Source organism: Ischnura elegans, chromosome 4 (genome assembly GCF_921293095.1).
Source record: "Ischnura elegans chromosome 4, ioIscEleg1.1, whole genome shotgun sequence".
NCBI classification, from domain to species: Eukaryota; Metazoa; Arthropoda; class Insecta; order Odonata; family Coenagrionidae; genus Ischnura; species Ischnura elegans.
Genome location: NC_060249.1, coordinates 36,871,733 through 37,160,090, shown reverse-complemented (window position 1 = coordinate 37,160,090; position 288,358 = coordinate 36,871,733). Strand labels below are relative to the sequence as shown.

At 38.3% G+C, this 288,358-nt stretch overlaps 2 protein-coding genes, 1 long non-coding RNA gene and 2 other non-coding genes across 15 annotated transcripts; 2 read left to right on the top strand and 3 right to left on the bottom strand.

Moving 5' to 3' along the window:
• Positions 1-108,510: 108,510 nt before the first annotated feature.
• On the bottom strand, positions 108,511-202,277 carry LOC124157279 (protein borderless). 11 transcript variants are annotated; one of them, XM_046531873.1, is made up of 14 exons: positions 201,660-202,277; positions 165,659-165,798; positions 144,236-144,494; positions 142,979-143,260; positions 141,592-141,782; positions 139,896-140,162; positions 131,782-132,044; positions 131,112-131,284; positions 129,987-130,049; positions 128,857-129,060; positions 126,630-126,860; positions 116,006-116,066; positions 109,110-109,186; positions 108,511-108,949 (listed from the first exon to the last, which is right to left on the bottom strand). In XM_046531873.1, exons 1-13 carry the CDS (start codon positions 201,751-201,753, stop codon positions 109,132-109,134), a joined length of 2,283 nt encoding a protein of 760 aa, XP_046387829.1. In that variant the 5' UTR covers positions 201,754-202,277; the 3' UTR covers positions 108,511-108,949; positions 109,110-109,131. The 11 variants fall into 11 exon arrangements, 9 of the variants coding, with proteins under 9 accessions (XP_046387829.1, XP_046387823.1, XP_046387827.1 ...); XM_046531867.1 differs by having other exon boundaries at positions 108,511-108,954; positions 116,010-116,066; XM_046531871.1 differs by having other exon boundaries at positions 116,010-116,066.
• On the bottom strand, positions 181,800-181,871 carry Trnap-cgg. The gene has a single exon. It is a non-coding gene; the product is annotated as a tRNA-Pro (tRNA).
• A 6,022-nt stretch (positions 202,278-208,299) lies between the features above and the next one.
• Trnah-gug lies at positions 208,300-208,371 on the top strand. Its single transcript has one exon. It is a non-coding gene; the product is annotated as a tRNA-His (tRNA).
• Positions 208,372-214,707: 6,336 nt separating this feature from the next.
• LOC124157278 lies at positions 214,708-222,514 on the bottom strand. The gene is made up of 3 exons (XR_006864562.1): positions 222,411-222,514; positions 220,450-220,777; positions 214,708-215,211 (listed from the first exon to the last, which is right to left on the bottom strand). It is a non-coding gene; the product is annotated as an uncharacterized LOC124157278 (long non-coding RNA).
• A 48,069-nt stretch (positions 222,515-270,583) lies between these two features.
• On the top strand, positions 270,584-276,387 carry LOC124158116. Its single transcript, XM_046533298.1, has 3 exons — positions 270,584-271,122; positions 275,804-276,015; positions 276,380-276,387. Exons 1-3 carry the CDS (start codon positions 271,037-271,039, stop codon positions 276,385-276,387), a joined length of 306 nt encoding a protein of 101 aa, XP_046389254.1. The 5' UTR covers positions 270,584-271,036.
• The last annotated feature ends 11,971 nt before the right edge of the window (positions 276,388-288,358 follow it).

The following is a 288,358-nucleotide window of genomic DNA, read 5'->3' as shown; positions in this document are numbered from 1 at the left end:
AAACCAATGGTCTTATTGTTCTTTGGTCTCTGATTTATTACGATGGCTTATGTTTCATCCACGATTGCGAAATGGTGAAAAAAAACTCGTTTGGATTGCATTTGAACATAGCCAAACACTTCTTAAAACTTTGCATTCGGTTTTTTTATGCCCGATGTGGATAATCGCGGCACCCATCGCGCGTATAGCTTTTTCATGCAACCTGGAATATTACTTAGAAAACCATAATTTTCACTAACTATATCTTTTCTGATTGCTCGCGACACATCTCTACTGTTAATACTCTATTTGTATAATGGGTTGATTTGTTTACCGAGCAGGGTAAAATTGTAACAAGTGTATTTGTTTACTTCTAACTTAAAGAAAATAGGCAATGACACCGTAAATTTAGATATTTTATTTTAATTATATTTTCCCTCGCTTTTCCAACGCCATGCATTTCGGTTTAAAGAATATGACACTAGGGTAATATTTAATTACTAATATACATAATTTTGATATTCTGAATTTTGGCCGTGGTACAACATGCCATATAAATATTGAAAATAAAAAATCGTCAATGAGCATCTATTTTCATTTCTTTTTGACACTTTTTTGTGCATCATTCTCTATTTCTTTCAATGTTACCCTCGTATTCGTCCTAGAAAAGCCCCCCCCCTCCCTTTCACTCCCTAGGGTGACCTCATATGGGTCCCAGCGGAGGCCGGAAGGATGAGTTTACGAAGGGTGCGAAGGGTTGGAAAGGGAGGGATGGATATTGGAGAGTTGTTGGGAGAAGGACGGGGGCCTCCGCGACACATGGACCAGAAATACCGCAGAAACAATATCAACAGCGATAAATATTTGAATTCAAACATTTGTGCCCAGAGGAGCAATAAATTCGGGTTGGCGCTTGCATATGGGCTCGGTTTGTGGATGCGCCCGTTCCTGGCGGAAGTGCGCGGACGCGCGCGTGTTTTTTTTCCTCTCTTCTCTTATTTTACGATCGGACGAGCAAAACGAGTGTGGTTTGAGGGATGGAGGACTAAACAGACCGTACAAACGTATCCATCATATTATTTCCCTGCCACCCATGGATATGTATTGGAGTGTTGGATCAAATGTATATATTTTTTATACCTATTGATCCGTTTATAAATGCACACGTTTCAATTTTGGTTAGAATACATGTTGAATAAAGCCTCACGATTTCCATATCGGTGGAAATGAAAACGTTTGCGTAATACAGGGCTCACCAATTTTCGATTGTTGTAGTTTGAAAAATGAATAGAACCGTATATGTTTCGTTTTTCGATCCATCGCCTATTGGTCGCGGCTACTATTATCAATTATTTTTTATTTGCGGTGAAAAAACTGCATCGACCCTTTCACATACTATTTGATGACATCACACACCCTTACCGTATCATCCCCATCACTCATCAGCTCGTGCTTTATTGAGGTTTGCACACATGAGAGGTGTTCTATATCTTCTCTAAATCAACTTCATCATGACATTGTAACTGATTTTCAACTAAAATGTTTAGTTAATCAATCTTATAAATGACACCAAAATTTTATTATAAATAATGTAAATAAACAATATAAACAGCGCGCATGGTTTCTCATGGAAGCTACTGGTACCATCACCGCGGTTCCCAACATGGTTAGTTATGACTTCCAGCCACAAATACATCCATACACTTAAATTATTAGTTTCTTTTGTGTGTCTCTAATGGAGGATTCGAAACACCGCGAGGAAGGAAATTGTGATGGTGGAATATATTTTTAAATACTCGCATGGCTCGCTGGGGGGGCTCTGCCCCCCCTAGGCCCCCCCGTAAAAGGCCTGCGGCCTGTTATGCTCACTGTGGGAGGTCTTACACTTTTTGTTTGCTACTTGTTACTTAAGGATCGTTTACTTTTAAGCTGGCTAGCTTAGGTATAAGCAATATTTCCACTTTCACGTAAAACGAGCGCATGGTACGTAGGCTACAATATGAATGTAAATATTTATAAAGAGAAACGTTTTTCTGAGGGGCTAAAAAGGTAAAATAAATATTCAATTCAACTACAAAAAACGTTGAGACCACGTTCCACTGTATCACCCAATGCATACGTAATATCATAACATAACGACTTTACGAATTACAATGAAAAACACGTTTATTAATTATTTTCCACAAAACTCAACCAAATCCTTGATATACGAATAAGATGTAACAGCTGTTCCCCTTCGTAAGCGAATTACGGAGGGACTGAATATCAATATCTAGAACAAATGCGCCTTAGCATGAATTGGGGCTAGTATGACGAATTTTATCGAAATATTATTTATCGTGATCGCGAATGACTTCACTTCAGAAATACCTCTATTTAAAGTTTTAATGATTCGGGATACACAAATATCTCAGCTTAAATATCTCACGCAATGCGCAATAAATCTGGTGAGTAACGGATCACAGCCTTTGGTGTACAAGACATTGTGAATGTCAAGATTTCGATAATTTTCACAGTTGAATAACTTAGTCACTCAAGGAAACGTGATTTTCGCAAGACAAATAATTGAATAAGAAATACCTTTATTTGCACTTATCTTCCATATTGTATTATTCACTGCCTATTCACTCCTGCAGCTCACGGATAAAATTGTACATTAAAAAGGAAATTAACGGAAAAAAGAACGTAAACAAAAATAAAAAGTTATCACCATCACAAAACACGATAATAAAATCATTTTTACCAACCTATATTATGTAAGACTTGTTTAAAAGTCTTTCTACTACAATCGTGTATCGCCAACAAGATACGAACTAACGTCAACAGCACGAATCATATTTCTAATATGGCATTTAGAGCACTTGTTAACTTTGAAATTAATAACCACCACACTCTTGATGTAATATACCAAAAACAACAACTAATTTCTTACCTTACATTTCTCCGCTTTTCATTTGAATGCGCTTTGATTTGAACAGGTGTTTGTTCTTGCGGAAAGAAGACGCAAAGAAATAGACACTTCAATTATTACCTTCTTAATTTCCTACCTTATATTTATCAGTTTTTCGTTTCATTTCCTTTATCTTCTTTCCCAGTTTAGCTCCTCTTGTTTGCATAAACAAATATGTTGCTATGATTGTTGTTTGCTTTTATGATTGCCGCGCCGCCATTGGAATTTGGTGGCCATTTTTTAAACTAATCCCTATACTCACTTTTAATTGAATAGACGGATAAATAATTGTAAATTTAGTGTTTTCATAATTTTTCCTGGGGTTTCAGACAATTTAAGAGGGGGTCTTCATTAGACTTTTTGCCGTATCTCGTCTCGTTCACCCCAAACATTTGTATACGTGAATGAATGAATGAGTGGTCGTTAAGGGGCTTCATGTTATATAGATAAAATGTGGCATTTCTCTCAAGGAGTTAATGAGCTGAAAATCTGCTGACTTCAGAAACTCATTGAAAGTGGGCGAGAAATTTCGGGTTTCTTTCTTTTTTAACATTTTGAGAGAATGGCTGGATGGGGAAGGCTATTTTGTCGTCGTAACCTACGTTTTTCAAGTATTTATCGATTTCTTTTCATAAGTGCGATATCGGGGGTGAGCAAAAAATACCATTTTGTCAGAACATATTGTGTTGACCCACTTTTGCGATCATATTATCTGTAAACTTTTCATTGGATTTTTGCGGGTCATCTTGCGAAAATCTTGATGACATGTTCATGAATTTGGCGATTATTTCTTTTGTGAAAATGTGACAGTTACACTTAGCTCTATCGGCGGCTTCGTCAAGCTTACTGGTTAAGCAATGATGATGTACATCAGTGAAACTATCGCTCTTTTATAAAATATAATCGCAGAATCAAAAAAAAATTAAGATTGGCGATGGAACTGCCTCACCCTCTCGAGACCAGAACTTCACGAGTTACGAGCAAGTCTCCAACTTACGAGCCTCAAGAATGTATATCCGTGGCAACAGCAAGGTTTTTCGTACAACGCTGACAAATTGATAAATCAGGATTCATGCCGAACTGAAGCCATGGAAATGACAGGGAAATAAAAATTGTGCTGGAGTTCTTGGAATAGTCAGGTAAATTAGGTTATGGTCAGGGAAAAACCCCAGAGCAAAACGATGAAAATCTTGGTTTTTAGTGCAAAGCATTGATGTGATCGAACGGTAAGGAGGGCACTGACGGGTACGGGGTAGTATCGACTTGGTGTTACTGGACTTAATTTATCCCCTAAATACAGCTACTGTTAGATTTCATTACACAGTAAACTTTACTTCATTTTTCCATAAAATGAGTAAATACGATTGATTTGTCATTGATTTTAAATGTGATATTTTTTAAATTTGGACTGTGAATCGGGGAAGGCTCAGGGTTATTTAAAATTGAAAATTCAAACACACTTAATCTTTCAAAAGTAAAAAAAAATATTTCGAATTACGGCAATATCCATTAGCACATCGTAATAGGAGTGACGGTTGGTGCTTGTCCACTGAAAAGCTGCAGAACTATAAATAATTAAAAATAAGACACATACGATCCTTTGTGAAAACAATCGGAGAGATTTTTCTGTACTGATCCATTGTATGCGTTTCAGGTATTTTTCTATTGGACGTATTTTATACGCTGTGCGCCGTGGGGTAAGCTAGCGACTTCACAGCCAGCGAGAAATTCAGGATTTCTGCTCAGATTGGGGTTTTGCGCATGGACACTTTTAGTAAACTGTGTGTTGTTTGTGGGACTCCGTTTTTGAATCTGAATCCTGAAAATAAACTATGGTTAGAGTTGCGGAGTGACTGATTGTGAGTAAAAACAATTGAGTTACCGATAACGATTCCATTTAATTTCCTTTTTATATGCAATCATTACATTTTAATAAATGTACCTATTACTTTCAATTCACTTATTGCTCTCTGTAAGTCATTTTGTTCAGTTATCCCGCTTAAAAATAAAATTATTAAAATTTGTAGCCTGAGGCTTTTACTGATTTGAGTTTCTCTTTTATTGCAGATCAACTTTTATGGAATTGCGGCCATAATAAGCCACGTGAAATGTTCCACATAACTTCTAAACGTTTTGTAATAGCTTTTTACAATCCATATCAGCATCGTACGGATTTCCCACCATTTCCAATGAAAGAACACATGCTCTCTACCACTCCGCAATTTCAGATCTAAAAATTTGTGATTTGAAGCAAAGGAGACTTAAAATTAAAATGGAGTGAGATATAATTGAACCGATTGCAACCGAAGGATAAGTTCTATTGTTTTAACTACTAGGTTCCTTTTAAGTCAATAGAAATGAGAGTATTCCTCAAAATTAATAATGGTGTATTTATGTACTGTTCACCGTTCTTATGGGGGTAAAAAATAGCCCTATCAGTGCGGGTATATTTTCAGTGGAAGAAGAAATCTTCATTATATCCACCTCCAAGGAAATGAGTTGAATACATATATGAATTCTTGGATATCAGTAAGAAAGAAGTTACGGGTACTAGTTGAGGTTAATTTCTATGAATAACCAATACGCATTAACTTCATGAAATTATTTAATATTTTAATCTTACCATGTAAACGATAAATATTTAATTTTGAAACTGTTCCATGACCAAGTATTACAATGACATTGCCAATAATTGAGCCAAATCTTTGGTTGCGCTTTCTTAATGCTACTCTCCTAAATAACATTCACTTTATGATTTTAGTAGCTGAATCATATTATTATTAGCCGGTATTTAAATATACAGCTCACATTTAAAATATAAGAAAATCAGAAATGCCTGTCCCATAACAGAGTGCCTGCATACATTAACTTCGAATATTTGTCCGAACATACATTATATTTCTTTCAGCAGTATTTATTTTCAGCCATAAATTGTTGATAACTCATGGTAGCTACAATTCAGTCACGCTGTTATGATGTTTAGTTTCATGTGTTAATAGACGATAGATGTTGTGTCTGCATCATTTAAGACGAGAAGAGTAAATCTTTCGCGAATACACTTCATTCACGTCCAGTCAGCTGGTATGCGTAATAATTTCCAAATCGAGTCATTACCAACCTCTCCCCAAGCTACCATCACCTTTCTCCTCACTCTTGAAACAATCAAGGCCCGTATTATTAGTAGGACGAGAATACCGACCCTTATTCGATGGAATACGGCTTTCATCAAAAATCTTGATGATTTCTCATCGCTTACGAACAAATAGAGCTTGGAGAGGAGAACCCTCTTCTTCGGTTCCCTTAACTGACGTGGATCGAGAAAAACATTTTAATTTAATCCCTTCAACCCTTTCTCTCATACCCTGAGAGCGTAAGGAAGGAAAACGGAAGGGTCTGGACCCCATTCCATAACCTCCTATCCCCTTTCTCCGTCTCTCCTTCATGTGTATTATACTCCTCCTTTCCCACGAGAAAATCTTCGTCTAGTTAAAAGGGCTGGGTGTAGGCATTGGTGGTGGAGGAAGAGAATGAGGCTAAGGCTTTCGTTAATAAACCGCCGCGTATTTCCTCGAGAGGAATTTGGTCCCCAAAGGTACCTTCCCTTCCCCCCTGACCTCCGTCTCTCAAGTTTGAGGCTTCGGAACAGAATGGGCCCTCCAGTCTATTCTTCATCTTCCCTCACCTCCCAGGCTCACTCTTTCTCTCTCTCCCTCTTCATCAGATTGTTCTCCAACTCATTAAGATCACCTTCCGCCCACCCTCTCCTCAATCATTACAGCTCCTTCGCCCGAGACATCCCTCCTATATAGAATTGAGAGAGAGAACAACCTCATTCATATATTTTTCATTCTATTGTTTTGATCGAATTCGAAGAAGGTGGCCTTAAATCTATACTACTTTTCCTGTGGATTCTATCATTCATTCACAGTGATGCCGCGATAAGATTGGTTTAATGCATCCCTCCACTTTTTCTGTTTCAAAGTTTGTGTATCTTTCTATGCTCTAGTGTTTTCCTCACTCGAGAAAATTCTTGTTTGTTCATTGATCTACAAATTTCTAGATGCCATTTTTTTTTAGATTGCGATTTGATGTATTGTTATTGATTGTATGTATTAAAGATTAAATTTAAAAATTGTCCAAATTGGCTGTATTCTTACAGATCATAGTGTGGTAAGTACGTTGAGGATATTAAAAAATACATATTGATATAAGCAGGCAAATATGTTTTTAACACGTGGCATATAAATCTACCTCTATCTACGGGCTAATGAAGTCTATATCATATCTAACATATCATACGCCCTCTCAAATGATTTTCAGCATTGCTCCAATAGTGAAGCGTGAGGTATGATAGGTTAAATATTTTTTTATACTGCAAAATATTGGATAAAAGTGGATCGCTTTGCACTCATCACCGCGCTGCGGACATTTTTGAAAACCGATTAAAATGCGACCGAAGTGGCAACAGATATCAACCTTCTGTGGGTTGAATTGGGCCTCCTCTATGCAGTCTTTTTCCTTCGCCTTCATTCTTTTACTCCTCTTTTCTCTCCTCCTATCGTCTTCCTTCCTCTCCCCAGTGTAGCGTCGCCGCAATCCCGCCAGATTTCCCTCTCCCTCTCCCCGGGGCGACCTTCCGCCGTCCTCGTGGAAACGCAAGGAATGCAATTAGGAATTCCCGTGAGGTCTCCCGAGTGAGTAAACCCGCGGATGAGGATCACCGCCACCCCCTCCCCAACCCACCTACCATTCCCATCCCCTTTACTCCCTCGACAAATATCTATGCAATGTTGAGTTACGCCATTTTAAGTTACATGAACCGGAGAACGTTAAACAACTTCACTTGGCGAATCTTGACTTAAATTTGTCCAGAACGATGACAGAAATATTCTACCAATCACTGCTCAGACTGCGGATCAATAGAGAAAATGATTTTAGAGGGCTTCCGTTAGTATATATGACGCTTTATAGACATATATTCCAATATATGGGCTAATTTCAATCTTAGCTTTTCTATACTAATATCTAAGCAGTTTTGAGTTACGCCACTTTAAGTTACATGAACCAGAGAACGTTAAACAACTTCCATGGCGTATCCTGACTTAAGTTCATCCAGACAATGAATGAGATATTCTACCTATTCACAGCTCGAGGATCAATTGTGAAAATGAATTTAGAGTGCTTCCGATAGTTTATACATATAACGCTCAATAGACATATCTTCGTATATATCGACTAATTTCAATTTTACGTTTTCTCAACTAATATCTAAGCACTATATCTGTTGAGTTACGCCACTTTAAGTTATATGAATCAGTGAACGTTAAACAACTTCGCTTGGCGAATCTGACTTAAATTTGTCCAGAGAATGACTGAAATATTCTACCAATCACAGCTCGCGGATCAAAATTGAAAATGATTTTAGAGTACTTCCGATAGTTTATATGACGCTCAATAGACATATCTTATTATATATTGGCTAATTTCAATTTTATCTTTTTTCTACTAATATCTAAGCAGTTTTGAGTGACGCCACTTTAAGTTACGTGAACCGGAGAGCGTTTAACGATTTCACTTGGCGAATCTTGACTTAAATTTGTCCAGACCAATGAATGAAGTATTCTAAGAATCACAGCTCAGACTGCGGATCAATAGTGAAAATGATTTGAGAGGGCTTCCGTTAGTATATATGACGCTCTATAGACACATCTTCCTCGATATCGGCTTATTTTAATTTTAGCTTTTCCCTACTAATACCTAAGCAATGTTGAGTAACGCCACTTGGAGAAACGTGATCCAGCGGGCTTTACACAGTTTTACTTGGCGAATCTTGGCTTAAATTGTCCAGAACAACGGCTGAAATATTCTACCAATCACAGCTGAGCCGCGGATAAGTGGATAAAATAATTTTAGAGGACTTCCAATGGTTTATATGACGCTCCATAAACATATGGCTAATTTCAATTTAGGCTCTCCTCAACGTATGTTCATTTAATGATGAGTTACGCCGCAATAGTTTATGTAAGCCAACGGATGTTATGCAATTTAAATCTTGAATCACGTTTAGCCTGACCAATAACTGAACAATTCAACCGACCTTGCTCACATCGTGCAGAACAATCGTGAAATTGACCCAACTATATAGTTTTAATTTCAAAGCGCCAATTATAGTTTCTATGAATTAGTATAAGCATAAACATCGTCCTTTCTCTAGGCTAATTTCAATTTTGGCTTTACTTAACTAGCGTCCATACTATGCTCAGTTACGCCATTTTAAGCTTTGTGAACCAACAGACTCACAATTACTTAACTTAGCGTATCTTGTCTTACGATTGGCCATACCAATAAGTTTGATATTTTACTTATCACGGCCCAGGCGTCAGATCAACAGGTAAAATGAATTTTTAGGTCTTTAAACAGATTACATGAGCCTCAATAGGCGTGCAAATTGGTCCATTTCTTTCGAATGAAAATATTGGACCAATTTTTGACCGCTTTTAAATGCTGCAATATTGATATAAATATACAGTATCTAATTAACATGGGTCATTCCACGACAACTCGGACTAGACTTGAAACCTTCGCGGCTATATTCGTGCACCGTGAAAGCCCTACTTGGTCTCATGAGGCCTTGGTTAGAACATTCTTTAAAGTTTCATTTCTTCAACATTCAAAAGTTTAGAGGCAACATACAAGTAATCACGAGTAGTCTCTTCTTCTCCAAGGGTCTATTCTTCTCATAATGGACTCCAAACCACACCGAGAGATTCCAGCAACATTTAGTTTCCCTCTTGAATGGGAGAACATATTCCCAAATTTGGAAATTATATTCTCAATAGATCAAAGAATCATTGCTAATAAATAAATAGTGAAACTAATTAAAGCATCGAAATAATTATTATTTAACGGCAGAATTTAAATAATAACTAATTTTAATGATGCATAAAAAAGTTTGAGCAATATACAATCACCATGTTGGCTCTTATTTTTCCGTGGTGTTCTGGATTCGTAGATCTCTTACCAGATGGAATCTCGGCGAAATTTTCCTTAAACTCTGATAACCAACGTTGCGAAAACCCGGAAGAATGGAGCGATCCACGAATTTACAATCACGCCCATGTATATCACAGTTACAATTTCGGATTTTCTAAGCAGGGGTGGTCTGGCCAGGTCGGCTGGTCGGCGAATCGTCGAGGGCCCCGAGCTTAGGGAGCCCCACAACGCTTGCGTCTATCGTGAAGCGCGCATGAAAGATATGATAAAACAGACTAAAGTTACTTAAACCAAAGGTTTTTGCAAACACAAAACTCTGCGCTTTCATTATATAGTGGCTTCATTTACAGCATACTCAGCGTGAAAAGGTTATATTAAAAAAAAAAAGTAAAATAAAGGTTTGGAAGATAAATGAAAACCTAACGCTTCCTTTTGAAAAGATTATTCAATGAGGTTATTCTAGAGTCTTTTTTTAGATTTCAGTGCAGTTTCAAGGAACAAACAATATTAATATGTATTAAAACTCTAATATATTATTAAATGTTATAATCTGTAAACTTCTCACGTTTCATAGTAGTTTTTTCTTACGAAATTGCTATATTTTATTAACTTCTATCTAGGTGTAAGAGCTAAAATGGCGTCAAATTTATTTCTGAGCATGCAATTTCCAAATATTTCCCGGGAGAGGACCCCTGCACCTCCCGATAAGGAGGTGCGTGGGTCCTATTTGGGGCCGAGGGCCCCCAAGCCCCCCAGACCGCTTCTGTTTCTAAGGAATTTATTACAGAATTAACATCCGACATCTTTTTACTTTCCTTTTTCTCGCGTGGAGGATCAACGCTGCTATGAGGATCAACGTCCGGGAAGAAAATGGAGGAGGGCCCTCGTTGCAATAACAGTTGCAAGGGGCGACGAAATGGCCCTCAAAGTGGGCGCAAACGTGACTGGAATCTGTGTATACATACGCTGCTGCCGGCAAAATGTGTATCTGTGAAAGCGATCAAATCCCACTCCTCAGGGTGCTGTGTTATTTCTTGCCTTCCTCCCTTTGAACCGTCTCTCACACCGAAAAGCATCGTCACATGCCATACCAAGGAGGACGCTAGGGTGGTCCAAAGGAAAAAAACTCTATTTGAAAGCTGCGAGTGCGGATGAATTTTTTGATGAAGGATCATCAGAAAAGAACCCGTAGAAAAAAATCAGCTTTACCGCACAAGAGTTTACCCAGTCGAATCTCATTTGAAATTTTCGGAAAACCGGCTGCTTCACAAGAGCGGTCCTCGGGTTTGAGGACCTGATTGGAACAGAATACATTACTTATATTACCGACAAATTAAATTAAAGTAATAATGGCATTTTGATTCTCCTGCCTTCGAACATTTTCACTCGAAATTAAACCTTCAAAAAATATCACCTTTGAACGGCGGGAAAGGCAATCACCAACTTGTAATCTTCAAATGATTCATTTTTTTATATTCAGTGTGGTTTAATTCCTTGGAATGAAATTTCAGCAAATAGTCATGAATCCGTGTTTCCTGGTTTCATTGATGGTTGTAAAAGCTACGCATCAAAATCGAGTTATCGCATAAACGAGGAAAATTCAATTAGCAAGAATTTATCCCAAGATATACATCCCAACCCGATTAATCACACAGATCGCACGAGACAGAAGATGAGGTTGTTTTTGCTACTTGTTCCACTCATTTCACAGTCGAACCGGTCTCCTCAATCATAATGGAGAGCTGTGATATGAGACACATCCACCATAGAGGCAACTAACAGTTGAACCGCCCTCAACCTCAGAATTATGTATATATACCCCGAGATTTTGAGGAATTGGTATTGGATTCCTAAATCCCTGAAGACGATGGGCGAGTTGTTCATCGAAACGTTGGAAGGAGAAATGGAGGACCTGACCCGGTGTGAAACCCGAGAAAACTTCACTGCAACTAACTTCTCCCTCACTCTTCCAGTGTTTTTTCTTAGCTGTCAAGATCCCCTCTAAAGAGTTACTGCGGGACACATATAGTGATGATTTTCTGTGTGAGCTACTTCCTTGCAGCACACTTGCTCTATACAGGCTTAACACAATTATTTTTCCTAGCTACATTGATGATGATAATAAACAATGCGTACATCTACCATGATTTACCATGAACGGCGCAAATTGTGGGATGAAAATTGATATTCATTCCTACACGATCAATAGTGTAAATCACACAGGTAAGTGGTCGGAATTGAATCGGTGTTCATAAGTTAAGTGTTCGTCGAAACTCGGAGAAATTTGTCTAACATTTCTAAATAAATGAAAACGAAACTTTTGTTATTCAGCTTCAAATTTATTTTCGACCGCTCTCGAATAATGAGGTCATACTCTGGCACCAGGGATGGATCCAGGATTTTTTCTGGGGGGTACAGGGGCCTGACAGGCGAACGATCTTCTCTTAATTGAGATTAAAAACAAGTTACAACAATTACGGTACGAAATATTCTATTTATTTTGATATGAAAGTTATTAATATCAAATTAAATGATTGAGGCTCTGTAATACTAAAAACTTAACTAACGTAATGACAACCGCATAAAAAAATTTGTCCATTTTTTAACCGTTCCCCATAAATCCACCTATATCTGGCACAGTGTAATGCACTAGAATACATCGTAATAAACCGATTAAAAATATTACATTAGGAATAACTATGCTTCTCTTTCACTCATTTGAAACTAAAGAGGACAAGATTTTTTGTGCTACTTGTTCCACTTATTCTACAGCCGAACGAGCCTTCTATAGACGTAATGGCGAGCTGCGACATGAGACACTCCGACCAAAGACGCAACCAACTTCTCTCTATCTCTCACTCTCCGATTGGCTTTTCTTGGCTGTCAAGATTCCCTCTAAAGAGTCACTTCGGAACTCATATTGAGATGACTCTCTGTGTGAGGAACTTCCTTGCAAAAAGTTTTCAACACACAAGCATAACACAATTAGTTTGCCGTACTTTATTGATGGTAACAAAAAAAATAGTAGCAATCAACCATCAGTTAGTACGAATGGCTCGTATTGTGGAAGTCAAATTCATATTTACTCCTACACGATCGAAAACATAAAACGCACAAGATAAGAGGACGAACTGATTGTGTCGGGCGAAATTTATAAGAATTTACTTAACATTTCAAAAATAAATTAAAGCGAAAATTTAGCTGTTTCAAATCTATTTTATTCGCTACCGCTATCAATTTATAAGGCCATTCTCTATCTCAGTGTATCTGTGTATTGCATCAGAATATGTCGTACCACACCAAGTCGAAACCGGTGGAAAATAAAAATCATTTGAGGAATAACGAAGTAACGCTATGAATTAATAAGGTCTTTCTCTGCCTCAGTGTATCAGTGTATTGCACCGGAATCCGTCGTAATACATCAAATCGAAAATGGTTGCAAATAAAAATCAATTGAGGAATAACGAAGTTTCCCTATCACTCATTTAAAAATGAAAGGACGAGATTGTTTGTGCTACTTGTTCCACTCATTTCACAGTCGAACGAGCCTCCTTAAGACGTAATGGAGAGCTGCTACATGAGACACTCCGACCAAAGAGGCAACCAAAATTCTCTCTCTCACTCTCCGAGTGGCTTTTCTTGGCTGTCAAGATTCCCTCTGAAGAGTCACTGCCGAACACGTGTTCACGACATCCACCCCCTCCCCTCCCGACACTTCTCTGCACCTCCCGAAAACCTCCCAAGGGCGAATCCTGTGTTTACACGGCGGGTTTGGGAGTTGACTAATCTTCGGAGAGTTATGAGCGCGGCAGAAGAGGAAGGGAGGGGGCGTGAGGAGTTATTCGAGAGACAGAGAAGCGGAGGGAGTGGTGGAGAATTATGGCGCGAGGCTTTGAAACGCGGAGAAGATATCGTGCGCGTACGTGGGGAGAAAGTCGGAGTTACCCAACGGCCACGCCCCCCTCACTTCCCGGGTACCCTCATCTGTCCGTCCCCTGACCCCATCTCGGATTACACTCCTAATAACACCGCGGAGTGGAGAGTGAGGTCAGGAGTTGTTTCTCGTATTATGTCAGCCCTGTTAACCGTTCACACGAATACAGGCTCTGGATCACATATATAACAAGCAGAAACAAGAACTAAATTTACAAATAAAAGACAGCGAGAATTGGCAGGAACGAGCTAGTTAGGTGACAAATAAGCCTTTCCCTATCTTATCTGTCTTCTAAATAGCTTGCTCCTGCCGAATCTCGTCGTCTTTTTTTTGTAAATTTAATTATCGTCTATGCTTGTTATATTGCTTGTTTGTCATCTTATTTATGTATTGTTGCTCGGCCACTATAAAATTCCAATGCTGTTGTTGGTGGTTCTCTATCTTAAAAAAATATTAGAGAAGAAGATTTTCTTAAAAGGTTCTAAATTTTTATCACCTACCGCGCGTTAACCCTTAACCAGTGACGTGTAATTGGGTAGTTTCCTTCATCAAAGAAAACGAAAGGCATTGATTGCGATTCGTTACCCACCATTAGTGTATTCATAATACACAAATTATTTAGTTTTAGAAATCCCAGTTTAGACGAATGGCAACGGTCAATTTTAACCTCATTTGAAAAAGGCCAGATTGGCGCCAATGCGATTCCGCTCCACGTGACGTCACAGGGACCTAGTTTCTACACGAGAGGATAGGAGTTATACATCGTCTGAGGTTACCAATGCATGCATGAGGCACAGAGCTCAGGGAAACATGTCTTAATAATCACATATTAAAACTGGCTAAGGTCGGAAAGTTTTCTTCGTTTGATAAGGTATTAATAAACCTTTTTTAAGCCAAGCGCTACCAGCCAGCAAGGTACTCAGCTACCCGCTAGCATCCTGCGTCCTATCAGCGCTCAGAGCCTCGATCAAGGCATAGAGTAAGTATAACTATAAGTATAACTTATATATATATATATAACTTATAGTATAACTATATATATAAGTTATATATACAAAACTTATGTATATAAATATAACTTATAAGTAAGTATAACTTACTCTATGTTCAAGGTCACCTCACAAGGCAAGAGGGGGAACCAGAAATGCGTCGCACCGACTTTTTCCCATCATTCCTACTTACGCGTCGCGTTTTCGCGCGCTTGAAATTTTTCACTCTTCATTTAATCGCGAAAAATAGATATCGTCATTTTAAAATCTAAAAGCGTGAAATACGTACTCCAGGAGTACGTATTTCACGCTTCGATTTTGGCAATAAAAAAATAATAGGAAACCACCCTATTCTTGTTACACAACCAGTGACGTGCGGTCTGGGAGACCGCGTTAAAACAAAAATTCATAAAACGTCGCAAAGTCATTTTTATTGCTTAGTTTAATGTTTCTTTGACTTCTCAACTATTATGAAACTTATATTTAATATTATGCATTCCAAATACGAACCAACTTTTTCATTAAAAATTGTTATTTGAAACAAGATTTTAAAAAAACTGATATAAAAAACACTTGATTTGCTATTATTATCGTACTTTCTTAATTGAGTACTTAATTATTCACGTTATGCAATTAAAGTGCTTCCTTACAAATTATTAATAATAATTATTATTGAAAAATCACTAGTAATTGTTTTTAACAACTTTTTGAATTATTTCAACCAGCATTACGTTTATTGTTTTTTTTTTAATTTAGTGACGTAGTGTCTCACAGACCGCTACTAAAATTCAGTTGCGAATTTTCAGAAATAAATAATAGGAGCGTAAAATTGTAAGAGTGCTGTGTCCTTATTATACAAAATTACGACGCTCACGAGGTTTATGGATATTTTGAAATAGCAATCATAATTTTATAGACCGGCAGCGGTCTCTCAGACCGCACGTCACCGGTTAAGGGTTAAAATGAGTTTGCAAAATGGAAATAAATAAAGCTTGCAACTTGTTACTTTTATTATTATTATTATTTGAGTTTATGCACTTTCTCAGCTGATTAAAACCAGCTGGAAATATTCACCTATCCCAAGGCCAATTTAGGATTAGGCTCGGATGCTAAGGAAGAGAATTCACCCTATCCTACACTGTCCGATCATGCCCGACCCAGGAATCTTCTCACGATCTGGCAGGTCTGTAGTAAAACAGCTTTTTGCCCGAGGTTAATCAGTTGTTTTTTAATTCCCAGGTCTTCGACTTCTTTATCTTTTAGACAAGACTCCCTCCGCAGAGATTATCAGTGGGTGTATGCTGACGTCTTTCAACTTCCAAATATTTTTTATTTCACCGGCCAAAATTATTATTTTTATTATTATTATATTTTGTTCTTTAATTTTCTTCAGTTTTCACTGAGTAGCTTTAGTGTTAAGAGCACGGGTTCTCACCAAGGTAACTCTTCACTGTTGAATTGGGTTGAGAAATTTTCTCGTGATATGACAGGTTGAAATTATTACAGCCTTTTGCAGTTTGATGTATGTATTTGGATGAATGTTGAGTATTTTGAAACTATTTTGTATATGTTTTGGAATGATACCGGTAGCTGAGATGACAATTGGAGCTATATAAACCTGTTCCATGTTCCATATTTTTTTATTTCTATTGCCAATTCTTGGTACTTGTTAATTTTCCTGTAATTGTCTTTTCGATGTTATGCGACAGTGGCACGGCAATATCAACTATGTAGCAAGTTCAAATTATTATCATTATTATTATTATCATCACTATGAAGTATTTTTCCGATCAAGGTAGGGGTATTTACGAAATATTCTGGATGTCTCCCCTTCCCTTCATGGACTTCCCTCTTCAATTCATAATAAGACCTACTCCCTTCCATTTTATCTATAAAAAAACTATTGTCTTCCTTCATCTCCCTCATTTGAATATTAATTAATATATTACAATTAGAATAAAAAAATCACACGACTCAAGGTTTCATTACTTTGTATCATCTTCAGTGAGAAATCACCTGAGGGTAGTGTGATAGTTAAAATTCATAAGTGAAATTTGTAATGCACAAAGGTTAAGAAAACACTTAGCTGTTTCACAAAATAAAATACATTGCGACCGGTTTCGATACAGCGTATCATCATCATCAGCCAGATGATGATACGCTGTATCGAAACCGGTCGCAATGTATTTTATTTTGTGAAACAGCTAAGTGTTTTCTTAACCTTTGTGCATCATGAAGGAGTTTCACCATGTTACGCCAACCACCATCGCATTTATGAAATTTGTAAGTTTTTTATTTCATTCGTGAAATTTTTTCACAAAATTCCCCTGAAATAGCAGAGTTTAGAAAAGTCGCCTTGGGGGCTTCTTTAATGTAGTGCCGCTGGATCATCGATACATTAATGCGATTAAGCATCCTGAATCAGAAAGTCTGACAGTTACACGACGAAGCCAAGTTTATTCAGGAAATATTTTAGAGTGACTGCCTGTAATAAGGACTTTTCTATCTTTTTAGCTAATATATTTTCTAATTATTTGCTGACTTAATGTCTTATCCAAATATTTACATTATAGTGCCAAGTAGAACGTTAAAGGAGCAAATACTTACATTAAATGAAGACCCACAGTGTTCGTTAACGACCCGGGCTATTTTTCTCAAACCCTTTAATGCATACAAACGACTAGGCGTTGACGGGATTTGATTAATACATTTTAAATGGAAGAGTTTTCGAAAATGCTTGTTAATACTGAAATAATTTCCGCCCTTTCATTAAACCACGCCCTTAATGCACAATTACATCATCATTCCTGAATAAACGTTCGTTTTTCACCTAATTATTGTAAAAACAATGCAAGTTCACTGCATACGTTCATACATTTCTGGCAGAAATGCTACAATAAAATTTAAAAGTACCTAGATATGGAGAAAGTCATTTCCGAATAATAAATTCAATCAAATTCACGACTGATTCGTCGGAGACTTGTCTAAATAATGATTGGCATGTGGATACAACAGTGAAGAGGAAAAGAAATTGATGGGGCCTTTGGTGTAGCAACCGATTTGGAAATATTTAGTCTGTAATTCAGCACGCTGTCAATCTCTACAGTTTTTTCGAACAGTATATCTATTTATAGGTATTTTACTATCAAATCTTCCTGTTTTGCTTCCCGTTCACGACTCGTGTGATTGTGAATCAGGAGCCCAAAAACAGATTTGGAACTGAAATATTTGTAACTAATAATTTCAGGCTTTACTTTGTAAAACCTCTCCATATTGGAAGTAAGGAAATACCTTACAAAGTTTTATTTCCTTACTTTCAATCTGAAATATTTGTATGCGGACAGGTTAAAATACTCGCTATGCCAGACATAAAATCAAATATATTGGCCATTTTGGCAAAATCTACGATAAAAATGCGCGTAATTATCTATGACCATTTTATCTAATCCTCGAATAATATATTTATCTGATTGTTCTTTTTGACGTGCCCTTTAACATTGCAACGAATGGACCTTTTTTATCACAATCTTAAGGATTAAAATTGCATTTAGTTACATACTAGTGAGGTTATTAACTGATAGCAAACGTAACAACAACGGAAAATGCTATATGGAATTCGTGCTGTTTTCTCTGCTGCGAAAACTTTATCAAAAAATTACTGGTATTTTCACATGGATTATCTCTATAGGTAATTGAAAGTATTTGCATGCAATTACAGAAAATTTTGGTGTCAAATATCTGTTCTAAACAACCTCCATTAACCACAAAAGTTTATTTAAACAGCATACTTATGATTGATACCTTTTTTGCATATGATGTTACCGTTTATTCGCATAATAAATCTTTCCAAAAAAACTTAAAAATATGTGAATCTATATAATTTTGACAGTACCGAGTTGTGAAAATGATGTAATAAGATTTAATTATGCTTTTATAATCTGGAATAATTTCCCAATGAATCACCTGGTTTTGCTTTCCGTTAATGGACACGACACCGGTCTGTAATATTTAAGACAAGTTTACAATAACGGACATGTTGCCCGTGTAGGTAACGGAATCTTTCGGCATGAATTTATTTTCATACTTTATTCAAACCTCAATCAATGTCTTTTCGAGACACAACTCGTCAATTCCATATTATTTTTCGTCCTGGAAAATCTTCTTCGATTATATGTATATGGGCGTATAGACGGATGCTAGCTCCTTGTGCAGCAATATGAATTCTAAAGTTGCAGGTTTACTCAGGGTTCAACAACAGAACGAGATGTCTTTGATTATTCACGGTTAGAGATGACAAAACAGGGATGAAAAATGCAAGAAAGAAATGACTACGACAATGCGCGTTCAAAAGTTTCATAAAAATGTTTCCGTTCATTCAAAATCGACCAAAATCTATATTGATTCTAATTTCACCAAGTACCTACTATTTCTACTTTTCATTTCACGTAAAATTATCATCACATATTTTGTGCGTTTGTAGAAATCAATTAGCGCGGACGGGACGCCATCTATCAATCTCCTGAAGAACTAACCGTTAACTACCGTACAAACTTATTGACATTTAGTTGTGTGGTGTCTTAGCTGCCTCAATACTGTAAATTATACCGTTAATTAAAAAAAATTGTTTAATTTAATTTTTAAAATATGTTTGCTGTAATTTTTGCGCTATAAATTTAAATACGTTTTGCATTATCGTCACCTGCCCGCAGTCATTGACGTATGGATTGTGTAATCTCACGATTTGTTCACCCTCAGGATAATTTATCGCTATTTTATTCCTATAAATCGACGTAAAGTAAGGAAGGAATCGTGGGTGCGTCAGTGTGGGAAGAAGTGGTCGAAGAGCTCCTTGTCGGCAGGGTCCACCTCAAAGGGAGGAGGGCCACACACAAGGGCCGGACAGGACAAATGACCACTGACAAGGACGCGAAGGGAAACGAGCTTGCCGCCACCGCAGACGGGACTTTGAAGACCCGAAGCAATAGATGTGTGGGTGGCTCGCCTCGACAAATGAATACACGAAAAAAGGATCTATATTTCCTTAAAAACGTCCCGAAAACCATTGGGCCAACCGCATCCGCGAACTAAACTGGGACCTAATCCCTCACCGAGGATTTAAGCGAAGGGGTTTATCTTTTTCTCCGCTTCGTCTTGCTTGAGGGTACGCAAATATATTTTCGCCCCTTTCCAACGTGGATTCCGCAGCCATTCATAACATACCTTCTCTCATTCAGCGCCTTTCTGACTGTATTGCCACTCCCTACCCTGAGGCTACCTTTAGTGTCTGAAGGAAAATGGTATTTGCAAAAATAGTTTTTAAAAACGTATTTTGGAGAAATAACCAACTTTTAAATGATATAAATTACTGAAAATAAAATATTAAATGTGTATCAAACTGTATGATTTTCAATGCCTTAAGAATACGGCACTAAACAATTTTTTTTTTCAATTTTCTAAGATCGTTTCGATATTAGATATTGCAGTCTTTCTTTACGCGAGGAAATTTTTCTCACAAGCATTTGTGCTGCGAAATTTTCTCTGAATTATTATCTTCATAAGATCCGGAGGCAATATTGTATTTTTATTTCAATTGTCAACATAGCAAACTTGCGACGCTGCAACGACCGAGTTTCAGTCTTGATAGCAAATACTCTGAGAGAGCGAATCAATTGCATTGGAATAACCTTTAAAAATAATTGCCAGAACGATGCAAGCCAGAATTTTAATAATGTTCTTGCGATTTAAAAGCAACAACTTTGAATTGCTCATTAATTTATGCAAGCGACCCGGGTTTTGGCGTAGCATATCATCATTTAGTATAAACACTCTGACAACGCTCTGATACATAATACAGAGTAAGATGATTCCATGTTAACACGCCTATCAATAATATTATGGGTGCAAAGTAATAGCTTGATGATGATCAGAAATATTATATGTGGGCAGCATGTATGCTGATTAAAGATAATTTCCAGATCAGGAGAGGGAAGGCATCTGTTGTCATTGTGGCACAGCCGACTTCGAGGCCATATTCAAGAAGCTATATAAAAAGTTGAAGTTCTTCGAGAAGGTCTGTTAGACAATAGTTAAACTAAGAAAGAGCATTTCTGTGTTCCATGTGGTGTCTAAATTTACTCAGGTTGCCTAAATACATTTATAAGGTATGGCAAAATAATCGCTGATCGATTGCAATAAAATGCAAACTCTACAAGGAAATGCCAGAGACGACTGTATTATTCAGATTAACTGCCTTGGTAAAAGTTACCTAGAACCGGGAATGGTACATGGACCTTAATCTATGCAGCCAACTTAGGTTCTTAATTCCCACTGCAATTTACCGAGGATTATGGATCTTTGGCGTGATTCTCGGAAAAAGCATTTTTATTTGTATACTCATGTGAATTTTACCGTCGTTCGCGCGGCAGGTTATACATGCATTACAACAACCATTATGTCCATTTGTAACGAATAATTTTATCCCGAACTGTTTTGTAGTAAAACAATGTATATAAATGCCAAAAAATTTCGTTTGCAAAACGCTTGAGCAAAACTTGACGCATATTCCAGCCCTTCCTGGAATACGGGGTCCAGCGTCGCAACCCTTTCGGTCGTGTTGTTTATCGTGAGGCATGTCGTCTCATGGATAATTGCACGTGCAGTGGGAAGACAGGAAATTTGGAGAGAGCTCACAATACCGCTTAGGAGTATCCTTTGTGAGAGGAGATCCCTGACCATTAGAAGTGCCTCGGGGCCGGCAAAAGGCTACGGACGAGACTTCCTTAAGGAAACATCCTCCCTTCCTTCTCCTTGTGACTGTGCCGCCGCCCGCCCAGGGCAGAAGCAAGCCCTCCCACCGGGCAGTCGAGGAAGATATTCAGTCGGGCTCCTCTCCCTTGAACGCGGCGAATGTCAACTTGGGAGGCAGTGCCATCTCATGCTAGGATTGGGGGAGGAGTTGAGCGTCGGTGGGTTTTGTAAAGGGATTCCGTCCACGCACCCTTTGGTCATCTGCCCGCATCGCCCCCACCCCCTGCAGGAGGAACTTTTCCACAAGGAGGGCAAAGCAGAATGAGGTACCGTAAAGAGCCGGATGGGAGTGGGAAGGAAGTACAAACATCCCTCCTCTCAGCCACATTTATTTATCAGCAAATGTATGCCATGCCATTACTGACCATACTTTAGTTATTTTTAATCACTACAATTATCTTTTTCAGCTCCTGTGGCATTAATCCTAAAATAAATACACCGTACACTCAGTCCACAAAACAACTATGTAGCGTAATATTTTAATTATTTTCTGCAAACAAAAAAATAACGGTTTTACCTTAAAGTTTGTAGTAAAAATTCCTTAAATATTTTCTTAGCCTAAATGATCTATTTAATGGCCACATTTTTATTAGTCTTGCTAGAATGGAAAATATATTATGAATGCTTCGGTTGATAATGTGGTTTTGCTAACTTTGTTATGATCATTGGTACTAATTTCAACGAGTGAAATAAATTGTGTTCTGCAATTAACATGCTGTTGGCCCTCCTTGTTTGTTACTTATTTTACTTCAAGGAACTTTGGCTTTCTCAATATTTCATATAAAAAGCAGACGAAATCTTAAGGACCATTTAATGAGGGAGTAATAATAATTTGATTTCTGAACGGAAATTATGAATGATGACTAATATTTCACCGGACGAAAAAGATACACATTCAACAATCTCATGTGGACAAAAGAAGGGTCAAAAACTATATTAGAAAGCATTATTAAGGATCAACCATTCCATGCCGGTTTTTGCAAGTAACTAGTTCTGACTTGACCAATTCAAAAAGAAGCAAGCAGTTGAGAAGGGAAAGTGATGAGTTTACCCATTTACTTCATTTAAGATTAATATTTTGGTTAAAATTGCTGAGAATATTGAATTATATTCATATTGTTCTTACAAAGGACGTGATAAAATATATTAGTTCTCTTTTTTCTCTATCAAATCCACTGTCTCAAGTGTTTGTGGTGCTGCATGTGAACTGAGACGAGTTTTATTTTCGAGACATTGGATATAATTTTCAATAGTTAAATGAACATTAATAGCAAGTTTTAATTTTGAAACGAGTTATAGGTAAAAACTGAGCCAAGTAATCGATCAAAACTCGCGCCATAATCTTGAAATGTTCAGGGTATATTGGACGGAGTACCTACTGACGACGTTTCCCTGTGTCTTAAATACGAAGGCATATTTCCTAAGTATTTTCTCGGAGCTAAAATTTCATTTTTGATGCACAAGAAAATATTGACAAGGATTTACTTTGAAAACCCTGTAAATTTTATGATTATGTCGTTAGTGCAAAAACTGTATCATGGAGTGTAGGTCTTGAAAAAAATGAAAAGCAAAAAACATCGTTAAGCTTTATTTTTAAACCTTCATCAGGGTTTGAAAGGAAAATGGGCATGTATTTTTATGCATAAACAAAATAAAAGGTTTTAGCTATGTTTTTATAACAGTACCATAATAAAGACAGTAGTAAGTTGGAAACTAGCAAAAAAGAGACTAGAATTTTTGCACACGATTTTGCAATGTTTATTGATGGTAACTAAAGTAATAAATTTACGGTTACGTATCAATTTCGATTAATGAAATAATAATAAATTTTCTTGTTTGATTAAAATTTTTAAAAATTGCTTAAATTTTCCATGTCTGATCGTTTTTTACGACTATTTTGTATCTACACCCACACTCCAAGATACTTTTTTAACATTAAATACAGAGGTCAAGAGGAGAAAAAATAAACCTATAATATCGTTAGTTTAAAATTAGCTATATGCTACTCAAAAAAGACCGGTAGTGACGCTTCCTTCTAAGGAAATAGAGTTCTCTATTGTAGGTTTGTCATAATAGCAGGAGGGGAGAGAACCTCATTATTGACCGCCTATTGGATCCGCTTCTTTCCCTAACTTGGGCTGACTGTCGAGTGAAAATATCTTTCTTCTCCATTCAAGCAGTGCCGACCTTCAGAAGCCTACGCTGCTCACAGCCACACACACATAGTCCCATTCCATTCTAAAACTTCGCCTCCTAAGGCAAACTCCTTCCAGTGCCCCGTGTTCCAGCATCAGTCATTCTCTCTCCACGAGGCCGGCGCGAGTGAACATCTTTGCCAGTGCTGCGGAGAAATATTTATGTGAAAGCACCATCAGGCAGCCAGGGGTTTCCTGTGGGCGTGGGCCCTGTTGCGGCTTGTCGAGTAGTTCCCTATCCCCCTTCCATCTTCGTGACAGCCAACCCTGCTTTCCCTTTTCCAATGTATCCAACGGGTACTAGAAACCCTGCTGTCCAGCTCTAACGGTTGATGAGAAAAACGAGGTGTCTGCCATTTTTAAAATAAACTTTCGAATATAATAATAATAATATTAATAATGTATGTAATGATCACGGGTTTCCCCAATTATCATAATTGTGATGATTCAAATGTGATCTTCTTACTTTATTTCATCAAATGAGGACCATGAAATGCATGCTTATCGTGAAATATTTTACGGAAATAGCACTTGAAAAGATCGATTTTTATACACACCCTTATGGTGCCAATTTTATAAGTTTTTTTTAGAAACTTCCAAAAATATTATTCTGACTTTATTTCATTGAATGACGACCATGGCTTATCGTGGTATGTTTTCTATAAATTGCCCTTGAAAATATGAATTTTATCCATGCCATTAGGGTTTGACTCATCGAAGCATATAGAAAATTTTCATTATTTCTTGAATATTTATGCAATTTTAACAAAAACTGTTGTGGATGTTACACAATAAATATCGTTGTAAAAATAGAAATTAGGCCCATCACGATTTGAGTTATTAGCAAATGAGTGTTATGAATGAATGCAATGCAAATGAATTGAGTTATTTGCAAATGAAACTGCAGTTGAAGTCAGATAACGTTTTTTCACATGAAAATGGCGCCACAGTCAGCTCTGATAGCTAGAAAAATGTTAAATTAGTAATACAATATATGGATTGAATATTTCTCATTCTCCGTACCCCAAATTTTCTTCTTCAACCTTAGAGATTGCTATCTATAATGGTGACACTTTTTTTAAGAACTTGTGCAAAGTGCATTTCTTGTGAATCACGCAGTCACGAAATTACCTCCCAAGAAAGTTGGTCCATGAAATAGTAATTTTCAAGAAAATTTCAAAATATGACCTTCTATTCGCATTTTATTGACACACGGCGACATAAGTGATTTTCATGCTATATTACAAGGAAATTAATAGAGAAACAAAGATAGTTAACTAATATATTTTATCAAGTCCTTTGAAATTGTAATTCAAAGATTCAAATACACAGATTCCCAAGACGTTACTTATCTAAAAGTTCTCAAAATTTGTTTGGTTTTCGCATGAGAACGATAAAAATGAGACTTAAAATCGCGGCTGGAGAGCCACTTCGACCTATAATAATAATAATAATAGCAAAAAACCTTTTTTGGTCTACTAGAAGTCACCTTTTACGTGTAAATCCGCTTTAATTAGCTTTACTACCTTAGCTAATTTTGTCGCGTTATCTTCTCACTAACATATCCTGCACAATATAAATAATGCCTTTAAAATAATCCTCTCCTTATCCCAAACAATCTATTTCCGCCCTTTCACTTTCTCTTCCCAGCCCGCCTGCACCCGTATACCCTATCTTTCTCCCTTTCCCCTTCCCCTCGAAGGTTTAACCTCAACCTTCTTCAAAACAGCCGAACATCCACGTTTTCCCTGCCCGAAAATTCCCCGCTCTTAAGCCCCTCTCCTGCGAGCACAATATTTGCTTTCCGGCACACAAATGAGCTGCCAACTTGCACCCCTGATCCTACGTCGAACTGTTACAGAAGGGAGCCAAGGAAAGGAAAGATATTTTCTCATATTTTCTCCAAGTCCATTCAAAGTTTGAACGGACGAACATCAAACGCGAGATTTGAAACCGTCCACGCCCAGAAGCAGAATTGTAGGCACGGCTCTATCGTAATCCCTGCCTTAGAGTACTCGTTGTGCTTCTTGTATCTAAAAATGAATATATAATTACTTTGATGTCAGATAATCCCAGCTTGCTGCTAATTATTAAATAAATTAACTAAATGAGTTGATAGCTAAATTTTCCTTTAATATCTCTCCAGTTCTTTTCTTATTCTATCATAATGGATCTAAAAATATGCCTATCAATTACAGATATAGTGGACTACAACCTACCACATTTTCACGTATTTATTCGGTTTAATGCATAAGGGGTTCAATTAATTTAAACTTTAACGCGATTAATCATGATATGCATATCATAACCTTAATGGCGATGAATTCTATTAATTAATTATATGAATAACTTCGTCATTGTATGTTGGGAAAGACCTCTTTCCTTCATCATGATGCCAACAAAAAATTCCTGTCTCTTGATTTTTATGCAGTTGCTTAAATATGCAAAAGCAAAAGAGAAAATCACCAAAACCATGTAAAAAATTCGATAATTATAAATGATAATATCGCGGTAACTATTGGCTAGCAAAAAAAATGGCTTATTATCCGAACGCGATGTGCGACTAATGGTATATATTCCTTAAGCTAGGCATTCGAAAATGTTTAATATTGTATCATTGTTAACTCTTTGTGCAATTGCTATATGACGTGGTTAAAGTGAAAATAAGAGATAGGCAATAAGCCAAGAAAATTTTCAAGCGTTTTATTTAGGGTTTTCATTTTTATTTATCATTTATGCAACTAACCCGAATACAATAACCAGAATTTTCGTTTGATGGATTAGAAAAGACATGTGAAAATTTTAATCAGCCACATGGGTTCTCATGAAGCTCTTAAATTGAATAAAACTGACCAAGGCTATGGCATATTTTTAGCTATAAATAGAGCGAGAAAGCATATTCGATGGATTAATTTATCTCATACGCACTAGGAAAATCATTCTCAAAATAACGCTTTATTTTTTTATTACTAACCATTGCCATGAGTTTTGCCCAAATCATACAATTTTCATGAGGATAACCATTCTTGCAGGGTTGTTGAAGCTAAATATTTTGCGTAGAAGTTGAAGGAATTAAAACTTTGCTATTTCCTCATAATGGTTTATTTTTTCCGACCATGGTTTCGTTACAGGTTAATATTTTCACGTTAATATTTTCACATATAATATTTTTCAGGTAACGAAACAATTGCTAGAAAAAATAAAAAGTCATGTGAAAAAAGCAAAGTTTTAATTCCTTCAACTCTTCCGATAAAGGAATTCCGCGAAGTCACCCGCACTACTTTAACTTATAAATATCTTGCCGTAAAATCTGCCGTCATTATTTTACGCAACAAATAAATAAATACTATTAAATTAAGGAATTTATGATTTTTTACTTGTTTCTATTGCTATCGAAAAATGTTTATATTGTACACTTGCCTAACTTTTAAAGGCTTCATTTAACTGCTAAAATTTTCCTCACTGCTGCTTCATACATGGGGCTCAATAAAACACCTTTCTTGCAAGAATATTTTACTAAGTTTAATCATAGTTCTGAAAGTCTAAGTATGTTATCCTTTGACCACAATTTCTCCCTTTCCCATGCATATTTCTTTGAATTCGTTCCCCGCCTATTTTTCTTGAAGTTTCTCTAGTTCCTCTTCCTTGTGACCCTCCTCTTCATCTTCCCCAAGTATTTATGTCCTGGCTTTCCTTAAGGGACTTTTCCTTCCATATTATTATATTTCTCACGTAATCACTGTCTTATGACATGTCCTGACTATCGTATTTCTAAGTTCCCTAACTTTCCATATTCTTTTTACTCCACCCTATTTCCCTCTTAATTGGATATTAACAGAGTATTAAAAGCACAATAATGTTGAGCATACATACAGTTACACTTTAGACACTTAGCCCAAGAGGTAAGTAAGGTAAGTTGAATGATTGGAGGAGAGGACTGAACCCCTTTGCCGTTCGCCCAATGAGAAAATGGTGAAAAAGCATGGGTGGAGAGAAATCCAAGACATTAGACGGATCTTAACAATACAATGAGGACCACGATATTACGTCATATTCGGCGAACAGAGTGCTATACTTATGTGACTTCCACGAAACACTCAAGCAAGGGTCGGGTGATCTCGAAAAAATCTCTTCCTCTATCGGGATTTTAACCCAGAAAATTCTTCGCGCTATGCCTAATTTTTTGCGAAACAAGGAACTCGCAAGAGCGCGAAATAGGATGTGATAGAGAAAAAGTGATGAAAAGCCAACGAAGGAGGGTATTTAAACTGTATTCGTTGTGTTTCCTGGACCTAAAAATAATTTAGAAATATTTTGATTTAATATAATTCTAGCTTGTTGCTAAGTCTGGATTGAACTATACCTTCATCAATTCAAATCCACCGTCGGATTGAATCACAGAATAGATTAGTTTATGACTAAATTCATCCTTAATGTCTTTGCAGTTACAATCATTCAGAAGGAATAATTAAAGTATATCGGGACAAGCCACGGTGATAACTTTACGGGGTCTCCCGCAACGCACATACTGTGCGAAAAATCCACAGAGAAAAAATCATCCATCTTGATCGAGATTCGAACCCAAAGCTGCCGATTTCAGGGCGAGTGCTTTAGCCAGTTAAGCTACCGAGGAATTTGAGAACTACACCGGATAAGGTGATATGGACTGCTGAGCATATTATTATTATTATTATTATAATTAAAATTGTTACAAGTAGGCATTTAGCCTGGTGGTAACATGTACATATGATGAAAAAAAAAAAACAATAGAAAACACTGAAAAAACAATAGAAAAATTGAAAAAACAATAGAAAACTTTTGAAAGAACAATAGAAAACATTATACAAAGCCCTTGGTCCCTACTTCTTCAGCGGCTTTTTAAAACTATGTAAATTTTTCGGGAAGGACTCAAATAGTTCTGCTGGTAGGTCGTTCCAGTCCCTTATGGTCCTATTTAAGAAGGAGAACTGCTTCGCATTTGTCCTTTGTGATCGGCACTTTATCTTGAACTGGTGATCGTTTTTACCAACAAAGCTGGGTTTTGATATGTCCTTCCCAAATTCTTTCCATGCTTTTTCCCCACTCATAATTTTAAACATGCCACATAGCCTGCTTCTTTTCCTCCTCTCTTGTAAACTCTCCCACCTTAGAACTCCGAGCATTTCTGAAACACTTTCCGTTTTTTTTATGCTTTCCCAAAACATACCTAGCAGCTTTTCTCTGCACCTTCTCCAATTTCTTGACCTCTCCTTTGAAATGAGGGTCCCAAACAAGAGATGCGTACTCTAAAGTGGGTCATACTAGAGTTGTATAGGCCATTTCTTTCGTGGCTCTGGTGCTTCCTCTGAGGTTTCTCATCACCCAGTGCAATACTTTAAAAGATTTTTTGGTCATGTGCTCGACGTTTAAACCCCATCCCAAATTCTTTGATAAATGGACTCCTAAATATTTAAAGCTGTTAGATTTTGGAATTAAACTACCCGAAAATTCATAATTTCTATTTACGCATTTCCTTCTTTTGCTGAAGTTAACATATTTGCATTTATTTGGATTTATTTCCATCCCGTTACTAGATACCCAATCAATTAATTTGTTTAAGTCATCCTGAAGACTTTCCTGATCAATTTTATTTTCTATTTTCCTATAAATAAAACAGTCATCCGCAAAAAGCCTTATATTAGAATTTATTTTTTCCGGGAGGTCATTTAGGTATACTAAAAACAATATGATACAGATATGATACGACAAGCGGTCCAAATCGTGCGCACAGCACCAAAGCTGTAGAGCAAATCCCGAACTTTGAACACATGGAGGTGTTCACAAAGGTGTGTGCACTGTACAGAGGAGAATGACGCCTCGGTAGCTTAACTGGCTAAAGTATAGGCGTTTTTAGGAGGGGCACATGCCTAAAATATTGACAAGATTTTTAGGTAAAATTCATTAGTAATTTCACATTAATTCACATTTCACATTAATAACTTTCAAATTAAAATACATCTTTATACTTCCCCGTAAACCTCCTAAAAGGCGTGTGGCAGGGGGTGTTAGGACACCAGCCTAATACACATAAAAAGGAAATGCGAAATCACGATTAGCATTATTAAAGTCCTTTATGGTTCCCGGTAAAAACTAATTCCCAAGTCTACCGATTCCGCTAAATATCTCTCTTAATTTATCACTTCTATCGAGCCTTGAAATATTTTGGGGCACTAATATTATGTTCTCCGTGTCGCTCCGTCTCATTCACCTGGCATTGCAGCATATTGTCGAATCCCATGGCATTCAAAATTATTACGGAATCTGAATTATATGTACTAGTGAGGGAAAATATCAGAGGAGGAGTGGCCCAATGCATCACGCGATATGCCAATGTCGAAAGTAAAGCGGATGAAAGCATATTATTCATGGACATAAACGGTCTGTATTCGAGTGTGATGTGTGAAAAACTGTGTGTCGAACATATCGAGACATTGACAGAGCTTCCATGTGATTGGGAGCGGTGGGCGGAGGATGGTGATCGCTGCTTCCTTGCCTTGGTGGATATCAGATATCCTCCACGACTTCACGATGCTCACCACCAATTCCCTCTGGCCCCGCACAGTTATAACAAGAGACTTTGTACAACATTCCTGGACAAAGATCACTATTTGGTACATATGAGAAATTTACAGTATTATGTGAAAATGGGACTCATTATCACGAAAGTGCACAAAGTGTTTATTTTCACGCAGGAATATGTATTCAAAGACTATGTGACTAGAAATATAAATTTAAGAAAGCAATCCACTAATAAATCTTATGCAAATCTATTCAAATTGGCTAACAACAGTTTATATGGAAAATGCGCTGAGGACCCTTTCAAGTACAAACGCTTTTCCGTCCTGCAAGATAAACATAACGAGGGCACTGGGAGAACTAATTCCTTCCTCAAGGATTGTCAAAATTACATCATTGTAGACGATAAGTACTTTTGTGAATTTAAGAAGAAAGATATAGTATTGAATAAACCCGTCCAATTAGGATTTTCCATATTGGAGTTGGCCAAATTGAGAGTATATGAATTTTTGTACCGTTCGCAAGAGGTGTTCGGTGACGATGCGTCCTGTTTGTACAGTGACACGGACTGTCTCATGATCCATTTTAAAAAGTGCAAACAACATCCCTTGCTGACGATGCTGCACGATGAGAAATTAGGACCCCTTCTTGATTACGAGGACGTTCCGGACGATTTCGTTATCAAAACCAGGGGGACCCACAAGCAAGCCGGACTGTGGTCCGATGAGAGTGGGCACAGAAAAATTATGGAATTTGTGGGACTGAGGGCGAAATCATATGCCATCCGATTCGAAGATGGGTTCAGCCTGAAAAATAAAGGAACTAAATCCTCTGCTAAAACCGTCCCGGATGGTACCCATGTGAAATTTCAGGATTACAAGGATGCTTTGTTTTCTAATAAAAGTATATTTGTGGATCAGTACAGCATCCAGTCCAAAGAACACCACTTGCAAACAGTCGTACAACGAAGATTGGCTCTCTCCTCGGAGGATAGGAAAAGGGTCGTTTTGAACGACAGAGTACATACCCTACCCTTTGGGTATAAGGGTACAAAATTTAAAGATGTATGGACATGTGATTAAATAAAAAGAAAAAATGTACATTTTAAATATCTTTTTATTTTCAAATCTTTACAATCATGTTAAAAATGGCATCAGAGTTCCCATCTCATTGTAGTTTTGTCTCCCGTTCACCCATCCTCCTCTAGCCCGCAGATGGCACATATCGAGTGGTGCCACAGTTGATGTTTCATCGTCTCTAAATACGAACGTAACCTGAAAACTCTGTTCCATCATGCACGAAGCCCTAGTCTTCATGAGTGAGCCGTTATTTTTCTTAATGGGGACCATGGTGAAAAAGTGATGTTGTAAGGGCTTGTATTTTGCGAACAACCACTGACTTCCCAGTGCTGCGTTCCTTCTGTATAGTTTGGGATTAAAAGAACTCGGCCACGGTGTGTAACCCCGTTTAATCGTTGTCAATTGCGATTTCTTTTCAATTCCTTTCAATTGAAAGGTATTAAAATCCCTGGGGTCCGTGTATTAATGAGGTCCGGATACAACATATCGCCCTCGCAATTCGTTTCTACTTCAAATTCGATAATATCCCCTGCACCTAAAATTTCAATTTTGTCTCTGTTTCTGCAACTATTTAACGTCATTTGTTTCGTTTCCCAATTATCCGTCATTGCCGACACGGTACCCGTTTCATCTACGATACCGTAATAATATCTACAATTAAGCCATTCCTTCTCTTCCTCAGTAGTTGCAGCTGCAAGTAAATCGTGGGCACCGTAATCCACATCGTTCAAAATATAGCCCTGATATCGTTCATCGTTATTCAATAAATTAGCGTGAATGGGATGACTTATGCAATGTATATTTTATTTTTCAAAATTTTCTGTATTCGGAAGAGAAACTAAGAAATTATCTTTTTTCTGTTTAAGCAAATCGTCCATTTTAACTTTACTGGCAGAATCAGTATTTGTAATAGTATAACCGGTGGTGACGGTGTGTTTTGGCATGAAATGAATAATTTTACTCTGTTGTACAAAGGAAGACATTTCCGTAGGGGAATTGCTCCTCACGGTAATTTCATCCGTGAGTACGATGAAATTCGAAATTTTTACCATCGGTTTATGTATCCTGAAACCCAAACAAGTTGGCAGCACGTTGGATATCACGTCTATCATTTCATCATCGAGCATGGAGTGTAGGGCTATCGTTAATGGTAGTGTCTTTAATGAACAATCAATTTCCTCCCAGGAGCGTTGTCGAAAGGTAAAGGTCACGTGGTTGAAGGGTATGGGTCTTTCCATCGGCGACTCACTCTCTCCTTCGGGTATACCGTGCTGTCCAGAGTTTCCCGTGCCCCCCGAGGAACCACCAACATCACGTCTCGTTCTTTGAGTCGGTGGAGGGGTATCTAGAATGTCCTCTGCGGCTCGTTTTTGTGCCATCGTCCTTTTCAGCATGTCAATCCCCTATAAACATACAAGACCCAATCAGCGAACTGTTCCGGACTAAGAACACGGTCCGGTTTAAATTCAATGTTAAAATCAAATGATAAAATTCTATTGTTTAATGCCTCTTCGTCAAGAGGTCTAAGATAACCTTTACCCAGCAAATGAGTATTTCCTGTCATTAACACCGGAGTTCTTTTTAATTTTTGTTTGGAACAGTATTTTTTCCCGATTTCAAAAGGGGCACCCGCCAAAATGCTTTTCATATCTTCACAAGTGCACTCAATAAAGAAGGGTTCTTCAATAACAATCAAAGATTTATTCAGAAAATTTTCGTATGCAAATTCACTCAATGAATGGGAACTCGATGCATAAGCTGATATAAAATGACGTGCAATACTTTGCACTATAAAACTCTTTCCACTGTTACTCCTTCCACAGAGGTACATGCAATTGATCTTTGTGTCCTCTTCATTAAGTATTGTCTTAAGGCAGTTAACAAAAAGATTAGGAGAAATAGAATTTCTAAGAAACAATTCAGATATTGCACTTCTGCTGTCGCTACACCCATCCTTTGCACACGACAACAAGTATTCAAATCTATTACTCCTTTCAAGCACAAGTCTATCTTTCACGTATACTTGAATTGCGAGTGTACATTCGCGCATCAAATTATACCCATGAGCTTTAATTAATTGTCTCCATTCTTCGGAATCTGTACTATCATATAACTCACTCCAAGAAGTGGCCTTGTACTTCTCGATCAGGTCACTCAGGACAGTTTTGTAGCGTTTTGAGGGTCCTGCTTCGCCATCAACAGGTTTCGGCGATGCGCAGCACACAGCCCTCTTCCTGGTCAGCTCCAAGAATCTGCGACTCTGGCTCTCTGAGTGATGAGGCGATAAAGGGTTGATGGACACGAAGGGCTCCCATTCGCCGAATTTAGTTTTCAGCGTGTCTACCCGTGTGGAGTACGGCAATGTCAGTCGAACTGCGTCGTCACCTTTTTTCTCGAATTTAATGTTTGATTGCACAAAAATTCCGCTCACGAGGACGAATAGATCCTCTAAGGACAGTTCCGCAGGGTCGACTGACTGCAATAACCACTCCGAAGGAGTAGATAAAGCGGACATTGTGTCTGACGTATCCTCCATCGAAGTAATCTTTATACTAACCCGATAACATGATCGACTCTTATAAACCTTGACTTCTAGCTGAGGTTGTATTGCATAAGAAGGCCACTTCCTATAAATCTTGAATGTGCCCGCCCTCAGCCGTGCCCGTGCCCAGCAGTACCGTTCCCAGCCGTTCCGAAACAATAATATATATCTATTCTCAATTACCCAAGAAATGAAAGCGCGCAGCCTCCGAGTCTCCAGCGGCTCCCAGCCTAATTCGCTTAACATCTGGGTAACGCTGTCTGTACGCCCGTAGCAGTTTTTGACGAACCGCGCAGCCTTCCTTTGTATTTAATTCAGTTCACGGATTAAGTCTTTCTGCACCGGATCCCTTCCGCACGCTGTGTATTCAAGGTGCGGTCGGACGAGTGCGAAATAGCACCTTTCTCTTACTTTCCCATCCGAAAATCATCCCAAAATACGCTTGAAAATAATGAGAATATATCGTATAGTAATTTTTGTGTGGTGTTTTTTAGTCTCAAATATGAGAAGACCGATTGCCTGTCAGACCCATGTGCCCCGCACAGAAAAAACTCCTGGATCCGCCCTTGTGCTAAAGCACTCGACCGGAAATCGGGGGACCGTGTTCGAATACCGGTCATGGCGAATGATTTTTTTTTCTCTGTGGATTTTTCGCACAAGCCAGAAGGAGGTTGCACACCACGTGGGGCGAATGGAAAGGGTGGGAAAAGGGGAGGAGCGTATACAGTTCGATGCTGGAAGTGTGGGGGATGCAGAGTGTGTGTATATATAATAGAGGAACGGTGCGCTGGATTCGATGGGAAAACGAATTGGGGGTGGCGGGCGGATGGGTGGGTGAGAAGGATGGTTGATGCATCAGGAGGGGAAGAAGAGAGGTTTTTGTGCGGTTTCGGACTTTTCTCGCCGACACAGAAAGTCCATTTGAAGCGGGGAGGGGGATTTCATGGGAGGAGGGAGATCAGATGGGGGATGGGGAGCACTAGGGTGGGATATAAGACGGTTAGTTTCGGAAAGTGAGGATAGTGAAAATGTGGGTTGAGATAAAATATAAACAGATAAAAATCTTACCCTCGCAAAATATTGTCGCACAGTACCAAAGCAAAATTATGGTTTATCAGTTCAAAATTTACACGAATAGATAACAATTTCTAATCTAGAGGTGTGACTTCAAGACTTCTCATTTTAAAAATGTTAACATTTTCTACTCATCAATAATTATTGTGGCAGCTGCTTATTTCGCCATTAAACTTGACTGCACAAAAGAACACGCAGTTTAAATCTTTCATGAACAGAGCTGTTAATGTATACATTTTTGACGTTACCTAGAAGCAATATTGGGTCATAATGAGTTAATCTTATTTGGGTTTTCATGCAAATTTAATTAGTAAGTTTTGAGCTGCATTTTTTTGGGAATTTATAATTTTCGGAATTCATTTCACCCTTATTTTATTTAACAATACTTCTCTGGAGCACCTTTCAGCTTTTTCAGGTTATCATGAAGTACACCAGCAAAATACTGTTCAAAAGAAAAAGTAAACGACGAATCCCGAAAAACAATTGGAACACTATTGCATCGTGGGAAACGGGTGTTTTTGTAGACGGCATTTTTTCTCAAATATGGTTACATTTTACTATTTACGTGGTTTTCTTTTAATCGGCAACATTTTTCAAGATTAAAGTATAAAATGTTATAGGATATTCAAATCCACATTACTGTTAGTGAACCATTTATTGATAGTTTCGACAACTTTTGTGCCATTTCCTGGTAACTGAAGTGATTTGATTTCAATTGCGACTCTTTTATTTGCTAAAATTTTAAAAAGTAGCATGGTGACGTGCCTGCAATCTACGACATTTGTATCAAAGAACTTATGGTATAACGAACATGGCATCAGTTTTAACTCAACATTACTTGTATATTCTATCAGAAATCACCATTTTTCCTGTCCCTAGAGAAGCATCGTTATTACAGTGTGTATGAAAAAGTGAAATTTCACATAAAATTACCTGAAAATACTACACCAAAAGCCTACTCTTTGTGGTCCTTCAATTGTTGAAGTACAGTCCGGATAGTTCGTTCTTAAATTTTCCAAAACATGTCATTCTTCGTTACTCATTCAAACCTCCTGCTTGCCTAATCTCATTAGCAGCCAATCACTTAAATCAGTTTTTTGATCCATTATATTTACCCCTGGTCAATTTATCCATAAACCAATGCCCTTGAGGTCCTCCTTCTCCTTCCAGGCCCTATTTATTTTCGGCGAGCTGCGGAGATTAAGCGGTTCGACCCATTTACGGCGGGGCTGGAGAAGTCGCGGAGGCGAGGATTATGCCGAATGATGTATGGGCCTTTTGTTTCCGGTGCCCAGAAGGCAAACGGAGGGAATCAGAGAAGACGTTATGTGGGAGTGAAAAGAGTTATGGGCCGAGGAGTCGAGTGATAAAAAGGCTAATGAAGACATAATTTACGACGGCGCGTTCAAGGATTAACAGGAGCGTAGGTGAGGCGAGAAATACTACCATTTGGGCTTTAGGAGAAGAATGAGAGCTCAGTAGTGGCACGAAGGGGGTGAATCAAGCCTTTTTTTAAGCAACTTAACATGCTAGACTTATTATTTATTTATTTATTGACTACATATTGCTACAAGTAGACTATTGCCTGGTGGCAGCATTAGATTTAAATAGATGAATGACACGTCTACGTATCTAAGAAGTATCAAAGTAAAGAAACAGAAAGTACTCCTACATGCCAATGGGAAAATTATATCGGAGATGGTCATCGATTCTATCTGTTACTTGATTCGCCAAATCTCTAACTCTCTCAGTCACTCCCTTATCAATAATTATCATACTCAATCGTAAGTAAAGTTCAATTTTTAATTGCTGTTGTTTCTTGGATATAAAATGGCCATTAGACACCGGTTTCGGAAAGTCGTCAATTATTATCGATTGTTTCGGCCGATGCCCCTTGCTTGTGGTCGAACACGAATACAGTTTTAAATTCCCATGTATAACGGAAGGCACATCCGAATACTAGGGTAAAAACCATTGGTAGAGATTTACAATAATAGAACAATTAAAAATATGATAATAAAATCCTTTACATTTTTTTAACCGATGTTTCGAGAAAAATATAGTTCCTCGTGATTTGGACCTCAAAACGTTGGCTAATGAGCACAATACCCGGTTTTACGAGGGGAGTACATTGATAAATGCAACACATGTTTTCCTGAAACAGGGGTTGTTTTATTCAGCATTCAACTACATTATGTTATTCCTCAATCTTTTAGCTACACAACACGATTTTTCAACGTTATCTCCGTTCAATGCTACGGCTTCATAGTATAGCCTGGGCAGATTGCCTTCATAAGTAGTTGGCAAGCTTTTTGGTATAAATGTGGAAGTGTAATTTACAAGTACAGATGGTCAGATCGGATACCTCGGATCCAAATATCCGCGGATATTGCCCTTCATCGGATACATCGGATCCAAAGTCGCGGAAGACTACGGATCTGGATCCGAAATTTTAAATAATAGCTTCAGTGAATGCAACGCCCCATAAGGGTGGAAAGAGTTCCAATTCTCTCTTCAAATGTGCCGTCGCATCGATTCTTGTCCTACGCCACTGGTCAGTGGTTTATCCGAAGATTTTTCCCATTTCATTTCCAAACCCAAGCATAACAGCTTAGGTCCTGAGCATGTAAAGATGTTTAAAAAAACGACTTGAAAGCCTATAAAAATGATTTTTAATTTATAAAAATATTTATAAATTAAAAATATTTATATTTATCTAAACTCCAGGAAACATCATTTTATATAAAAATATTGAAATGTGTATGAAAATCTAAAAAGCATTCCTTCGATTGTACGTACCCAGAATAAACTTGAATAATTACTTCGTTTAATAGCAGGAAAATGCATTTGGATCCGAAAATATCCGATCCGAAAGATCCGGCTCCGAAAATCAAGGATCATATCCGAATTCGGATCCGAAAAAAATCCTGGATCCGTCGATCACTATTTATAAGCATGTGTAATATCGTAATGGCCATGTGTTCTGCATGTGGGAATCCTCTTTCTTGCTGGTTATTGATCTCCCCCTGCCAAACACCATAGACATGGCTCGCAGGGTATTACATAGATGTAGAAGTGAGGTACCTATCTCAAATACCTCCTCCTCCAGCTTAACGTATTTAAAATCACCTAACTTGTAAAAATGGACCTTATGTAGTTACGTTGTGGAAAAACACTTGGCGTGCAATAAAAATATATTCATGGAATTTCAATTTTTATTTCTATCTCCATGATTTCTAAAAGTATTCTGCAAAAGGATGTTCCATTCAAAAATAATTTGGTCATCTTTTTAATCACCATCTTTCATTATTAAAAATAACTTTGTTTAAATCCACAGTTTAATTTAAAAGCCTGTGGCGCATCATATGCCACAACAAGGCGTCGGACCGGTGGATGCATGTTTCCCATCCGGGTTTCAAAATAACTGCAGTGACATCATCAGGGTAACATTTTTGAGTGTGGATTTGAACAAAGCTGTATTTTTATCATGAATTTGACAAGCTTCCATAAGTTAAACCTGAAAATAATACTTATAAATCACTAACATCTTTCGAATCGGTATCTTAAATCTGTGGTGCACACATACTGGTTTAAATACCGGAAAATTTCATTCAGCTACGTAAAATTTCATATTTTCTCGATGAATCATATTCCTAAGAGAATATAATATCCGAGTAAGACCTTTTGTCAACAATGCCACAGGTATTCTTACTCGACTACGATATAAAAACGAAGAAACCTGATAATCTATATAATACAAAATGAATTGCTGTGCGTTCGTCTCCCTAAAACTCAAGAACATTTTTCTAATTTAAATTAATGATAATGGTCACATAAAGTTGAAACATATGCAATTGGAAAGAACCATAAATACATATTTTTATAATAGAATATGTATTTATTTTTCTTAAATCTTTTATGTATATTAAATCAGTAGCAGTTGGGGAAATTAAAATCATTTATCAATATAGTAAGGCCCTAAGTTACAGCTGTGAATCTTCTGTATTTTGTTGTAATCGTGGAAAAGTAAAATTTCCACAATTGATACCAACACCAGATTCACTACGTTCATTAGTTTCTGGAGTGAGAAATGATTCTAAACCCTTATTAGTCAACATTAAAAAATAGTTGTTTTCTAATGAATTTGTCATCTTTTTATATTTAAACACCGAAAAAATGAAAAATATAGGTTATTATCAGAAGGTATTATATTTATGAGCTGTATCTGTGTTGTATTAAACGCAAATGAAAATATTATAATTATAATAAATATTAAATATTTAATTATAATGTCATTCGAATTGTAAGGAAGATTTATATAATAACCGCATTTAATAATGAAGAGGTCAAAAGCGGTACTGACCGAAAAAAGATGTTGATAGGTAATTATTTGCTGACATAATTATCTGTGACACAATGATTAGATAAACGCGGTTGAAAGACGGGACGAGCGTGAAATAATTGGACTTCTAAAGATATTTATAACCAAAATTAGCCACATCGGTTTAGCTGTTTTCGAGTTTTAGCGAGAAGAACCAACTGCAATTGATTTTTCTATGTGTAGATAGATACGAAGGTGATACGAATTTCAAAATTCACTAACTCTCGTTTAACTTTGTAGTAATTGAGTTATATCCAGGAAAACTGATACGAAGTTCACTGGGTCATCTAGTTATTTATAAATTCATTCAGGTTCTTTAGCGGGAAATCGCCAGATCTTGCTTCAATATCGTGGATTGCTCTTCGTGTTTCTTTTTCATCCCTTCGCTTCACTGTCTTCCATATCAACCTCCACCCCCTCCTCTCCTCTTTACCCTCATCTTTGCCACCGTATCTTGCTTCCTCCCTCCACCACATTCTCCAAAACCCCTTCATGCCTCCCCCACAAACCTCGCCCCGTGGAGGGGGGATATGCTGCCGCTTTACAACGTCCCCTTTCCCACGGCTATAGCGCCACCCCTCGACCCCTATATCCTTGAGTATATATACTTGTAAGACGTCCCTTCCTCACCCACCCTCCAAGACCCCCCCTTACCCCTCTTCCCCCCTCCCTCCCGAAAAAAAGCACTCCAACTTCCACCCCTCCACACTGTCGCACAGGAAAGTTACATCAACTAGATCCACTCCCCCATCTAGTCCTCTCATCCCCATACCTACCTACACAAAACTCCCACGCCGCGCCAAAATCCCGAGGAGTTAGTTTCTCCTCAGGCCGCGAGGGAACTTCCGGTCCTTCCTCCGCAAACTGTTTTGTTAATTAAGCGAAAATGTTTTGGGAGGAAGGCTGCTCCGGAATATGTCGCCACGGGGAAAATGAAGAAGGAGATGACGAAGCTCATGCCGGAAGGGAAGATGGAGTGAGCCAGTAGTACCCTCTGAGGACCTCTTTCTCTCTCTCTTTCTATCCATCTTCCTCGAAAAACATTAGCCGACGATTATTCTTCATTTATTTACGCCTCCTGGGGAAGTTCGAGTCTTTTATTTTATTCCCTATCCCTTGAGACAGAGAGATACAAACAGAGACGTTTCTTTCATTCCAAAAACTTCTTTCCTTATAGAACTTTCATTTTTCCGTCCTCCCTGCATTCATTAATCTGCTGGAAATGATATAATATATTTCGTTTCCTGGAGGCAAACATTATTATTTCGGAAACTTAGTTAAGGTAGAGTTATATTAACGTTCACATTTTCTGCTACCGAGGAGAAGTAATTGGTTTTGTTAGAGCAAGTATGCGTATCCGAAAATGTGGACCATGAAACTGGATTCCATTACGTAACGTCCAAACAAAATGTATCAAATAATAAAAATATCCTAAATTTTCTTTCATTCTATCGCAAAAATTCCATTAATAAACTATCACATGCCACTTGCTATCTTAGCCATCATACAAATTAGGGCGTCGTGTAAATATTAAAGGTGCATTTCTCAGTATTTTAATATGAATATTCGGTGTAACAAAATGTACTATTTGCCTTCTTTGTCACGCGCAAAAAGTTTCAGCAACTACTTCCAAAATTAGATAGCTTACCAATTTCAACTATCTAGCTTGGTCTGAAATATCCGAAATAGTTGACATTTATATACATTCATGACATATCCAAATCTTCTTCTCTCTCTCTCTTTTTCTAAGATCCTGTCCTAATCATTTTAACAAGTTCTTCGCGGATATGAATAAAAACGTTTTGACGTCGATTAATTGGAATTTAATTGACGATTTGAGGTCTTTTTAGGCAACCTTAAAAATATACTTGTAAGGCTTGGTATCGAAAAAAGTTACTAACATTATTCTCTATCATTTTCATAGTTTGAAATTCATTATATCCTAGCTATAAAAAAGCAATTATTTTATTTTAATCATTAATTGCAGGAATGCATCGTTTCCAAGTTGGACGATTTATCTTTTTTTATTTTCTTTTAAAACTTTACTTTATTTACGTTTCCTACTGAAAGGAAACATGTCTTGACAATAACGCCGAGCCTATCTTCTCATAAAACGTTTCCTTTTAGCAAAAAACGTTGTATCTTGCACCTAGCAACATCTTAAAGAAGAAAAAAAATCGTCCAACTTGGACATGATGCGTTTCTGCAGTTATCGATTCATTTGTTGAAGAGTAAAGTTTACGAATGAATCAACAAGAAATGCAGGATTGCAAAGAAAGAAAAACTGTATTCTTCCATCGACCTTTTTATTGGAAATGCAATTCAAAATATCAAATTTAAGTCACTGCTATTTAGTCAAAAATTACCCTTAGTCAGCCTTTCGAAGTGTTCTGAACTTTTATTTGTAAAGTTTATTTAAATCCTAACTTTTGGCTAAAGATAATTTTTGATTAACTAACACTGACCTATATTCGATATTTTTCAATGTAATGAATGAAAAACCTTAGTTTCTATCCTCATGAAAAAAATATTCTCTATAAAATATTCTCATGTAAGCTGGATGAATGACTTCCGATCAAAAGGTGTTTTCTTCGCAGCGAATCGTAAAAAAGAGATATTTTAAAGTAGAAAACGAGCAGTACCATGCCGACGTTAAATATTAGAGATTTCCCAAGTCTCTTCGCCGCCTCAAACTTTTATTGATTTGCAAACACAACAATGTGGATTTTTGGATAATAACGCCTTATTGTCGCACGAATAAAGATTAAGTTACCTATAGCCAATGTATTTATTTTAAAAGATAATTTATGCCGGATTTGCATGCATGTCATATGATTTTTATAATTTAGGCCTGATTTGTGTTTGGACTGCAATGTCAAGCATAGGAATATGTTACAATAAGCATCCTCTTTAACCCTGGAAATTTCATTGCAGCCAAATGTTCTCTTTTAATAATATACATTCCATTTTTTATTTGTTTTAATCATCATCAAAATATTACATTGCAATAAATAATCAATTAGCATGGATATGCCCCATTCCCTGTGAAGAGAAAAAATTATTTCTCCCCTAAAATAATTTCAGTACCTATCACCCATCAATTGAACGTCACGGAAGAACGTTATTACCTTAGATTTAAGTAAGGACTGAATAATCTCGAACAACTTTCGATATCATCCATTAGCCTTCCTTACACTGCCCAACTTTCCCTCGAACTTCGGTTATATCACTTACGGCATCATCTCCCGAGATTCCCGACATTTTCCGCATTCTCAATCGAGCCTTTGTGTTCACCATGGAGGCATATCCGAGAATTCTTTCCGGCGGCAGGAATCCACCAAAAGAATGGCTACATTGGAACACCTGTCAGAAAACATTTTTACAACAGAGATTAGACCCTCCCTCCTCTGCCAAAAACTCTTCCAGTTATCTCGCACTCTCTCGTAAAAAAGAAAAAAAGATACCCTTTGCCTCTCGCAACAAATAATCCCGATAGGCGTTTCCTCCAGGGCTCCATCCTTTTGTCCTCCTATCAGGTCTTTCACGACGCACCCTTTCCCTATGAAAAACCCTACTAACCGTGCCAGGGACCAGGTGAAGGAGGTTATCTGGGGAAATACTGGCTATCTCGCGGCAATAGTCCAATTTTTTCCACCACCCCCGCAGGGAGGTTCGCTATACCGTCATGGGTGGGTTCAAAGAGTTTTCCCGTATATCAAGGGACGCATTGTGAGTGAAGATTTAATACCTCTCTTTGCATTCGGGACGTAACGAGTGACGGACACCTCTATTCACAGCCCAGTATCCTTTGTACCCCTTCCTCCCTCGCCCTTCACAATAGATCCGCTTTGCCCACGGCGTCAAGGCCTCCTTCGTGTTTGATAGGCACACATATTCCTCGCGAAATTTCTGAGACGTTTCCCTCGACTTGGTCGCGGATGTTAGATTCACGATGGTAACTCTTCTATGCCTTGACCTTCTTTAATGGAGTACAAGGACTTGGGGCAATACGGAAGGGTTCTCTGCCCTATTATGACCTCAAAAAGATGTCTCTTCTGGGACTTTCGCCTAGTATGTCAGACCTATTTCACTGCAGCCACCATCTGCGCACGGATTGATATCCAGAAAAAGCTAAGGGCGATCTAGGAAGAAAAACCCTCTCTTTGGAGGTCGTTACTTCCATTGTTGAGTCTGACTGAAGTTTCAGGCATTCGAGGTAGGTTTGATGTGGTGCCTGAAGGAGGTGATCGATAGGCTAAGTCATTTAGGGCAAGACAAAGTCTCGAAAATAATTGTGTTAACTTTATCGGTGATTTTTTTCACTGCCTAACCATTTTGTTAGCAAACTTTATACATTTAGCAACCCCAACCCCGTCGGGCTATGAGTATTGTATCCATTGATAAAAGGTTTGGCTAAAAAATAGTTTCCCAATTACTCAGAGAACATATACTCTTCCCTACGCGCGCTTCTGATTGTTGCTTTGAAAAGCATTGCCACTGGGTTACTGGGTGGCTTATTTAATAGCCCGGTCAAAATAGACATTGACCATTGCATAAATTGCCAACAAGCTGAAAATTTGCATGAACCTCAAGGATACCACTCTAATGAAATCCTGAAAAGTCCCCATCGATCCCGTGTGTGCAAAAAATTTTATTCAAGGTCAAAGGTCATAAAAATGAGTTTTTTGCATTTTTTGGCCAAACGGTTAGTTTTATGATAAAAATTGCTCAGACAAAAATTGTAGGTCAAACAATTATCTACAACATTGTGATTTCACATTTTTCTCTAAGAATCCATTCCCAGAAAAAGCCATTCGAATGTATGCGAGTTACGCGTCCAATAATGTTCGGAGAGCGCAACAATATAGTCATGCATATTATGAAGAATACAACTCCAGCCTACACTCGAATGGCTTTTTCTCAGAAACGGTAAATCTTAGAGAAAAAAGCAAAATCACAATTTTGTAGATAATTTTTTGATCTACAATTTTGGTCTGAGCAATTTTTATCTACTAAGAACTACCTCCATCCCTTTCCGTGCATAACTTAACAGGATTTTCAACACGATTTGAACGAGTAGGAAGCGCGTAGTGTTCACTGTTACTGAATGAATTTATAAATAATTATCTGGTTTCTACGTTTCTGTCTCGTAGTAGAGTAAGAATATTCGTGGTATTGTTACCAAATATTCTTACTCGGATTCTATATTATCTTCGGAATATAATTCACTGAGAAAAGATGAAACTTTATATAGCTGAATGAAATTTTCCCGTATTAAAAACTAGGATGTGTGCACTACAAATTTAAGATACCAATGGGAAAGATGATATTGATTTAAAAGTATTAATTTCAGGCTTAATTTGTGGAAGCTTGTCAAATTCACGATGAAAATCAGCTTTGTTCAAATCCACGCATAAAAATGTTACCCAGATGATTTATTGTGCACTTATTTCACTTTTCAACGATCCAACCCCATAATTACTCACCATAGGTCCCCCCCCAGGTTGGTATCATAGATTTTAAACGTCCTCAAATGGAATAACCATTGGTAAATAGAAGGTCAGCGTGGGTGTCAGCAATGCTTAAAGTGCATCAATGCATGCATGCACGCGTAACTTAGAATGTCATCAACGAAATACGTCAAGGGTAACGCAAAAACAGTTCTGGTCCTGAAGAATTCTATACAGTGCATCCAAGTTGGGATCTAGGTTCTTCCGAAAATCTCTACCTTTTCCGGGCATTGAACCGGGGCCCTCGGGGTGGAAATTCAAAGCTTTAGCCGCCAAATCAACCCCATCCCATTCGTTTCATTAGAAATTAACTTGTATGTATGCATGATAATCCTATTTTGCATACCTTCTCATATTTACGAATGGATTTGCTCTTCATCGGCGCTAAGTGCAAAATAACGTTCATAAGGAACATTTAAAATTCGTAATTTTATTCTTCATCAAATAATGGTATAAATAAGGCATCTCGACAGGTAAAATTCCAATTAACTCACAGCTAAGGAATTACTATGTAATGTCTTGGATCTCTTCAAATCTAATTATGTAAACTTAATCTGTACGTTTTGAGGAATTTAGGAATATGAGAATACTGCGAGGAAAATTTGGGGTATTCATTGCTTTCAAAGGTGAAAGCAGTACAAATCAAACTATGTACCTTCAACAAATTACTGTATATAATTTCCAAAAAATCGTCCAAATGAACTTAAAAGGTCCAACTCCAAACGTAGGTAAGAAAAAGTAAGAGAAATTGGCTTTAAATTATTTTGTTAATCGCACATACGCTCAGTATTAACAAAACTATATTTATTGCATTAAGTTAGACTATGCTATTTAGCTTTAAAAATAAAGGGAAAGGTTGGCAAAGCAATTTTTTTATTTATGAAGAAATCCTCAATAACTACCAAAAACGAAGATAAAATTAACATCCCTCATGATGGTTATATGCTAATTGTATTAAGGCAATTACTTCTGCACTAAGTATTGACAACACTGGTTCGACTGTAGCTGAATTATGCCATTGGATCACAGCTTAAGGTCGAGATCATGCAACGAAGTTGGTAAGAGGGGTAAATTTTAGCGACAGTTCGACTCTCCATAGGTCAGCGTAGGCTCATTTACGTCCAAAAATATAATAATTGCATGTATATGTAATTGCCATGAGAATTAAAGAACCTGGATAGCGTAGTGGTCTGCACAGTGGCCCGGAAAGCCAAAGGTCCGTGGTTCGATTCCCGGTCCAGGGGAATTTTTTCTCATGGCAATTCTTGTATAATAATTGCATGTTTACATAATAAAAAGCTAAAATAAACTTGGTATCCTAAAGCATTTTACGGCAATATTACTTGACCAATCACCAATCAGTTTTCCTTACTTAGAAAAGTTCTTATCTTAACTTAAATTCAAAGCGTATCAAAACTTAAAGTCTCCCGGCACAGAGTTTGACAGAAAAATTAGAGATCCAAGTGGCTTTGAGATGTTGATTGGAAATGACTTCAGAGTTAAAAATTGGCTAAGCCTTTTCATTGACATTTATATAATAAAATCGGTAAGATTTAACTGGATCGATTAATCTTTGAGAAAATTGCTGAATGAAAAATACCCCAAATTTTTAATCAGCTTTAATTTGATTATTTTACCACCGAATTTATGTGCCAGTTATCGAAATCGCATTCATCAAACCTTGTAAATCTACCACAGGCCATTGCACAGCGACTTTATGGTGCTTTGAGTTTTCTTTCAAGAAAAGTCGGGCGGTCTTGTGGCCCGGGGAGGTTTATTTCCAGCAAATTGGGCTTGGATCGCGGGTCCCTTCAAAGGAAGCCGACCAACTGCCCTAGGAGAAGGCGTCCCTCGTTAGCCTTAGGTCGGGATCTTTGCCTCACACGCCTGCATCGCCCCAACGCTCGTGAATGGCAATCATTTTTCCCATGAGACCCTTGGAAGTCGAAGAAAAAAAACAGAGAAACGAAGGCCGCATCCGACACACGGGAGGAGTGACTTTGAGTGGCCACCTTGAGACTCTGAGGAACTTCTCGTGTGACGCGCATCGCGAGATGGACGAGAGGAACAGGGATAAGATGGGATATGTGGAGCAGATAGGAAGGCACTGCAAGGATCGTGGGAACAACCTCCAGGGCCCTGAGGCACTATGTAAGTTCTTTAAACAAGTGTCTGGCCACATTTTCCCACCCTCACCATGCATCTCTTAAATTAAAATAATCATAACTCTATTGTACTGTGCACATTTTACTGGCGAAAATATGCGCTACGATGTATATCATCACCTTAAGGTCGATTAAATAATAATTTAATGATACGTAGGTTGTTTCAAAAATAAGGTTCCCACATTTTTTTCAGACGCAAGGAGTTTTTTATTCGAAAAAACGATTACACCATTGGAAAATTTGATCATTCAGATATTTTCCTACAGAGTCGCCATTTTTTCTATGCATTTTTTTCGAGTAATCCACTTTTGCTTTCCCGCCTTAAATAAGTCGGCCGCCAACCCGTTGAAAATCTTGAAAGCTTCCTCTTGCAACTCCTCGTCCTACCCTAGCTTTTCATTCAAAATCCTGAAAAGTGAAGCTTCAGAAACCTCAGGAATTTGAACAGCCAGTTGCCAAATGGTGATTTTCCGATCTTCAAGCAGGATTTTCTCAATTTTCGCCACAACATCGTCGGAGATCGACGGTCTCCCGCTTCGTTGTTCGTCGTGAGCGTCCATGCGGCCGTCGGCAAACTCCCTACACCATTTGCGGACATGCTAAATGCTCAAGCACGTTTCCCCATACACTTCAATTAATTGTCGATGAATCTCCACAGGTGTTAACTTTCTTGCGTGCAAAAATCGGATAACCGCACGAATTTCGCATTTGGCGGTGACGGAGATGGCGGACGCCATCGCGTTTGGCTGTCAGGCCGGTAATGAGCGTCGCAGAGACACGCTTATTGTTTGAATCGGTGGTAGAGGATCCGGCAAACACGGCAGTGTAGCCAGATTTTGCCTAACACCACGTGCGGCAAAGTTACAGAGCTGGGCACCTTACTTTTGAAACAACCCTTGTAAATTTTTATAATGACACTGCGCGGCGGAATGCGTAGTGAGAACATTTTTGCCATTTAAAAAGTAGGCAGTGAAAAAATATTTTTTTTAATTTCAATTCATTTTGTAGTCCCACCATATCTCGCCTAATAAATTTGAATGCCTCTATAACTTGCAGCCATTTACATTATCCGGATAAATGCAAAATAGTATATATAGACAGCGTGCAGCCAATTACTCTGAAATTGAATCCTACGATTGAATTAAACTTTATATTTGTTTCGGAAGCAAAATTTTATCAGTAAGAAATTATTACCTGAATAAAAATTTTAGTAGCAAAAATTATTTTTTCCTTTAATTTTAGTTTCTGGTTCATCAGATCAGGCGCTTTGTTGACGCCGTTTTTTTTACAAAACAAAAATGTAATGCGCAAAACACTGTTGAAGAAAGAGGTTAGGTAGATTTTAGGGCTCAGAGTACAAGAATAAAGGATATATCTCTCTGTTGCTCTCAATATAGGATTTCATTGATTGAAAAAAAAGAAAATTTCTAGCAAAAAATGATTCCCTTCCCTCTTTCTTGTTTTTCATCTATGAAGATATGTATCTCTAGGTAGCTAGGGTATGTCGCTACAATTTGTTGCTTCTGATTCAAAAGAGGGAAGCAATGCAATAATATTCTCCTACGTTAGGAAATCGATGGCAAGCAAATATTCTTTTTCCCGTTAATATATATGCTGTGTGTTAAAAGAGGTGAGTTTCATAAAGTTAAATATGTGTCATACAAGTTTAATGACTTCTAAAAGATGGACTAACGCGGAAAGGCCTTATTGCCGAAAGCGTCACTTTCCTGGAGGATCATTTCTACATATCTTTGCGAACTATTCATTCCACGCAAGGGATGTCAAACCGCTTTAACCCATTTTAACCCAATGTTGCTTCTGAGCATCACCAAAAATGTTTACATTTTCTGCTCTATTTAGGAAACATCTAAACTACGCATTATTTTGCGGAGTAAATTGTAATGACGAAATATTTAGCTGCCACGATAATAATGATTGGGTGCAAAATTTTCAAGTTTTCGAAATGAAAAATCTGAATGAGAAATTTGATTCCTCCTAGAAGCAGCTCTGGGTTACAAAGGGTTAATCCTGACCTTCTTCAAATTTCTCAAAGTCAACAGTATTCATTTCATCTCTTTCCAAATTACCACATCAAACTTTTTGTATTCTCTAATGGTTAACAACAAATCATCACCAACAAAGTCATTTAAGAAAAAATTGTAATTTTATTCTTAGAAACTCATTTACATTTGTTCAATGCTTATCTTTTTGATGTTATTGAATATTCCTTCCTTTTTTCAGTGTTCGCTTTGATTTATTTAAATCTTTTAAACTTATATTTTGCATTATTGTATTATTGATATTGAATATTTTGTCTATCAGCTATTTATTTGTTTTTGAGCACAATATTAAAATTGAATTTTTTCTTCATCCCCAGAGCATAAATATATAAACATGCAAACATTAAGTCTTATGGATATTTTTCAGGTTATGGTCCTCAATAGAACCAATTGAAAGATCAACAAAAGAAATGAATGCATTTGCTAAAGGATAGAAACACCTGTAATAAAGAAGTCATACCACTTACCTACCTATGTAACATTTTGTTTACTTGATAATTTTTATTCAGTAATTTCAGCGTTAATTTCATCACACATAATCCAACAACTTTTCTGTATCTAAAGCTCTTAATTCGGTAACCAAAAAAAAATGTGTACATTTGCTATGAATAACAAACTGAACTTATTTTTGATTTTATGATTTGAATTTTAGGACCAGGTAATTTTTTTTAAACTTTATTTCTTGTTTTCAACGAATATGAGCCTTTAGTTGCTACATGTAGCTATTTTTATTACATTATAAAGCCCTGGTGGAAGTTTGAAAATAAATCGAAACATTGACAATGCTAAAATTAATAAAATATAATTTAATATAAATTAACCCACATAATAGCAATACGAACTTCCTCTACCTCTCGCATGGATCGGTTGAATTTTGTAAACCCATTTAAACTGGAGACAACACTATAGTAATATTCGTGGCATAACTTGTAAGAGGAGGAGGGCTGCGTGAAACTAGACTTAGGAGTGCTGACAGACGATGATAATCCAACCTTGAGAGAATCCGCATTTAGTTCAGATTTTTCGGTATCGTGGCTTATCTTTCGCCAAGGGAAATCTTGAAGTTTCCAAGCAACGATTGAGGCCTCCTTGGTGTCATTCTCATGCCTTTCCGCAGTCGGCATTCAATGCAACAAACTCCACCGCCAACATCCTTCGCATGAAGCACACTTGAGAATCCCCTATGTCGTCCACCATGGAGAAGTCCCCTGCTCCTATCAGCGCCTTGCCATCTTCCCATACCCTTCTGCCTCTGCATTTCCGCCGCTCCCTCTTATCAAGCCGGAGAGACCGTCTTTGATGTGCCGCCGCCCTCACCTAACCTCACATATCCCACCTCAGTCATCCATTCACTACCTACCACTGATTTGTTCTCATTCTCGAGTGTAATCTTGGAAGGACTACAGGTAGGGAATGATTCAGGAAAGCTCTCAGGACTATTTTTGAATTTACTCGGCACCACACTACTTACACCACAATTCGCTCGGTTTATTTCTGTATGTATTATAGAAATATTCTACTAGTGAAGGTAGGCTTACGTGGGTCATTTCGCATATTATCCCGGTTTTTCTCCCCTCCCGATTGGGACTTGACTTTTCAATTCAAATAATACAGCCTAGTCCCTTTCATCTGTTCTAGAAAACCCACTGCCGACCAAAGACTGACTGATTCATGCAAATGCTTGGCGTGAACGACGCGAGACACAAGGGTGGTGGTGGAGGGTGGTTCTATACTATTTCCGTGAATTTTAGGATAAAAAATATTTTTTTTCGGCAAAAAAATTATTAATTCCTGTACGTAGAGTCCTTCTAAATTATAGTATTTACCAAGGTCCTCAAAATAAACGTTCGTTTCTGTGGCAACCGTATGGTTTGACCCAAATCTCTTACCGCCTAGCCATTTCTTCATAATAGGAAATATAATATAGTCGCAGAGACTTCAATTTGGAGAATGGAGTGGGTTAGCAGTTCGTAGCCTTTTTTACGGATTTTTACCATGGTGACGAAACACGTGTGCACCCATGCATCGTCTTTACGGCACATTTCTTTTTTCCTCCTTCAAATCTGGTCACTTTTCCTTCAAATCGTTAACGAATCCGTCCAAAAGCTCTAAATAGTATTTACAGGTAATATTTTTACCCTCTTTAAAATAGTATATATGTGAATGACACCGCATGCATCCAAAAAAAACTGTGGCCATGACCTTGTTGGTCGACAGACTCAGGTTAGCCTTCTTTGGTGTACGTTCTCCCACAGAAACCATTGGTCTTGATTGTTCTTTGGTCTCTGCTGCATCGCGATGGCTTTTTCTTCGTCCACGGTTACGAAGCGGCGAAAAAATTCGTTCGAATTGCATCTGAAAATCGCCAAACACTCCTTGAAAGTGTTCACACGGTTGTTATTATGCTCGATGTGGACAATCGCGGCACCCATCCCTCGAATTGCTTTTTATTGTTTAAATATTCATGTAAAACGTGATGTAAGCGCTCATTGAGATGCCTACAGCATCATTTATCTCATTCACTTTCATTCTTCGATCGTCCAGCATCATTCCATGGATTTATCGACGATATCTAGCGTCACGATCTTTTTCGGGTGTCGGGAACGTTCGACATCACTTGTGCTGGTACGACCATAAAGGAAATCAGTAAACCACTTTTTCACCATTTAAATCGATGGCGTAGAGTTTAAAAAGTCTTTTTTTGGTTTTGGCGACAGTTTTTTACGCAAAAAATAATGTTTCGTTTGTGCGCGAAAATAAATTTCTGCCATTATCACAATTTCCAATTCACAAGGTAGTCTGCTTTAAATGGCTGTCAAACGCAAACTAAATGACTGAACTAGCTCAAACGTTCACAGCTGTTTTAAAGTAGATGACAACTATAGTAGGTATTGTTTTATTCGGAAAATTCAAAAAGTCACAGACTTATCAAACGACCCAAAAATCGTTTGAAACCCTAGAAAAAAATGTCGAAACATTCAATTTTCTATTTATTGCAGTGTTGCCTATTGCCTCTATGCCTATAATTTTTGGAGGCATTTGGGGGTCAAATAATAAATGGCAATGAGGAATTTGAACATGCCGGAGAAGCTTGTTAATGGCACAAAAGTTATTGTGGCAACCATTAGTCCACACCTTGTAATATTCAGAAAGCCTGAAAGCAAAGAACTGTTTGGTATTACTAAGATTCCATTTTAGTAGGTCATGTATCACCAAAAAATGATCAGACGAACCAAAAACAGAAAAACATTGTAAAAAGTAGCTGAATGACCGGAAAAGGCCGGGGACATTCTCACGGAGGGTACGGAAAGGCCGAGTCCCCAACGAGCGAAAGAGACCTCTGTATTTATATATCCTATTTTTTAATTCCACTCCCTCGCTTACTATTCTTCCCTCTAACACTGTTTAAACATCCTCTCCCCGCTAAGTACTCGCTCCATCCTTATGTCTCCTCCATTTTTCATCTAAAACTGTTATCTCCTCATCCAATATATCGAGAACCTGGCATTCCTCATCCCCTCCGTCCAATTGACCTTCTACACTCTTCTCAGCACCCACATCTCGAATGCCAACAATATTTTCTTGTCCTCCTTCTTAAGTATAAATATTTTCGCGCCGCGCTTAGGTCGATTGTATTTTAGCAGAATTATATAAATAATGAGGACATTTCATGGCTACATAAGTCAGTTTAAAATCAACATTTCAAATCTTACATGAACTCATAATTGAGACTAGGAAGAGCATTTTGAAAGTTTTGAAAATATGAGTATCACAGACAATTGTACCCAAGGCCATAGAGGCCTAACCCATTCACTGGTTTAAATAAGGATTATCTCCTCTTTCTCAGGGATCACATCACGACAGCTAAAATAATAAAGAAATTTTGCCTGGATTGTTTGATGCTGTTTGCCTTAAATTAAGAACGAAAAAATACAATCATGTCTAAAGGAACGATGCCACTTCTTTCATGAAATGTTTCTTTCTTTGCTAAATTTGCTAATTTGCTGATCAATTGATATGTACCAAATAAGTTTTATTTAATTTCTACTAAATCCATCAACACTGCGAAAACATTTTTTTTTCATTTCATCCTGATTACATCGTACTAAGCCGGCGAAACTTGCGGTAAATTTAAGCAATCACTTAATGTGGTAAAAAAATAAGCAATTTGACGATCTAATATAAACTATTTGTGCATTCCTTACCACCGCATGGCGTGTCCATTTGCTGGTAGATTTACGTCCCCCGCTCCTCTATAAATAAGGCGACACAATCCGTGCCACGGACAATTAATTTTAGTCCAGCCAGACGGCTGATGAGAGGCTATTCTCCGAGACATGTTCGTTTCAGTTTCTTCCGAGGAAGTGTGAACGGGGTTATAAGACGTGTCACTCGGCTCAAGTCAAACTCTACGTGCCAGAACAAGAATCCAATTGTAATAAATTATCTGTCGTATACTTTAACGTTCTTTCTGAGGAAAATAAAGCCGTGTATATTTTTGGGATGGGAAGGTGATAAACAATTCTCTTAAACAAGGTATATTTTCTTAAGGGCTGCGTGGCAAAATCTTAAATTATCTTTCACGGGAGCCAGTTCTTTTCTCCAGCCAACTTAGTGACATCGCTCTTTTACCATTGTTCAAGTCTCTAGATTATTTCATACATTTAAGAAAAAAACGTATTTTCTTGTTTTGAATTTAAAGCATAAAAAGAAGCTGGAATGATAAACATACTATATTTTATGATATTACGAGTGTGACAGTTACAAATTACGGTCCATATCCCCCGGCATTTGGCTGGGACGAGTATTTTTGCTTCATCTAAATATGACCATGGAGAAGAAATTATTTTTCGACTTTAATTTATGTCACCTTTTCTAGCAAGAGCCAAAACGTTTGTTCTATCATCTTCAAATATATTCTTTTTCGCTGACGCTTAAGCTATTTAATGTGCCCCTGTATTTACCAGAAGGACTCTCTGATGAAGGTGAATCTATATGATGACCAGTCTTATACTTATCCCCACAAAAAGAATTAGCACCTCTTCCGTCATTGTTACTCAACTGAGCTGTCATAAATGTATATTTTTGAATAATCATTATTCTTTCTTTTCCAATCAATTATGAGCGCCATCGGAAAGCAATATGATTGTCTTTCTGTTTCTCTTTGAAGTATCAAAATTAGCTCCTTTTGTGTGATCATATTTTTAAAGGTGTTCGTGCTCAATAACTGATGAATGTTAAAATTTTCCAACATTTTGAGATACTAGTAGTGCTATTTCCGTTCAACTAACGAACCTATCTTGATCGTAGTTAAAGGATAAATATGATTGACTTACCTACTCAAAAAGCTGTGGGAGCATAGTGTACGTTTCATCATCGCCATGGCTTACGCTATGACGCGCTGATTGCGCTTTAGCGTTAAAATACTATTAATTATGATAGTTTGCCATTTTCTGGCGTGGTACTCACATCGCCTTCAAAAGGATGAGCGTAGGGGGTGCTTTAGGAATAGCCAGCCCTTGTGGGGAGGGACGATAAGGCAGCCAGCCGTTCAGTGAATAGTCAACAACCGCGAAAGCTGCAGAACGCGAGGAAAAACGTAAACAAATTCTAATGATACCACTTACGAACATAACTTCTGAAATATCCAACGACAATAATGTCTGACTTCCAAAAAACCAAATTTGGAGCGAAAAAGAGCCCAAATCTTCGAGATTCGCGGCTTGTATCTCCACGGCGAGAATAACGTGTAAGAGGGTATACCTATAAAATTTCCCTACTTGACTTGAGCTGTTGCCGTTGGCGGACGACTTTTCACCCTCCTTCTCATTGCTTTGTTTTCGATTGTTAGACAAGGTATTCAGCGAGAAGAGTATGAGCGCAGGGGGTGCATTACGAATAGCCAGCAGTTGTGGGGAGGTACGATAAGGTGAACAGTGAATAGTCAACAAACACGCTCCATAACGCGAGGAAAAACGGAAACAAATTCTAATGATACCATTTACGAAGATACCCTCTGACATAACTTATGAGTTATGACACTAATAGCTAGTTTCCAAAATGCCTTTTGTAAGGCAAAAATGACGTCGCGGAGCCAAAATATTCGAGATTTGAGACTTATATCCCCACGCAGTAGCAGATACATTTGTGGGGCGCAGAGGACGCCCCCCCCCCCTTTCGTGGCCACCTGCATTGCCTAATATAGCAGAACCACAATTGTAACTTTTTATGTCATAGGATAGTATTATCCTGTAAATGTGTATAATTAGCTTAAATTAAATTTTCTCAAACTTTGCATGCGATTTATTTTTCATTCCGATAAAAGTGTTCAAGAAACATTTATATCCCCACCCATTGAGTTTTTTCTGTATCCGCTACTGGGTTAAAAGCATGGTGTTACAGATAAATAATGAAAATAAATTAACTATAAATACTCTTTACGCTTTAAATATTCTAACCTTAGACAAGATAATGTCCAATTTTAGCGAAAATGATATTTTCACAAACACTTGAAGCCTCTCCGATCTTTTATCAGAAGACATCGTCATTATCAACAATGAGTTACAAATAAGTTCGGCAGGCATTGGTCTTAATCTCGAATAACAAGTGTCAAAAATTTCTAAAGTTTTGGTTTTTTTGAAGACGAATAATTTGTTCAGGTCCCTAGATTTCTCTTTTTTGATGTTAAAACTATATGCGTCGCAAGGTTTTCAAGTCATGAATTTTGTAAGGTTCTGATTAATGAAATTGCAGTCAGTAGAATTATTGATAACCATTTTAATTGAGCTTGAGCTGATTTTAAAACATGAAGTAGAAATTTGACGTTCATCCGCAAGCAGATAGATTTTATCCGTGAGCCAAATACAATTCAAAAGAAGTGACGCGATTCGTTAAAAGCTGATACAATCAATCACAATATGTTACACAGCATCATTATGGTGAGTGTAAACGTTCTCCAAACCATCAATAAATATTGAAAATCTAGTTACAGATATAGTAATTCGAAACTGAAGTTCCCCTGAAAACAGGAAGATTTAATTTCTAAACCAAATACAGTTAACGAAAAACGGCGGGATCCTTCAGCAGCTGACCCGATCAATAGTAGTATGCACATCATTGTCAGCAACATTTAGGTGAGTTGAAAGGTTTCCAAACCATCTGATGTATTAAAAATATTGAAAATCTATTCAAAGAAAGCGGTAATTCGAGACCGAAGTTCCTCTGTAAGCTTGGCCCTTTCCGAACCCCGGCCGCCACACTTTTCGGTCCGAACTTCCACACATGCCTAACTTTCTCTCACCCCCTCAGACCCACACCTCAGTCCCTCCACTTGCCGGACAGCTGGAAAATTGCCTCATTGGCTGCGGCGCGTGAACCTATTGGTACACACACAACACCGGGGAGAGAAGAGCGGCACCTTTTCACCCAAACACCCGGCCGCCACTCAAACACTCACTCGGAGATCTCAATTTCGCGGCTGTCACATTCGTAGGACCTTTCCACTAATTAACATCGCCTCGTGACCCAACACACCACGAGAGGAAGATGAGGAGGCCGCTGCCGCTATCATCATGTTGTTGGTTTCCAGTAGTCGGGTCCCGAAAGGAAAAAGATGAACAAATGGCTCTTTGGAGGCCTGACCTGTCTCATTAGTTCGTGGCAGAAGCCAATATCCGGCCGGCGGCGAAGGTTTTCAGCTTTTTTTTCCTCTCCTCCCCGTGACAAGGTAAAGCCAGGCATTCTCCATTTCTTGGTTTAGATGGACTGTCAGGAATGTGATGATTCGAGATTGCAGGGTTATCCGGGGAGACAGCATTTGTTTGGCGCAGGAGTCGTGTTTTCCCCCCAAGTTTCACAGTCTCAAATTCCTTTAGGAGATTGCTGGCATGTGGCCACAAGAGGCCCCTGCTTCGAGGAGAAAACCAATGCAGAATTTTGGGACGAGTTACCGAAATATTTTACAGAAGGAAAAACAATCACAATCGTCAATAATTAAAAATCTGGTTTACCCCTTCCCTTTTCCCCTTTTCAAAGTGATAGGCTAAATAAAACCGGTTAATCAGGAGTATGTAATCATTTCAGAGTGAGTACACCAGTACGGAGTGAGTAATCCGCCTTCAGTAGCCAATAAAGCTCCTTAATAAAGCTCCTTAATAAAGCTCCTTAATATATTTTTGTCCAAATTAGCATATGGCTCACTGCAATACACTGGAATAAAAGAACATAGCATAGTTGTGGGGAAAAACGGGGCCATAATTAAATCTTTGTCCACAATCTTAAACTTGGCACAAGTACCTACTCCCTATGCATTTGATCATGCTCAAACTCTAGCCATTTATCACAATATTCTGGCGTTAAAAAAACTAAGAGGTGTCGCTGAAGTTCCTAAAGAAAACAGATGTAAAATTTTCTCAACCAATCAAGGTCTCCTCATATCTTTCCACACATAAAATGGGATAAAAATATATAGTTCTATTTAAACGTTCTTCCTCTTCATTACAGTTTTTAGCTTTTAGCTTAAACGATTTATTTGCTCCCGGTCTTTCACCGATATATAGCGAAAAGTAAGGTGAGGTGGTTTTCAGTCCGCTTTTAACGTATGCGCAGACAAATTGCTGACAAGGTTCTCAAACGACTCGAAGTAGCTTACTGATGTAGGTTTAGTGCTCAAATTTTCCATAAGTCGACAATAGTTGAGAAATTAACCCGGTCGACAACCAGATTAGTCATCACAAGACTCATCTAACACCCGGAATGTCAAATGTCCCGAGCACCGCGACTCGTCCCACAAAAAAATTACTTTTGTTTGGCTTATCTTCATTTATGCTCGTAGAAATTTTTCACGCCCCTCATATCGTAAAAATGTATTTCTGTGGGAAAATAAAGAAAGGGGAGAGGGAAGGGAAAGACAAGGGGGTTTAGTGGAATGGGTTCAAGCGCCGTGGTACGAGGGGTGTTCAGTATGGGTGGGGAGAGGGTTTGAGGAGAGGGAAAGGCCGGAGTGAAAATAAACACGAAAATGTTTGTTTCCAACGAGGCAGCCACACGATTTCGGTCGGGCCGTATCATTGAGCTCGACTATCTCCCTAACCTCCGTTCCGCCGTCTTCCACTAATCCTTTCCTTCCTCCACACTATCTTCATCCACGCAGAGACCAGGATACGAACGCAAAATAAGGCCGACCTTCGCATGGATGCGTAAGAGGTATGCTCCCAATTTCGCGCGGTATCATGTCAATATGTAAGCGGCTATTTCGTAATCGACATGTCGTGAACGCTCAGTTGGTAACCACGACATCTCGTTACTGCGGCAGTTGGTAATCAGACAAACCGAAAAAAATGCCGACATTCGCATGGATACGTATTTTGGACCCAGCGATATGAACCCAATTTCACATGGTACCACGTCAATAAGTAAGCGGCTCCTTTGTTTGTAATGGACATCTCGTGAACGTTCAGTTCGTAACCACGACATCTCGTAACCGCGGTAGTTGGTAATCAGACGATTCGTAGCTAAGTACATATTTCGTTAAAGCGACAGTTCGTATAAAGACGTTCCGTAACCGTAAGCGATGAAATCAACTCACGGGAAGTGTGAGAAATAGTAATGCTCAAACTAGCAAGTTTGTTGCAGTACCTTGAAATTACGAATTTCATAATTTTTTCCATCCTATGAACACGTTTGTGATAGTGTTTTAACATTTTCCTTGGCTGAAATATCCTGTAATGAGTTTTTGATCCGCTGAAGCTGAAAGTTATCAATTTAAGCAATTTTCGGTTACGATATGCCCGTGTACCTACGTATTGACATGGAACCATCCACATAGTCCTCGCGAAAGCTTCCGGCATTGCTCAGTAGACTATTTTAGGGATTGAAATTGTCTTGGCCCAAAAAAACTGGTTCCCTGGCGCAAGGGGCGACGGGATAATGTTTACGATTTTTGCTGCACAAATTTGAAAATTTTTGCACACTTTCAATGAAATTGAGTTATTCGTAGATTAGTACCTGATTATGTCTGCAAGCCAGTTGAAACGCGTCTAGTAGAGTTAGTGAAATTAAAATTAAGTAGACGGTACGATATCTTGGAGTATAATTTCAAAGTGTTATTCCATGATACCTCTCCGGAATGAATTGACGTTTTTCGTAGAGTCCATATAATCACTCAAAGTATCTTAACTCTTTAAAGACCAAACTAACATACCAACTGATTTTTATTATTTTTTGCATATCGATGGCTAAGTTCTAACAACACGTATCTCAAATTCGGCCGGTTTGAGACAGGTATCTTAAATAAAGTGTAATAACATTAAAAAAGTAAAATACAAGCAAAAAACAAGTCTTTGTTTGCAAATGAATGCTTCTTTTTCAGTTTTTTTAATTTTTGGTTTTTAATTTCAGTGTACCAGTAAAAAAAATAGTTTTTTTTCGTCTCCTGAAAAGTGCAATTTTTGAGATACTTGTTGTTAGAACTTAGCCATCGACATTCAATTTATTTTACAAATTTTACAACTAACTAAGAGATATTATGAAAGAAAACCAGAACAAAAATTTTAAATGCGTTTTCAAGCAGGTTTCCAATTGGGAACACGCCCCAAATTTTGCCATTGCTTGAGAAATAAATAAATACTTCACCAATATACTAAGTTTAACAAAGTAATATACATTGACCCTTTGAATATTTGAGAATTTGGTAGTGGAGAGCAAAGTTAGGGAAAAATATCGAATAAACCGCAAAGGTACTGACTACAGAGGTGATGAAAATAACCAATTGTGAAAAGGCATAATTAACGAACAATGTATTCACAAGTCATGCGATTCATTTTAAAAAATACTTCCATACTTTATATACGTTGCAAAAACGAATGTTACTTTATATACGTTGCAAAAATTACGAAAGGAATGTAATTTTGGATCAATGATGGTTGACTCCACTCTAAATACCCTGAAATATTCATGATGATAAAGTAAGATTAATTCGTTGCGAAATAAGACACAGATACTTTGAGATCGGTTGAGAGTTACGATGGTCACACAAAATTAATTAGCCCACGTATCCTCACTATTTCTCTCCACCCACCCTCATTTATAGTTTTCCCATTTTTTTCCACCTCGATAACTTGTTTATGTAGTTCATATACTACGGGGGCCGAATAATCCATAAAACCCTCATTCCATGCTAACCATTGTTCACAAAAACACATCGCCTACACATTCCCTGGAATGGCCCTCTATTTCTCCGCTCCCGAACTTCCCTTCACGGCCTTACGCGTGTTTAAATTTCCTCCCTTAACCCTTTCCATGAGACACACCCGTTTGGCCATATATCTCTCATAACCTCCTCGGATCTGTGATGTGGAAACGAGCGTCAATTTTTTTTCATTTCATCACACTCCCACAAACCCTTCATTTCCACACCTCATTGAACGCGAGACTAGGCCACTGTTTGTTGCCCCTCTATAATTCTCTCATCAGACAGCCGATTATGATTTTAGCCATGATCTTTAATGCGACGGGTCAGTAATCGACCGTAAATTTCGCTTCAATCGCCCTAGAGAATGATTTCATTTGTGAATTGGAAGTGACGTAAAATTCATAAGAATTAGTCAATCATATTCAAGGCTCTTGGATTTTTCATTGGTACATCCACATATTAAATATCCTAAATAATGAAACCCATTTATGAATTAAGAAGCTTCGTAAAATATTCGTGTAACTTGTGGTCAATGTCAAAAACATAATAGCTAGGGAATGGTGATTTGATCTACAGGCGATATCCATCAATTATTAGTATGCATACTAAAGGTAAGTAATGGAAAAAGTAAAGGTACCTTGGGGTGCGTAAGAATAGAGTGCAGAGGAAATAGCATACATGAATGGCATTTTAAAAACATTTTTGAGACAGCATGTGATCTATTTTCAGCCCTTTTGAGAATGTTATACAACGCATCACAATTGAACATCACATAAAAAATGAACAGTTAAGAATGGATATCTTTAAGAAAGACACGGAGAACATAATATTAGAGCCACACTATATTTCCAGGTCCGACAAATGCGATTAATTATGAAAGATGTTTTGTCGAACGGATAGATATGGGAATTCGTTTTCCCCCGAACCATAAAGGACTTTAATAAACGCTAGTACCAACCTCGTTAGAGTACAAATAAATGCTAGTCGTAATTTCCTTAGAGCGCTTCCTTTTTATTTGTAAACGACTGGTGTCCTTACACCCCCTGCCACATGCATTTTAGGCGGCTTGCGTGGTATTATGTGGAAGTAGATCACTTAGACAGTTATTTTTTCCAGTGACTTAGCTTTTAAAATCATAATTACTATGAAACCCTATTGGACTAGTATCACTATTATATTTTAGGAATTGAATAAATCAAAACTTGGCTATTTATACATTTTGATTTATTTTGACCGACCATGGTTTCATTACAGGGTAGCATTATCAAGGTGAAAATTTTGATAATATTACGCTGTAACGGAACCATGGTCCGTCACAATAAATCACCACGTACACATTTCCAAGTTTTTATTTCTTCGATTCCTACGATAAAGGATTTCCTTAAAGTTACGCCTGCTGCTATTAATTATATTAATGTAATTATATTTGGTGTGTGACATGAGATAGAATGAAAACGTAAGATATACTACTTGAAAGTTCGTATTCAAGCGGTGTGGTTTCTGTGGTTATGGATCTGGTAATTATCTCTTCAGCTTCTGTATATCGTCCCGAACCGCAGAAGGCTGTTTTGTCCTTCTCCTATCCGTAAATCGACCCTCTCGCACTGAATAGAATAAATCCTACCCCAGAAAGAGTGAAGCTTGGTAAGGAGCTGGAATTGACGCCAAAGGCTCATTTGGTGTTTTCAAGGTTTATCTTTAATCATGTAAACAGCAGATGCGCTTTACTAGGGCAAAAAATTGATCTCAACCACAAAACTTTTTTCAGGGAGGGCCCTGTAACCCTGGCGTCACACGTCGCGTGAGTAGTGCTGCGCATGCGCAACCTAGAACAACTAGCCGAAAACCATGTCATAGATGAACTCCTCATGTGAAATTATAAACAGTTTTACGTCAGTAATCTGGCCGAATGTTGGGAACAACTTCCTCATTGGTTAATCATACAGGGGCTAATCTGTCTGCACAAATGATCGTAGAGATTTGCCTTTTGATAATGAAGGAGATTTCTCCTTAACTAACTTTATAGGAGACAACACGAGATTATACATTTATTGTACACGGTACTCTCCGACTATTGTGTAGGTTTAAGTGTTATTCCACACTTAAAACTATATATTGCCACACTAAATGGATTCACCATGGTTCATTGCTCTTTGCTTTTCGACTTGGAATAGCTATCTATTCTTTTCATAAGTTCAAAATAAGTACGATATTTAGTAAGTATTTTAAAAATAATTGACAACAGTAAAATTTCTGGATCGCAGGTATACACCCAAAACTGTGGAGATCGCCTTTTATTAATCTCGAAAAACAGATATCTAGAGAATTTTTAAAACTTTATGGCGGTTCCATCACAGTTGTTTTCAGTATAAAACCATAGTCAGAGGAACGGTGCTGAATTTGCGGCTCCATTGGCCACACGAGTTCACACTTGACGGGTTAATGGCTTTAATATTTCTCCCACCCCAACATCAAACAGCTGGGCACATTCCCGCTTAACGTCAGCATGAAAATCCTGCTTTGGGAAGGTTAGTCACACCAATCGTCCTTCTTTTGCATCGCTATGCCTCAGTGGGGCGGTATTTACTCCAAAGGAAATTTTTCATCAGAACTGAGTAGTTAACTTTCAGTACTAAATTCGGTAGTCTCCCACGATTTTATTGAATATTTTTAGGGCTCAAATCCCGAGTGAAGTCTACAGACATCCCCTGACAAATTCTTCAAATTCCGAAGTGCTTCACGGAAAGGAACTGGCCCCCTTCCCTGAATGTATTATATTCAGTCACCTGTAGCTGAGTTGGAGGTCAGCTCTACCTTACCTATTCAAATTTACCTTCGGGTTGAACCACTGAAGGAGCGAATTGCATTTATTAATTAAGGTGGGACGAAAATTTTCTTGTTTTCGAGATAAAATTTTCCCTGGCTGGAAAAGTTGCCGTCTGATATAAGGGTCCCAGATCATCCCAGATAATCCTGAGATGGGTGTGATGCAGGTTTCCATTCACTTCCCCAGTCAGCTAATCCTTGATAATGACACTACGTGTCGAAACCGGGTCGGTATTTTGTAAATAAAATTGTGTGTAATCTTTTCACAACTACGTATTTCGCCTCTTTTAAATGAATAACTTTCAAAATTGGATAATATTAACCCCTGCCGCCAGAGACCTTAAGTTTTTAAATTTTGCGAAAATTCAGGCTGAATTTGGCAATAGACACTTATAAACGAGAATTTTTTGTAAGTATGGCCCTATTGGTTACAACTTATGATGTTTATAACTTTCAGCCCTTAATAAATAAACATTAAAGTTGATTTAAGTAATGATATTGCTCCGCAATGCGTGATAATGTTCAACAAATGTAGACAACGCAATCCGCACGCCAGAACTCGTACGTGACTAAGTCAGACCCTTCACAAAATCAGTTTTTATTGCATGTTTTTCTCTTAACTTGCTTCGTCCTTTAGTCTGTTTCATTGATAGGATATTGTAGTTGAAATTCAAACCACTTCGAATTTTCGAAACGGGTTGAAATTTTCCACACACTTTTGCTTCTAATAGCATTTTAATCTAAAACTCGAAATTTTCTTCCAATGTGCTCTATATTATTAACCAAATTTCTATGCGGAAAAATAGTTTAAAAATGTCTCAATATATCGCGTCAAATATAATGTTTCCTGTAGAAAATTCTTCAACGGCTCTGGCTTAATTGATTACATGGTATACCACTAAAAAGAAAAAAAATATAAAAGATTAAAAATGCATTCTTTTGTTCCAACTGCGTAAAAATAAGCGTTTTGTCACTCGTAGAAATTGACATATATATTATTGCGTACCAATACTTACGTATCAGGCTCTTCTAAACTCATTTCTAATGCACCTAATCAGTACCCACGCTTTACTTTCCGATTGATGAAAAGCTTAATGCTCACTTGTTAGTGCTTTTTATACTTTTTTTGGAAAAAGCGTGTTTTTCCATCTTTTTTTCATTGTGTTTATATATAAGCTCTGACGGGAGGACCAATTCACGGCGCGTATCTCTTACTCTATAGTGAAACACGTCCGAGGTGGCAGAGGGGAGTAGCGAGTTGCAGAGGAGATGAAAAAGATTGCCTGCCCCCACCACGGGATGGCCAATTTGTCTCATCGCTCACCTCGTCGCCTTCCATCTCTCCACCGCCTTGGAAGACGAGAGCCACTATTTTTCCCCCTCATTGCAACCACCCCCTCTATCCCTTCCTGTTCCCTCTCCCCTCCACTTCCTGTCCCCCTCCTCACACTATTTTAACACCGCGGGGTTATCCAGAGAGGCCGCCTCCACCTCCTCCTCCTCACTCCCTTCTCTCCACACGAGCTGGGAGTTTCGGCTGATTTTGATGATTCGGTTCTTGAGAATGAGCCGTTTGACACGGGGAACGTGATTGTATTATCTGACGTGTGTAATGTTTACCCAACTCCCAATTTTTGTTTACCCAATTTTTTTCCACCTCAGACTCACTCAATGTCAATAAGGTCACTATTCTCCGTTTCTTTCGATTATGTATCAAAAACTATCTTTTCCGTTAGTAAAATTTATTTTTGTTTTAGTATTTTTTTTACGAAGGCGCAGTCAACGTTGCGTCCGTTGCTAGAACGCATGCGATAATGCATGGACGTGAGATGGAAAAATAGCCTTTCTAATTTCTTTCGTGCATCAGCGCAATTTCAGGCCATCATCATCATCATTAGTCAACAATCTTAAGATTGGCTTGACGCAGCTCTCCATTCCTCTCTCCTATCCGCCAACCTTTTCATAGCTACATATTTCTTCTCTTTTACATCCTCCATAACTTGTCCTATGTAATTCATTCGGGGCCGTCCCTTGCCCTTCTTACCTTCCACTTGTTCTTCAACGATAGTCTTTATCTTGCCTCAAAATGTGGCCAACTAAGTTGTCCCGTCTCCTGCTTAAGGTTTTTAGAAAGCTTCTCTTTTCTCCCACTCTTCTTAGCACTTCCTCGTAACTTACACGGTCAATCCATTTGATGAAGAAGGATTTGGTTCTTTCCCGGCGAATGCTGTTGATGAAATCTTCTCGGGAAATCAGCCGGGTGATGATGGCCATTGCTGCCAACGTTTCGATGGCCTTCTCTGCCATCGTCTTCAGGGCGAATGATGGACCTGGTTATTGCCGGGCTTATATACGCCGTTGGGGAGGTCAGGTCGTCCGTGATTGGTCAGTCTTTTTTAGAGTCCTCTCCTCCTCTCAGCTTACCCATTCTTTTTATGATTGGGTTCCACGATTTGCTAAGGTTGAAACCCGCGTCCCTATTCATTTTATTATTTGTGATTCGTATTTCGATAGCTTCCTTTGTAAGGCGGTCCCAATATCCCTTTGCCTTGCAGAGGATTTTTGTTTCATTGAACTTGATGGTGTGATTGTTTTTAATGCAGTGGTCGGCTACGGCAGATTTTTCCGGGTATCCAAGTCTAATGCACCGCTTATGTTCTGATATCCTGGTTTCAATTGTTCTTCCTGTTTCCCCAATGTAGCTATCTCCACATTCACAGGGTATTTGGTAGACGCCAGAGGTCTTGAGTCCCATTCTGTCTTTAACCTTCACAAGTTGGCTCCGTAGTTTTCCTGGTGGCTTGTGAATTGTCTCAATGTTGCGTTTTCTGAGAATACGAGACAATTTCCCCGAGATTGTGGAAACATATGGAAGAGCAGCCTTGGCAATGGGCTTAGCTTTGTCATTATCTTCAGGAGCCAAAAACTCTTTTGTTGCGCGTTGATCTTGAAAGGTCCTTTTAAGGGCCTTCATAATTTCTGTCTTCCCATAGCCGTTTCGTTGGAATGTAGTTCGTAAGTGGTTTATCTCTTGCGGCAGGCTCTCCTCATCTGCGATGCGTTTGGCTCGGTGAAAAAGTGAAGTCAACACTGCATTTCGTTGAGATGGGTGATGGTGGCTAAGTCCGTTGAGATATAGGTAGATCCGTATGCGTTGGTTTGCGGTATACTCTGTGACTTAAGCTTCCGTCTTCTTTTCTGCGGATAAGGACGTCGAGGAATGGGAGGCACCCATCTTTTTCCATTTCCATAGTAAATTGGATATTGGGATGGAGGCTGTTCATGTGCTGCAGGAAAGCAGGTAGCGTCTCTTGTACTCACTATTTCTTTCTTTGTTCGTCTATCGTTGGTAATTCGGCTTCCCATGTCAGAAAACTCTTTCACCTCTTCAAGCTTATACTTTCCTTGGTTAATATTTTCTTAGCCTCCTCCCTTTTTCTGCATACTAATATATTAGTCTTCTTTTTGTTGATTTTCAGCTGATATCTGGCCATTGTTCTTTCCATATTTGTCAAAGTCTTCTTCATATCCTTCTCTGTCTCGGCTATGAATGATGAGAAATTAATGCAGTTCTAACCTGCGCAATTATTTGCCCCGTTTAAAACGGCTTTAACAGCGACTCGATACCTTAAATCGTTGAATAAACGAAATAATGAGCGAAATGACAGTAATTCACGATTCTTTTCAAGAATTCATGACGAAAACGTACTGGATGCAAATTTTTTTAAATAATATACCAGATAAGTTTCTAGGAAATCAGTTTATTTCATTTCAATCCAAGTCAAGCATACACCGAACGAAGTCTATATATAAGTTCAAGGTGAAAAAAATTTATTCCTCCAGGCAACTAAATTGGATTGATAATATCCATCCCACATTTAAAAGTCGGTAAATAAAGATAAACCTATCGTCCCATTAAAACATGGTTCTCACAAACCAAAATCTGACAATATCTGAATCTAATAAATGCAAATCGTTCATAAGAATGAGTCATATACTTAGTTTCGACTATCAGTTGCATCACTCGATTTTCCTAGCGACGCAACCATCCACAAACAACTAAACTGGATTTTATTCATCGTTCATTATGAGCTTTGCAATAATTTTGAACGATTTCACGAGAGAGTCATGGCTCAATTAATTCCATTCATTCAATTGAATCGTTCGTTTTGAACGATTCGTTCATGAACGACGCAGCTCCACCCCCCTCTAAAACACCCCAAACTCCCCCACTCTTCCCTCCTCCCCTCCCTGAACCCCCACCCCATTCCCTGCTCTTCTCTCATCCCCGCATTCTCGTTTGCGATCCTATAACAGACAACATGTGTGTGGTAATATGTCTTTCGGCCTAACCATCTCGTTCCTCCCTCCAAGACTCTGATCTCTCCGTTTTTTTCTCTTCTTCCCCCGTTCTCTTTCATCCTTCCCTCTTCAAGATTTCCAACCACACCACACCCATTCGAGACACATTACTACTTTCCCGGCGATCTTACTTACCAACCAGTAACTCTTTTATTGAATACTTTCAGGCTCTACCTCGTGAAATTTTACTGGATTATGAAATGAAACTTAAATAAAATTAGCGATGTAGTTAACGGTCTGACGTATTTTTTCATAAATTTTATTAAAACAATCTACTTTTTAAATTGATGAATGACTTAACTATTTTTATGATAGCAAAAGCTTTATATATGGAAGAACAAAGCTATTATTCTCTCACTCTGTCATTCAAACGAAAGGTTGGTTAAGATAGGTGAGGGTAGATCTCCTCCCAGACTTAGCCAGGCGTGTGAGTAGCACACATTCAGGGCAGGTGGCCCGAGTTCTAACATGGGCCACCTCGCACTACGAGAATTTTTTTCAAAACGTAGTGGGCTAGCATTCTCAGGTTCATAGAATCATATTTCATGTCAACATTATTATGCATCTCAAATTTTAAACATGTTCTTTATTATTTTCTTCCCCTTATTATTTTTTATATTCAATACTATGATATATGAGATAGTACTAACAATTGAAAAGGGTCTCTTGCATGCACTCAGAAATTTTAAAGCTGAAGCTTACGTTTTTAGGAAGTCATAATAAATAAATAAAATAATAAAAATAAAACGGAAGTACACTCGACCGATAGGGAGCGATGCATCCTCTTAAGCAAAGAATATGTCAGGTAATCACGGAAAAATACAATCCGTCATATTGATACTTGATTTTCCTACTTCAGGAGTGTTGCGTATCCTTCCTTTCATCAAAGATTGAAAGGTACGGAAGTAGGTATAGTACAAAGTATAGGTATGGTAAAAAGTACAAAGTAAATTCTATCGGAATAATCATTTAATCCGACAGAACGCAAAAAAGAATGATACATTTGTAATAATAAAGTATTTTCTCACTTAGTGCATATATATTCATGCACAAGCGAAATATTTGCGGCGCGCAATCAAGGGCTGCAAAATGAGTAAAGGATACTAAATTTTCTTTAAGTATAAGTGGCGCCTCCACCTATGTCCAAACACATTCGAAAGCTAAGACTCCTCGATTTTCCCCTACAAACCGAGCCATCGAGATATCTTTCTTAGTAATTATGTTTTTAATTACCTCGTTTTATTATAAAAGACGCAAGAGCGTTGAAGCGTTTACATGGACCGTGTAAAACTGGCTTGAGAAGTAATGATGTTGGCTGCATGCGCCAAAGTCGACTATCCATCTTGCTCTGATTTACTTTGAGGCACCATCTCAGGCGGTATTCTCACAGTGTCTCGAAAATCTTTTCCTCGCCACACGCTTTTTCATCCCCCCTCTATCCTTCAACTCCTTCGACCCCCTCCTCCTTAAAATTAGTTCCCCCGCCCCTCTCTCGCATCCCCCCCACCCTCCGCATGTTTTTTCTACGCCCTCAGCGGAACATCTCGCTCATTTGTTCGACACCCTCTCCCCCCCGGCGACCTTTTTCAATTTGTCGCCTCCTCTCCACCCTTCCCATCCCTCTCTCCTCGTGGTGGTTTCGCGTGTGCCGACGTTCAAACGTCTCCAGTCATTTCCTCAAACGTTTTTGTCCGGCTACCGGAGGAATTCCATGCACCGAAGATTTTCCCCGAAATTCTCTCAGGAAGTTTTCAAAGGATACTGTTAAAAATCACGTGCATGACGCCTAATAGCTGGCTTTTACGGTCTACCAAAGCTACAGAGGCACACGTTTTTTTCCACAAATTAACATTTCCATTCATATGTACTTTGTAGGTACTATGTTTTATATTACCTAGTTATATTCTAAAGGACGCCAAAGCGTTGAAGCCTGTCATATCACAAATTAAATTAATTAAATAACTGAAATACATTCCTCTCATCAAGAAAAGCTTGAAACACATGTATGATGGTCATTTTCACTTAATATTTCGTTAAAGTATGAAAAACAAGTTTGCTCAACAATGTTTTCCCGTATGTCCATAATGCTTCTGCATTTGATAAGATAATCTGAATAAGTCAGTACCTATTAGTTTTTACTCCGAATCTATCAAATGCGCTTGCTTACTTTTTCCAGAAATCGCCATTCTTGAATTCATAAGAGTAATATAGAACTAACATTTTCTTAGTAGCAATAAATGTATCGACCCTTTAAACCACACTCAGGTTAAAGGTATAGCTGTGTGGAATTTTTCCTTATCGCTTTTAGTCTGCTGATCAGGGAGGAATGTACTTGAAGGTAGTTTCATTGAGAATTAAAATAATTTGTAACAGATACCTCTGCTGCTTCACAAAACGCTTTATGAAACAACATAATTATTGATATTCCTAACATTTCTCGAGTAAAATCGGGCCATGTATGATTAAAAGAGCGGCTTTATTATTTTATATATTTTCCTCTATACTCAGATCGAATTTCTTCGACAACTTATCAGGTGTATCGTAAATATAAATCTTGGGCTAATTGCCTCGGTAATATCTTTAATGTCACAACATTAAAGAGAATAATTACAGTAACACTTGCAGGTTGTAATACTTCACGATTTCGCGATATTAGCTTTAAGAATTTTAAGCGGAAATATTTTTAGCAACTTATTCTCGGCTATTATTTGTTCCTCCTCGAAAAATTTAGCTGTAAATTTCTAGCAAAATTTATACGTACAATCTTAATGTTTTTTCTTTGCAAGAGGGTAGGCGAGACAAGTCCTCCGTCAAGTATGTGTAAAATTCACGATTTATGATAAACAATATTGCTGAGCTGTGAGGGGATTTTGAGGAAACCATCATAGTGAATGAGAAAAATCCATCACACTACACATCTATTTAATTCATGGTTATAATTCAGGGCGAAGAATTAGTTAAGTTCAGGTTTAGTCAGGGTTCAGTTCAGGCTCAGTTCAGTCAAAAATATTGACTGAAAATACGCAGACCTTACGCGATTAAAACTTTGATGTGTATCGCTAAGCGATTCGATGAGAAATAAAGTAAGATATGCTATAACACAGGATGCCTAAAGGCTATTATGGATACGTAGCTAAATTGCAGACTTATAATAACCGTTATGTTGTGCTTCGCATCTGTTTACCGTAAAAACGTCTTTTTTTACTTTAATTTTAGCTTACATTTCTTCAACTCGCAAGTAGGAAATGCCATTGAGAAGTGTAAAATATTCAGATTTTTTGTCAATTGCAATATTAACCCTAGAAGGGCACACTGGGGTCCAGTGGACCCCAGGAGTTTTTTTCTTTGCTGTAACTTTTGTAATGCACAAAATATTGAAAGCTCATACCAATGTAAATTTCCTTTTATGTCTTAGTAAAAGTTTCATGTGTGTGGTGATTTTTTCAACGCGCTTATTGCTTTATAATTTAATGTTGAAAATGGTCTGGGGTCCATTGGACCCCAGTGTGCACTTCATGAAATTTTTTTGAAATTGCGAAAAAAAATTAACACATTTGTTCATTGCCTTTTTTGCTGCAAATACATTTGTTGTAATCGTATTTATACGTTTATAGTATTTAAAATGTCATTTATCATTTTTTATCACTTTGGGATATTTCAGGACATCAACTTTTTTTGTGAAATATCTTGGTTTCCTCTTTTGCAAATAGTTTAGGAACATCGGAGAGAAAGAAGTACGAACAAACTTCAATGGAATTGATTGTAGAGCAATAGTGTTGAACATATATTACTCATAATAGTAAACTATTCATCAAACATTGACGTTTGAAATCATTTGGAGATCGAAAGAGAGAGCGAAATTTGGTTTCGGATCTGCCTGGATCAAAAGGAGCAGCGCGCGACGTCAAAACTCCCCGGCAAGCTTGGGAATTACTGTTGGATAGCGCTTTACGAAATAAAATAATGACGCACACAAATGAGGAAATACAACGGCAGCGTCAAAATGTCACAATTCTTCAATCGTACCACGGTGATGTAGATGTTGAGGAGATTGAGGCTTTTTTTTTGGACTTCCATATTTTTCTGGGGTGCAGAAGACGTGCCACACAAATTTGTATGAACTGTGGTCAACTGAGTTTGGATCTACGTTGTATCAATGCACCATGTCTCTTCACCGATTCCTGTTTTTGCTGTCAACCTTGCGTTTTGATGATAAAAATACGAGAATGCAGCGCAGAACGATCGATAAATTTGCGCCACTTCGTGAAATTTGGGAAGGGTTTGTAGATAATTGCAAGAAATGTTACACTCCTAATGAGTATTGTACTGTAGATGAACAACTTCTCGGTTTTTGAGGCCGTTGCCCCTTTCGGATATATATGAAAGGAAAGCCAGATAAGTATGGCACAAAAATTGTAATGATGAATTACGCAAAAACGTTTTACATGGTAAATGCCTATCCTTACATAGGAAAAGTAGTTACCAATCCAGATGAAACTGTTCCGACATATTATGTACGGACATTATCAACACCAATTCATGGCACGAATAGAAATATTACGTGCGACAATTGGTTCACTTCTGTTGAGCTCGTAAAGAAGATGCTAAAAGATTATTCAATAACGATGGTGGGCACCATTCGTAAAAACAAGCGTCAAATTCCAGTGGATTTTACAAGAAACTGTTGTTCAATCTTCACGATTTGCCTTTGACCCTGACATGACCCTGGTGTCTTTCACACCGAAAAGAAATAAAATAGTGCTTTTGTTGTCATATTTTCATTTGGATGGAGCTATAAATGAAGACAATGGAAAGCCCGAGATTATTTGCATGTATAATGCCACTAAAGGAGGAACAGACACATTTGATCAACTGTGTCATGAATATACAACAGCCAGAAAAACCCTTCGATGGCCAATGCGGATTTTCTATGGCATGCTAGACCAAGCTGGTGTAAACGCAATGGTTCTTTACTCTCATATTGATAGTAATGAAAAAATAAATCGGAGAACATTTTTGAAAACTTGGCTTTGTCACTCATCAAACCTCATTTGCATCAATGGATTTTGAAAAAAAAACCTGCGTTCTTCAATCAGGAATACTATTGCGGAAATTTTAAAAATTGAAATATCAGCAATTGATAAACCTGAAATCCTTCACAGCAAAATACGATGCAGCTCATGCCCAAGGAATAGAGACAGAAAAACAAGAATTATATGCTCATCGTGCCGCGCTCCGATGTGTGACGAGCACCGAAGTTATCAGTTTACTACCTGTACTGGAGTGAGAAATTAACAACAAAGCATTTTTTTCTAAACATTTATATTTTACCTGTAAAATAAATAATAGTAATGTACATTTTGGAGCAATAGGAAGTCCTAATGAAATTTGTGAAAAAAAAAATTTTTAAATACACTGGAAAATTTTGTTGTTTTCAATTGTTAAAATTAATACGTTTTATGGAAAGAAAAAATATAAAACATTTTTTTACATGAACTACACAATGTAATACTTAAGCTGTTAAAACTATTTGTCTGTACATCTAAATCATTCGTAAGAGTAAATAAAAGTAGGATTGGTGACTTTCGTAAAGAATTTTTATGTCTTTAGAATGAAAAATATTGTTTTACTTTCATTTTAATATGTTTAAATAACTTATATTTACATATTTGTGTACGAAACACTTCTATTAATGATATTTACTATATTAATAGTAAAAAAATATCAGGGGGTTGAAATTAAAAAAAATTAAAGTTATGGGGTCCGCTGGACCCCAGTGTGCACTTTATGATTGAAAAAAGAAGTGTGCACTTCTAGGGTTAAAATATCGCATGGAAAGTCCAATAATATTTTGATTGCTGACGATGAGGTACTAAGATTTTTTACAACAATTTTCCAGTTTCTCGGTGGTAATAATGGAATAGCGCGGAATTAGAGCTCATGTGTAAATTCCCCATGAAAATAATGCGAGATGGTTCTCTAGTCCACTACAAATTGTATTTTCATCCACGCGCACTTAGATGTGTTTACGAAAGTCGTTACTTTTGTCGCTGACGACAGAGAGATCTGAATTTCACCGTGTAACTTTTTTAAAAATCTCCTCTCTTCTTTATAAACAAATAATTCCAATACAATTCGAAACAAACTCTATATTTTGAAACTTAGAGCATAAAACCAACATCAAAAGCCACCATGATATCACAATTCCATTTATATCTACCACCACCACTCTTCTGAACCACCGCCATGAACTGCATCAGCGTGGATCCTGAGTTCCGCTATATTCCTCTCCTCCCGCTCTCTTCTCCTCTCGTAGGCGCCTCCCCTTCTCTGCTTTCTCTTCCTTTCTCTGCTACACCGCCACCTTTCTTAGTCCTTATCCCGATCCATCCTTTAAACACGTCTGCCTCCTTCAACTCTCTATACCCAACTCCCCGTTTTCCTTCACAACAATTCCCCCGTCCCTCACTACCATTGTCAGTTTTAAATTATATAAAAACAATATGGTGGCTTGTTTATGCCATGTTACAACCGCGATATCAGCTCTTCGTAAAATAAGGGATGTTAGCCGAAATTTGTATTCGTGCGCTATGTGGAACCATAAATCAAGTTCCTAAAGCCCGCTATACGCGGTAAATAATCATACTGAATTATCATTCGCACTGCCATCATTCATGGGATCATGCGAGCAACAATAGTAGAATATGCTCAATTTTTCATTGCTAGACGGTTCATTCTCGAATTTTTCCGTTACACACGGCTAATGATTTCATTCGCGTGATCATTCAACACAGTGACGTAACTAGGAACATCCTTTGGGGGTGAGGTTGGGGGTTCTTGGGGGGGGGATCTCCTCCCCTGGCAACGGGGACTCCGGTAAAATTTTGAAAAATGACATGCCTGGAAATATACTTTACGTCATTTTGGCACTTAATATTTAACTTTTAGCAGATGCAGTTATTATATATCGAATTTAGACAATATTTTTAAATGTTTTTTTTTATTCCTCTGAGGTTTTGGAGGGGGGATCTATTCCCTCATCCCCCCATATTTACACCACTGATTCAGCATGATCATTCACCGTGTACAGCAGCCTTAAGGCATGGAGTCTCCTCTACATATTCAGAGTATCGCCCTGTTCAGAATACGATTGGCCCAGCGATCGTCCAAACGACAGTTGGCAGAACTAGTCGTGTGTATGCATGTCCGGACAATAGTTCACGTAGTTCCGAACGTTGCCACTTTACGATGGTTAGGCGCTGCGAAACCGGAGGAGGAAGCAACAAGAGAAGGACGAAAAGTTTGTGAAGCTCCCATCGCTCTATTTTTTTTCATCGATTTGCTCAAGTGAAGAAGAATATGGGCGGAATAAAAGTTATACGTTAAATACGCGTTGAACCTATAGGTAATATAGGTTATACATACCTCAACAGTTTTGCTAACCGTCAATTTCTCGTTCACTTTAGATTTCAGCCCTGGAGGGCAGCACAGGTTTTAAGCATCGTAGTGTGGTTGTAAGATAGTTCCAACGATCGATGGAACAATCGTAATCTGAACGAGGTATATGTGTGTTTTTAAACTTAATCGAACCCGGGCGAAGGAGAACGAGTCGAGATTCTCGGGAAAGATGCATGAGGGAAACGTGAGCGAGTTGAAAATGTTGCGGAGACAAAAGGAAGGCACCGCCAACACATATTCTCTTCCCCTCCCGAAGCCCATCACTTATTTTTCCGCCTGATTCCACGGCTGAGGAGATGTCTCGCGACCAACCCCCCCCCCTTTTGCCTCCTCCCCTCGACTTGCCTCTAGAGGGGTGTCGAGTCGTTCCGCGGCGGCGCAACGCCCGAAAAATCCGCCCGTGCTTCTATTCGTGGAGTAGACGGCCTCTTTGACTCGCCCCTTCCCCCCCTCCGAATTCCAAAAATCCACTTTACCACCGGACGGTGAAGGAGGGTGTAACCAGAGGATGTGATCTTCTCTAGGTGTCAGGGGAAGGTCAACAAATTACTCTATTTAGTGATGAGCGACAGTTCACAGAATGTCCGTGCGCATGCGCAGTGGCTCACTGTACCGGTGAGCCCATTGACTCCTGATCAATTAATTCTTTTTCGCATTTGTTTTTGTCGCGGTATAAACAGGAACGCGTCGTCTTTAATGCTAAGCGTGAGCGAACAGGCAACGTAAATATAAAAAGGTATTAAGAGTGTTAACAATCAATATCCATCAATTTATTTTAAATCATAGTATTTCTTCTTCGTTAAAACTTTCGCGGGTACTCGTCATGTTAAATAAAAACTTTTGGGCTATGTTGACGCGGCGACATTGTCCAAGATTTATTATTTAACATGACGTAGGATTTCTATATATTTTAAAAACTCTTATTTTTATTGTGTTTTTTAATTATTGTGGTCATGGTTTAATTATTTAAGATATTCTATCGGTTAAGGTTGGTTTACAAGAAGCACTGTTTCGAAACACCTTTCTAAACTGTACTTCCTTTTCAATCCCTACTCAGCAGGCCCTACTCACTTTCATCCTACACTTTAATACCATTCTACTCCTCCCCCTTCACCGCTGACCTAATATTTTTCTCTTCAACATGTTTTCTTAATAATCACCACCATTTATTACCCTCTCCTTCCAAATCTTTCGTCTCTTACGTGTCTCACCGGCTTTACATAAAATAACTAAACTTTTGAGAAGTATGCCAATTATTCCTCATAAAACCTTAGGTTTAATTTTACTCTTTCGACGAAAAAACAAAAATCAACAGCCAATCAAATTGGACATTACTGAGGTTATACGAAATTGTTGGCAATTTAAATCGAGTTTTCATGTCAAAGTGTCCTCAATAGCAGCAAAATGTATTTATGTGCGTAAGAAAGCACTTACCTGTGTGGCTCGAAAAATACTGTAACAAATATAAATAATGCGCTTATAATTCGTTATTTACTGAATACCTACTTCGCGGTACTTTTATGAAGTCCATAGTCTGTGTTGAAGGAATACTATTAGGAATCAAATGAGTTTAATCATATAGAGCGTTGAACAATGTTTTAGCTGATAAAGTTTTTGGTTAAATTACCTTTAAATTAATATACTTGGATGTTTTACTCGTGGTAAATAACAGTAGCGGACACAGAAAAAAACTCAAGAGGAGGGCGCAAAACATATCTTCAGCTACCTTTGTTTTCATTGTAATGAAAAATAAGTCGCATGCAAATTTTTAGTGAAAGTGAATGGACTTTTAAATGAAGGTTATATTTAAACTAATTAGACACGTATAAAAGACAGGGCGATCTTGTGTTATAGAAAAGTTGTGGTTCTGCAATACTAGACAATGTGGGCGGCCCCGCAGGGGTGGGGGCGCTCCCCCCATATTTATCCGACACTAGTGAATAATCTGGAAAGGAAACTTACCGTCTGTTTCCTCAATCTATTCCGCAGAAAAAAAAAGAAATTTGGTTATTCACTTTGAAACCCGTTCTGTCGTACTATTAGTTCAATCGGGGTATCCGGAGACCCTCTTGAGGTATACAAGGCGGAAGAGTGGATTTTCAGTGAGTGTGGTGGTGACAGAGGAAAATTCCTACGTCAAAATCCAAAGACGTGTTTCACTCGCGCTGGTTTTGAATTCACGCTTCCGTGCACTCCTCGCAGCCACGTACGAAAAAATGACCACGGGTTTTGCTTCCACTGAGGTAAGTGTTTAAAAGCGGAAGACTTCTCACGCTGCGGTATTCCCCCTGTCACTTTCAGCAGATTTCAACCACCCCGTGAATCGCATTCCTTGGTGCCTACGTCGCGAGGGAAAAGTACAATCACATTCTCGGAACTGGGACTATTTTCCACCTTTTAATGATGATTCAGAAATCTTGAAGAAAATTTCCCAATTTATGTCATGAATTTTTTATAAAGATATAGATAGTACATATCGCTATACGAAAATATGATTTGCAGATGAGCAAAATATGATGGTAAAAATATCACGCTTTGTATTAATGCAGCCTAATTGAAGGTATTTTTCTGATGTGGTGTATTACAATGTATTTCAGAAAATGGATGACTGCAGAGTACCCACCTATATATTTTGGTACCATGAATACCTTTACCAAACCGAGTCTTATGTTTAAATGCTCATGTCGTTTAATACTTAAATCTGTGAGAAAATGCTGAAAATGTTTGCTGTCGCAAAAAAATAATTAATCCATTGTTATGATATTTTTAATTTCACACCGCATTTAATTTCAATAGGAACCTGCTGATAGTTTATTATACCACTCTCCTTCGGCTTCACCACTTCATCATCAAGTTCTAATCCTAAAAACGATATCAGGCTTATATTATCAACTCAGAAGTGTCAAGATAGTATCAAAATCGCTTCGTGATTGAAGAACAGGAAAAAAAAATAATGAAGCAAGTGAAACAGAAATATTCATCCCCTCTGATCTGAAGATAATAAGGTTAAATGTGGCTTACGATTGATGTCAGTTATGCTGGTGATTGAAAAATAGGCGTCAAGCAAGCATCAAATAAGATATTGGAAAATAGTTCTTCAATCGACCGATAATGGGAAACCTCAGTCAAGTTAAATACTTAGTAAACCTTGAAAGACTGTCGTTATCGATTAGGCATCGAAAATAACTATTGCCTCACCGCGGTGCGCCGTCATATAATGACATAGTTGACTGTTTGGGTTGATTGAATTAAGGAAAAACTTATTAGGACACACTCCAGGTAAAGAACAGCCGCCCCAATCACCTTATATGTGTTCACTACATCTTTTACTGGCTATCGCTGAGATGCGAGGTCTGAATATATTTATTAAACAAAAGAAAGGCGTCGTTGTAGCTAATGAGAATTGTTAACTATCAGGAATGATAAAGCAACGCAGATCAAGTGTTTACAGGGGTACAGAATGCGAAACAATAATAAAATTCGTGAGGATATATGAGGATAAGTCTTTCCCAATGTAGTGATGAATTATGCTTCTCTGGACATTACCTTGAACAAAAAATCATGATAATCATGGTAATAATGTTGTTGTATTTCACACCCCGTTGAATTTCAATAGGTAGTAACTTCCGTTAGTATATTACACCCCTCTCCTCCTGTTTCACCGCTTAATCATCAAGTCCTGATCCTAAAATTCTATTTTCACACTCGCCTTGCGTCTGCCGTCTCCGGAATCTCCGGGACACAACCATCTCCTCCCGGTCACACTCAACTTCACGCGCCGCCCTTCCTCTCTCTTTCTCGCCTCTATTCCGTCTCGCTCCGATTGCGCAGAGCCGCGATTTAGCGAGTGATCGATGTGTCAGAGAGTCACAGCGATCCCTCGAAACAAATTTGGAGCCTCTCTCTTTCCCCCCCCCCCCCCCCGCTCCTCATCCCAAAAAGACACCACCACGCCTCAAAAGACTCCTCTCCTCCACTCGTTTAATCATTCGAGCCGCCCGTGGGCGACCCCGCGTTTCAACTGTTTCCGATGTTTCTCCTCTCGTTTGCTTTCCCCGAAGCAAACATTTACCCGCGCCATTATACTATACTTCTTTATATACACTTCAGATCAGACTGCTTGTTCGCTAGCCTTTTCTTAATGCTCTTACGTAATTACCCTGTGATTAAATCTATTTTCTAAAACAATTTTTTGTTAGAGTAAATCACTTCCTGAATTTTTGATAGTGTATCCTCTATCATTTAATAATCTTTTTAAATAGTCGAACTACATCAGGCTTTTGTCCATCCATTATGTTATGAACCTTAACATTCTTCTTTCGCGACAATCGAATAGCTTGGTCCAGGGCTGGAACTACATAGCTGGATCTGGTAAGAGTTTTGAGAAGGGGGCAAAGATCGGTTTGCCTCCCCCTCGCTCCTTCCTTCCCCTCCCCCACAATTGAAATATAATACATCCCTAAGCTATTTTTTTCAATGCGGCAGTTTTAATCACACACCGTATGTTTGCTGTTAAACTGTTTTATTAATATCATTATTTAATGTTTTATAAAGTAATGATTATTGTTAAAAAATGTAATTAGAAAAATAAATAACATTTAAAAAAACTTTTCTAATTTTGCTGCCTCCTGAAATCTGCCGCCCGGGGCACGTACCCCCTCTGACCCTCCACAGTTGCGGGCCTGGCTTGGTCTCCTCTATAGGTTCAAAACGGCGAATAGCTTGGTCTTCTTGTGATAAATTTTTACAATATACTCCTAGAAGCTTTTATCTATCGCATCCATGAGCCCTGGCAGAGAGTGCAGCAGTGCGACAAACCTAGTCTGGTAGTTGAAGTTAATGAGGTGGTTCGGTCATGCAATAAGAATTCCTGAAAATAGGACATAGGCAGTATGGAGGATATTTATTCAGCGTCCAGAGACTAGAAGACCACTTAAAATGTGGCTGCATGATGCGGAAGATGACCTGTTACAAATTGATGTAAGGAGATGGCGACCCCTTGCTTTCGAGACAGATGCCTGGAGAGGAATGATTGACGAGTTACTTTTTGGGCTGTAATTCCAGATGGTAGAGAAAATAAGGGTATATTTATGTGCATATCCTGAATATCATTGCTGTGCCGTCGAAACCTAGGTCAGAAATAACCTTCATAAGTATGGATTAAACTCTATCAGTATTTTTTGAGTCACAGTGCTCAGTAATTTAATGTTGAGTTACACCACCTTCCTTTCAAAAAGTGTTCTAACCACTTGCTTTGATTTTATATCAGGCACATGTGCTTGTACCATCAAGTCTTGAACCAGGCTACTGTTTTTATTTATTTTTGATTCAACTCAATCAGATTCGATCACATACATAACAGCATACATAAGAGCTGGTCCAAGCCGGATCAGGTGTGATCTACACCATATGACACTCCCTGAGCCAAGCCGATGGTGAAATGGAACGTATTTATGAGATATAATATCTGTTTATAATGTCTGATGTGCTACCATCAATTTTCATAAATTCTCTCTTCGCTGGAGTGGACTAAATCAACATTTTCCATTAAAATCATAAAACATTTTCTTATCCAATGATATGATGCTAGCTAAAATATTCATTTTAAATATACTTTATAAATAAACTTTGATTATAAAATGAATTCAATTCCTCATATATTCAATAAGAATACGTTATAGTGAGCGTGATCAATTAGAGATCCAAGTTTTAAGTAAAAAAATTGCGAATTTGGAGCAAGTAAGGAAACAAGACAAAAATATCGATTTGGATCTGGTGATGCGTCTCCTTCCCTTACAGAGTTTTCAGATGAGACCTGATCTTAAATTTCCATACGGGTTAATCAAGATTCAGTTTGAGTTATTCTTGAATGGCAAATGATTACTCGAGCTTAAAAGAAAAGACATTAAAATTTATTTGAAGAGTGATTGTTAATGGTAGATAAACAAGATAAATTATGCTTAAGCAAGGTATATCTACTGCCGCCACCCAAGATCATAAACCATATTTCATCATCTTATCCTTTAATACCCTAAATTCAGTGGATTAAGAGGAGACAAATGAGGGTGAGGCTACTTCCTTTGGTCGCCGCACCAGATGATAAAACCCATTTGGTTATATTTACTCCGCACTAAAATAGCTAGCATGCCGCATCTATACTTCCGCCACTTGTGAGGCTGTCATACTGATTAGCAACATCGTTTTAACTCAAATTTTTCCGATAATAGTAATAAGCCTTAATTTGAGCAACATTGATTTAAGACTCTCACCGATTGTAATAATTCTGGGTAAACGATAAGCGAAATCATTACACACATTTAGAAACCGGCTTGCAACTGATATTAAAATATAGCGCTAACAATAAATAATCGTTAACATGCCATACCCTGTAAGTATGTATGAATTTGGAGTTTTTATTATACGTTTAAGATAATGATATTGTAAGTTTCAATCCAGTTTTGATGAAAATAATTTTGTGATTCAGTTCTTTGCAACATTGTTTCTTTCGCTTATTATTCTCTGAATTTCATTGTTTGCTAGTTTTGGTATTTTCACAAATGATTAGATCGTAAGCTTATCGCAATCTTATGGAAAATAGGTGCTCCTGTTACCGATAGAGAAAAAGAATAACCCTACTTCAGTGACTTAATTTTTGTGATTTCCCTCACTGTATATGAAAATATCTTGGTTAACATTGGCTGTCATTTAATTAGTTACACTACAAAATTTATGCGTTGAAGAATTTTTTTTTGAAAACCAAAACGAAATCACCGCATTCATCCACATCTACATGATACCCCTCAAGCAGCCTTAGTATACATGTGGCGGGAGGCAGTGGCGCAGCGAGGGTGGTTTTGGGGGATAAACCCTCTCCCAGAGCCCAGAGAAATTTTTAAGTTTAATCCATTTTACTTAATTATATTAATATTACTAATAGAATAGTGTTAGGATTAATTAAATATCCCTCATAAATCCGTAAAACTCGCCCAATCTTAATTTTTTTCCTCGGGGAGGGCCCCCGCGCCTAACCCTTAGCCTGGCGGGTATTCTATACCCCCCGGACACGTCAATATTAGTTGCGCCTAAAACAACCCTAGCCTTAATTCTCAGCTGCGCCCCTGGCGGGAGGTGTTAGGACACCAGCCGTTTGCAAGGAGAAAATATAACAAAAGAAACGCGTCGTGAGTGTATTGACCGCCTTAGTTTAAACAAGGATAATTTTCGAGGCATTCACTTCTCTGTGCCAAAGGAAAACGATTACATTTTCCTACCCTCTCGGAAAAATACGCCTCTTATTTTATCGCATCTATCCGATTCGGTAATATTATGCGATTCAAAGTTTATGTTCTCCGTGTCGCTTTGAACGATATCTTTTATTTCTCAACCAATCTAACAATAAGCCTAGCTGCGACATTCGTCAAAAACTACTACGAGCGAAATGAGAGCGACCATTCCTGTAAACCCTGTGTGAATCTTTCTGTATGTACAATGTAGCAATTGGGGTAAATCGACCACCAATAGTAGCTGGGATGACCAACAAAGACTTGGAAGACCTTGTTACGGAAAGATCTGTATTAGAAATATCTTTTCCCTGCCACGCACAAGCAGTTGAAAGGATGGTACAAATGATAATGTTGGCATGAAAATTCGTGTGCAGTACAGAACGCAGGCATGTATGGGCATTATCGTGCATAAAATCCAGAGAAATTCAGCCGAAATTGAAAAAAAAATCACAATATAATTTTCTCAGAGTAATTTATGTGCTTACATAATCGTGTCCTTCGAAAGGTTGGTTGGGGGACACGGGTGGAACTCGATGGTAGTCTCTTCCTCGTGGTGAGTTCTGGGTAGTTTCTTCACGAAACTAGCAGAGAGCTACTTAGTGAAATGCTTGGTGTCCAGGTTCTTTTCTTTCTCAACCTTGGCTGAATTTCTTATTGAAAATAGCTCCACAGGTACGTTATTCGTCATTATGATTGATGTTAATTGGAAATAATTTACCTTATTATTACATTTTGTGGGATTATTTACTACCATATGATGACTTATTTGCTAAAAACTTAAATGCAATCGAAATAAATATTATTTTACTTGCAATTTAGCCCCCAAAATGGAATTTTAGAAACGTAGGCAAAATTGAGTTGTGCTGTGCGGGTGGTCTATACTCTAATTTAGTTGTTAATTCATAGACATTGTTTGAACCATAGATTTTGTCAAATAAACTTCAAATTTCATTTTTATATATTATAAACATGTATACACTCTTTGATACTATCCATTATCCCATATTTTCATAAAAGTCGTCTTCATAGCCATTTGATTCTGAAATCAGCCTGATTTTTCGCAAAATTTTAAACTTTAGAGCTCGGGCGGCAGTGGTTAATATTATCCGATTTGAAAAAAATTTTGTATACGAGATCTTTATATCATTTCGCAACTTTCCCGCATAGGGCAAATTTGATCAGGAAAAAAAACCTTTTTTCGGCCCACCCTAATGTACATGGCACATTTTGACGATCGTGGAGCTTCCTTTTGTACTCCCTTTCGCTCACGGAATAAATCAGTCTGCGCTGAATACCATATGCTCGCCGCGTGTTAGAGGTGCTGACTGGCGAGTGCAAAGTAGGATCTTTCTTTCACTTTTTCATCCGAATACCTTCCCACATTAGCCACACTCACATTAACTGGTTAAACCGGCCAAAAATAAATCCGAAGAATCATTCACAAGAAAAGAGATACATCTCCGAGAATAATTACGTGTCCACACTACACACGAGTGTTCGCTTATATGTATAAACGAGAGAGCACACAAACAGACGAATAAATATTTGTCACCAACCTCCTCCCGCTAGGGTCACGGTTAGCAGAGGTCTAAAGAGTTGTTTTCGAGGCGGCCACTTCCTCCGGCTTAAGTTTGTCACCGTTATTAATTACCAAGAAAAACCTGACAGCTTTTCACTCCCGGCTGTGAGGGAAAAGACAAAGGCGGCTGTCTAGAATTACGGAGTGGAAAAGGAAATAAGGATTAGGAGAGAGAGGGCGGAGCAGTCGTTGAATGCGTGTGGTCGGGAAAGCTGTGAAGGGTGCGGGAAGGGAGGCATTGGGGTGGGCCCCTGAGGGATGGAGAGGGATTTTTTAAAGATATTCGGTGGCAAGGGAAAGGTGTGGTGAGCTAAGGAGGCCTAGAGAGACTGAGAAAGAGATTGAGAAGAGCTAAGAAGGGATTGAGATTAGTGGAAGGACGAAGAGATGGATAGGAAAGTCGTTGTGAAGGTGAGGAGGGAATCCTGTGAATGGGGACTGCGCTAAAATACATCCGACGAGTCACAGAAATAAGTAAACCTAAATCCACAATTTTTGGTGGCAAGAATGGGAGAGTGGTTTAATGTTTTGGTGGCGGATTTTAGTACCTGTATGACACGGATAGTTTGAGGGGTGACTTCGTGAAATTGCTTCATGTTGAATCAAAAAACCTTGTACATTTCACGTGGACAATTTTAATATCGACCATTTTCGTCGCTGTGCGGCATCGACAGGGCAGTAATGCCTGACGATACCGTACAGTGACGAAACTGTCGTTGCTGAACCATTGTTGATTAATATTATCTATGATAAATCTACAAGATTTTCTTTCCAACCTGAATGACGAGTTTAGGTGAGTATTGAGGTACAACATCAGTGGCGGTCTGGCCAGGTAGGCTGATCGGAAATCGCCGATGGTCCCGAGCTTAGGGAGCCCCATAACACTTGCGTCTATCGTGAAGTAAAGTAGTAGTGAAAAAATACTTAGATTACTTGAAACTTTTATTGTCAATTAAAAAATTCGGTGTTTTCATTAATTGCTTTATTTACAGCATACTTATGTAAAAAATATTACAAATAAAAAAATAAAGATGAAAGAGAAACAGATGCTTTTTGAAAGTGTTATTAGAAAAAGTTATTTAAGACGTTCTTTTAGATATCAGTGCAGTTTCATGGAAAAACTAACTAAATAGTTAATAGAACCGTAATACATTATTAAAATTCATAAGCTGTGAAATTCTCGCCTTTTTCTGACAAAATTGCTATTTTTTATTAACTTTTATCCAGTTTTTAAGAGCTAGAATAGCGTCACAATGCAATTCCGAGAATACAAATTCCTAAAATTTTCTGTTGGTGGGCCCCTGAATTCCTCGGTAAGGAGGGCCCCATCATGAGTCCTAGCCTAGGGCCCCAATTACTCCAGATCCCCCCTGAACAGCATGACGAATTGAAGAAGCTCAAACTTTATATACTTTCCACTTTTTAATGGCATAAATCTGTTTGTCACAACGCGTTTCGACGCATAGAGACAACATCAGGTCAATTAAATAAGTCAATTTATTATATTTAAATATTTAACTGACCTTTTGATGCCATCATACCTTGAAGCGCCTTGTAACAAACACATTTGGTCAATCGTAAATACTTATACAGGACGGTATAAATGTTTAATTTCCTTAAATTCCTATTTGCCTACGCCATATCCAGAAATTTATGTCGAGGTGGAAGTGCACTTGGAGGGGAAAAACATTCCGGGGGTTTTATTTGGAGGGATGCACTTAAGACTGTATCTTCCGACAGGGGGGGGGAGGTTTTGAGCACATTTGAACCCTTCCCTCCTTCTACCTATGGCCTTGATATATACCTTGACCAAGTTGTGATCGATAAAAAATTAGTAGTATACTAAATTGTATTCTTTGGGGCCTCAGTACCAAACTCAAACAATCTGAGACTCACAAGTGGAGTTTTATAATAGTTCAAATGCCATTAATATTGACATATTTCATTCCAAAAGAAAATTTTATTAAAAGAAAAATGTATTACTTGACCACCTATACCTTGTTTACTGCGGTTTTACAATCAAATTTCGCTTTAGGATCGATAGAAACACAAAAATCATTTACAGCCTCATTTAGGGAATATACCCAGAGTATGGACAAATGGATGGGTAGATACCCATTTTTTTAACTCCATCCTCTGGACTCCACTCACCTAGTCGACATAGTTAGTTAAACCAGACATGACCCTCAATCGATGAATGACGAACGTACCGAATATTTATGCTCAAAATGATTGTGCGGTCTCAAGGTATGCACCACACGGAACGATAAACATAAAAAATTCCGACACGAACAAAATTTCGAGAATAGTCAAGTCTGTGGGAGTGTTGAGGCATGAGGAAACGACCCTTACAATGGGACACGGATGGCGTGTCAGAGGAGAGATTTAAGGAGGATGGAGACGTTTTTAAAAGGCACCAGAGAACATCTGTTATGGATATCTTTCTTCGCGAGGCTCTGCTTGCGTCTCCTCGGCATACACACACAATCCATCCTCTCCCTCGTCACACGCGTCCACAGCGAACTGCTCCCATTAGTCCTCAACGATCGCTATCCCTCTCTCTCCCGCTTCTCCGCTTTAGTTCTTCCCTTGACGGGTTACATTTCATTTCACCTTCCTCCAGTACCCGTTTCTTCAATTATCGATGCAACATCCCGAGCATAATCTTAAGAAAATGCTACATCACAACTGATATTAATCATTTGTGATATTATTCAGTGTCGGAGGACCGATCGTCAAGCGAATCCCAGTGCATATTGAATCAATTCTACCATTTTAGGCATGATACAGTGGAATATTGGCTTATTAAAATAAAATATAACATTGACTTGACAAGCAATGTCGACTAGGTGAGTGAGGCCTACTGTATATTCAGGCGAAGTTGTGGACGCTGTTACATCCATCATAACTACATGCTAATGCTATTGAAACTGCTTCCTGGTTTGCAAATTATTACCATGCATGATACATTAAAAAATACAATAGTACTTTTCCACAATTATATGTAATTGCTCTTCTCCACAATAAAATTCATTAACTCTTGATTTACTTTGTGGTATTCCATTATAAGTTTTTTTATTAAATTAAATTAGATTAAATTCATTATTTATTTTATTTTAATTTTATCATTTTTATTTATTTTGTTTATCTTTATTTTTTAGATAAACAAATCATAATTTGCGCCTGAAGATGATGATAATTCATTGAAACCCGGGTCGCGCTCTGTAAAAAATAAGTAATAGTGTGATATCCAGGAAAACTTACTTCTCCACAATATTAATTCAATGGGAGTGTGATAAGTTTTACTCTTCGGTGTTTACTCTAGTTAGGTGTATTTACCCTTTGTGTCGTGCTTTGTTTATTCTTCCGTTGTAAAATTCTCTATGTGATGTTTACGGGGAAGTTGAAAGAAATAAATACCCTAGGTATTTTTCTCAAGTTAGGCTTTTAATGATTTTGTCGATTCTTAAGCGAAATTTGATGGTAAAGCAACTTTAAATAGGGTATGGGTGTTCTAAGGAATATTTTTTTAATAAAATTTTGAAATAAAATATGCCAATAATGATGACATTTGATCAATTGGCAACAGGGTGGTTTCCTATTATTTTTTATTGCCCAAATCGAAATATTGTTACTCCTGGAGTACGTATTTCACGCTTTTAGAGTTTTATAAGACTATATCTATTTTTCACGATTAAATAAAGAGTGAAAATTTTCAAGCGCGCGAAAACGCGACGGCTTAGTATGAATGATGGGAAAAATCCGTGTGACGTATTTCTGGTTCCCGCTGCCGCAAATGAGGTGACCTTGGGGCGAGGCTTTGAGCGCTGATGCGACGCAGGATGCTAGCAGGTAGCAGAGTACCATGCTAGCTGGTAGCACTTGGCTTAAATAACGATTATTATTAATACCTTATCAAACGAGGAAAACTTTCCGACCTTAGCCAGTTGTAATAGGTGATTATTAAGGCATGTTTCCCTGAGCTCTGTGCCTCATGCATGCATTGGTAATCTCAGACGATGTAAAACTCCTATCTACTCGTATAGAAACTAGGTCCCTGTGACGTCACGTGGAGTGGCATCGCATGGGCGCCAATCTGGCCTTTTTCAAATGAGGATAAAATTGACCATTGCCATTCGTCTAAACCGGTAATTCTAAAACCAAATAATTTGTATATTATGAATACACTAATGGTGGGCAACGAATCGTAATCAATGCCTTTCGTTTTCTTTGATGAAGGAAACTACCCTATTTTCACTCGTGAAACTCAGATTGCTGTAGTTAGGTACCCAAGTCCTAGAGAATAAAACTTATCACACTCCTATCGATTACATATTGTGGAAAATCGCAATCATATATAATTGTATAAAAGTGCAATTACATTTTTATGTATCATTAATCGTCACCATTTCCAAATGAGGAATCGGTTGAAAGAGCGTCAGCAAACATAAATGTTTCAGAGTTCAAAAAAAGAGTTTCCAAGAGTTTAAAAAAAGTGTTTCTTTAACAAATGACATGTAGAATTGCACAATTGATAACACATCGTGTTAGTTGAAGCAAAATCGGCGAAATTTTAGGATTTGAAAACTGCGCGCAAAATCAGCTCAGATCGTATGCCAAGGACTAAGGTCAAATGGCATGGTCTAAGGACAAATCTATCGTAAGTCGAACTCATCTTAAAGCAGTGGCCAACTGTGCATTCAGTCGGAGTTACTGGCACGGTTACACCCAACATAACGAAATAGTATATTCAATATTTACACAAGTAATCACCCATATAAATATATCCCTATGTTAGTCATTGGTCCGGCTAAATGATTAGCGCTTACGTTTGGTGTGTATTAAAATTAGGGGATGAATTTCCCTGCAACTTCATAGAATTTTTTTGCATGAATTCGCTCGAAAATGATCATTGGTTTACGTTTATAAAATCATAGTATTGCAATCGTAAGATTTCTATACAGTGGCCTTTCATTTCTCCATACCCCATGCTATTATCTAATTAATGCTAACAAGGTACTTATATTATTGTATTTAAGTACTTTTTTTTCGCAATAAAAAGGTACGTGCAAAGGTATGTTCTTCTAACCATTAAAAATGATAGAAATTAGTGATACCTTGAGATCATTTTCTCTCTTCTCGTCGCTTGGAAGAAGAAACATTTTTGCTTGAAGTTTTTATGAACGTAACTTAGAATTCTAGCACGATTACGACGAATAAGGTTTAGGCTCATGTATAGGCTTAAAAAAGAAATATATAAATGTTCAAAAGCAATTTCGTGGCTCTTCATTTTACTGTAAGTATGCAAAAAAAATGTTTGGGCGTCCTAGATAAAAAGACATTACTGTTCATTTGTTAGTCCCTGCAGAGATTGTTCCTCAGACTTTCCCATGATATTAGTACCAAAAATCAGACAATGAATTAACCGAATCAGTAAGTTAATAATTCAAAATGACTGGAGAATACCCTATCTTAAGGTGATATTTACCAAGCCGTAATTGGTATACCTTTGCCTTTGTGATATAGCCTTGAAGAAATGTTTTCCGAAATTGCCACTGATGAGTTTTTTTTACCACTAAACGAAGCGATTGAAATTTTAGTGATAAGATACCTACTCCTTCTTTTCGAAATAATTTCAGTCAAAAATATTTATCTATCAACCTGTATGTACTTATTCTATTTCAAAATCTAAATATTGATCAGGGTCTGATTTTTTTTCTTTTCTATAAATAACAGAAAATCTATTTTTATCTATTAGAATTGTCTCTTTTTCAAGAACTTTTCTGTTACATTTCTATGAATATATTTTCTATGAATTTCTATTTTCTATTTCTATTATTTCTAAAATTATTATTATTTTTATTATACTAAATTTACTATTTACACGTAAAATGAGGTAATACGCATCAAAGTATAATATTCATGGTAATAATACAATGAGGGTAAGGCGATACCACACCTATGAATAGCGTGATTGAACAGTAAAGACTTCCACAGGACTTCCACGGCAAGACCACCTTCCAAGAAACGGCCTTGGTTTCATTCAATTCGGACGTCTAGTACACGTTTCTGTGGTCAAACAAAAATACAACCAGGACTCCCACAACTCCCGAACAAACAAGCCAGCAGTGCGCGACAAATGAAGGATCCGAGTGTTGGTCGAGGACTGTGTCCGTAAGAAAGGCGATGGAGGTCAGTTCCAAAACAAGCCGTGGATTTCGGAGAGAAGTCCTCAAGAAAGTGTGTGGCCTCGCTAATGAAGGAAGGCAAGGTTGAAAGTCCGGCGGTGAGTCTCCAGTGCCTGCTGCGTGCTGAGAGAACCGGACTAGAGTTGATCACAAAGAGGAAGGATGTGCGGTTGACGGAAGCTACTCATAACACTCCCTTGTGCAGCGTCGGGGTAGTACCTGCGTAGATGTAAAAGAAAATAGGCATACAATATGGCACCATAACAAGCTGGTCGTTTGTGACCCGCGTAAAAAGAATAAATCGACTTCTTATAAATAATGATATACATGAACGGCTACAAAATTTGTCAGTCTGTGATGCAAACCAAAGTTGGTGAATGCACACCAAAATCTGGAGAATGGAAAAGACAAATTGACGCACGCTACCTCACAACAAACTTTAATACAAATTAATGTAATGCGGATTAAACGAAACAATGGTAAACTGGAGACTTTCTGAGTTATCGTAAACAAAAAGTAGTTCTTGATGGAATTAGCTTTGATGTAGTTAAGGTGACACAAGGTTTCCACAAGAAAGCGTAATTGGCCCCCTTTTGCTCATTATATATATTAATGACCTATGCTACCGAATTAGCAGTAAAATACGCTTATTTGCTGACGAAGCAGTCATGTATCGCGAAATTAGTGAATACTCCGACAGTGAAATTCTATCATCAGATTTAAACAACGTTCATCTGTGGAGCCAAGAGTGGGGACTCGAACTTAATCTGAGAAAATGCATGGCGGTATATTTTTTACGGAGTTCGTCCAACTATAGCTATGTCAATGCTGTGGATGGTATTAAAATAAAGACAATAGACAAAGTGAAGTATCAGGGAGTTACGATAACCTCGAACCTCTCGTGGGAAACACATATGCCAAATATTTGTGATATAGCCTTGAAGAAGTTAGGATTCGTTAAGCGTATTGTGGAAAGATTTTCGGATGAGAAAGTAAAATAGAGGTGCTATTTCGCACTCGTCCTACCACACCTTGAATATTCAGCGAGCATATGAGATCCGGTGCAGAAATACTTAATTCGTGGACTTAATAAAATACAAAGGAAAGCTGCGCGCGATACGTCAAAAACTGCTGCGGGCGTACAGACAGCGTTACCCAGATGTCAAGCGAATTACGCTGGGAGCCGCTGGAGACTCGGAGGCTGCGCGCTAGGCTTAGATTGCTTGAACAACTGAGAATAGACATCTTTAAGAGCGACACGGAGAACATATTATTAGAGCCCATTTATATATTTCCAGGTCCGATAGAAGCGATAAACTAAGAGAGATATTTTGACGAACGGATAGATATGGGAATTCGTTTTTCCTCAGAACCATAAAGGATTTTGTGCTAGTCGTAATTTCCTTAGTGCACTTCCTTTTTATTTGTGAACGGCTGGTGTCCTAACGCCGCCAGCCATACGCCTTTTTAGGCAGCTTGTGAGGTAGCATGTAGATTTAGATGAAAGTTAAGTTTAAACTGTTGTGAGAAAAAATTGATCCAGCGTAAGACAGCGTAAGAGAATTCATTGTAATTATTTGAGTACTCGAGAATAAGTTCGGATTATCATTTATTCATGTGTGCACCACTATTAATTTCTTCACCTAAACTTCCTTCCCAAGAAGGCCATCGCTTCATTCATTTTCTACCGATCAATAGTACGCAAAAATACAACCAGGACTCCCACAACGCCCAAACAAACAAGCCAGCAGTGCGCGACAAATGAGGGATCTGTGTCCGGAAGAAGGATGTAGTAGGTCACTTCCAAAACAAGCCGTGGATTTCACAGAGAAGTCCTTCAGAGAGTGTGTGGCCTCGCTAATGAGGGAAGGTAAGGTTGTAAACCTGGCGGAGGGCCTCCAGTACACCATTTGCCGCGTTGAGGGAACCGGGCGATAGTCTGAGCATAAAAGAGAAGGGATGTGCGGATGACGAAGGCTACTTATAACACTCCCTTATGAGCGGGATGAAAAGGAAGGCTGTCCCTTACATACGGGTGATTTGCTCCGGTCAGTTAAACAAAGGAGACAAGAGGGAGCATCATTTGTGAAAACGGTGGGGGGGCCTTGAAGGAGAGGGAAGAGGGCTTTGGATAAAGTTGGTGAGTGCTTAGCTTCACGCCGTATTTAACAGTGAAACGAGCATCCGGAGTTGGGTCCAAATAATGTCTTTTCGGTAGCTTTCCGTTTCATACCGGGTGTGCTTTTTCTTAGCTCTATACCCTTCTCACATGATGAATTTTCTTTCACTCATTTCTCTGCGGTGTTCTTTTACAGTCGTTGCTATAGATATGGAGCGCAAGGATATAGATTCCATGATCGCGTTGGTTGTAGAATTAGCGACAACAATAAGAGAATTTTCACGTATTACAGAGAGGTTACTGGGATACGTTTATTTTCTTAATGCTTTACTTCTCGTCGTATGCAAGATAGATAATTATAATGATTTTAAATAAAATATTAATGCGCTCATGTCCCTTATACTTACGGCATCACAACGTAGACTTATAACTATAGATTTCAGTGCATATTTCCTACAACAAAAATTATCCTTATTATTCACTGTTCTTTGTAAACTTTTGTCCCCGGATATTAATTGGAAATCATGAAAAAGAAAGTTAACATATAAGAATTCAGCAAAAGACAGCAGACCGAGACAAAAAATTGAGCTAGGGAAACAGAAGTTTGAAGAAGTGAAATGTTATTCTACTGACTATTTTTTCTTGCTTCGTCCATTTTTACTTATCTCCTGCTCGTACTAGCATCCTCCTCTATGTAGTCCCCTTGGTAGCCCTCGTCATTTAATTATTCGTATCGAAACTCTGGTACTCAAGATATCTGCGATGATAGCAGTGCATATCTTCACCCTCCCTTCCAGCTGGTCTCCTGGAGCACGGCGAGGCGTGGGAGATGGCCTTGGGGTAGGTCGGGAGAGGAGGAGTGGTTTTTGCAGGTGGCAAGGTCGAATGATCCTGAATGGTCAGGGCAAGGGCGGATGCGTGTGTGGGAGCCAACGGGCGCCCGGGGGCTACACAAGCACCGCCTGGCCAGAGGAGTACTTGTTCCCAAGGGCTGGTGTTATTGTTATCACTGGGATCGGCTCACCCCTTGTGCTCATATCGTGGAAAAATATAAAAGGGGTCTCCAGTCTAAGATACGGTCCTCGAGAGGATTGAACGGAGTAAAAAGAGAGGAAAGACTTAACCAAAGTTTTCGCCCTCGAGCTTATTAAAGAAGAGGATGTGAACTTTTCTCACGATAATTCTTCACTCCTCACTGAGAAGGATGCCTCCGCGTCCTGATTTTCGCACGCTTTCATGTGATATTTGCAAAAAAAGTGAAAATGTTTATTCCGAAGTAATGATCGTGATTTATTACGAGTCTTCAGCTTTTTAAATATTCAGCTTATCGCAGTATCTCTGAAGAAGTTGTTGTTATAGTTTGAGGACGTGTTTTATTGTTTAAGTGAGAAAATAGACATGCAAGTACGGTAGGAATATATTCCGGCTTAACTTGAACAGAAACAAGTTATGATTATCAATCATGTAGGATTTCAAATGTATTTATATTTGACATATTAGCGTTAAAATACCAATTTAAGAACGTATAAATAAAATTTTATTTAAATACTCTAATATATCATTTTGTGGATGAGTTAGAAACCTTATTAAAAATTTAAAAAAATATTTTAAACAATCAAAATCTGAATAAAATAATCTTCCTATTGAAAGAAAATCTTCGAAAAGTTAAATCAGGGAAACATTGTTTGCTCATAAAAAATTCTCAGCCAGTGAGGGAACTTTTGCGTAAATACTGAATACGTATTAATCACGATCCGAACTTTTGACTAATTACTGTTTAATATCAGTGGTGGACACAGATGGGGGGCGCGCGCCCCCCTTTTGCGGTGCCACCCGTATTGCCAAACATAGCAGAACCAAAATTGTAACTTTTTTATATATCATAAGATGGCATTGTCTTGAATATGTTTACATATAATCACTTAAATTAATAATTTCTGAAGCTCTGTATGTGACTTGATTATTTTTATTACGACAAAAGCAAAGGTAACTCAAGATATCTTTTGCCCCCCCCCCTCGAGTTTTCTCTGTATCCGCTACTGTTTAATCTAGAGGTGCTTGCAAGGCCATTTGTTACTCTAAAGAAAAGGGAGGAGGTAGTTAATCAATGATTAACAAGGTAAGAACTAAAATGTGAAATTATTTGACGATAACGAAAGCCCGAAAAGTATTCGTACTTCCTCAGAAATAAAAATTATTTATCGTTCATCTTTCTGACACCACCTATTTTGCTTGGCAATTTACCGGCGGTCCCAATATCCAAGTCTTTTCGTTCTTATTGGAATTCAAAATATGCTCTCCTAATTTTAATATGTTGACTAACATCCACAAAAAATAGGCTTCTCAGATCAAATTTCCTGGAAAGCTCATTTCGCATCACAGCTCAAAAGCATATTTATATTGTTTTTTCTGGCTAAAAGGCTTAATAAACAAACAAAAATTATTGATTTGCAACAATATAAAGGTTTCATGACATTAAACTGATATTGTGTTTGTTACATTTTTAGTATCATGATAAAAATAAGTCCCACAAGGAGAACGTCAAACAATCAATCATATCTAGGGACGGGGAGTAAAGAAGGAAAGGTAAAGCCCACAGATTTTTAGATAATAAAGCAAATTAAAATTATCTACACCTTAAATGTCGGAGGAAAGTTGGAAATTGCCGTTTTCATACTACATGCTTTGTTTTACATTCATTTCAAATATTTATTTTCATACCACCGAAAACAGCTCATGTTGGCCTTTACATCGGGAATTTTGCAAATACACGTTCACGAACAACCATGCCCTGAATAGGGGCAACCTACCCAAGCGGGACTCGAACCCGCGACCTCTTGTTTGGTGGGCGAGAACTTTAGCCCGCCTCCACCGAGGCCGAAATTTCTTTTTATTTCCTTTTGCGATGTTATAGCGTTATTAAATTGCATTTTAACCTCAAAATTCATTGCATTGTCTCTTCTTCTCAACGGAAGAAATTTCCTTAGCAATCAGGCAGAGAAATGTCCATGGCAGGCAACATTTCGGCATACTCATATAAATTTCAGTGCAAAAGCTCGATCCAGTTTTTCGGATAACCTGAAGAGTACCTATATAAACCAACAATGTGGGGGACAGACCCATTTATTTTACGTGCTCCAAGTTAGATTCGTTACCGGAATATTTTTTGAGTTAAGTGTAAATGAACTTTAATCACGATAGTTCAAGAAAATAGGCCCACGGTCAGCTCCAATAATTGGGAAAACTGTTGACTTAAATATATAAGGAATGAATAATCACATTCTCTGACGTCTTATACTTATTCCTTTTTAGTCACGATGGATGTCGTGTATGGCGATTCTTTTTCAAATAACATATGGAAAAGTATTTCATTTGATTCGTTTAATCGCGAACTTAAATAAATGACAACTCATAGCGGTGATCAACGGTTCAATAATAATCAAGCTCTCCCTGACGTCATGAATCATGATAGAATTTAAAACTAGGCACGTGATTGGACCACTTTTTTGATTTACGAGCAAATGAATACTGCAATTGCAGTCCATTCACGTTAGTGACTTTAACGACAATGGCGTCGCCTCAAATACCTAGCTTAGGTGTTTATTTCAAATTCCAAGGATTGAATTGTTACATTCTCTGTCCCCTTTTAAGTTTTAATAGAGGTTGATTATGAAGGCAAATCTTTTATAAACAGCATATACTAAAAGTATTTGTTTTGGATCACTCAGTAGCGTACCTACCTGCTTAAATGGACGCAAATCAGCCGAACCAATCCCTTCGCAGATCCCTTCAAACGGTCCCCGCCGTAGCCAACCCTTTCATCTTTGGCCGCCCATTCATGAAGGTGGCCAGCGCTCATGAGATGACCGCCATCTTGAAAGCGAGACATCCCTTCCACTCTCTCCTTGGGGGGCCCACAACAATGCTACTGCTGGGTGCTCTAAGGCGCGCGCATTCTCGTGTGCAGGAGAACCGTTATTTCCGTGTTCTCTGTCTAAATACAACTACTATCCTACTAAAATGGCGGAGAAATACCTTTTCAAAAATGCACGAGAAAATCTGGCGCGCAGTGACCAAATATCCACTGAGCGTCCTTAGGAACGGCATAACGGTAATGCTTTTATTTTCTGTAGATATTGGTAACAAAATTCAACCATATTCATGTACAGTGGCGTAACTATGGGGCAACGGCGTAGTCAGGATAAAAGGATCAGGTGGGGGCAAGCCGTGGTCGTTAAAGTTGTAATATTTAAGCATGGAAAAGGTGAATGCAACCAACATCTTAAGAAAACTATAACAGCGTTTTATTAGTTTTTAAAATTATTTGCTTTAATAAAAAGTATTTTAGTTACATGTCTCATACTAATATCATTTTTCGTGGGTGTAAAGAAAATTTGTGAAAAATTTCGTTTCAAACCAATTCTAATTTTCCTCAAAGACTTTTGCGATTACTGCTTCTAGGGGCGGCGGACAGCTGCCCCCTCCTCCCCCTCGCAGGGTACGCCCATGCTATAGGGGGGGGAAGAAGGGGATAGATCCCCCCCCCCCAAAGCCTCAGGGAAATTAAAAAAAAATATATTTGAAACCATTGCCTAGTTCTGACATATAATAACTGCATCTGCTCGAAGTTAAATTTTAAGTGCCAAAATGATGTAAAATGTATATCCAGGCTTGTAATTTTTCAAAAATTTTCCCGAACTCGTTGCTCGTGGGGGGGGGGGAGGTCACCCCCATGCCCTCCCATCCCCCCCAAAGCATATTCCTAGTTACGCCACTGTTCATGTAGGTTGTTTTAGGATGTGGAAAGAATGTAACGCATTGCGCAGATGCTGATGAAATTTTAAGTAAAATCGCAATCCCATGAAGACCCTGGAATTTTGATCTGAAAGTATGCATCCATCCAATATGCAAGAATATGAGTTCATATTGAAACATAATTGGAAACCAAGTACCTACGTGTGAAACGTAAAAATGCTCCGTTTTGCGACACGGGAATAACATAATTGAAAGTAGGCTTCCGTGGAAAAAATGGGAAAATATCAGACACTGCCGCATTGCAGAACAAGATTAACACGTAGAAAAATAAAATTTTCAGTGAAAATAATGGAAACACTGATGAATAGCAGGCTTTTATAAAATGAAAATTAGAAACAAATTTTGGAAAAAATACTGCATTCGACAGCTCATTCTTGAATAAAGATAATTTCTACGGGAATATGTTTCGCCTGCAAATATTTAACTGCGTTTTTAGTTTAAAGTATTGGTTATATACTCCATATAGGGGGTGATTCGTGGACAGCTCCCAATGGACTACAACACTACAAAGTTTGATTGAAATCTGAGATCCAGTTTTCGGACACTCCCCTCGTAAGAAGTAAGATACTGGATTTTTGTATTGGAATAGCCCAATCGATTGGATAGTGCCCTATGGACTGGACTGTGCTGGACATGTGGAATGGATGAACGATTTCCTTAACTAGCAGACAATATATGCATCCGGAAGGGAAATGATCAAGGGGAAAGATAAGCAAAAATTAATGGATAAAATAGGAGGAGATCTATAGCAAACTGACTCTTGGAGAAGAAGAGAAGACTGGATAGTCTCTGTAATGACTTACAGACATCTCGCGGTCAACTGGGCCTGATCGTGTAACCTAAGAAACCGATACCAAAAGTGGTATAGTGACGCAATTCTTCAACGCCCTATGTGTTTAAAAATTTTAAGATTTGTGATTTTTAAAAATTTATTGAAAGTATAACTTGTAATTGAGCATTTGAATTCTTTCCATGTGTACCTATCACTAAATTCTATTACACCTTGTCTTAAACTATCCAACTCATAACTCAAAGCTGTTTTTGGCATTACTCTTTCCGGAGAGCAAGCCAAGCCATAAGCCTTGACTAAAAGTGGATGGATAAGCGGTACCTAGAGAGCGGCGATGGTTAGCACATGGCAAAGGAAAGGGGACAGACAGACTCAAAAGGACCGCATCACGGCGGTCCTTTTGAAGTACGTGCATACGTTTGACCCACGCAAAAAACAACCGTGGTGCACCCCTTTCTTGGAAATCAAACAGCTTCCGAAACCGGACACCCAATCAATTCGTCACGGAAGGTTAAACTCATGTTTCCCTCGCTGAACATATATTCGCTCTAACGAGCGGTTTTGAGTCGGGTAATATTTGTGTGGCGGGGTCTTAAGGAAACGAGCAGGGATGTTGGTGGAAAACAGTAGCGGCAACTTCTTCAGGAACCAAACGGAGAAGCTTTGGAACTGGCTTTAAGACGGAGATCAATTAGAAGTAATCATTAGGGTCCACAAATGGCATAACACGATCCGGCGCCCTGGGAAAAAACCTTCCGGATACGTCATTTACACTAATGGGGTCCTTTGCCCGATACTCACAGCAGTGACCCTATGCTAGTGACGCTTCTGGTGGGCTCCGCGGATGAAAAGATAGCTCCGGTCACAGGAAAAGTCCTTTGACAGAAGGAAGTGAGGAAAAGTCTCAATCATACAATCATTAACTCCGTCGCCGTGAGACACGGTGGAGAAAATTACTAAAAATAAAATAAATGTATGTTGAGTTAATGTTGCAATAGTTATTTTACAAGTCATTTCGAGTAGTTATGTTATAAAATGGCCTAATTTTTCAATAATATTTCTCAAAAACAGCTTGAATAATATCGCTTTAGATATATTTTATGCCATACATTCGAGCAAACTGTGAAAAATGATAGCTAAAAATATCATTTCCCTAATCCCATGGTAATTTTTTCCATCTTTTTCCCATAATATTCGCCGTCCCCTCAGTATTTATGTCTCCTATTCCATTGAAATCCGAACGAGAATTATAATCACGCTCAGCGATCTTTGGGCTCTCATTGGACCCAGTGACTTTTTCAACTACAGAAAAAGGGACGGGATAAGAGATGGAAAAATTTTTTGTTTCATAACGCGAACTTACAGAAGACACTGGTTTGGCGTGAATGAAAAATATGACTTCAACAAGGACACTTCATTTAATCAACATCAGATCGGAAGATTATTGCTGCTCAGAGTAAACATAAATGAAATATTAATAATGAAAAATATTTGGTCACCAACCAACGAACATCTAAAAAATACAAATAACAACATAAAGCAATACGATCCTGGCAAAAGCAACTGGAGCCATAAATGAAAAATCTCACTTCAAAGTGTTATTTTTCAGCAATCCTCAGAGTAACGGCTGGAGCTACCCCTCATAAATTTTTATTTCTGACCCATTCTTCCGATTGAGATACGTCCGTATGGAACGTTTTGCGAATTAACCCAGCCTGTCTCCCCTTCCAAAGAAATGGAAAATGAATAAACATAACCCAGTGGCTAGAGAACTGAAAAAATGGTATCCTGCACTTCCAGCTAAATTCGGGAATAAATTCACGGATTCGTTATGTGAATAGTAAAAATGGACAGTCGAAAAAATGTCCTTCCACATTCATTAGATCATTCTTTTTTTACGCATTTCTGCCACCCACTCGAACTGTTCATGCTGTGACATGAGTTCGCTTGAATGCGAGGCAAGGGGAATACTGACTTTTGCCCAATAAAGTCGAATGTGATCAGCCGGCGAGTACCATTTTTTACGTACCATACCATGAAGTATGGGACTACAACGGTGTTACCAAACTATTAAAACTTACGGGAAGTAAGTTAAGCGTAATTTCACTACATCCAAGAAAAATTAGGTTTCAAGATGACATGTTAAATGCGGTAATTCTACAGAGGAAAAATCATTTGCCTCTGGATTTGAAAAAAGTCCCTGTCAAGGATCCCGGAGATCCGGAATTGAATCTCGTTCGTTTTTTTCCTCCACGGAACCCCCTCTATGGAAATTCACGTGGGCAACTGTTCATTGAAAATTACTGGAACTTCACATCGAAGAGGGAGAATTTTCTTCTCCGAAACCACTGTTAATTTCAGAGGCCTAGTGACAGCTGATTGTTCCCCGTACGAATATTATAATACGCGATTCTCCAGACGGCGCATATGTTTTGTCACGCACTGCAAATTTAAATTGAGCTAATAAAGGTCGTTACTCTCGTCTCAGACGGAAGAGCAGTCCATATTTAATGGGGAATGAAGTTAAAATCAGGGCTGGACTTAACTACGGACTAAACCGGAATTCATATTCGGAATGATAAATTCTATCGCATTCATAACTTTCCAACACTATAATTTTTATCACAAAATTAAAACTACAAATATTGATTGTAAATGGATCGCTCGGTACCCATCAACGCGGCGTGGACATTTTTGAATTCCGATCAAAACGCAGCCTAAGTGGTAGCACAAATCAAGCTTCTAAGAGAAGTCTTCCTCGATGCAGTCCCCATAGTCCTTCTCCTTGTCATAGTCCTGTCTCCTATGGCTGCCGCTAAAGAGTCTATCTATCTATCGCACAAAAGGCATAGCGTGAGTCCAAACACTCCTCGTGAAAAAAATTTTGATGCTCGGACCAATATTTTGACCTAGCAACTCATCCACTGTTTATGCGATCGAAGGATCTTGGGAGGGTGGGCCGTTGCTATGGAGAGAGATTGAGAGAGAGAGAAAAACGGGGTTTTGAGGACTGCTCAAGCAGGAAAGGAACTCCCCAAAGGAAGGGGTAATCCAAATAGCAGGAGCAGCTCAGTATGTGGGACCCGCATGAGACTCCTATGATAATATTTACCAAAGGGCGCAGGGGGCGGGCAGAGGAAAGATTTCATGATTCTGGGAGTGGTGGGTGCAGTGAGCGGAGGTTCGTTTGGGAAGTCGCTGGCAGAGGGAGGAGGGCGAAAGAGGACAAACGGGCTGCGGAAGAAGGCGGGAAAAGAACCGGGTGAAAAAGCGTCATCCGCCGCCCGCGATGAAGTGCGAGAGCTAAGTCCTACACTGTAAAAATTAAACATTTTTAAAAACACGCTTTGACCGGAAATGGTATGAAATGCACTAAAAGTAAAACTTAAAAAAAAAATTTACTTGAAATGAGTGCAGAAGAGTCAGATGAGTGAATAAGAATGGCCACGCAACATTAATATCTAAACCTAATCAACTCCCACGCTATATTTTCCGAGTGATAAAAAGTTTATCCTTTTCTTTTTATGACATGTCACGCTGTTTTTTTAAACCCTGATTTTTATTTTATTTTTTATTGTTTTGTGGTGAATCATGTTATCGATTAAACCAGAGCTATCAAAGGAATTTCTCCCAAAAAAAAGTATAAATGACAGCCATCTATTGAGAAATTTGAAAATAATTCTTCAAAAAAATAAATTCACTTAATTAATTAGAGCACAGTGGAAAAAAATTCAAATGTCTTATTATAGAAAATTCTATTGTCATCACAAGCATTAAGTGAGAAATATTTCAAGCCGATCCGACATGGTAATTGAGTAAAAAATTAATTTCAAGATTCCATCGGTAGAACAGACAAACGAGGCAAGTTAAGAAAAAGCGTGTAAAAATCAATGTCAGGGGATGGGGTTGGTGTGGTGGCTAGAGTGTTGGCTTCCCACCCGGCGGGCTCGGGTTCAAATCCCGGCAGTGGCAGAGAATTTTCAGAGACTGCCCAATCCCTGATTGAATGTTGTGTAGAGGACATTTCAAGCGCAACACTCCGTCCGTCGGATGGGACGTTCAGCCGTGGTCCCCTTGGCGCCTTTCGTTAAGAGCAGGCTAATGCCGTCGCCAGGTTTCTCTCCACCCTTCCTTGCCTACCCCTTCCCTCATGGCGCAAATGACCTCAGCTGTCGGTCGCCTCCTCCAAATACCATACCATGTCAGTCATGAGGTGCAGATAAATCTAATTCTATTTTCCCAAAACTTTTTCTAGCATCACAGGGAGGGGTGGGGTTCAAGGAATTCCTACCCTTTCTCCCATAAATTATCATGAGAATAATAGAAAAAAATCCCCTGAACCGGGAATCTAAACACGGACCTCTACCTTTCCGGATCACTACGCCATTCAGGTTTCTGAACTTCCATTGCAAGTACGTTGAGGCCAGACACCGCCATCGAAAGCGACCCAAAAAGTGTTCGAGAATCGAACACGATACCTCCCACATTTTAAGCGAACACTCCACCATCTGCGCTGCGCTCCCAGGTTAAACGAAAGGGTTCGATTTTTCACCGCGACCAGAATTTCGATGTAGTAAGAAAAAATAGAAAAAGTAAAAAATTACATTCTTCAATCGAATCACAGACGATCTGCGACGTGTTCGCATACTTATCATAATATCAAAGTTGGCTATAGTCAAAAACAGTAATATCAAGGCCTAAATAAGAAAACATGGTTCTCCTTTGCCTGGGGTAATACTAAGTTCTATACAAGAAAAATTCATGCTGCACGATTTCCAAAATTTTCCTAAAAACGCACAGAAATAACAGAGTTATTTCAATATCGAGTCAGTTTTAACAATGAAGCTATCCATGCATGGTCTTTAAAAAGGCAGTGCAGCTCCACCAAGTTACGGCTGAATCCATTGTGTATTATTAAACAAAATACCTTTCGCCCAGAGCACAACATGCCTCAGGCATTAAGAGATACGTCTCTTCACAAAGCGGATGGGGAAATCTTGAGGAAGACATGCTTGAAACGTCTACAATACGCGTCAGATAAAAGGAAGGGGCCGACGTTTCATCACCTAGAAACTCTATGGGCCACCCAACTGAGTGGTACCTGGGTAAAACGGTATAATTTTGTTATTCCCTTCCGTTCTCTTGCGCCATGGGAAATATTGGTTGTAGCGAAAACGGCGTAACTGGATGGGTTTTGACGCAATAATGAAGTGGCCTCTACCCTAACGGCAAAGAGGCTTGAGTCAGGACGACGTTGGGAGGCCAGTAATGCCTTGAGAAAATAATGGACCACATTCTCAAAGGAACGGATTAACAAAAAATTCTTTCAAGGATGGCTGGAATCCCATGCCTTCGACTCTTTTTCTCACGATTCCGTGAAAAGGAATGGCTCCTCCCTCTCAGCCTATTGGAAGAAATCAGATTTCGCATAATGAAGATCCCTTGACGTTTGTGCACCGGTATTGTTCCTAGGGTATGTTTTGGATTTCACGTGAATTGTTACGTTCAAATGATGTTGTAGAGCAGTAAATATACATTGTGCCCGCGGACGCTTGATGTATTCGCCGAAAACTTTCAGAAGAGGATGAAAGAGATGAGAACTACCGTGAAAAACTGAAAATGTCAAACCATAACTTGAGCCTCCGGAAGAAGTTATAGTGGTACAATATTGTTCGGTACCCCGAGATCCGGACAAAATTTACCATCGTCAATTGATACGCAAAATATTTAAGAAAGATACGATTTCAAATCACTGTATCAAACAAGCAATTTTGTACGTAGTCACGTGCACGTGTGCAATCGGGAGATCCGGGTTCGAATCCCGGATAAACCAAATGATTCTCTCGTGAAAATTTCATCTTTGGTGTAAGAAATTCTCATATAGATACATCTCATTTTTAAGATAGATCTCATACGATATATCTTAAATAAGACACATCTTATGTATAAGAAATAAAAGACATGATTTTCCGTCGTCACCTAAACCAAACCATTGCAAAAATATGTGCCATATGGAAAAATTTTCGGAAGGGATTCTTAAAGGAAGGGGTTACATTTCGGGGGGGAGCATTCGGAGGGGGAACACAATAGGCCGTATCTCGTGAGATAATTTGGGAAAGGGATTTAAATCCCCAGACCCCCTGCTCCTTACGGCCATGTTAAGTCATCTAACCCGGTTTGTTGACAGCGATACCATTCGCTATTTTAACTATCGATGTAAATGTTGAACTGTCATTTTTCATTCCGGGCAACCTTCAAAATAGCCGCTTGGACCATATTCTTGCTCTTAAGTTCATCATGATGAATCCTTTAATGATAACGGAAACTATTTTAAAATAAACACTTGCAATTTTCCACGATTATTACCGTGGAAAATCGCAAGTGTTTATTTCAACATGGAAAAAATAGGGATGGGCGGATCCAGGATTTTTATCGGATCCGGATTCGGATCGTTGATTTTCGGAGCCGGATCTTTCGGATCGGATATTTTCGGATCCAAATGCATTTTCAAATTCCTGTCGCTGAGATTACCCCAATGATTATTCAATCTCTTGGGATGAGTCACACTATGTACCAGTCGTATTTTGCTATTATTATTTTTTCACGGCTGAAATTCTCCTACGTAACTTCTGCGAGAGCTTTCAAACAAAACGGTTCATGAGTAGGACAAGAATCGCATGCGACGGCGCATTCGAAGATAGAATCGGAATTATTTCCACCCTTATTGCGCATTGCATTCACTGAAGCTATTAATCCAAATTTCGGATCCAGATCCGATGTCTTCCGCGACTTTGGATCCGATGTATCCGACGAAGGGCAATATCCGCGGATATTTGGATCCGAGGTATCCGATCCGACCATCCCTACAAAAAATCCACTTCATCACGCTTGGATCTCCGGATTTTGTTGATAACGAAAAAGTATGGTAAGTATTTGGAGAAGGTGAGACCGACAGTTAGGGTCATTTGCGCCGTACCGTTAGGGTAGGGAAGCAAGAGTGGGAGAATCTACACCGCCGAGATTTCGAACCCGGGCCCATGGGATGTTAAACCAAAACTTTGGCCACCACACCAATCCGATCCCCACACGCACTTGCCTTGACGCCCCGTGGACCTATGTTCAAATCCCGCCGGTGGCAGAGAATATTCATGGGTGTTCATAAATATATAATAAGTATATGTTTGACAAAGATTAAATAACAAGTATGCATCCAAACACTGATTCATTCGCCATCTTAGTAGCAACTGACTCGGCCTCGCCGCCGCGACTTAAACAAGTTTTCAGCGGCCCTCAGGTCTCTAGTTTCACGCCAGTTTCATTTGAGTTACACGAAAGATTTTTGTGACTCATATCTTTTAGGATTGCTCTATTACGCACCAACGGTAGTGAAGGTCGAAAATTCCCTGATATTTACGTGTTTTTGGTAATTTACCTAGATATTTTTCGCTCTTGAAACCTCCATTATGAACTTAAATATTTTTGACAGCTGGTCAGAAGCTGTAGGCAACAAGGGGATACAACGGATATATTTTTCCTATTCAAATAAAAGTTGAAAAATCCCCAAACTTATTCCAGAATACTTTTCTCTGTGACCACCATTAGAATTTAATCTTGGTGCGTTGCCCATAATAGCAAACCGATGTAAGAGAACAAAAACAAACTCAATAAAAGAAATCAGCAAAAAATTGCATCAAAAGAACCGACATCAATCTTCGAGGGATATTTTGCTTCTATAGCCCAACTCCCTTCAGCGTGTGAGTCGACCTGTCTCTTGCATATCGTGTGGTCTACCAAAAATAACAAAAAATAGCGAAGAAAACAGAGAGAATCAAAGGGTTAGAAGCATTCCTGTTTCACCCTTTCTTCTCTTCCGCTCGCCTTAATCAAAATGTTACACTTCCTCATTGGTATCACTGCCTTTGCTTATTCTAAAAATAATCACATCGACACGATCTTGTTTTGACCTCTACCATTGTGTGAACGCGTGCGAGAAGGACGTGTGTACAAATAATTGACTTTCCCTTTAGGTTTTTTTTTAAGTTCTACTAAAGAAACGATCCCCCCAACCAACCTCCTCGTTGACGTCCAGATAGGTTAAATAATCCGTCACTTCACAAAAACTCAGGAAGTTTCAAAGGCAGAATAGTATCCAAGCCGAACTGGACTCCCAATTTTTCTCCAAAATAAAAATATCGTGACTTTTGCCACCCTTCTTGTGGCTGGAATCCTAGCATCTTCAAAGGGTCGCGTTCGACCCCAATAATGCTTTTATCTTGCTGAAAAGCTGGTCGAGATACGGTTCAGAGAAACAATAGTCATGGAACAGTGTTAAACGTTCCGAGGCAAAATTTCTTTGCTACTCCTAAATAGAATTTTGTTTACTCCTGACATCTTTTCCCTTAACGGCGGCTACCCGCGATACATCTGACGAAGAAAGCTCTCGCCCAGGGGCACCTCTCCTCGCAGGCACTTCATTCTTCGTCACAGTTACATTTCTTTACCTACAAATTAGTGGCGTAGTTAGGAATATGCCTTTGGGGGGTAGAGGAACCTTTGGGAGGGTGGTGACCCCTCCCCCCCACACAACGGGGGATCCGGGAACATTTAAAAAAAATGACATACTTGGAAATACATTTTACATTATTTTGGCACTTAAGAATCGGGTTTTACTTGTAATTCTGCGTTTTTCATATTTGCAGGGAAAACATTAGTATACTATAAATTTCTCTGAGGCTTTGGGGGAGGATCTTTCCCTCTCATTCCTTCCCCATAGTTACGCCACTACTGCAAGCAATCAATGGTGGAATTAAATTTCAGCTTTAATCATGCAAAATATAAAGGTGGTACATATGAAATTATGGTTTTCTGATGAGTGCAAATTGACAGCAAAATATCAGTACAGGCATCCCGCATACCACCCAAGCACCCCATATGCATATTTCTGGAGCACAGGGTGGGGGGAGGAGATGTTTCTAATTGCACCCGTATCTCATAAGCGCCACACTACCACGAACTGATAGGTACAGCTCGAAAATTTTGCACTACACGTTTTATAAGACTGCAGTATTAACTATAATACTGTGTTAAAATTACACCGGTAGCCTAATTTTCTGGTTGGTTTGTTTTCAAAGTGATATTGTTCAGAATAAGGATAAGTGTTGTCCAAAGGATGCATTAAATATTAAAAGAAGTCTATCCTCTTCCAATTTTATGAAAATATTCTATTATTATGGTTACCACATCATTGATACTGATGCATAAATGTTATCAACTGACACTGGAAAATCATGGCCAGTCCTGGACTACAGAGTATATTCTTAAATATCATATGTACTCTGTGCCTGAACTAATATGGGATTACAATGGATTACATAAAGAAAAAAAATCCATGAAAACAGTATTATCTTACAAATATTATCTTACAGTATTACAAATATTATCTTTAAAAAAATCAACTTATCACCTCTGCAATTGGCAAATTTACCCAGATTTAAATATTTTACTTTTGTCCGCTTTTCTGACCGCTTTGGGCTAGTGGGGGGGATAAGTGGAGGAGGGGGAATTCTCCTTAATTTCTGAAAAAAACTTTCATCTTTACAGTAGCTCTCCAATAGAAGCTTGTATTTCACCGGCTTAACAAATAATACCTACAAATAATTGATGAATACTTTACAGCCATTTGAGTATATGAGAACTAACATATTGTCCCCGAAAGGAATTTCAAACCACCAAGGTGCCGTGGAAAGTGATGAACACTCTCCCCCCAAAAAATGACTTCAATTTACCCCTAACCCTCCCTCCACTCCCAAACCTTCTCAAATAGCAATTTAATGTCTACACCAATTGGTTAAAATTTGTGTACATATATAGTTTAAATTCAGATATGGAAATTTGATTTCACTACAAATGATGAAAAAGGAATGCCAAAAAAGTAATCATGAATTTGATATCACAGCTAATGATGAGAAAGTGATACCAATAAAATATCATCTGGTAGAGTCCTATAGTGACTGATTTGGCCATTTAATGTATTCCACAGCAGCACACCAATCTAGTTTTCATAAAATGATGATATATCCCCTTTTTGGCGTTTAATTGTTCTGTAAACTGATTGTAAATAAGTGATAGACTGATTTTGGATCCAAATGATAAAACCGGTATATGCCAAATAGGTGATTAAAAATTATTAGCATTTTTCAAGTTTCAGGAATATTGCCAATTATATCTTTTTGACAAGTGTAAAATGATAAAATAATAATGAAAACAAGCGATAAAAAATATATGTGAAGAGATGTCAATAAGATATCACTAAGCTCCACCAGTCCCAAAATTGTGCTCTGCTAAGTGCCATTACTTCGTCTTGGACTGCAGGTGTATACTTTTTTTCTGAAATGGCATTGCCAGTGGTGCACCTCCAGCCTATGATGGCAGCAACTGGCAGCAAAGGTCATTTATGGGAAGGGTAGCCCAGTGAAACCCAGCTTTGACATTAACCTGCTCCCAAGAGCTAACAGCTTAATTCACCACATGACAGATGGAGTACTGCAATAGAAACCTTACAAAATAATGATGCGTACCTTATCAACCCTCAAGAATATATGTATGTCAAACCTGCATGATCTACATACATTTAATTCCTCTGATGATTCCATTCTCACATATTTCACCATGAAGAAGACAAATGTATAAACTAAAGGCAGACATTTTAATCTCTTCAAAGAAATAAATTTACAAAGGGTTATAAATAATTTACAGACTCACTGATTGAAAAATATGGTAAGCTCATTTCCTCTTCCAACAGCAAAAGAAAAAGCTAAGCACATAAGAAACCTGCATCTATATTTTGATGACAAACTTCAATGAGAGCACGGTGTTCAAAGTGTAGTGTAGTCCTTGAAGTATCAGCAAGTTTCAAAAGTAATAAATAAAGGGAAAATCAATATATTTGAACACATTCCCTTTCTATTCGTAAAGTCTTTTAAAAGAAAAAAATGTGAATCCAAATAAATTCTTGTTAACAACATATTTAACACAAAAAAATTGTCCACTTCTATAATGAAGTCACGCATCCTTTCACATGTGTCCATCACTATAACAAGACCAAACACTGCCACCCATTTCATCACTGCACTGAAAAAGAAGGCAACTGTTAGTTCATAATGATAGGAGTGGTGGATTACTCATAGTCTCTGCAGGGTAAAAATAAAATACACAATAAAAGCTCTGCATTAAATATTTCAGACTCAATAAATACTATCATTACTAACATTCATGATCACACATACCTCAAAAGGATTCAAAGCTGTATTAAGAGTAGGCTGCTTTATCATGAACAACGGCTCGGCAGTCTTCGTCGTCTCGGCTGAATTAAAGCAGAATATTTCTTAACAAAACATAATAGCAATGAAGAAAATAAAAAATCTATATTCAATGTTATTTACATGCATAAACTTCATAATTTTTTATAAAATCAAAACTTCCCCTGGTAGTTTTTGAAGGAATTCTAGTAAGTTTAACATGGGTACATACTAACTTTTTGAGTTAACCGGCAAACTGAAGGCAGAACCATTAAACTGAAGTTTAACATTTGAATAAGCACAATATCTAAAAATGTTTTTGCATCATGGATGAGACAAGTTACAGGAAATATTCATGAGTAGTATTGGTGAGTAACTTGAGAGGAAATGAGCGTATCGTAGCTGCTGCAGCCACATACGCACTAAATTACTAGCAATATACATCACTGTTATGAACATTAACCTTTTCCTCAAAGAGTGGACCAATAATTTCTTGCAATTAAGTTTTCTACCAAACTGCCTTTTCTGTGTGCACATGCTGTTTTTTATCTGCTGAAATTATTTTAGCCATAAACTTAAGCAGCCTCATTAGGCTGCCCATAAGTACAAAAAAAATATAGTTTGGGTCATCCATTACTTTGGGACTATCAGCATATTCAAAAAGAAATCCATACCATTCAAGAGAAAAAAATAAAACAAAGCATCAACACAGTTTTAGCATATGCTATTCAAACAAACAGATTTGAGGGTGCAACATTTAAATTTGGCTGAAAGAGATATTTTTCCGAAAGTAAGAATTCATCACATCTAGAAAACTGATAGAAAATCAAAAGAAAACGCAAAAAATATCTTGGTTGACTTGTCTCCTAAGAATAAAAAATCTTAAGCATAGATAACACTATCATGGAACACCACCTCTAGGCATGAAAGCTCTTTGTATGGAAGAGCATGAGTGAGTAACTACAGTAGATATTGGATTATCCATTGCTCGATTGGCCATTGCTAGGATTATCCACCAATGACTTTCCTAGCCAGTAAATATTTGCCAACTGTCCTTTTCCTATCTTCCTGTATTCTCCCAACCTTCTTCACCTGGAAACAACTACTTTTTCAATGAAATATATGCAGAGAAAGCATTACTCAGAAATCAAAGTAAAAACTACTAAGAAAGTGATAGTGTCTGGATAGCCAATCTCTTTTGATTCTCTGTTCATGCCTTCCCCAGTATTTCCCCAGTAGCTGGAACAATAAAAGCCCTGCAGCTGTTGGCGAGCAATCATTTTTTTCTTGATTCTAAATACTATCTGCTTTCTTCCAATAAATCAACTTTAGAATGCCTTGCTTACCTTTAACCCTTGTGAAGGCAAGGAAAAATATGTCCATTCAATGCCCCTTTTGTGAATACAGACACTATAATGTAATGACTATCTAATTAAATCCTGCAGTAAAGGGTGATCATTGGGTATTTAAATGCGGCAACTTAAAGTTAGTTCTATTGACTTGCTGCCTGAATCACCTTCTTTGCTTTTGTATGAATTATGAGAGATGTTTTCAAGAGACAACTTCAGGTGCTGTAGTCCCCTCCCAGTCAACCTTAATTTACTTCAGTTAATGAAATTGTTTCATGAAAGATTGGATTATTTCAAGGGCATTCTTCTGGGGTTTAGAGGGGGCATTCTCATCTCCCTGGCTCCCCCTCCTTGATAGGATGGTTCAAAAACTACCCTTAATGGTAAAAGCAAACTATCATTCCATCAGCATTTTCAACAAATATGTGAACTACAAAAATAATTATGGAATGAATTCTCTCCTCAATTGCTTCCATCTTGATACTGCATCATTAGTCAAAGCTAGTACTCCTAGTTACCCTTTTCCTCTCTCCAGATATTCCGCATGCCAAAAAGTTATTTGAAATGAGCCTTGGATCCAGTTTTTTAATCTCTGTATCATTTTTTGTTTTGCTCTTAATTTATAGGGCCATCAGGCTCAGGCCAGCACACTTTTACCATCTGCACATCCAAAGTCACAGTCAGAAAGAGATGTGGAAGGTGCAACAAGCTTTGAGGATGGTGTGTGGATTGTGCAACCTTCTAGGGTTGCAATGATCACTAATACCAGTTTAACAAAGAGCTAAACCACTCTCACATGACCTGTGCTCAAAATTTTTGTGAAAATAATTCCTGGTCTCATAGCATGAAATAACTAAAAATCAAATGGCCTTTATATTATTAAGGAAAATTACTCTGAATTGAAATAGCATCATTCACGATACTTTTTGCACCAGCATTTATTTAATTAATAGATTTTTTTCATATTTTCTCCAAGCCTCTCCAACTTTTCCTCTTGCATTTTCTATGATACATCATCAATTTTGAGGTAATTCATAAGAACAAGTATAAATTGATTCACATACATACCACAGATAACCCGAATTTAAAAGTAATTTGCTAACTCACTCATTATTTTCAAATTTAATTATGTTCTTTCTTCATTACAATGGAATGAGAATTTACATCCTACAAAAGTGGTAAGAATCAAATTTTTCTATTCCAACCAACTATTGTCCGTCCTCTTCCTGTGTAATTTGATGCATGCATACCTTTGGACTAAGATATCTAAGGCCTGCTTGATATGAATGTGGATTGATATTTGCTAAAAGGTGGAGAGATGAAAAAAACAACCTCATGAGACACAAAAGTAGCTGTCATAGGAGTAACTAGCTTTGAGGACAATATACGACCTTGCACGGTTAAAAGGATTGCTTAATGCCACGTAATGAAGGAAAAGCTGTTCATGACAGTTCGCAACTCTATGTTCCAATTAAGAGAAGTCCATTTAAAAACTTTGAGGGCATCCATTGATTAAGTGAGGCATTTATGGGGGGAGAGGGTCAAGTGGATTCTAATCCAATCTCACATGGAGGAGAGTCCTGACAAGAGTCACATAATTTTTTTCCAAAAGAAAAAGAGTGAAATGTGATTCTAGATTACAATCTTAGTAATCTTAAATACCATTCTTAACTAATGTAAATAATAAAACATATTGTTTTTTATAAATTCAATGCAATCCCAGTGAGAAATGGGTGGTGGAATTCACGTGGAACCCACGTGGAGATGTAACGTGGATACCACGTGTTTTTGGTCGTGGAATCAACGTGGAACCCACGTGGAAATTTGGTGGAAAAATTAAAACAGCAGTTGGTGCTGTCCGAAAACCATTAAAACCTCAACCACTCTATATCTAAACCTTCTATATATGTGTCTACGATTTTTCATGTGCTCTCATGGCTGCCTTTCCACGAATTATATAAAAATAGAATGAGCGATACATTTTCACATAACTAGCGTGGTTTCAGGATGATAAATGACGCAATGTCACCAGAGAGTTAAGTTCCACAAATTAGAAATTCTGTTTAACATTTTATGGTAATCACCACAAATCCACTTGAAATCAACGTGGATTCCACGTGGGTCCAACCACTCAATATCCACCACCACCAAATATCCACCACTCAACGTGGATTCCACGTGGGTTCCACGTGGATTCCACCACCCATTTCTCACTGGGATGAAGCATAGATCAATGTATTTACACTGAAAATACGCATTTTGAACAATCTCACGAGAGATTTGGGGGAAGGGGACAAGACAAACCTCACAATATTTCACTAAGGGGGAGGTGTGGTCCAAAAATTTCCAAAATCACCTCACGTAAATAATGGATGTCCCCTCAGCATCCAAACCCACTACTCAAACTAAAAACTCCTGATGACCTTCATCATTTGTGTGAATGAACGCTTTTGTCTTTGTGCTCCTTACCTGTGTAGTTAAGACCACAGGCCATAGTGACATAGGAAATCATGGACCATCTACATCCATGTTAAACAGACCCAACCCTCCATTCAATTGCAACACCAAATTAAGTATTCACATCATTATTCAATTTGAACCGGTGATACTTATGTTGGGCCAAAAAAACAGTCTCTGTCCAAAATGCTTTCAAGTATATGTTGTGTGCCAGCACTGATGACTATACTGACTGCCCAATTGAAACTTGTTATTTCCCATTCCAATGGTTATGACATGAAGCCTATGAGAAAAATTCACAAAGAAATAAATCATAGATGTGAATGAGGTAAGGGAAAAAATAAAACTATCTTTGTCTCGTCATATTCTGAAACAATTAATGGAGGCTAAGCCATAGTGTTTACAGGGTATATGTAGGGTATCATTGGAGTTAAAAGACCATTTTTCATGAGTAAGCAACATATCACACAACTACTAAAATACCAATCCCTTTTCAGCAAGCTAAGACCGAGTGTAGCCCTAGAAGCTACATTTTCTTCACCTTGTTGGAGACACTGTTGCTCACTTTACATCTATGACTTGGACAAATACTTCTTAGCACATTTAAGCACATGGAAGCCCTTGGAAACAGAATTGTAACAGACCTTTGCTAAGACCCTTCTGACATGAAGAAATATCGAGGTCAACGAAAGACAAGGAAAGACCCATGTTCTATAACAGAGGTTGATAATCTCCTGCTCAATATTTCATGTGGGCTACTTAACAATATTTTTGGGTATTAGTAGTGTGATATTTCAATAGTACAATGTTTCAGTATACAACATTTTCCTTGCCTTTCTTCCCTTTCAATATTCAGGTGTTTCCTAGGCTACAAACGGGATAGGTTCCTGAAAATTCCAGCAAAAGCTTCCCCATACAGTTATTTATCACATTTTTAGGGATCTGTATGTTAGATCTATAAAATCGAATTTTATGCCAATCATTCCACCTTTTCTCTCATCAGCTTCTCCCCTTCGCACACATACCTATACTTTCCACTCCCTTCTGTCCCTGTGGTATAAAAGCAGGCACACAGACTGCCTAGGGGAGTAATAACTCCAGTTCCTGTGACCAAGCAGCAACAGAATACAAGAATACAGGCTCACAACAATGAAGGAGTCTTCTCCAATCCATAGAATGACATATATACCATATTTTCCAAACTATGCACAGTGCAGGAGCATTCTGGCTGGGCTGGTTGGTTACCAGGATTTTGGGCCCAAACGGTCTTATGGATGACCATAAGACTCATCTATATTTTAAATATTCCTCTATTTGCTATTAAAGGGTCCCAAATTTGTTCCTTGCATAAGGGCCTTAAATAATATCAGACAATCCAATCCACTCTTCTACCAAAGATTTACCTATATTTTCATTTGTCTATGCTCAGGTTGACTCTTAATCTCATGGTTTCATACTTGCAATATGCCTGATTTTATAGCACTGCCCAGACAGGCTGTACTTGGTTAAGGATTAGGATGCAAGAGACAAAAGTGATGATACATTTTCCAGTGCTTCTAAGTTCTTTTTACCTCTGAAGGCCTCTTCATATCACATTCCCGATTTTCCGATAGAAGTGATAAATTACGAGAGATATTTTGTCGAACGGATAGATATGGGAATTCGTTTTTCCCCCGAACCATAAAGGACTTTAATAAACGCTAGTCCCAACCTCGTTAGAGCACTTCATTTTTTTTTCTGTTGCAAACGGCTGGTGTCCTAACGCCCCCTGCCACACGCCTTTTAGGCGGCTCGCGGGGTATTATGTAGATGTAGATGTAGATTCCTAAAAGGTGCATACCTCTGCCAATTGTGGACACTAAAATGATTTTAATCAGCACATTTGCACCATATCTTGGATAAGACTCAGACTTCATTTCACCGTGGTGGTAGGGAACTTATGAAATAATGCCATCAATAATATCTCATCTTCCCTCATCAAAATTCAGATAGTGATCAATTCAATTCTGATGTGTCACACTAATTTCAAGCCAAAAATGCTCATGCTACAGCTTATCTACCTGTCATTTCCTTGGAGTACTATTTTAAGGCAGTTTGATGTTTGTTTGTCTTAAAAAGAATGAAACGTTTGGTGCTAATGTCAAAAAAATACAATCATGTATACGATTAATGATAACAATAGCTAGTAAGACTATATAGTTTAATAATTTTCCCCAGCCACATAAATATAGTGGCAGGTAAATTTGTGGCCGAGGCTAACGGACTTAAATGTGGTGATAAGTGCTGAACTATACAAGGTAGTTAAAAGTGTAAAACTATGTCAATGACTAACAGGAAGGAGGAGGAGTTATTCTATCCCAACTAAGGTTTTCAAATTTTAGTTTTTGGCGTCATTCCTATGTGAGAGGTAGAAATTGTAAATGTGCATCACTTAGATACCAATTAGAGTACCGCACCCCAATCCATTTTGTAATGCCACTCTCAATAGTGAATCTTACATGATAAATAGGACAATATGACACTTGATAAGGAGCATCTCTTAACAAATTATCTAAGAATGATAATAATTCGTGGTAAACTAATCTAAACAGAAGGAAGTCAAACCAACAGTGCTCTACATTTATACCAAGTTCAGTGGTACATACATCAATTTGGGGCAGAACCTCTCTACCCCCTGAAAGCAACTCACATAGAAGAACATCACACAGAAGTATGCTGTGGTGGCAGGGAACTCAGGAAAAAACACTTCCATTAGGATCTCATATTGACCCCCATATTGCCACTGATAATATTAGCAGATATCGCTAACATCTGCCCACCATAGATATCTAATATTTGGATCTGGAACTGAAAAAGTCCAGAAATACCTTGACTTATACAAGTTTACCATTGGCAAGTGCATACTGGTGAAGTTTCATAACATACAATAATCTGACAAAAAACTTGTTTGTTTCTGAATCTGCCTAGTTCTGCAAACACAACAAAATTGATTCAACCCATTACTTCTCTCAGTCAGCCAAATCAATCAACTACAAGTACCTACAGAAAACAGTTAGTCAGGATAAAATCTATACTCACTCACGGGGTATTCCAATTTTGCAGCCTCCATGCCCTTGGCGACCTACCAACATATTGTAAACTGAAAATTAACAAGTTTAAATTTCAAACATAGAAATTGAGAGGCCCAATTAAGAACACCTACCATATTTCCTGCCTTTTGGCATAATTAATTTGAATAGTAATTACATACAAGTTCTTTTAATACATATTATTTAGATTTATCAATATTTTTCTCATACCACACAATGATTGTAGAGCATGTCTAGAACTTTGGCTGTGCCTATCCGATTTTTTTTCAACTTTGGATGCAAAACTCCATCCTGAACTCACATCAGTACGCAGGGTTTGGTGCTAATGTCAAAAAAATTCAAATGATGTATGTATACATATTATGACAGCAATAGCTAGTGAGACTACTAATGGGGAATAAAATGGCAGAATGTGTGCACAGGATGAAAAGTAGTATGCAGACACCTTTCTTGTGATCATGAATAGAGAGCTTACTTGAGGATGGCAAGTCATTCAGTGATACCATCCAAATACGCAAGAGTGTGACCGTCCGGTCACACTCCAACATTGAGGCAAACAAGTTTTGCCGTGGGCACAGTGGCGGATACATATGTGGGGCGCGTGCTCCCCCCTTGCGGGTCCAATTGCACTGCCTTACATAGCCGAACCAAAATTATAACTTTTTTATATCATACGATAGCATTATTTTGTATATGTGTATAATCAGCTTAAATGAAACTCTAATACTTTGCATGCAACTTATTTTTCATTCTGATAAAGGTTCTCAAGAAATATTTTGCACCCCCTGCCCTTTGATTTTGATTCAGTATCCGCTACTGTCCCCACGGCGAGAATAACAAGTAAGTTATGTTAACGAGTAGGTATGTTTTTTAGTTGTCCTACTTGCCCTACTTGACTTGAGCTGTTGCCTTTGACAAATGACTACACACCCTCCTCCTCAATGCTTTTGTTTGCCGTTATTCGGTGAGATACTCTGCGAGAAGATGATGAGAGCAGGGGGTGTATTACGACTTGCCAGCCCATGTGGGGGGAGGGACAATAAGGTGATCAGTGAATAGTCAACAAGTACGAAAGCCCCAGAACGCGAGGAAAAACGAAAACAAATTCTAATGATACCATTTACGAAGATACCTTCTGACATAGCATACGACACTAATAGCTGGCTTCCAAAATGCCTTTTTTTAAGGCAAAAATGATGTCTCAGATCCAAAATCTTTGAGATTTGTATCCCCACGCAGTGGTGGATACAAATGTGGGGCACAGAGGGCATGTATCCTCCCCCCCCCCCTTGCGAGGCCACCTGCATTGCCTAACATAGCAGAACCACAATTGTAACTTTTATATATCATAATATAGCATTATCTTGTGTATAATCAGCTTAAATGAAACTTTCTCAAACTTTGCATGGGACTTATTTTTCATTCCCATAAAAGTCTCAATAATATTTTGCGCCCCCTCCTTGAGTTTTTCTGTATCCACTACTGCCTGGGCAGCATGACCAATGGGTGGGTCACAAATAACTTCCACATAGATTACCATTAATAGTAAAGACATACCAAGTTTTGTCTTAATTTCTCACCTCGCTAAAGGGTTACATGTGATAAATTATGATGAATATTGAATTTTCCATCACACAGCGGAGAGGCTGCAGTGGATCTACTGGTGAGTCACTCCTCAGCGAATGTGTATATGTATATCATAGAAATCCACATTTTTTATTTTTAAGCATTATTAGCAGTTAGCAGTAAATGGCAAAATAGAAAAATACTCGGTCACACAAGACTAAATGGCTATAAAAAGAAGTGCCTTCAACGCTTCCTAAAATGAAAGTATTGTTAATCAATGTCATTTCAACCAGTTTGCAAATAATCAAGACATATGCGCAAAATTTGGATATTGTCAAAAAACAGGAAATATGTTTGAAATAAGAAAATTGCATGGTTGGGCCTCTTCTTAATCTGTCACATAGATTTGAAATGTTTTACACATTTTAGTTACTAATCCTAAGATGTCATAATATTTCTTTAAGCATAAGATTGTTTCCTTCAATTATTGCATTTAAAATACATCATAATGATAGCAGATATGACTTAAACTTTGATTTCAATTGGTGTATCAGGACTTAAGTAAAATAAATAACTAAAGTAAAAACTGTCATAAGAACAATTGCTAACACTCAAAGTTTAAGTACCTATTTCTTTATTGGCAGTATTACAAGAGATAATAATGATGGAAAAATGTTTTTATATGGCATTGCTATACCAAGAAATGAAATAAATTTTTTACATCCTAAAATATTACCACTAATCAACAAGAAAATAATATCATATTAAAAATTTTTGAGGGGTGAGGATATATGTAGTTAAGAAACTGGTACATAACATGTTTGCTGTACAATATTTTCTCTTTCATACAACTTTGTATAAATTAAAAGAAATGAAAATCTTCCGGATCATAGTGTGTATGCTTGAAAATTATTACATCTTTAATGAATAAATATTCACCACCATCACTTAATTCAGTTACAAAACAATGAAGCAAAAACTAAAAATCAACATTCATTCACCAATCACAACTATTCATACATATTTTCAGGGTATATAACTGCTCTATTTTTAAACATAAAAAATTCAGCATCATCTATTCAAGTGTACTAACACTAAATGTATAATACCTATGTATTTTTATGGAAGTTTTATTGACGCTCTTGTTTACAAAAATATTTTATTTGGGATTATGTACAAGGGACTGGTTTTTAGTTCTTAACAAACATGCTGCTGTACAAAGAGTAACTGCAGAATTTTTAAAATTCCATTCATTAATTTTATGCAATTATATTCTTCTAGGAGTGTCTCAAATTTTGAAGCCATGCTGCTACATAAGATGATCGAGACTTCCCAACCACAGGTACTGTAAATAATTAACATAAATCTCTCAATAATGAATTATATACAAGAGTGGCTCAGAAGCAAATAATGAGAATCACCGCTATGCCATTGAGAGAGTGTTCGGATATGTCAAATCATGTGTTTTTAAATATGTACTGAAATATGTTCAGTGGTGAAGTATTTTGAGGAAAATTATTAGGAAGAAAAATAGTGATTCCTCTTAAATAGATTAATCAGTAAAATTTATTATTACATCTCTGAGCTGCCTAGAAAAAATTTTGTAATGGAATTGTATTATTTTACTTTACGTGCCAAACAAGACGTTGTATTTAAAATTATTAATTAAAACTGATTGGTTTACTTGCATAGCAGTAATTTTATTCCTGAGAAAATTACTCTTATTGAATTTAAAGTTATTCCAGTTTAAACATTGATATTTTAAAGCAATTTAATTTTTATTATCTGATATAACTGCAGCATTAGCAAACTCAATGATCTCCAAATTAATGCACGTGCTGCTGCCTACACCGAAAGCTGGTCAGCCTATGTAGCTGCCTACATTGGGAGTTCACAGTCAATCCACAATGGGAGAAGTCAATTACACCAAAATGCACTAATACACATTGGTTTAAATAACTCAGAATTATCTTTACTGTAGAGAAATTGCTGAATGTGGCTGACTAAAATTTTATAGTGGTAATAGGATTTTTAAAATTTTGAAAAAATTCTAGAAATGCTTAAAAAATTAAGTCTAGTTTAAAAACCAAATTTTCAGAGAAATTAGAGCTATGTGACAACGTAGGTTTCTGTGGTGTCGCGGTTCCAATGTCTCAATTCTTCCACTGCTACCATGTCGGTTGTTAATTAAAGAATATAGTTTCAGCAAAACTGTTGTCTTTAATCAACAACCGACATGGTAGTACCAGAAGAATGGAGGCATTAAAATTAGAGCTATAGCTGCAGGAAACCGCATTCACTAATTCACTAAGCGATAAGTTCCCGCATCAAGCTTTCACTGATTCCAACTGTTAAAAGAATATTTTTACCTTTAAGAAACAATAAGACTAATTAATATAAGACATAGGGTATACAAATTGGATTTTAAATAGACTCACAATATGTACATCATTTAGGAAAATAAAATTAGATATGTACTCGCTTAAAATCAATCCAAACATGCTTTCAAATCATACTGTCTTAAGGTACAAATTGCACAGTTTAGAAGAAGTTTAAAGCATGTAATAAGTATGTGTTCAATTTTTACAGATAAAATTCACAGATGTCAAAGAAAATCTTATACAAGCTTAACAGCATGTAGGTACTCAGCTCATACACTGAACTCACTCATGCCAGGCATGCATTTCTAATTATACTGACATCAAGGCTACAAACAAAAGCTTAGCTTGAATTCAAAGCATAAATCTTACAAAACTTTGGCATTTTTCTTTTCTGATATTCAAAAAGTGGAAGTAGCTTTATCATTCATCCCTCTACATTGCTAAATGGCCAGCTTTTTACTTTGGGAGGGAAAGCATGTTCCATCTTCCATGAATAACTTCAGTATTGTCCCAAGTTCACCACAAAAACCATTTTACGTATTACAATTTCTTATCAATGATTAATGACTGTAGTTCTGGGATAGGCTTTTCTATTATCTTTGGGTTATAACTTTTCCCAGTCAAAGTCACAACCCAAAGAGTGACTGTCTGATAGATGTCACTGATAGTGGAAAAGTCTACCAGAAGCCACCAATGATTTTCCACAGTTAGAAGATTCCAGTGGCAAATTTTGCAGTAAGCATGGGACAATATCTTGGCACAGTTGTCACAGAAGAAAGAAAAAAACATTGACCAACGGTGCTTAAAAAATAATAAAAAAGAAATCAATTTTAATATTCTGAGCTCTCCTAAGCCAAACGGAATCAGGTACTTTGTCTTCCAGTTGATAAGGCTTCAAAAACCACGTAGATATTATTGTATCCCTAGTCAGGGAATATTTAAAAACTTGTCAAGAGGATGAGGTAAGTTCAGGGGATTTTCAATTAACTTGAAAGAAAGTGTATTACATTTTACATTTAAAAATCATACACAAGGCGGTGGAAGAGTAATAGACCTCTCCAGCTGTTCCATACAGAGGTTCTGAGGTCCCAATTGAGTATCTCTGGATGGTCAATTTTAAAGCAATAGGCAAAATTTCATGTGATTACCTGAATTTCAGTCATTTTTAAACTATCAGGATTGTGCATGGAGCAAGAAATAAAAAATCAATATGGGCACATATGCATATAAATTATGAAACTTTTGAAGCAAATTTTTCTGGATTCATTAGCTGAGAACAGTATGAGACGCTATGAGAGGAAAGATGCCCATGACCCCATGCACGCAGCTAGGAATTAAGGCTCGGGGAGGTTTTATGCACAATTAATGCTGGGGGTATGAATTACTGGAGGTGCAGGTGCCCTCCCCTGAAAATTTTTAAGATAAATAAATGATTCAACATGGTGAGTTTTACGGCTTTCTGAGGGATATTTTAGTAATCCTCACCCTCATCTATAAGTACCTAATACATATTTATCCAATAAAGTAAAATGGATAAAATTTTAAAATTTCTCTGAGTTCTGGGGGGGCTTTATCCCCCAAAAGTCCCCATCGCTTCGCCACTGCTTGGCCCTGACTCCAGGCCCATAGCCTAGGGCGGGAAAGTTTTTGAGGGTCTCAGCTCCTAAATATTTTTCCCATGTAACAACTGCCCACCATCATCCGTTTAGGAAACAACTGGCCCAGGGGTGCAGTTTCTTTTGACAATTTAATGCTGAGGTCTGCCATCATTGTGCCACATTTGAAATTTTCTCAAAATCAGATGATATAAACCAAAACCACCGTTACCCCAAGGTTAAAAATTTCTTTGAAAGATCAGGTAAATTTTGAAAACAAATGTCCACGGAGAGCAAGCCAAATTATAGTTTTTCTGATTATAAAAAAATAGCATAATAAAACACAATGTAGACAACCCACATAACACCCAAGCACCCCAAATGCAAAGTTCTGGCTACACGTCTGCCTGACTCCAGACAGATAAGGAAAATGTGTGGTACTCATTAAGTGGGTCAGGTACAGTTCCAAGAGGAGACTAGTTGGAGCAAAAGCCCATTTCATCAAGCCAGCTGCTCACCATAAAATATTTAGAAAAATACCAAATAGGATATCTACATTGATTGCATTTATAAACATGAACTTCATCACAACTAAATCCTCATGTAAAAAAAGTTAAAAAATCAAGGAGAAATAATGATGGTGTGATCATAAGTAAGCCTATTTTTCTTAGACTTAATTCATTTTATGAAACATTTTACTGAAAATTTGACTTAAAAACAAGCATAGGGGCTTAGTTTAGTCTCAATAAAATGGCATAAGGCAAGGCTATAGCTGGACACCTGTTTCTCTGGATAGTTTGTAGCCATAAAATTTTTCGGGGGGTCTTTGTGGGAGAGGGCTAGTGCATTTCTGTGGGGGCAAAACCCAATATTATAGTATCTCTCAAGCATATCAGAGGAATTTTAACCCTTTGAACTCCATCAATCATTATGGCTTTACTTTCCAAGGGGGTTTCCATATTCCTTGGTAGCAGTTTCCCTTTGAAAAGCCACTATAAGCTCCTGAGTCTTGGTCTATCTCACACAAACTATCATGTGAACTTGTCAGGAACAGATCCACATACTCCATAGCCCTACAAATATCATTAATAGCATAAGATCCATGACAATATGCAGTCCATTGCCTGCATTCAACATTATATTTTAAACAGCACCAAACAGAATAATGGGCAAACTTACAAAGGTAAAACGAATGCAGGAAAACACTTCATGTCAGATGTCCTCACATTGCACCAACGTTTTCAGCAATGCCATGAAAACAGACTAGGATAAAGAGTTCATTGTGAGGGTAATTCACTATGTGATAAATGATGGACAATTGAGTACAAGAACACCATTTATAATAAGCAGTGAAGTCACATTCATCTTTCAATTTGAAAATGGCTTCAAGCTCGGACAATGCTTCAATCAAGCAGCTTTTGAGGTAACTGTATTATGAATGATTCTTCAACAACCATTTTGGTCATTTGTTTTCACAACACAGTGGTAGAAATGATGGCAGAGTTGAACTCCTCTCACACTGATACTTCAGGACCTGGCTGGTACCAAATTACAGAAAAGTTCTCCATTAGTGTTGTTTCAGAAAGATTATCTGAAGTGCCACCACAACCATATAAATATATTCATAGCCATCAAATTTTAGCCACTGAGTTAATAACTCAGCAGATTATAGCCATGAAAAGCACAATGGTTAAAGTAACCAGTGCTTTGTCCTCAACTTTGTTCCTTAAGTATCAGATGGATATGCAATAGTGTGCTGAAGTTGAATCAATTGAAATTTCCAATATTATTCACACTGCAAGTATTTCTATGCATATTCACAAGTACCTTCAAGGTACATAATGATTTTGCTAAGGAATTATAGACATGAATTGAGGTAACTATCCATTTCCCAAAATTTACTCTGGTATTATGGCCAGTAAAAGTTCTATGCACTGCGTTAAAAAATAAACTTAAAAAATCTAGAGTAGAGAACTCTTTGACCAAGATGTTTACCCTTGATTTTGATAATGTATGTAGGTACATATGTATATGCACTTCATTATGCTATCAGGACGTGAGGGAGTTTCTTCAGGGAGGAAGAGTAAGTTTGGTCCGTGGCAATTAGCAATTATTTCTTTGCTATTATCAATTTAACATTTCTGTATTGTACTGCATGATACAGCTTCCACAAATTACCGATAATGGTTAACTCCAAATTAATTCTATTAATTACATTGAGAGCTCCCAATCTAATTTTTTCACATTAAGATGTCAGTGAAAATAAATGCCATGATTTTTTGGAGCAGTTAGATTGAGCAACTAATTGGCAAGTGAATGCATAAGTCCAAAGTGCAATTGTCAATTAAAGCTGGGAGGAAAATATCTCTGCAACTGATTTTTCAATTTTCTTAGTGAATAATCTACGGAGAGGAGAATAGGAAACCCACCCTTGACCCACCGTGGGCTTGGTTAATAGCAGGGGCAGATTAAGGTCATTGTGTTAGGGGGGCGCAGTTGATTTCTTTCCACTGTGCCTCATTGAAATGCAATCCCTCTCAGTGATATAATGCCTCTAAGGTCTGATAAGCATGGACAGGTTCTTTTAGATATCCATAAACTATTATTAAAGATTTTTTGTTATCCTGGTCAAATAAAAAATTTAATAGGAGAGCCACCTTAAAGATTACCTTCTATCAGGTTTTCCAGAAATTATAGGGTAGACGGCCATATTTACCCCCTCGTTTCCCCTCTTAACTTTTTCCTACTAATGACAGATACATATATCCATCAGTAGATATCCTGACTGAGAATATGAATGATGCATATATCCAAGGTCTGAAGAGCAAATGGTCCTATCATATTTGGTATTAAGAACAACATACAACTATTACTGTGCAAGATACATATATTCTTCATCTCCAAACTTCGTTACACAAACTAAAACAACAGTAATGATAACAGGGCCGAATTAGAAATCTTGTCTATATTTTAAGTGATTGTAATTGATTGTGAGTGTGAGTGATTCTCCTATGCTAATAAAGGAGTAATGAATATATCCATCATTCTGTTTCCTCTTCCAAATGCAGCGGCTCTAGGTTTTGAGATCCAAGAGCAGTAGGAATCGGCCTTACTCTCGGAAACAAGGAGCTGGAATTCGAGCTTTTATTTGTACTGGGAATCTCATGGATCAACAGTCCAGGGACATCATTTTTCATTAAGTATTTTGCTGATTCAATACTTTTTACTGTTGAGAAAAACATTATATTGGAATTGATCTCGTCTTTTGGTGAGTGTTTACAAAAGTTGAGCGAATTTCTAACGGAAAAATTGTTATCGATGGTTGATCAGGGCCAAATGATATCCTTGCCATGATTTCAGCAAGAGAAAAATGAAATAACTGACCACAATTTGTCAAAATTTCTTAAGGTGCAGCAGGAGAGGTATTCAAGCACACAACATCACCAAAAACGAATCCACAAGTAAATGAGGCTGAGACAAGGAGTAACTTGATATTTAGGTAAAATATTTGGGGTTAAAATGAGAATAGGTTATTCTGAGAAAAACGTAGGTAAAGCAGGTGAATGAAATACCAGAAGAAATTCTTTGCGGGTATTATATGCTTGTGGTGGTGTGTACTTTTCAATTCATAAATAGGAGTTGTGATTGATAATGAGATTAACTGAGAAAATAATTTTCATCAAAGTCAAGGCAGGAAATGAGGTTAGCTGAGGATGAATGTGGAATGAAAACGTATTACAGCAGCTAATATTCCTGCACTGGAAATGGTTCATATGTTGATTAAATTAGTTAATATTGACGATAGGGTAAATGTTTAAATTTTTTACATGCTCATAAGGCACAAAGAATAATTGCCATGGCAAGACTTTATGATAAATCAATAAATGTACATGTATTTAGTTGAACCAGAGTACATATTAACAATTTCTTGACAATTCAAACCCCTACCGCTGGGAAGGTTGTATACCTCTGAATGGCTGAACTTAAGGTCCCCAGCAGTCCAAGATAATGGCGAGGCCCCTGAGAGGAGGAGGGGTAACAAAGGTAGAAGATTAGTGAGAGTATACCTTTGAGAGCATACTCTTTCGATGCCTTGAAAAATGGTCCATACTGAGAAACGTGAGGAGCCTGTTCCCACTCTGTTCAGTAAGCATGCATAGGGGAGATTCCTGCCATCTCGAAATGATTACACTGCCATTGGATAACAGTAGGGTTTACATATTAGCCTTAAATCATTCTTGTCCTAACCCTTATCATATTAACACTTGTTTTCCTTGATGCTCACTATTGCTGAAAACTATTGAAGAACAGGTTTTAAAGATATTTTCCTCACAACTTTGACTGGCATTAGGATTTCCTGTGTATGTATATATACATGATGTTTATTAATTTTATCCAGGCTTGGTTAAATACAGTCTCTTCCCTTAGACTTCTTTCAAATTGTTTCAATGAAAGAGATTAATACATCAGTTACATTGCAACATTTCTGCATTGAAATATATGGCAATCTTAGCATTGCTCATGCAAAATTCTGGCAATGAATTAGCACTGGCCTTTCAATTGTCAGCATGCTAATAAAATAAGCAATCATGATGCACTATAAAGAATTCTTACAAAAAATAGCTTTGAGATTCAATATTTATGCATTTTCATGCCAACTACTTCTAGTAGCTGGTTCTACTTTAATGCTGGTTTCTAAAAATACTATGGTAAAGAACAAAAAATATATCCTAATTGCTATAGAAAGTTTTTTTTATAAGAGCAGAGTTTACCTGAAAATATGATAATATAGATAATTCATTGCTTCAATTCTTTCAAATAAAATTGATAACTACAACCTAAATGAAATAATTTCATGTATTCCCAGCCTGCTATACCCAGTAACGTGTAAAGAGAAATCAACTGCTTTAAGATTAAGAAATGTTTATAGTAGCTCATTTTGACTAACTTAAACATGAAAAAGTTAAAACTCTGATTAAGTATCACCTCAAAGCGATACATTAATTAAAATTTCACGTGTTTTTAAAAAAACAACCATTAAAAAAGGAAAAAGATTTTCATCAAGTCTTACTCTTTCGATCCGAATTCTTTTGATGCCTCAAGAAGGCTCTTCTGCCAAAATATGATGCAACAGCTGCCAGGAGAAGGAAGGAGATTCCAACCAGGACACCAACCGTGATTGCTTTCATTCGTCTGTATGGAGGCACATGAAGTACAAAGCGAGAACTGGCTGACAGGGCATCACCTGGTCCAATTGCGACAACTTGAAAGTGGTATGTTTGGTCCTCATCAAGGCCTCGAACTAAAAGTTAGAAAAAAATCCATTAACTTGAAACATACCTTGTATTATCATAACACGCCTCCAAAAACAATTAAACTAAATGATTTAAAAAGAATAAAATAAAATAGCCATAATATCCACATAACTACCTAATTGCAAACTGGGTCTTTCAAAATGTTTTATTTTTTTGCCTCAACGTTTTAAAAGTAATATTTCCACTTAAATATTGTAAGAGTTAATGAGATGACAGAACTGCTGCTGCAAATAGCATATATATAATAATAACAAACACATATGTAATGGGGCTTCGACCCCACAAAAGAAATCAAAGTCATAGCAAGCAGTGCCAAGGTTTAACCCTTTCTTGCCGAACATTGCAAGGAAGCATTTTGTTGTATACTCCAATTTTTTTTATCCTTTGAAATTAATTTGGGTAGAGCCAACGAGCATTTTCATAAGCAGGAGACCTAGCGTTGGGTATAGTGGATTTTTTAATGCGAATGACCAGACAACAGCTATAGCTGGCATTGGGGAAGAGAATTAACCACTGGGGTAGCAATAATTGGATGCATTCAGCCCCTGCCCGAGACCCAACTAGGCAAAACCATAGAGCCACTCCTCATTTAAGTCTAACCCTACCACTCATTTAGGATCATCCTCGGTGCAGAAATCCATTATAAACTAGCTATATTTGTCATTAGATTTGGCAAGGAAACATTTTTTTTGTATGCTCCAATTTTTTTTTCCTATGAAATTAATTCTTTTTTCCTTCTGCGCATCAGTAATTTTTAAATGAAATTTCAGAGTTAGGCCTCGGGTACGATACAAGCGGCGGGCGGCGAGTGGCAAGCGGCGTGAAAGGCGCCGCTCTGAAATCGGGCCTCACTTAGTTGCGTGTAAATCCATTGAGGGTGGGTATGATATGTTTGAGCGGCGAGCGACAGTGAGCGGCGCCGCACAGTGACGCTCATGGTTCCAAGTCCAGACCGATTTCTTTTCCACTGCCGCTCGCCGCTCAGTAGATTCATCCTTCAGTGTAGTTGAAAATGTAAGCGGAGAAACATCAAAGTAGTGAGAATACAGCCAAACAAAGGAAGACTGAAGTTAGAAAAGGCGAGAAACCTGAGCGGTTAGAAAATTGCCGCTCGTATTGTAGCCACCGCTGCCGCTCACGTGCGCTCAGGTTGCCGCTCGCCGCTTGTATCGTACCGGAGGCCTTTTCATAACAGACTTATAGATTTAGTATTAGTACCTTGAGTTCACAAACTTCATTACATATTATCAAAGCTAGAAATCCATTGAAAACTCCGCAATACTTAAAATAATGTTAGCTATTCTTATAGAAGAGTAAATTATTGAAAATCAAAAGCAATAATTGGTAAAAAAAAACTGGTAAAGAAATTAGATGACTGTGAACTTGTTAGATAGAAATAGAGGGTCTTGTCCAATAACCTGTGGGGTAATGGCTGGGCGCCGTATTGAGTTAGGTCCCAAATCGGAGGGAGAATACCAGGGCAACTCCTTCCCAAAAAAGGAAAAGAAAGGACACAGAGGGGTTTAAAATATTCTTATTCTTCTCGTGGCACGGAAAACATTTTCCTATCATAGGCACCAGCAGGAAAGGGTTAAGGGGTTCACACCTCCTAACTTGTTTTGGATGCACAGTCTTAAAGGTGTATCCCCTTCAAATGAATCCCTCAGAATGCATTCCACCTCCATATGAACCCCTCCACCTCAATAAAATTATCCGCCTATGGCCTTAAAACAAATTACCGATTGGTGAAATATGATTTGTTGCTTTCCCGGCGAATTATGTGGGTAAACTGTTCTCGGGATTCCCAGTGGGTTAATTCTTTCATAACAGCCAACGTTTTAACACATGAAACATTGGCCATTATGAAAGAATTAATCCAGTAAGAATCCCGAGAAGAATTTACCCAAATTACCCATTGCCTACTTGCTTTCATGATGGAGCTATTCCAATTTAATTACGTCATCAAAAATAGCATTCCCTCACCTAAAAATGATGTATCTGCTGTTTCTGCTTTCCCAATTACATGTTCTTGTGATCCTTGAGCCCATCGAAGAGTATAGACTAGTTGCATAGGAACCTCATGTACACCTTCAGTGGTTGGCTCAGGAGGCTGCCATGATACCAAGTATCCCTCATTATGTACCGAGACAGTCACATTTTTTGGTGGCCCCATCACTTCTGAGAATCCTGGTGAAAGAAATTTAAATTTCCTCATGGTACTAATTGAGATTTATTTCTCTCCACCACATGGGCATGTATGTATGTACTTCACAAATACATACTTATCTGATGCATTCTGATACTGAATGCATGAGATGCTGATAAAGAATGCATTAACAGCAAAAAATTTTTGGCAAATATGCACAGAATATTATCAATTTACATTTAAAACAACCTTGCAATGGAAAAAATTCACCATAAACTCAAAAAGAAAACACAAGCAGATTTCAGGTGCTTTGTTTAGAAAAATTGACATTATCATAGGATGCTATCAACTTATATGAACTATTTATGTATTATTATTACAAATCAATTAAGAAAAACATGAATTTTCAAATATGTATTTAAATGTGATAACAAATAGCAATTTGATATGATGAGGAAAAAATAGCTGAGTACCACCCTATAAATTTTCGTGCAATGAAATAGCTCAAAACTGTCCGCTGTATACCAGTGGTGGGTTGCTCAGCATATATTAAGAACATGAAGAGACAGGAAATACCATACATACACAATATAATATATAAATAATAATTTATAATATTTATAGTATGTATTTAATTTATTTATAATATATTGCATCAATAAATGAGCATTCTAAAGTCATATAGCAGTTATTACCTAACCTATAAAGAGTACAGCCTTGTTTTAAGTTTCAATTTATTTATGTACATACATATATGCCTAATCATGAAGAATGATGGTTCATGAGGAGCAGCCTAAGTAATTTCTCTCATTGTTAATAGGGATAAAGTAAATATATCAAATGATTAAGGAAGAAAAATTTTTCAGTACAATGTAATAACTAAAACTAGGTGGGAAATACATATGCAAATTTATCTTCCAGGCATAACATGAAGGAAAGCAGGATACATTAAAAAACAAAAACTTACCAAACGGGCCTGAAAAGTCATTAAGAACTCTCTTGGATGTATTCCCTGAATGAGGAGAAATACCTGTGAAAAAATGGATAAAGGTTAATATCCCACCAAAAAGTCAAAAGATTTACAAGGAAGTGTGTACCCATAATATTATGGAATACTATGAGAAATCCTTCCTTAATTTTGTCAGCAAAATTTTACTTCCTATAATCTTTCACATGATGTACCTAATGCTTTTACAAGCATAATTGATAAATTTATGAGGATACAACCATACAAAAATCAAGGCAAAATAATACATTTTCAACATTTTTGTCATTAATAATATCCATTTAGTTCAGTTTTTCAAAGTTCCAAACAAATTAGTTTAATGGAACAGGAAACCAAGGTTACTAACCTCAAAATCCTCCAGGATTCTAAAAATCTTCTAGGATTATAATCCTCAAGAAATATAATCCCTGAGGAGTTTGAGGTTAGTAGCCAAACAACTGATCTTTAAAACATATGCATGCATTATAATAAACTTTGAAAAATCAAAAAGCAGTTAATCACTGTGTAGGTTAGCATTAAGTTCAGAAGAAAATATCCATGCAACATCCATGATTAGTAAGTCAAAAAATCCCAACCTCCTCCAAGAAGGAGCCCATAATATTAAAAAGTCTACAGTCAACAAAGAGGTTTGTATGTTAGTTGTGGTCAATTTTGGTTTGTGCCAATAAGTTTGCAGACAGAAATCAAAATTGAGTTGCTGATGAGCAGTATCAACATCAAGGCACCCCATCAAATAGATAATGGTTTTCAAAACTGATCACAGCTGAAAACCAAGGTATCATACTTCAACACAGGTGTGAATTTAAGTAGTCCAGGGGGCTTGTCCCTCCCCGCAGATGAGGAAGGAGTTAAATACCATTATATGATAACTAAAACCTAACCTAACAATGATATCGTCCCACCCCTTCCCAAAATATATAATCAATGTTCACCAATGTAACATGGGAGTAACACACAAAATTAATTTAGCCTAAAAGGGAAACAAAAAAAAGTGGCATCAAAAGATATGTTACTATAAATAATGAGAAAAAGTAAAAAAAAGATAAGATGATTAAATTGCATGGGATAATATCCAGCATAAATCACCTTTCGTTCTCACTCTGATGGCCTTGCTGAACATGCCGTCTCCATGCACATCTTGGCTGAGAACCATCAAATCATACATGGTTCCAGGGTTTAAATTAGAAACAACAGCCTCCCGAGTCCCCATGGAAAGGATTTTCAAGGTTTTCCACTCAGATGAATCTTCACGTCGATACCTGAAACAAAGGAGAGAAAACATTTCACCTAGTGTTTCCATGGAAGGCATAATACATATCTACTCATGGAACTACAAATATATGTATTTGCACATGCATATTTTTTCGAAAGTTCCTTTTCAATGAAGACTACTTTTTTGCACAAACTAAATCCAGGGATAAAAATACAAAATTATTGTCAATTTCACCCATTAGTTAGGTACCAACATATATTACAAGAGAAAAAGGTAATATATTTTGAGCTGCTGCTATCAGAATGAGAGAAAAACAATTTCCTTTCCAAAATTTTGAATTGTATCTCCTAAAGCCAATTAAAATAGTAATTATGTAATTATCTCCAAAATCATTTTTTTGGTTGGGTCAATGATATTAATCCAAAGCTGCTAATAAATTATGCACAGCAAGCTAAAATGGGAAAATAAATATTTCCAAAGAACACCGTCAGAAAGTAGACTCGGATAATTCTCAAAGATCTCAGACATGTCAGTTCCACTTACCACACACTGTACTCCTGCTTTGGTTTCCTGTAGCCTGGAACCCATCTTAGAGATATGGTTGTAAGGGTGCTATTGGCTGTCAAGTTATATGGAGCCCTGGGAGCAACATTTTCTATCATAAGCTCAGCCTCTGCAATGATCGTGGATGCCTCGTTGCTTGCCACACACTGGTAAAATCCTCTGTCCTCCTTCTGGACATTCACGATGGTAAGGTTTCCTCCAGAAATCGATGACCTTGAGTGAGGAATAAGGGCTCCATCCTTCTGAAGTAGACCATGAAGATCAAGCCCATGATGTGAGCAGGCATAGTAAAATGAAACAAGGTCCCCTCATAAAATATCTGCCTTGGTAGCTGAGCATGAAGTCTTTTTTCTCCAACAATAATGAGAAGAACATTTTTTAATGACACTATATACATAGTTTTCTGTACCATAAATGGCAAACTATGCTCCCAGAAAATAAATGTGGGTAGTGATTTTACTTTTGAGAAGTGATCAAAGCATGCAGTTTGGCAAACAAAGAGATGCAAGTTAATATGAAAATTCATTCCAAGGATTCAATAACGTCATATTTTTAAGAGTATAATTTTAACAAATCAGAAGCAAACCCCCTATCTAGTGGTGCAAAAACAATTATAACTATAGTTGGAATTTAAGAATATATTCTTAAATTCCAATTCCTCATGCAAATAATAATATTGAAAGCAATAGGTAGGTCCCAATATAGTAGACATAGGGTTGAAAAAGAAATAATGTTCACAACGCAGATTAAGCATTACAATATTTCAAGATGCTTTACTCTACTCTGAAGACTCAAGACAGCTCAGGAGTTAGTGTATGCATCAATCCCTGTTGTAATGATACTGTATGGTTATTTATCTTCAATAAGAAAATAGAATAATATACCATATTTCTCCGAATACATTCCCCCCCTAATTTTGAGGCTTCAGCTTTGGGAAAATTTTAAGAAATGCATTTGAATATACTATGTAGTCCCCCCTTTAGCCTTACCGTGGGTATCTTTGGAAAAAAGGGGGGACTATATTCAGATAAATACAGTACATTAAAGAAAAATACAGTTCATGTGAAATAAATGGATTGAGACTGAAATATCTTGATGGTACCACATTTGCATGAAGTATAACAGCACGAAGAACTTTGATAAACTGATGTAGATCTTCACAGTTCCCTAAGAAATTCCATAAAATTATCTACAAAATTACTATTAAAAATATCATGAGAAACGGCAACCAAATGACGTAAAACAGTCAAAAAGGTGTAAAACACATAAATTTTCTCCTACTTTTCTTGATATGGACAGAAAAATTGTTCTGTTATTGTATTTTATAAATGAATAGATGTCCAAATATTCCAGATATTGAGCATCCTGATGACATGGGACAATTTGGACCTTTGTATCCAGGGATGCCGTCTTACAAAACATATTGGGGGGGCCCAAACTGGGGATCTTGCCCCAGGAAATTTTATAAATACCTAGTGAGTTTGAAGTTTTTCAAGCATTTTAGAAGAGTCATATGATAAACATTAGAACCTCAATGACTCGAATATCAATATCTGGACACTCCGGGGAAAATCGACAAGCCTGACACATTTTTTCCTCACACCCATAATGAATTTTTTAGGGGGCTCGGGCCACTGTTTGTATCTATGAACCAACTCAACCAGGTGAAATCCTGAGAAAGATGCATTGAATAAACTGAGAAAGCATTGGATCTAATTTTGTGTGTGCTATCGTCAATAATTTTGGACAGGAATATTAAGTCTGAGGACCATCTGTCATTCTGAATGAGGTTCTTCCTATACCCTCCTTCCATAAAGTAAGTTAAATTTATAATTAACTCGTAAATATTTCATAAAGAGAATTTATGGCTAACAACATGATGATCATGTATCTGAAGACCAAAAATGCACAAAAATATTGAATGCAGCAAGTAGAAAGGTTCGTACTATATTACTGCCAGAGCACATATGAGCAGTCCTATTGTGCATGCTATACTTGGGAAGTGCAAAAAAAATACACAGCACCAGTAGTTTAATGGGTTGTGAAAAACTTCACACCATATGTACAGAAGTTCATTAAGGAAGGAAAGTGCTCTGAAAAGCATTTCACAAAGTAGGGGTCAGCCATGGCAACCAATAACCTTAAAAAGTGTTACATGACTTCTCCTTGCCTAAACACTCACCCCACATACGCATCAGTGGAATCTCAAAACCAGGCCCTGCCAGCACAACTCAATGGTTACAGACTTATGCTCACATCTCGGCATTCTGTTGAAGCATTTGACTCTCACACACACTCATACATTAAACCCAGAGATTGGCAGTGATAGGCAAGGGTAGAGCTCACCTCAGACTGAGCCAAGGACATGTGAGTTTTCATTCTTCTATGGTAGGAGATTTATTTGTTTCCAAGGGCCACGTACATTTAGCACTTTGGTGGTTTTTGTTTTGGAGTGTATGAAGGCTTCAAACGAGGTAGAACCTGGGACCCTCAGGTCAGCAGGCTCCAACCACTAAGCTTCCTTACTCTCCACAACTATCTCAACATTTCATGTTCAACAGTACATATTTTTAAATTCCTGTATTTTCCAAATACATAAGGTGGAAATTCTCATTCATATACCTTCTCTCAAAATGTAAGGGTTGAGGCACTTCACTCATTTCCCTAATGAGCCACCAATGGGTTAAAAAAGCTAATTATAAAAAGAGAAATTTGCAATGAATTGAAGAGGAACTTTAATAGCCAAAAATCATTATTTCAGGAAATTCATGCATTTGTACCAAAAATCATGCAAATATATAAGTAGCCATGAAAATAATGAATGCAAATTCATGCAAATAATAAAGGAGAGTATTACTTAACCATCCACTTCATCCACCTATTGACCAGCTGATTGACATTTCAAGATGAAGATAGAATTTGCTTCCACGGCAAGAGACTGCAAGTTACAACTGAATCAAAACCTATCTAAGCTGACTAAAGAAGGGTGTATCATGTGGCATGACTGAAATCCCAAGCAGCAATGTTCAAAGAGATGCCTGTTCCCAAGAACACAAATATATTTTTATAAAATGTTAATTTTCCTTTGAAAGAGTCAGGAAATGTTTGGGTTGTCCAACTTTCTTTCCCCATAAAGTAGAGAAGGGACTGGTAAATGGTGACAAGTACTCAAGGAAAGGAAATATGAAAATGCATCTCCTCGAGGTATGGGATGAGAAACACTTCATGCAGCTAAGCAATCACCAATGTATAAGTGGTTGCCCTCTATTAAGTGCAAATGGCTTCTTGGTCAGAGGGAATAAGTTGATATACAAGAACAGGGCACTCTCCTGCCCTTGCAGGGCTGAACTCCTCCAAAATAGCAGACGAACCAGTATTGGCCAACAGTATGAAGATGGAGGAAGCCAGCCAAAGAAACTAATCCATTGAAGACCCTTTTGGGTATCTAGCCATTAGCAGTCTTAAAGTACCTACCTAAATATGGTCACTGAGTAGTGAACAAACTTGAAGCTGCAGTAATGTGTTTGAGGTGGAGGAGGATTACAATTACTGGGTGGACTGACAGAAAAACTGAAGGTCCAGTACGAAATGAAGTCCGTACAGGAAAAGAAATATTGGAAAAAATTTAAAGAAGAAATTCAAAGCTCATCGGACACTTGCTAGAGTAGGAAAACTTTTACAGAATATTATAGAAAGAAAACTTCTTGACTTTCTAAGCTGAGAGATGGTAAATAATTTTGAAATTGATGTTACACATTCTGGTTTGATTATCTATATTGTAATGGTTCAGACCCAATTACGAAGTGCATTATACGAGGCGCATTCATTTCCCTTTTACCCACTCCATTCAACAGAACTTTCCCAAAAACCCCCCCCCCCCAGACCGCGGCCCGTGGAGGAAAGCGTGAATGAGTAAGTGGGGATGAATGTGGTTATGTCGATTATGTAAGGTTGTGTGTGTGGGAGGAGGGGAACTCGGGTTTTTCCCATGAATAGCGTGTTCCTCCTCCTTTTTTCTTGTGCGTTACCCCACCCCAAGTTGGTGGATTAAAAAAAGGTTGTGCGCGTGGAAGAAGCAGATAATTTTGGAGTGAATGTCGGGCGGAGCCCATGCCCGAATTTGGGTGCGACACACGGCAGAGAGAAGACGAGGGGCCTAACAAATTACGATTACTACTGATTGGTCTGAAATAAGAGACCCCCCCCTGTGCGAAGGAGCAAGGACCAGCTGAAGAGGACGCATTACCTCCATTACGGATGCAGCTTCCTCCAACAAGGGAGAGAGGAGTGTGCAGCAAATGGAACAAGAGTTTGTTGGATCCCACCTGGTCTAACCACGGACAACGATAAAGTAAGATCGCAACTATTCCCCCCCCCCCCAAAAGCCCCCTCTTGTCTTCTGCCAAGTGTCAAGACAGACAGTCATGAAATGCACCCGTTACTCAGTGAAAGTGAAATTAATCACCAGAGTAAAATTAACATTCGTTGGGATGGACTTTCATTTACCTCCCCTGTCAAGAAATAATTGAAAAGTGTATCATTATTTACGTGTTCACAACCGAACTATATTTTGTTGTTATCATTTGCTATTCCGATTTTCATCTTGAAAATCAAGTTATATTGTTGTGTTTTTTTTTTAATCATTGATGTTTCATAAATTGCTCTCACCAATTCATACTTCACTAGTTTATAAGAGGGTTTCTTTTGTTTTGTCACATGCAATCTTATTGTTTGAATTATATTTTGTTTCGCTGAAAGTGTTGAGTAAGTGTTTTGTTTTAATTCCTTCATGGGTCATCTTAAGGAAAAATATCCCTCGCCACTCCTTTTGCCCCGTTCGTTTTTCTTTCCGTGAATGCGTTGTGGAAGAGTGCATAAGTGCCCGAACGTAACCCATCAGGTTGAATCGGGAACCCCCCACCCGCAATTATTTCCAAAGAAGAGGAATATTTTTAATTTATGTGAATTGTACAAAGAGAGTGGCATAGGTTTGTTCCGTAGGTCCCATGCGGGAGGGATCCACGCGGATTTATATATTTTCTTTTGTTTTTGTGCGACATCTCCCCCTGGTTCTATTTTGGTATCCGGGCGAGCCAGGGGTGGGATGCCACAATATGTATATATGTTTCTCATGTAATATGAATTCATGTAGTTCGCATACAGTCCTGTATCAATAACGTAACCATACACAAAAACCAAACAGCCTCACGGCTACTCTATCTAGATGTCAAATAAGAAGGGATCTATCTAAAACATTAATGGGTTCTCACCATGTGAATACCCTAAGCCTTGTAAACAGATGACAGCTACAGTAATGAAATCAAAATGTGTTGAAATCACTCAAGCAAAACCTGTAAATGCTGGTAACAAAAATATGTTAGAGGGATGTTAACATTTGAAATACAAACACCTAAAAAGCAAATTTGCTATAGTAATCAGCTGAATCTTCCTAACTAAAAATGAGTCATAACAGTTTCATGAAATAAATGTCATAACCCAACAATACACTACAATACTCAACTACCAAGGCATTGTATCATTCACTACACTAATATTTACAACTCATTACTAATACGGTATGCATGTATATACAAATATATATTTACATTGTACATGAAAATGGTTGCTAAATGGCTAATTCTATCAACCTTCAAATAGTTAGCATGTTTAAAATACTACACTAGAGTGCATATTGTATTTGATACTTGAGGGAGGGGCCAAATTTTATATGCACTATACTGCCATTCCTAACCTTAATATCACATTAAAATGAAGCTAATGGTTTTTAGAATGATGTCATTATAGAATGGAGTAAAATATTTGAAAATTTCACATGAAAGAACACATAAATGCAATATTTTTTTCTTTTCATTCTATCATCATGCTTGCGGTGTGAATAATATGGAAAACAAGTTTAAAATGGAATGAAATACTTGCACTAATAAAAAAAAAACCCTACATGAAGTAATTCATCCTGCATTAATTACTTAACATGTACTTTCAAAACACAGTCAATGTACAATTCTACATGTGATATGAAAAATATGTTTCCCAAAAATTTCTACATCACTGGACTCTTACTAAAAGTTTCATCATCTATATAAGTGATATCCCAGAAACTCGCCATACACTTCAGAAATACTAATCCACTCCAGTCATCCAACATGCAACATGATCTTGATTTATATATACAGCAACGTAATAGAGAAGCTTTTGCAAACTTCACAAGGAAATTGACACTGATATCATGCCTATACACTAAGATAAAAGAAACACAGCCATGAAATATCGATTCACAATGAACCAACAAGAAAAAACTTAATACACTTCCACAGGATTACACAACTATGGTTTCATCAAACTGTCAACACTATTAGATGATGAACATGGATCTTGAGTTGAGGGTTCAACAAAATCATAGTTGCCCTGTAAATCATCTCATGGAAGTTAATTTAGTTTATTTCTTGTTGTTTCAAAATGCATAATAGATTACACGAAGTTATGCCTATCTAATTTATGAAATATGGAGTTTAATTACCAAACAGTGGCAAAGCTAAGAGAATAAAAGAGGGTATTCAGGTCTTTGGTACCCTGAAAAATAATCCATACTCTGGATGAGGATGTAAAATAATGCAGTACATACAGCTTGAATTTTATACTTTGCCTTACTCCCCAATTACCGTATTTCTCCTAATATAGTCCCCCCCCCCTTAATTTTGAGGCTTCAGTTTCAGGAAAATTTAAAAAATGCATTTGAATCTAGTCCCCCTTAACTTTTTTCATGGGCATTTTTGGAAAAAAAGGGGGACTATATTCTGATAAATATGGTAGTTCATCATCTGTGAAACTTTTTCATAACTCTTGAATTATTCAATACTTATTATCAATACTTATATGTACCAGCCATCTCCCCATCTCTGACTCATTCACCCAGACTCCAAAATTTTCAAGATAATAGAATCTCGGAGCGCAAGAAATAATTTGAATTGGATGTTGAGTCTGCAGCAGAAAGTGGGCATTTGAATATGAGCCATTCAATTATATGGGAGTCTGCTGGTAGACAGGCTTCCAAACCTCCAATCAAAACAAAGCAATATGCTGCATGGAAATTGTGGTAAAATTGTTTGCCAACTTTTTTGGAAATATAAAATAGATGACTTAGCCTGAATACAAAACAAAAGAGTGTTAATGGCATGAATTTGGGTATTCTCTGCCTCTCAGATTAATATCTAGCTTCACCACTGCTAAAGAGAGTAAAAATGAATGATTACAAGTTTATAATCAACAGCAAACTCCCGATTATCCGGCTGCGGTATATCCATGTTGCGGATTATTCATGCATGATTTTCACTCCCACTCAATATTTTCCGTGACCTTTATAGAAAAATAAAATCAGACGCAAAATCACCGAAATTACAGCATTAATGCTAGGATACACGGGGTTTATTATTTCTGTTAGAATCCCCTTCGTAAAACAGAAATGATTGCGTGCTATCTGTATTCACAGGGGCATCATGTTCCTGTTTTCCAAGCCTCGCAGCACGTGACCATGCTCCGTGATCATGGACATATGTCCTGCAGCAGTTGCAACCCGGGCAACTAGTGCGAGACGCGACTACGTGGCGTGGTGCCTGACAGTGTAGTTTCCGATGTTGAACAGTGGTTTTGAAGCATTTGTGCAAAACACTTTTCTGTATCCGTGATCACACATCCACGGATGTGTGGTTTTTGAAACCACGCCTTACATGGAGCATTAATAATATGAGTACAACCATGTTATCGCCACTAAAATGATAGCGTACTGGTGAAGAAAGCTCTCAACGAGTCCGGGAAGCAATCTAGAATAACAGAATAACGGCATAAATAATAATAAATAATAATAATATATTGCTTGTTTTACGTAAATTATGTGCATTAAAAGACATTAAAGTGAAAGTTTGGGTTATCCCTGTTTTCCGATTATTTGTGCCGTGTCTCCCCATCATTAGCCCGGATAATCAGGAGTGTACTGTACATATGTTTATGGAAAAAAGTAATCAATTTCAGGCATTAAATTTTCATTCCAATGATTTCATCTACAGTTTATTACGAACCCTTGTCCAAGAAATTGCTGGTTTTCCGGTAGATGGAGGAGGTACACCAAGCTCAGCATCAGCAGTTAAAGCTGACTCATCAACATCATGTCTTGCATCACAGGGCATACTTAAAGTCTCCCCAACCTTTCTCACGTACAAATTGTTTGGCTTGATGATAAACACTGGTGGCCTTGTAATCAACACTCTCATTGGTTGAGATGGACCCTCAGTTCCAAGTTCATTATATGGTATGCAAGTGTACATTCCTCCATGAGAACCATCTACCTATTGGAATAACAATTTCAGATTAAATCATGCCAAAAGAAAGCATAAAAACTTTTATTGAAATAATGCTAGCAATTTAAAGAATTTAATGATTTATGCACAATAAAAAAAGCACGAACATCAGCTGATGCAAACATTGCAAATTCATTTTATTAAATGGTGCTTTAAAATGCTAAATCCATTCAATTAGAGAATTAATGGCTTGAATCCCAAATTAGATTTCCCAAAAATAACATTAAAAAGTATGACCCATTTATTAAAAGGCTAGGGATGCTGCAATAATGGGTGCAGAAGATACTTGGCATGTAAAATATTAAAGCGTACATCCAAAATTAGTGCCCTAAAAAATTTGTATATTGCAAGCCAGTAAAGGAATTCTCTGGCAAGCCCACAAGTAAGAGAACAGGTGGCTCCTGTATTGGCATTTAAATCCCACTCACTCAGTGATTTGACCAAAAGAGTTTGGATAGTTGAGTGTTTAGCTCACCCCAGACTAAGCCATGGGGAAGTGAATGCTACTAAACATTAAGTTAGGATAAGGGGGCCAGCACTTTCCCACTGCCACTTTGCACCATGAGGGTGTCCAAAGGCTTCAACCAAAATTTGTGCCCGGAAATCTTTGATCAGTAGCCAAGTGCTCCACCCACTTGTCAACAGTTATTAAAATCTACACTTACATTGCATATTTTACAAGGCATATTCATTTGTCATTTCAAGCCACCAAATTTTTTGTAAGTCTGTGCATTAGAGCAGAGAAGTGTACATAGAAGTAAATACAAGCTGTTTAAAATTCAATACGGAATAAGTAAAAAAATTCCACTAATGTGTGTTTATTTCCTGTCGAAACTGTCCTATAATTAACACTTTAACAAAGCTATTTTACGCATTTTAGGATATCCAAAGATTCAAAATCATACTCTTATCTTCTCACTTTAAAATATATTCAGAAGGAGTGACCATTCAGTACATATCAACAGCTATGGCAGTTCCCCTTGAATGTGGCCCTAATTGCCACATTAATCATTGGCAATCGGCAGATTAGATCTAAGTGACTAACGGTGTGTTGCTATATGATTAAATGGGCCTTTGGGAGCACTCAGCTGACTTTTTCCACACAGGGAGGCTGAGAATACACTAAATAGTGGACTGCTGTCAAAATGACCAAGGGCTCTGTGCACTTATACCCCTTGAATCGCGTATAGCATGCATAGTGTTTAAGAATCACGCAGTTTTGATTCAATATCAATTTTTTTCACAGTTACATAAAACTTGTTACAACAAAAAAGACTGAGCAGGTCCAGTGATGATTACAGTTTGTTTTACACAGTGATTTAAAATAAAAAATGTTAAAAAGAAAAATATGACATCAAAACATCAAATACTTATACAATAGCAAGAATAGGAGACTGATGCCCCAAGTGCCATTCACCTTGTTGAAGTACAAAGATCCATTATGCATCAGAAACACTCCTTGCACATTGTACGGATCAAAAAGAAAGCCATCCTTTTCCCAACGCAGATATGTCAAGGGTGGGTTGGCTCTGAAATGGCAGTCCAAAAGGCCTGGTCGACCATGGGGGAGATGCTGTTCACTTGGAGAGTAGATCACCTTTGCCTTGTCTGTATTAAAAACAAGAAAAAAACATTTTCAGATAAGAAATCAATTAATTGAGCTTATTATTTATCATGCTCTAGGGATTTATCAAAGTAAATGATACACTATGTTTCATGAGGAATCTATAATACTTCAGGACGTGGTAGGGGAAACAATTTTAAGCATTTTTTGTCCAATAATCATGGGGTCGCAACTCTTTAGTTTTTGAGCTATGGCAACACAAACATTTTATTGGACGCACATTGTAGTTACCGCTGAAACACTGAATAACTTAATGCGCAGTGATGGAAGGTTTCATTAACTTCTGCTGATTGTGCGTCAGATATGTTTTGTTCATTTTATGCTATCCACCAACAGAATGATAGGTTATTTTTACTATGGACTCCAAATAATTGTAGATACTTAAGCTTTCAAAAGCATATTTTATTCGATAGAAACTTTATTTTCAGAGATAACATAAAAATCTTCATAACTATTTCTAAGGAAAATTTATTTTATTCATTGCAGTAAACATAATTTTTCTATCATTATTTGCTCAAATATATGGAAACTTAAGTGATATCATGACCATTACGCAGCATTACTCAGAGGGGAGAAGTTATGATTTTCTCCAGTTACCCAAGGCAATCAGCGAAAACAATGGAAGCTTGACACAGAGGTGAGGAACTGAAGATGAATGAATTCGCCACAATGTTCAAGTTTCATTCCATAAAGGCATCCATCACAGTATGGAAACAAGACTGACTGACTGATTTATGCAAATGTTAATGGAGGAAAAGAGGAGATATTACAAAAAATCGTAAATAGTCTGAAACGCTTTGAAAATTTGTTTAAATACTACATTTTCTTGCACTGTTGCCAAATATCCCTACTTTTTGGGGGATCCTTGGGGGGTCAAAAAAAAAAAAAAAAAATTTTTTTAAAATACATATGTCATTTTCGGAATCTAGACCACATGATTTGTCGAGAAAACAATTTTCAGACCGGATGGAACACTTTCAATTTGGCCAAATCCTACCATTTCAGTATTTTGTGAATTATTATCTCATCATAGCATTTTTTTAAATTGTAAGAACTGGTAGAGTAACTAAATACGGCCACAGGCCTTTTCCAGCAAGGGTTTGGGGGGGGGGGGGGGGTAGAGGGGGGGGCAGAGACCCGCAGTGAGCGAAAGCAAGTCTCTGATATAGATTTCACTCACACTCCACGTTCAGGTGAGCTCCAGCTGATTGCTTCTCTCCCATTTCATTCGACACCTCGCAGTGATAATAGCCAGGATCAGCCATGTCCGTGGGGGATATGGTAAGAGAGCCATCTGATGAGATCCTTGAACGAGCTGACAAACTTGGCAGCTCGGAGAATGGGACACCATCCTTGAACCATGTGACCTGGGCACCATCCTCTTTGGTAACACACTTGAAGTGAGCAGTGTCACCCTCCATGGTGGTCTGATTGATAGGTGGGATGGCTAAAAGAGTTCCACCTGAAAACGATAGGCCAAGGAATAAAGGTTATCAAAAGGGGACAAGAGGCATTTCTTCAAGAATTCAAAATCAGTTACTTATGAAAAAATAAGTTGCCTCTTTGTTTACAAGTGGAATCAACCAGAGGTTGAAAAATTGAAAATATGGTTGTTCTCCATAGACAATATTGAAGAGTACTTGTAAATATTATCTTTGTACATTATTTTAACATTGTACGTAATTAGTCTGATTTCTGTACAGTGTATTGAATATTTCTATGTATTATGGTAGCTAATGTATTTGTTTTCATTTGTTTTTATGTTTCAATCCTTCATAATATTCTCAAAGGAACACACTTTTAAGAAAAGCGAACTTTGACTCATTAGTTATGGCATATTCTTTTGTTTTGGCCGCACCAGCCAGCTGTCAGCTTGTTAATTTAAGAGGTGGCAACTCCAAAACTGGTCCTTACCACAGGTGTGCCTATATTCCACTTTGTAAAAACTCATGCTTAAGTAAGCTGTTAAAATTTCATGTACCATAATGTGAAATAAAATATATTATTATTAAATATTTTTTTTCAATATGTGCAATGAAAAGAAAACCAGGTAATAAATAGCATAAATACTAATTGAGTCTGTTGACAATTTTAACACTAATTTTTTTTCGAATTCACTCCTAAATGAAGCTTTCTTGAAATTTTGAGCTAAGATATATTTGAAATAATTTTTCACATTTATTTAGAATTTATTTTTATTTCAGTTCATAGTTATTAAGGAAATTCTAGCATACCAAAAAATTCATCAAAACCACCTCTTATAAGAGACTTTGACAGAAGCTTGAAAGCAGTTTCATACCAGTCATAACAACCATTATTAAGAACAAGAGACTTCAACCCGGTTCAAACTGATTTCAACATATTTCATAAAAAAAAAAAATCAGTAAACGACTAAATATCAATATAAAGCTTCTTATTTCCCGCTTATTTTATTTACCATCCACTGTGAGATGAAACCAGGTCCCATTCCTTCCTGTATTTGGAGTTCGGTTCGGGAAGTACACTCTGCACTCGTACCACCCTTGGTCTGATTCCCGTATGCTTGTCAAGTTCAAAGCAGCTTTCCCGTAGGATTGGTGATTGGCATCTGGGTAGAAACTCTGCGTGAGTGGATCCCAAGCCACTCGACTCACTCTCCCGTCGTAATCTTCAGCAATGGTCACCATTCCATCGTACCATTGAAACATCACATCTCCCTACAATAAAATTTACACATGAGCACTTGAAATTTTAATGAGATGAGAAATGAGATACTTTTAAATCGACATTTTAAAGGTAAACTGCGAACCATGAAGGCTAATTTACATTGTACATCAACACTTAAGAGTTAATGTGTGAATACATGATTGATTTTTGTGGACTGGAATGGAACATGGGTGGATACAAGCAAATTAGAGCTGGTTCTATTTTCTGTTTATGCATTCGCGCAAGTTGGGTGGTTATATGGTGCATTTTCATGTTCATTCCCACCAGTGGTGCAGCGAGGGGGGTGTTTTGGGGGATAAACCCCCCCCAGAGCTCAGATAAATTTTTAAGATTAATCCATTTTACTTAATTGGATTGATATTACTAATAGAATAGTGTAAGGATTAATAAAATATCCCTCAGAAAGTCGTAAAACTCACCATTTTGAACCATTTATCTTAAACTTTCGCAATTTATTAATCTCGTACCTACCGCTTATCCTGGTTGGTACTCCACACCCCCACACACACCAGTATTAGGTGCACCTAAACCCCCCCCCCCCAGCCTTTATTCCTAGCTGCACCCCTGATACCCACATATTCATATATATATAGACATTAGCTCGTGCTGGTAATTGCAAGGGCGGATCCAGGATTTCTTTCTAGGGGGGGCACATGCAAGGTCGTATCCAGGATTTTGTTCTAAGGGGGGCCCAGGAATACAAAACGAACGCAATGATAACAGGACCTTATTAAAAATCTTGCATATCTTTTAAGGGTCTGGGGGGGGAGGGGTGCGTGCCCCCGTTCTTCCCCCCCTTACCTCTGTCTATGAGTAATTGTACAGTGTAAACAGGCCATAATAACATATTTCGCAGGTAACATGAGTTGAACATCTTTTACAGTTTAGCCACAAGTTTTGGCCATAAAACTACAATGGGGTTATTAACTCACACCCAAAATGGCAATCCATGATAAAAAAAATTTGGAAGATGCAAGGAAAAGATAAGTTATAATGAAAAAAATCTTGCTCATTCAACCATTCTCACATACATAAGTTTGAATTCAGAAACTGTGAAAGTTGCCGTCCACTTTTATGAGTTGGTGATGTCATTATAGAGTCCTGGTTCATTAACTAGGTACTTAAGAGAGAACTTTTCAATGAAACGAGCAATCACTAACAAGAGTGCGAAAAAATAACCATGTGCAAGGCCCAGGAGTATCTGAGATGTGGTGGTTCATTCATGAAATGTGGTACTAAGATATTATAGCTTTTATACAATTAATCTGCTTTAAAAGATTCGCAAGGTCCAACATCTGTCGCGCACGATATTCCCCGTGGCCAACTGAGCCGCACATTCGAAAAATCGATCTTAATTTCGGCGTCGCAGGTGGTCGCAATTCTCCTTTTGGTATAATACTCTATAGGTTTTGTTGTATAAATGTGGCGTAAATATCTCGAGGAAACTTGGTGATCCTTTTTTATAATCCTACACGAACACAAAATTTTGACGAAAAACAGGGTCCGCCATTTTGTATCGTATCGGCCACAAATAATACAACTGAGTCATGAAAGTGGTCAAGAATTAACGATAATAAGCCGCATAATAACATTGTAAATTTTTGTTTCTATTGAATTACTGCAGACGGTGTGGCATTAGTTTTAACATGCTGAATTTCGAAAAAAATTCAATGAGGGCAATTTTTGCGAAATTTGTTCAACTTTGAGGCCAAGAAATTTGTTTAAAAAAATTACCCATGAAAAATAGTTTACGTTACACAATGCACTAATGTATTGAAAACATCTGTGCAAAGTTTCGATTTCCGCACTCAAAAAAATCGATTTTGAGGTTTTGTCCAGCTTTTTTCGATTTCAGGCCACTGTGCATTGGAGTGTTTTCTTTCGGGCGTAGCGAAAATAATAAGTGTGAGTAGTTTTTCCGATTTCGGTATCTCGCCGACTACGCTGATGGTCGCGGGTTCGAATCTCGTAAATTTCTCATGGTAAGTTCTATCATGGCTTTTAACGACAATTTATACACATTTTACCTTAAAATTATACTGTTTTAAGTTCTTCGTCAACAACAAGTTATGGCCAATCGCAATGACATCTATATCGAGATTTTCTAAAACTGTTTTATATAATAACAGCTAAAAAAATGCTCAAGTGAAGAGATAGCGTAAAAATAAAAAATAATTTAATAGAAATATTTATATAATAACAGCTAAAAAATGCTCAAGTGAAGAGATAGCGGAAAAGTAATGCCAAAATCCGATTCAGGCGACCAAAATCAGTAGGGAACTTCCATTTTTGTTGCTAATTTAGGCTAAATTACGATGTTATTAATTTTGGCCAGCTTTTTTCCATGTTTTTTCTATTTTACCACTGTGCGTCGTGGTGAGGTAATAGAGTATGTGCACATTTTTGGGAAGTGATCTTAAAAAAGAATTTACACCTCAATTAGGCTAAATTCCGAGTCTGAGAATAGAGAGGTACTTTTTAAGCGAGATATTAATTATTAAAATTTGCAAAATTAATGATGCGCTGAAACACCAGTCGGCCATATTCTCAAGGCTGTGACGTCATTTTGTTCGACGTGTTCTCAGGCATTCCTTGTTCTTTAGGGTGAGCCCCTCTACAGCGTATACTGAGTTTGGAAAGAAGCCATGAAATGCCTTATGAACTAGATTTAAAGTGTGTACATGCCATCATCTACATCTTTTAATTCATTTGTTTCTCGGTTACGCTGACGACAAGACTCTTATCAACTTTTCTACCTCGAACTACCTAATCGTATTTCTTACTCCTCGGTTCTCGCATTTGCGTTCGTTTGCAGATTTATAGTGACATTAAAATTAAGAGACACTTAAACAGTGATGATCCTTGAAAATAGTACGACTTAATTCGTGAAAACTAAGTCACTAATTAGTAACTAACTTAGTAACTGTACCCGTACTACTAACTAAAAAACGGAAAATTAATTTTCGATAAAAAGTAATAGTTTGGGTATTCAAAATGTTTGTAATTTAATTCCAAACACAGTGATGCTAATATTTTCCAAATCGGATGTGAAACAAGCTCATTATTACGTATCACAAGTCGGGACTACTTTTTGGAAATGCACCGCGCGCAGGGATTCCTCGCTTAATGGATAGTCATAACCGGTCATAACAAGACACTTTTACCTTGAAAACCAATAAACTTATGTTGTGAAGAAATATAAAATGAACCAATTATTAAATTGTGCTAACAAATGCTTCGAGAAGCATATTGAAACCGAATGAATGAAAAGTAATCGTCTGATCTAACTATCAAACATTTGATTTCCAGCCCGAGAGATTTCCGTCATTCATCCGGACCAAGTTTTCAATAACCAATTTTTAGATATACCTCACAAATGCTATTCATAAACCTCAACCAATCAAATGTACATCTGACCGAAATATCTATGTTAGCGAACTGAAAATAACTTGTAGAAACATTGAGATAATCAGATCTCTGCTTTTGAATACATTAATTCTACGAAAGAACAAATACGTCGACTAAAAGTGCGTTTTTTTTAGAAATTAAGATCAGATTACTGCTTAAACTGGACCAAAATGTAACTTCAGTTATTTGTGCTTACGTTTAAAACCTTAAATAGCCCAGAAGAAGAAGAACCCAGCTCAGTAACGGCAATTTAATAATTAACTATGGATATTCATCCAGTCACCACGGGCCATAACTGAATATGAAAAATTATTTTTCGCGAGTCAGTAGGTTAAATAATAATAGAATAGAAAATAGTTAAATAGATAAATTAAATTATGATCGGTATTGAAATGACAATAATACAAATATCGATAGTTATCTACCTACCGGCACTTTTACTTCCGTAAACCTTCGAATCGTGCTAACAAACTTTTGGCCAATTACCTACTGTAAACAATCTTACTTAATTCACTTAGGTTAGACCTAATTTCCGATGAGGTTTCCAGTCCATTTCTCTTTATTATGAATGAGACAAGACAACAAAAAAGATCCAGTTCAACATTAAAACTTCGTGCCGAGGCATGTAGGTATAGTCCAACATAATCAGCACGGTCAATCATTGAAGCATCCACCTTCGGGATATTATTTGAAGAAACCCTCACGAAACCTGATTCCATGATAAGCACTTAAACGTATTTCCCTTTACACAGATCAGATCCACCAACTTTTTCCAATGCACACGTAGTTTATTGAATCATAAACACGATCATAACACGATAAACACCTTGCACGTTGATGAGATAGACCAGAATGACGTCACATACCGAGGAGCCAATAGATGAGCGTTTTCGTCTGCCTAATATCGTTGCGAAAACAATGCATACTAAATAGTAAATATTAAACAAACTAAGCAACAATTAATGCTGTTAATCGAAAGTAATGATATTTACGATACACTTTATCGAATAAACTGCATTTCAATCGTATTCCTCCCGAGTGCACATACTCTATTCTTCTCCGCAGAGATTCATATTAGGACTCATCATTTCTGTCAATCTAAGGCGCGACTCCATAGCTGAGTAGGTATACTCCATGTGCGGCTGTCGCGACGAAGTTCTGAGAGAGTTTGAATTCAAAGTAATCATACTTTGTTCACTTTGTAATAGAATAATTCTTAACATCAACACAGTAGATACAGTTGAATTAGGAAAAAGTTAATACTGAATTTTCAAACGACAAAATTTATTAAAATAATGACCATCTACGTAACCAGTTTATCCACAAGGGAAAAATTCGTGGGAGGGGTCTAAAGCCCCCAAAGCCCAGATATGCACCTTAAGGGAGCCGAAAAAAAAACAAAAAAATGTAGTCTTACTCTTATTTCCGATTATAGAATTCGCAGATTTAGGAGCCTACAGGACGATAGTTTATTCCATTTCTTCCTCGTCAAATTATCATCGTCTATCAACATTTATCCATGTCTTTCGGCCGAAATCTTTCTTTTCCTCTGGTTCCGTCCATTTCGTTTCCGTTATATTGGTACGATTGTCTTCGTCATAGCATCATGTCTCATTATGCGGCTAATTCAGTTGTGTCATGGCACTCATAAAGTATTTATTAAGAAAACTACGAATCGTTTGATTCGCCTCTTGTTAACCACACATACCGTTCGAAAACACCACATGCAAATACATATGGATCGTTTAAAAAGCTCCCCTCCCCTTCTCAGCAGCTACGCTAGCTCTCGAGTTGCTCTAATAGAAAAGAGTGTCTACGACAGAAGTTCTCATTGAGTATTTCCTTCCTTTCGGAGAAGTGTTTTTTGGCTAAAGGAAAGACTTTTCCACTGGCAGACTGCCGTGCACGCGCTGGCTATCTCAATAAATATGTCCTTCTTGAACCTTCCACTGCAGCCGACTCTCCTTCCAAGACGGAGGACCTTTACATATGGTGGCGAGGAAGTTTACGTCATGGATTTATTCAGGGTTCCGAATTATTTCCGAGCAAAATTTAGCAAAATGTACACATATGCTCATCACATCGATTGATTAATCGTTATACAGCTTGAGTAGGATAGCATCGGAAAGTATTAATCTCGGAAGAAAGAGCAATTCTTGAAGTCAACAGTGAAATTAAAACTCTAATACCGATTAATTGGTGACCATTCAAATGGAATGCAATAAGAACCCCTGAGTGCGGAGGAAAAAAAAGGAGAACTAAAACATTAAATCCTCGAAATGCTACGGATATACTGATATTAGGATGGCAATGTCCAATTATTGTTCAAAAGTTTCGAAAATTTATATTTTTTTCGGTTTCAATGCAGCATTTTCAGAGAAAGAATTGCTTTTGATCGATGGGGGATGTAGAGGCGATCGATGTTGAGGGGATGTAGAAATTCAAATAGAATTGGAACAAGGGGAAATGCAGAGGTTGAGATGCAAAATGCAGTCATAGCATTTGTCAATGTGTCGAAAACTCCTACAAACGTACCGCAATTGCGTAAGAAGCGTGCATGTCTGAGCAACCGAAAATGTCGGCTCCCAGGTCGCTGACCTTTCTCACGAAATAATATCAATTTAGCTGACTTATAACAAAAACATGGGCAGTATGAATTATTGAGTTAGACTTGAAAATATCTAGTTTCTAATTACATGTAGTAATACAAAGATAATCTAAACCATACTGGATGCGGGCGCCGACGCGATACCGAAATCAAGTCCACTCCACGACGGAGGCGCCGATTCAGCTAAAAATAAGTCACGTATCTCCCAGAATATACTCGGTAGTAGAATGAATACTCAATATTTATTCTTATTTATGCACCTATTAATCTATGGAATTCATTTTTGATCGTTAATGTAAACCATACTGGACTAATCTAAATCGACTCTCCACAGCGACACTGACAATGAGCCTGGAGAGCCTATGATCCCTGGTCCCATTCCTAGTCCACGAAGTTTTTTCATGATGGCTATTGATGTGAATTTTTTAAATTCATCCACCCGCAAAAAGTGCCAAGGGAAAAAATCCTGAAGATGGTGTCGAAAATTTCGCTCCATCGGCGTGGACGCCAGCGCTCGCCGCTAGAAATATTGGATATCCAAGAACGAACAAGTATACGGTAATATCCACAGATTTATTTCAGACTTGCACAATGCGTTTCACCGCGCTGTGGTATAGTAAGTAATCATCGAAACGCGTTGTGCCAAATTGAAATAAAACTGTGGAATTTACAAAGTTTAGCTATTCAATCATAAATGCGTTTAAGAATGGGCCCTGAAATCGGTCAACGGACAAACGATCCTAGATAGAGTCGTGGCCTGGGCTTTGTCCAGTAAGCCTATGATCCAAGATTTTTCCTGGTCCTCGTAGTTTTTTATATAATGGCGACTGATGCGAATTTTTTAATTCATCTACACGCTAACAAAAAGTACGATGGGAAAAATTCACCCGGAGGGAATCGAAACACGGATATTTGGATTTCCAAATACGTATCCTACGCGTACAAATATTACGCATTACCGCCACGAGAGTCTTCAGACGCTGAACGGTATATATTGGCGGCTGGAAGATTTTTCCAATGCGTCCGGTCGTCGCAGGTGGATGGTAATACCGACAGGATAATTTTCTAAATTTCCGTAGCCAAATATGAAATTTATCATATATGTTGAATGAATTTAAATGCCTCCGACTAATCGCTGCAGTAGGTTCTGAAGGGGCCATTGTCCCTCCGTTGGCGGATCTAGCGAAGGAGAGAGATGTAATCGAAGATTTTTTATCTTCGTGGAGGTTGAGTTAGAATTTTCGCCTTTGAGGGCTGCTATGACCTATCAAGAATCTGGTAGAGGGACAGCGAATAAGATTCGGCGAAGTATTTGCGCTATTCTCTATGATGAGTTGATGTCTAATACGACTGGGAATGCCGTTTTTTAGCAGGCCATTTTGCTATCAACTGCCCTTTCCACTACCATTCCTATTCCTACCTCCTACCACACATTCTACCTCCCTCATTCCGCAAATTTAGAAGATTTGAACTTTAACGAAGACAATGGACATACAAAATCCGGTAAGAAAAGTTTCCCTCTTCATTCCTATCCCTAACTCCTACCACACATTCCACCTCCTACCTTAATCTGCGAATTTAGAGGACGAAAGTTTTCACGAAGGCTTTAGACACAGCCAGGAATTTCGTTCGGGGGGGGGGGAGGGGGGGAGAAAGGTCCAAAATCAGGGGGAAATTAAAAAAAAAAGGGTACTAAATAATGGGTTTTAAACTAATTTTAAACCTTTAATGATCGAAAAACTTCATTTGTTAAAGAAATATTTTTAAATTCATGATTTTCAGTATTTTGTTTTCTTTTATGAAGGAAAATAATTGTGTTTTTATATTTCAGGGGGGGGGGGATCCGGACCCCCTCTGGCTACGTCACTGTTCAGACATATACAAATTCATATACAAATTTATGAATAAATTACATATACCATGCAACATTGATTCTAGGAACAAGTATATATAACTCTAAGGGACTCCGCTGAAATAGACCAGCGGAGATGCAATCATCACGGTGGTACCTACTATGTCTCTCATAAGTCGGGGTCATTAGCTCACTGAATTGGGTCAAGCGGGAGCTACAGAACTTTACCGTCCACGAAACCTGAGAGCCAGCGTCTGATGTCGCAAGAGGCAGACGGGCAGAAGTCCCGATATCGCATTTGCAAAACCTTTGCCAGGACAGTGCGTCCATTGATTACTCTCAGGGCGAACATCGATGAGTACCTACCGAGCATGCATCAGTCATTTCGCGTCCTTGACCCAATTCTCCGGCCAAGTCGCCTAATTGGATCCTTCCAATACGTCACTCATAATCAATTCCATGAAAACGTCCGGGATTCCTAGGTGGAGGTTTGGTTTCGAGCGAAATCCCAGCAATCGTTCGAATTTTTCCAGCCAAATAGTTGCGCATTCTAGGAGTTGGCGACCCAAATAGTTTAAAGCAGTGCTGTGGTTGGAAAAAAAATTAGGTGGTAGGTACTCACCAAAAATTCCAACAGCTAAACATGTATTATACATCCGGCCGCGAAGGTATTTTAACCGGCACGCTTATAACGAGTTTGGATTTTAGGGGATACGCCGTACCGGCCCAACTACAGCACTGGTTTTAAGTGAAAGAAATCGAGGCACAAATTTTTCACTATAGAGATAAATGGCGAAACAAATAATTTTAATACAGTAAAGGACCCTCCTTGATCATAAACTTCGAAAATCAAAATCTCACATACACACATACACTTTATGCTCCGGCTAACATTGCTACGGACATTCTATAGCAACTATGACGGAGATTTCTGTTTGTGACGCAGCGGTAGCATGAGGAGAGTGTGTATCACGGACTTTGTTCACTTTCTCACTCCCAACTAACGACCTTTGCCAATTTCAACTCACTCTGACGATAAAGACCTTTACGCGTATGAATGGTATCGAGTGCATGTTATAATAATTTCATCTTTATTTTTCAAGTGAATTTAGGACAACATTGTCCTCTCTAACAATTAACTTTATTGGCAATCACAAACATCCATGCCCTGGATGGTGATCAATCCACCCAGGCGGGATTCGAACCCGCGACCTCTAGCTTAGCAGTCGGGAATTTTACCCCGGCGCCGCCGAGGCCGGCCATGTAGATGAATTGAGTGTAGTAATTTCGTATAGAAGATGATTACCGTAGATGGCGTCGACTGCCTCTAAGACGTCAGAGTGGATGCAAATAAAAGCCCTTAAGGTGACTGCTCTGCCACCAAAATCTGAGGCTATCGATTACACCCCTAATGACCTAAGTCAATACCTCGGCAACCGACTGACGTGCATTGGCACCGTGGTAATCCAGTGAAACGTTTTGAAACTCGTCTGAATAGAAATGACCAGGGCATGAAAATTGCATTAGATTCCAAAAAATGTCACCAATCTTTCTCGAAAATCAGCTCCACTAAGCTATAGCATCTCCCTTGATCCATTCACGCTCTCAATGTTCGAAATGATCAAATCGTTCTTCTCTTCATACTCCAGTATCGGCCGCGCCAGCAGAGTTGACTAGGGTTAAGAGGCAACGTTAAGCACTGCTGATATTTCGGTTACCAATGTGCATTTAGACGAAGGTTAGGGGCAAACGCGGTGCGGACCTCGGTAACGGCCGAGGTTGTGCGAACGTGGCATGGCTTTAGAAGATAAGTGTCTCATTATGGGAAACGGAAAATAAATGAATCTCGATAATTAGGGGAAAATTATTTCCCTTGAACGGAATTTGAAGAGTGAGCCCCCATATTCTTAAGCAAAGCTACCAGGTGGCTTAAGTCGTACAGCATCGAGCATGAGTTAGTGGGATTCATTCCGGGTTCAGATCAACTGAAGTCCGGGTTCAAACTCCGGTCAAGAAAATTTAATTTTTTTCTGGATTTTCGTACACAATGTGAACTAGAGGGTAACTTAGTATGTAAATGTACACCGTTGGATAGTTCGCGGTAATTTCCTTCAATACAGTGAATACATTACTCAGAAAGTACTGTTTAAATGATAATACGTCACCATATCCGTTTATATTATACAAGAAATTAATTTTATTTTGCATCGAAAAAAAAATTACATGTAAACAAACGCTATGATCGGAATCAGCCAATAACAACCATCGTCCCATCACGTGACCTCGAATTTAGCCACTTTTATAATGGTCGTATGCGCAGAAATCAAAAATTGCGCAAATTCATCTTTACTCTGAGGTTTCCACTGCGAAATTTCACCGTGGCCGGATCTAAACAAACCCAAGACGAGCGTAATGAAATCAGGGCCTACGAAGCACACGTCAACAGAAAAAATACTGGGCGCTCACCACAGCAAATGTATCAACCATGACCCTCTCAAGGTTTGGCATCCTCTTCTGCAGATAGGTCAAGTTTGGATCAGACCCCCGAAGAGCTAAAACAGGCAGTAAATCCGTCAACGTCGGACAGGAGGTCACAAGGGAGTTCTGACACGGTTCACGATAAATAACTGCCGAGCGGGTCGCTTTTGATGGGGATGTATACGGTGGGTGTCTTACGCAAAATCATTCGGCCACACCCGGTCTATCAACTACATAACACACCCGAGAATAATCCAGAAGGAATAGTGAATTTCACTTTTTCGTTTCACGCCGATGAAAAGCATAGTACAACTCCCACTCTTGGACTCCCTCATTGCTCGCCTGAATATATTGAAAACAAATTCATTTCATTTAAAATGATCGCAGTGATATTGGATGTTGAGAAAGTTGCTTAAATTTGATTAAAGTTAACATTTAAGCATGGAAAATCACTAGAGTACTTTGACTAAAAAAGTGACCTATCCTGCGAAATAAATTGATAAAACCAAGTAAATAGTGACTTCGTTAAAAGCTAATTTTAAACACGTTTTCGAGTTAACCGTTCTCTATCCTACTGAACGTACCTCTAAACCGAGAAAATATTAGCCTCCTTCAAGGTTCCTCCCGCACCCACAATAAAATTCCCCAATGACGTATCGATCAGAGGGTCATTGAGATATTCCTAGTAATTTACATCGTCTCTGTGGAACAAGTTACCATTCCCCGTACAAAAATATCCTGGGTCCATGGACTAAAATTAATTATAGCTTTAAATTATTTTCCATCAAGCAATGATATTACACAGTTAATCCTGAAGTTGCCAGGAAGTCTACACTAGCTAAGCTAGAATCAAACGGAAGGTTTTACGCGAGGATATAGAGGTAAAAAAAACTAATCAAAAATGCGGTGAAAATTCAGAGAGATCAAAAATAAATACAAATGAAAAAATAAAAACATGCAATATATCGTCCTAGGGAGTGCCATGGTTGATTGAATGACTTAAGAAAAGCTATAGGGGTGAATAGCGTACATATAGATGGCAAGTAATTCGTAACTTAGGATTTGGGTGTTGCAATTTGTCAACAAAGGATTGATAAAACTGATATTAAGTCACTGACCGATTGTCACCCAAAAATAAAAATTCAACTGAGACTGGAGTAGGAGCTAACGATCTTGATTAGTGAAGAAAACAGACTCCGAGACTAAAGGAAACTCTACGAGGCAGGGGACCATGATCGACACGTGGATCGAATGATAATGGCGAAAATTGACAAAATGAGACGACTCGGAAGCAGGGGTGATATTTAATAAGGTTGAATTGGAGGAAAAACTGGGGCGCAGCATGAGTAAGAGGACTTTTGCGAAATTCGCGAGGCTATGAACACACAGGATGACGACGATAAAGACCTCGGGTGTATTTTTTTTTTTAATTTTGCGAGCTTAATGAACGAGAGCGTATCCACTGGTGGAATATAGTCCAGGAAATGAAGCATTTTGGCTTGCAATTTTTTCAAACTGAATCGATTTTCTTGAAATTTTCACAATAAGTAGGGAATATACCAAGAATCAAAATCTATATCATGCCGACGGGCGCTTTTACCCTGGGGGTGGTTTCCACCCCATCTCGGGGGTGGAAAATTTTAATTATATTTTGACCAATGGAATCGATAGAAAAACGAATTCTAAGAATAAAATGTTCTTTCCATTTTTTGCGTAAAATTAATATTTTTCGAGTTATTTGCGATTGAAAGTAACAGTTTTTTGACGAAAAAATCAACGATTTTAATCGATTATAGGCAAATAACTTGAAAAGTATTAATTTTATTAGGAAATTGTGAATTACAAAACAGTAGCTTGTAAAACATTAAATATAAATGTTATTTTATATTTCCTTTAGGACCAATTCGAACCGAGCTACAACTTGTTGATGGTCATGTATTGTTTGCCATACGCTAAATTTGAAAGATTCAATACCAAATAGCGGGAAAAATGTAATTTTTGAGGAAAAATTATGTAATCTGTTTAAAAGTGTTTTTAAAAAACTTTCTTATAATGAGGTAAAAAAATTTTTATCATGAAATTTGAGCGAGTTATGATTAAAAATAAGATCAGTCCCTACTTTTTTGTACGAAAAAATCAGGGAAAACAACTCCTTATTACCACACTAGACAAAATTTATCAATGCCCTTCAGTATTTCTCTTTATTTAAGTATTGTTAATTGATCCTAGAAGTTTTTTTAATGTACAACTGTAAATTTTGAAAAAATTGGAGGAAAAAGTGAAAAGTCATTTTCTACAATTTCGTTAAAAATGCTCTTTTTTTCAAAATAACTCCAAAACAACTGGAGATATGAAAAAAATGCTAGAGTATTAAATTGTAGCTTCTTTATTTTCAAATATTTTGGTGTGTTTTAATTTTCTATATAATAAATATTTGGTGAGATATTGATAATTAAAATCTCTATTTCCAAGGGAGCTCCACCTTATTTAAACCCTTAAATCCCTCCCCTTTCAAAAATAATGACTCGAAAAAAATGTAATTCACATGACCTTGTAGTCAGTAAAAACCCTACAAAATACAATTTAAATGAACTTTCTATCATAAAAAATAAAGGAGCTATGTTTGAAATACCAATCAAATTTATTTTCGAAAAATTCGAAATCCACAATTCAGAGCATAATATTCCTCATAATCAGCATATACTTTGTGTACTTTACGTTAGAAGCGAACGATACACTCAAATTTGCTACAAAATAAACACACATACCCATAAGATGTATATATACATACACATATGTGAGTATGTGTGCTCTCGCTCACAATGACCTGTGAGCATGCATGTGATGGGAAGACTGGAAGCCATACAGTCTCCGTTTGATTGTGTTTCATGTAATGTCTACATAAATGTAGATTTATTTGTTTATGTTACCATGACGAAGTTTGTTCTGTTTATCCTATTGTTATATCTTTTCTGTGCTGTGATTAAAATCATGAGAGAAAAAAGTGAATACATAATAAAAGGAGTAAGAAAGTGAATAAGATGATACAATGTGATAAATAATTTTTATTTTTAGGGTAAATAATTTTTTTTGCATTAACCCCCAATAAGGGTTGATTATTATGGGTTGAAACGCCTTAAAATTATTTACCAAACATAAAAAAATAATTATACATATAATTGAAACTAAATTTTACTCGTATTTAGCTTTAAAATATAATTTTTTAAGTTTCAGCTTTTAGGGGTTGTTTTCACCCCTAAAAAATAAAAGGCGCCCTTGGGCTTAATATAGATTTTGAAGGAGGGGGTATGATTAGTCTAATCCCAAATATTTATGCAAATCGATGCGGTTTGAAAAAAATTTTTAAAGGAGGTATGGTTAGTATAATTACAAATTTTTATGCAAATCGATTCAGTTTGAAAATTCTTTTTTACATTAACCCCCAATAAGGGTTGATTATTATGGGTTGAAACGCCTTAAAATTATTTACCAAACATAAAAAAATAATTATACATATAATTTAAACTAAATTTCACTCGTATTTAGCTTTAAAATATAATTTTTTAAGTTTCAGCTTTTAGGGGTTGTTTTCACCCCTAAAAAATAAAAGGCGCCCTTGGGCTTAATATAGATTTTGAAGGAGGGGGTATGATTAGTCTAATCCCAAATATTTATGCAAATTGATTCGGTTTGAAAAAAAATTTTAAAGGAGGTATGATTAGTATAAACACAAATGTTTATGCAAATCGATTCAGTTTGAAAATTATTTTTTACATTAACCCCCAATAAGGGTTGATTATTATGGGCTGAAACACCTTAAAATTATTTACCAAACATAAAAAAATAATTATACATATAATTTAAACTAAATTTTACACGTATTTAGCTTTAAAAAATAATTTTTTAAGTTCCAGCTTTTAGGGGTAGTTTTCACCCCTAAAAAATAAAAAGCGCCCTACGGCATAATATAGATTTTGAAGTAGGGGGTATAATTAGCCTAATCCCAAATTTTGGTGCAAATCAATTCAGTTTGAAAAAATTGCAAGGTTTTTCACTTTTATGAGCTTCATTACCTGGACTAATATCTCTGCAGAGAGACAAGAATTTCGCAAAACGGGTTCGCTCACGCACCGAAAAGGGAAGGACAGAGGATTGCATTGGAGATTCAAATCACTATCAGTCAAAATAAAATGAAATAATTATAACTGAATGCAGATTTTCCATTTTCTGCGCTCGTAATTAAAAACCCGTATATCGTCCGTAAATCTTAGATTGTTTTTTTTTGCACTTGAACCATTATTCCAACATTTTTTTCGGTTATTTTTATTTATCTCTTTAGTATATCTATATTGCATTACAATAATGTAAATAGGTAAGCGCATTGAAACTAGATAATATCAATCTTCCTTTTTCTAATTCATGGCCTATTTATTAAGTTGGTTATCGTGTAAATGTGAGTTAATTTCTAATTTTCAAAATGTTTTTAATTTATTTTTGTTTTCCTAGATTCCAAGATTCTATAGAGTCTCCAATTTACAAAAATGTACTCAATACCCCCCAGTCCAAAAGAGCGTCCTATAAACGTCCATGGAGAATAATAATCACTGTGTTGTCCCCTTTTGCCATTTATTTTTAAAACGGAATGTACTCTCTTCACATATCGTTCCTACTTTGCAGGTTTGATTTTCTATCTATATCTGTTCATATCTTTTTTTTCGAAAGAATCCCCGAAAAACACTTCCCAAATACGTCAAGGAACTTCATTGTGCCACAAATGGTCGTGGTATCTAAAGAAACATTAAATATAGATTAGACTAGCGAATCAGTAATGGTATAATGAGGAAACCTCATCATAAATTCTTCATAACACAATCACTACGGCACTGACTGAAAACAATCGGGTTCAACTCTGTGATTCGACGTGAGGGTTGGTTTGGTGTGGCGAGGGTAGAGCTCACCCCGGATTAGATCCCAGGCGAGTGAACTTAATAAACTCAGAGCAGGGGGGGGGGGGGCAGTTCCTTTCTCTGGTCACCTTCCTCTTCGAGGATTTTTTTTGGAGGTGTCCGAATGCTTCACTCGGCATTTGAATCCGAGACCCCTCGAATGCTCTACCCAATATCTTGTATGACGTTGGGCACGATATGGTGGAAGTTCTTAATACATATTAGTAAAATAAGACATTGAAATATTTCAACTGAAGAAATATCTGAGATTTTCCCAGCGTATGATGATGTTGAAGTTGTTTCGGGTTTCCCACCGGATGAGGTTCTCCATCTCTGCCGACGTGGATAGGAACATATAATGGAAAAAGGATGAGGACAACGGTGCTGTGGTAGATGGAAAAAGCCAGAAATCAGAGGGTAAAAATGCGGCCTGACTGGGACACGAACCCAGAACCTCCTGGTTGCCGGCCAGGTGCTCTACCAGTTGCGCTACCAGGACGCTTAAATTTACCATGATTTCGGCGGGGGTTTATATACAGTAAACACCCTTTGCTATGGCCCACACGAGTAACCCATCTAATCTAATCCCAGCGGGAGAACTCATATATTATGATGAAATCCCGTGATTTTTGCAGACTATTTTCATAATTTTCTAGACCCTTTGACAAAAAATATTTCACCAAAAATTAGCCTTAAAAAAAGGTCCTAAAAGGAAAGGAACTCGCCTACCCCGAATTACATCAAATCCACACGCCCAAGACTCAGCATGGGGTGAGCGCTACCCTCTCCAATCCAGGGGCTGATCAAATTTGGAGGCTTATCACCCGGGCCCGTGGAGTATGGAATACCCCCGGGAGAGAGAGGAGTTCTCCCTTGTACGCTTTTTTTAAATACTCATTTTCACGCATTTTGTAGCATAAAACTTCATATTTATTCTCAACAACAAATTAAATTGAACAATTGCATGCATTTAAGGATACAAAAACTTATAAACTAATAAAAATTGAACACATCGATGGGATTTGGGGGTGGAGTCATGACTCCTGTGACACCACCCCTAAATCCGCCCGAAGGCAGGGCCCAAGAAGTAGATACTACGCGATGAGGAGTGGAAAGCGGCCGAAGACGGTTAGGGGAGCATGGCCCGTGAGATGTAGAGGAGGGTAGGCGGTCATCATCAACGGATCTCAAAGAGAGAGAGAGGGACTTAATATGCTTTAATTTACAAATGGTCTTCTCCGCACCACACCACCCTACACCGACTGCCGAGAACACGCTCCGAAGCCGTTTCCGCCTCCTACGCACTCTCCACCACCATCGGCGACCAACGGCAGGCAGCAACGGCCGCGGCCCACGCCCCGCACCTCACCGATGCCAGTGAAATCCTTTTTTCTTCGTACCATTAAGAATGGCGACTGTATCTCGATTAATAGAATTTAATAGCAACGCCAACCAGCCTGTTCCACAGAACTGCATGTTCTGTCCTAGAACAAATTTTGCGAAGCCATCACTGGCAGGCGAATTTTCACGAGGGGATGTATTCACAGAATAGGCCAATCAGTTGGGGTCCTCGATTTTCGCGAGCTCATTGTTTCCTAGTTTCTGGATGCATAGGTACCATCCAAAACCGCAAATAACACCAAGATTAGCAAAAATAGTGAAAAATATGCAAAAACTTTAAGAAGCCACGAATATTTTTATTCGCCAAAAATGTAGGAGCCCTATCTATCATGGGCACACCCACAGAGGGGCAGGAGGGGGCAGCTGCCCCCCCCTTATAAGAAAAAATCGCAAATGTGTTTAAGGAAAATAATGTTTTTTCTTGCAAATGGTTTTAAAAGAACTAATAAAGAGCTGTTACAGTTTCCTTAAAACATTGGTTTCATTCACCTTTTGTATGCTCAAATCTTACCATCAAACTTGAACAACCATGGCCTGCCCCCCCCCCCCCTAGTTTTGATCCTTGGTTCGCCCTTGCTATCTATCATAAATGCTGTATAAAATGCAAGATTTGAATACTGCTTGGGAAATGGATACAATAAGGTTGGGTTGAGGTTGATAACAAGGTAAACATGTATACTAGCAGTGCCAACGTGCATGTTCCTCGGCCAGGTTGACTCTGTTGCGCAACCGGTCGTTGCCTTGTCGCATATCGTTGCGGCGCTGTTGCTTGTCATAGGGTCACACCTGTTGCTAGGGTTTCGCAAAGGAGAACCACTGCAGTGGGGAGACAGATATTAATTGTGGCTTGCCACTGTTTGTATCCCGTTTCGTGGGAAGGCAGTTTTTGGTCCGTTTTTGCACGTTTTTTGCCCGCAACTTTACGCAGTGTCGAGCTACAGCGCTGAGATACACCCTAACGTTTGACTTCGCAAAATGCAAACGGAGGTACAAGTTACAAACTTAATATATAGATTGAAAGTGGCAGGGTTGGTCGTTTCAGTGGAATTCGAGCGCGAGAAAACTTCTCTCTTGGATCTCATGGGAGGGTTAGACCACGCCTACGCAAACAAAAACATTTCTAGGATTTGCAAGATGAACGAAATTGTATCTCTAAGCCATTCCCGTGATTTATTTCTCGACTGAGAATAACAAATTCCACCCTAATTCCCCCCCGATCCCAGGGATTAATTCCCCGGACGGCGAGCACGATACAAAGGCGATCGGCCGCAACGAGAAACGCTAAAGGTTAGACAAAAATAATTAAGTCGAGAGGACATAATTTTTTCCACGTCACGAAACCCACTATAATTCCAGAGCAGTTCCCCTCAGCTAAATTATGTTAGGACCCACGACTCAACATGACAACGACAACGACATGCCACACCGCATAAATTATAATCGTCCATTCGCTCGCATAGGACTAGCGAGAAAGATTGACGAAATCTAAATCGTTTCGTAAACATCTTCGGACAGCCAGACGAAGAGGCGAGCATTGCCTGACAATGAATGAACGGGCATAGAGATGCTCTGCCTGGATCCATTCATGAAGTCCAATTCGCCATCCCCCTCCTCAGGCGCCATGCCACTATTACGGGTGCTGCTCGGCCCCCTCTTTCGACGATGGAGTGTTTTGACAGCTCGGGGGCCCTCCAGGGCGAACGCCAGGACCTCTCCGCGTGCATGCAGATGCGGCCGCCCGGCCTGTACTCCTCAAGTGGCCACGCGGCTCTGTCGGTGGGGATGGCGTGAGCGGACGTGGGAGGCCGAGTCGCGACCAGCAGTCGTGGATAAGTACGAAGACGCATTACTCGCTTTGAATCATGGTATAAAGCAGGGATGGCGAGTGACATGAAACTAAAGTCAGAACCAGTAAAATTTCAATAGTTTCTTTGCCGGGAGCGAAATGTAGAAAAGAAATGAAATGTATTTAAACCCGGGGATCTAAGCTCGTGGTCGAAGCGAAATCTGAGTCAAAACTACTTCGGGTCGAAACACGTGTATAACATCACTATCGTTGAGCCTCTCCTCCACAGATTATGCCGGCTACGGAGCAACGCCGAAGTTAGGATTGCAGAGCACAACCCGCGGCTTCTCGAGGACATCATGCTTCCTGAGAACGGAGTAATCACCGGATCCACAAACACAAGCTCTACTCAGATTCATCAGCGACCACCTACATCTACACCGCCCCAAAATCGAGCTGCCACCGTCGAATTCAGTGAAACCAGCGATCCCAGCCCCACCGACGATGATCATCACACCAGGACTCCCACATAGACGGAAGTACCAAAAGAAGAAACAGAAAAAGAACAATCCGATGATCCCCCATCCCCAACCCAGTGAGGACGGCAACGTCCAAGTGGTCACCCCCAATTCATAGTGAACGGTGCAGCATACCAGTGAAAAAACTATTTATATATTTATATCAATACCAGTGAAGTAGGAGAAGATACTACTTATTTATTTATATATATATTTTAACCGTGGCACGTTGATATTTCATAGTTTATGGTACCGTGGTGGCCCGACGGCGGTTTTACGGGTTTACCGCCGTCCTTAGGGTAAATTCCGGGCCAAAACCACTCACGTAGCAGTGTTCAACCCCAGCAGTACTGAAGAGGCGAATAAATTTGAACGAAATTTTGAATTTAGGATGCCGGAGAAAGGCATTTTCTCATCCCTTAAGTGAAATAGGCAAAATTTTTGTTTTAGTAGATCGTGGATAAAGTAGGGTTATTTTTTTATTCGAGGATTCAGTCTGACAATTAGTTTTTACGTTTCTTTGTAGGTAACGGCTCATTTTGCGGCAAAATTTAACCGTATATTTCTTTTTCTGTGGTTGATAGTATTCCAAAGACGCTTCCCACGCTTTGAATCATGGTAAAAGGATGCACTGGTCGATGTTGATATCTTGTGGCCAAGAAAGGTACCTAAATGCTGCTACCGCTCCATTATGCTGCCTGACTTGTAAGGACACCCTTCCAAGATGGCGTCCTGCTCAAATCCTGGTATTTAGGTACCTACCTAACTGTCAAATTCGGACATATAAATCCATACTGCACCAGTGATGAAAGAGAGCAGCGTGCTGGGAACTGATAAAGCGAGCTAACATGTTTTCGAAAGGAGAAAATTGTCTCCTAAGTATTTTAGTCAGCCTAAAGTTAAGCTTGCTGTAAACGTCGAAGTTGGCTGGTACAATAGTCGAATAACTCAGGCGAGCGATTTAATCCAAAGGCTGATAAGGAAAGGTGAAGTTACAGCTTACTCTGGATTTATCCACGGGTGTTTCGTGGATAGGTAGAATGGACGCCAAGAGTTACTTTTGTTGTAAAAGCCGAAGTTGGCTGGCATAGCATTCGATTAACTCAAATCAGCGATTTAACCCTAAGCTTGGTATGGAGAGGTGAGAGTACAGCTCGACCCGAATTTATCCACGGATGTGTGAATATCACGCAGTCAGGGTAGGAGTTCCTTTCTCTGACTCACCTAGCACTTGAAAGATTTTTGTGTGGGGGTGTTTGAAGGCATTCACCTGGAATATGATTTCACCTCGGAGTTTGAAAACCCACTACTCCACGACGCTCCAACACAGTTGCTAAAATTTGGATAAAGCAGCCGAAATAGTTCGACTTTTAACACAGAATGAATCTATGATCACGGATATTTAGCAAGCGGCAGCGTTTATCTAACTATGGAACTTGTGGGGGAGATTTATTGAGCCAAAATTAAAGGCTAAGCGTCTCACAAACCCGCGGAGATGAAAATATTTCTCTTTCGTCGCCTCCGTTACTTATGTTTTACACTTTTGCCATCATGAAGCAAACCCCATAAAATATTCCCAATTGTACTGTGTGTGTTTGTGTCAACACTCCGATCACGCTGATCAATCTGATCAATAGAAGGCACGCTGTTAGTGCCAAATAGTGCTCCCAAGATCAAAAATGTTTCATGAGGAGTTTGCCCCGGACCACTAACCTATAAGTTATTTTCAAACAGTGCGCGAGTCTATCAATATATAAACGTTCGTTTACCAGTTTTATTAGTTCAACCAACGAGCTTGAGGCTAGAGTGACACAAGCAGTTGGTATATAATTTAAATAGAAGACATTTTTTGCATGCAAAGGTCACATAAACATCAGATGCGTTGCAAATGCAAAATATTGGTATTGAATTCAAAACGTATTCATGAAAAGCTTGATCTGCACCGCTAGCTTCACAAGCCTCATGATTGTGCTGCTCATGCTCAACCCGAAACAACTGGCTGAAAACCATGTCAATTAAGTGTTTCTTAAGCGAAAATATAATGGTGTGACGTGAAGTTTGGAGCAAATGCATGATCAGGGATGTTGCTAAACGGATGTAGCTGTATTCGAACATAATCGAATAATCACAAAAAAAAAGCAGAAAGCATTCTCTTACATCCTTGCTCCAGCGAAGGATGTAGGGGATGGCTATATCGTGAGGGAACTCCAATTGGCAGTTGAGTACAACGCTCTCTCCGACGGACCCTGTCAGGAATGTGGGCTGCTTCTCATCGTCCATTAGCGCCAACGATGGTCCTGTGAGCAAGAAAAAATGAAGTCACATCAGAAGGGGAAACAATGGTAAAATTGGCACAATGTTCGGAAATGAACGGCAAAGTCCGTACTCGGTGAGTTTCGGTAAAATGGAAAATTAATGCTGCATGTTGGTCTATAATGCCATCCAAAACTATATATTTTACAAATGTAATGTCATAATTATGAATGTATTCTACCACCTAAGGAATGTTTACAAGGAGTGTATTCAATCACGGCTACTCAAAAAAACGAATAATAACGTACTGAACCATTACACAGGCGCGGAAAATAGCAGTTATTCCAGCCAATAGCACCAGCAAAGTAGTTGAGCTTCTGAAGTTAATGAGATTGAATTCATTCAATATCAGTACATCAAAATTTGGTCATGAGTGCTGAACTTGCCAGTAACTAAATATTTCACTATAGACAAAAATGAGACGGAACTCTTACGGTTCACACCGACCAATATACATACTCCGTAGTGCGATAGACTATAATCTATAGGTAATATATCACACTGCGTGCTTGAATTAATTATATAACTTTAGTGAATAAAATGTGAAATTTAACGTGAAATATTTAATGGTGCCCAGTAACTTTACGGATTGTTAGGGATGATATCACGTGGTAAATAATAATTAATTTCAATCGCTAGGTATTGCAAAGGCCAGTACTTCATGTTAAAGAAAGTTTGCACACAAAAAACGGTGCAAGTCATTGAATAAACACATAGAAGAGTATGTCGTGCTAAATAATAAAAACTAATTTATAGTCAGTTTAAGGAAACTTAAGCAATTATCGGAATCCAGTCAAGAAATAATTATGTTTAGATCGTTCTACTCGTGTTCGACCGGACGACAGTGTTTCCACAAAATTATCTTTTTTTTACGGAGAATCGACGGGCTTAGTCATGCCTGGGCTTTAACATAGTATTAATAACTAAGAGCCAGTTAAAATCTGATGGAGTGTTCGTTGTACAGGGTGAATAGAAAATTTATGGCCACTGGCCAAGGAGGAGATCGCCGAAAATGGGCAGCATTTACAATATTACTGGCACCCTCCTTCCCTTGCTCATTTCAGCCGGCTCGCGGCAGACGGTTCGTCGGCCGAAATAAATGCTAAACTAAATCTACACACTTAGAGCTTCCGTAAATAAATCATTGGTGAATATACAAAGATGAACTTTAAATCAAGAATACGGTCCAAACGGCGATTGCAAAATGAGATATTTATAAACATGAGTTCCCATGCAATCAGCCACCGAAGAAATAGTTTTGATATTTTAGTATTAAGTTTTGAAATGGAAAAGATATTGGTCCTCAAACTTGGGAGTCAGAATTTTGCAACGGATAGGAATATGGGAAATACATTTGTTTCGAGGGAAAACTGCCCGAATCTAAATGTGGTCTCTGAGAAATAGTCATATACATAAAAAAGTTTTCATTTCATCAGTCAACGCAGAATTAAAAGAGCTTTCATTAGGTAAACCTAGTTTTAAAATAAAATGATATATTGGTTCTCAAACTCGGGAACAGAATTTTTCAGCGGGTACCCAGCCATATGGGAAATAGGTGATTGTTTTTCGGGTTCATGCCGCGTTGACTCATATTTTGCGGACGACAGTTTCGGGCGCGTTCCAGCTCCCGTCTTCGGGTTCAAATGACATGTAGAGCTGCAAAATAATATAAAATAAAATAAATAAAATGCATTTGTTTCGTAGGAAATCTGAAGGTAGTCGCAGAGGAGAGAAGAAAGCAGGCGAAAGTTTAGGCCGGTTTCACCACACATAAAAGAAGTAGAAGTGACCCAGGCCCTACCGCATCGACACCGTTCGGTGGTCACCGGAAGTAAAGGTCATTAGCGCATGTGTGTTACGCCACGTCGGATCGCGAGGAGGTCCACGCGGTATAACGAAGACAGACGGCCAAACGACTTGGAGGGCGAGCGAGCGAGAGAACGCGCACACGAAGATCGGACGAGGAGTCCTCGTCTCCACAGGATGGGCGCTCTTATTAAAGGGGCGGAGGCGGGCGGTGGGGACATAACCGAATATTTCCGGGGCAAACTTGACACACGTCACCGCCAATCTGGGCGTCAGAAGGAAAGGTCCGAAAAGCCTCCCCATGGAAGGCGACAATTGCTGATCGGTGTGGAAGGGTTCTTGAAATGAGTTGGCCAGCGAGCCCCGAAAAACTCGCGCATTGAGGGGACTGGTTTTCTGGATCTTCTACCGTGAATCTTAATCCAAATCCCTGAAAAAATTTTCTACAACGTACCAGCAAGAAATAACTGTACCTTATTTCAAATGCTATGAAAAGACATGCCCATTGAAGGCTGAGCATCAAAGCGAAGACACCCAAAATATATCGATGGCTAAGTTCTAACAACACGTATCTCAAAAATAGCAACTTTGAAGGAGAGCAAAAAAACTATTTATATTTTTAATTGTACACTGAAATGAAAAACCAAAAATTCATAAAACTGAAAAAGAAGCATACATTTGCAAACAAAGAGTTGTTTTTTGCTAGAATCTTATTTTTCAAATGTCATTACACTTTGTTTAATATACCTGTCTCAAACCGGCCAAATTTTGATACACGTATTCTTAGAACTTAGCCACCGATATGTCCATTACATAAAACCAGATTAGGAGACGTTTTCTGAGTCTTCTACCACGAACCTTTGTCCAAATCACCGAACAATATTTCACAGCTTACCAGCAATTACCGTACCATAACTGTACCTTATTTTTATTAAATACGGAAAGGATATGGCTAGGCGATGGGTGAACATCAAAGCGAAGAAACCCAAAATATAATTCCACATCAGAATACCAAAAGTAAAGATAAACGTTACGCTAGGGAACTAAAAATTTGAGGAGGTGAAGGATTTATGCTGTCTGGGTAACCGAGTGACCAGCAATAGACGAAACAAATAGAAAATATCCCAAGCAAATCTTCTTATAGAGGAATCTACTCACAGCTGGGAATATAGGCGTTGAGCTAAGGAATCCATTCAATAGGACTTACTTTTGGAGCATGCTTCTTTTTGGCAGTTAATCATAGATAATGAAAGAAGAAGATAAGTAAATGTTGGAGCGTTCAAAGAGTAGTGCTACAGAGGAATAATGGCAATCAAATAATTAGATCGAGTGAGTGATGAAGATGTCTTTAGAGGAGTGGGAAAGAAGTTTTAGTTAAGATCTGAGAACAATACGGAGCTTAAAATCGATCACATCCACTTAGAAATAGAAAAGAAAACTTAAAATCGATCACATCATGATCAATCGATCAACACTCAGGAGAAAACAATCGTTGAAAAGGCTAGAGGAAGGTAAGAAGGAAGTGCTCAGGTGAGATACATGAAGCAGGTGTTGAAGGATGTAAAGCATAAGAATAACGTAAGTGATAAAATAATTGCTGATATGGGAAATGAGCGAAGAACTACTTTAAAAATCGCTTGGATTGCCGACTATTAATGAATGAGGAACTTGCATGGGTCGTAGATTGCTCTAAAAACTATTTTGAATAAGTCAAATGGATACATTAGCTCGCAAAAATACCTTCAGTTTCTCCATTCAATATCAAAAGAAATAAAAAAATTGCATTTAAAATCGAGAAAAATTTCTCTGAGCCGACCACTGCGCGAAGACACCCGAGCGTTGCCGAGGCCAGGCGTGACGTCATAGGTGCCTAAACAACCGTAGGGAGTAGGGAAATACGCTGAGCGGATGGTGTAAAATTTGTTTTGAGAGAGTATTTAGCCGCTCATCGTCACTTTATTTTGTTCTGTTATTCTTGGGCAAGTTTTCCTATTGCTATTGTGCCTAGATTATTACTAGGGATATTAATAATGCGGCATCGGGATGATGAAGTACAAGCGTTTCACTTCGTGTGTTTTGGTTATCAGAAAAATGGATGATAACGTTGCCACTCGTTCGAATAGTACACCTGAAATTCATCTATGTCTACATAATACCCAGCAAGCCGCCTAAAAGGCGCGTGGCATGGGGTGTTAGGACACCAGCCTTTTTTTGGGACACCAAAAATTGATGCCACGACCCTCATGGAATTTGTTAAGACAGATTATTGCTATACGTCGGCGGCAAATCGAGTTGTAAAAGAAACTTGTAATACTGGAGGATAACAATCGTAAGCTGTGCTGTTGAATTTGGCAACGCCGGATTAACGGAGAAGGTAGTCCTATCCGTCCTACGGTACGAATTCACAGCAAAACAGTCTGCACACAATCCACATGTGAGATCGCGAATCGGTTCCGCTGCCAACACACACACAAGCTACAACCTATTTCAATAATATAGGTAAATCCATAAACAATATACTAGCATATACCATAAAAATATAGTGGGAAATAGGCAAATACAATTATCAAAAACTGGAAGTCACTACTATTCTTATATTCATCACGTACAACTTACAATAACAGAACTCGTTATGATGGATACAACTATTTATTCACTGATTTAAACCCTTAAATTAGCCCACACAAGTGACACAGGTGACATTTCTCACTACTTTTCGTTGAAATAATGGAATAACAAACTTCACACACAGTTTTTATTTCAATAGCGTGATCGTGAAATGTCATATCTACGGTGAACAACGGAGATTAGCACGCCACCGACAAGTTTTACACTACTGTTAGACATTTATCGATAGCGTAATAGCACTTTTTACAATTCAATCACGATGGAACACTGATAACTCTTGGCCAATATTTTTCAACCTTGTCAAACTTTGTGCATTACAACCACTGGCACTGTGATTATTATCAGTAGCTTAACGGGAGATGTCACGTTGAAAATAACACTATTTTGGCACAAAAATGTTCCTAGATGTCTCCAATCAGCGAGCAAAAGTTGCATTGACTGGAATTCACCCCATAATACAAGCACAGACAGTCCTAAACGACGAATTCTCCGGAACCTACGAATGAGAGGATGAAGTTATTGTATATAAAAGCTAAGCGGACATTAGTAAACATCAAAATCGTTCTAATTACATACTTAAATGAATGATATGCCGTCGATAACATAAACTTACAATTAACGTATCCCCCTTCCAATGGCCGTGGCTCAGACTCCTACAACGATGTTATTTAGGTATTATCAAATTTTTGGTTTAACTGCTCCAGTTTTATATTTTATGCCCTTACTCAGATATTAATATTATAAATAATGCAAAATACGAGGGCTTCCAAGCCTCTATCATCGGATATTTATCTTTAAATATAAAATAATCAACACGTCTAACAAACGAAGCTCTCACAACTGCTGGCAACTATTACAAACAATCACAACAATAGCTTCGCGTGATGTTTAGGCACCTTTGACGTCATCGAGGCTTCGTCGGCAGTGGCTTGGGGGGTGAGGGCGTTTTTCCCGCGCTTTAAAATTCGTTATATTTATCATTAAATATCTCGCGAAGGAAAACTCAGATTTACATGCGGTTTTCTTTGTTGTATTCAGAAAATAATTTTCTGTCCGCCTGTGAAATAAAAAAAATTCATGCAAGTTCCCCATTGATAACTAAGTTTTGCTTTCCATATAAGCGTGTTTATTTTATATTTTTGCGTTGCATAGATTTATGCATAATTCTTTGGCGCTCACAGCACCTGCACACATGTTTATGTGTTATATTTTTTCTCGAAATCCCTGAATTCGTATGTGGCGTAGAAAATGCTGAAATTTAGCGATTTGTGATCCTACGCCAAACACCCTTAATGTGGTTCGCAGGGTACTATGGAGTTGTAGAAATAATTTACCCCATTAGACTAGAGGTATTGCAATGAGAAGTTAGTGAAATTTTTCCAAGAGATGTGGATAGACGCAGAGGAGGACGTGGGAAATGAGTGTCTTCAATTTCGAAAATATGCGGAAGTCTTCACATGATCACATGGCGGATAGGCTCTCTGTAGGAGACGACCTACTTGAAGGAAGGTTGGATGTAAACCCGGCGTCGGTGTAAGCCTGCTTTTAAGGAGGCTCACTGCCTCGACGGAAAGGGTCGCTGCACAATATAGAGAGCCTAAAAAAATAGAATCTTAGATCTCTAGTGGTTAGCAGTTCGGGTTCACGGATATCTTCATCGTCTCAGGCGCCCTGGATATCTTCATCGTCTCAGCGCATTTAATAACCTGTGGCTTCACCTATTAGTAAAATCGCTAGTTCCCCAAAGTACCTCAAAGACTAATTACACCTTCTGATTCCAGGAGGTGAGTTATGTGTATATCTGATTAATATAGTGCTCATGTCGTAATTGAATTGGCATCCCTCCAAGCCTTTGGTTTAACACACTGATTGCCATGAGAACCCTTTGTTGCATGGCTTTCCTTTCTTCCGCCCCTAGTACCTTGACAAAGACTATCCCTTTGACCTTAAAGATGTCAAGGATGGACTTAAAGAAAGTATCCATATCCCAAAAAGCTTATAAGTAGAATTTCCACTGAGAAGCTCAGACTACTTTTCTATCTGGCACTAAGTAATTGTGAGCCATAAGGAAAATTTTGATTTTGGGGAGAAGTGCATATTATGGGATCAAAATATCACAATGGTGACATTTTGAACGGACTTAACAAAACTTACAGCTTTTACCGAGGAATGGGCCACATTTAATCAAAATCATACACTTTTTTGTGTATCAAATATGAAAACAACAATTAAAAAATTGTGTAAAAAAATACCGTACCTTTTTAATTGTTTACAATGGATTTCCAGAAAGTGAAGCCTGAAACAATCGAGTTTATTAAATAGGAGATCAAAAATGACGCTCGATTGATAAAACAGTGTGCCCAGGCCCTGCCTTCAACGGCCCTAAATAGCAATACTTTTTTAAGTGCTTAGAAGAAGCTAAAACTAAGGAGCTTAAACGTCGCCTTCATAAGCCTCAGAGTAAATATAACTAGTGCGCTGAAGGAGGCTGCGCTTTCAATCATGCAAACAATGGGTGCACTGTAAGGACAAATTTTGTTGGGAATATCCAATATTTTATCATTATTTGATAAATATTTTAAAATACTCATATAAAGCTACCATGAAATCCCCAACATTCGTGTTGGTTACGTTCAAATAACTCTCTTAGATCAATTTCCTTCTCACAAAATGAAATTTTGCCTTTTTTCAATCATATCTTTCATACCTGTGCAGCCAGAGGCTGAAAAATATCCTTCGTAATTGGATTTATTATTATTGGAATTATTAATCTCTTCCCTCTCCATAATGGAATGCTTAGCCCGTATTTCTCTCGATGCAGTAACAGCTAATAGAGTTAACTATGCCTAAATGAGAAGGATCTATGGTGAGACGTACAGAGGTCCCACGTGCATAACACTGTTGACGTCCGCGACTGGTTACGAAGTCGGTTCGCCGAGGCAAAGAGGAAGTCAGACTGTGCGTGATAGTCGGGCGGCGTGAACAGACGCTTCAAATGGTGGGATAACGAACAGGATAGAGAGACTGACAGACAAACAGAGATAGAGTGGGTGAGGGCAAATGCCAATCAGTGGAGCTGCTCTTCAAAAAGGCACCAATTTTGTCATCTAGTGTAACACGTGCGCGGGAATTGGCATAATTTTTCAAGGGTTTCGGTGCAAGGGGACACATTTTGTAATTAGAAATGAAAAACATACTATACGGTGAGTTTTGTTATACAGGTGATTAATTTTCTACAATCCTCATGATTAATCACCAATGTTTCAGGCATGAAGAGTCCGTAATATGGACACTGAAGTTTTTGAACAATGTATAAAGGCCGTTTTACACGGGGCACGGAATTGCGCAAGTTAGAGATGCATTTATTTTTAAAATGGCGTGGAATTGCGCGAATGCATGAACTAATTTAGAACAGGGGCTATTTTGCCGACTCGCACGTGCTCTAGCAATTCACCGCTTTACACGACGCAATTTTGATTGCGCCTTCACACGTACGTCAGATTGCGCAATTCCGTGTACCGTGTAAAACGGCCTTAATGGTTTTAACAAAATTTGTCAGGTAAAAAACCATGTATTCGAAGGAAATTTTTCGCTGAAGTAAATAATGGAAGCTTTTGCATGAAAATTGAGATGACGTATGGTTAAAGTTACTACTACGATTGTGCTTTGTGTTAATTAGACAAACCGAAAATGGGGAGGAAGGGAATGGGCTTTATTGTGAATTGAAGAAGAAAGTTCAACGTAAGAGTGGAGAGGGCCGGGATGATTCGTAAAAAAATGCTACATGCAACCTAACTGGTAGAATAACTATAAAAAATATAAAGCTGTGGTACGGGAAAAAATATGTAATTCAAGAAACTCACTCTAAAATACATAATGGAAGCTGTGAAAGCACTATTAGGGCTTAGAATAGCAAGAAGCAAACAGTGCATGCATTGAGCATGGAAAATAAAGAGCTATCGGAATGATAACCTTAAGTATAAAGTAAAAAAAATCTTAAACATTACCAACTTGTTCACAAATACCGATTCGAAGAGTCTGCATAACTTCTCGAAGAATATGGTGGTTAATATAGCCTGCACTTCTCCAAAACTGGTAAATTAGTTGGCAAATTTATATTAGACATACATTTTGAATTCAAATTACCTCTCCTGTTTCAGGATTAAACTTAGGTAATAAGTAATCATTTCGTTGAAATATGAGCTGCTTATGAATTTCAGGCATGGGAAATTTGTACAGCGAATAAATTATATTATAAAAATGGGTACGATGATAATTTGATATATTATACCAGAAAATAGTATATTTAATAATAATATACGTAAGATGATAATTTCTGTCAGGCATTCTCAAATGATAAACTAGAATGAATAGCCTTATTGTATTATTTAGAGTAATAGCACAGAAGTCATCTTAATATCTATATATGACCATTAAAGGGTTCACGGGGTCCAACAGCTTCCGCTGCTAGCACAGAGAAAATATAAACAAGAGCGATTATTTACTTCTGCGTATTCTACCAAGATTGAAAGGCAATGTCCAAAACCGATTGATAGGACTAATTGGTTGATTAAGACCACTGCGTTAGTTTTCTTGTAGTTCTTGATAGTTTGAGTTATTGATAAGATTTACCAGCAGCAAGGCTGAAAAAATTTCCAGATATTTCGAAAAACGTACCCAACAGTAAATTTTTCATATCAAACGAGGTTCAGCTCTAGCATAGTTCCAAACCGATGAACGCCCTGATGTAGCACTAAATAATGATGGCTAAAACAGCGAAAATTGCAATGGGGGATTCTCCGATAGGACACTTAAGCGCTGTCACCCAACGCGTCATTCAATGCATTTGCAAAAGACGCCACTCGCGTCGCTGACGGCAAAGCTATCTGAATTTCATCGAGAAACAAGCTACAAATAGGGCTGTTGACTGAAATTTACATTTGTGATGGCATAGTCTATGAAATATTAAACTTTTTAACGATATTGCTAGCTAGTGTAAATTCTCCATTGCCAAAAATGAGAATCAAGGAATCGCTCTGAACTCAACGCCGCACTGCGGGCATTTTTGAAAACAGATAACAATGCGCACTCGAGACAACAAAACACGGCTTTCATGGGAAAACATTGGGCTCCTCTATGTAGTCCACTAGGCTAAACCTTTACGGCGACAGAAGGAAAACCTCAGTGGTGGGTAGATACTATAGGCCGTGAACTCCGATCCTATAGTGGCCACTGCAGTCTGCGAGTAGGGGCTAGTGCCGGAGAGAGCGAGGGAACAAGCCCCACTCAAATGGACAAAAGAAATAACGACAGCGCAATTCACATTGAAAGCATCACAAGAGATAAAGGGGGAGAGAAAGCGACAGAGAGGAAAAAAAAGTAGAAGACCAGCGCAAGGGGACACACATTCCACTTCGTCCACACCATCTGCATGCGTCGCGAATTCGCGCCAATCAAAGGCGTAACTTAGGTACGCCTCATTCAACCCCATTTGACCATGCAATGTCTCCACCATAAAATTCGAACGCCCGTAAATGAGTCCTCATGGGATTTCTATGCTGTTGGCGAGGCAGGAAAAAATATCTAACATCCACTTCTTTTACCAAGAGTAAAGTTTGTGCATTGGAATATGCAGCACATGAAGCTGTCTTTCGCCATATTTGTGGTTCCCAGTACGTAGGTATGGCAAAAAAATGGTGAGTTTCAAATCGGGAGATTCATACATTTATTTATAGGCATCGCATTTTTTCACACTTAGTATTGTGAAACCGAGTCTCGGTGAAGAAATGGTAAATCTAGTGAAACTCAGAAAATTCGTATGTAGTTCTGTGATAATAGATCTATTATTTTATTGTTATAGTTCATAGTCTACACCCTAATGGTTAATGGTTATGATTGAGTCAACTCACGAAAGCCCTTTAAAAGTCACGCCGGTAGCCAAACCAGAGAAAATATTTCATTTATATCCGCCGGGAAAGCTTATGATCTTTCACGTAGGCTTTTGCGTAACTGATTTTTGCATAAATTTTGTGAATTTTGTTCTGTACAAATTATATTTAAGTTATTTAAACTTGGGTTACTTATATGATAAGAGCCAAAAAGATTGCAGCAGGGCAACGCATTAAAAATATTGATGTTTTCAAACATGTGATTTTTTTTATCTTCTACCTATCTCAACAAAAAATCCTGAATATTAAAAATTCATATCATCAATGCATATTTGTTAATTTATCGAATCTTACAATTTTGCGTTATCTATTTGGAAGTTCCTCTTCCAATCAAATGAATGACATTCGTCGAAGAAGTTCATTTCAGTAATTTTACTAAGATTCACTGCGCTAGCCTTATTTCCATTTTGATTGCCAATTACTCTGGGTTTTGTTAATACCCTCAACGAAAACATTGCCAAGTGAAGCAATACATTAAAAAAATAATGCATCATCACAGCGAGAAAGATAAAAAATACCCTTCCACCAAGGAAAAGGAAACGGGTTAAATAAGAGAAAATCGTTAAAATTTTGTTCATTGATTTTTGATTAGACCTCAACCCATCGCATAGATAACGTCTAAAAATAATCTTACGTGATCTGACCAACGAAGGCAGTTAAAAGTTTGAACTTAAGACCACACAAAACGTTTAAAAAACGGTAGAACAACAAATTACATCTTCCTTCAAAGGAATAATAAAAAACTATGATTAGTATCATCAGGACCGCAAAATAAATCCATTTCCTGGCTGAGGTGTAAATATAATCCTTTAAAGTAATATCCTAAGTATGTACTACGGAAGAGGTTGGTCGAAGATTCCACTGTAGCAAATCTCAAATACCTTCATTAAAAAGGCCGCAAAAAATACTGTTTTCAAAATTAAATTATGGATAGATTTGCTAAAAGCTGATAAAGGTGGGACAATATTTACCCAACAATGTTGGTAATTAACTTAAAATCTAACATCTTACTAGTTTCAATTAAATTTAAATCAAAATTTCGTTAGTCACGATATTAGAAAAACTATACTCAAGAATGCAAAAAGATAAGCTCTCAAATTTTAATTTGAGATAAGGTGTGTTTCGGTTCACCTTATCAAGTTAATGAATTTCGTTATCAATTTAATGAGTTGAGCACCAGCTAATAAAGTCGAAACACACTTTCAGAAATAGTAAGATCGGTTATAACATTTTATTTGTTGGGTCAGGCAAAAATTACAAGACTTCCCGAGCACATGTAACAGTCTGTTTGGTTCTTCGATTCCAGTTCCAACGTAAACCACCTTTTCTTTTGTTAGCAAGATCGAGGTTTTCTGGTTTCGAATAGGCTCTTCGAACATAAAACCGGAACAGAAACCGATGCGAAAACGAATGTGTTCCGGTATAATATAGATGAGAAAACGCATTTATACTTTGCGCGGTTATCGGAATAGGGAAATTTATATTGTAAAAGAGTGAATTACACTAATCTTGTGCTTGAAAGGTTTCCCCAACTAAGAATCTATAATTGCAAAATGATCTAAATTGAAGACGTCACTAAATTAAAGTTTAGTGAAGGGTAAGTTAATACCCTGCCACGACTTTTAGTACAATCGTATGCCTCACAATTCCACATATTTTATGATCTATCCCATATATAATAAGGGTTAGATAACCAGGTATTTAATAAAAGACAGACGTATACTAGATAGACCATCGAAAATGAAACCTTGCTATAGAATTAGAGGAATAAGTTTGATTAAGACCCAGAACTTCAAACCGAATGCCAACCAAACAAATGAGGAATCGAACAACCCAAACTAAAAACAATGTTTGAAATTTGAGCAGTGTAACACGTTGAGCATTCTAAATTCGGAATGCCGTAAACCATGGAGGTGACAATGACCGCTAGAATCTGCAATACAAGTGAGACGTCAAACTTTCTCTTTGAAACCTCCCATTCAAAAATACCTGACCAGGTATTCTCAGCATACGTCACTGGACTGAACTCGATCACAAGTGATCAACGGATAGCACATCATTTTGTACCGCAGGCACGACTTTCCCTAAGTAAACAAATGGAGTTACCACAAATGGTTTATCACAGCTTCAAAACCTTAGTATTCGCAAACAAAACGTTGAATGGAATTGCGATAAAATCTTCCATGAAGTGACAAAAACACCTTCATCGGAATAATTTAATTCAACACCTTCCGATTAAAAGCGGTCCACATAGAGTTGATTAATTTCCTTTACAAGTAAACATACTGACAATGAGAAACAATTTCATTGAAGACATGCTGGAAAAGTATGCTCTTCTATTTGTGCATTCAGATTCCGGGGAAAAATCTCATACATTTCAATTGGAGTTAAAGGCTATTTTAAAATTCTCGGAAAAATACAGTATTAATTGCAACTTGATGACTTGCTGCGGTAATTAACTGGCTAGTTAAAAAAAAATGGACGTATTGCAAGAGAATAAAAAGTACGCTTCATTTCGGGTGATAGACCAAATATTATCGCTAAAAATCACGTAAATTGAAAAACTCAAAGGGATTATTTCTCTCTGGGTTATGTGATAAAGACGGGCATAAATAAATGGTATCACCGCAAAAGTGCAAATTGACAACAAAGCGGAGTGTATCTATACGTTGAGAGTAAGGTAAACATTTTAGACTACCTTAAACAAAACGTAATCATAAATGCTTACGAGACTGTAACTCTGGCAAACGAAATTATTTTGATTGGTATCTTCCGCTTATGCTAATATATTCTGGAGAACATTCAGGAGTGCTTGTGTTTGCTCTGGTCGAGGGATATTATGTCCACCCGTTTCTCTGGTAGTTCTAAATACTTTCCTTGTCATTCACCTTCAAATATACTTCACTACAAATTCACTAGTTCATGAGGAGCTTCCTTTCGAACAGTAGCGTCACAAGCCTCACGAGTCGAGCTGCGCAAGCGTAATATTAAAAATAAACCTAAAAACTATGCCATGAATGGGCTCCTCAAGAGAAAACATAAATAATGAGATGTCAATGGCCTAAGTCGACATTGGAAAAAAATTTCCTCCACATTTAAGTGCGTAAATTAATATATCTATGTATATACAAGATCGAGGATATAGAAAAGAATTCACTTTTCGGAAATGATCTCAAGCTTCTTCGAATAAATGTCCTATCTCCCGTCACTCTTAAATATATTCCTGTCCTTGACTATATCTCTTGAGTTCAAGTGTTGAGCCCACCCCTAATCTAATCAAGTTCCTCACTCTGCTTCCACTGCATCCGCTTTCTTCAACCTTATCATTCATGTAATGATTGAACAATAAATTAATCGATACACTACCGAATGAATACGAAAATGTGTTCACACACTTTCGCTGAGAAATTTCTCCACTTTTGCTTCGAATTTTTCCCTTCGTCGACGATTAATGTACGCACATATAGTTTAGAGAAATAATACCTGTTATCAGCACGACTTTGTCCAGGGAATCGGCCGTGTGAGCCGTGTAACAACAATTTTAAAGAATGGCGCGAGTCCATCTACGTGTAAACGTATGTTGCTATAAAAGTACGTATTGTTAATTCAACATACAATTTTGAGGGTCAACTTTTCTTTTTATAGAACTTCGACGATGTAAACATTAGATTCGATGCACATGTCAAAATATTGGTCCCAACATCAATACTTGTTCATGAGGAGCTTCCTTAAGACAAGTCGCGTCACAAGCTTCATGCCTTGTGGTCCGCAAGCGCAATGCGAAAAATCCAAAAAAAGTATGCTGCGAATGGGCTCCTCAAGAGAAAATATAAATAATGAGACATCAGTGGTCCAGGTTGAAAAAAATTGCATCCATTGTAAAGTGCATAAAGTAACGCATCTATTTACGCACATCATTGAAGACTTAGAATAAACATTAATTTTGCGCAATAGATATCAAGCTGCTATGAATAATCACCTGCACCCTCCCTTCGCTCTCAAAACCAAAGAAATATCATTACCTCTCTTTCCACATCGATCGGATCATAATATTTGTTCCAAAACTAGAGCTTAATTTTAGATTATCTTCTGCACAAGTTTTTTATCGCAATTTTTCAATTAATTAGTGGCACAATTTATTTCAATAAAAAAAAGTTCGTAGCCCGTAGAGACGCAGTTTCTTCCGAGCTTTCCCAGCCCTACATACCTCTACAAAAGCGACAGCAATGATTTGAATCCAGCACTGCGTCGTGGTGTCGTAGGGGTGGGGTCTGTATGGGAAATAGAGGAAGTGACGGCCGCCATCCCTCCTCATTACGACACCCCCCTGACACTCAGACTCCAACAGCGAAAGTGGAGTCTGATGGACCATGCTCCCGGTTCTCGAAGTGGCGAGAATACCCGTCCGCCGTGATATGCATTCCTGAAGCAAAAGGAAAGTAAAAGGGCTTCGAATAAAGCCTTAGGAAGCTTAATCCTTATTATACTAGGGATTACTTGGGCGAAATAAGCTCAATTAGGTTACCAACCTCGAGCAATTACGAATGGATTCAAAATATGGCCTACTTCCTTTCATTCAGTCTAAAAATCCTATTCTCTTCCTTTTTCTTCTAATTTACCCGAAATTATACCCCCTAGCACTGTATTCAATATTTCCCTCCCATCTCTGCAGTCAGAGAGACGCAAAGAGAATCATACTAGAACCCCACTACATTTCCAGGTTTGAAAGAAACAATAAATTAAGAGTGATATTTTGCCGAACCACTAGGTATGGGAATTCGTTTTTTCTCCGCACGATAAAAGACTTCATATAATTAATGCTAGACTTGATTTCGTTAGAGTATTTCCCTTTTATGTGTAAACGGCTGGTGTCCTGACACCCTCCACCACACGCCTATTGAGGCGGCTTGCGAGGTAGCATGTGAATTCCTCAGTTTTGTTTCTAATTTTACCAACCTTGATATAATTTTGATATTTTTTAAAATTACCTTGGAAGTTTAGAACGTCCTTGTAATTTGCTATGCATAAGTTAATCGTGGGTCGAAAATACAGGGAGAAAAGAACATTTTCTAAAAACGCTCGAAATGAAAATGATAAAGCTAATTTAAACATTTCTCCACTTTTTTGCCCAAACAAGTGCAACAAGATGAAATTTCTCGTGAATTAAGGCATAATTCAGCCGGTATTTACCAGAAGAATTATCATAATTAATAAATAACAGTAAAATAAAACTCATAATAATTTGCTAAATTCGCCTCAAGACATGACTGTTATATTGCTTTTCCAAAGATAAAAGAGGAACTCGATCATTAGTGACCATAATAACATCATTATTCAGATATTCATATACCCATCAATTAAACCAAACAAATAAAACAGCTACATATTATTCAAAAGATATTAGGAAATTTTTTTATTGCTTATGACACACAATATAAAAAAAGATGTCACGGAATTCATTAAAAAAATGCAGTTCATTCCTTCACGGCTTCAAGAATACGGATATTTTTTTATTAGAGGGGTTGAAATACAAATATCATAGCCCATATTCCTCCTATGAACAGTAAATGAGAATAGAGTGATAACTTTCACGGAAAAAAGTTGGGCCTGTCCGGGATTTGAACCCGGGACCTCTCGCACCCGAAGCGAGAATCATACCCCTAGACCAACAGGCCATAGAGACTATTGTTGAGATTTTAAACGACACACCTTAACCGCAACATACGGAATGTTAAGCCGCTGTATTGATCCGAGAATAATTGTACTCCATACGCAGCGATCGAAGAAATATCAGTTACAATCAATATGAATCCCGGTTAGGAGTTGCGCCTCTACAGGTGATAAAAGCCATTACGGGAGTGGCGGATCACGGAGGAGGACGAAACCTTCCACAATTTCTAGGGAAAATAAAAACGTCTTGATCTTAATGGTACTTCTCCTAAGCAAGTGCGTATTCAATACCATCCAAGCATTGAAAGTATAATGAAACGCTCTCAAGTCCCCCACCCCCTAGGCTATAATCATAAAGAATCCGTTCATGAAATGTTACTTCCGAATACATTAGTTTTTGCGTTCGGGATCAAAAATTACGAACTGCTTTATGATTGTACCCAGACGGCACAGGAAGTTTTAGTACCTGGATACGAGGGTGGACCATCAAGATACAAAAATCGCGCTTAGGAAGTTACTAAAAAGGTTTTGTTTCTTTATTTCCTTTAATGACGAAAAAAGATGCAAAGATGCAAATTCATATGCATCGATAAAATTGTATTTCATCGATAAAACTGTATTCGGTCTGGGACTATTTTCTTTCGCGGGTGGTGCCATCGTGCCATATCCTCCTAGAAAGATCACATGCCTTCACAAGCTGGCACAAGCCGTTGGAGATCGCATCGTTTACGTCACGTCTCACCACATTTCAGGGATTTTTGTGGTGAAGTTTGTGAAAAATAGAGTGTCTGGTAATGGTGAAGTTTCCCTTATTCTTTAATTTCATTCACTGGGCTTCAGAAACGTGTTTGTGAGATATTTTTGTTAAAAATGCCTTTCGTGTGTGTATTGTCGGGATGTAATGGAAACTCCGGGACATGGTTCAAGTTTTTAGCTTTCCAAAAGATCCTGAGTTGAAGAAGAAGTGCATTTGGGCGATAAGAAGAAAACATTTCACCCCTACGAAAAACTGTGAGGTATGTACTCTTTCTCGCTGTAATTATTTGGATGTAATTTTAAGTTAGAAGTGGCTTCGGGATGTTGACATCAACATCCCTTCAGTACTGAATAGTTCGGGATGTTGACATCAACATCCCGAACTATTCAGTACTGAAGTACTATAATTCCCTACAATTCAGTACTAAAAATGGTGATTCAAAATATTGTAGCAGCAATTCTTTTGAAAATTCTTGCATTTTAGTTGTCTTTTTTGTATTAATTCATTCGGTAAACCTGTGGTTAAAGGAGAAACTAGGAATAAGCTGCCAAGTTTATAGGATCGAATATTGCTTCTTAGCTTGCCCTATGGTGTATTACACGTCGGCTTTCATCATTTCAAATTATCTTATGCTATAGTTTAAAACAATAAAAATATCAGGCATACAAATATTTACTATATTTACGAGCCTAGTAATTTGATTTCTCATGCAGAAATACCAAAAATTGGAAATGATTTGACCTAATAAGTTACATGGTATTTTATTATTTTTTAATTTTAGGTGTGTGAGCTTCACATCGCACCTTATTGTGATATCAGAAAATAATCTGTGTCCTTGGACGAGAAGACGAGGAGAAAATTCTTGCTGAATTGAAGGTGCCCAAATTGGAGGAAGGTACCATTGCTTCACTGTTACCTGTCGCCAAGAAGACAGACATTGTGGCAGAAGTGACATATTTGTGGATGTGGATTTGATTTGTGCAAGTTGATGCTGTGATAGTGGGCGTTCATCGGAGAAAGTATTGAAGATAGTTTTTATGTATCGACCAGTCCTCTTTTAAATAATTTTCTATTCGAAAGAGAATAAGAGTAATTGTTTCGCTAAATTAGATGTGGGATAGAAGAGAAAATTGGAAATATTATTGTGGTTGACAATAGAAAATACATAATATATGTATTGTATTTCTGTGGGATTTTTCTTTCCTGCCTCTTTAAAATTTCTTGTGGTGGTGACTTCATGCAAAGTAAGTATAAAATCGGAGGTGTGATCTAAGAGATACCATGTTTTATTTTACAAGTGTTTATGCTGGTGATTTGGCAGTACTTTCATATTTTTAATAGGTTGATACATTTACTGCAGTGACCTAGAGACTTTTACTCATCCCAAATAATTTTTCAAATACTTTAGCGCCTGATATGGGTAAGTTTTAGTAGCTGAGACTGAACTATACGTTAATTTTTGCTTGCATTTTGATGAATTCGATCATACTATTAGCAGATGTGTCAGCAATCCTGTTTCATCGGCAATTTTTATTTAAAAATTTTATTTCGTCAGGCTTTAGGGTAAGCTTTTTAATGCTCGTGGGCTATGTGATGTCTTATTTAGTGTCAAAATTAATAAGAATTTACTCTTATTAACATCTCAAGGTTTCCAAGTAAGTACGAGCCACTTAAGAATGCTGGATGCTGGGGATGCGTGAATTAGCCTTGAGAATCTCATTTTTCGCAGTTATTTAAGTGGCCGAATAAGTTTAGTAAGTTCTCAATAGGTAAATAGTACTGTATCATGGTAATTAGAATTCATGATATAGTATTATTTACCTATTGAGAACTTACAATTCATAATGATTCATAACATTCTCGCTACGGTTGGTAGCTATCGATTGTGTTGCGTTCGATACATTTTTCGATCGTGCGAGTTACGATATATCTAATTTTCGACCCAATCGATTGAGATTAGCCTGAGTGCTGTGATCCTGCGCGCTTCGTATCCTATCGTACGTGCTTCATAGCGGACATTCACATGCTGCGTACGCGCTTCGTCGACAGGCCGCGAATGGAAATTATCCATTGACGAAAAACGACGGAGCGGCATAGTATCCCCGTAGTCAATGGGTACTATGTACATACGAATTAGATACGGAGGGTTCTGTGCCGTCTGGGTATATTTCTCTATCTATAATTATTCTGAGTACAAAACATCTCAGTGGTGAAAATCGATTGAATGATATTGGTCGGATGATTATACGTCGAGAGTAAATAAAATACGGTTAGGTGTCGAAACAACGTGTTACAATTAATACTCATAAGTGAAATATGCAAGTTGTATTTATTTTCATCACGTTCACCTCGGTCTCAACATCAGCTGGATACGAACATATGATCATAAATAAAGTTTTAGTACTAAATCCCTTAGTTAATAGAATAAAGAAGTATGAAATAAGAGTGTTTTAATTTTGATTTCCTTGATCTCCTAATATGGGTACAACACAGAGCTAAGTAATTTTTTCAACATTTACAGGAAGGTTTACTTGAAAGCGTAGCAATACGAAGCATAAAGCTAAAACAAAATTCTTAGTTTTTTAAGGGAATATTCCCGTTTTAACCCCATGGCTTCATTCAGTTCACTTTGGTGGAACAGTGTATTTAATGAAGCCAGAAGCGGTCCTGTAATGAATGGCCTTTAAAGAAGGCAGAGAAGGCGCAAGGAAATCTGGAAATTTCCCAAGAATGCAGAAACTGTTGCTTTTGTGCCAATTGAGTCCAAAATAAGAAATGACCACACTGCCTCGTTTTGCCATCTCTTAGGACGATTTTTTAAAGGACTCTATTGATCAGGAAAAATTCAACGCGATGAAAATGACATCCCAAGCTAAAAGTACATCTGCATACAGGTCTTGAAATAATATCAGCAATGTAACGCCATAAAGATAAATACAGATGAAAGAAAGAAACGGTTGAATCTAGAGCTAAGAAAGCCGCCAAGTATCGTATTTCTTCGAAATCTAACTTCTGCCAATATAAATATCGCATTGAAAATTAACAAACCATTTGCACAAACATTTGGGAATACCAAGGAATCAATACATTTATCGCAAGGATGAGTCATTGCTCATAATAATGAGAAATTTATTCAAAAGCACTGCATAGTACAAATAACTTTATACGCAGTATCCACCATGAAAAAATCTTACGTCTCATCCGGGATTCGAACCCGGATTTCCCAACTGCTACTCAAGTTTGCAACCAGTTTTATTACCAAGCCATCTTCCATCAAGGTAAATCTCAGACGAAGTTAACCGAATAATTTACGGGAGATCCGGGTTCGATTACCGGCGAAGTCAAACACCTTTTTCATGGGGAACTTCATCCTTGGTGTATATGCCCCTAATATGTACATCTAAACATATAAAATATGATGTCTGTTTCTTTCTTCGGTATTCGTTTCCATGCAGCTGCACGGATTACAACCAAAGTTAGTACATAGGCTCATCACATGCTCCGGAACCCAATAGTGCTACTTTGGTTTGCTCCCGACGCGTCCTTTACGTCGTTTCCTCATTACTGTTTGTTACGTCACGTCTAACAACCTCAGCTGTTGGATATCCTGACGGGTAGGCACTCCTTTACACACTTTCAAAGAGAAAACAAAAATCTCATACGATCATGAAATCCAAGTTCCCAGTTTCCCACTCGTACTGGGTACAATCCTTCCCGTGCAACGCCGGGTAGCCTGCTAGTGCACAAATAAATGCCATTCGTTTCTAGTTAATCTTTAATGACTCCATCGAAGAATACCACACATTCCTGGTAGAAAAAAAAATGACAATAGACACAGTCCAGCAAACACGATCAGATAAAAGTTCTCTGTCGTTTTGCGCCTCGCTCAACACGGCCAGTCCGTTTCGCGCCAGAATATCCCGCCAAAAAACGCCGTCGAATGAGCCGGCCAATTCACCCAAACCGCATTCGCAAAAAGGGGAAGCAGATAAGCGTCGCGGATAGGACTCGGCTAACCTTGTATCCTCTCCCCCCTTACACCCCTCTCCTTTCCTCTCCCCCCATATGCCGCTAATTCCCATTTGCTCATATGAAGCCATCGTACGTTAAGCTCGTACGCGTGGAGACAGAGGAAATACGATATAGCGCCACCACTCAAGATCCACATGTAGGACGGCGAGAAGGCTGTTGAGCACCAAGAGGATCTTCTCCGTTCACAGAGCAGGCTCCTCGCTGGCGAATGAATGGGGGCAGCACCGTAGTGACCCTTATGAAGCACTGTCTGTTAGCGGGGGTGTCTTAGAATGTGCCACCGTGGGGAGAATTGATCTTAGGGCGCCAGCTCACAGCAAGGTCGGCGAAGAGAGGGTTGGCAGGGTATAATTTTGGCCGGAACCCACCGGAACAGCGTTCGGGCACCACTCAAGGGAAGATTGGGTCATGTGAAAAATATCTATCGTTTTCATATATTCGTAAAACATGACTCCTTACTGTAATTTTATTGCAAGTTGGAGAAATGATATTTTTTGGGGAGCAGTGGGTAATATTTTCAAATGATGTGTGGATTAAATGTTTGGGTATGCGTTCCGTTACCTAAATTATTTGAAATTAAGTACAGATACGCAATAAGCACAGATAAGCAATTATTGGTACGATGACCAAATGCAAGAGCATACTTAGTATCCGTGAAGAAAATTTTGTCCCAAACCCAAGTTTAAAGAATGCATTTCGACGAGTTAGAAGACATCTCAATGACCTCTCAGTCACTCACTTAAGTTTAAGACCGGCATCGGTACAAAATGCATTGTGGCTTTAAACCAAGTGATTTTAAATGTTATTATAATGGTAGTTGATTTTGTAATATTTAATTAGTTAAATTTAATATTTAATTAATTAAGTTTAATATTGTGATAGAAAATTGTGAACCTATCTGGAGAGGGTTTTTTTGGAGTTTTAACTCTACATCACCACTGATAAAGATGTAAAAATTTTTTGAATATTTCAAACAAAGTATGCAATTTTCAAGGTAATTTCAAGGCGCATAACACCTTCAAAGATCGCCTTCATTCAAAATTCATATTTTCAAAATTACCGCACCCCTTATTTTACGTCCGGGAGATATTCCATTCGCCTCACACAATTCGGAAGTAACCCCCCCTTCCGACGCTTCTTAATACGCCTGTGATTATGGATGGTAAAATTTTTGATTGTAGCTGCAGGCTTACGAAGATTTCCTATCGTCAACGATGCTTCTCAGAGTAAACGTGAACAAGAGGCATACGCTATCAAGAGCTACCCGATGATACCTGATGATGCTGTAAAGCGAAACCGGTAGTACCATTAAATTTAAAAATTGTGGAAATTGCTCCTGCTTTTTCATTTTTCATTATGTCACGTTTCCACTCCATCTCGCCTGAAACCTCATATTATATAGGCATACGCGGCTTCTGCGCATGGGACCAAGATTAAAATGGCTAAATACGAGATCACGCGATTTTCTGACGGTTCTGATTGTCTGATTCCGACGATAGGGATCGTTTTGATAAAAAATAATATTCACGTGGGAGAAGTATAGCTGTAACTTACAAAAAAAACTATTTTTTTTTGCATTTCCCATTTGCTATGAGGATTTTAAGCTCGGCCTCAGCCTTTGCTTACTGTGCAACCAACGCTCTTCCATTCCACGAACATTACAAAAGAAGATCCTCAGGTCGGCCTCTATATGTGTAGTCAACTACCGCGCATTTGAATGGGTTTACAAAAGTCGCCACTCACGTCCCTGTGAGACAAAGCGATTCGAGTTTCAGGGGGAAAGAAGGTATAATTAAGCGTGTTTCCCGAAATTTATATTCATAATGATGTGATCTATCAAATCCAGTAAAGCACAAAGCTATTCGCCGCTATTACAAACATTATGATGAAAATTATTGGAAAAAAGTGGATCGCAATAAACTCATCACCGTGCAGCGGACATTTTTGAAAGCCGATTAAAATGCGACCGAAGTGGCAACAGAAATCAGCCTTCAACGAGATGGAATTGGGCTTTCTTTATGCAGTCCCCTTGGTCTATACATTCAGTCCTAGCCACGGTCTGCCAGGCGGAGTACTTCACCGGGAACTCACCATTTCCACCACTCCGCATTGGTTGCTCCCATGACCCGCGTCCGAGCCTTGCTTCCCCGACCTCCATACCACGGGGACCCACTGACCAGGCCATCGGCGGGGGCACAATTAACGTTTAAACTGCGCACTCGTAATGCCCTCTCCGGCGACCCAACCGTATTCCCGTAATGAGGGACGCAAGTGCGCCTCTGGGAATACTGGAGGATAACCGAGGTCGGAATTAATCACGCTTGGGTCTACAACTTGAATTTAAAAGGATGGAGACACAGCCCATTCGGAGGTAAGATGCCTCTTCTGTTTCCGGCTCAAGTAAAGCGTCAGAAACCCGAATCACTTTCAAATGGATCTAGCAAGGTGACTACAAGGGGCGGATCCAGGATTTTTCCTGGGGGGGGGGGGGGGAAGAGGTAGAAGAGTCTGGTAGGCAAGCGATCTTCTCATACTTGAGATTAAAAACAACATGCAACAATTACTGTGCGAAATATTCTCTTTATTTTAATATGAAAGTTATTATTTCAAGACCTGTACGCAGATTTACTTTTAGTTTGGGATGTCATAATCATCGCGTTGAAATTTTTCCTGATCAATAAAGTCCTTAAAAAATCATCCTAAGAGAGGGCAGAACGAGGCAGTGTGGTCATTTCTTATTTTGGACTCGATTGGCACAAAAGCAACAGTTTCTGCATTCTTGGGAAATTTCCAGATTTCCTTGCGCCTACTCTGCCTTCTTTAAAAGGCCATTCATTACAGGACCGCTTCTGGCCTCATTAAATACACTGTTCCACCAAAGTGAACTGAATGAAGCCATGGGGTTAAAACGGGAATATTCCCTCAAAAAACTAAGATTATTTTTAGCTTTATGCTCCGTATTGCTACGCTTTCAAGTGATTTCTTCCTGTAAATGTTAAAAAATACTTAGTTCTGTGTTGTACCCATATTTGGGATGAATTTCGTTTATATTTTGTTAATAGTTCCGTGATAACAGTTTTTTAAGCGTCTGGGAAGGGGGGCACGTTCACCAATGCCCCACTAAATCCGCCTACGGTGACCCTCGGATACTAATATGGTGTATACTCGCTAACCCTAGGATACTCATTGTGATATTAACCCTATTACTCGCTCTGCCTGTTGTCACAATTTTTGTCTGCTATTTTTTCCTTAAGGATCGTTTTTTTTACAGTGTTATCTAACCTCGTTAAAATGAACCCTCTCAATATCAAACAGTTCTTGATTCACAGGCTTTTTGATTGAAACAAGGTTGCGGACTAGGTAATGGCAGACACAATGACTTTGGTGCCATTAACAAGCTTCTCTGAGATGTTCAAATTCCTCATTACCATCGATTTTTTGACCTTCAAATGCCTACAATAATTAGAGCCATCTGGGCAGTTGACCACACTGAAATAGATAGAAAATTTAGTGCTTCGAAAAAATTTCCATGATTTTCAGATGACTTTAGTGGGGGTTTATTCTATGACTTCATGTCGTACATCGTCCCGTTCACGCCAAACAATTGTATGAGTCAGTGCTCGGAAATGAGTCATATAGTATATAGTTAACAAGTCTCTCCCGTTGAAGGTTGATTTTAGTAGCCAATTAAGGTATATATTAATCTGTTTTCAAAAGTTTCCGTAGCGTGGTGAAGAGGTGAGAGCGATCCATTCATTATCAATACATTTACTATGACAGTAGTGAGCCCTGCGAGGTTATGCATCTCATGGATCACATCATCACGAATATTAATTTCAATTAACTGTCCTAATTTCTTAATTCTTATTCCCTAAAGCTTATTTTTCGTGAAACTTGATTCGCTCTCCCCCGAGAAACCAGACTGGCGACTTTAGTAAACCCATTTAAGTGCGCGGTGGGTTTGTGCACCAGTTTCTCATTCCTATCATCTCAGTACAAATATTATTATGCATGGCCTTCGACTTTTTCCCGCATTACGGATTTCATCAAATCAAATACAAGCAATTTTGTACCTTAGTCGATATATACATATAATATTTGCATGAATCTATCGAATAACTTATGATTTTTCGATTTGATGGTTTGAGGCGTCACTTAGCGGAATTTACTCATAATGAATGAAAATTGAATTTGTTTTTCCACATACATATTTATTCAAACTCGATATTATTCAATAAATTCCTGAGGATGACGCAGTGCGTCGAAACCGCGGTCGTGATTGAATAAATATTTATGTGGAAAAAAAAGTTCAATTTTCATTCATTACGATTTTTCCTTTCATTTTCTGACGCCAATAAGGCCCCTATCTTGAACTTATTCTCTTCCTATTGATAAATTGCTCATTCGTCTAACCTGTTAATAAAATGTAAAAATGTAAATAAAACAAACTAAAAAGCCCTAATAATTATTTAACCTACTGACGATGGGCATGTAAATAAGTAAATATCCATAACGACAAACGAGCATCAAGTTTGGCTTACAATGTAAATAAATATGTACCTACTGTGTATAAACTATTATGCCCACTGACAAATCTAGTGCAAACTCTAATTTATTATATTGTGTATTAATTCCGATCTGTAAAATTACAGCACTCCACAACAGCTGAGTAAAGGACACCAGGATAACGCCTTCCAGACACCACTTGACTTCTTCTGCAACATTAACATCTTCATCAACTGTTACACGGGGGTTTTCCGGTTTCCCTCACCGCTCGGGCGATTGCCGGACCAATAGCCATTCCGGAGGAAAAGAGTCCCAGAAAATGTGTATTACAATTGCTGCTACAAGCTCACAAACATATGTAAACTTTAAAACCTATGAAAACAAGCCCTGAAGAGGAAAATTGTCCTACATGGGGTTCATTCTGTAAATATGTCTAATACTACAGAATAATATGTAAATATCCATGTACCCTGGCAGCAATGTAAATAAAATTCTTATTGAATTGAATTGAAATTTGACAGCATATCTGGAGGAGGACTGAATCCTCTTTTGTGATATTCGTGGGACCAATTTTGAATTTTTCGTGTAAAATATTTCACCTGAATCAGCGGAGACGGTGGGTGGGATAAAATCTTAACTTCTTAAGAAATCAGAAGATCTGGGATTCAATTAGCTCAATGCATGTGCCCCAAAGTAGAATTTGGTTAATTAATAGCAATGGCTGATACATTTTCAGCGAGTTCTGGCGTTTTAGTGAATAGTTGATCGTAGTATTCCTATTTTTCTTTCACTTATAATGTCGCGCAAGTTATTTTGAATTTCTACCAGGGTTATATGCTTATTTTTTTAAACTTTTTGCGTTTTAGGTGAATATATCATAAAAATTAATGAAATTGCTGGAGTTCCTCAATTTCTAACAGAGCATTTTTAAAGGAAAAAAGCGCATACAGGAGCAATACCTTTGCAGCATAAATAAGTTCATAACAAACCATTTTAAAATATTTTCAGTCATCATTATATTCTATCAGTCGTTGTGGAAGAAATATTTCTCAGTCAATAAAAAATAGACCATTTAAATTGCGAAAAATCAATTATCGTATTCCCTGTTAAAGTTAATTCCTTTCTTTCACAATTTTTGTCATTGCTTAACATTGTTTTTTTTTTATTAAATTTTAACTAAAACTTAATTTTTGATTCTCTTTAGTCCTAAAAATTCGAAAAAAATATGGGATGCATGGAAGGATCTATTTCTTTAGCACATTTTCACTAAATTAATCCGTTAGTGAATGAACCATATAATGAGCACAATCAGAGCTGATACAATTTACCGAACATTATTATTCGCCATTGTGAAGAAGACTAAAACGCGAAACATCTAAAAAGATAAGACTAGGGAGATTCCGTGAAGCGTAAAACACTTCTCCAGACAAAGGATTTCTTTCTCGCATCCTTGGAGCACTAACTCCATTGTCTTACAGGAATTAAACGCTCCGTGGATCCACAGACTGCCCGAGCGTAGCTTACGGATAATCCAAGGACATCGAGCAACTGATTCTAAATGGCCTCATAAAACAGAAACAAAAAATTTCAATTTTCTGAAGTAATGATAATGAGCATTAAAAATATCTTATTTAGTACATTTGCAATTAAATAATTGGTTATGTTGAATAAAAACTTTTGGGCTATATCGCCGCGTCAATTTTTGGGTGGCCCCAACGTTTCCCGACCGATTATGGCCTCTCTGACGAGTCTCTGTTTAAAACCTTTTACTTTGGCAACAATTTTTGCTTCTTTAAGGTCGATTATGTGGCCCATCGCTGCGTGTTTGGCTACCGCGGACTTCGGACGCGGAATAATTGGTGTCTTCGACGACGAGACGATTCCCTCTATACCAGGGGTTCCCAAACTGGGGGGGCGTGGAGAAAGTCCAGGGGGGGGGGGCGTGACACCCAAATGAAATAAATAAAAAAATTACAAAAATAATTTCCTCAGATCTTTGAAATAGTTTCAGAGAAAGCTGTTCGGATGTACTTGCCTTTTTCAACAACATACATGTGCGAAAAAGCGTTTTCAACTCTTGTGGCGATCAAAACCAAGTATCGCAACAAACTTGATGTCGAAAGTGACCTACGCTGTGCTTTGTCTGAAACTCAACCCAGGATCTGTCAACTTATCCAGAACATGCAAGCGCACCCATCTCACTAAATTACATTTTATGCTTTGTTTTTGTAAGTAGGTAGGCCTATTGTTTCAACTTCCTTAAATTGAAAATGTATCTGTGTTACAATGTTAAATTTTGTATCAGTAATTATATTCGTTTTTCATGTAATACTTGTTTTAATTTTCATCATACGTACAACTATGGAATCTTTCCATTCTGCGTTACTGCATTCACCAGTGAACAAAAAAATCTACCAACTCACCGTATCAAGTAGGCACATACTTGTACGAGTACAAGTACTTGTACAAGTAGGAGTTTAGTTGGTATGTACGGCACCGTGGAAATAGGGTATTGCAAAATGGAAAGATGATATGTGTAGCGGGGGGGGGGGGGGGGCGTGGTACAAAAAAGTTTGGGAACCCCTGCTCTATACGAACGTTATAAGAAATGCAACAAAAAGAAAGTTCGCCGAAGTTGTTTCAACAGCCACGTGTCAGGGAACCAATTCGCGACTCGCACATTTATCGCGATTATTCTGCACCACAACAAAATTAAGTTGCTATAGATTTTATCCACTTTAAAGAGTACCCTCGTCCCTATTTAGGGGAGACTGGGTACAGTTGTAACAATTTTCATTTGATCACCCTTACTTTTCTAAGGAGGCTACTGAGCTGAACACAGAGTGTTTCTCAATTTAATTCATACATTATTATACATTTAAATATTAAATTTGTATCCTTGAACACAATGAGAGCAATTTATAAAAAAAAATGATAAGTGTCACAACCGACCCTCCCAAAGGGCGGTTGTAAAATGGTCTGAAATAATTTTAATCGCAAGAAATATTTAACATAATACAGCATATTCTTCTTGCTGAAAGCATTGCAACTTAATAACAAAAGAAATAAAATCTGGGAACCCCTCAATAATTTGCAACTAATAAGGCAGTAGAGAATCTAAAATTACTATGTTAGTCTTCACATACGCTCTATCGTTAATAAATCAGTCTTTATTAACAATTAGTTGAGAAGTTGAGCAAACATTTCTAGTTATGCTTTAAATGAAATCTATCAAAGTATACAGCCCAAAAGGAGATACTACAAAATAAATATCCGTTGTGCTACGGTACGTTTTAAGTATTTTGATAGCTGTTGGTGTTGTTCTGCCTGAAGGCGAAAATACTTTGATGAGAGCGACATATCCTGTGCTGACAAAGTTTCCATTTGCGCCCACGCCAGGGATATCGTGTTTACGAACATATCTTTGCTCCGGATTAACTCCGTGCATTATCGCAGCTCTCCGCAAAGATATCCTGCCTTTCACTTCTTTGCAACCGTATTCATTTTGCAATACATCAAATTTCCCTCTTATAGTCTTTTTTCGCATATTCTGGGCATCTAAAACAAAAAAACAGCTTTTGTTTGTGTCACAACCGCACCCAGGAAAAATGCTACAACCATACCCCCATAGCGCTCTTTCCTAAATTAACAAACACCATGTCGATACAAAATAACTTCCTAACAAAACAATCGCTGCTACAGAACCAATAACGTAGACTACAATAGATGTAGACTACAATAAAAACGGTCGCCCACTTCTTTAGAGAAGAATGCGACTGCATATTAAACCCTGATTATAGGTGAAAAAATGGAAAAGGTAACACTAGGTAATCTGGACTACATCCATACAACAATGAGAAACGTTTCTTCTTCGTTTCAAACGAAAAAGACAACTCCGCGGGTACCTATCATTTAATTTGTGACGAAGGAAAAACGGAGACAATTGGATTGTTGCATATATCTTTCTTTCCAACCATTTGCTCATCTGGTTCTCACGAGGAGAAGGCCTCCGTTTCGGTGGCGAAATAAAGCACTAGCGTAGATTACGTGATTCAGTAAAAGCTGAATGAATCGATGTTACGTCATGCCGATGAAGCGTGGGGCGGGACGCTGATAATGGGGATCTGTTCTTCCAGATGCGTCCCTTCCTCGTTCCCTCTAATTCCGAGGCCTTCCTCAGCCACTGCCTCCCTCGTCTTCACTGCACACACGGATAAGCACTTTGGAACCAATTAGAGCGATGAAATGGACCAGCGAGAAAAGAGGAAACAAGGGCAGGAATAAGGAGACAGGGGTCGCGAGCGCATAGGGGTATTATGGGGCGCGGGTCCATTTATCTTGGATTTGGGCTAAATTCTTCAAATAAATTAACAACTGATGGGTGCTGGGAATAAACAAGTGAATACAGTGTATATAACAAATTGGTTATTACACAGTTGGTAGGAAATACCATGAATAAGAGCAATTACGATTTTATTAGTAACGAGTTCCCTTAATCAATAAGAGTTTTTCCATCGCATTTTCGTTTTTTAAATTTACTTATTTTTTTATTTCGTTTTTGTTAATTTATATTTCAATACCGGTTTTTACTTCAAATTTATCTCCTCGGAAAACCGCAATTTGACATCTATGGTGTCGACTCAACAGAGAACTCGAATGTTAATTAGTAAACATAAGGAAACAATTGATTGCGTAAGAAAATATTCGTTTGAATTAGGGTAAAACTAATGGTTCTAAACTAGAATTCCTTCCCTCTATAGCCATGCACTATGATTACCCCCGTGACGGCATTATCTTGACAGAAAAAAGGAAAGAGGTTAAATGAAGTAAACAGGAATGGAGAATACAATCGATAAGGCTTTCCTGGAGATCATGAAGGCACTTGATCATTTAGATGTTGATTCGCTATTCATGAGAAATTAGTATCACCGTCTTTTCCCCAGTACCCTTTGCACTACTCGAACCTAGCATGGTTTTACTAATATTAATCACTGACAGTTAGTAAACTTCCACATTCTTTTTAAGCCTATTTGTATTGTCGCCAAGGCATCTCACGCCAACTGCAGGAATGTAGGCGTTTCAGTCATATTATTTTATATCATTTATCAAATTTATCAAACACCTGTACAGGTGGTTCAAATTGTATTTATAGACCTATAAAATCCAAAGATTAAAGCGTGATGGAGTGGAATTTTTCCATATCGAAATAATTACTAATTGAAATCTTAGAAATTTGCTATACACTTAAATAGTAAAAAATAATAAATATTTAAAATATTATTATCGTAGAACGTTGTGAGTATTTGTCTCGATTTTGTAGACGTAGATGAAAATATCGATAAAATGTACACCGGTACCCGCTGCCAATCACAGAGATCCGAAATGCATGTGCACCGCGGATTCAAAATCTATGGCAAAATCCAAGGCTAGATCTGTTAGGAGCAAATCGATTTAATCTAGACCCCTTTGGAAAGTGCTCCGATTTCCACTCCCGCAATGCAGGCCACCGCCGCGGGCTGATTGGAACAGTGGGTCGCCTCGTCGGTCGCCCTGATATGATTTCCTCCGTGACCCAATCGGCTGTCATCAAAAGCTTAGAGTTCCACCATCTCCCACGCTTCACGCTGTTGTTTTGTTTACTCCGGATGAGAGTAGGTCGGCACGCATACAAAACACGCTACGCGGATTAAATTCCGATAAGGAAACAAGAATCCAGTAGAGGAATATTTGTGGTGAAATAAATATTAAACATTTTTTGAAAATTCCACACACCCTTTCTTTGGCAATCCGTGACCGGTTTCATCACTCACAATCATTCTCAAGAGGATAAATGTTAAATTAGTATTTCCTCTATTTCATAGAAACTGATCGAGGTTTAAATGGAAAACGGGGGAATTGAGCAATATGGCCTCAAAGATGCAATAATTGTATGGAATGAAAACCTAATTGGCCTATAAAATCTCCCACATCTCTCCCATCTTGCAAAAATTAAATAACAAAACCGTACGCCAACACAGTGTTTCATTTTTATAAGGTGGACGATAAGTGGAGGATATTACGTATACGGCCAATTGAGTTTTCATTTCATATTGGTCGAGGTTTATCAAATAAAGGCTTGAGAAATATGCTAAGGGTCAATATATTAATTTAGCAATAAATATGACGTTCCACGGAGTGAACTCGTAAACCACTGAAGATGCATTCAAAATAGAGGACACTCCCACATAACCGATCTATTTTCGAAGTCTAGTCTCAAACTAATTTTCCCAACATGAGGCGATTGGTTCAAAATTTTATACAAATTCATGGTAGTTATATTAATATTGACTTAATTAATTTAGATTACTTAATTAAGTTATCTTTATCAGTATTCACCTGTATCGCCACTACGAACACTTTGGCTCGTTATTTTCTCGCATACATATTTATTTTTAATTTCTAAGATTCGTCGAGAGGAAGTGATTCGCCCTCTTAAGAAAACAAGTTCGAGGACTAATTATAAGTTGGATTTGAGTAAGTGTGAAATACCTTGATAGCGCAAGGTACTTAGCCATTTTATTCCACAATTTTCTTCTACATATTGGTGAAATCAATCTTTTATCATGTGATAAAACAATAAGGGATAAGAAATAATGAAAAACATAAAAAAAGGATATGGACAAGGCATCTAGACAGCAAAGGAACAACTCTACAAAACTCTTTTATGATAGTGTGATCGGCAGTAAGGTGTTAGATCAGAGGAGTTACAGAAGTCAAGTAAGCCTAATTTTTTTATAAACGCATCAGTTCTTTCAAACTTTGTCAATTTAAATGTTATTTTTCGCGATTCGTTTCATGAGCCGGCCTAAAAAAAATCCGTTATTGCGCACAGTACAAATGACATTTTGCTTACCGAGGCTAAAACATTCACAAAAGTATGGGGCAAACGAAATGCAAAAATAGGGCTGACTCAAAGCTGGACTTATGCTTCGACTCACATTGACGGGCTAGAATCCGAGACGACACTTAATTTACTGCCCGTTAGAAAATAAGGATAATGACGAAATTACAGGTTACACAACGACAAAAAAAAACGAAGCCAGGGTTCAAATTTTAAGCGGAAGTGATGGAAGTGCTATTGTCTCGTCGAAATCTTAAGCAAAGAGGATAATAACACTGCGGGCTTCACGAACGATTAAGTGAGCTTGGCAAACTTCTGCCTTCTAATATTTGGTCGGATTGATAAAGATAAATGGGACGAAACAAAATTTAACGCAAAATCAAAATCTATGCCGTTTTAACACATCCTCAAATTTTTTACAAAAACATTAAAGAATGTCGGCTAAGCGGTGAAATTCAAGTTGATGTCAAGGAAACGCGGAAAAACGAAATTGCTCCTCCCAACAATTGCAGATGGGCGAAACAATTCCATTCAAATTCCTCCCCTCGTGAACATTGATTTCATCTCGAGATGAAAGAACTACATGAACCTAAAATAAATTAGCATCAACAGATGTTGGGGTTGTTTCACCGAAAAAAGGTTGTTTCACCGAAGGTTTGTAAATTAAGTCCTTTTTCTTGCAAAGAAATGCAAATATTCGAGCTTGCGTAAAAACATGAAGAGCATCGGCATATGCGGGTCGCATATAATTTTAAATATGGCCTACACTTAATTCGGATTGTATTCACAAAACATTAAGTATTTTTAAAAGTTAAAAACGCTCAAATTTCTATCAATGACGGTAATTTTGAGGCTTCCACTTCAAGAGACATTATTAACATAGTTATATAATATAATGACACCTAGAATGGAAGCGTTTAAGTTTTGTTTTAGCGGTGATTTTTTTGAAACCCCAGAGTGAGCGCCCTCAATTCTATAACTGGCAAGCGCGGCACAATTATCGCTCCACATATTACATGAAATATTTTATGCCCAATTAATTTGAGCATCAAAACATCCTGATCACGTAAAAACATTCTTTTCGTTATTTCTTAAAAACATTATTTATTTTACACCCATTTTTTGACAAATACAAGTAGCTTAGCCCGTTTCTCGCAACTGAGACTGGCACCGTTTTAAAAACAATCGAGAATAAAGCAATATAGATTTCCATTCGAATGAAATATTTAATCCGGTAAAACCATGTTAATGGGTTTGAAGTCCTTACGTTGAAAATTTTCGAATTTACTTCGAATTGATGATCTTATCATTTGCCTCTTTAATCCATGGTGATACGGGATAAATAAAGCTTTTTAAACCTTCTCATAATATTCTCCGAGTTTCTTTATTCTTCTCATACCACGAAACTGATCGAAGGAAAGCTTTTTATTCATATGTTAAAAGTAATCACACGAAAAAAACATTACCAACTTGTGATTTCCAGTAAGAGCGTCAACACAGTTCATAACAAAATCGAAACTTGAAGATTTTACGTGGTGGAAGGGCTCCATATTAATAATGAATGAATGAATGATGGCAATGGATAGATATCCTTTGAGGTACCAGCTACCAAGTATGCATAACCTCTACAGAAAAATAAAAACGAACGCATGCCAGTTTAGAGAAAATAAAAGAGCACAGACACATTTTCATTACACTAACATAAGTCTCATTAAATGGTAAGTGCGAAATTTTTTTCTGCGGAACGTATTCAAATTCTATAATAATAATGTTCATGGTTGAAATAGCCATGCTTTCTAATATTCACGATGAAAAATTAGCAAATGTGTATGCGACCCATTGTTCCATATAGTTTTCACATATTATGGCCAACACAATAGATCTGTTAATCTATACCGTTATTTTCGGTTTTATTATCCGGCATAATAGAGAAAATATTTTAATCAAAGATGCCAACAAAAATACATAGAATTGCGAACAATACTTTATATTTTCCTGATTAATTCATCTGATAATTTGATAATGACTGAAGTTCAATGAAATGCCTGTTCCTCCTTCTGCGCTACAACTGCTTAAAAACCAAAGGAAAAGTATGGGTGATAAGTACCTACCCGAACGATATGCATTTTTTGGTTATATTTACAGCAATTAAAACATTTTCCAACTGTATCCAATACAGCACCATGGGGATATCGCAGAATTGAATGAATAATTCGAGCAAAAAAGGATACGTTCCAACCCAGGCCAGTTGGAGAATTTCAGTAGGTTAACCCTTCCTAACCCAGAGCTGCCTCTGGGATAAATTAAATTTCAAGACTTTTTGTTTGAAAAATGTGATAATTTTCTACTCTATTATAATTATTGTGGCAGCACAGCAAAATTTACAGCACAAAAGAACACATAGTATAATTATCTCCTGAATAGAACTGAAAATGTATTATGTTGCTTAGAAGCAACAATCAAAGCAAAAAACAAAGATATAATGGATTATCTCATATGAAATCAATTCTTAAGACCAACAGGGGCGGTGTTTCTACCAGAAAAAAACTTAACTAACAGCTGTAAGGGAATCATGCGATTTCAGAGGAGAAAACTCTTGTTTTGCTGCAACAATGAGAACGACAGGCGGTGATAATCCAACTTGATATAATGTTATTGGAAATGCTACGGGAAAAACAGTTAATCAGTCTGTAAAAAAAACACAAGTCCGCGTTCAGTGCCATAGCCTAATGTTTATCAAGCCCCATACACGCCCCTTACCAATGAAGTGCACGTATTCGTCCGGTTTTGGGTCCCATCACACTTCTTGCAACAGGTAGGATCGAACAATTCTATTTTTCATGGCTTGCTACTTGTTTTTAACTTGAACTAGCATCTTGAAATAAGCATGAGTAGACCCTTTTCAACATTTCACAAGGCTATAATTAAAAATTACGACAGTATTTTTTCAAATTTTAATTTTAATACTTGAGGTTAACGCAAGGGCTCACTCAATATTTTTCCATACTTCAAAATAACAATAAAAAGTTTAAAAAATTAAATGAAAGTGAAATTAAGTAACAAGTTAAGTTAAAAAATAACAATAAAAAGTTTTAAGCGAGTCATACGCCAAGAAAAGTTACAAAATACGACCGGTGGAGAGTAAGCGCTGCGTCCTCTTAAGCATAATCCCATATGCTAAATAGGCATTACACATTGATGTGAGTAATTTATTTGTAACATAATGTGGTTGTACTAGTTACCAAAATTAGCTCCGCATAGTGCGAAGACGGTAAATTTTGATTAAATACGTAATTGTATGCAGATAGTGGAAGGTATAGATCTACTGCCGTGTCTGCTAGAAATAGCATGGGGTTACATTATGATGGCTGAAGAGCAGCTAAATTTTTAAAAGATTATTCCAAATGTTTTCCACTGGGTCTAACTCTGAATTTCCGCCAGCGTTTCGGCGTTGCAATGTGCGATTCGGCGCCAAACGCGAATAAAAATTTTCCCGCACACGCCACGAAAACTTCAAATACAACAGAGCATTCGGTAAACTCTCAAGAGCCCAGACAGGGGCTGTATTATCTTGAGGAAGAAACGAATGCTACCGTTGTAAACACGGATTCTACAAACCTGAGGAACAGGCAACGACAATCAGGAACACACACGCGGCGTCCTTGACCCTGTAACGGCGTCTCGTGGATGAATTGTTGGGCGACATCTCCATAGCTTCGAACGAAAACAAAACCTGGACGGTATTGTGCTGAGGTCGTATGGATAGGCAGTTGAAAGCTTGAACTGGTCCGTCCCCGACGCACCACAGGTTACTCCCCCAAAGCTGAGTGGTCACCGTCTGATTCACTCCAAGTGTCACTCAAAATGGGACAAGGAAGAAAACCTGGAGAAAATACTACGGAGTTGTCCTCGTGAGCGCGACACGTATTCTCCTCTTCAATATTTTCAGCACAGTCAGCAGTGAGATATAACAGGGATGATCTACATATATTTTTCTCCTTTCTTCGACTATCACACTAATTCAATGTTTCTTCGAAAAGTTCCGGGAACACCAAAAACTTTTAGGAGAGGAAATTTCCGAAATTCGGGGAGACAACAAAAACATACGCGCGGGAAATAAATAAAACGTTTTAGGGTCAGAGAGGTCGAGCCGCGTAACAATAATGGTGCGTCCGTTTCGCTGGGTGACGCCGCGGGTTGTGCCAGAATCGCGATGCGCAACTGAGTGAATGGGGTCCACCCGGAGGTTGTCAGATGGCCGCAGCACGGCTCTGGCGTTCTTTCTGTCCCCCCACACCCCTCCTCTTCAGGATGTGAAACGCATGGGTGGGTGGGAGGAGGGGAGGAGGCAGCGGTTGGATGAAAGAACTGCGATGGGTGATGGTAGTAGGGGACAGTGGTATAACGCCAAGTCCTGCCGGATAGCTTGGGAGGGGATAATTTGGATTGTTAAGAAACCGCGAGGGGTTGGTTAAGGAGAGAGGGAAAAGTGGAGAGGCTGGTGGCGAGGGAGAGAGAAATCCCTAAGCCGCTTATTGAGTCGAATTCGGCATCCGGGCGACAACACATCTGAAGTTCCCCCGAAAGAGATGTCTAGATCGGCAGGTGGACGGGAGACGCGAAGCCAAGCACGTTCTGGTGACTAACTGTGAACGGCAGATTATTATTATAGTATTTTACCGATTAAGGTAGGTTTCCATCGAGTATTCAAGAAGTAATCTGGGAGCCTCCCTTCCTTCCAGCACTTCCTTCTTCAATTCACTGCAAGGCCTACTCCCTTTCAATCTGTCTAAAAATCCTATTCTTTTCCTTCCCCTCCCTCGTTTTCCTAACATTCTACCCTCTAACACCATTTTCAACATCCCCTCCCCGCTAAGTGCTAACTCCATCCATACCTTCTGTCTCCTTCATATCTCATCTAGCAGCTGCCTCTCCTCACCCACCATGTCCAGCACTTCGTCGTTCCTTTTCCTCTCCGTCCATTTCACCCCCTCCATTCTTCTCCTTACCCACATCTCGAATGCCTCCAATCTTCTCTCGTCTTCTTTCCTCAGAGTCCACGTTTCCGCACGGTAGAGAGCTACACCAATTAAAAAAAACATGGGGACCACATAGTCGAGAGGTCCCAGACCAGCCAGTAAAAGCTTGATTTGTGTTCCCACGCAATGCGCATTTTAATGTTTCGAAATTCATGACATAAGGATCAACCAGATGTCAGCGATACCAGTGGCAACTTAGGTAAATCCATTTACATGCGCCGTGGGTGATGGCACATCCAGTGGCAGACTGTAAAATCCTCTCTTGCAATATTCGTGGACAGGAAGGAGATCTTTCGTCGTGATATCATTTTCACACTTCACTTTTTTCTTCTTTCCCTCACTCGCGCAATTAATAGGTCTGATGCGGATCTATATTTCCTATAGGCTCTTGCCTTGCCAATGAAACCATTAATCTCTGTCATTTATCGTTTACTTAATTATTTTTTTCCCTTCTCCATGTTGAATGTTATTTTTCTCTTTGACTTCTCTCTTTTTGAAATTTTCGCGCTTTCATATTTGATATTATTTCCGTCCAGTTTGTTCTCGTCATCATCCACCTTATCCAGATTTCACCAGCCCCTGCTCCTTTCTAATTTGCCTTTGGTCCAACTTCCTCTTCCATGCACCGGCGCGCTCCATGCATTTTTTTTAGAATTATAGAAAGATTGCTTCACAATAAAGATCTACCCGCTCCATAATAGCAAATTCCAGGCACACCGGCTAACGGCTGGTGTCCTAACACAACCGCCATACGCGTATAGTGGAAGCTTACAGGCTAGTAAGTAGCTCGTACATGACATAATTTTGGCTCCACACACCCAACGGTCCTAGATTCGTGACGACATTTCAGTTATGACGGAAAAAGTCATGTTTAAGGATACCGCAATAAAATTCATCCATGCTTGAGTACGGTAACCATTGATCAAGACCTGATACTCATTTAAGGTGGAAAGGAGCTTTAAGGATGTTTCCCTGCTCAAGATAATAACCTGATGTGTGAGGGTATATTCTGTCTGTCTATCTCAGGACTCTATGCATTACTCTAGGAGAGGAAGATCAAGCGGCGCCGGAGTTTACTTGCGTGATCATAAAGTCTACCACCCAAGCTATACAATAATGTGGCCAGCCCCTCCTTGATAACCTGCCTCCCAGAAGCTTCATATTACACGCTCTCACTATTTTTCTTAACTTGCTTCGTCTGCTTGTATGTTCCATAAACGGAATATTATAATTGATTTCTAATCACTTTCCTATTGTCGGATCGATTAAAAAATTTGCTCACTTTGTAAAATGTTCTCGGGATCACCACCGGAACAGGAACTGCATAACTGCCAACGTTTCGATGCTTAAGGATGAGACTCATAGCCTTGAGGACGATGGCCGAGTCGGACATCGAAACGTCGGCAGTTATGCAGTTCCTGACCCGGTGGCGATCCCGAGAACATTTTACGAAGTCTATTCGCCGGGAAAGGACTAAATGTTACTTTGTTCACTTGCTTGCTTCTTATAACATTGCATTATTCATTTGATATTTTGTTTCATTCTGCTCTAATTAATTAATAATTTCTCCCATGGAAAAATACTTTTAAATTTTCTCAATTGATGGAGTTAGTAACAATTTTTTGGCAGAAATTTCTTTAACAGCTCCGGTCCGTGGCGTAGCCAGGAATTTCGTTGGGGGGGGTCCAAACCAGGGGGGACATTTTTGTAGGTACGAAGTAATGGGTTTTGAACTAATTTTAACACTTTTACTATAGAAAAAACTTCATTTGTTAAAGAAGTATTTTGTAAATTCATGATGTTTCAATATTTGGTTTTCTTTTATGAAGGAAAATGATTGTGTTTTTATATTTCAGGGGGCTTCGGACCCCCCGAACGCCCCCCCCCTGGCTGCACCACTGACTCTGGTTCAATTGATTGCATGATTCACCTTGTGCTGATTCGGTTTAGGTATTAATTTTGCGTGTCAATCCATATTCGCCTATCAGGCTTTTCTACAGTCATTTCTAATAAACGTAGTCAGCACCCACGTTACATTCTCCGATTGATGAAAATCTAATATTTTTTTTTTTACTTTTTGGTGCATTTTTATGTTGTTTTTGGAAAAGAAGTGCTTTGTTATTTTTTTTCTTTTAGCACAGCGTTCGCCGACGCAATGCGGGGTAGATACGGTATTTGGAGGATGCGACCGAAGGCTGAGGTAATTTGCGCCATGAGGGATGGATAAGGAGGGATGGGTGGAGAGAAACGCGGCGTCTTCATTAGCCTGCACTTAGCGAAAGGCGCCACGCCAGGTGACCATGGCTTAACGTCCCATCCGACGGACGGAGTGTTGCGCTTGAAATGTCCTCCACAGAACATTCAAGCTGAGATTGGACAGTCTGAAAATTCTCTGCCACTGCCGGGATTCGGGCAATTCGGGCCTGAGTTTAGTCTGATTGGATGATATTCTTATAATACCTGAATTGAGGAAAATTTCGCGAGAATGGGATGAATGACAACATACATTTAAGCGTACCTCTGAGTAACTCACAATGTTTTCGTTTAATAGGACCTAACATTCCAAAGAACATTCATTCTTGCTATTCCCGAATCCCATCCACACGGCTCGTCCTGCCCCCTCACATATATTTTCAATAAGTCACTACGTTTTGTCCTCAACCATCGCCCACTCACTACGTCAAAGGCTGAATTAATAGCTGAGGGTAGAGCTCACCACGGAATAAGTTCCAGGTGTACGAAAATCATATCATCTCACGCATAAGCATCATAAAGTCAATGGCTCAACAGATAACATGGCTAGGTTGCATAAACTTCACCAGAGCCTCTTGTAAATAAATCTCTGGAAAAGAAATGTATATCCGGATTGAAACAAGAAAGAATAAAATAGAATATTTTTTCATTGTGGATGTCATCCTTGGTACATTTTACTTTGCACCCGAACGCTTGGCAATGTAATAAGTTACTTGTTCCATGCAGAGCTTTGAAGTCGAAATTAAGCCACAATGAAACCTAAGTCCATAAAAACAACGACGATTTCAAAGTTATTACCATATTTCTATACCATTAAACATTCAAATGGGCTAAAAATTATGAAAAATGAATGATGACCTTAGCTAATTTTGGAATATCCGTTTCAGCAAGTTTAAATTCATGGCTCATTCTATAACACGCATTAAGGAAATGGTAATTTTTACATTAGTCCATTAATCCGAGACGAAACATCATTGGCGTGGGGCACGCTGGGATGAGACTTGAGAGTGTAGTCAATAAAAATTTCAGCGGAGAGGAAGGCGGTAGTGCTAAGTGCTGGTAAGACGCCAACTCACCCACATCCCTTTCATGTGGCCGACGAATAATCCAAATTCAACTGGTTTCGGAGGAGTTCAAAGAAAAAGACGACGCATTCGTCTTAAAAATATTTCGTCAGCAGGTTTCGTAGGAAAACCCTTACCAAAAAGAGCAAAAATCAGTGCCTGAATTCACTAGGTTTAAGCCGATATAAACAATATCACCTCTGTAAGTTGGTTAAAACTAATTTAAGGAAAAAATATTGGTTCATCCTGGCTAGCCGTACTTTACATCTCCTCCCATCTGCTCCTCCTTCCTCATGAACGCCTCTTTTGCTAGCGCAATTGTCTTCCTGATCTTTTTACTGCTGTGTTTGTTTTCCGGTAATGTGCAGCCTAAAGAGATGAACTTCAATTATATTTTTTAACGATATTATTTACCTCGTTTGGAATATTAAGAGATGATTTTGTACAGTTTCTTGCGAAAAATTCGAAAGTTGTGCCAATAGTAGTGAATTTGTATATATTATACATTTTTCCTCAGCGAACAATTGCAGTATAGTTTTCTCAGGTTTCACACCGGGTCAGGTCCTCCATTTCTCCTTCCAACGTTTCGATGAACAACTCACCCATCGTCATCAGGGGTTCAGGAACCCAGCGAGTTGTTCATCGAAACGTTGGAGGGAGATATGGAGGACCTAACACGGTGCGAAACCCAAGAAAAAATTTCTACAAATGTATAAATTAGCTAAACCGTCGATTGCATTAAAAAGGATTAAAATTCTGAAGGCAGATAACTCTCCCAGCAGTTTGTGCTGCAAGTATAAAAAAATATTTGTTAAATATGTATCATGTACAATTTTAAATCATGAAATTGATGGGAGGAAATAATTATCTGCCACCACCACCCATCTCAGCAGAGGGCAGTCTTAATGACCTTGTTCACCCTGCACGAATGATAGCGGACAAAGAAAACTTGCCAATGGAGCTAAAACACCTCAGGAAAACCTTCCGTCAGAACGAATACAACGAGAGAGACATTGACGAGATTATTCGTGGAACATTAGGCATAAACAATTGTACGCTCAATGCTATAAGATTTGTAGAAAACACTTAGCTTTGTTGATGGTCATAATCATACATAACTAACACCAAATAATGTCTGAAACCATACGTTTCGTACACTCATTTCAGTGAAATTACCTTGGAATCAATAAGGAAAAAGATCGGGACACCTCTAACCAAAGGACTCCTCACGCTATTTTCTTCTGAACCATTTTTTTGTGAACTACAGTTGATATTTGAAATTATATTCTTTTCGAAGTCAGCTCCGGGTAAATCGACCCATCACACGGGATAGAAGAGATATTCGGTCAGGATTAAGCCACACACACCGGCCTACTCTTTCAGACCAACAAGGGTGATGGGTGGAACATTGGACTACTGGCTAGAAGGGTCCCGAGTTTTGCAAGTGAATATCTGGGGCTTTGAGCACCCACGCACAAACATTTCCAGCGCAGAGGTGTCCCGGAGAAAGGCACTTGACCCCTCCTCTAAATGCGTGAAATCCACACAACTGTGGCTTGATCTGGGGTGAGCTTTACCATAGAGTGAGTATATACTTACTCTATGGCTTTACCCTCACCCAATCATGGGTAAACCGGCTGGTTTCCTCCTAATTTACCAAGTATTTTCATGTTTTTTAAATGAAAAAGTTAAGATTTCTTGTTAAACGCTCTGTGACAGACACTACTAGTCTAGTAGAGGCTCGGTTGAGGAGCAGTTTCATCCTCTTCAAGGTTGGCAGGAAACAAAAAGGAGAGGAAGCAAAACACCTTTTTCTCACCGACTCTTCGCTTCAGCGATTTTTATTGATTCTTACGAGTGATATAATTCGTTCCAATAGCACTCCATCACAAGCCTTGAGAAGCCGTGGTAGTATAGTGGTTAGTACTTTGCGTTGTGGCCGCAACATCCCAGGTTCGAATCCTGGTCACGGCAAAATGAGGATTTTTTTTCACCTCCCTTCGATCATGTAAACACTAACCTTGTGGCTAGAGAATATTAATGGTCTCTCTTAACTTCCAATTTTTTTACGCATAGCTTAACCAATATGAGGGCCAATATGATAAATAAGTGAAGAAGTTAGTCTAGGGAGTGACTAAAAGTACCAAAAATGGACAAAATTAAGGCTCCTGCCCTTAATATTTTTCATTCTTTTTAATACTGAGAATCATATTTTTATCAGAAGTAGTCTCTTTTAACTCCACGCCTTTAATGATTTGAAGACTTATGGATATTACACGCAGATCTAATGATCAGATATTTTATTCACTTACCATTGTTGTTTTACATATAAATTCAATTATTTCAATTCTGCAGACGATAAAAATGATGACGTAAATACATACCATTGGTAAAATGGCAAACTAAACTCCTCTCGACAAAAATTTAAAATTTCCTTTTTTTAAGGAATTTTGATATGCAAACCTGAGACACTGCTGTTACCCAAAAATACAAACGAAATTTCGTAGAGAAAAAAGGGTCCGTGATTAGTAGAAACATCTTTTCCAGAGGGAGAAAAGTAGTGATATGCAATTCTGAGACGGCCAGACAGTTCTAGAGTAATGAGGAAGGGACAATGACCTTTGTGGAGACGGCCTTTATGGAACCCTTCCTGCCACCCACACTTTTCTTTGTGACTTGCAAGTTGTTATGGAGATGTGGCAACTTAAACGAGATAATACATTCAATAAGGAGAGTCGAACAAATTTATCTGAAAAAGAAACGATTCGATGCGTGATACATTCGTTAAAAATAGCCTAAATTTGTATTATCTCTCAGAGTTGCAGATGATTACAGCATTGATATCCTTGTTATTTTTATAATTTTTCCTCAAAAGATAATGAAGGATTATTATAAAGTGGTTTCATTAAACCATAAAGCGACTAAATACTATAGATCAAATTATTCCCAAAAAATCAGAGTGATATTAATACTTAGTATCGTACACATGGGCGTACCCAGCGAGGGGCAGGAGGGGGCAGCTGCACCCCCCTAGAAGCAAAAATCACAAATGTCTTAAATGATAATAATATTTTTTAAATCAAATAATTTTAAAAACTAATAAAGAGCTGTTACAGCTTCCTTAAAATGTTCATTTCATTCACCTTTTCCATTCTTAAATCTTACCTACAACTTGAACAACCATGGCTTGCCCCCCCTAGTTTTGATCCTGGGTATGCCCTTGATCGCGCAACGTCTTCGAGGGGTAGTTAGTTGCTTGGAAGAGGCGACCGACAGTTATGGTCATTTTCGCCATGAAGAAAAGCTAAGTAGAGAAGAGTGGAGAGAATCCGGGATCGACATTAGCTTACTCTTCTCGTAAGGCGCCAAAAACACCAAGGCTTAACGTCCTATTCGACGGACAGATAATTGCAATTTAATTGCCTTCCACACTGCACCAAAGAAATAATCAGCCAACCTATGAAAAATCTCCACCACTGCCGGGATTTGAAACTGGGCTGGATCTATTCTTTGTAATCGAAGGAATTTAGTGAGATAGGCCCCTAGGAAAACAAGATTAACTCCAACTCGGGTTACTTCCAAAATAATACCTGGAAAAAAATCAACTGATTTGGTCGTTGGGTGGAACGATGAAATGTTCATGGTGAAACAAAAACCAAGTACTGTTCCACAAACTTATTTTTATTTGCTGTCAAATAGTTTCAACGTCTATACGTTTTTTTGTTTATATAAATAAGTATGACGTTGAAACTAGTTGACAGCAAATAAAAATAAGTTTGAGGAACAGTACTTGGTTTTTGTTTCGCCATAATACCTGGAAACCTGGGCTACGAGAAATCCAAGAGAAATGATAGAAGCGGAACAGGATGGAGGACTAGTCCACGGAAATGTTAGCAGCAATTGAACCGATAGAAAATCCGTTTACAATTCATCGACAAAAACTTTTCGAAAAGATTTTACTTCATTAATCTGTCGGAAGAGCGTTCAACACTGACCTTTCCTCCTGTAGATACTGATCTTAACCAGTAACATGAAAACTTCAAGTATGGTATAGTAGAAACCCGGCGTCGGCACATTAGCCTGCTCTAAACGAAAGGTGCCACGGGGATCATGGCTTAATGGCTCATCTGACGGACGAAGTGCTCTCCGCAAGGCACTCAAGCAGGGATCGCACAGCCTTTGAAAATTTTCCGCCGCCGGGACAGACTGGTTGTAGTGCTTTACGTGCCCCAAGGATGGCAAGTGTAACGAAACGAAAATGTTTCGTTTCGTCCAGGAGGGAAACAACAATACGAGGCCTGGGTTTAGTTTCGTTCCCGCAAGAAATTAAAATCACCAAGAAGTTTAGTTTCGACCCGTCACGAAACTTTACTCCCGGGAACGAAACTAAATTAATCGAAACTCCGTTGATCATGGTTAAGTTTCGATCCCAGAAGTCGAGGAGAGGGGGGAAATAGGGAATAGTTTCGACCCATTACGTTTGACATACGTGCATAGAGGTTAAAACATTGAGCTTAAAAATTGAATCCTAGTTTGCATTCACCGTTCTCCTGTTAGTGGTCAAAATATGAGTGTCCCATGCATCTAATGACGGTAGGCCGATTCTCTACTTCATTCTACCATACTTCGTACTCGGTGTGTGGGTCGAAACTTAACTTTCCGAAGGTGAAGCACGTGGTCCCTCCGGTGCGAAACATTATCAGCGTTTCGTTTCGTTCCAGAGTTTAGCTTAATTTCTACACCAAGTAGTTTTCACTCCGATTTCGTTTCGACCCCGAGTTTAGCTCCTTCAAGTTTGAATCCATTTCGTTTCGTTTCTACATTTCGCTCCCGTGAACGAAACTATTGAAATTTTACTGGCATTGACTTTCGTTTTACAGTGAAACCTCGGTTAGCGAACGCCTCTGATAACGAACAATTCGGATAACGACCAAAAATTTTGCTAAAAATTTGCTTCGAATTGCGAACAAAATTTCGGTTCGCGAATAGATGTGTAGTGGCCACGTTTGTGTTCGGTGCAGTGCGATCCCAAATGGATACAAAGTAATAAAATGTCTACAATAGTAAGTTTACAAGTAACACAATGTAATACAATGCCTATACCCAGTAACTTATATATAATAGCAAGTCAATAGGAGCTAGGAACCCATTATTCCTATTACCTTTATTTCTTATAGGGAAAATTGTTTCGGATAGCGAACATTTCGGATAACGACCTGCTTTATGGAACGGATTGTGGTCGTTATCCGAGGTTCTACTGTATTTCACTTGCCATCTCTAACGTGCCCACCACAAAGCCTAGAAGGGATTGGGAATTCCGTGAAAAATCTCCCCCTCACCTAGGACTTGAAGCTGGACCCTCAAGGTGGGAAACCAACACCACCGATCACACCAATTCCATCCCCAAAAAACTTTAGTCGTATCATATATTTAACTCAAGAGGTGAAATAGTCTAAAAGAATACATTGATTAGAGAATAAAGATCTAGGGCCCCAACGCATTTGCAGTTTACGCACCCGTGATCCCCCAGTGCAATTTTCTGTACACCAGAGCATAACCAAAATGACAAGTTTACCTGGGAAAATTTCTTCAGGCATCAGGACCATGTCGAGAGGTTTACGCAACCTCGTTTAAGATGCGCAACACGTTTTTTGACGAACATGTTCATCCAATGCTACATATTGTAGCGAACCGTACAGAAAGTATTTTTTTTTTCTAATTATAATTGCCGATTGGGCATTTTTTGTTTTTGCTCACGCTACCGTGACGACTCGAGCAGGGGTTAGTCTTGGGGTCGGACATAGCGTCCGGTGTAGTGTGTGTGAGAGAGTGAATGAGTCATGTGTATGGTGGCCGGTGTGTTGGGCCCAGTTATCTAGGACCAGCTAGTGACCCATTTATTTCCGGCCCCAGTGAAATCACCCTCCCTCCTCACAACCATTTCCACCTGTGATTTTTCCCCTCCCGAGGAGTATAAATGCCCGTGAAGGGAAGGCGTCGCGAGCATAATTGACTGGACGAATTAGGGGAAGGTTTTTGATGTGCGTGATCGCCGTCATAACGAGCGGAGTATTTTTGGTGGCCAACGCTGGCATCAGCCCGGACGAGTTACGGCAGTGTCCCACGCCCGGTGCGAGAGGAGTTACCTCGGTGCCGTGGATCAGGTGATCCACCTTCTTGTGCTACAAACCATTTCTCCGTTCCAGCCTCAACAGAAAACTGTAAGAAAGTTCTTATATCATCTGTTTATGGTCAGACGACCGTTAATTTCCCCTAATCAGAAGAGAGAAATTGTTTTCTCCAAGATCATAGTGCATCGCGTCCTTTCAAATAACTTTAAGAAGTGCTCAGAAAAGCCACGTTCAAAGAGAACAAAAAGAACTTTATCCAAGGATACAAGTTGATGGTGGCCCAAATAATTCACATTAGATTTTTGTTGTTGTACTGTAACTTGTACTATTTTGGAGGGTGGGAAGCATCACGATATCATCATAGTCATTATTTTGTTCCGAAGTGGAATCATTTCAATCATATCATCCTCATCAGGGTATTATTCTTACTGTTTTGTTGTGTGAAAAATGTAATAATTCATGAAGGATAAAATATATCTTGTATGTTTAAGAGTGAGTGATGATTTGTTTGACTCCGGTATTCCTTTGCTCGAGACGATCGTGATTATCTCCCCCCAAATCACGTATGTGACGACCCGTACGGTCACAATATGAAGTATGTTTCTCTAAGGAAGCGAGGCTTGGACGTTGACAGCAGCTTATAAGTCAAGAGTGAAAGCATTCGAAATGTGGTGCTACCGAAGAATGATGAAGATAAAATGGATTGACCATGTAAGTAACGAGAAAGAGCTAAAAAGAGAAGCCTTCTACAAACCTGCAGAAGATGAGGCAACTTAGCTGGCCACATTTTGAGGCACGATGGCCTGATGAAGACGATCGTTGAAGGACAAGTGGAAGGGAAGAAGGGCAAGGGACGGACCCAAATGAGTTATATAGGACAGGTTAAAAAGGATGTAAAAGAGAAGAAATATGTAGCTATGAAAAGGTTACCGGATAAGAGAGAGAAATGGAGAGCTGGTCAAACCAATCCTAGGATTGTTGACTAATTATGATGATAAAACGGAAAAGTAGGTGCGGTTTGCACTTGGAAAAGTACGGTAATCAGTTAAATAGTGCTTTCGGTCACATGTTCTAGTGAAAGTGGCGGCGGGGTAACGTTCTCGCCTGCCAAGCAAGAGGTCGCGGGTTCGAGTCCCGCCTGGGTAGATTTCCCCGATCCAGGGCATAGTCGTTTGTGTACGTTTAATTGTTACATTTGTTGAACACCCCGGTGTAAAATGGCCAATACGAGCTGTATCCGGTGGTTTAAGAATCAAATCAAATAAAGGGACATTTTTCAACAGGATAGGATGGCCAGAATGCGTTGTTCACATCTTTCAACATTTTCGATCTCCATAGCGGAAGTAATGGACACAAGGGATGAATGCACACCCGATACAATGACTCTGGTGTTCGAGTAAATAAGATATTAATTCTTGGGTACAGAAATACATCACACTGATTATAATAACAGAGTTAGAACGCGTGCAAAGAAGAGCTGCCAGGTACGCGAAAGGTCGTTACGATAGTGTTGTTACTGTAACTGACCTGTTAGATAAACTCGGCTGGGAATCCCTGTCAGACCGTAGACTGAAAGATAGACTAAACCTTTTAGATAAATTCAAGAGCGGTGTATTTTCTTACGAAGTTAACCATATATTGCGGACGCCAACATACTACGGAAGATCAGATCATATAAATAAAATAAGAGAGATATACTGTAGAACAGATAGATTCAGGATGTCATTTTTTCCACGATCAATAAGAGATTATAACGGCAGCGTTAGAACTCACAAATAGATTAGATGACTTGTAGTGTAGCCTACTAACCTATGTAAAACTTACTGCATGTTTCTGAATTTTTTTATTATTTCTAACAGTATATGGCAGAATAATTTGTTAGTGTGCGTGACGTTTTTGGTACTATGTGGTGTGCATGTGGGAGTCCAATTGCATGCTGCGTGCTGGTGATGATCACCCCCTGCCAAACACCCTAGAGGTGGCTCGCAGGGTATTATGTAGATGTAACTGTCACACGACCTTTCAAATGTGATCCCGCCTAATTGAGTGAAATGAATGTAGAAAAAGTGAAAATGCTCATGAAGGACATTTTTTGAGGAACCCCACTTGAAACACAAACACTAAATTCGTTGCAAGGATAGGGTTATGCAATAAATCATTTCAAATCACAACACAATCCTGAAAGAGAGTACCATTTATTACATCAGCTAATTAAATTATGAAATCACCAAAAATATATACCTTAAATTACAGTTTGATGACAACATTTCCACTTCATATCATTGAAAGAAAAGATTTTAAAATTGAGCAAAGTGACACATAAAATGATTAGGTAGTGAAAATGTAAAGGGTGAACAGATAATGAGAAAACCCGTTAAAAATAACTCCAAGAAGTAAAGCATTAAAGTAAACAAAAACAGCCTGTAAGTGTATCAGATAATACGAATATAATTACTATCTCAGTATCGACGATGTCATATTAATATTTGCCTTAAATGCGTCAAAATTAAACATGCCCTTACACGATAGCTTCCTTAAATTAAGTAAAATATATTAAACCTGGATCACGGCCTTTTAATAATCGTTTGAAGTCATGAAATTTTACATTATTCATGTTCATAATTATTTTAAAATTAAACAGGAACAAGGTGTGATATTGCAGCTCAGTTATACCGTCTTGAACCTGCGAACAAAAATCGCCGACAATTAGTTACGACCTTCAATATTTAAGGAATTAAAAGAGAAAGTTTACAGCTCGTACCAATTCCAAGGAGAAAAAAACTTGATACCCGAGACCATTAGTAATGCAAGCATTAATAACGGAAAAGTAAAAGATCCACCATCACATGCGAGAAGCTGAAACTGAGACACCCATTAATGAAATTCCCGCAGAAGAACAAGCTCATCTGAGGTGAAACATTAAAACTTTAGAATTCATTAGAAGATAGATCCTTTGGAAAATGTAAAGACATCATCGACATCATCATCATTAGTCAACCATCCTAAGATTGGTTTGACGCAGCTCTCCATTCCTCTCTGTTATCCGCAAGCCTTTTCAAAGCGACGTAAGCGACCCACTTTAACATCCTTCATTACCTGTCCTATGTAATCCATTCGGGGACGTCCCTTACCCTTGTTTCCTTCCACCTGCCCTTCTACAATAGACCTTAGATAGATCTTAGGCTGTACAATCTCATGCGGCTGTAAGAAAAAGACATTCACTTTCCTCATAACGACAAGACAGCTGTTTGATAACAATATCCCGAAAATTCCCAAGATAAAAAACACACCCAATGGAATAGCGGTAAGCTGGATATATGTACGAAATATGAATTTCGAGAAAAAGAAGAGTTCCAAGTTAACTGCCATGCTCAAAATTGTAGCTATAAGGCAGGAATATGGAGTCGAGAAATGATCTTGTAAAGTCTATTAAAAGTCTTGTTTACATATTTTTAAAACTATGCATTGTTTTATCATTTACGTTTGAACTAATGCACAAGTTTTTTAGTCATTGGTAGTTTGCTAATTGGATTAAATGTATTTTTCAGCATTATAAGGACAAATGTGAAACTAATCGAATGAAAATAAATTCACACGGGTCAATGGTGAAAATTACCAGGCAAACTCGCACCTGCGAATCTTCCTCTTTATTCTGAATGCACGAAAATTCAATTAATATGAGTTGAACTCTACCCTCAATTATCCAAATCAACCTTAAGAGTTAATTAACCGAGTCCCGTTTCGATTGTCATCAGCATTGTTTCACTCGAGAAATAATTTTTCATGAGGTATAGCTCCCAGACAAGAGTGACACCAGTCATTCATACCATAAGTTACTGCAAAGGGTACCTAACTCAATACCAATTTAGCAACGCAGCTGACTTTAACCCCTCAAATTCTGAATCGCATCGCATTGTACGTTCCAATTAGAAGTATTTCTGTCGTTCGAATATCATGACTATATCTAACTGAAACAACAACTAAAGTACAGATCATTGTTCCAAAAATAGTACTTACCTAAAGTTTATTCATTTTCAATTTTGAAGTAATCTCGCATCCACACAAAAGGCGGATTACGAAACTGGATGGCTAACAAGTACACATCACGAACGCAAGAAAGAAGCTGCCAAAACCTCGGCTTGCAGAGGAACTGTGAAGGATACCAATTACAGATTATACGCCACGCACCCGAAGCTACATATTGCACGAGCAAACTCAGTAAGGGAAAACCAAGATGAAAAATATCAGAGCGAAACAGACCTTCTTATAGCTGCAGAATAACTTTTCAAATTGAACCAACTTGCTTTTAAGGTGTAATCATGAAATCCCTTCCTCGATATTCGTCTCGCTATCCATTTTCCTCGTATGGTGCGAAAGAAAAAAAAACGTTGGTGATGAGCTCCTTCAATTTCCAAAGCCGTATCATTTTCTGACGCAATTTGAATCCAATAAACCCGTCTTTAACCGCACGCACGACTGCAACTCGAACCGCGCACGAGATATTGGAATAATATTTTTCACGTTTCCAACGACAACCACCGGCTTTGTAAGCCGGATCTTCAAAAGTAGGAAAATATTCAAAAGGTCAAAACAGCAACGTCTTTAAATAACTAAAAACAAGAATATACATAATAAAGACAAAAAATATTTTTGATCACAATTGGCTGAAGAGCTGTCACGTTAAGGCCGACGCATTAGAGGGTACACAAACTTGTATTTTTACCTCACGAGCTTGGCTTTTTGAATCATCCCAGAGATGTGTCATCTGTATTCCATAAAAATGATAACAAACTATAAATTCTTGAAATTTCGGCAGAAATATAGAAAATAATACATGCACCATTTGCATATACCTTATTGGTCAGCAACTCCAGTACTGTTTTGATTTAGGTTGTTCTTCACTTCTCCCCTCAGCTAAGTTTTTGTAAATGTATTTTTATTTATTTACATCGTCAACCAGTTGCTCTATATATCTCATCTAATGCCTCTCTCATCTGGTCTCTCCGTCAATATGACCATATTTAACACACCACCATGTCTCGTGATGTAGCCCATTCCCTTTTATGTAAATGAATAATAAAAAAAAAATCAACGTATAACGAGTTAATAACTATGAAGTATAGGGTGAGAATTAAGTCTTGCCCCGATTAATAATATTTATTACAGAATAGATATTACTCCCCTTGAATTTTTTTCTAGGGCTATATCAAAGACACAGTGTCTTCGCCATACCAGTTGCTGGCGTCGACGAACTGAAGGCTAAGATACACGCTACTGTGGTTACTGTGACAGAACATGTATCACAAAACACCTGGCGGGAACTGGAATACCGCTTCGACATTCTCCGAGCTACCAAGGGGGCACACGTTGAAGTTTACTAACGTGAGTGGTCGCAAAAAACTAGTACAACTGACCTATGTAACGGCATAAAATTGAAATTATTATGTCAAACGGTTAATCTGTAACAAATTTTTCTAATTGCGGCGAGACTTTATGCTCACCCCTTATATCGAATAGCCAATAAACGCAATACCTCCAATGCAAAAACGCTTAACAATCGCCCACCAAATCAAATGCGCTCATCTAGTAGCCCAACAATACGAATCAGCTCAGCTAGCAGTAGCCAGAGCATAAACACTCACCTCCGAAGCTTGGAGAATTGGAGGTGAGCGTTTATGCTCCGGCTATTGCCAGCTGAGCCATTGCCATTCGTATTCTTGGGCTACTACCTAGATGAGCGGATTTGATTTGGTGGGCGATTGTTGAGTGCTTGTGCACTGGAGATATCGTATAGCTATACATCACATAGAGTTACAGAGACGATGTGGCGGAAATAGTGATCCATGGGAGCTAGGTAGAAAATTGTTCTTACAATATATACACCAACGATGAATTTCGCCGTGAAAAAATATTTGCCTAAGCCGAGTTCTCCCGGTCGCCGGTCAGGCGTGTTAAGCCACACCACCAAGCCATCTCCTCAGAGCGAACTTCGGGATGGGTTTTACCGAAAAAGGTGTCAATCACGGTTAAGCCAAATATGCTTTCGTGGTGAACTTCGTCCTCGGCGTCACAAATATTACAAAAAAAGGATTCTCAAGTCGGCCTTTTAATATGTTGTCAAGTACCGTGCATTTAAAGTCGCCACTCGCATCGCTGGCGGACAAACTGATCCAAGTTTCACGGGGAAATAAGGTATATTGTATAAGGTCAACCGAATTATATACATTATTATTTTATCAAATTCATAACTCTTAAATACTATCCCTCACAACTGCAAAGATCATACCGCAAATTGTTGGATAAAAGTGGATCGTGTTACACACACCAACGCGCCGCGGACATTTTTGAAATCCGATTAAAATGCGACTGAAGTGGCAACAGAGATCAGTCTTCTATGGGATGGAATTGGGCTTCCTCCATGCAGTCCCCTGCACGGCGTATATTTTGCACCAATGCGCGTGACAGCGTACACAGTCACTTATTTCATGCAGATCTTTTCTAACCAACCACCATAAAGCAAAATTACGCGAATATGTTAGTAGTAATAAGAAGAAGAAAACTATTAACTAGTTAAATTAGAAGGTAATTGTTACCTTAAAGCATGGGTACAAATTGATACATCGAATGCCCTTAATACTTTTTAAAACACTATACAATGTGGCAGTAAATTCTTCTAGGAATATCACGCAGGTTAGCTCCACGATCTCCATCGCTGCCGACGTTTCGGTGGAAAAGAATTCCATCAAAGCGTCGGCAGCGATGGAGATCGAGGAGCTTACCCGGGTGATATCACGAAAACAATTTATTGCCACCATTCGCCGGAAAATTAGGTTTCCGCGGCGTTGTTGAGGATGACTGCTGATTTTTGGGTTCTCGAGGATGGCTTTTGAAACTGTTGTCAACCATAAACGACCGACGCGGCTGCAGAACCCGAAAATTAGCAGTCATCACTATACAATTCGTTAAATCTATTTCTAAATAAAACTTACATGAAAATATCCAAAGTATATACAACAGATAATTAATAGAAGCATTGTAAACCCGCAATAACAAATCGCATTAGAGCATAATATAAGGTAGTAAAAGCTAAAAATCGAAAGAATGTATAAAATCAAACATTCGGAATTTTATGAGGAATTTCCACCGTAAGATGAAGAATAAAACTAATTTTACTTCGTATGATCCACACCGAAGCACACAAAAAAAACAATATTCTATAAAAAGATTAAGAGATAAAAAAATTTAAGATCTTTTATTTCGAATCACGCCAAGTATTGGTTGAAACATGAAAACAGGAGATATTACAAAGTTTTATCTCGGGTTCCAAGCTGGATAAGATGTTTTACCAAAGACAACATATCAAGTGCTAGGCATTTCTGATGAACATAAGATTAATTCTTCACAAGGAATTCATTAGGAAAAACAATAAATTTTGCCCAATTTATGAGGAAACACATAATGCAGTTACACAAAAGGAGCAATGCTAAACCACGATGGAACTTTAAAAAAAATGATAAATTCTTGTAGGTTATAAGATGGCCGACCCGAATTTTCGCTGAACCTTTCCAAACATAAAAATAACTAATGGTATTTAAAAAAATTCAATGAAAGACACTCGCTCTAATAGATATTTCATAGGAACTAGCAAAAATGCCACTAGTACAGAAATTATTTATTAACATTACACTTGTTGCGAGAATAAAACTTAATGAAAATTGGAATCATTCAGTTCCTTGATTATTCTTTCAAAAATACGGGAAATGGAGAAAATAAACATGCGGAAATTCAGGAAAATTTAAGAAAAATCATTTTTTATCACATCATAAATACCTAAAGCCATCAAGAAATCCTTTTCACCGAAAATCCCTATACAAATAGCTGCACATGCAAAACGAAGACAAAATAAAATTTAAAAAATCACCCGGCTATTCCGCAATGGCTATTTGCCTCGTCCTCGGATGAAAGCAAACTGCACAGGGGGCTCTGTTGTTCTAGGGGGAGGTGGCACCGTTGTTCTAATGCCAGATGGAACTGAGCCTCCACCGCTGCGAAAATACGCATAATAGGAATTCTCGATTGCGCTTCTGTCCAAATTGCTGTTCGGGTTGAAGTCGTAGGCGGCCGGGGGACCACGATCCAGTAGCCTTAGAACCCAGGGATCTGCGGCTGCTTCAGCGGACACAAGGGTGACCAGGACGACCACCAGCGAGGCCGCAAATAGGTCGGCGAGGAATGGGGCCTTCTTCATGCTGAATACATAAAAGGAAATAACCTCACATTAACAAAAGAATGAAAAAATTGTCGTACCACAATTTAAACGGATGAAAATTTCAATCTAACACAAAATATTACTCACGGATCCACTACATTTTTTTCCACGATCAATAAGAGATTATAACGGCAGCAATAGAACTCGTAAATAGATTGCATGACTTGTAGAGTAGCCTACTAACCTATGTAAAACTTAATGCATGTTTCTGAATTTCTATTCTATATTCTATTTCTAACAGCATATAGTAGTATAGTTTGTTATTATACGGGACGTTTTTTGGACGGTGTGGTGTGCATGTGGGAGTCCAAATACATGCTGCATGCTGGTGATTGATCACCCCCTGCCAAACACCCTAGAGGTGGCTCGCAGGGTATTATGTAGATGTAGATATACATTATAGTGTGGCATGGAGGATTGCGATATCAACCAAGTGTGGAGCCAAAAAGACTGAGAAGATTTCCGGCACAGGTCCAGTTTTTGATTTGACCGTTAACCAGTATCAAGAGATTATTAACCACTTAATTGTACCATAAACGTACAGAAATGACTTTTAACGTATGAACTCTGATTGCCGCCAGTTCGCTCCCAGTTGAAGGAAGGAAGGGAAGCAATGATTTTCAAATGGATTACACGGAAAATTAAGGACATAATACACGATTAAGTGCAAAAATACTTAAACTGGGATTTGAAATTTCATATTTTATCCATTACTAACATTGCAAGTTCCACATTTTTGAGGTCCCGACCAGCAAAACAAGTAAAATAGTAGAAATAGACTCTTCCTACGCTCACATATGACATCTGAAAATGTTCCACGAATTTTTAACTTCCATTCTATACGACGCCATAAAAATACCTGCACCACTATACAAGCAAACGAAGAAAAACGAAAACAACGGAATATAATTCACCAAACGGTTCATTAAAGTTACCGGGAAAAGCATGCTATTCTTCACGGGTAACAAGCAGAATGAAATAAAAAATGCTACTTAAGTACCTAAATTGAAGTCTTTACGTCACGATTATCTTCATAATTTGATAGTTTAGATAATTGCATAGAAATAAATATGCGAGTCGCCAATTAAAAAATGTTTGGACACAATAAAAACTTATCAAATGGTAATTCATTTTGCAGGCATAGGGAGGCGTTGTAAGCAGGTCTTTCAATTAGTCCCCCATGCTTCCAAGACATCTACATGCATAAACATGTAAAAATGCAAGCCAACGCTATGATTTTTGGCAGGGTAACTTTCCACAAGCAAAAAAGTGAAACCTGAATGTTCAATAGTTTCGGAAACCTACTAATTAGAATATAATGATAGTTTAGATAACTGCATAAAAATATAACGGTATTTAATTTAGTTGACTTATGAAGGCGATGTATACGGATCATGTGATTAGTCACTAATGCTTCTAAAAGACATCTACATGCATCAGCATAATACACCGTGAGCGAACTCTATGGCGTTTGGCAAGGGAACTTTTCCCAAGCAAAGACGTCAAACTAGCGTGTTCAAGAGCTTTGGAAATCTACCATTTGAAACACCCAACGCTGCGTAAACCTATTCCGGTAAGGGTTAGTGATGGGGGAGTATGTACAAGTGACTTACGCGTGGGACTTCCGCTTCGGTACAGAGGCAAGCGCTTATGTTCGTCGGCTTCTCTGGAATGAGTATGTTCCCGCCGCGTCGGGGAATCCTCGACGGCGGTGAAATTTTTTCTGCAGCATCCGAGAGAACAGGTTTTCGAGCACCGAAGGCTTCTACCCAATGATCTCACTCTCATTGTGCAAACAAAATGGTTTCGGGGGGGGAATGAGCATCAGAAACATGATGACCTTCGCGGTTTTCCTCGAATACAGAGCCTTGAAAAACCACAAAATTTACGAAAATTTTCCACCACGAAGATGGGAACGGCGTAAATCAGGTCATCAGTAATAACAACTCATTTTTTTTAACATCGCACACTTATATTGGCGAAAAGAGTATCTTCAAAAACTGAAATGGGTTGAAGTCCTATATTGCACACAGTATTGATACAGTCACGACCTAACCAATAAGCTAAAAAATACGCCAAGACGCCTCCTAGTCGAATTATAGCTATCGGTGCAATTAAAAACGCTGTTATCCGTCCATCGCAACACACGTAAAATTTTGGGTGGCTCAGTTTCTTATTGTTAGCGTAAGATTTATTTTCAGAATAAATTAAAGATTCGCTTGCTTCCGACTCTCGTCCGAGTGTACCTAAGTCTCGGATAGGGTATCAAAAATTCAAAATTTGAATGACTTATGGAGTGGAGTTTTATTTCCAAAGATGTATCATCGCAATACGTGAACATATCGCTGAAATAAAATGCCCATCAACACTATTAATTAAGTGCAAGTTAAATTAATTTATGTGGAAATCGCGAAAATGTTCACTTCCGCCATTTTGTAATGCAATGGCACCCCAACTCAGTTCTGATTCTCTGGTAAAATCAATAAGTTAACATAAACAATAAAAATTGCATTAGTAGATGATGCAATTTTAAGCTTTATAAAAATATTATAACAGCGTCAGCAGTTACTAGCTCAAAGGTCGTGAATTAGGTTGGTAATATGCATGAGTTTCCGCGTAAACTGAAAACAACCGTTCCTTGCGAAGTTGACATGTTGAAACGCCTGTGCCCAGATAACGGAAATAAATACTACATTACTATTGGCATGCCATTCAAGGGCCACTACTTTTGAGTATTTTTGAAAGGCTTCAAATTCCAAACGAAAAACGTCATTTTAAAATTTGTCCCATTTTTACGACTGCATTCCTAGGTACGCTGCAACAAGTCGTGGTCATAACCCTTCGATAGCGTCAATGTAAACATATTAAAAAATGGTAGATAAACGTTTACAATACAAAAGATATATGCAATACACACTATTTGTGAAATGTCAAAAAAGATAAACAAGTATGTGTGAACATTTTGTATAAAAAAGATTTCTGTTTATGGGAAAAAAATGAGGATAAGGGTATAATATCCTTCAGCGAAAAAAACACTAGGCTGAGGGCAGATCGGAGATCACTTTTCGAAGCAACAACTTCGTATCCATGCGCACGTTGTATAACACACCTACGATAATGATGGATTTGGTCGTCTCCCGAGGGTATTCTGTGCGACTCTCGAAGTATTACTTCCCGCGGCCACGGATGAACGACCCCACAATAGGGGGCGTTGAGACTACGATGGGAGTGGGGCGAGCAGTCACGTAGTTCGAATCCTGGATGGGCTTCCTGTCCAGGGAACTCCCAGGGTTGAAGTCGTAGACGGCGGGCGGTCCCGGAGACAGTAACCTCAGCTCCCAGGGCGCCGAGGAGCAGGGCTCAATGGATACCAGGAAGATCACCAGCGCGACCGCACTCACGAAGGCGAAGCGTGAGGTCTTCATTCTGTGCCAAAGAGAAAATATTCAATCGCCCACTATATAACCTTCCATTATCCTTATTCAAATCACGGCCCTCCAAATATCATACTATACCAAGCGTGATGGAGTGGAATTTTTCCATATTGAAATAAGCAAACATTTTCCACGATAGATAAAAAGGTGAGCTCTACGGCCTCAAGGTTCATTTAGAATACGCTGCCAGTGTTTGGGACCCTCATGAGAAAGGCTTAATAACAGAGTTAGAACGCGTGCAAAGAAGAGCTGCCAGGTACGTGAAAAGTCGTTACGATACTCTTGCTAGTGTAACAGATCTCTTAGATAAACTCGAATGGGGATTTCTGTCAGACGGTAGATTGAAAAATAGACTAAACATTTTAGATAAATTCAAGAGCAGCGTCTTCTCTGACGAAGTTAACAATATCTTACGAACGCCAACTTACTACGGATGATCATCTCATATAAATAAAATAAGAGAGATAGACTGTAGAACAGACAGATTCAGAATGTCTTTTTTTCCACGATCAATAAGAGATTATAAAGGCAGCGTTAGAACTCACAAATAGATTAGATGACTTGTAGTGTAGCCTACTAACTTATGTATACTTAAATGCATGTTTCCGAATTTTATTATTATTTATAACAGCATGTGGTAGCATAATTTTTAAGTATGCGCAACGTTTTTGGACCGTGTGGTGTGCATGTGGGAATCCAGTTGCATGCTGCATGGTGGTGATTGATCACCCCCTGCCAAACACCCAAGAGGTGGCTCGCAGGATATTATGTAGATGTAAGGCTGGATGGCGATATTTGGTGGCACTTTGTGACAGGAAACATAATAAAATATACACTGAGTTGCATGTTCCCCCAAAGTTTGATTGACCGAACCAGGTTTCGACATGTACACTATGTCACCATTGAAAATGACATAGTGTACATGTCGAAACCAGGGTCGGTCAGTTAAACTTTTGTGTGGAACATACAACTCTGTGTATCTTTATTATTTCCTTCCGTTATTCTCATAACCATAAAATCTTATTATCCCAATCCCTTTTTGTAACAAATCAATGGTTTGCGAGTTCACTACGTGAAATGGTGGCATGGTAGAATCGACAATAAACCTTGCTTTATTTCACACAGTATTTATTAAAAATTCTACCGGTTTCTTTCCACGTCATCATCAAAAGGTAACAGAACATTCTGTTCTCCTAGCAACTATACTTCGAATTCGAAAAAGAAAATTTGAAGTATTGCTTTTCACGTCACATGTATAATGAAAATTCTGTTACCTCTTGATAATGATCTGAAAAAGTCGAAAAAAGAACATTCTGATCTCAATCACAGAATTTTCTGTTACCTCTGGATAGTTACCTATAAAGGATGAGACCGGTAGAATTTTTAATAAAGACTGTATGAAATCTAACAAAGTTTATTTCTGATTATATTATTTTAACGAGCTGATACTGTGAAGAACTTCGAAGAATCGCTTGCTAGAAGTTAATCTTGGCTACCAATTCACCTCTACTCCATTAGACAGGTGACGTTAAAGGCGAATCTTCAACATTTCAATACTTATTTTGCAAGAGACGGACCTTGAATGTTTCATGTTAGGAGAAGGGATGGACAGCGTAAGCGTGATTTTGCACAACGCAATTGCATAGAACGCGAAAAGCGGAACTTAAAATACGAAGTCATGCCCTGAGTCACATTCCCTTCGTCAACTTCAAAAACATACGGTACACTTCTCATCCGCACATATGAGTCATTGGAAAAACAGGTACAGCGTATAAAATAGTGGCAGAGTCTACATTGTTGAACCTGAAAGATTAGAATAAAATATAGCTGTGATTTCAATGGACTTTGCATAGATCAAAGCGTATACATTTTGGTGTTGTCTTCCACGCCGCGATGAAAATAATAACTGATGGCCAACGGAGGATCCATGCGTGAAGATATTGATTTAAGTAAATTGCCTTATCTTTTCTCCCAAGACAAAAAAAAACACATCAACAAATATCTTTTTGGGGATACATTTAAGTATTGCTGCTAAGAAGCACGGAACTGTAGGATCAAGGAAAGCTAAAACCATCGCATTTAGCCGGAGCCAACGTACCTATGGCTAAATGGAGGGTAGCAATGTATCCAGAAGAGTTGATATCGAAGAGAGGAAGAAACGCAACATAACGTAATGATACTAGTACTACATAGGACTATTATTATTATCAACATTTAAAATTACTATACACTTTTAACTACCGTATACCATCAGTAAACACGGAAGTAGAACCAATATTTACTCCGCACCCGAAAGTCTCGAGTCTTCAGACAAAATTATTCCTGGCACAACAAATCTAGACACACCGCCAAATTCTATTCATCTCTGCTCCATCCCAAACCCTCCGCCAGCTTTTCCTTCTCAGCTATCGCTGATATCTTCCTACCCTCTCAACGTTCGTCCGCCTAACAGTGTCTTGAACATTCCGTCGCCCGTCGTAACAAGCTTTACCCTTACCTCCTGCCGCCTCTTCATTTCACCAGAATAACTCACTTTCCTCACTAAACAAGGCAAACACCGTATTTATTTATTTATTAAATCGAAATATGTATAGTACATTACAACTCAAAATAAAAACAAATACGCACATCGAATTTTCTCAATTTCTCACGAAATTCCGTATACTAAAATTAAAGAAAAAGCTGAAATACATAGGCGCCAACATAAAACTCACATCATTCACATGGTAAATGAATTCACAATTGCAGGTTTTTTCGCATCAACTACTACTCATACAAATACAAATGACAAAGAGATGAAATACCAACGTGCTTGCTTTAATTGCGATAGAAAATATAACATCAGCTCTGATTATGAAGACTGATTTTCACTAACAACTCAAAATAAAATAGAAATGAATAATTATGCCGATGACACACAAAAAAAAATTGAAGATAATAAGAAATATAATAAAAAATTATCTTCCGATACGGACTAGAAAAAAAACAGATAAAGATTAAATGACTTTCATACGGTAGCAAAAAAAACGCAGGGGAAAATAAACACAAATATTCTACTACTAACAAAGGGGAAAACTGAGGTAAAGGAAGAGCAGAGGATATGTAACGCACTTACACTCGACAGTAGTATTTGATGATCTTGCTTAGCCGACGGCTTCTTCTGAAATGAATCTCATAAAGGAAAATCAGCCTTTATGCCATCTCGGTGGTTCATCCTCCTCGAGAAACTGGTTTTCATCTCGCCAGAGCATTCAACCCAATGATTTCACTCTCTAGGTGCGGATAGCCAAAGAAAAAAATACACATAAGACGCGGATGACCTTCGCAAGTTTTCACATATTATGTCACCCATCCCCAAAAAGGACACATAAGTTCAGAGTTCAAATTTTTCCAGATCTTAAAAGCCTAAGCCCTCTAGGTGTTTCACAACAATTTCAGGGACAAGCGAAAGCGAGGACCAATAGAAGTGAATAGACATCAACACCACTCGTGGGTCAATAAATTCATACGCATACAAGAGTAAGGAGAGGATTGAGAAGAGAAAAATATACGAAAAGAAAGGCGGGAGGAGTTGGAACCACAAAATATCGTAAATAAAAACATTCTGCTAACTGTGGGAGCACAAAAAATTAATTTCGTAAAAATACAGATAGTGAAACAGGTTATCCTTGAACTCACGGATGGCCGTGCGACGACATTCGCGGAATTGAGGTAAATAAAAAAGTAAATTTCGCTTTTTTTCCTTCGAAGTGTTTCTCTTAATTCCGCTTCTGAATCTATTCATAAAAAGTGCGATATGATATCTTGACAAATTACAGTCGGCGAATTTATAGTACACCCATTTAATAGTTTGAAGATTGCCCATGTATAGTATGCCCAAGATGGGCATACCCTTTTTTATTTTATCACTGCGTGCCACTCCGATACAGATACAAACACTGTCGGAACTAGCCACAAGGAGAACAAGGAAATTAATATAGCTAAACATACACATGAGTCCGATGGATAGAAAAGGGAGATTACCGGTGCAATTCATCGACAGCATCCTAGGATATGACGGAGCAAAATTAGGCTGAATTCCTGGCTGGAGTTGTCAATGAATATTTCTTAGGATTAGTTGCAGGTACTTGCGCCGACTTGATAGCCAAATTTATTTAAATAACGTAAACGTAAAGTACAGCAACCCAATTGCAATGGTAATAATTTTATTTCAGAACCAACAGATGAAAACGTAATTTACCAATGCGTTTATTATGTATAATTTTTTTGTGAAGACTGAAGTGACACACAAAAATACATTATAAATCCAACAATAACTTACATTTTTGATAAGGGTAGAGAAATAATGCAAAAAATAGCAAACACATATTCAAGATTTCTTCATGCAATATAAAAAAACAGGACATGAAAAGTCCACTTTGCTAGATAGTCAGTACCAGGCAACAAGAGGAAATGCTTCAAAATTCTTATCAAAAAAGGTATATACATGGTTTTTAAGAGAATATCCTTGAGAAGGTTTCCCTTTCCTTGGGCTCACGTTAGTTTGTCACCCCTTAATTTTTTCCAGCAGTTAACGTCTCACAATCAATCATAATTTTTCTTTATGATCAAACTATCGTATTTATCTACACCTACACAATACGAAAATACGTCGAAATTTCGTGTTTGGGACCCTCATGAAAAAGGCTTAGTAACAGAGTTAGAACACGTGCAAAGAAGAGTTGCCATGTACCTGAAAAGTCGTTACGATAGCCTTGTTAGTGTAACGGACCTATTAGATAAACTCTGATGGGAATCTCTGTCAGACCGTAGATTGAAAAATAGACTAAACCTTTTAGATAAATTCAAAAGCAGTGTCTTTTTTAACGAAGTTTGCCATATCTTACGGACGCCAACACACTACGGAAGATCAAATCTTATAAATAAAATACGAGAGATAGACTGTAAAACAGATACATAAAGAATGCCGTTTTCCCTGATAAATAAGACACTATAACGGCAGCATTAGAACTCACAAATAGATTAGATGACTTTGTAGTGTAGCTTACGAACCTATTTAAAACTAAATGCATGTTTCTTAATTTTATTATTATTTCTAACAGCATGTGGTAGTATAATTTTTAAGTATGCGTAACGTTTGTTGGACGGTGTGGTGTGCATGTGGGAATCCAATTGCATGCTGCATGCTGACGATTGATCACCCCCTGCCAAACACCGTACATCTTCATCTATCTACATCTACATAATACCCTGCGATCCACCTCTAGGGTGTTTGGCAGGGGGTGATCAATCACCAGCATGCAGCATATACCCTAGAGGTGGCTCGCAGGATATTATGTAGATGTAGATGAATACCATGAGACCCAACCCTAAGGTGCATGCTGGGTATTGAACACCCCTTGCTAAACACCAGCATGCACCATGAACACCACTTGGTCATTAGAAAAATCACCCATAATAACAAAAACAATACGTGCACATACCTGCAAGTGATGTGCGCTCCCACGAAATTTTAATTTTAACATGCAACCTGAGACCGCGACACAAAAACTCTAACATAGAAAGCCATAACTTGCCAACGATTAGCAATTAATATAGTATATCCATGCAAGGTATTAACCACGACGAAAATCAGATCCTCAATGCTCAAAAATGAATAGATGAAGAAAAAGAAAATACATAGAAACATAAAATTATACCATATGTAAAAATATAAACATTTAATGAGTCGTACTAGCGGTCCATTAATTTTATGGATCGAGAAACAGCTGCTGTTACTAATATTTTTTACATATTATGTGAGAGCAAATAATAGTATTTTAAATATTTCTGTCGCATTAAGTATTTGGGGTCCCTGGGTTAAGGCAAATCAAGAGAACCATGCGATTTTTTCCATCCCAGGGAGTACAAAACACAGCGACTCATGACGGCGACCAAAAAAGGGGGATTCCCCGAAATTTTTTTCATTCGGGTCAAACTCAGCCGTCAACACACAAATCACGGTCTTGTCTCCCACTTTCTACTGGGCGTGAGGTCGGCAAATGTTTGTCATCCCGTTAGGGGGGCTCCGGTGCACAAAAAAACTGGCTGAAATGAAACAATTGAGGCACGCGAACCGGAGGTGACGGATGTTTACGTGGGAGAGCATTTTTATGGGGGCACTGCACCCTTCAGCTTCCGCACACAAAGTGGGATAAAGCAATACACGCTTGCCACTATAATGCGGCTACTAATGGCAGGCTTATCGACGATAGCAACAGTTGGGCAATAGGGTGGTTGCCTATTTTTTTATTGCCTAAATCGAAAGATTATAACTCCTGGAGTACGTATGTCACGCTTTTAGATTTTAAATGACGATACCTTTTTTCGCTATTAAATGAAAACGGAAAATTTTCAAGCAAGCGAAAACGCGACGGCTAAGTATAAATGCTGGGACAAGCCCGTTTGACGTCATTCTGGTTCCAGCTGCCGCCGTGCGAGGCCACCTTCGTACGAGGTTACGAGCGCCGATACGATGCAGGCTGCTAGCAAGTAGCAGAGTACCCTGCTAGCAGGTAGCGCGTGACTTAAATAAGGATGATTAATGCTCTATCAAACGAAGGAAACTTTCCGATCATAGGCAGTTTTCATAGGTGATTATTAAGACATGTTACCATGAGCTCTATACCACGTACATATATGATGTCAAACTCCTATCTGCTACTCTTATAGAATCTAGGTCCCTATGACATCACGTGGAGTGGCATCGCATGGGCGCCAATTTGGCTATTTTTAAATGAAGTTAAAATTGACCAATTAACATTCGTAAAAACTGGGATTTCTAAAACCAAACAATTTGTATATTATGAATACATTAATATTGGGTAACGAATCGCAATCAATGCCTTTTGTTTTCTTTGATAAAGGAAACTACCCTATACATTAAATTAATTGTATTAATCGATTTCTTTTTCTTGACCTCAACAGGAACGTAGATCGAAGTACAGGCTCTTACTTCGTAAATTCGGAGAAAATGTTTTCTCCGACGACGTAAAACATCTTACATTTTCCCTCGCACTGTGACGGGTACTATGCTACATCGCCGTCGTAATAAAGTGCGTACTATGCCAGCCTCGGTGGCGCCGGGGTTACAGTCCCCTTACTGCTAACCTAGAGAGGTCGCGGCTTCGAATCCCGCCTAGTGATTAGAAAACCACCCAGGGCATAAATGTGAGTGATTGTCAAACAAGTTAATTGCAAGAGAGGACTATCTAGTTCTAAATTCGCTTGTGAAATAAAGACGACATAATTATTATTATTATCATCATCATCATTACAACTATTATTATGGTAGACGAGATCACGAGAAGAAAACAAAAGAAATTGACTGCAAAACAGAGATATTTAAAACGTCATCCATCCCTCGTACAAATAAGGAATGCAATTGCGCATCAATTAATAAAATTAATGGCGTCACTCGCTAGGACGACTCATTGCAAGTTTTGTTTTTCTTCTAGAGATCTAACTTTGCATTGATTTGCTATATGAATTACTAAACATTGGTAAGTTTTGTATTTGCACGTATATTTAGCTAATATGCTTAATATTTTTATGACCGTGCGGTGTGATGTGGCGGTCCTTTTACATGCTGCATGTTGGTGATTGGTCACCCCCTGCAATACACCCTAGAGGTGGCTCGCAACGTATTATGTAGATGTTTATAATAATGTATAACGTCTTGGAGTATATGTCTGAGAATGAAATGTAAAATTGTCTTCCAACGTGTCGATATATTTCTTATAAATATATGTTCTTCAGGGCTACGAACCATTATGGTTAAAATAAATTAATACATGAAGGCAGAAAATATTGTTTTAATGCTACTTTACAATAATAAAATTGAAATATAAAAAATAATTCAATTGTACATACCTTTTTCATTTATGTAAAAGGAATTCTTTTTATATTTTTCTTTTTTCTATTTAAAGAAACATTTTAATAATATTTTATTAGACACAAGTAGATCGTACTAGACACAAGTAGATAGGCAGAGTAGACATAAGTATCCTTAATCATAAATGTTAAGCAATGAACGCAACGCTATACACTTAATAACAACAGAATTCACCGCAACTCGAAATCTTAGATCAGGCAGAGTAGTGGGAAGTTCATCTCTCATTCATTTCCAGTTATTAATAAATGAAAAGTAAAGGTACAGGCAATAGTATCGAAATAGCACAGGTGGTACTACAAAGACTGACATCGATAGACACACAGTTTCTTCCGTATAATCTATCATATCCTAAGTTACGGGATGCATTTAGACCTTGAACCAACTAATCCAAATTACTTAAGATTTAGAATGTCATTTTTTCAGCGATTGCTTAGATACTATAAAGGCAACGTTAGCACTTAGAAATAAGTTAGTTGACTGGTAGTGTAGCTTACTAACTTAAGTACTCCTAAATGTAAGCTTCTGAATTTTCCTAGCGTTCCTATCAGAATATTTTGCATGTTCTAGCTTCATAGGCAAATTGCCTTCATACGAAGGATAGACCTTAGGTAATGAGTCATTTGTAGCGTACATTTTGCGATGAGCATGTATGTGACAGTAAATTTTTATTCTCCTATGTTAGTGATGGTTCAACCCCTGCCCAGAATAACTGTAGGTGGGTTACAGGGTAAGATGAAAATACCACAAAAATCACGCGGGGTGTCTCTACGCTTTAATCCATTGATTCAAATAGCATAATAAATTCAAGTATTTAGAGAAAACTTTGCAGTTACTACCCTGTGGTCACTAATTCCTTCGACAGTGCCAACGTTTACAACCTGATGTGGTATATTTGTCGCTAATAAATCAAGAATATTTTCTCCTCTGTTTGGTGCGGATGCTATTTGAAACAATGAATTAGATGTAAATGTGTGTAATAAAGCCTCGCAGATCACTTTATCCCTCCCACCAGGAATGAAGCCATAAGTCTCCCAATTTATAGAAGGTACGTTGAAATCTCCACCTACAATCAAGTTTCTTTCAGGATACTTGGATGCTACGCTGTTTATTTGATTATGAAAATCCAACATTGACGTTATATCTGAGTTAGGTGGTCTGTAATACGAACATAATAAAATAGTTTTGAATTTTGGACATTTAATTAAACACCACACAGATTCAACGCTGGTCTCAGTTACGGTTATCGCTTGGCTGACGATTGAATTCTTTACAGCTATAAAAACTCCGCCCCCAACTCGATTAATTCTATCTTTCCGATAAACAGTGAACGATTTTGGGAAGATCTCATTGTCTGAATCATCATCTGTTAGCCAACTTTCTGTTCCAAAAATGACGTTACACTTCGTACTATGAATTAAATGGTGGAATTCGGGAATCTTATTTCTTAAACTACGGCAATTAACCACAACCACGATTAAAACTTCGGAAGCAGTATTATTGCGATTCGGGAATAATTCTGATTTGCTTTTGTCGAATAGACTATTCACAGGCTCTATACCGCTGATAAATGGAAATGCATGTCTTATTGTCTCACCATTAAAATGACTTGAGCCTTGACTGCCTTTGAACGTATTGCTCGACTGACGCTTTTCGTGCTTAAATGTAATACCTGAAACGCTGATTTTTCTTTCTACTACTCTATTCTCATTTCTGGAAGAATTTTTGTCTGTGAAAAGTTTTGAACTTACCCCTTTATTTTTCAACCCACTACTATATCTACACTCTGCCCTGCTCTCTACTCTAAAAAAGACCTACAGTGCTCAAATATGCTACTCGCTACACAACTAGCCGACTCGGCCGTGTAATGGACTCCCGAACGGTTCAGAGGGATCCGACACGATCGGATTGCCGGCCTAAGGTCCACGAAGGAGGCTCCGATGTCCGTGCAGAAACGACGCAGCCTCTGGTTTATGCCTTCCACTCGGCTCCAAACCAGAGAGCCACGATCGATCCTCGGGACAAGACTGCAAATTGAAAGCTCTATGCCGACCCCAATGGTCCCACCCACCCGCTTCACTAGACGTAGACGTAGATGTACGCAAGGATTTGAAATATAAACGCTACAAACGAAAGGCCAGTGACGAGTATTTTCATCCACGTTTTCCGTAAAACGTCTCGTAATTGAAAGCGCAGAACAAAAGTAAAAAAAAAGGTGAAATAAGTTCAGTGACTTCATACTGGCCATAAGCTTTCTCCTGGTCCTCACCTGGTCCCTCATCACCTGGTCCAGACGAAATCCCTTCTCGCGTATATAAAGAACTAGCCTCAGAACTTGCCCCCTACTTGCAGTTAATATTCAGTAAATCCATCAAGCAACACGAAGTACCTAATGACTGGAAAATCGCTAATGTAACGCCTATATTTAAAAGTGGAGACAAGGAACAGCCATCTAATTACAGGCCGATATCTTTAACGTCCATCTCTTGCAAAGTCCTTGAACACATCGTAGTCAGCTCGGTAATGAAACACCTAGACGCGCAAAACTTATTAATGGGAAATCAACATGGATTCAGGAAAAGCAGATCGTGCGAAACTCAGTTAGCGCTTTTCGCCCACGATATTTTAGTCTCCGGGGAAGACAACATTCCAGTAGACGCGATTTTTCTTGATTTCAAAAAGGCATTTGATAAAGTACCCCACGGAAAGTTAATATTAAAACTGAAATCTTATGGTCTAGACGAAGATGTCATTTCCTGGATTAGAGAATTTTTGAGCGACCGCGTCCAAAGAGTAGTATTAGACGGTGATGTCTCCAATGAGGTTAGAGTGACTTCTGGCGTTCCTCAGGGTAGTGTCATTGGCCCACTCCTATTCCTTCTTTATATAAACGACATTGGCGAAGTAGTGCAGAGTAAGTTACGATTATTTGCAGACGACGCTGTAGTTTACAGAGAAATTCGTTCCAGCAAAGATATAGATGAACTAACGAATGACCTTGCTGCTATCCAAGCTTGGTGCGATGCTTGGCAGTTAGAATTAAATTTGGAAAAATGCGTCGTAATGAATTTCTGGAAGAAGAATAACTCCCTACAGCGTAACTATGTCATTCGGGGCGCGCAGTTAAAGGCAGTTGAATCTGTGAAATATCTAGGGGTTAGACTCAATAATGATCTATCGTGGAATAAACATATTCGAGAAATAACCGGTCAAGCTAATCGTAAAATGGGTTTTGTTAAAAGAATATTAGGAAAGTGCGACGACAAAGTGAGAGCAATTAGCTACTTTTCCCTCGTTAGACCACATTTGGAATACGCTGCCAGTGTTTGGGACCCTCATGAAAAAGGCTTAATAACAGAGTTAGAACGCGTGCAAAGAAGAGCTGCCAGGTATGTGAAAGGTCGTTACGATAGTCTTGTTAGTGTAACTGACCTCTTAGATAAACTCGGATGGGAATCTCTGTCGGACCGTAGATTGAAAAATAGACTAAACCTTTTAGATAAATTCAAGAGCAGTGTCTTTTCTGACGAAGTTAACCATATCTTGCGGACGCCAACGTACTACGGAAGATCAGATCATATAAATAAAATAAGAGAGATAGATTGCAGAACAGACAGATTCCGAATGTCATTTTTTCCACGATCAATAAGAGATTATAACGGCAGCAATAGAACGCGTAAATAGATTGCATGACTTGTAGTGTAGCCTACTAACCTATGTAAAACTTACTGCATGTTCTGAATTTCTATTCTATATTCTATTTCTAACAGCATATAGTAGTATAGTTTGTTATTATACGGGACGTTTCTTGGATGGTGTGGTGTGCATGTGGGAGTCCAAATGCATGCTGCATGCTGGTGATTGATCACCCCCTGCCAAACACCCTAGAGGTGGCTCGCAGGGTAAATTGTAGATGTAGATGAAGCTTCTCAACGCGCTCTTGCTCACGCCTTCTATAATTGCCCCGGCTTCAATTACGGCGTAGATACAGACGGCCTGGGCGAGGAATACAAATGTGAGTTTTACATGGGGGGAGGATTATGAGAGAGCGAGGCTGTGAGTCATAGGAATATGTCAAGAAGAAATGATGATGGAAGCAATAATGAAAGAGAAGTGCGGGCTAGTGATGTCATCTAACGCACGGTCAGATTAAGAGAAAAAAAACCATTCATAATGGGTCATTACGTCTCTGAAATTGGTGACGACATTAAAAAAATAGAATAGTGCCATAGACATACGCCAAGAAAAGTCATTGCATCACTGAACTCGGTTGCGATAGATAATAAATAAGCAATGGGGAAAGGGAAACGCGGGGCCGTGACGTCATCAAACGCAGGGTCAGATCAAGAGAAAAAATCCAAGCATAATGGGTCATTACGTCTTTGAACTTGGTTACGACATTTCTCTTTTGAGTCAGATAATTTTTTCTCTGAGTTGATGAAAATTATTCTCATTGATATTTAACCATAATTACGGTGTCATGAACACTTTGCCATTATTTTTGCTAATTAATCATAATTATGGTGTCCTTACCTACCTGTATTCGCTACCTTCTTTTTTTGTTTTACTAGGGATGTAGCTAATTAAAGCTTTTATTTCGCTCGTAACTTCGGGAACAATTCATCTACATCTACATAATACCCTGCGAGCCACCTCTAGGGTGTTTGGCAGGGGGTGATCAATCACCAGCATGCATTTGGACTCCCACATGCACACCACTCCGCCCAAAAAACGTCCCGTATAATAACAAACTATTCTACTATATGCTGTTAGAAATAGAATATTGAATAGAAATTAAGAAACATGCATTAATTTTTACATAGGTTAGTAGGCTACACCACAAGTCATGCAATCTATTCACGAGTTCTATTGCTGCCATTGTAATCTCTTATTGATCGTGGAAAAAATGACATTCGGAATCTGTCTGTTCTGCAATCTATCTCTCTTATTTTATTTATATGATCTGATCTTCCGTAGTACGTTGGCGTCCGCAAGATATGGTTAACTTCGTCAGAAAAGACACTGCTCTTGAATTTATCTAAAAGGTTTAGTCTATTTTTTAATCTACGGTCCGACAGAGATTCCCATCCGAGTTTATCTAAGAGGTCAGTTACACTAACAAGACTATCGTAACGACCTTTCACATATCTGGCAGCTCTTCTTTGCACGCGTTCTAACTATGTTATTAAGCCTTTTCCATGAGGGTCCCAAACACTGGCAGCGTATTCCAAATGTGGTCTAACGAGGGAAAAGTAGCTAATTTCTCTCACTTTGTCGTCGCACTTTCCTAATATTCTTTTAACAAAACCCATTTTACGATTAGCTTGACCGGTTATTTCTCGAATATATTTATTCCACGATAGATCATTATTGAGTCTAACCCCTAGATATTTCACGGATTCAACTGCCTTTAACTGGGTGCCCCGAATGATATAGTTACCCTGTGGGGAGTTATTCTTCTTCCAGAAATTCATTACGACGCATTTTTCCAAATTTAATTCTACCTGCCAAGCATCGCACCAAGCTTGGATAGCAGCAAGGTCATTCGTTAGTTCATCTATATCTTTGCTGGAACGGATTTCTCTGTAAACTACAGCGTCGTCTGCAAATAATCGTAACTTACTCTGCACTACTTCGCCAATGTCGTTTATATAAAGAAGGAACAGGAGTGGGCCAATGACACTACCCTGAGGAACGCCAGAAGTGACTCTAACCTCATTGGAGACTGCAAAAATTCTCTAATCCAGGAAATGACATCTTCGTCTAGACCATAAGATTTCAGTTTTATTATTGTAAAACAGTTATAAAACTTAGTACGTATAAAACGTAGTACGAGTGAAAGACCATTCAAGGTAAGTAACAGCTTAAGAGCCGCCTTATGAAATATTATTGCAGTTAGATAAAAAAATAAAGAATAATTTTAAAAAAGTCCATGTCTATGACTCCATGACCTACATAATACCCTGCGAGCCACCTCTAGGGTGTTTGACATGTGGTGATCGATCACCAACATGTAGCATGCAAGAGTACCGCCACATGCACACCGAAAGGTAATAGAAATAATAATCATAATGGCAAAATATTTGTCCGTATTCATGCAAAGACAAAACTTACCAACGGTTAGTTATTCCTATAGCAAATCCAGTAATTAACACCAATTAATGAAACAAGAGTTTCTCCCACAGTGAAATAAGCTTTCCCCAGCAAGCAATACGCTACATATGCACTTGAAAATGTTCTATGTTCAAAGAAACATGCGGGTGGCGTCAAGTACCACTTGGACATTGTTTAAGAGATAAATTCATGCGGTCAGGCGGTTGTGAGACTCCGAAAAGCTGCATAATGACGTCACCTGACTCAGCGGCGAGAGATAACTTGATGAAAAAGGAGAATAATGCCCTAGATGAGACGGCACGAGCGATGCGTTTCTTTAAGAGGGCGAGTTAAGGGCTTGCCGAAAACGAGATGCGGTGATGATGAAAAATGGCCCAGGCGGACGGTGAGGAATTAAGGGAAAGGGTGGTCGGCTCGTTAACTTTCGCAGGGAGGGAACTGGCTTTTTGAATACACAGGCGGCGGGATACTCTTTTTCCAAAGCCATTCAGACGTCCCTCGAGAGGAGAAGCCACGGAGACAGATACAGGAAGCACGTGCCGGAGTGCGCTTATGGATCTCAGCGGGTCTTCACCACTCATTTTTTATGCCGTCTTTTTAATTCGCTCTCAAGTGCCACAAAGGGTAGCGGAGGGAAATTATCATCCAGAAGCCTCAAGGGTTCATCTCTTGAAGAACGCGAGAACAAGAACCCCACATCGACAACGGACGCCGACTTAAACGACGACTGTAAATCCCTACACACACTGAGTGACCACTTCAAGGAGTCTGAATCTCCATTATTAGCCAATCGATATTTAAGTGTAGCTCACTAACTTGCGTATTCCTTAATGCATGTTTCTGAATTCTAATAATAATAATTTCGTCTTTATTTTTCAAGCGAATTTAGGACAACAATGTCCTCTCTTACAATTAACTTGATTGACAATCACAAACATCCAGATGGTGGTCAATCCACCCAGGCGGGATTCAAACCCGCGACCTCTAGCACTTTGAGTGCCGGCTGTTAAATTTAAAGCCCTACAAAAACATCCAGCCATTTTTACTATATTCGTACATTTTTTAAAACATTGGCATCAAAAATATATTTATATCGATGTGCATTTCAATAAAAATTGACTTTGCTCTTCTTTATGAATGAGTTGAATAACATTTATTACTAATTTTTAAATATATAATTTGACAATGAAAACCTACTGTTTTTGAAAAATAAAAAAGTTGCAACATATGATGTACCGCCATAACATGCATAATATTTTTGAATACGCTCAATTTGAACTATTTAAAGCATGGAAATCATAGAAAAACATTGTTCCAAGCAAAGCTTTATAAATCCTGGATGACAAAAAGGGTCAATGCACCCTCAACGAACGGTCCATTGGCCCAAAGAATTTTCACAAAAAGTGGCCTAAGATGAGGATGCCGGTAGCTACAGAGGACTTTTCGTCTTCAAGACATAAATACTCTTTTTCCATCGAGCAGTTGATTTTTGAAAAAACAGAACCCCTGAGCAGTAAACTGGAAAAGTACCACGGGCGAAATATTACGGCTTCACGCATACAAAGACAATTCAATGGAAAGACGTAATATTACGTCCATGGCAATCCTCAGAAGGATTAGCAGGACGTAATATTACGTCCATGGCACGCAAAGTGCTAGGTTAGCAGTCGGGGACTTTACCCCGACGCCACCGAGGCCGGCATTCTCATAGTATCTCTAACAGCACGCAATGTTTGGTTCTTTCCCGGCAAACAATAACAGCGAACATTTTTTTTCCTGTCAATGGCGGACCTGACCCGGTGCAAAGCCCGAGAAAATTTCACTGCTTTCTAACAGCGTATTTTGCATGTTCTTGCTTCATTGGCAGATTGCCTCCTTAAGTAGAATATAGATTTATCCCTTAGATGGTTTTCGTGTCATATTTAGCGTGCATGTTGCTTAGCGCGTGTTCGTGGAGGTAAATTTTGATCCTCTCGCGCGTGTTGGTGATGGTCCACCTCCTGCCGAACACCTCTGTGGGTGGCTTGCAGGGTAATATTTAGATATAGAGATATTTTTCACCCTTGGTTTCAAACCTTTACCAATCCAAACCCAAAGCAAACCAAAACATTACATTAAGCGAGAAACTTCGAACGCAATCACGCGCACGAATACTAAGTTATTCACAACAACGGAGAAATTCATCATTCAAAAACCTTTAAGATTAGGGGCAAAATAGAATTTATCTCAACGACAGTGGGCTGGTAAGAAAGGTCACAATGTGGCTTTGAGACGTTGAAACCTTTTTCGGAAAAACAGGACTGAAATTCGCTTTGGACGAAGATGTGTGTACCTAATAGCATTTCTAACTAGCCATTGGAGGTTCCCGGTTTGCTCCCCAGCAAAGCCAATTTATTTTTGCATGGTGAATTCTACCCTTGAAGTAGGTAATGTAAACAACTTCATTTGAGCTGGCGTGTGGAAAGAAGCTGAACAAGGAACTGCTGCGAGGCATCCTTCTTGACTGCCACATTAGGCTAAACTCATGCCGAATAACGATTTTAGAAATTAATGGACATTGCGATAGATTGGCATAAGAAAAGGACATTGCGGCCATAAATGATGCAGCACTTGAGAGTTTGAATCAAATCTTGAAAAGAGGATGGCAATGAATTTTTGAGAAAAGATATCTCTTAAGTTTGGGTTACAACGTTGAGGCTCTTTTAAAATGAATACGGTGCACTTCCTTTAAACATGAATGGCAAATGAATCTGACAGGCGCCTATGTATTTATCCACGAGGTAAAACAGTGGTTCATTTTTTTCCATACACGTCAACAAATTCACAAAGTCCGAAATATCTCATATCTAGTAGGCTCCTTGCACTCGGTAGTCCAGAATAGCAAAATCATTTGATTCAAGTAGTTGACAGTCAGTAAACAGAAGTATTCTCTTTAATGAACATTACAAATTGTGTTTTTTCCGCAAGAGGTAAGAGAGATAACACGTGGCAGGGGTGAACTTGCATGAAAATAAATATTACACACAACTGAATGAATCAGCTACCAAAAATTCATTTGAAGTTATATAAGTAAGCATTGAAAAATAACGGCACGCGTTATAAAGATGGCTGGATACAAAGCGATACACGATTTTTACAAAATCAACACTCGGTCTCAATACAAAAAAGCAAGTTGCTCGTACGAGAACACATAGCTGAAATTGAGGTCAACGCAACACAGTGATTGAAGGAATCGGTCTAGCAGTACGGGAAGGCCTGCCTTTTCTTGCAGGCGATGAAAACGAATGATTTTTCATCTCGCGGAGCGAAGCGAGGCGAATAATGAGGAAATGACGAGATAAACGAGGAAACTGTTGATGGGTGCCAATTAGCTCCAGCTTGGTTACTCCTGACTCCGTTAAATGCCGAGGCATCACTTGAATCATTTCAGAGAACTTCACTGAGGCCGATAAACAGTCTTAAAATGCACAATAACTGACTCCAGCTATTTCAATAAAGAGGTTAACCCTACTTCATATGCAAAATAAGACGGACGGATATTAAAATTAATTAGTACAAATACTCCTTCAAATTTCATTACCTGGCTAAATTGTAGACTTAAATGTTTTCCCATTTTATGTTCTCGCAAGAGTCACTGGGAGCGTGGTTGTGGGGAAGTGCTTACCGTCACCATACACCCTAGAGGTGGCTCACAGATAAATTGAGATAGATGCAGATTTTGATACGAAGATATTAACAAGAATCACATACAGGAGAATATAATGGGAAACAAAGGAGTTTCTGAATGAAGATTAATTCATATGTAGGTGACACAAGGAATGCCATACGGGCCCTTCGGCTACACGTAGAGAAGGGAATGTGGATGAATTAACCTGCATTTATCGCCTGAGTAGAATTAATAAAAGGCTTTTGATAACGTGAATTGGAAGGCAATGTTCGCAATCCTAAAAGTAATTGGGTTGTTTCTACAATAAAAATTGTCCACAATTTATACAAAACCAAGATGCTGTTATTACATCTGGGCATTCAGCTGCGAAGACGCAAAAATAGGGTAAGGAGTGAGACAAGGAGGTGCTCTGTCTCCAGTCATTTTCAATGCGTTCATTGCAAAATCTATAAAAGAAATAACAGAGAAAGCGATGCATATGGACAGGTGGAAGAGATGATCGGCAGAAATAGACCACGGGTGATGAAGGATGTAAAATAGAGTAATTACAGGAATTACCTGTATGAGGCTGTTGAAAAATTGGCCAATAGTAAAACTGAAGGAGAGCTGCACTAAGGAAATATCAGAATTGATGACTCTTGGTGATGATTAGCGATATAAAAATTTGGCAAATGTATTTCTCCGACTTAAATTCTTTCCGACATAATCAGGCATACAGCATGGAAAAGGATTCCAAAGAGACATCGTATCTCTCACAAGTTGGTTGGGGATAAAGGAAATAGACAGCAGAACCTAGAGCAAGAAGATATAATTCCTAGGTTGGACTGTCAGGGGCAGAAAAAGTGACGGAATACGTGAAATTTATCGATGCCCTCACAAGAAAACACCGGCTACATGTTTTTTTTACACTATCATTTTTTAGCCTTTTGATCCAATTTTTTTACGAGATGATCCATTTTGTTAATTATAAATCCTGCGTGGATGAGCTACATTTTCACTCGTAGTCGCAAACAAATGCAAGCATTCAATTACATAGTATCTGTGCAGAATTTTTGCGTTTCATAGAGCTGTGTATGGTGGGAGATAATCATGTATCGGGTGTTTGGCAGGGGTTGACTTATCACGATAATGTACAATTCAATACGCCGCAAGAACATATTATGCTTATTGAAATAAATATGACAGCTCATACAAAAACAAGTGCATCTATGTGCTGATAGTGTGAGCTTCTACCAAGAATGCATCGCTCCTTGCATTATAAGTTAGCAAACCATACACTGCTATAGAAAGCTAAAATTTACAATCGGTTACTAATTGAAATAACCCTATCTATGCACCCCAGGCCATCTCCGGGAATGTGTACTTTCTATTGTTATTTTTCCCATAAATACACACGCTGTGTATTGCATCCTTCACGTTATTGAAAACGTTGAAAACCCATCCCTTACCATATACCCTTCAGGTGGCACCCAGAGTATTGTGAAGATTTTCATGTCGGTTTCATTGACCATTACCTTTTCTGTGCCGCAATGTCAGCGAATGCACTAGATTCGAGTCGGATCGCTCACGGGACCAGAGTATTCTCGCTGCCGGTTGAGGAAATAGAACGACATTCTGGAGAATGATAATAGGTCTATTTTCGTGCCACTCCAGAAAAAAAGATTTTCATCCGCATCAATGAGTGTTTTACGCGACGAAAAACACGCGGAGGAAAGCGTGGTCCTGTTCATTGTTGCGTTGAGCTTGCACAATGCTATTGTATCGAAGAGAGAGAGAGGGAATCTTTCTCGATGCTCCTCCATGGGGAATCGTGCAGTGATTAATTGCTTCCGCAGATTATTTGTCGTTTCTACTACTTTATTACAGATGCTACGTGCAAGGCATTGTGCAAGTGCATTGAAGACTTCAATGCACTTGAATTGACTGACTGTATAAGACTAAATATATACGAGGCAAAAATATAAAAATAAAAAAGTATCAGTCTATCATAAATGCTTGTCATTTTTAGCCGAGCGGTAGCAATTCGTGAAGGTTTTAATCCGTAATACTCATACTTGCAAAGATGACATCGTCATAAAATTTTGACTGTTCTATGCGAGTGTATTCGTGTTATAGTCTCCGGCTACATGGAAACGTACACGCTAGGCGGGAGATCAAATTTACAGCATGAATGTGAGCATATTATTTTTTATTTTTCTATGGAAGCGAGGCTTGGACGTTGACAGCATCAAAGAAGTCAAGAGTGAAAGCATTCGAAATGTGGTGCTACCTAAGAATGATGAAGATAAAATGGATTGACCGTGTAAGTAACGAGAAAGTGCTAAAAAGAGTGGGAGAAAAGAGAAGCCTCCGAAAAACCTTATGAAGAAGACGGGACAACTTAGTTGGCCACATTTTGAGGCATGGTGGCCTGATGAAGACAATCGTTGAAGGAGAGGTGGAAGGGAAGAAGGGCGAGGGACGGCCCCGAATGAGTTATATAGGACAGGTTATAAAGGATGCAAAAGGGAAGAAATATGTAGATATGAAAAGGGCTGCGGATAAGAGAGAGAAATGGAGAGCTGCGCAAACCAATCCTAGGATGTAGGTGACGTGATAATTTCTTTTCAAATTCTTCTTAAAAACCCCTCAAATAAAGAAAATTTCCGTAATTCCTCCTTTTAATTCTCACCCTTCCGATAACTTTCAAAACAAAAAACCTTATTTTTTACGTATCTATTATTTTTTCCTTAATTTCATGAACATATCAGATCTTTCGTCACGCTGAAAAGGAACTTGATTGATTTCTTAGTCAAGTTGGTGGAAGATAAAATAAAACAAAATCACTGTGTACTTTCAACACAATTTATATGAATTGTGAGGAAAGCACAAAGTGATATTATTTTATCATGTATAACTTCCACAATGTTAATTCGCCAACCATCAACTTCATTAGTTAGTGGAAAAGTTAGTGGATTTATATGTAGGTACTTAATTTAATTCGTACATCCTCTGTTAGGGAAAGAAAAGCATAGCTTTGAGACCTAATTTGGAGTACGCTGCAAGGATATGGGATTCTCGTGATGCACGTTTCATCGATGAGCTAGAGTGCACGCTGCGGAGACCAGCAAGTTATTTCAAAGGCCGAAAAGATAACTTAATTAGCGCTACGAATCCAGCACAATAAGAATGGGCACCATTGTCTGAGTGTCACTTATATCTTAGAATAAATCTTTTCCATGAGCTTCATTGAGAAATATATGGAGATGAAGTCAAAGATATTTTGTTAGAACCTTAATACGTACGACGGTAAACTGGATGATAAACAAAAAATAATGGAAATAGAACACATTCACCGCGAAATAAAAATGATTATCCGTGAAACAGTTTTATTACTTGTTTTGTATTTTATCCCTACATTACGAATTTATTATACGAATATTCCCAGTGGTACTCACATGTCAATACGTATGTATCTCCCTGTATTCCCCATATTTGTGATGCACATCCATCTGGGCCAAATATATGTGGCAGGTAGCGGAATGATCCTTGGTGAGAGCTAAGCCCTGAAACATTATAGCAAGTGCAATTGTGGTATGAAGCACCTACATGTAGCTGAGGGCATTTTTAAAATAATCTTGCAGCCTATAATGGTGGTTCACAGGGTCATGGGTAGATTTCTGTGTGGGTCTAGGTTTTATAGCCAGGGCCGGATTTACCGTAAGGAAAAATAGGCACGTGCCTAGGGGCGTCGCAGTCCAAGGGGCGCCTTCAAGGACGGCAGTTCATTCAATTACAGCAGCAGTATGTAATGTTTTTATTTTCGAAGTCACTCTTCTTTTTTTGTATGAATTAAGAATAAACATTATTTTTGGAAAGGGCATTAATAAATTGTTTCAGTTGCATAAAAGTTTAACTGTTTCATTTAATTTTTCTCCAAGCTGTTTTTTTAATGGAATTTTCTATATATTCCCTGCGTAAAAATTCAAGCATAAACGTATGCTGCCAGCCACAAATCTGTAAATTCCTTTTTTCCGATCCTCACCTTATGGGAGTGGCTATGCCAGTGGCGGATACAGATGGGGGCGCAAGGGGCGCGCGCCTCCCCCCCTTGCGGGTCCGCCCGTATTGGCGAACATTGCAAAACCACAATTGTAACTTTTTGGAATTGTCTTTTAGATGTGTATAATCACTGTAAATAAAATTTACTTATACTCTGGCAATGACTTGATCATTTTTTATTTCGATTTAAGTAAAGAAAACTCAAGATATATTTTGCGCCCCCCACTTGAGTTTTTTCTGTATCCGCTACTGGGCTATGCGTTATCATAAAAATCGGGGAGGGGGGGTGTGTGAAGTGAGGAGGGGCGCTCAATGGAGAGGTGCCTACAGCGTAACTTTGGGTAAATCCGGCCCTGTTTATAAGTGAATGATTGGTACATGCTTGGCGAGATTAATCCACGCGGGCATAGTGTAAGTATGGTATCTGACATGCCGACTTCCCACCCCATGGCACCGATTTCAAATACCGGCTACGGAGGATATTTACTCATCCCTTGCAAAACACTATTGAAGTGGACAGCAGGTTGTGACGTGGGTCCCTGACCTAGGCTATTTCGCGGGTGGGAAAAACCCTACTCTCCACAAACTCACACCCAGTTAGCCGGGGTTAAAACTGTCGAAGGAAGAGCGAATGAAGAGCTAGCGATGATGGATGAGGAGATGATGAGAGGAAGGGGAGGCTCCCCGCTGCGGTAAAGGTGTGCCCCCCGCTGTTCTCCCTTTTAGAGCACTCACGCAACGGGAGGATAACATTTGACATGCGATTGTGAGCGGGGGGAGGGGTAGACAGGGGGAGGAGAGGGGAGATAGGCAATAGTGGCGTGTGCGGGCACGCCATCGAGAGGTTACGTCAAGTGGGATCGTGGTGGGGTATGAAAGGGTATTTGAGCGGGACGAATGCAGAAAAGTGCAGCTTGAAGTGGGCGGTACTTACGTGTAGCCCACTCCGCGACTATATGAATTGATATGCGGGCCTAATTATGTTAGGGATGAAATTTACAGAGAATTCTTTTTGCAAAAATATTTTTAAAAAGAATTCGCAATAAATGCCTAAGAAGTATAAAAGAGATAAGCTACCTGACTCTAGTAAGGCCTCACTTAGAGCATGCTCCTAATGTGTGGGTCACTTATGGAGTTTAGGACTTACAGCTGAAACCAATGGAATACAGCGCAGGGCGGCCTGGTTCATGATTAGTTGTTACGATAAAATAGAGCAGCGTTTCCATTGTGTTCGGCGAGTTAGGCTGGAAATATTTACAAGAAAATATATATTCTTTTATATTTGTGGGGAGAGTTTTAATTAAGTTTTGTGGTTGGTCCTGCGATGTGCATACAACAATTTTGCCCAAATGTATACTATTTTATAACCGTGTGGCGAACATGTGAAATGCTGGTGATTGGTCACTCCCTGCCAAACACCCGACAGTTGTCTCGCAGGGTATTATTGTAACTATCTATATACATACTACCCAGCAAGCCGCATCGATAAGCGCGTGGCAGGGGGGTGTAAGGTTACACAAGCAAAAATAAAACAAAGGAAATGAGCGTACTGATTCCCTTCTAGTATTTACTAAGATCCTTCATTGTTCGGGTAAAAAACAATTCCCATTCCTATCCGTTAGAAAAAAATTGTTTCTTAATGTTTCGTTTATGTCGGGTAATGAAATAGATTTTCTCTATAAAATAAAGCGATGTCAGTATTACCCCTTCATTACAGCTTCACGGAAATTCTAGACCCCAAGCACACCATTCCTAAGACACGTAGGGGTCGTAAATTCGTAAAATACTTAGGGGCCACCATTACCCGGGATCTTTCGTGGGGCAAACACATATTTGAAGTATATGGGAAAGCTAACCATAACTGGGATTTGTGAAAATAGTTCTAGGTAAATTCCCAAAATAGGCTAAAGAAATAAGCTACCTGACTCCAGTGAGGCCTCTCTTACAATATGCTGCCAGCGTATGGGACCCTTACGAAGTAGGACTAATAGCTTAAATCAATGGAGTACAGCGCAGGGGGGCCAGATTTGTGATGAGTTGTTACGACAAAAAAGTGCAGCGTTTCCAGTATGTTACACGAGTTAGGATGGGAATCTTTAAAGGAGCGTATATCGAAGTATAGGCTTAACTTACTTATGTTAGTAAATTTGAAGAAGACATTTTCTCAGACGACGTAAAACATAGTGCTCGCTTACCGTCGTACTACGGTAGACGTGATCATGAGAAGAAAATAAAAGAAATAGAATGTAAAACAAAGATATTTAAAATGTCATTCTTCCCTCGTACTATTTCTACATCTACATAATACCCTGCGAGCCACCTATAGGGTGTTTGGCAGGGGGTGACCAATCACCAACATGCAGCATGCAAGAGGACCGCAACATGCACACCACACAGTCAATGAAATATTACGCACACTAGAAAAATGTACATGCTTATTCATAAAAAAATTGCTGATGGTTAGTAATTCCTAGAGCAAATACATGCAAGGTTAGAACTACGAAAAAACATGCAATGGGTGATCCTAGCGAGCGTTGCCATTAATCCTTTCAATTGAGACAACATTGCTATCCTTAATAGTACGAGGGAAGAATGACATTTTAAATCTCTCTGTTTTGCAGTCTATTTCTTTTATTTTTTTCTCATGATCGCGTCTACTATAGTACGATGGTAAACGAAGGATATGCTTCACGTCGTCTGAGAAAATATTATCTTCGAGTTTCCTAAGTAAGTTAAGCCTATACTTCGATCTACGCACCTGTAAAGATTCCCATCCTAACTCGTTTAACATACTTGAAACGCTGCACTTTTTGTCGTAACAACTCATCACAAATCTGGCCTCCCTGCGCTGTACTCGATTAATTTCACCTATTAGTCCTACCTCGTAAGGGTCCCACACGCTAGCAGCATATTCCAAGTGAGGCCTCACTAGAGTCAGGTAGCTTATTTCTTTCACCTTTTTTGGGCATTTACCGAGAATTCTTTTTACAGATCCAAGTTTACGGTTAGCTTTCCCGCACACGGAAAATCGCTAATGTAACGCCAATACTTAAAAATGGAGACAAGGAACAGCCATCTAATTACAGGCCGATATCTTTAACGTCCATCTCTTGCAAAGTCCTTGAACACATCGTAGTCAGCTCGGTAATGAAACACCTAGACGCGCAAAACTTATTAATGGGAACTCAACATGGATTCAGGAAAAGCAGATCGTGCGAAACTCAGTTAGCACTTTTCGCCCACGATATTTTAGCCTCCGGGGAAGACAACATTCCAGTAGACGCGATTTTTCTTGATTTCAAAAAGGCATTTGATAAAGTACCCCACGGAAAGTTAATAGTAAAATTGAAATCTTATGGTCTAGACGAAGATGTCATTTCCTGGATTAGAGAATTTCTGAGCGACCGCGTCCAAAGAGTAGTATTAGACGGTGCAGTCTCCAATGAGGTTAGAGTCACTTCTGGCGTTCCTCAGGGTAGTGTCATTGGCCCACTCCTATTCCTTCTTTATATAAACGACATTGGCGAAGTAGTGCAGAGTAAGTTACGATTATTTGCAGACGACGCTGTAGTTTACAGAGAAATCCGTTCCAGCAAAGATATAAATGAACTAACGAATGACCTTGCTGCTATCCAAGCTTGGTGCGATGCTTGGCAGTTGGAATTAAATTGGAAAAATGCGTCGTAATGAATTTCTGGAAGAAGAACAACTCCCTACAGCGTAACTATATCTACATCTACATCTACAAATTACCCTGCGAGCCACCTCTAGGGTGTTTGGCAGGGGGTGATCAATCACCAGCATGCAGCATGCATTTGGACTCCCACATGCACACCACACCGTCCAAGAAACGTCCCGTATAATAACAAACTATACTACTATATGCAGTTAGAAATAGAATATAAAATAGAAATTCAGAAACATGCAGTAAGTTTTACATAGGTTAGTAGGCTACACTACAAGCCATGCAATCTATTTACGCGTTCTATTGCTGCCGTTATAATCTCTTATTGATCGTGGAAAAAATGACATTCGGAATCTGTCTGTTCTGCAATCTATCTCTCTTATTTTATCTATATGATCTGATCTTCCGTAGTACGTTGGCGTCCGTAAGATATGGTTAACTTCGTCAAAAAAGACACTGCTCTTGAATTTATCTAAAAGGTTTAGTCTATTTTTCAATCTACGGTCCGACAGAGATTCCCATCCGAGTTTATGTAAGAGGTCAGTTACACTAACAAGACTATCGTAACGACCTTTCACATACCTGGCAGCTCTTCTTTGCACGCGTTCTAACTCTGTTATTAAGCCTTTTTCATGAGGGTCCCAAACACTGGCAGCGTATTCCAAATGTGGTCTAACGAGGGAAAAGTAGCTAATTTCTCTCACTTTGTCGTCGCACTTTCCTAATATTCTTTTAACAAAACCCATTTTACGATTAGCTTGACCGGTTATTTCTCGAATATGTTTATTCCACGATAGATCATTATTGAGTCTAACCCCTAGATATTTCACAGATTCAACTGCCTTTAACTGCGTGCCCCGAATGACATAGTTACGCTGTAGGGAGTTATTCTTCTTCCAGAAATTCATTACGACGCATTTTTCCAAATTTAATTCTAACTGCCAAGCATCGCACCAAGCTTGGATAGCAGCGAGGTCATTCGTTAGTTCATCTATATCTTTGCTGGAACGGATTTCTCTGTAAACTACAGCGTCGTCTGCAAATAATCGTAACTTACTCTGCACTACTTCGCCAATGTCGTTTATATAAAGAAGGAATAGGAGTGGGCCAATGACACTACCCTGAGGAACGCCAGAAGTGACTCTAACCTCATTGGAGACTGCACCGTCAAATACTACTCTTTGGACGCGGTCGCTCAAAAATTCTCTAATCCAGGAAATGACATCTTCGTCTAGACCATAAGATTTCAGTTTTATTATTAACTTTCCGTGGGGTACTTTATCAAATGCCTTTTTGAAATCAAGGAAAATCGCGTCTACTGGAATGTTGTCTTCCCCGGAGGCTAAAATATCGTGGGCGAAAAGCGCTAACTGAGTTTCGCACGATCTGCTTTTCCTGAATCCATGTTGAGTTCCCATTAATAAGTTTTGCGCGTCTAGGTGTTTCATTACCGAGCTGACTACGATGTGTTCAAGGACTTTGCAGGAGATGGACGTTAAAGATATCGGCCTGTAATTAGATGGCTGTTCCTTGTCTCCACTTTTAAATATTGGCGTTACATTAGCGATTTTCCAGTCATTAGGTACTTCGTGTTACTTGATGGATTTACTGAATATTAACTGCAAGTAGGGGGCAAGTTCTGAGGCAAGTTCTTTATATACGCGAGAAGGGATTTCGTCTGGACCAGGTGATTTATTTGGACTAAGCGATTTCAATATATTTTCTATTCCGAGCGAACTAATGTCAATAGCTGACATCTTATGTATACAGGGATTGTCATCGGTCTCGGGTGAGTTTTCGGAAGGCTCCGTGAACACGCTCTTAAAGTAGGAATTTAATAAATTGGCTTTATCGTAACTGCTTGTCAACACATCTCCATTGTCGTTTCTCAGCGAACATACGGTAGATCGTTTACCTTGAACTTCCCTAACATATGACCAAAATGCTTTTGGGTTATCCTGTAACTGCTCTACTAGTGTTTTTCTTTTAAAATTCGTGAACGCATTCCTGAACGCTTCCTTCGTGGCGGCTTTAGTCATCCTATATTTTTTAATTATTAGCTCGCGTTCATTAGCGGATAAATCCGTGCTGACTTTTTTCATTTTAGCATGACACGCTCTCTGTCGCCTCAATGATTTTCTCACTTCCGCGTCGTACCATCTCGGTTCGCTGCCTTCTTTTACTATTTTACTAGGGATGTAGCTATTTATTCCCAAAGTTACGAGCGAAAGAAAAGCTTTCCAAGTATTCTCTACATTTAACTTTAATACTGATTCTTGAAACTCGGGGAAAGCATTTTTCATATGACTCTTAAACCCATCAAAATTAGCTCTTTTAAAAATGAAAACTTTACGCTCTTTTTTAAAGTTTACAGCGGTATTTAGAGAAAACTTTGCAGTTACTACCCTATGGTCACTTATTCCTTCGACAGTGCCAACGTTTATTACCTGATGTGGTATATTTGTCGCTAATAAATCAAGAATATTTTCTCCTCTGTTTGGTGCGGATGCTATTTGAAACAATGAATTAGATGTGAAAGTGAAATAATATAAACGATATTGGCGAAGTAGTGCAGAGTAAGTTACGATTATTTGCAGACGACGCTGTAGTTTACAGAGAAATTCGTTCCAGCAAAGATATAGATGAACTAACGAATGACCTTGCTGCTATCCAAGCTTGGTGCGATGCTTGGCAGTTAGAATTAAATTTGGAAAAATGCGTCGTAATGAATTTCTGAAAGAAGACTAACTCCCTACAGCGTAACTATGTCATTCGGGGCACGCAGTTAAAGGCAGTTGAATCTGTGAAATATCTAGGGGTTAGACTCAATAATGATCTATCGTGGAATAAACATATTCGAGAAATAACAGGTCAAGCTAATCGTAAAATGGGTTTTGTTAAAAGAATATTAGGAAAGTGCGACGACAAAGTGAGAGAAATTAGCTACTTTTCCCTCGTTAGACCACATTTGGAATACGCTGCCAGTGTTTGGGACCCTCATGAAAAAGGCATAATTACAGAGTTAGAACGCGTGCAAAGAAGAGCTGCCAGGTATGTGAAAGGTCGATACGATAGTCTTGTTAGTGTAACTGACCTCTTAGATAAACTCGGATGGGAATCTCTGTCGGACCGTAGATTGAAAAATAGATTAAACCTTTTAGATAAATTCAAGAGCAGTGTCTTTTCTGACGAAATTAACCATATCTTGCGGACGCCAACGTACTACGGAAGAGCAGATCATATAAATAAAATAAGAGAGATAGATTGCAGAACAGACAGATTTCGAATGTCATTTTTTCCACGATCAATAAGAGATTATAACGGCAGCAATAGAACTCGTAAATAAATTGCATGACTTGTAGTGTAGGCTACTAACCTATGTAAAACTTAATGCATGTTTCTGAATTTCTATTCTATATTCTATTTCTAACAACATATAGTAGTATCATTTGTTATTATACGGGACGTTTTTTGGACGGTGTGGTGTGCATGTGGGAGTCCAAATGCATGCTGCATGCTGGTGATTGATCACCCCCTGCCAAACACCCTAGAGGTGGCTCGCAGGGTATTAAGTAGATGTAGATGTAGATGCACAACACACCGTCCAAAAAACGTCACGTATACTAACAAATTATACTACTATATGCTGTTAGAAAAAATAATAAAACTAAGAGTTGTAACCTTACATATATTTGCAATAGGAATTACTAACCATTGGAAGTTTTTCTCTTTGCATGAATAAGAACGCATATTATGCTAATTTGCATAATATTTCTATGACCGTACGGTTTGCATGTGGCGGTCGTCTTGCATGTTGCATGTTGGTGATTGGTCGCCCCCTGCCAAACACCCTAGAGGTGGCTCGCAGGGTATTATGTAGATGTAGATTCCTAATTCTCAAAAAAAAATCCCATAGTATCAAATATTATGTAGATGTTGATAATATAATTGTATATTATATAGATTGAAAAATAGACTAAACCTTTTAGATAAATTCAAGAGCAGTGTCTTTTCTGACGAAGTTAACCATATCATACGGACGCCAACATACTACGGAAGATCAGATCATATAAATAAAATAAGAGAGATAGACTGTAGAACAGACTGATTCCGAATGTCATTTTTTTCACGATCAACAAGAGATTATAACGGCAGCAATAGAACTCGTAAATAGATTGCATGACTTGTAGTGTAGCTAGTTAACCTATGTAAAAATGAATGCATGTTTCTGAATTTCTATTCTATAATCTATTTAGTTTGTCGGACGGTGTGGTGTGCATGTGGGAGTCCAAATGCATGCTGCATGCTGGTGATTGATCACCCCCTGCCAAACACCCTAGAGGTGGCTCGCAGGGTATTATGTAGATGTAGATGTAGATAATGCAATTTATGCTAAAGGCATGCATACGATATGGAAGAAATACCTATACAAAAGGAACTAAACTTATGTGCCACTAATTGATGGTGAAAATTAACCCCTCTCCAAAAACCACTGAGAATGGTGACAGGGTGCTCTTTAAACGAATATATCTCACGTACCTACCCCAAGAACGTTGCACGGGGAGGCAAAAGTATCCTCCAACACATGGAATATTCCACGGCAGGCTGGCAGCGCTATTTCTAGTTCAAGAGCGGACTCCACACACTATAATCGTCTAGCCAAGGCTTGTGAAACAGTCGCGAGGGACATGCAGGTTAAACACGGGAACCTACAAAAACCAAGCTCTGACCCAGTTTATAAACAAAATCTGGTCAAAATAGGCGTGTAATCAATGCGTAAATGACTGAAAACATTATATTTAGCGACAGATTAAAATAGGTATGAAAGTCATTAATTTTTTTAGTAAAATCGTTTGAAAATGTATTCCCAGAGATGTTCATTTGGGTAACCAGCTTCGTACTTTAAAAAAATAAACACCAATCGTTTCGTCTCCGCTGCTGGAGACTTCCTCGGGTAAAGAAATTTTTTAACATCAATTTTATGCATAATATGTAACATTTATTAAATAGTACCAATTATGTTGACCCATTCAATGCATTTGTGTAGTATTGACCTTGAGGATATGTTAATTACATCAAATAAGTACTTAGGATTTCCTGGATTCTGTGCGAGATGATTTTGGTATGAAATTGTGAGAAATAAAAGCCTGGCCTTTTTTGCAAACACTCTGGCGCGCGGATTTAAGAGGAAATAAAGAATTAAACAACTATGAAACGCCATCGATGTTAAACCTGAACATGGCGGAGATGGAGTAGGGATGATATAGATAAGATTTTCCTCTCGAAATGAATGGGAGACCCGAATGAACCTATCTCACGCCTTTGGTTTCCAGAAAAGAAATGTAAATATATTTCGAGGTCATCCCTCAAAGTAGTAATAAATTAAGCAATGAATAATAAAATAATTTCAAATATCAATATTTAAACTCCTCAATGTGTTTGAATCTATGTCGAAAAGTCCTAGTGATTTTATGCAGTCATTTGGAGCAATGGGAATCAGTTAAAACTAAAAAGAGTGATTAGAAGAGGCGTTAGCGTTTTAGAAGACAAATTTTATTCGATATTTTTCCCCCGGATAGTGAGGGTGTGTTTTGAAATATTAAATATCAATAGGCTTAAATTGAATCACGGGAACAGATAATTTTGACCACATAAATACTGTATTTCCAACCGTAGATTCTACATAATTCTACATAATACCATGAGAGCCAACTCTAGGGTGTTTGGCAGGGGATGACTAATCACTAACATGCAGCATGCAAGACAACCACAACATGCACACCGCACGGTCATAGAAATATAATGTATATTAGAAAATATACGTGCATATTCATGCAAAGACAATACTTACCAATGGTTAGTAACTCCCGTTGCAAATCTATGCAAGGTTAGCACTATAGAAGGAAAAAAAGATGAAACATAGAAACATCCTTTTTGAAATTATGCAGTACTCTGCAGTTCGGCATCGGAAAACCATGAGAGAATAGCATCTGGCGACAGAGGACTCCTTTTACCGTGGGAAACACGATCACAGGGGGAAGGAACTTATTAGGGATGTGACGCATTCCCACCTACCACTGACCGACGCACGGGCGGCGGCGGGGGCGGTAGGCGTATAGCTCTAGCGGAGTTTTCCCAGCCATCTATGATTAAATGCCCACAAGGTCCATGGGAAAAGTTGCAGGACGATATTGGGTGAGCAAATGGAAAAATGGATAGAGGTCAAAGTGAAATACTGGTAGCAATAGTCCTTGGAGGAGAAGGCGGGGTAAAGAGGAGGAGCGAGGATAGCATATCCTTAAAATGCGACAGGAAAAAAAACGATTGCATTACCCCGTATTTTTACCGAATAGTAAAGTTGATTAAAATATTCGACGCTTTTTTCAAGGCTGATACACATAAACGTGGTCCCTTTCGTGAAGTACACTCCATTTTGTAGCAGTAACTGACGAAACGCATAGCATACTTTGAATGGCGTCAGCGCATATAATTGAAAAATTGGAAATGAAAATGAAAGAAATAAATCTACAACTATATAAAACCCTGCGAGTAACTTCAGTTAAATGTATGAACGATTCATCGACATGAACCAAGTCGCATTATTATTATATTATTCTACCGATTCAGGTAGGTTCCCATGGAGTAATAAAGAAGCAATCTGGGAGCCTCCCTTTCCTTCCAGCTCTGCCTTCTTCAATTCACTATAAGGCCTACTCCCTTACAATCTGTCAAAAAATCCTATTTTCTTCCTTACCCTCCCTAGTTTCCCCAGCATTCTACCCTCTAACATCGTTTTCAACATCCCCTCCCCGCTAAGTATAGATTGTAGAACAGAAAGATTCCGAATGTCATTTTTTCCACGATCAATAAGAGATTATAACGGCAGCAATAGAACTCGTAAATAGATTGCATGACTTGTAGTGTAGCCCACTAACACATGTAAAAATTAATGCATGTTTCTTAATTCAATTATTATTTCTAACAGCATATAGTAGTGTAGTTTGTTAGTAAACGGGACGTTTTTTGTGCGAAGTGGTTTGCATGTGGGAGTCCAAATGCATGCTGCATGCTGGTGATTGATCACACCCAGCCAAACACCCTAGAGGTGGCTCGTAGGGTATTATGTAGATGTAGATGTAAGTACTCCTCCCATCCATACCTTCTGTCTCCTCCGTATCTCATCTAAAAGCTGCCTCTCCTCGCCAACTATATCCAGCACTTCGTCGTTTCTTTTCTTCTCCGTCCTTTTCACCTTCTCCATTCTTCTCCCTACCAACATCTCGAATGCCTCCAATCTTCTCTCCTCTTCTTTCTTCAGTGTCAACGTTTCCGCACCGTAGAGAGCTACACTTCAGATCAAACTCAAGGAAAATAAATCAATAAAGAGATTCCCCTAAGCCAAATTATGTTAGGACTAAGAAACGTACACAGATTTTCTTTAGCTTCTTTAAGATATAACCAAGTATCTATAAGTATCATCCACGTCTCAACTCCGCTTTTTACTAGCCTAGTACGAATATTAAGCAGCCTTCTTCGACAAATGCTACATGAAATTATTGTAGATTGCTGTTGAGAAAAAAATTAGGACTTATCTTGTAATATATTATAGTGTTCGCATTTGATTTCAGTTTTGTTACTTTTTGATGATAATATTATACAAATAACAAACTTAACTGACTTTCAGATTACTGGTAAGAGGTAATCAACAAGCATTTTAAGCTATATTTTTGTTTTCACAATTGTTTCAAGTTTTATTTCCTTGGAAAATAAAATCTAATAACACCGATTCACAAACTTTTGAAAAGTAGACTTAACTCTTGATACGATTAAGTCACTGAAAAAAAGCCTTTATCGTCATCATCATTCGGGTACGTTGATTTAACTTATACCGTCGCTGGGGTCATTTACTGTAACTCCTAACCGATGGGTACGGGTCCATTTCCGTCAGATTGGAGGACGAGCAATAATTTTTCTTGAAGGTCTCCTGTAATTCGAAAATTGATATTATTTTTGCTGACTTTATCAATGTCTTCCCTTCCTTTTAGAATAATATTAATTGTCACAATGTCATTATTTTACTCGAAATTTTATTTCAACTTTCACTGTCTCACTTAGCCACACCGTATCCACATTCCACTTAAGATGAAACAATCGCTCGCAAACAAGCTAAATAAAATAAGAAATAAGGGCTTTCTAAATTACAATTAAACATTAAATTTCATCGATGAGAAATAAACACGCTACAAGTTATTTGAAAATTCTTCCCGGGGAAATTGGCCTGATTCCGTGGGCCGTCTTTCACGTCAAAAAATCTATAATTGTAACACATTCAATTTTCTCATATTGCTTGGCCATTTAAAGCAGATCTCACTCGCAAATGAAAATCACTGTACATATCATGCATAGAGTCAAAATTTTGCTGCTATCCAAGCATGGTGCGATGCGTGGCAGATTGAATTAAATTTGAAAAAAAATGCCCAGTAATGAATTTCTGGAAGAAGAATAACTCCCCACACAATAGCTATATCATTCGAGGCACCCAATTAAAGGCAGTTGAATCCGTGAAATGTCTAGGAGTTAGACTCAATAATGACCTATCGTGGAATAAACGTATCCGGGAAATAACCAGTCAAGCTAATCGTAAAATGGGATGTTTTAAAAGAATATTAGTAAAATGCGACGACAAAGTGAGAGAAAGTTACCTTTCCCTCGTTAGACCCCGTTTAGAATACGCTGCCAGTGTTTGGGACCCTCATGAAAAAGACTTAATAACAGAGTTAGAACGCGTGTAACGAAGAGCTTCCAGGTATGTGAAAGGTCGTTACGATAGTCTTGTTAGTGTAACTGACCTCTTAGATAAACTCGGATGGGAATCTCAGTCGGACCGTAGATTGAAAAATAGACTAAACCTTTTAGATAAATTTAAGAGCAGTGTATTTTCCGATGAAGTTGGCCATGTCTTACGAACGCCAACATACTACGGAAGAACAGATCATATAAATAAAATAAGAGGGATAGACTGTAGAACAGACAGATTCATAAAGTCATTTTTCCACGATCAATAATAAATTATTACGGCAGGGTTAGAACTCAAGAATGTATTAGATGACTTGTAGTTTAGCCTACAAACTTTTGTATACTTTAATGCATGTTTCTGAATTTTCTTATCATTTCTAAAAGCATGTTTTGTGTTATCTATGTTTATTGCCAGATTGCCTTTAGGAATAGTTGGCCTTTGCATGATTTTAACTGGGTTTATCTATATTTTACTCTGCGTTGATTTAAGAGGTCTGACATGATGATTCACGGAAACAAATTTGGCTACAAATTTTCTTAAATTACTTGTTTGAAGTGTTAATAGACATCGAAGGGGAAGGACTTCGTATACGTTGTATTGTGACCACTTATCTTAATTGCACATAAATACACCTCAAAGCGTTAACTCTTCCTTTGTTTTCCATGCTCAATATTTAAATATGTTACAGAATTCCACGGCTGTAGTATATTTTAATATTGTTTTACATTCTACCAAAAGTACTGTCTTGGCAATGAAACTGATTATTTCTCACCATCTTACGCGTGATATTATTTCCTCTTTATCGCATCGTTAGAGTGTATATGATACCTGACTCAGGCTGTAACGAGAAGAAAAAATTGATGGATTGATTGAAGAGGAGAATTTAAAAACTTTTCTGGTGCTAAAGACGCGAATAAAATCAGACGCTGAGTTGGTAAATATTAATCCTGGTTTATTTTACAAGTGAACAGCAGATATTTCATGCACACGGATAACCAAGTAAAGGCCCGGGACAAAATATGCTTGAAATCACTATAACACCCTGCACAAAGCATATGATACCACACTAAGGTTTCATAGTCAGGATCATTCAGGTAGAAAATACTCTTTATCGGTCGTTTAGGGTATGCGCTATGGCATTATGCTTCTTTACAAACATGACACAATAACTGTATCTACTAATGTATTAATGTTACTGTTGATACTGTTATATTCGCACGATACGGACGATTGTTCATTCATAAATTTATAGAATGCCTATATGAGACTGAGTAGCCTGCGAGTATGCGACAAATTTTGTTCAATATTCTTTGTTGGGATAACGAAATAAAATGGTTTCTCTCTCTCTCAAATCAAACTCTCCCACACCTCTTGCCATCTTTCCCTCTGACCCGCACTCCAAACCCCAGAGAACAATCGTCCTTATTGCGAGATCCACCACCCCCCGCCGGTGGTCCGGTCAACCCTCATGAATGAGCACTGCTGTCTCCACGGCGAGGACGTCAGGTGGCACAAGGAAGAAGACGTTAAGACACGCTAATTGAGGGAAGGGGGGGGCCAGATGCATCGACGCGAGGGGGGGAGAAGGCAGGGGAGGACGTGGGGAAGACAGCGTAGGTGGTGGACCCGCTGAGGAGAGGATCGTCGCGAGGGAAAAAAATAACAAACAGCACACTACTACCCCCTGGTGGGAGGCAACGCAACCTGCCCACCACGGGCTAATATGGCATAACGCTCGCAGGGATAAAGAGTTGGGAATAGAGGGGGCTCATTACTAAAAGGCTAGCTAGGGGGAGAGGGGAGGAGGTGCTTTTTTTAACCAGGGGATGGGGCTGGAGGGAGAAAAGGGGTTTGAGGGAGACTGAAGGGTAAAGGGGATGCTAGCCATTGTTGGTCTCATTTCCTCATCAAGAGATAGGCGAGGTCAGCCATGGATTTTTTTAAGGTCGCACGCATTCAGTTCGCGCTCTGCTCGTGTGGCAGCGCTGGGGTGTTCCCCGTGTTGGGAGGGAAGGGGTGGAAATGCACTTTTCCCCTCCTCCTTCTCCTCCCCCCACCCACGAACTGACAACTTCGCGCTCCTTTTGAGTTTCTGGACGGGATGGGGGGGGGGGGGGGGGGGGGGGGAGGGAAAGAGCTGAATTGAATTCCGCACTACAAAACGGTAATTCGGTTTCGCCATTTTGAATACGTCCACGTCCGCGTGATTTATTCCAAGCGCCATTGTTTCTTCTTTTTTTTCCTCGCCACGGTCGGGAAATAAAAGCCCGGGATGGCGGGTGTGAGATTAGAGGATAAAAGGCGGAGGAAGGGTGGAGAAAAAGAGTTATTTTTGGGGTGTTCACCGGAGCGATGCGCGAGGCCAAAAGGAGGTAAAGATTATCGCAGTTGATCCACAGCAAAATCTACATTATGCCCTGCGAGCCACCTGTAGGATGTTTGGCAGGGGGTGCCCGATTACCAGCATGCAGAATTCAAGACAATCCTCACATTCACTATAACATGGTCATAAAAACATAACGCATAATGTATAAAATTGTTTCAGGCTTAACTTGGTGGAAGTGCGATATGTATCCACGATATAAATTTATTTCCACACTTTAATACAAATGCAAATAAATAACAATATGCACGTTTTTTTGGACTGTGTGGTGTGCATGTGGGAGTCCAATTGCATGCTGCATGCTGGTGGTTGATCACCCCCTTCCAAACGCCCTAGAAGTGGCTCGCAGGGTATTATGTAGATGTATACGAGCGACCTACAGGATGTTTGGCAGGGGTTGGCCAATCACCAGCATGCAGAATGTAACACGATCCCCACACGTAAAACAACACGGTCATGATAACATAACGCATACCTAATATCAATAAAATACGAGCACATTCATACAAGATCAAAACTTGTCAACGGTTAGCAAAACCTCTAGTAAATCCATGCTAGATTAGTACGATGGAAAAATAAAAAAAATGCATTGAGACATCACGGAGCCAACTATGCTACATTTAAAACCCTTCTTACATTCTTATGAGATATCCTGTTTTTATAATTAACTAGCTGACCCGGCGAACTTCGTACCGCCTAACAATCAATGAACTTACAGTTTACTTACACCATTTATAAATCAAGAGCGGCTGTATCGTTTTTAATCATGTTTAATTTATTATAATAAAATAAGGATACAAATTCAATAAAACTACGTAAATGAGAACCAAAATTGCGTGTCAGAAAGACATTTTCTTTATCGAATCTACATAGGGTGAATCGGAGCACGTTTACGCGGATTTTTTTCAACAAATTTTCTTACGTTTTAGCTTAAGAAATTTTGGGCATTGTGGTTTAATAAAGCAGTTCACGAAATAAAAAATATACGCATTCAGTTGTTGGCTATTTGCGTTATTAGCTGTAAAAAAAATGTTTTTAGGTCCAAGTCTGTTGCATACACTTGGCCCATTCAGGGGGCAGGTTGACACGACCCCAGACCGACGCTTGACTGATGCTCAAAATCGTGCAAGAAAAGCCCCTATGAAGCAGCATTCGCATTAAATGACTTAAGGCGCGCCAGTTTTAGTATCTCTGTTTGGAAAAAATGCACTGCGTAAACGTACTGCATGCGTAAACGCACCACGGTGAGCCCTACACATTCGGGTTTAATGTCTTGCGTCAAGCACCTTCTGAGAAACAACAGTTTTTGTTTTGTTATCAGGCGCAAGATGAAGCGGATGAAGCTAAATAAATATAGCGAAGCAAAGCAGTGACGCAGCGAGGGGAGGTTTTGGGGGATAAACCCCCCCCCAAAGAGCTTAGAGAATTTTTTTATGAAAGATTATGTTATTAATATTAGGGGGACGGATGACGAACAAACAAAACATATTTAACTATTCACACAGCCACAAAACCCACTTTTTTGAACCATTTATCTTAAAAAATGTCTGGGGGAAGTGCTCCCTTACTTCCCGCTTACCTTAGCGAGTTTTCTATACCCTACAGACCAGACCCTGCGCCCAAAACCCCCTATCCTAGCTACGCACTTGAAGCGAAGGAAGAAATGCAGAGGATGGTTGGTTTATCGAATCGTGAACATAGCACGCTAAATTGACCATGAGAAAATCATGGGTTTTCATTAGCACATGAGCACAAACAACACAAAAACTGAAAGAATGACCATGCGATTTTTTAATCGTTATCACGAATGCAACACGAATTGTAAATTGAATACGTTTAAGCTCAAAAGGGCATATGAGTTGAGATCATGGAATCTACGGAATGAGGACTTCCTAACCTTTGAATTTTCCTTTAAGTAAAGTTGCGTGAATCACATTCATCACCAATTTTTTTAATGACCAAACACGTTCCGTTGGATAGTTATGGTTGGTTTAGGCTTCGAAAGATCATGAGCACAGAAACTACATTTATCTGTAAATCGTGCCTTGGTAAGCCAGGTACGTCCAAGGACTTAAAATATTCAGATAGATATTTGGTGATTTCGTCTTCGTTTGTTACACATTTAAAAGATCGAATCCATGCAGAGTACGAACTATTTGAATTTACCTCGTTTTAGTCATCCACATCTTCGTTCTTGCTCGCTAAATCAACCATCTTTGATTCTTTTGGTGATCAATCATATTCTGGAACTCTTTGTTGATGAGCTCACTGAAACTAATTTGCAATCATTCCAAGGAAATGAGTTAAAACTACTCGATTCCTCGACAGGAACACGGACATTACCGTTTGTCAACAATTGCTTGGAGATTTGTTTACAAACACGGTAGTGAAGTGTCAACTCGAGCTGGGCCACGGCTGGGCTTACAATCAGCTCGAATTAAATTTAAAAAATGTAATTTCAATTTAATTAATCTTATTTTGAATATATTTAGTAATTAAAATGTTACATTACACGCCTACATTTCTTAGATAACAGTGAGTGCTTGTAATTTAATATGAACTTAATATAATAGCAATAAAGCTCAAATTGATTCTACGTTTTAGTTAGAAAACGTTTGTATGTGAAAAGGAAAGGGGCTGTTTTTAGGGTTTTCCCGGCAATTATTCGATTTTTTTCTCGCCGTAAGAACCATCCTTGGACTTCAACGAACATTTTAAAAAAAGAATTGGCCAAATTGGTCCAGGCGTTGTCGAGTTATGCGCTTACCAACACATTTTGCGATTCATTTTTATATATAAGATTATTAAAAAATATCTACACACGACATTTTTTCGATATGATATGTCAGCCTTCGTATATAAAAAGGCGTTAGATCTTTGGCATTCGTTTGTTTAATTTTGTTGTTTGGTAACAAGCGATTCTCAGTTCTCTTTGGAATCTCAAGGAATTGTCATGTCAGGCTATCCCATTAAACCTTGGAGTGATGTGGTGGTTCGAAAATCCCTAATGATAGAGGAAAGTACTTCATCTGAGGAAATTCTACGTAAGAAGCCTTCTACAGAATACTCCTTAGTTCCGCGGTGTTCCAATACAGATGATTCTTCCACAAGAAAAATTTTATATCTACATTTTATCCTGCGAGCCACCTTTAGGGTGTTTGGCAGGCATCACGACGGAATATACTTCTAGGATGTTTTCCGTGGGTCATGCGTGAATCAACGACTCGCATTTTAAGCCGGCTTCGCGGTAATGGGTTAGCTGTGGCGTAACTATAGGGGGGGGGGGGTAGGGGATGTATCTCCCCCCCCTCCCAAAGCCTCAGAGAAATCGAAAAAAATATTTAACAATCTAGCCTAGATTTGATAAATAATAACTGCCCGGCTTAAAGTTAAATTATAAATGCCAAAATGATGTGAAATGCATTTTTAGGCATACAATTTTTCAAAAATTTTCCTGAATTCCCCGTTTCCTGGGGGAGGGGGGATTGCCCCCACAAATCCCCCTCATGCCCCCTAAAGCCCCCGCATCCTCCCAAAGCATATCTCTAGTTATGCCACTGGGTCAAAGGACACATCTGACGTAATTTTCCTCACCAAATGGCGTCCATTACTCACACGAGTTTCCGCCAAGACCATAGCAGAGCGATCCCACGCTAACACCCTTCTGTAAACTACATTAAACAGCGGAACAGAAGGGAAGAATCAAAATGTTTGATAAAGCACCGAAGCCGAGTGACAAAATATTTCGACAATTTCTCAGAATTTTTATGATGTTGACCTACTAAAAAGAGATCACGGGTTGCTGGTCAATACTCATACGTCGCGAACCTACATCTTAGAAGGGTACATCACCCCTCTCGACCGTCTGTTATGCGATATAATACTTGTTTTAAACGTGAGCCATAGTCTTAAAATGTTTAGTGTGTACAGAATGGCATGCACATCAATTTTTACACCTAAAACTTGAGTGTTTTCTCATGTATAAGCTATGTATTAATGAGATCCGGGTAAATTTTTACCAAGGCACAATAAATATACCTAGAAATTTTCAATTTAAAAGCGTATTTTTATGAAGACAATTGTTTAGGGACAAGCAGATGGCAAGAATGGAAGAGGAAAACTTCGAATAAAATACATGGAACAGGTAAAAAAGGAATTGAAAAAGATACGAAGGAAGGTGTGAACTTCATGGAGACATGGACAGGAGATTAGAGCGGAAAGCTGAGTCAAACCAATCCAAAGATTGTTGACTGATGATGATGATGAAAGTATGTTTTAATGACGGCATATGTCATGAAAAATACACAATACGACCGCTTGAATGGACATGATGCATTCTTTAAAATTCGATTTCCATAGTCTTAGTAGACATTTACGTTTTCGCAGTAAATCCCATATAGGGCAGATAATCGTTGTCCTTACAAAATAAAAAATAGCATTATATCATACATCAAAATAACGACCAGTTGAAAATAAATATCTGTACAGGCATTTTCCATTTTACATTAAAAGGTTAAATTTCGACTAATGAAGGCGAGATAAAATCGAGCATCGAAAAAATTAAGGCTACTTTGTATTAAAGCGGTAAAATTCACGCAAAAAATCGCAACTTAATTTCTGTGAAAGTCTAGCGATATGTATATGATAGTAGATTTAAAGCGAAATACACCTTTGATAAATTTCATGGGGCATTCATTATGTTTGCTAGTCCAAATTTACGAAAAAGGTGGTCGCTAGTTGAAATAATATGAGTCCCACAGCTAAGGAGGATATATTAACACACAAGTCCACGTGTACGCGAATAAAGTGATCATACCCTGCTACATATAGTTATTATTAAATAAATGCTACATTTAGTTATCATCATATTAAAGCAGTTCATATTTCGCAACTACAGACTTGACTACGACAACACAGAAGAAAGAGAAAGAGTTTAGTTAACGGGCTACGCAATCGTTCACAAAAGTAAACTAAAATCTTCTCGCATTCCTCCGTCGAACAAGGATTAAGAAAAGATAGAGCAAGAGAGCATGGAAAGGAGAGAAGCTGATGGATGTAACACAAAACAGATGGGGTAGGTAAAAAAATGGATCGAAGAAAAAAACGACAGTATGATACTGCTGCCAACACGTTAGTAACTAACTTTATCCACAATTCGTGGAAGTAATGAGGGCGCCCGCCTTAGGCGGTGGCTTTGCTTACAAGAATGAGCTTGCGGAGAGCAACTTGGCGCAGGATGTATCGCAGAAAATGCGAGGATTACATCACGGAATCAGAGCGTGGGATATTTTTACCGCACACGTTCAATGGCGTCTGGGCCACGCTATAGCGAATAACCTTCCACGAACATTAATCAAACTCCATTAGCAATCAGTTCGATGATTTGAAAAAAAATGAAGCACAAATTAATGCCTACTCAGCATATGAAAACGCATCACTCTCGCTACTTCGGTCTTTTTTCGTTACTATTAATTTTTAGAAACTTATACGCTATCATGTTGAAATTCTCACGGTATTTAGAGTTTTTGCCCACCTTTTGCCCTTATCTAAAACCAGAAAATTTTAATTTATTATTTTCTAGAAGGTGATAATTCTGTAATTGAGATACAGGTCAATATTTAGTCAACTCTATGCACCCCAGACATTTCAAGATGGTGGCATAAGTTAAAGCATGAATAATAACTCACGAAGTTAGACAAACTACAACCGGTAGGGCGAGAGCGATACAACCTCTATAATTCATTTCCTTAAACTCATTTTATCTCAAGATTTTAACGAAAACTGAGGGGGAGAGCCGAAAAGGTTTTGGCAAGAAGCAATTAATGAGAAAATGTAAGACCTGGTACTTTGCATAGCGAACTTTACCAGCTTTCTTTTAACTACTTAACACAAAACCAAGTGAGATGGTTTTAAAAAATACTAGAAAATATACATTATCTACATCTACTGTGCCTCAAGTGTCTCAATATTTGCGTTGCCGCATTTCTCACGAAGATGAAGCATCTGTTTGTCAATATAAATAGGGTTCTTCGGCTGATCATTCCACGACGATTCAGAAAACCGTCACAACTAAATTGAAGTTATCATTCACCGTATTACGATCCTCCACAGGTTAGGTCAGTGGCTTTGGGAACCCAGGGCGGGCCCGAATGGGGTACACTCTCGAGGGTCGGGAACCAAGTCTGACAACAGTCCTGTGAGACTTACACGCCCGCGCCATCTCGAGAGGGGAAGGACAGAGGAAGGAAAAAGGATGAGAGTCATCGCCGCGAAGAGAGCCCGACGACACCTCCAGGGGGAGGATACGGAAAGAAGGGCGGGACGGGAATACCCTCGCCGCTACAGATGCGACCAGAGCCCACTACTGGCGAAACCATACATCTACATCTACATAGTACCCTGCGAGCCACCTCTAGGGTGTTTGGAAGGGGGTGATCAATCACCAGCATGCAATTGGACTCCCAATGCACACCACACGGTCCAAAACGGTACGCATACTAACAAATTATGCTACCACATGCTGTTAGAAGTAATGATAAAATTAAGAAACATGCAATCAAATATACATAGGTTAATAGGCTACACTACAAAGTCATCTAACCTGTTTATGAGTTCTAATGCTGGCATTATAGTCTCTTATTGATCGTGGAAAAAAAGACATTCTGAATCTGTCTGTTCTACAGTTTATACATCTTACTTAAATTATATGATCGTTCGTAAGATGTTGTTAACTTCGTCAGAGAAGACACTGCTCTTGAATTTATCTATGCAGAACAGACAGATTCCGAATGTCATTTTTTCCACGATCAATAAGAGATTATAACGGCAGCAATAGAACGCGTAAATAGATTGCATGACTTGTAGTGTAGCCTACTAACCTATGTAAAACTTAATGCATGTTTCTGAATTTCTATTCTATATTCTATTTCTAACTGCATATAGTAGTATAGTTTGTTATTATACGGGACGTTTCTTGGACGGTGTGGTGTGCATGTGGGAGTCCAAATGCATGCTGCATGCTGGTGATTGATCACCCCCTGCCAAACACCCTAGAGGTGGCTCGCAGGGTAATTTGTAGATGTAGATGTATCTAAAAGGTTTAGTCTACTTTTCAATCTGCGGTCCGACAGAGATTCCCATCCGAGTTTATCTAACAGGTCAGTTACACTAACAAGGCTACATACTATAATGTTTCTACGAAAAGGAAAGATTTTCCTATGAGGAAGAAAAATCCTACGATTTTTCGTAGATATCAAAGGTTAGGTCAGTAAGTATTTCGGAGAAAATACCGGCGGTTAAGGTTCATCTACATCTACATAATACCCTGCGAGCCACCTCTAGGGTGTTTGGCAGGGGGTGATCAATCACCAGCATGCATTTGGACTCCCACACGCACATCACACCGTCCAAAAAACGTCCAGTATAATAACAAACTATTCTACTATATGCTGTAAAAATAGAATATTGAATAGAAATTAAGAAACATGCATTAAGTTTTACATAGGTTAGTAGGCTACACTACAAGTCATGCAGTCTATTTATGAGTTCTATCGCTGCCGTTATAATCTCTTATTGATCGTGGAAAAAATGACATTCGGAATCTGTCTGTTCTGCAATCTATCTCTCTTATTTTATATATATGATCTGATCTTCCGTAGTACGTTGGCGTCCGCAAGATATGGTTAACTTCGTCAGAAAAGACACTGCTCTTGAATTTATCTAAAAGGTTTAGTCTATTTTTCAATCTACGGTCCGACAGAGATTCCCATCCGAGTTTATCTAAGAGGTCAGTTACACTAACAAGACTATCGTAACGACCTTTCACATACCTGGCAGCTCTTCTTTGCACGCGTTCTAACTCTGTTATTAAGCCTTTTTCATGAGGGTCCCAAACACAGGCAGCGTATTCCAAATGAGGTCTAACGAGGGAAAAGTAGCTAATTTCTCTCACTTTGTCGTCGCACTTTCCTAATATTCTTTTAACAAAACCCATTTTACGATTAGCTTGACCGGTTATTTCTCGAATGTGTTTATTCCACGATAGATCATTATTGAGTCTAACCCCTATATATTTCACGGATTCAACTGCCTTTAATTGGGTGCCCCGAATGATATAGTTACGCTGTAGGGAGTTATTCTTCTTCCAGAAATTCATTACGACGCATTTTTCCAAATTTAATTCTAACTGCCAAGCATCGAATCAAGCTTGGATAGCAGCAAGGTCATTAGTTAGTTCATCTATATCTTTCTAAGGTTATCGTAAGCAAGCCAATAAATCTCGTATTAACCCATTATTCCTCAGACTGTAATCAAGGCTTTTAACTTCGGTTTTATCGCATTTTCCGTTTTATTTTGGTCTAATTAAGATGAATTTTTGGAATAAAAATATTTTCATCGTATTATATGCTTTTCATAATGCTGCGTATACGCAACGCTGGGAAAACTCCGGTAAATAAATACAAAAGCAGTAATTTTTAAAACTTAGGTTACATCTTTTATTTTTTATCTTGATTTGCACACTCGACATCTTCGACGGGAGTTATCAGTATTCATTCGTAGGAAATTCCCCATTCTGCCTTTTAACGGACGTGCTGGGGTATGTCATTTTTCCTAGGGTGTCTAATATGTGCGCATCGATTTTTATGCCAAACGCCATCAGTCATAAAAATACAATTATATAAATGAAAATGTTGGTGGAAATGACAAAATTAGAACTAGAGATACTTAAAAAAAAGTCAGTAAATTGATGAAAAAATGATTCTCAAGTAGAAAATTGTACTGAGAATTAGGATTCAATAATGTTGCGTTAACGCAACGCTGGGGATTAATGGGTTAAGAAGAAAGTGGATGATGGCAGCTCTCAGGGATTTGAAGACGATGCCATCTCTATCATTGCATTTGCGCTGCTGTGAATATCATTTAAGCGCAATATCTTTATCTGTATAGGAAACATCGATTAATAAGCTGGCGATTGCAGTGTAAGCCAGTGGTCGTCACGATGCGTAGGACCAATGTTTTGCGTTTAATTGACCATATTAGCGACGCGAAAACAATAAAAATTAAAATGGGATTAACAGAGGTAAAAAATCTCATGATATTTTCATGGAGACCTTTTGAAACCCACTGCGATGCATTTTATGGAAATACCTCGCGGACGAAAACACTCTAGCCAAACACCCTCGCAGGGTATTTTGTAGATGTATTGGTGGCTGCCAAGCACCTCCAACCTCTATGGGTGAAATTCACTAAGCGTTAACTATTTTTGCTTTCCATTTAAGTTAACATGCGCTATATTCCTCTATTTCAAAGAGTGAGGTAGGAGTCGATAGGGCGCTTTCACACGAGGATTCGCATTTTTTCCTTGATGTCCATGTAGTGCCCATACAGCGTGCTGCATACGGAAGACTGGTGAAAAGTCACCCCCTGTCAAACACCTTAGAGATGGCTCTTAGGGTAACTAGAAGATGCAATTTTTAAACTGAATCAAGGTCAGTTATCAAGGAATCCGTATGGAGTTTTTATATGCTCTGCAATACAAAATGTACTGGAAATAAAGAAATAAAACTTTGTAAGGTTCACTATTATTTAATTATGGGCACGACCCATTCACCTGACGATGTAACCAAGTTACCAAATCCGAGTCGTGCCCATAATTAAATATTAGTGAGCCTTACAAATTTTTATTTCTTTATTTCCAATATGGAGAGGTTTCACAAAGTAAAGCCTGAAGTTATCAGTTATACAAAATGTAATGTTAGATATACGAAGGAAATCACGCTTACAAGTATGGACGAGCCTAGATAAAATCGCAACATGTATAACAAAAAGTATAAAAACAGAAAAAATACACTCATACCGTTTAAGCAAGAGCTTACGCACTATGTACAACGGTTGAACGGCCCCAGTAGCAAACATTATGACGTCAGTAGGGATTGTGCGAGGGAGTGGCGAACGAACCAATCACCTGCTGCGAATGTGCAAAAACCATTCCTTTCCCCTAATCCTCGGCGTTCCTGGGGGAGGTATTTTTTTGGGAGGCCAGGTAGGTATTTAAGGGTCAGGTGTCAGTGGTGAGCTTCACTTTTCAAGTGTCTCAGTTGCAGCAATAACATCTCGGAGCAATAATATCTCATCAGGCCAAGTTCAGGGACAAGAGTTGAACATTCCGGCTTCTGCAAGGTGTTCGTGATGGCAAGCAACACGGGATCTGATCGAGAGGGACATTTCGACGTAATCGGGAATCTTCCCCCTGAGGTGGCGTCCTATATACTAAGGTAAGTTCACAACCTTGATTTAAAAATTGCCCCGCAAGCCGCGGGACGTGATAGGATAACAACCTTTACAAGAGTACTTACATAAATAGTTGCGCATTGTGACAGATTGGACTGTCTATTGTGACTATCTGCTCTATTTAGGGGAATAAACTAATTCCTTTTTCTCTCCGTTCCGCAAAATACATGCTTTACTAGTAGAGTAAAAATTTGAAATACATTTGTTTGAGCGCAAATTTTAAAATATGACTTTAGACATGTCGTGGTTAATAAAATAGGGCATAGGAAGTTTCAATAACGGACATCTTTATCTTCTATCCCTTTCTATTCTTTTCTATCTACTTAGTGACTACCTTAAACTAGTTGTTAATTGTTCTCGTGATTTAGAGAAAGTTTTTAAAAAAACAGCAAACACGCCCATTTATTGTCTCTAGGCACTTGAACCATCCCTGATATTGAATTATAGCTCAAGGAGCCACTTTTTTAAACGCAGACGTTGCGTAGATTGTATCTATTACTTATACCTTATTCTTATTACTGTCCGTGGGCAGTGGTAAGCAGGAACCCGTCACCAGTACCAAAATGAAAGCTTGCCAATATCGTGTTCGATAGACCCACACTGAAATTGCCTCTGACATATGACTATGTGGGGCCACTGGTAGAATTGGTGGTAGGCGATAGGAATATCCGTGCTTACATCCTTAAAGTGAAGGTAGACGCGATCACGAAATAATATGAAGGAAATAGGCTGCTCGACTGAGATTCCATACGTCATTCAGTAATACATTCCATATTTCCTCCTACTGCCGGGGTGGCTACGGTTCCAAAATTACAAAATTAACCGCAGCACTCGCTAGAGGGACTGAATGCATATTTTTGCTACCTGTAATTTTTATGCATTCTAATTTTCCTGCAGTTTTTCGAGGTATTGATTTTGGGTACCCCTGCGAGCCACGTCCAGGTATTTTGAATTATCAACAGCATACAGCATTTAATCACGTCTCAATCCCACTGTCATATGGTTTCCAAAACGTGTGAATAATAAAATCAACATTTACACAAGTGAAGATGGTGAGTGCTCCCGCCAAGTATACATCGCACGAGACCACATTGCGTATTCACTAACGTAGAATCTCATATTATTTAATGGTGAGTAATTAATAGCAGTCTACCTATGCAAATTTAGTTTCAACCACAGGGTGCACCGCTAATAGAATACGTGACTTTTTTTGGACCGTGTGGTGTGCATGTGGGAGTCCAGTTACATGCTGCATGCTGATGATTGATCATCCCCTGCCAAACACCCTAGAGGTGGCTCGCAGGGTATTATGTAGATGTAATATGCTGAAGGTAGGAAGCGTGGTTTAAACTCAGCATAATGAACAGCCAGGGGCGCCGACTTATAAAAAATATTGGGGGGGCCCATATCCGAGGTCTTGCCCCGGGAAGAGGTTAAATTCAAAGTGTGTCGTAGCACCGAAACACTATCATGATTCACACCACCTGATTCAGTTAACCTGCTTAACCTTATAATTATTTGTTTTAACACATTGTTGAATTTATTTTAAAAGGTAACTATCGTCAAACATGGAAAATAAAAATTACCAATATATTTTTGTGATTTCACAAAGCATAACATAACATAATTATTTTCTTGAATTATTGAGGGGGCTCCGCCCCCACAAACGAATCTTTGAGGGGGCTCGGGCCCCCTCAGGCCCCATGGAGTCGGCGCCACTGTGAACAGCATAAAGTCAACACATTACAGAGTTTGCCATTCTACACTGAAAAAAAAACAAAATCGCCTCGTGTGATCGCAATCCAGTTTTAAAAATATATCCACTTAATGAGAAAGCTAAAGTTAGATAAAGGTAGTCATTGAAACAAGTCCGCCAAAGCAAAAGGATTTCATCGCAAATTAATGAAGGCCAATTAACACTAAAAATATTATCAGATGAATACAAGAAGCGCAAATGAGGGGTATGGACGAAACCAAAAGAAATTTAAAAATCAATTTGGATATGTACGACATGCGAATTTGGGATTTTCTACGGGAGGGGACACAAGGTCTTGAGGGGGAAGAGGGCTACAGCAGTTCGACGATAGGGAAGGAGAGGGGGCGGGGGGCACCTGCTTGGGCCCGCCCCGACTTACGCACGGGAATTTCCGTTTGTTTAAATGCACTTTTAACTGCAAACAAGGCTAAGCTTAAGACTTATTGGCATAACTGACTTATCTAACGTCTGAAAAGCGATAGCTTGGAAATCTTGCCTGGCGTGCAGCTTTTTTTTCAAGATTATTTGCAGCCCTAGTGGAAATCTCAATGGGATCTCGTTTTCCTATTTGAAAATGGGAAACGTTTGTTTTTATCGGAAAGCTTTATTTTCCTTTAAGAACATAATTCCTGTAGGAAAATTTATTTCCAATAGGAAACTATTATTCTCCAATTGGAAAATGAAATATGAACATAAACTTCCGTATAGGAACAAATGTTTCCCATTGTTAAATTACTACAGGGACACAGAATCCTCTAGAGATTTTCACTAGGGTTGCATCTTAACACTTTAAGGGTAACTTAACCCATTATAACCCAATGTTGCTTTTAAGTAACATCAGAAATGTATACAGTTTCAGCTCTATTTGGTAAAGATTTAAACTAGGTGTTCTTTAGTGGTGTACAGTTCAATGGCAAAATATGTGGCAGCCACAATAATTATGATCAAGTAGAAAATTTCTGCTTTTTTAAACCGATAATTCTTGAAATTTAATTTCTCCTAAAAAGAAGCTTTGGGTTATAAAGGGTTAAGGGTTTTATTTCTTGTAGATTCCGCTAAAATGAAAGCGGTACAAATCTTGCAAGGGTAATATGCACATAAGCGGATCCATAGGGGGGGGGGGGGGCACGGGGGCACGTGCCACACCCAAACCCTCAAAAATATGCAAGATTTTTAATAAGGTCCCATTATCATTGCGTTCGTTTTGTATTACGAGATATCCTTGTGCCCCCCAGATACAAATCCTGGATCCGCCCATGAATATGCCTCTTCAATCATGAAAAGTCATCCTGATACTGTAGTATATTTGTAAACTTTATGGATTGCCTATTTATCCATGTCATTGTAGAAAGATTTTAGTGCGAGAATAGAAACGGGAGGTGCTCTATATACTCGTTCGGACATGCCTAGAATTTGCAGTAAGCATGAGGGACCCGGTTCAGAAAGACCTTATCCATAAACTTCTTGAAATTCGAAGGAAATTGCGCGATTCGTCATAAAACTACTATGGGCGTACATGAACCATTACACGCACGTTAAAATAATTAGGTTGGGAGCCTCTAGAGACTCGGGGGCTGCGCGCTACGCTTACATCAATTGAGAATCGATATTTTTAAGATCGACACCAAGAACATCATATTAGAACCCAACAATATTTACAGGTCCGACATAAACGATATACGTTTTCCCACTCACTACAGGACTTCGATAAATTCTATCCGTAACTTTGTAAGAGCATTTCCTTTGTAAACGGCTGGTGTCCCCCTCTCTCCCCGCAGGCCAATACGGGTGTTAACCTCAAACGAAAGTACCTATTTAAGTAGATATGCTAACGGTGAGTTTAAGCTAATAATTCACATTGGTGAAAATATTTCTGCAATAGGTGCATTACATTTTCTTCTGTGCTCCGACGACATGTGTGCTCTTTAGAAACAGCCAGTTTCGGCGTGTAGTCAGGCTCGAATGGCTCTGACGTCACACACATCTCTGAGGCGGCTTGCAGGGTAGTATCAGAGAGGAGAATCCTCGGTAGTATGCAGGCCCGTGCTGGGCCGCCGGGACGTATCGCAGTGCGCCCTCCAAACTGGAAATCTTTGGTGCCCTCTTGTTCCGATACCGACAAATTTTACACTCAGAATACCAGCATTGATCAGTTAGCTTGATTTCAATGATGTCTCATTTAACAGCATAATTAATAACGTCGAGTAAAGAAAATAACTAAAATAAAATTAATATAATTCAATCTGGTAAGATTCGATTCAATCTCAAGGGGGTAAGGATTAAAATTTCAACATTTACTTATCATACTTTACACCCCCAGACCTGCCGGTAGTGCTCCCTCAGACCATGGCTGTCCACCGCCCTAAGAAGGGGTCCATCACGGGCCTGGTAGTGTGATATGAATATTGTATTTGTCCTTTTTTCTATGCCTTTTATGGAGCGATGGGTTCTTGGTGGAAGCTGACACCAGCAAAATCAACGGACGAGTGAAATGAAATTCTAATTTCATATCCATGAAGTGCACGATAAGCACATTGAAATCCCACCTCCTCCCAAATTCCCTTCATCTACATAATACCCTGCGAACCACCTCTAGGGTGTTTGGCCTGGGGGTGATCAATCACCAGCATGCAATTGGACTCCAACATGCACACCACACAGTTTTACAGAGGTTAGTTGGCTACACCACAAGTCATGCAATCTATTTATGAGTTCTATCGCTGCCGTTATAATCTCTTATTGATCGTGGAAAAAATGACATTCTGAATCTGTCTGTTCTACAATCCTGCCCTTGAGATGGCTCACAGGATTCCATGCACATGCGCTCAACTATTTCCAGTGAATCATCATCTCTGTAGCAGACTGCTGGACATTATTACTAAGTAAATTTAATTGCTCTTCTTTCCCAGAATGGTAGACACGGAGACGCTGGTTTCAGGTGCAGCAGTGTGCAGGCGATATAGGACACTTATTCGTGCAGACCCACTTCTGCGTGGTCGAGTCCGAGATTACTACAAGAGGAAGCGGAATAGGGAGAGGAAACCTGGTGCTCTGAGATGCAGTCGCAGAGTTCACCCTTATGCTCCTACCAACGATCAGGGGGAACACTCTGAAGTACAAGGTAATGAGAAATTTCACTTCCTTAGCAGAAATTTTGGGTTAATACTGTTGTAATACTATTCAATAGAGCCGCACTCTTGAAATTGTTTGTGAAGCTATTTAATGCAAGGCTATAAGGGTGGCTCCTCATCTCATTAATCTATGAAAAAATTTGGAATGAAGAGATGTTGATCACTAAGTGCACTACGCTGCACTAAGGGCTCAGTATTTAGTTTCTCTTAAGATGATTACCAAATGATGATTTAAAGAAGCATTAGGCAGGAGTAACATTGAGGATATATTTCATTATTTTCAGAGAGAGATCACTATTTAGAAATCCACTAATCGTCTTGCCAATGCTTGGCTCATTTATTCTTTCATATCAGGAGCTTGAGAATATTTTAATAACTTTTCACTATTTTCTTAACTTTTCACTAAGCTTTTAATGATGGATATTTAAAATTAAAAGGTAAAGTTTAGTTCAGACTATTTCAGTTGTTTAAATTTATGACATAGTGTATGCCAGACAGATCAGATGGCAAGTACATTCATCAATACCAGGACAACGCAGTTTCAAAGAATTCCTTTACGTGAGGAAAACTATGTAGTTGCAATAATGAAGAAGCCCAATTGCCCATAAGAGCAATGAATACTTGGGCTTTGAGACCTCCGGACTTGTTGGAACTCAATTGCTATCTTTCTGCAGTCTCGTATGCTATAGGCAATGATTTTCTTTTGAATGGGTCATGTCTAGAAAGAACGGGTTTCAGAAACAGATAATGCTCATCATTCCATTGCAGTCATTGAAAAATCAAATAATCACAGTATTCTACTGAGGCTTGCTCCTATTTCAAAAGTACTAAGTAATATACATATCACCCTGATGTTAGTCATCAGTGAATAGCAATAATATATACCTATTCATGAAAGCCAATAAGCAAGAAACCGCAAACTACCTATTGTGGCCAACTGCATTTAACAGGAAGCAGGACTGTTAAAATGTTGCTGTTGCTATTTTTTTAGCACGATAAATTTTTTTAAAGTGTGCAAGGACTTAAGATGGTATGTGGTATGACCTGATTTTTATTTTTGGCATTTATTATGCCTTGTTAGTTAATAGAAATTATACAACTAAAAACAATGTTTCAGGTGTTGCCATAAATGCTGTGGCTGGTATTCCAAGGAGGTCCATTTTTAGGAGAGGCTTTCGAATGGCAAGGAGGGCTTTCAGAAATGGTAAGTCTTACATTAGATGGATTGCATACCACACTTAAAATTGTTTATATGTACTTACTAAATTGTTTCCTGTATACATTGTTAATGTTTCATATTGACCTCTTCCACAGTGGTAACAGTTCGGAGTCGATCAAGGACCTGAAATACCAGGAAATGAAATGATGGGTTATGAAAGACTAGGGAGACTTCCTGTGAGCATTTACAGCACAGAGTAGCTAATGCCAAAACAACTGACACATATTGAGTCAGGCTACTTCATCAGGGGAGTGAGGGATGGTATTGAAAAATCTGACAGTTTAATTTTGCAACAGCAAGATATGCTGACTATGTTGTGAATTTCCATCTGCTTTCATTGCTTTGATAGCAATACGTAAGACACTAGTAATGTCAATGTAATCCTAAGAGTATTTTTCTTGACTGAAAAGTGTGCTTTGTTAATGCATTTTCCAATTGTATTTATTAAATTATTTTTATCATAACATCTGGTTATTTCTTTGGGGCATACCATTATTGACAAAGGGTTTGGGAACTGATACAGAAATGATTTTCATATTTACATGTAGAGGCATATAAGTACAAGGGGTCAGGCCCCCATCCCCTGAAATCCAGGAAATGAAGAAAGTTAAAACTTCTCTGATTTAGTTAAATCATGCATGAGGACATAGCCCCAGCATGCGTGATCCTCCTCTATATGAAATAGTACATATTCCTTTCAATTTGAATAACATACATCATGGTGTGAATAATAGAGAGAAGAGGAGGCAAGAGGGATCTCCCCCTTACCATGAACAAGGATTGATATACCTCTCTGTTTGCAATGTTTTAATAAAAAAGTATAGGCTTGATGTAATTAGTCAAATGTAAAGTTTCAATACACGATCGAGACTTAAGCAGCCAAAGTTCCACTATATAAAGTGATCCTTGAGATGACTTTCAAACGAAATTTAGCTTAAGTCTCACTTTACCGTAAAGAGAGACTTTGTAAAGTGAGCAATTTCAGCGTCGTCTATGAATCGCACCCTAGAGTGGCATTTATGAAACGGAGAAAGCAGACTTTAGCCCACGTAAAGTATAATTTAGTCTAAAGTGCCGTCTATGAATCACAACCTAAAATAGTGCGATGGCTGTGAATTATGTTAGCCATGAAGCATACAAAGTTTCTCATCTTCTTGAAAACGGGTAGCAATTGATCTGCCACAAGCATATTCTCCTTCTTTAGCTTGATGTAGAGGCAAGTGTAACAGGCCTAATACTGTTAAACTTTATTGTTCTTGAAGCTGATATTTATTCTAATACAGGGTTTTAGACAAAATTTGGGAGGTTACCAATGGATTTCAGGTTGGTCGCTTTGAATTTGAATATTTGCATAACCAACAATGGGAGCACATTGACAATTTAAAGATCACTTACTTCATATGGCTTCGGAAACGTGGAGAGACAGAAGGCTCTCTGTGGCCACAAGCCATTTGGTCTTTTACAGTGAAGATAAGAGATGTGGTCCACGGGTAGAGTGGTTCCAAGCAGCCACATGGTCCTAGAGCACCAACAAGCACATTCCCCACTCGCATTTATAAAAATAATGAGAGAACACATTTTGATGGGCAAGTTTTTTAGTTTAAAACAAAAAAGTTTAGTTTATAATTTAAAGTGACAGTCATGCCTGTCTGACTGAATGTATATAAAAATTTATTTTTGCCTAGCTAAAAACCTAACAGTCTTTCAAAACTCAAAAGCTTTGGGCTCAATTTTCTAGAGAAAAAGTGCTGTGCAATCTGGACTTAATTATTTTTACTTTTGGGAACATTCGCTCCGATATACAGTAGGGTCAGAACATATGTATACCACATATACATATTAGGAAAAGATGGATGCAAAAAATGGTATTTCAGGTGAAGTTGAAGTCCACAATATAGACGCCAGGTGTAATTTATACAGTTGATTGGGCACTCAGGCTGAAACAAGTCCTCAAGACCATCCACGGCCCTGCAGCACCTTGGTCCGAGGCAGGGATTTCCGCCTGCCTGCCCTGGCCCATCCCACCTTGTTACGAGTCTCTCCTGTCATTCCAAAAATACCATCACTACCTGACTTCTTAGCTCCCTATCAACTTTTTCCAGCTCCTCTGTGCAACAAACAGCTTTGAAACTGAAAAAAATGGGAGGAGGGGAAAAAGAAATTGTAAAAAGGAAAAAGCTTCTGGAATAGTCCACTGAACAGCTAGTGCTTGCCAGCACATTATTGATCACTTTCTCAGATGAACCAAACTAGCACTGGTCTGCAAGAGGATTCAGCATAAGATTGTACACCAACGCAATCAAGTTGAAATATATTCACGTATATCTGAGTAAAAGTCTCTCACCCTTCAACAAAGAGCACTTTGATTGGGCTACATGTGCCACTGGAGAACTACTTTTAAAGAAATTAAAGAAGAAACAAAGGCAGAAGTTTGACAAACTGTCAACTGGGAATACAATCTTTCTGCCTTAATTATCCACCATATCGGGGAAGATCTCTAGAATCGTGAAGAGGTTTGACATCTACACTATTAATCTGGCTCCACCAAAATTATGAGATCAACTTGTGAAGGCAAAGGACCCGACAGGAGTAAAAACTGCTGGAGTAAACTCCATACCATGTGCATGCTGGAAAACCTACATGGAGAGACGAGCCGCATAATAGAGACCAGGTTGAAAGAACATCGTAGACACCAAAAACTAGGACAACCTGAAAATTTGGCATTGGCCGTATGCAGCATTCTTGAAAACCACATGATTTGCTGGGAAGAGGCGAAGCTCCTGTGCCAATCCCATGGATACTGAGACCGCTTAGGGAAAGATTCCATTCTAATTCAACAGCACGACGAGATGACCAACAGAGACTTTGGCCACAACATTAGCTATAAATGGGACTACCTCCTGAAAATACGAGGGGCTTGGCAGCCAATCAGGAGATGCTGAGAGAGCAACTGCTCTAAACCACAGATATTTGTATATATACCCTGAGGCATTGATGAAATGGTATTAGCTTCCTGAATTCCTGGAGACGAAAGGTGAGTTGCTTGTTGAAACATTTGAAGGAGATATGCAGGACCTGATCCAGTGCAAAACCAAGAAATTTTCACTGTTATTGCTCGCTGGGAAAGAACCGCCAATGACATGCTCATGCTATATTGAGGGTAGCCCAACCCTTCATCTACCCTCCACAGATGATAGGGCCTACCCTCTAAAATACGCTCCATTGACCCTTGCTGGAGGGTAGGCGGTAGGTAGTTCTGCCATCTGATTACCCTCAATGAAGGGTACACAAACTCGCACCATGGAGGAGTTTATTTTTATCGGGAAATAAAATATAAGACGACCAACAGCTGAGATGTACAAAACAACCCTTCGTGGAGAAAAAATGAATCTGCTCTTATGACACTGAGGTGCCATTTGAAGGAACAGAGAGTAAGATACAATGCCATTAGAAGAAAATATGGTCTTTCATATGAAAATAAAGAAAAATATAAGAGATGGAAGAATTATCTGTAAGAGTTATGGAGTGAGAGCAATCTTACATTGAAAGCAATTGAAGAGGATAGTGAATTTGAAAAATATGACAGTTTCAATCCTTAGATCTGAACTTGAAGGAGCAGGAAGGGGCCTATGGATGCATGCTGAATTAACAATATTCCTGCAAAGTTTACTAAAATTGCAAGGAAGAAAACCAGTGCTGTACTTGGGCTGGTTTGTCATAACCCCCCTAAAATTCTGATTTGTTATAAGTGTACTAGTTAAACTACCTTTTTAAAACTCTAAAAAATAGCCCTACTGTAAATTGCCCAATGGATTTCGGAAATGATTATTTACTTGTTCAGACTTGTCTCGTGGCACAACTTGGAACTAATTGGACCCATAAGAGTTGGAGTTTGAAATTTCAATTGCAGCCCGATGTATAATAAATGTTCAGCTGTTGGCAACATTGTGAATTTAGTTTCTTAAGAAACTAAAATCAACTTGCTTGCTTGTTTCTAGTGCCATGCGCTGCTGTTGTTTGAATTTATTCTGATTTGTCGTAAGGTACTGTCTGTGTGTGTGTGTGCCTGTGAAAGTACGCAAGTCATAATTTCAAAGTAATAATGAGCTTGCTTAACTGGTTAAAAAGTGGCAAACTAAAAACTCCAGATGATAATGTTGAAGAGAACTGTGACCAACAAGGCCCTTCGAAAAGATCAATCATCTCAAAGGACAAAGATTTTGAGGAGGAACTTAAGAATGTAGGAAGTGATTCCATTATTCCTTCTGGTCAAGTAAGTTCAGTGATTCTAGATTATACAGAATGCGTGTCGGAGTCTCAGCGCAATGAATTTAAAACTGAAAACAGCTGGATAGTAACAAAGAACAAAAAACTTGGCTATTCTTATTGTGCTGAAGCGAAGAAGAAGGTTTGGGCCCACAGCAAGGTTCAGAATGAAAACCAGCTAGAGTGGGTTGATTGGGAAATTACTTGGAAATGGAAATACAAAAGATTTGCCGCAAAATTGTTCAAGAAAGAAAATATATGAACACAAAAAGTCATCTACGTGCGGAGCAGGCTAAGGATAGCACTGAGAGCAAGCCTTTAGAAACAGGAGTAGATAAAATGTTAGTTAATCAGTGTAAGACAGCAAGTAGAATGTTTAGGACAGCATATAAAGAGGCAAAGATAGGATGACCATTCACTGATTTTCCAATAGACATTCAAGTCCAAGAACTTAATGGTTTGGATATGGGAAGAGTCTTATATTCCAAGTTCAGGGATTTCATTCGGGGGGTGGGGGAGGTCCCAAACCAGGGGTGAACAGTTTTGAAAAACAGGGTATTAAGTACAGGGTTTTCACACTTTTGACAATTTTAACACTTTTCATAATCGAAATAACTTCATTCATTGAAGAAATATATTGTAAATTCATGATTTTTCAATATTTTGTTTTTTTACGAAGGAAAATAATTGCATTTTTACATTTCCGGACCCCCCTGGCTACACCACTGATTACGGATCATATAGCCACAGAAATGAGGAAGAAAATAGCCAACCACCTTATAAAAAATAAAACTAAAATGAGAGTTATGGTGGACGAGTCTACTACGTGCAGTAAATTACCAGCACTTGTGTCACGTTTGAGATGTGCCATATCAGAAAACACTGCAGTTCATTCATTTTTTTGGGATCTCATTGAACTTTAAGACACAAAATCCAGTTCAATCATGGATGCTATTCCGCAGAATCTGAGTTATTGTGGTTTTTCTCATTCTTACCTCAAAGATAACTTCGCTGGATTTGCATTTACGGTGCCTCGGTAATGTTAGGAAAGAGAAATGGAGTTGCTGTGGTTCTTACAGAACATGTTTCCTCACATGATTGTTTGACACTGTGCTTATTACAGACTCATGGGTGTATCCAGCGAGGGGCAGGAGGGGGTAGCTGCCCCACCGTAGATGTAAAAATCGCAAATGTCTTTGAGTAAAATAATATTTTTTCAAGCAAATAATTTTAAAAACTAATAAAGAGCTGTTATAGTTTCCTTAAAATGTTGGTTTCATTCACATTTTCCATGCTTAAGTCTTACCTTTAACTTGAACAACCATGGCTTTCACCCCCTTAGTTTTGATCCTGGGTACGCCCAAGTACAGACTCAAACTATTAGTATATGACACGAGAGATGAGGTTCAAGGTCTTACTCATTTCCATTTTTTCTTTGATAAACTGTATGCTGTCCATAGCATGTCACCTAAAAATGAAGCTAAGCTTAGATAATGTGCAGCAGATCTTGGTGAAAAACTAAATAAAGTTGGGAGAATATTTACGACCAGATGGGTTGCCTCAAGTGCTACAACTGTGAAATCTGTTTGGAATAACTATAGATCTCTTGCCAAACATTTCACAGAAGCTGCTGCTGATAAATACAGGAATTCTAGAATAAGTTCTAAATATGCAGGCCTTTGCAAAACTTTGAGTTCTTCTGAATTTGTTATAAATTTAGCAGTTTTATACGACCCTTTAATTGAGCTCTCAGATTTATCTTTGTATCTCCAAATAAGAGACATGACAATTACCGAATTGACGAGACTGTAGTATATGAGTAGACAATGTAGTATCCGAGTACTGGAGTCCATGGTACCTTCTCCAGGTTCTCATGCTGAGGACACAACTGAAGTAGGTAGCTAAAAACATGGTCTTTGAAGACATTGCGTCACACAACAACCGTAATGTTGTTCAAATATATAATGGCCAGTTTTACCGAATTCTAGCTGAAAATCTCAAACACAGACTTGCTGCCAATCCTAGCCATGATTCCCATACAGGTTCTCAGATGAAGCAAAGCAGCACTTAAAACGAAAATAAGCCAAGGACTGAAGTATTGTTGAAAGGTAGCAACAAAGCATTGGCCACAAGATACTGACATAACTTGTGGAGATATGAGCATCTCTAATACATGTAAAGTTTTTTAACTTCAAGACAAGAGAAAATACATTCAGGCATTCCGGGAAAATGTGTACACGAACATGGAACCTAAAGACCTTGAACAATTACCAAAAATAATTGATTCAATACCAATTTCAAAATAAGAATGTGAAAGAGCATTTGGTGCTATGAATGACATTCTCACTAAAAAAATGGAACAGTTTGTTGGTAGAACGAACCGGAAGATTAATTTTCCTCAGAAGTGTTGGGCTGCCATTGGAAAAATTTGATCCAGAAATATATGTGCAGTCTTGGCTCAGATCAGGAAAAGATCAGCTGAAGAAATAGCGTGTCTAAAATGTGACCCACTCAACGAAGTCCACTACGAGTCCATCTGGAACCTCCTTAACTGATTTTCTGTGAGAACCGCCTAAATTTTTTTCCCAACTACAGCTCAGGAGAAAACATTAAGTCACTCTAAAAGCCATATCTAATACTGTACTCAATGTGAAGTAAATTAAGGGACTTTGAGAAGTACATCATTAGTCCCATTCCCAAAAGAGAGGGGAGATATGAGAATATTTTAAGACAGTAAGCCCAATGACAAAAATGTTGAATATAAATGGAAGAATCATTAACAAGAAAATAGAATGGACTGCAGAGGAGTTTATGGAAAAATATCAATGCCAAAAATTGTGAAAGAATTGTGTGGAGGGCTGCATCAAACAAATATTTGTATTGTAAACTGCTGATAGTGATATACAGGCATTGATGGTTGGCCACCGCATAAAGAAAATCAGGCAGAGGGGTGTCAAGTGAGCAACACCGATTTTTCTAAAAGTTATGCATGTGAAAGTATCCTTTCATATATACATGTAAAGTATCCTTATGATGAATTATGATCACTTCATATCAGCTCAGATCCGAACCAATATAAAGCTGTTATCATTTGAACATTATTGTGCTAGGCCTCAAATTTATACAATGAAAGTTAGTAACTGTTTAACAATTTATTACTAATATCACATTTCAGTTGCTCAAATTTTTCTCAGGGGCTAGTTTAATTGTTCTGATATCAGTAAAAATAATACAAAAGGTATTATTTTTATAATTTTTGTTTAAGGTGCATTTTTTGTTGCATGCTTTCGACCCTATTTATGCATTCTTCTCATCAGGCCTGCAGCCAGGAATTAATTAATTTAAATGCCTTAAGGCTAGGGGGGGTATCAGGCACAACTAATACTGGGGGGAATGGAATACAAGAGGTGCGCGTTCCCTCCCGCAGAAAATTATTAAGATAAATGGTTCAAATTGGTGAGTTTTATGACTTTCTGAGGGATATTTTATTAATCCTTACATTATTCAATAACTAATATTTAGCCAATTAAGTACAACAGTTTAATTTTTGAATTTCTCTGAGTTCTGGGGGGAGTTTTATCCCCCTAAAACCCCCTCTCGCTGAACAACTGCCTCTCATGCACCAAGATTGCATACATTTGACAGGAAAAATGAAGACTCATTCTACCGAACCTCTACTCCTCTCTGATTCTACTTTGCATAATGGGTAAATAGTACATACCAGAATCATTTGTTACATCCTCTGACTGAATGCAAGTTCAATCTTGTGTACTTCCAAGCCCCATTGGAAATATTCAATTCCATTCAATTGAAAAGTGACAAATTTCAAATGAATATATGGTAATTCAATTGAATATGTGGAAATTCAATTGAAATTTGTCACTTTTCAATTGTAAGGAATTTAATATTTCCAATTAGACACGGCTTCAAATTTGTGCAAACGCCCACTCCTACTAGCTGGAAATGGTGGATGGGCAATTTGCAGAGCATTTCTCAATGGAACTAAAAATAAGTCTTCTAATTTGGGCCGCCTGAAATCATTTGATGGACCACGCAGATGCTTATGAGTCATTAATGTACATTCAATTCACATGACGTCATTCTGTTCAAAACATACTGCAGTGATTTAAGCAATCCACCAGGTTTTTTCGAAAACACACACACTCATATAAGTCATCAATGGTGAGATCTTGAATACTGTCTTTAAAGGTACCTGAATTTGTTATTTTCACAGCCTACTTATGCATGTGTGGTTCGCAGAGCGAGCAATAATTGTCCCATGTCTGTTAACAACTCACATACGACAGAAGTTGATGCCATGTACCCTTCCACCCAATCTTTATGCTTCTCTGTCTTGATTGAGCTGGTTCATCACGAAAAAACTACAATAGTTTGATATCATGCAAGATTTTTCTTTAGATAAGTGCCACATAAATACGACCAACGAACACATAAAATAACTCACAGATAAAACAACAGCCGTAACGAGGGATGAAATGATCAACATTAGACCATTTAGTTTCCTCTCAAATAAACCCATCCATAAATAATGGGATATCATATTAACTAATACAAGATAATAGTTACTATAGAGTCAAATTACATATCATATCGGGTAAACATAGGATAAAGGTAGATCAGCAAAACTTAAACCGATAAGCTAACAAAATTACCTTTTTATTAGATATGTATTTGAGCACAAATTGCAAATATACTTTCAAACGTCTAATGTACTCCGAAGACCTGTTGAAACCACGTTTTGGATTAGTTTGGCTTTAGACCTCGCAAGCAAGTTATCAAAAGATTACTATCTTCTGATTATCACTTAGCACGCTTAATTTTTAATACAGCCAGATGAAGTAGCACTTTTCGTTTTGAAGTAATACTTTTTCATGAAAGCCGGCTATTGTCGCACTAATGAGGAATGAGAACAACTATTGGAATCTCACGGAAACAGCGCCGTTTAAACTTGTCCATTCTTCGTATTTCACTGTTTTGGCCGCTAGATGGAGAATGGGTTCACGATCTGCGGTCAAAAAGTTCCATGTCGAAGCGCTGAGAGTGAAAAAATCTTCTGTATGATGCTGACATCTTCCTCAGAATTTATGAAGTAGCTGTCAATAAGCAGGTGAGTAGAGTAACCAGCACTCGCTGAAACCGCCAAAATGAAACGCTAAATTTTCGTTAAATCTTCTTCTTAAAAACTTATTCTTTCGACACCTTCACAATAGTATTATCTCTGATGTTTGATGTTGAAATTAAAATTTAAAGATACGGAAAGAAGCCCGTTGGTGAATACACATATTACATGGCGATGGACACAGTAAAATGTAAGTACAAAGAATCCATGGGACTATACGAGGTGTGTTCAAAAAATATCGCGACTTTTGTGTTTTTTCAAAAATTATTTATTTATTCATGAATATCTATGAGTTCTTGCCACAGGGTAGAACGATCAATAAGGAATATTACCTGCAAGTTATGCGCAATTTGCGCGAAGCAATCCGCCAGAAACGCCCGGATTTGTGGAAGAACAAAAATTGGCTTTTGCACCACGATAACGCCCCTGCTCACACATCGTTGCTTGTGCGCGACTTTTTGGCCAAAAACAACACACTAATGATGCCGCAGCCACCGTATTCCCCAGATCTGGCCCCCTGTGACTTTTTCTTGTTAACTAAACTGAAGAGACCCATGAAAGGACGACGTTACGCTACGATTGACGAGATAAAGACGGCATCGAAGGAGGAGCTGAACAAGATAAAAAAAAAATGATTTTTTGAAGTGCTTCGAAGATTGGAAAAACCGTTGGCACAAGTGTATAATATCTCATGGGGATTACTTTGAAGGGGACAAAATAGATATTCATGAATAAATAAATAATTTTTGAAAAAACACAAAAGTCGCGATATTTTTTGAACACACCTCGTATGCATAATGAAATGTTCTATTAGATGGGGTGATTTCTTTGTTGAGTGAGTCCTACATTCTTCAGTGAGCCCTACTTCAAGTGAAAAAATGTAAGCCATCAGTTGCTTTTTGAATGCTTTACTTACTCGTCGTCGTAAAATATTTCGGATGATTTTATATTGATGTAATTATTGATTGATAATTATGACTCCTTTGATGCGTGGTGAATTTCTATCTGAATTAACGGGAAACTTGGTCCGTGAAATAAGGTAAATGCTAGTTAACGCATGAAATTTTTGTTTTTTTTTGTCGCGCCGTATAGCATCATTTTTGCATTAACGGAGGTAGTATTGTGGTAAGCTCTGAGCGTTGCTGTGGAAACCAATATTGGAATTACGTAATAGTGTAGGCTTCGGCATCGGAAAATAAACGGAAAGAATTGAAAAATGTACCATATTCCAGCATGCGCAGTTGCGAAAGTAAATTCGTGAGATTATTTTTGGGCCAGGAGAATGTTATTGTCGAATTATATACGACCATTGTTCAATAACATTTATTTTCTTCAACTACTGTGAAATGAACTAAAGTGCTGGACATGAAAGCGTATTGTTGCTCTACCCAAGAACCTTTTGAATTAGAGTATAGAGTGCCTGATTTTTTTTCTTTCTATGTAGAACTTTGAGCCTGGGCTGTTGCGCTGTGGAAAGAAATCGCGGGGTGATAAAAAATTGTGAAGGGGAGTTTGAATGCATTTATTTTCTGGCGATGAAGAAGGATTATTTGGTTTTGGGGTATTAGCTACACCATCAGGGGGTGGAAATCCCTTATTTGAAGTCAATGTAAAGTTTTGCTTTTAGAGCTTTTCGGTACTTTATAAGTCGGTTATATCACTCGAGAACAATGGACGTTCGCCACTCTCAAAAAATCTGAATCTTAAT

Excerpts from the sequence above, each read along its gene's own strand:
- LOC124157279 (XM_046531867.1), bottom strand. The coding sequence starts at position 201,753 with ATGGAGATGTCGCCCAACAATTCATCCACGAGACGCCGTTACAGGGTC. Across the intron at positions 141,783-142,978 it reads AGCTCACCTGAACGTGGAGT|ACAAGGCAAAGGTGATCTAC; the intron begins GTGAGTGAAATC and ends TTTTTAATACAG. Across the intron at positions 132,045-139,895 it reads CAGCAATTTCTTGGACAAGG|AAGGATGGAGCCCTTATTCC; the intron begins GTTCGTAATAAA and ends GGTCTACTTCAG.
- LOC124158116 (XM_046533298.1), top strand. The coding sequence starts at position 271,037 with ATGGCAAGCAACACGGGATCTGATCGAGAGGGACATTTCGACGTAATC. Across the intron at positions 271,123-275,803 it reads GTGGCGTCCTATATACTAAG|AATGGTAGACACGGAGACGC; the intron begins GTAAGTTCACAA and ends CTTCTTTCCCAG.